This window comes from Macaca thibetana, chromosome 2 (assembly GCF_024542745.1).
Source record: "Macaca thibetana thibetana isolate TM-01 chromosome 2, ASM2454274v1, whole genome shotgun sequence".
Taxonomy (NCBI): domain Eukaryota; kingdom Metazoa; phylum Chordata; class Mammalia; order Primates; family Cercopithecidae; genus Macaca; species Macaca thibetana.
Window position 1 is genome coordinate 35,009,443 of NC_065579.1, and position 241,411 is coordinate 35,250,853.

Below are 241,411 nucleotides of genomic sequence, written 5' to 3' on the forward strand. Positions count from 1 at the left end.
CCATCTTTCTTCCTACTGCCCATAAAGACAGGCGAACTCCTGGGCTTCCCTGTCGGTGCTTCCCACAAAAAGAGAAGCATAGCTATAAAAAATTAAAAAGATGATGAATGGCCCCCTGAGAGAATCATACAATATTATAGGCCTGGTACTTGGGCACAAGATGGCTCATGAACCCCATTTTACATGCTCAACCGAATCATACAGTTACAAGCTGTCTTAGAAATAATCACTAATAAGACCGGCAGAGCCTTGACTATTCTGGCCTGGCAAGAAACTCAGATGAGAAATGCTCTCTATCAAAATAGATTGGCTCTTGACTACTTGCTAGCAGCTGAAGGAAGTGTCTGTAGAAAATTTAACCTTACTAATTGATGTCTACACATAGATGATCAAGGACAAGTAGTTGAAGACATAGTTAGAAATATGACAAAACTGGCACATGTGCCCATGCAAGTGTGGCATAGATTTGATCCTAGGGCCATGTTTGGAAAATGGTTCCAAAAAGATTTAAAAGATTTAAAACTGTTATAATAGGAGTTACAATAGTAATAGAAACCTGCTTACTGCTCCCTTGTTTGCTGCCTGTATTTCTTCAAATGATAAAAAGCTTCACTGCTACCTTAGTTCACCAAAATGCTTTTGCACAAGTGTACTATATGAATCAATCGATCTGTCTTGCAAGAAGACATAGGTAGTGAGAATGAAAGTGAGAACTCCCGCTGTTGAGTGAGATTCTCAAAGAGGGGGAATAAGGGAGGAGATCACCCCTCATATTGTCTTATGCCCAGTTTCTGCCTCCAAAGAAAGAAGAAGTAAAAACTGAAAGACAGAAATGAAATCCACAAGCAGACAGCCCGGTGCCACACCCTGGGCCTGGTAAAGATCAACCCCTGACCTAATCGGTTATGTTATCTATAGATTACAGACATTGTATAGAAAAGCACTGTGAAAATCCCTGTCCTGTTCTGTTCCGTTCTAATTACCAGTGCATGCAGCCCCCAGTCATGTACCCCCTGCTTGCTCAATCGATCACGACCCTCTCATGTGGACCCCCTTAGAGTTTTAAGCCCTTAAAAAGGACAGGAATTGCCTACTCAGGGAGCTGGGTTGTTGGAGATGTGAGTCTTACTGAAGCTCTCAGCCGAATAAAGCCCTTCCTTCTTTAACTTGGTGTCTGAGGGGTTTTGTCTGCGGCTTGTCCTGCTACAATATGACAGAGATTGCTGGGGTAGCTGCTCGCTTAACTGGGGTGCTCAAGGTAAGCCATCCAAAGAGATGAAGTGAGAGAATCAGCCCATCTGAGGGAAGAGTGTTCCCTCAGAGGGAACAGTCAATGCAAAGTGCATCAAGTGGGAGCACATGTGGCTCGTTTGAGACATAAGGGATCAGTGTGGCTAGAATGGAGTGAGCAAAAGAAGCCCGATAGGAGGGAGTTGAAGAGGTCGTAGGATCCAGACATAAGCAAAGCTTATATACCATGGAAGGCTTTGGATTTTATTCTAAGTGTGATGGAATATGTTTAATAGGCCATTGACCTGGTTTGATGTAGGAAGTTCTTAAGGACAAACAGGACTTTCTAAATAGTTACTGTGTTTTCTCGTACTTTCATGCTACTACAAGAAGTTATCTCTTTAATATAAGACATATCAAACAAAAGAGGAGAGGGACAGGGTCAGAAACTAGAGCAGAAGAAAGAAAAATTTCTCTCTTCAGTGGCTTAGGAGCTGGCCCATGTGAAGACAGGTGAACAGTGTTATGAAGCGAATTGCTTTCTAGGCCCACCTTCTATAACTCTTACACTCACTTAAATGAGAATTATCATCAAGTTAATGCTAGATATTTTACAATCTGTTTTCTGATTTTAATTAAAATATCTATTCATTATAAGACATTTGGAAAGTAGAGAAAAGTAGAAGAAAGAAAATGAAAACACCTATAATTCCATCAACCTCCCCCAAAAAAAATCACCATTAAAAATATTGGCCCATCTCTATTCTGTCTTTTCTTCAATACACATTTATACAAAATGAGATTACATCATATTTTTGTAAGTTCATTCTGTAAGCCTGTATTAAAGGTGAAATAGCAATAGGCCAATGTTTGCCTCCTGACTGTGAGAAAAGCAGCTTTATTACACACAGGAAGCGTGAGGGGGGCTAGCTCTATGCAAGTAAGTCCAAGGAGTAGCTGGAGGTCAGCTCTGTTTGGTCTAATAGACAAAAAGTCCTGAGTCCCATTCAGTCCTAAGTGCCTCAGTACAGTCAGCCAAAGCTGGATTCACCTGACCCAAGCCTGCATTTCCTTGTAGAGAGAATCAGAGAAAGTTAGATCATTTCACCTCAAAAGGAAAAAGATATGTTATCTCCAGCCTTCCAAATCTTAGAGTCATGGCTGGGAATTAGAGTGAGGTGAATGAGGCATCCTCCTTGGGCACAACACTTAAGGTGTACCAAAAACCCTATAATCAAAAGAAAGAATATTTTAATGCAAAATTTTGAAAAATAAAAATTAATGTTAAACAATCCATAATAAACAACATATCAAAACTTTATGTAATGACAGGATTGGTTTAATGATTTTTGCCTTTTGCCTTAGGTACCATTAAGTATTAGTGGGACACCGTTCCTCATCTTACCTGAACCCACTGAATCAGAATTTCCAGAAGTGAGGCCCTGGAAGAGTCTGTATTTTATTAAACTTTTCGGGTAATCCTTACACATGATAAATTTTATGAAGTCCTGGAAAGATGATCTCTGAAGTTTCTCTGTTGCCTTAGCTTGCATGTTCTGATGACTCAAACGGCCCTCTTGGAGGGGCCCAAGTAGCGAGGAATTGAAGGCAGCTTCCACGCAGCAGCCAGTAATTTAGGAACTGGGGACCTCAAACAGCTTGCAAGGAACTGATTCCTGCCAACAACTACAGGAGCTGGGAGAGGATCCCAGGTCTGGCTAACACCTTGATCGGAGCCTTGTGAAAAATTCTGAGCAGAAAGTCCTTTTATGTTATACCTAGACTCCTGACTCAGGAAAAAGGTAAGATAAGAAATGTGTGTTGTTTTAAGCCACTAAGTTTGTGTTCATTTGTTTCATAGCAACAGATAATTTTAATACTCTAAGTTTATATATATATAAAAAAATTATATTTTATAATTACTATTAATTTTATTTAGTAATGTTCAAACTGGTTCAACCATGGACTCCATCAGTATTATATGTAACAGATATGTGTTTATTTATTAAGGATATACTTCTATTACCATGTTTATATTAAATATTGGAATATTTATTTTGTGGTAAATTATTTAGATAACAACTTTATTGAGATATAATTCAGATGTCATAAAACTCATTCACTTAAAGTGTACAATTCAATGGTTTTTAGTATATTCAGAGTTGCTCAAGTATCATTACAATCAATTTTAGAGTATTTTTAGCAGCCCAAAAAGAGACCCCATACCCCTTAGCCATCACCCTCCACCTCCTTTTCCCCCTGTCCTAGGCAATCTTTTAAAAATCTTAGGCTGTTTCCTAAGATTTTTCTATTCTGAACATTTAATATAAGTGGAATCATACAAATATGTGTTCTATTTTAGAAGGAATATTAGCCTAATATTTTAAAAGTTCATCCATGTTGTAGCAGGCATCAGTACTTGGATCCCTTTTTAATGGCCAAATAATAGTCCATTTTAAAACAGTCCATTGTGATTAAATTTCCATTGTAAATCCTTTTTTTCTTTCCTAGGTTAAAAAAAAAAAAAAAAAACCAGAAATAAAAGTTTTAACACTTTCTCTACTTTTTAAAGTGTTAGACCATTGCATGAATCCCCTAGGTACACACACCTTAGTTGATGACATTCTTACTATATAATCTTTGGTTTTACGGGGGATGTATGTCTAAATACTAAACAACAAAATAGTTATTTTATGCCGAGGGCAAAAAAAGAAAAAACCAACAAAATGATGGTTTCAGAGGACGAGAACATTTATTCTAAAACCATCTTATTAATTAAATTTTGCCTCAAAGCAATTCCCATTGTAACACGGCTCTGACGTAGTCATTTCATTTGCCTTTATATTGACAGTTGGTCAATTAGTATTATTGAGTGCCCAATAGTTCATAAGTCCCTGAGAGTCAAATAATACAATTATGAAGGCCATAAGAAGACAGACAGGTTAAACACAGTCTTCCCTGTGATGCTGGTGAACAGCCATGTACTTACTGATGGATCTCAGACTCTTATGGTCAGAGGCACATTTAGTGCTTTCATAGACTGTGATCTACTAAGGATCACAATTTTTTTTTCCTGTAAGTGTTCATCATCATAGATTCTGTGTTACGCTGTCCAAGGATTCATTGCTCCCCGCTCTTGGAAATTTGTTTGACATCACTCAGCTAGCAACTCCTTTGGGAATTATTTTGGCAGAAGAGAGTCACCTTTGCCTTATCCATGGTCATACTCCCTACCAGGAGCAGACTGCATCTAATGACTGGCTAATAAAAAAGGCCTGACTTCTCACCTCAATTCAAGACAACTCTGAAAGGCCCTCCCATCTTTAGAACTTGTAACAGGGTCAGCTGAGGTCTTCAACAATATTGCATTACAAATCAACTTCTCCCTCTGTCCAACCTTGGTTATTTCTCTACCCGCTACTGGTGTTAATCCTGAGTGCTCTCCTTAATAAACTTCCTACATGCAAATATCTATCTGGGAGTCTGCTTTTCAAAAATCCTAACCTGCTCCACTTATGGAACTTTCTAACTGTTCATTAGAACAGTTCATTAGAGGTTGAGCACTTGACATATAGGGAAAGAAGTACAACAAGAGAACACAAGTGATTCAGTCAGTAAGTCCTACAAATCATGGAAAATTATTGACACTCTTCACTCTTATATAAAGACTTCCCAATGTTTTTTCAAATATCACTTTTGATGTTACTATGATATGATTTGGCTGTGTCCCTACACAAATCTCATCTTGAATTGTAGCTCCCATAATCCCCAAATGTCGTGAAAGGTACCTGGTGGGAAGCAATTGAATCATGGAGGAGGACTTTTCCCATGCTATTCTTGTGATAGTGAATAAGTCTCGTGAAATCTGATGGTTTTATAAAGGGCAGTTTCCCTGCACACACTCTCTTGCCTGCTGCCATATAAAATGTGCCTTTGCTTCTCCCTCACCTTCCACCATGATTATGAGGCCTCCCCAGCCATGTGGAACTTTGAGTCCATTAAATTTATTTTTCTTTATAAATTACCGAGTCTTAGGTATTTCTTCACAGCAGTATGAAAGTGGACTAATACATACTATATCCATATTTTTATCCCAGATGACCCTTATGTCTTTGCAAAGACCTTATTGAGTGCAAAGATCAAGGGTCCACAGAACATTCTAAAACAGGTTTCATCTGAGTTGAGGATCTTTTACACTCCATTTCATGGTGTTCAGGTTTTTCAAGACTCTACATTTATGACTTTGAATACTTCTCCTCCCCTTATAACTCAATGATCAAAGTGGAAGTGAGGGTGATGATTGAGATAGAAGTATAAACCATTTAATTCAACTTGGATTAAGTTTGAGTTGAGATGTATTCAATTCAAGCAGTCTTTTTCTGGTTTTCAAAGAAAATTTTGTTGATGTTGCCATTCTCACTTGAAAAGCTAAAAGGAACCCAGAGGTGGTACCACAGAAAAAATTAGGGTTTAGGTCAGAAAGTGGGTTTATCCAACCAGTGTAACATGGTATAGGTAGATTAGAGAATCAGCCATTATCAGGAAGGTCTAAGGCTGTTGCTGAAATACTTCCAAGCACCAGTCCAAGGGTGAAACAAGGAAGGAGACAGAACAAGGACCCAGGCAGATAGCTGAGAAAATAATGCATTCAACAGAATCAGACATCTGGCACAATTTAAGAAATGTGGTTCAGAACTTTGCCTGTGAATGGTATGTAGGTGCTGGAGCTTCCTTTCTCAGATTGCCTGGTGCACACAGCAGGGATTAATGTATCAACTTCATGTATGCCCTGGACTGGAAAACCTTCCAATTTTTATTTCCTTTTTCTTGCACCCATTTCCTCAAAATCTTACCCATTAAAATGGACAGTGTGGACTGGCAGGTGGAGAATGTGATGGCAAAGAGAAGGCTGCAAATTCGCTTGAATGTCTAATCCTAATCACATAAGCATTTATTATTCTCACATTTTTTTTTTTTTTTTTTTTTTTTTAGACAGAGTCTCACTCTATTGCCCAGGCTGGAGTGCAGTGGTGTGATCTCAGCTCACTGCAACCTCAGCCTCCCGAGTTCAAGTGATTCTCTTGCCCCAGCCTCCCAGGTAGCTGGGATTACAGGTGCCCACCACCAAGCCTGGCTAATTTTTGTATTTTTAGTAGATTCGGGGTTTCACCACGTTGGCTAGGCTGGTCTCAAACTCCTGACCTCAAGTGATCTGCCCACCTCAGCTTCCCAAAGTGCTGGGATTACAGGCGTGAGCCACCATGCCCAGCCTATTTGCACATGTTACCTACCACCAGAAGAAGCAACAGCTCTCCCATATACCACATTCCAGGGCATCCGATGATCACATAAGAACACACTCCTCCTGCCACAGGTAAGCGCAATGTACCCGGAAATGGGTTGTGGGTAAACCGTTGTTCTCCCTCTGCCATTAGGATAGGAATGTCATGACAGGTAGCTCTGCCCCCAAATCTTGCAAAATCTCAATGTGCACCTCAAGTTTGTATTGCTTTAGCCCATGATGGAACTGACAGGTTGGGGAAAATGGAAAGCAAAGTTCCATCAGTCTGGATTGTATTTTGTAGTGTCCCCAATGAGATCATAGCTGGAGAGGCAAGGGTGTAACTCACTAAAAATGTAAGGCTTATGGCCAAAGTTGATGACTAATAATACAGAATTATAGGTTTGGGCTTTTTGTTTTCTTAAAAAACTCTGTCAGGTTTGGAAAGGGACCTCCAATCCCAATTTTGAGATGCCACGGGTAATGTCCAATTTGTCTTAAGGTGTGACTAAAATTTTTCTTTGTTGTTGTTGTTGTTGTTTTTGTTTGTTTGTTTCGTTTTGAGATGGAGTCTTGCTCTGTAGCCCAGGCTGGAGTGCAGTGGCACAATCTCGGCTTACTGCAACCTTCACCTTCTGGGTTCAAGTGATTCTCCTGCCTCAGTCTCCCAGGTAGCTGGGACTACAGGCATGTGCCACCACGCCCGGCTAATTTTTTTTTGTATTTTTAGTAGAGATGGGGTTTCACCATGCTGGCCAGGCTGGTCTTGAACTCCTGACCTCAAGTGATCTGCCCACCTCGGCCTCCCAAAGTGCTGGGATTACAGACGTAAGCCACCATGCCCAGCCTAAAATTTTTCAAAATAAACTTACTCTTACTTTTCTTCTTTAATTTAAAAATACCTCTATAGGCTACATGAGAGTTTTTGAAAAAGTAGCCATATTTGGCATGGAAATAGGCCTTAAATATGTCAATACCTGTATTTCCTTCCAGATTTCAGTCCTACAACTTTGGACTCCCAACAGATTAAGAACCACTGGTCTAAGGTTTCTAAAGTCAGGGTAGATCCCTTTCCCAATGACAGCCACAAAGCCAACGCTGTATCATACCCTATCTAAAGAAAAGATAAAAGTAAACTGGCAGGGCACAGTGGCTCACGCCTGTAATCTCAGCACTTTGGGAGGCTGAGGCAGGTGGATTACGAGGTCAGGAGTTCGAGACCAGCCTAACCAACATGGTGAAACCCTGTCTCTACTAAAAATACAAAAATTAGCCAGGTGTGGTGGCGCATGCCTGTAATCCCAGCTACTCAGGAGGCTGAGGCAGGAGAATTGCTTGAACTCAGGAGGCGGGCTTTGCAGTGAGCCAAGATCGTGCCACTGCACTCCAGCCTGGGTGACAGAGCAAAACTCCGTCCAAAAAAAAATAATAATAATGATAAAAGTAAACTGAAAACAAGAATAGAAATGTGTACTAACATGCTCTGTGACCTTGATCAACAGCTTTCCCCACTCTTGACCTTGGTGTCCTAACTTAAATGGGGAAACTGTGATCTCTCTCAGCTCAAAAATTATATGACATTATTTACATACCAAACCTGCCCTACGCTTCCTGGAAACTTTACTATTTATGAGTGTGGCTCCTCCTTCCTTTCAATCCCTTAATTAAATAGCTTCCCCTCTACAGGCTTTTGAAGTGGTAGCAGTTCCTCCTAACTCCTGCCAGAAACAGCTGTCCTCAACATGAGAGCTGCACCCGTCCTCGTGGCCAGGGCAGCAAGCCTTAGCCTTGGCTTCTTGTTTCTGCTTTTTTTCTGGCTAGACCGAGGTGTACTAGCCAAGGAGTTGAAGTTTGTGACTTTGGTAAGTAGACTTTTCTCACTGCTTTTTCCTTAAAACTGTGTTCCCAGCAAAGTCTGATAAGGCAAGCGTCAGGTTTCATCTTACCCTTGGATTGTTTCCCGGAGACTAGCCTCTGTTCAAACTCAGAAAGTGAATCATCAAGTTTTGCAAGTTCCTCTTAATGAAGACCTAACATGTCTTAACAAAAAGGTAGATTTTTTTGGTCGCTGGTTTTTTAGGGGTTGCTTTTTATTTGCTTTTGCTGATGTTATTTATTTCCTTACTTTACAACTGCCTTGAATTCAGATTCCTTTTGACGGCCACACCAGTCCAGAAGAAGCCACAGCTGGCGCTGTTTATGTACCAAGAGCTGGCTTTATTCGATTTAATGATTATTTGTTTGCAAGCCAAAAAACAGTCACTTTCTGAATTAAGTAGTCCTTTCACCTTTGTTTATCAGGATATTAGAACAAATATTTGTAAACAGCCTTGAAGCATAAAAGTGAATCTAAATTTGGAATTTTAGGATGACTTTCTGATATATAGATTTAGTTGACGATTAAAATCACTGGTACATGTGACCAGTTATGAAAAAAGGTGGGGGGGTGGCTGATGCATAACGTCAGGAAAAGAAAATATACTGTTGACATTGTTTGAAAATAGATGGAAAGAGGGTTTGCAAAGTGAAGGGGATTCATCATGTTACTTAAGAGTCTGATTTTCTGTTTCTGTATCTTTTTTTCCTTCTGTTTCACTCTTTCTCTGCCTCTAAGCTGCTTCTTGTCTTTCCTCTCTCGTTTTCTTTCTCTTCCTACATTTTTTTATTTGAGATAGTGAAAGTGGGCTGATAAGTAGTAAATTTTCTTTCTGTCAAGTGTACTCACGGAGCTAGTCTGAGATCCCCCTGTAAGGTTTGCTGGATTAGCTTGACTCTGAATCAGCAGGTGGTTCCCTTGCTTTTCCTCTGTGATCCCAGAAAAATAAATCTTCCTCAATTCTGAAAAGCTGTTCTTGGCAGAAAGAGGAGGAAACTGTCCTTGGCTCTTGTTCTCAGACTAACCGAAGTGCCTGTGTCCCATGAAATGCTAGTTTGACAAGTTGTTAACAGGTGTGGATGGGGAAAAAATCAGTTTCAATAGTCAAGTTAGCTTTGGGACTAGAACTGGGTTAAACTGTGTTTAAAAGGTCTCTTTAATGCAATAATCCTCAGTCTTTAACATGCTAATACACACTGTGGCTTTCAAGGAAAAGATCTGGCGTTTTCCAAACGGTGTTTTTGAAATTTTGATTACGGCATTCACCTCCCTCTTTTTTTCCCCAATGTCCTGTAGAAAACACTGAGAGAACTGACATTTTTAACTTTATATGGAAAGAATAGTGACTATGGTGAATCTGGATGTACACATCAACCAGCTTCAAAAACTATAACCCATGCAATCTTATTTCATCTACATACCCACTCATTTCCCACACACACCCACTTGAGTTTTTAAAGTTATTTCATGCATCATATTATTTCATCCAGAAATAGAAAAATGTCATTTTAAAGCAACCTCTCTCCCCTAACCCAGAGAAAACCCACAAGTTCAGCTGATCCAAAACAGAAAAATTCCATCTCATTTCACTAGTGTTTTACAAAGAAAGGGATGATGAGTTACAAGGTATACACTCTTCTCATTCTTCATGGTTGACTTTCTTCATGCAGAATTCTTAATCAAGTAATACAATATTCTTGGTTTTTCCGTTTTTCTTTTCTTTTTTTTCTTTGAGACGGAGTCTCACTCTGTCGCCCAGGCTGGAGTGCAGTGGCGTGATCTCAGCTCACTGCAACCTCCACCTCCCGGGTTCAAGTGATTCTCCAGTGTCAGCCTTCTGAGTAGCTGGGGTTACAGGCGTGTGCCACCATGCCTGGCTAATTTTTGTATTTTTAGTAAAGACAGGGTTTCACCATGTTGGCTAGGCTGGTCTTGAACTCTTGACCTCAGGTGATCCACCCGCCTCGGCCTCCCAAAGGGCTGGGAATACAGGTGTGAGCAACTGCGCCTGGCATAATATGATATTCTTGATGGAAGTAGCCTCCAAATTCTAAGCACATAATCTATACACTGGAATGGGTAACTTCCACATTATAGACATGAAGGACCTCCGAGCTACTAGGGAAGGTGAGGCTAGAGGATCACTTGAGCACGGGAGTATGAGGCCATATTGAGCTAGGATCACACCATTGCACTCCAGCCTGGACAACAGGGAAAAACCCTGTCTCTTGGGTTGGCTTATAAAAAGATGTACCAGAGGCTGGGTGCAGCAACTCACACCCATAATCCCAGCACTTTGGAAAACCGAAACAGGAGGATTGCTTGAGGCCAGGAGTTCAAGACCAGCCTGGTTAACATAGTAAGACCTCATCTCTGCCAAAAAGGAAATGATAATAATAATAATAAGGATCAGAAAAAACTCTCCACTGAAAAGCGAAAATCAGGTCTCCTGCCTCAGTTCACAAACAGCCTTACATACAATCTCTCTCCCTTGCTGTATGGCTTCTAATCACTACAGCCAAGGAACAGCCAAGCTGTCTGGAGAACACAGGTTTTTCAAAGACCTTTGCCAGCAACAGCACCATGCGCTGAGAGTTGGTACTCAGCCAGCTCAGTTCAGTTTGCTTACATGAGTTTCTCCCCAATTTTATGCCAATGAATTTCACAAATTTTCAGGGTTCTTTTGGCCAAGACATTTCAGCCAACCAGGTAATTCCTGTGGGTGCTTCTAAGTGTCCTAAATCCAAAGGAATAATTAATTATTCCTCTCAGCCAAGGAAATAAAAATAGGGAGAGATGATTAGAAATTAACAGAGGTATGTCTTGAAGGAGAGTGCTGTTTCCCATTGCTCAATAGGTAGTGCTTATTTGCTCTATATGCTGCAAATTATTGCCAGCAGGAAAAGAAATATATGTGGTAGCTAAGCAAAATGTCTGAATAATATAATAACAACAAAAATAATTATAACAAATATGATAATAAATCCCATATATCAAATGCATCCTGTGTGCTCAGTATTACACTGATGGCTTTACATATATTACACATTTAATTTTCATGATGCTCCTGGATGAGAAATACTGCTTTTTGTGTTTTACACAAAGGGAAATTGAGGCATGCAGAATGTGAAGTTAAATCATTTCCCAAGGTCACCCAGCAGGACCTTGACAAAGCAGGAGTTTGAACCCAGGTCTAACCAACTGAAAACCCAGATATATCATACATCTGATATATCATACATCTCCTACACAACATAATGCACAGTTTTTACAGCTGCCTTTTTTGCAGGCCTCTGTGTTCGTCCTGGTCTCTGGATCAAAGTCTTATTAGTCTTGTCCTGATTTCTTCACGGGGAGCACAGAACATATTCTCATGCTGATTCCTTTCACGGTCAGCCAGCTTTCCTTCTAACCTCTGAAATGACACTCATTTACATTACTCAATTATTTCCGCCCAAACGATTTTATTTTAATTTTCTTTACCAATGGATTTATTTCTTAGGTCCTAAAAGAAGAAAATAAAATAGGCTTCTACTCATAGTTATCTTTGCGCATCAAGAGATTTTCACAACTTGGAGTATACCCTAATAAAATAAGAAGAATAATTTAATGTCAGGAGATAAGGTTCCTTTTAGGACTTCTAGTATCATCCCAAAGTTTTATGATGTGTCTTGAATTTCAAACCTGAAAGGAGAACATGATAGTTTATAAGACTTCAATCCAGTCCAGAAGCAGACTCACTGTTCTAGAAACAAAGGCACAAATTAATAGAGACTGCTACAATTTGAATGTTTGTCCCCTCCAAAACTCATGTTGAAACTGAATCCCAATGTAACAGCATTAAGAGGTGGCGCCTTTAAGAGGTGATAGGGCCATGAGGGCTCTACTCTCCTGATGGATTAATGGATTAACAGATTAATGGATTAATAGGTTATTACACAAGTGGGTGAGTTATCATGTCAGTGAGTCTATTATAAAAACCAGTTTGGCTCTCAGTGTGCCCCTTCTTGTCCTGTCATGCCTTCTGCCATGTTATGACACAGCACAAGGCCCTCACCAGAAGCTAACCAGATGCTGCTGCCTGATCTTGGACTTCCCAACCTCTAGAATTGTGAGCAAAATAAACCTCTTTCCTTTATAAATTTCCCAGTCTCGGGTATTCTGTTAGAGCAACAGAAAATGGGCTAAGACAGAGGGGAAAGACAAGAAGAGGAAAGAAAGGGGGAAAAAAGCACACATAGCACACCTTGCTGATAAATAAGGATGACAATCTAAAACCCTCATGAAATGAGAAGACTGGAAACAAATCCATAATGTACTGGAAACAAATCCATAATGTATCTGGAAGAACTAGACCCAATGCAAGATTCACCTATTCATCAAAACAGGCCTTTTTTGCATGTTACTATGTTCCAGACACTGTTTTGGGGTTATAGCAGTGCGTGTGACAGCAAGGATTCTGCTTTCAAGGAGTTTACTGGGAGAGGGAGGAAGCCAGATTTTTTTTAATTTTAGTAAAAATAAAAAATAAGAAAATATCAGGAATATTAATTTGAAATAAAACAGTGAGATAAGATAGAGATTGAGAAAGAATTATAATGATGGTCAAGGGATGTCTCTCTGGAAAGGTCAAATTTTCAGGACAGACCTCAAATTGGTGAGTGGTATGTATGCTGAGAGAAGAAGCAGACTTGAGACATTCAAAGCAGATAGGACATCAAGAGCAAAGGCACTGAAGCTTGAGCAAATTTAATACGTTGGATGTAACAGCAGGAGGGCCCATGTGGGTAAGCTGAGGACATCAAGGTGACAATATCAAGGTGGGTAGGGGCCAGATCAAGTAAGATCTTGTGAGCCCTTGTAAGGACTTTTAATTTATGCAAAGAGCAATAGAACATGATATAATGTCTAAGAGTGATGAGGATATAAAAGAAACAAGACTAGCCACATACAAGTTGATAATTGTTGGAGCCAGTGGTGGGTTCATGATAAAAATCTCCACTTTTAGGCCGGGCACAGTGGCTCATGCCTGTAATCCCAGTACTTTGGTAGGCCAAGGCGGGTGGATCACCTGAGGTTAGGAGTTTGAGACCAGCCTGGCCAACATGGCGAAACGCTGTCTCCACTAAAAATACAAAAATTAGCCAGGCGTGGTGACAGGTGCCTGTAATCCCAGCTGCTTGGGAGGGTGAGGCAGGAGAATCGTGTGAACCTGGGAGGCAGAGGTTGCAGTGAGCCGAGATCATGCCAGCCTGCACTCCAGCCTGGGCAACAACAGGGAGACTCCATCTCAAAAACAAACAAACAAACAAAATTCCACTTTTGTATATCTTTACACTTTCCACAAGAGAATGTTTAATACAATGAAAGGACATTAGAGGGTTCTAAGCAATTAAGTGACTTCTGATTGACATCTTATAAAAGAACATGTGACTGCTGCAGGGAGAGAGGGACTGGATATAGCCTCGACTGTACTCACCAGGTTCTCCACACCCTAAGCCACATGCCAGATTTCTTTAGCAGATTCAATGGAGCAGGGTCATTCATGGGGGCACCAAACCAAAAGTCCTTTTAAAAACAGTTATCTATGATTTAAAAGGGTGAAGTGATTGTGGTGTGGCAGGGAAACAGTGGGTCAACTATCACGAGAATTAGGAGATCTGGACAGCTACACAATCTCTTTGATCATATAGTTTTCTTACTTGCTCAGTGCAGCAGTAGTGCCAACCTGTCCTCACAGGGAGATGTAATACTTAAAAGAGGTAGCAGGGCAAAATTCTACAAACCATGGAGGGTTGTGCAAATGTAAGGAATTATTGTTTTGTTATTTTTATTTTATTTTATTTTTTTGAGACAGAGTCTCACTCTGTTGCCAGGCTTCAGTGCAGTGGCGTGATCTCGGCTTACTGCAACCTCTGCCTCCCGGGTTCAAGTGATTCTCCTGCCTCAGCCTCCTGAGTAGCTGGGACTACAGGCACACACCACCACGCCCAGCTAATTTTTGTATTTTTAGTAGAGATGGGGTTTCACCATGTTGGCCAGGCTGGTCTTGATCTCCTGACCTCATGATCCGCCTGCCTCGGCCTCCCAAAGTGCTGGGATTACAGGCGTGAGCCACTGTACCCGGCCAGGAATTGTTATTATCTTGGATGTCTTTCTATTACAATTACCACTACTACTGCAAATAATCCTAATTGCTGGTAAAGTACTTTTAGGTTTTTAAAGGATTTCACAGAGTATGATTGCTGGACTGAGAACAGAGGTAATAACTGGTAGAGCAGCAGTTAAGAAGATTGCTCTACCACAGATTTAAAAGAATGTCTTCGCATAGTCCAAGAACTCCGGCTGAATTTTGAAACTCCAAAAGCTCAAGGAATACCAGCTTCACATTTGGCTAGGGGAGGGGTGTGTGCACACATTTTGATTTCCAGCCCTGGAGGTGGAGAATGGTTTATTAAGTGTTTCTCTAGGACATCCGTCCAAAGAGTTCACAGCATGTTTCAGCAACTACCTCGGAAACACTTAAAACCCACTGAAATGTAGGGGAGTACGATTATCTCTGAACTATGGGACAGGGTGAGAAAGCTTGCCCAAGTCTCAGGATTATGCTCCAGTTCTCTGCTCTTTAAAACACTCTGCTACGTTGACCACACTTGTTTTTCTCTCTCAGGCCATTCTGCCATTTAGTTGCATAACCTCAGTTCTATTCTTTCAATAACATACGTAGTTCACAGTGCCTTCGGGGTAGTTTCCGTATCAAGGTTTTGGTTTCTTCTGATACAAAACACAGACACACACACACACACACCCCTTCCAATCCTGGAGGAAAAGAGTATATTGAGTTAATAAAGAAGCGTTAGATCCCAGATCATTCAGATTTAGCTGGTGGGACTCCGAGGAGTGCGATCACACAGAAATGAACCTCTCACAGGTGGTTAAGTATGCTGGTGTTGGAGGCACAGCCTGTGTTTGAATATCAACCCTACTACTTCTTATATGCTGTGTGAGTTTAGACAGGTCACTTAACTAAGCTAAACTTCCTCATTTGCGAAATGGAAATAATAATAGTAACTGCTTTGTGGAACTGATGAGAAGATTAAATCTGTAAGAAGCACTTAGCACAGTTTCCAGGACAAAGTGAGTGTTCAAAAAATGTTAAGGAGTTACCGTTGTGGTTATAGGTTGGTGGGAAGCAGTGTAAATTATTTTATTACAATGTCTCTCATCTGACTTCTCTTTGGCTCACTCAGTGGCTCTCAACTTGGGGTGATTTTCTGGTCCTATGGCAGAAAATGTGACCTTTTCAATTGTCACAGCTGGGGAATGTTACTGGTATCTGGTGGGTAAAGGCTAGGGATGCTGCTAGACAGTCTACAATGCACAGGACAACCCCCACAACAAAGAATTATCTAGCCCAAAATGTCAACAATGCTGAGGTTGAGAAGCCCTAGAAACTAAAACAGTGTGAGGTTTGTAATTTATTGAAACCATGTAACAACTTTAGTTATTCAAAGACACATTTACCTGGGATATGAAAACTCTAAAATGTACTTCAATTGTGGAAAGAGGCATCAATGATTAACCGTAATCATTTCAGATCATGATCAAGTCACCCCTGAGACTCGTAACTGCAGGTGCTCACAAAAAATATGCAGCTGTCCTTCCTGCCTTCAGGGGATCATTCATGAAAGTAATTTCTCACCTGACCAAAATGATTGCTTCACATTTATTGCATCATTGCCCCTGTTTCTGTAGACTGTTCCACTGAAGTTTTAATTTCTTACTGATTTAAGGGGCCAAAAGATCTGTTTTCTTCAGATATTAGAGACACAAACCAAGCATCTCCCACTTTCTTGGAATTCCTTCTCAAAAATGACTAAAGTCTGAGACTGTTTTCTTATTTAATGTCTGTTGAATTCTGTTTTACAGAATTTCAAAAGAGCAGGTTCTTGGCTTACTTTCCAATGGAACATTTTAGCCAGGTAGTATAAGTACAGGTACAGGTAATCTCAGATAAATCAAGGTGTTATGCAGCCGTCTCTATATTAAAAATATTTGCTGATATCAGTGTAGACTTCATCTTGTAGTTCTTCAGTGTTTTCTTTCTCTATCTTTTGCTCACAGGATAGCTTTGTGTTTGGTTTGATATTCTACTGAGAAAGCATATTAGAATCAAAGCACCAATATTTCAAAAGTCCACACTACTCTTCCCAAAGAGAAATGTGCAATCACAATAACATGACATGGGTACAAATACAGAAATATGTTATTAAAGTATTGAGAATTAGCTTTCCTAACCTCCCCACCTGCAATCTTTTACTCCTCATCTCCAAAAAATAAACAAATCATTGGCTCAAAATGGTCACAAATTATATGTGGTATTAAAAGTCTATTATTTTTATTATATATAAAATGTTGCCAAGTGTGGTGGCTCATGCCTGTAATCCCAGCACTTTGGGAGGCCAAGGCAGGCAGATCACTAGGTCAGGAATTAAAGACCAGCCTGGCCAACATGGTGAAACCCCGTCTCTACTAAAAATACAAAAATTAGCTGGGCGTGGTGGCGTACGCCTGTAATCCCAGCTTCTCCAGAGGCTGAGGCAGGAGAATCGCTTGAAACCGGAAGGTGGAGTCTGCAGTGAGCCGAGATGGTGCCACTGCACTCCAGCCTGGGCGACAGAGTGAGACTCAGTCTCAAAAAAAAAAAAAAGGTTACACTGGCTGGGTGTGGTGGCTCATGCCTGTCATCCCAGCACTTTGGAAAGCCAAGGTGAGTGGATCACCTGAAGTCAGGAGTTTGAGACCAGCCTGGCCAACATGGTGAAACTCTGTCTCTACTAAAAATACAAAAATTAGCTGGGCATGGTGGCACGTGCCTGTAGTCCCAGCTACTCAAGCGGCTGAGGCGGGAGAATTGCTTGAACCTGGGATTCGCCACTGCACTCCAGCCTGGGCGACAGAGCAAGACTCAGTTTCAAAAAAAAAAAAAAAAAATTATACCACTATTACTGTAATCATTAAGGGAAGAATACTTCTCATCAGAGTTTGTCTGCAGTAAAGTACTCTTGTACGCTTTGTGTTCCTTTCTGTCCTATCTTATGTACAAACTGATTTCCACTGTGTGTCACCTGCCTTCTAATGGCTGATCATCTTGATTCTTACATTACCTGAAACACAGTGAAAGAGTGAGCTTAGAATGGTGATTCTTAACTAGAGATTTACCCAGGGAGATTTTTTAAATCCTGATGTCCTGGCCACATCCCAGACTAATTAAATAAAAATCACTAAAGTTGAAAGCCAGTCCTCAGAATCTTTTAAAACTCATTAGGTGATTACAATGAGAAGCCAAAGTTGAAAACCAATGATTTGGGAGAAAAAAAAAAAAATCTATTATAATGAGCAGAAGCAAAACACCCAAGTGACGTTTATAACATCACTCTCTCACATCTATTTTCAGGTGTTTCGGCATGGAGACCGAAGTCCCATTGACACCTTTCCCACTGACCCCATAAAGGAATCCTCATGGCCACAAGGATTTGGCCAACTCACCCAGGTTGGTTGGACTTTTTGCTAAAGATTGTTGATGAGGCCGAGTGTGGTGGCTCACACTTGTAATCCCAGCACTTTGGGAGGCCGAGGCAGGCGGATCACCTGAGGTCAGGAGTTCGAGACCAGCCTGGCCAACATGGGGAATCCCTCTCTGCACCAAAAATACAAAAATTAGCCAGGCATGGTGGTGGGCACCTGTAATCCCAGCTACTCAGGAGGCTGAGGCAGGAGAATCGCTTGAACCTGGGAGGTGGAGGTTGCAGTGAGCCGAGATTGCACCATTGCACTCCAGCCTGGGCAATTAGAGTAAACTCCATCTCAAAAAAAAAAAAAAAAATTCTTGATGAGTCTCAAGGGGAAATGTATATAGAATTGTCTGTTTTGGTATTTTTTACCCTTCTGGCTTTATTTAAATGTAAGAGATGTACAGGAACAAAGACTATATGAGCTTAGAAATGCTGAAGAGAGCCAAGTGGTAATTATAAGCCAGACTTTGAATTTCTTAGGCTTCCCATGAGAAAGTGAAAAATAGTCTTGTAATCAATAAGCTGAATCAACAGCATTGAGAAACATGATTTCCCAAAGTGCTGATATCAGAATATGATTTCTGGTCAGCTGGATATATTGGGATTCGACCTTCCTTATAACTGGTCAGTGAAACACAGGGAGCCCTACTTTCTGAAGAACATCTAAGGAGAAGGTGAACTGGGGAGCAAAGCCATCTTTAGTCACTGTTCCAAAGCCCTATTCCCTTTGCTTGTAAGATTGGATGACTCTTCTGTTTGGAGCTACAAGGCCAGGTGCACTGCTTCTGTCCTAACCTGTTTAAATATATTAATTAAGAAAATGTCACAGAATCTTTAGAGTAGAATGTCTCCAAAACTAATGGGTCTTAATCCTGCCACAACATTGGGATTATCTGGAGAGGTTTAAAAAAACATATTGATGTCTGCCTGGGAGGTTCTTATTTAACTGGTCTAGTATGTGTCCTGGGCATTGGGATTTTTAGAAACTCCTTGGTGGTCAGTTCACTCTAATGTGTAGCCAAGGCTGAGAATTACTGCCCTGACTATATTTCATACAGGAGAAAACTCAGACAGGCTATTTGAGACCAGCGTCTTCTGTCTCCCAGGTCAGAGCTCTTCTCACCATAGCCTACATATCTTCTGTCCCTTTGAATGAAAGAGAGGCTACAAAAATTCAGATTTCCTTCTTAATACCTATGGCTCTGTAGAGACTCCTGTTATGTTGCTATGTTTTCCCATTAAGACCAAAAGATTCTTCTAGGCTGCAGGATTTGAGTTCTTCTTCTGAAGAACCTTGATTACCCATCAGATTCTATTAGGGGAGTATTTCTCAAGCTTCCATTGCAAATGAATCACTTGGGAATCTTGTCAAAACGCAGATTCTAATTCAGCAGGTCTGAGGTGGGACCTGCCATTCTGCATGTCTAACGTACTCCCAAGGACAATGGCACAGGTACATGGACCACGTTTGAAGTGACAAGGTTCTAGGGCTCAGATTCCTACCCTTGTCTAGGTACCCTTTTTTGTTGTTGTTGTTGTTGTTGTTGTTGTTGAGATGGAGTCTCACTCTGTCCCCGCAGGATGGAGTGCAGTGGCTCAATCTCAGCTCACTGCAGGCTCTGCCTCCTGGATTCAAGCAATTCTCATGCCTCAGCCTCCCAAGTAGCTGGAACTACAGGAGAGCACCACCACGCCTGGCTAATTTTTTGTATTTTTAGGAAAGATGGCATTTCGCCATGTTGCCCAAGCTGGTCTCAAACTCCTGAGCTCAGGCAATCCACCTGCCTTGGCCTCCCAAAGTGCTGGAATTTCAGGCGTGAGCCATCACACCCAGCCTTGTCTAGGTACTTTTATTCTGCATAATCATAAGATAATGACTGTCTAGATCAGTGTCTAGGTACTTTTTTTTTTTTTTTTTTTGAGACGGAGTCTGGCTCTGTTGCCCAGGCTGGAGCGCAGTGGCCGGATCTCAGCTCACTGCAAGCTCTACCTCCCGGGTTTACTCCATTCTCCTGCCTCAGCCTCCCGAGTAGCTGGGACTACAGGCGCCTGCCACCTCGCCCAGCTAGATTTTTGTATTTTTTAGTAGAGACGGGGTTTCACCGTGTTAGCCAGGATGGTCTCGATCTCCTGACCTCGTGATCCACCCGTCTCAGCCTCCCAAAGTGCTGGGATTATAGGCTTGAGCCACCGCGCCCGGCCAGTGTCTAGGTACTTTTAATCTGCTTTGTCTAGGGACTTTTAATCTGCATAATCATAAGATGATGGCTGTCTAGATTAGTGGTTTTTGAAGTGTGGTCCCTGGACCAGCAGCATCACCATCACGTGGGAACTTCTCAGTAATGTAAATTCTTTGGCTCCACCCCACACCCAGTGAACCATAAACTTTGGAATTAAAGCCCAGAAATCTGTGTTTTATTGAGTCCTCCAGGTGATTCTGTGTGTGCTAAGGTGTGAAAATCACTGCTTTATACAGATGAGTATTTAAAAAGTCAGCTGTAAGAACACAATTAAACCAAAAGTCCCTGCTTCTCCACTACTCAGGTCATGGTATATTGTTCATTTCCCACCTCATCCCCATCCTAGATGGGAGGGGATTATAGTGGTGGTCAAGCAAATGACAAGAGTGACAAGCAAATGACAAGTGGGACCAAGCAGCAGCCACAGTGGAAGTCCACAGAGACAGAGTCCTCTCTGGCTCCCAAAGCTCTAGTAAGGCTCTGGATTAAAGACAAACTTGAATGCTCCATTTCCAAAGCATGGTGCTCTATTATCTGCATCTGAATCACTTGGGATACTTGTTAAAATGCAGATGTCAGGGCCCCCCTCAGGACCTAATGAGCTGAAATATCTGATGGAGATGCTGAGGAATCTGTGTTTCAACATGCACTGCTGGATAATTTTGTTTCTGATGCACAGTAATGGTTGTGGACCACTGACTAATGCAGTGCATCTCAGTGATTACTGTCCATCAGAAGCTTGTTACAAAAGATTCTTGAGCTCCACCCCCAAAGGTTCTGGTTCAGTAGGTCAAGGGTGGGGCCCAAGAATTTGATTTCTATAATGCTCTCAAGTGAAGCCAATACAGACCACACTTACAGTAACATGTTCTAATTTTGTTATGAACCAGGAATTAATAAACTGGGCAGATAGTAAACCATTGCACACAGAGGCTGAAAGAGACTTTCAGATTCATCAAGTCTAATATCAGATGGTTGAACTTCTTCCACGAAATCCCCACCAAGTGGGTCTCTTTGAATGTTCTACCAACAAGGATCCCACTACACCAGAGATGAACTTACTTAAATCAGATCAATCACCCAACTATCAACTAAGCACTTACTGTGTGCAAGTTCTCTATGTTAAGTGCTAATGAAGATAAGTGAGTTTTCTCAGGGAGTCAGGGAACTGTAAAGATTACAGCTCTTTTGTTTTCATTTAAATATGTGTTATTATTGTGGAACTATTAAACCACACCATTGTTCGTTCTACACATAAAATGAAAATAAAAATCAACAAATGTTCATGATTACTTCCATTAATTTTTGCTTTTATTTTTTTCCCATAGCTGGGCATGGAGCAGCATTATGAACTTGGAGAGTATATAAGAAAGAGATATAGAACATTCTTGAATGAGTCCTATAAACATGAACAGGCAAGTTGGGGAGCCAAGAGTGGGAAGTTTGATATTTGAAAGAATTAAAATAATTCTGCATATATAAAAGTGCTTTGCCTGTTTCCCAAGGGACTTATACAAGTCAGAGATCTTGTTTACAAACATATTCCTCTTTATGCAACATTTTGTTCCTAGAAATTTTGGAATGTGAGTAATTTCAAGATTTTATGAATACCTGAATAAATACTTTGGCTTGACAAGTAGCCACTGCTTAATTGAACTCATTTGTCAATTCAACTATTGACCAACAAGGTTGCTTTGTACCATGATCATAATATTGCTCATTCCTTAACAAGTATTAAGATTCTGATGTTAGGCCGGGCGCAGTGGCTCAAGCCTGTAATCCCAGCACTTTGGGAGGCCGAGACGGGTGGATCACGAGGTCAGGAGATCGAGACCATCCTGGCTAACACGGTGAAACTCCGTCTCTACTAAAAAATACAAAAAACTAGCCGGGCGAGGTGGCGGGCGCCTGTAGTCCCAGCTACTCGGGAGGCTGAGGCAGGAGAATGGCGTGAACCCGGGAGGCGGAGCTTGCAGTGAGCTGAGATCTGGCCACCGCACTCCAGCCCAGGCGACAGAGTGAGACTCCGTCTCAAAAAAAAAAAAAAAAAAAAAAAAGATTCTGATGTTAGCACAATGCCTGTAACATTTCACTGTGGGTGTCCCGTCCCTTCTCTAATACCTTGGCAGCTCTGCAGAAGAAAACCTCATGTTCCCTTTACGTTCGCTTCTGCTTTGATTTTCCTACTCTAGGTTTACATTCGAAGCACAGACGTTGACCGTACTTTGATGAGTGCTATGACAAACCTGGCAGCCCTGTTTCCCCCAGAGGGTGTCAGCATCTGGAATCCTAACCTACTCTGGCAGCCCATCCCAGTGCACACAGTTCCTCTTTCTGAAGATCAGGTCAGTATACTGGGAAAACCAGGAGATTTCAGATGGACCTAGAATGAGGAAGGCAGGCTACTCAGTAGTTGTGGATTTGGGAGTCTGGATACTCCTTGAACTGTGCAGTTTTAATTCTTTCTTAAATAAAGATACAAAGGACAATTTAGGACATGGAAAACCTTAGCTAAGAGAGAGTAGGAACCAAATTTATCTTTGGATCTGTATGATCCACATTGTTTTGCCACTCTTGCAACTCTTGGCAATTTGCCGCCTCATCGTCACACACACACACACACACACACACACACAGAGAGAGAGAGAGAGAGAGAGAGAGAGAGAGAGAGAGAGAGAGAGATAGTCTTCCAGTGTTCTGCCTTTAATTTCCAGGCTTTTGGTACCCCACACAGGTTTCTCCTCTCTCCAGATTATCCAGAGATCTCTATGCTGCCAAACACTCCTCCACTCATGAAAACCCACGTTCCTAGGTAGAGAAAAAAGAAAGATTTGAGTACATAATTATTGCCCGACATTTTATATGTGTCATCATGTTACCTTTCATAACAACTCTGAATGGATAATATTCTTGTTCTCCTTTTATAGTAAGGGAAATAAGTGTTTGGAGAGGTTAAATAACAAACAAATTGGTCCAAAGCCACACTGCTGGCAAGCATCACTCTGGGATTAAAACTAGGCCTATTTCATTCCAGAGCAATTTTCTTCCCTATAAAATCGTGATTCTTAGACTTAGCTGCATATTAGAATCACGTGGGTTTTTTTTAAAAAGTCCTGATGCCCAGGGCACTCTCCATAAGAAATCGGAATGTCTGAGGGTGGACCCAGGCATCAGTTTTTAAAAAATAATCTCCCTCGATGATTCCAGTGGGGAGCCAAGTTTGAGAACCAGCACTATAAACCAAGCTGCCTGAATGGGGCTGTTTTGAGAGAAACTCTCAAACGTATTTACACAGGGTGGGACCGACCAAGCACTCTTTAACCTTTTCAGAGGAATTGGTATTTTTAAAGTAGTAACAGATAAATTTAACTAATCTTCCAGGTGTGGAACTTAAGGCTATATGCAAGAAATAGTTTTGGACAAAGAATCCCTTCCTAATTTCCCTGCAGTCCCATCATAGGCATGACCATCTCAACTCTTTATGGCTGAAGCTTAGCCTGACTGCTGGACCCAGACTTTTGCCCAGTGACCTCTGGGGTAGGTTACTATCCTCTTTGCCCTGCCAGCACCCCTAGAAATTTGACTTAATTGCTGCATCTAGGGACTTAAGGATTTTTCCCAAATGCTGTGTAGAAAGTCACTGGAGGTAAATCTACTCCAACCATTTTTCTGCTGTTTCTTGAAAAGACAAGATGATTTATTTATATCTCTTTCCCTTCACAGAATCAGGAGGGAAGTATTATGATTACCAGTATTCTTAAGCATTTGTGAATATTTTATTCTGAAAAGAAAAATAATCACTTTTAGCAGCCTTTTCTGCAGAGATAAAGACTAGAGGTCGGGTGCGGTGGCTCATGCCTGTAATCCCAGCACTTTGGGAGGCCGAGGTGGGCAGATCAGCAGTTCGAGACCAGCCTGGCTAACATGGTGAAACCCTGTTTCTACTAAAAGTACAAATATTAGCTGGGCATGGTGGTGCACGCCTGTAATCCCAGCTACTTGGGAGGCTGAGGCAGGAGAATCACTTGAACCTGGGAGGCAGAGGTTGCAGTGAGCCGAGATTGCACCATTGCACTCCAGCTTAGGCAACAAGAACGAAACTCCATCTCAAAAATAAAAATAAAAATAAAAAGACTGGATAGCAGCACCAAAATTTAGCAAAATGTAGAACACAGCAGCTATTTAACCGTTAATCCCGAATGATAGTAATTAAATTACACAGAAAGAGAATGCAGGTGCCAGTAGAAGAAGAGGAAAGAAACAGGAAAAGTGAGGGAGAGAAAGAGGGAAGCAAGGAACATTATCTACCTATGGCTTCCATCTATCTGATTCACTAAGGTCAAAAAAATTATCTCATATCAACTAAGAAGTCTAATGAAACCAGTCAACACTAGCTTATTCCCAGCAATTAGCTATGCCGAATGCTGTAGAGAAATAGGAGGCCCAGTTTTTCTAATGTATAATTTGTCTGATGAAAGCAAATAAGCATGTGTGAAATGTGTAGAAGACATTATAAGATGGCGGGCAATAATTTCAAGTACAAACCACATATGCTGGGTGAAGTCAGAGAATGAGACATACGTGCAGTTACCACAGGGCAGTCGTTCAGGTCTTCAAAAAAGAGAGAACTTGAACCAGAACTCAGAGGAGAGGGAGGAAGAAGAGGAAGGCAGCAGCACAAAAACATGACCGTGAGTAAATATGTAGAATCCCAGTTCTTCTGTGCCCAGAGTTCATATTTAGAAAGAGAATGAAAATAAAATTGATTATATTGGACACAGATTAGATAATCCAAATATAATAGCCAGGAGGAATCTTGAGAAGAAGGGCTGGATTTGAAGTTGGAAAACCTACGTCTGAGAGCCAACAACCACTTCAGATATATGACCTTGAGTAACCTCCGTAAATCTCAGTTTCCTTTCTGTAAAATGAGAAAATAGCACCCGCCTAACTTCTTCTTAGGGATTTATGAAAGTCAAGTTAGTTCAAAAATGGAAAATACATTGTAAACTGCAAAATTCTGGACAGATGTCTCGGTGATTATTCTGTTTATTTTCAGCCTGACTCAATTTGTGGATGAAAAAAAACTAACATCCAGAAAGTAATTAATTAAAATCAAGGCCTTTTAATGAACAGTCTTGTGCTTTTTCTCTCAACAATTTAATTTCTCCTGTGGAAAAATCTGAAAGCCATGCATGCAAATTTAGACTAAAGCAATGGACCTAAAAGAAACCTGTATACATTCTTCAGTATTATGCACATGTGATGAGTGGTACTTGTGGGCACTTGCCTGACAATAGCTTGGAAGGAAAAGACACTGGAGCCCCAGAGAATAACTATGAAGCAATTTGGGAATTAAGAAATAAGGCCTGAAATGAGATGGTAAAAGATGTTAGAGGAAGAGAAGCAAGGTAAGACAAGGTGACACACAGAATCAGAAATGATGGACAGGAAGCAACTTTTAAAATAAATGTTTTCTGAGTAGCTACTAATATGCCAAGCCCTGTGCTGGGCATTGACATTGCAGCAGTGAACAAAACAGACACGATCCTCGCTCTCATCAAGTTTATGTGTTATAGAAAATAGATGATAAAGAAGTAAATAAAATAATGTCCAATGGCGATGAGTTACTGGAAAGAAATGAAATAGATCAATATGATAGAGACTGGCGCAGGATGGCTGGAAGAGGGGTAGAAGTCAATTGGGGAGTGTTCAAGGCAGGAAACAGTTTTATGCAGAGCTCCTAAGCCAGTGCCTTCCGGGACAGCAAGAAGGCCCACAGCATTGCTGGAGAGGAGTGACAAGGGACAGTAATAGGAAAAGAGGGCAGTGCAGTTCCTAGAGGAATTCATTTTAATATGATAGAGGCCGTGGAAGGATGGCTAGAAGAGAAGTAGAAGTCAGTTGGGGAGTGTTCAAGGCAGGGAACAGTTTTATGCAGAGATCCTAAGCCTGTGCCTTCAGGGACAGCAAGAAGGCCCTTGTAACATGTACAAGTTTAGCCTTGTACATGTTAAATTTGAGGAAAAAGAGAAACATCCAAATTAGTTATTTCTATCAAGGGCTAGAAATACAGGACTAGTCACAGATGGAAAGTAAGGGCAACAAAATAAACTTGGGAGCCACAAACCTGTGGGTTATAGTTAAAATTACAAAATGCTGTCAAATTTTAATTAATCTTAGGAAGATCACTTTGTCCTCACAACAGGTTTTTGAAGTATATTTTTCTAAGTATTTAATATGTTCTCTTATTTTAACAGTCTGCAAATTTGCAAAAACTGAAGTCAATGAGTGATTAATTGACTTACGATTTTTTCCAGAATCAGATTCGTTTCTCCATACGTACACGTGTTGGGGTGTGTGTGTGTGTGTGTGTGTGTGTGTGTGTACAGATGTGCACCTAGTGCAAGAAATGAAACGGATTGGGGAGGAAGCAAGATAACAGTTGTTCACATGGAAGATCAAGAAGTGTAAATATTTACCAACAGCACAGTTATATCACAGCAAGTTTATGAAAGAAAAAAAAAGAATTTTCATTTCTGAATACATATCCTACTATTTCAAGACCTGTAGATCATTTGATTCTTTCTCCCCAATTTTGGAATTTCCACTCGGCTCAAAACACATTTGAATCTTTTATTAAGGTTGCTTGGACCTAATGAGGCTTAAAATATTGCTGCAGCATATTTAGCAAAGTCCTTCTGACTCCTAACGGTTTTATGATTTTTCTCTTATCCTCAGTTGCTATACCTGCCTTTCAGGAACTGCCCTCGTTTTCAAGAACTTGGGAGTGAGACTTTGACATCAGAGGAATTCCAGAAGAGGCTGCACCCTTATAAGGTTAAAAGCTAGTTTTGTTTAGTGGTGTACTTGAGTGTGAGGGCCAAGACACAAGATGAAGCTTTGGCTTCTTAAAAAGATGGGACAAATACATCTGTCAGTGGCTGGTTATAGCAATGGGTTAGAATATTTAATGAGGGGGGTCATCACTCCTGCTTCCCTTCCCTGTACGGGGGTCACAAGCGGATAGACAGGCCAGTCCTTTTGAATCCTTTACTCATGGCCTTAGGAGGAACCAGGTGTGAGTAAATGGCTGGATGAGAATAAATACAAGTCTAAAATTACCTTCCTTATTCGGGCTGAGGGGCTGGGATTATTGTCTTCATATACAAAGGCTAGTCCTTTTTTGTTTCTACGTTTCTATTTTGCAAAATACTCATTTTTGGCACAATACAAAAGGTAGATATAATGCTGTGTACTTTTTAAAATAATCTTTTGAATGAGTAATACATTCATGCTGTCCAAAAATTAGAAAATCTAAAAAGGAATACAGTGGAAGTCTTCATGACCCCACAGATAACCACTAGCATTATTTCCTAGTAGTCTTTTATGTATTAATTTTATGCAGTCTTTTATGTATTTTATGTAGTCTTTTATGTAATATTTCATACGGTCTTCCAATTTCCTTATGCATATACAAACATAAAAATATATTCTGATAGTTTCTCCTCTTGTTACACGAAAATGGTATACTATTCACGGGGCTGGGCACCTTGGTTTGGGTTTTTTTTTTTCCATTTAACTAAATATATTGGAAATATTTCTATATCTGTATGTAAAGAGTTTCCTCCTTTTCTTTTCCTTTTTTTAACAAATGTGTAATATTTCTATTTATGCCATAATTTATTTAACCAGGCCCTATTGATATGGGTCATTTTTCAATCTTGCATTTTTACAAACAGCATGTATAAATATCTTGTGCATCTAAATAGTTTCACAAGAATACCTGTGGGATAATATCCTAGAAGTAGACCTTCTGGGTTAATTTGAGATATTATTAGTTTGCCCTCCAAAGAGGTTTTACTACTTTCTACTTCTATCGGCACTGCATGCAAGTGCTCATTTCTCCACAACTTTGCCAACAGTATGTAAACCACTCTGGGGATATTTGCCAATCTGGTAAGGGGAAAATAATATCACTAGAAGCATCCATCCCCTCTAAAATTAGGAATAAGACAAGGAAGCTCACTATTATACCTACTGTATAACATCGTGCGGTAGTACTTTTTGTGTGTGATGAGTGAGTTTGGGCATCTTCATCTAGTTAAATGCCATGTTTTGGTTTGTTTTCTGGGGTTGTATTTCTTTTTTAACTTTTATTTTAAGTTCAGGGGTACAAGAGCAGGTTTGTTACATAGGTAAATGTGTGTCATGGGGGTTTGTTGCTACAGATTATTTCATCACCCAGGTATAAAGCTCAGTACCCATTGGTTATTTTTTCTGACCCTTTCCCTCCTCCCACCCTTCACCCTCCGAGAGGCCCCAGTGTGTGTTGTTCCCCTCTGTGTGTCCGTGTGTTCTCATCAGTTAAATGCCGTTTGTATTTCCTTTTATATCAATATCCCTTGACTATTTTTCTTTTGGATGATTGATTTTCCTTTTACTATAAGTTTTTAGAAGCTTTTTTCTATGTATTTTAACATTTCTGTCTGTAATATTTTGTGTGTGAAAAAAAAACACACTTAACGTGCTTTTTCCTGTTTTTCTCGCTTGACAACATCAATCAACACAGACAGAAGACTTCTGTGACCAAATACGGGATATCTCTCCCCACGAATAGGCCGCCTGTTCTGTAGTGGACACCAGCTGTTGGCCTCCAATTCAGTTCTGACACCATCTATCTGGAGATAGCATCAGATCCTACAGGTTGAGGGATCAGGCCCCAAAACTGGCCGCCCCCAACCTGCCACCTCAGACGTAGATGAAAGTCCAGACCTCCAAACTTCTGAGAGACTGGCTTTAAGTTGGGGTTCCCAAGACTTCCTCTTTGGGTTCGATCAGTTTGCAGGGGCAGCTCACAGAACTCAGGGAAACACAGTTACCAGTTATTACAAAGGATATTACAAAAGATATAAGGAAAAGGTCAAGGAGCTTGCCTGCCTTCTTCAGGATCACCACATTCCAGGAACCTCTATGTGTTCAGCTGTCTGAAGGCTCTCTGAACCCTGTCCTTTTGGGCTCTTTATGGAGATTTCATTGCCTAGGCATGATTGATTAAGCCATAGGCTGTTGGCTATCAACTTAAATTTTAACTCCCTCCCCTCCCCAGAGGTTCTGAAGTAGGGCTAAAAGTACCAATGCTCTAATCCTGGCCTTGGCTTTCAGGTGACCAGCCCCCATCCTACAGCTGGCCAGGGACTGCCAGCCATCAAGCAATCATTAGCATGCAAAAAGACATATTTTGGAGACTCCAAGGATTTTAGTAGTTCTATGGCAGAAAATGGAGATGAAGACCAAATATAAGGCCGGGCACAGTGGCTCACGCCTGTAATCCCAACAATTTGGGAGGCCAAGGTGGTTGGATCACCTGAGGTCAGGAGTTCGAGACCAGCCTGGCCAACTTAGTGAAACCCCGTCTCTACTAAAAATACAAAAAATTAGCCAGGCATGGTGGCAGGTGCCTGTAATCCAAGCTACTCGGGAGGCTGAGGCAAGAGAATCACTTGAACCCAGGAGGTGGAGGTTTCAGTGAGCCGAGATGGTGCCACTGCATTCCAGCCTGGGCAATAAGAGTGAAACTCCATCTCAAAAAAAAAAAAAAAAGATCAAATATATATTTCACAATATCACACATAATGAATGGCATTTTTTTAAAAAAGTTTGTCTATTAACTGCTTACCGTGTTCTTGTCATGTAGGTTCTGTATCGATGTATTTTTACATGGCTTCTATATTTTGAGTCATGTTTGGAAAAGCTTTCCCCACTCCTAGGTTATAAAGGAAGTCTGCAATGCTTTCTTCTAATTCCACTCTAGCTTCATTTCTCATTTATATATTGAATTCATTTATAGTTCATACTGGTGAGGAGGTATGAAGTATGTACCCTGTTTAAGTTTTTTCCTGGAAGATTATCTAATTGCCCCATCATTATTTATTGAAAAGTTCATTTTTTCCCCACTTATTTAAGCTATTATATATTAAAATTCCCATATGTGTGGGGCCTATTTATGTAATTTTTATTCTGTTTAATTTTTTATTAGCCAAAACTTGGGTTTTAATTATTAAGACTTTATAATATGCTTTAATATCTAAAGGGCTAGTCATCCCTCATTGCTTTTTCTGAGTTTCCATGGCTATGTTTTAATTTTCTTTGTGGACTTTAGAGTCAGCTTCTCTAGTTCCAAAAGTATTTTTTAGTTTTTAGTATTTTCATTAGGATCATATTAAATTTATTTAACTTAGGGAGAATTTGCAACTTTTCACTGTCAAATCTTCCTTTCTAAGAATACGGTACATGTTTCTGCTTGTTTTATCTTAAAGACTATTTTAGGGTTTTCTCCATATATGTCTTTACATTTTTTGTTAGGTTTGTTTCAGGTTTATAGTATCTCCAGTTTTCAAAAATGTGTACCTCTGATTTCTTACTTTTGCCTATTTGCACTGGCCACTACTTACAGTATAATGTTATGGGCAGTGTTGGTAGTGGGTATGCTTGTCTTATTTCTGATTTTAGAGGAGTTTTCCTAATAAGCATACAGGCTTTTAAACTAAAATAGACATATTTTTATCAAATTAAGGAAGTATCCACCTTTCATATTTTCTTGAGTGTATTTTTTAAAATCAATATTAGTTGTTTAATCTCCTGAATGATTGTTTTAACATTTTTAAATATAATCAAATTATTTTTCTCCTTGGATTAATTACAATGATTGATTACATTCATAGATTTACCAGTGTTGAACAGACTTTACATTTCTCAAATCAAACCCATTTCCTTTTATGTGACATTGAATTACTTCCTATTATTTTATTTACACCTTTTGCATTGATATCGCATTGAACTAATAGTTTTATTTTGGGGGCAACCTTTGTCAGTATCCGTGTTACACTTAATTCATAAGAAGTTTTTGAAAGTTTTCTTTCATCTTCTATGCTCCAGAACAGTTAAAATAGCATTAGAATAATTTACTCTTGAAAAGCTTGGTAGAATTCCTCTATGATAGTCATCTGGCCCTGGAGCTTTTATGTTTGAGAAAATGGCAGTAGGAGCTCTTTAACAATAATTTCTATGTATTTTACGAAAATCTGCTGGGGTTAATATTGGCAAATTGTAGTTCCCTAGAAATTTCATCCATCAGACAGACTATCTTCCAAAAGGCTTCCCAGAAATGGCTGCCAATTTCAGCAATCAGATAGCTGAACATTGGGTCTCATTATTGCGACAATTCAAGAAACACTCAGAACCTAGTGAAAGATTTGCATTCCATCCAAGTTTTATATGTACAGCCAAAGACCAAGTCCTATTTCTGTTGCATTTTCCTGGATGCTTTGGCCTGAAATATGCTTTCTTCTCTCACCTGGGACATATTTACACATGAGTTATACTTTACTCACTTCTAAAAATAATCTGAGGCAGTGCACTTCAATCCAATTCCAGCACACACCAGGAACATGTGACAGAGAGCCAGCATCTATCTACATTTTAAATGTAGTAAGAAGAAATCATCAATTCGTGTTTGTAAAATTCTTTGGAATGGCATTATCGTAACCAATATTACTGGTGCATTTTTCTGTGAAGAACGGTGGTTCTCACCAGAGGCACATTTGCCTCACAAGGAACATTTGGCAATGTCTGGAGACATTCTGGGTTACACAAGTGGGAGATCAGGAATGCTACTGGCACCTAGTGGGCAGAGGCCAGGATCCTCCGAAACATCCTGTAATGCACAGGACAGCTCTCCACAACAAAGAATTGTCCAGCCCAAAATATCAACAGTGCTGAAGCTGAGAAACCTGTATAGGAATTTTTCTTTCTCTGTTTGTGTTTCAGGATTTTATAGCTACCTTGGGAAAACTTTCAGGATTCCATGACAAGGACCTTTTTGGAATTTGGAGTAAAATCTACGACCCTTTATATTGTGAGGTAAAAGAAAAAAAAATGACAGGTTAACTTGCAATCTGATTTTATGATTCATGCTTATTTTGAAATAGATGAATATATTTTCTTTTACTTCTTTATGAATGTATTACTCATACTTCTTTCGACGTTGAAACATAATTCACAACTTCCTTAGATTAACTTGAAAATGCTAACTTCTCTTTTCTCTCTATTATTATTTATGTTTTCGCCCTTTGGAAAATTACACGCAAAACAGCTTTTCTTCTATGAGTTTCCACTTTAGTTTTTTCCCTGTTTGGATTCAGTAGGAGCTTATTCATTTTGCAGCCACTCAGAAATGCTGAGTTCCTGTCCTGGGTCTTAATGAAAAAACAATGTTGTTATAAAGAAAGAGGGGAAAATTACCTGATTTCCAAATGTAGAAATAAACAAGCAAAACACAAGCCAGGCTCTTTATCTTTGCTTACCAGGAAAGAACCTCTTTCTTGCTTTGCGATGCATTTGAAATATCCTTTGTGGCCAGATAAATTATGATTGTTTTTCAAGGTTACATGGTGTTTCTCACTCACCATGCTCCACCTTCTGGTACTCTCTATTCCTGTTTTCCCAACTAGTTCACTAAATATGGGGCAAGATTCTGACCACCCATCTAATTCATATTAATTTCTAACTTTGAGGTCATCATGACAGTCTAGGGGGCAGCAATTACTTCCGTAGTCCCATCTTAATAACAGATGACACAGTTTGCCTCCATCAACCCTAGAGTTAATTGACCCAATCACATGCTACTTTCCCAGTATTTTCACTTTATCATCAGCATCTATTTCAGTGAAAATTCGTTAGCCCTGTAAAAGACTCTTCAGTGAAAGCAGGAGCCCCCATTTTCGTTCCAGTCTTGATTTTTTTTTCTTCCTTATGACAGTTTGATCTGAGCTATTCCAAAATGTGGTCATGTTACGTGATATCTTTTCCAAATCTCTCTCACTTATTTCCTCTGTAGGTCACTCCACTTTGGTCTCCTCTTTCACGAACTCACTTTCTCTCTCTCTTAATCCTGCATTTGAAACTGGGGGACTCCTAATCAACTCTTCCTAACGGGTAATAAATATTGGCACAAGGTGTCTACCTGCCCTGCTTGTACTTATTCATTCATTTTAATGCATATTTACCAAGTATCTACTGTGTGCAAGGTGCAGGCTTTCCTCAAGAGTCAGTGACCTACAGCCAGTTGTGGTGGCTCCTGCCTGTAATCCCAGCACTTCTGGGAGGCTGAGATGGGAGGATCTTTTGAGGCCAGAAGTTCAAGATGAGCCTGGGCAGCATAACAAGGCACTACCTCTACAAAACACTTTTAAAAATTAGCCACGTGTGGCCAGGTGCAATGGCTCATGCCTGTAATCCCAGCACTTTGGGAGGCTGAGGTGGGTGGATTGCCTGAGCTCAGGAATTTGAGACCAGCCTGGCCAACATGGAGAAACCTCATCTCTACTAAAAATACAAAAATTAGCCAGGTATGGTGGCGCATGCCTGTAATCCTCAGCTACTCAGGAGGCTGAGGCAAGAGAATCGCTTGAACACAGGAGGTGGAGGTTGCGGCGAGCTGAAATCGTGCCACTGCACTCCAGGCTAGGTGACAGAGCAAGACTCTGTCTCAAAAAAAAAAAAAAAAAAAAAAAAAGCACCACATGTGATGGCATGCACCTATAGTCCCAACTGCTCAGGAGGCTGAGGTGGGAGGATTGCTTGAGCCCTGGAGTTTGAGGTTACAGTGAGCTGTGATGGCCACTGCATTCCAGTTTTGGTGACAGAGCAAGACCCTGTCTCTGAAAAAAAAAAAAAAAGTCAGCAAACTAGACCTTAACAGGGGTAGGGGAGAATATATTACTGAAGGCTCCAGAAATATATTGCCTTTCCTAACTGGACCCTCAGGTAGCCCATTCAGCTTTTTTTTTTTTTTTTTTTTGAGACGGAGTCTCGCTCTGTCGCCCAGGCTGGAGTGCAGTGGCCGGATCTCAGCTCACTGCAAGCTCCGCCTCCCGGGTTTACGCCATTCTCCTGCCTCAGCCTCCCCCCATTCAGCTTTTAAGGAAATATCATTTAACTCTATCAGGTTCATAGAAAGATTTCTAACCCTTTCATAAAGGAATGAGGTATTATTTCCCTACTGCACCCTTACTCTACAAAATATGAGCCACCCACTGATCCAGAGTTAAACCAAAAGCTATGGGCTGGGTAGGAATGGACAAATTCATTTATATAAGCTTCTCTTCTGAAAGTCAATACCACTACTTATCACAATATGAAGTTCTCTTAGAAAGAAATGGCAGGACAAGCAAGTCTGGCCCTACTAGTTCTTGTGGCGTGAAAAAGGATAAAATAAGTCAACAAAGAGGACAGTCATACAAATACACATACAATTTTCTTCCTTTTTCTTTGCTACAGAGTGTTCACAATTTCACTTTACCTTCCTGGGCCACTGAGGACTCCATGACCAAACTGAGAGAATTGTCAGAATTGTCCCTTCTGTCCCTCTATGGAATTCACAAGCAGAAAGAGAAATCTAGGCTCCAAGGGGGTAAGTATTAAAAAATGAGAGGAGCATATTGGATTTGTGGTTGAATGATCTGGGTCTGAGTCCTAGTCCCTCCACTAATCAATTGTGTGATCTCAGACAATTCACTTAATCACTCTTACACCAGCTTCCATTCTGCAAAATGGGGATATTAATGATTCCTACTTCATAGACAGTGAGTATTAAGATGAATGTATGTATTTAAAGGGCTTAGAACAAACAGTACCTGGTACATAATACCCTGTCAATCAATGTCATATGTTAGTGTAATCATAACTATTACTCACTCAGGCCCTTAGTTTTCTATCTGGAAAATGAAAGCCAAAGCTAAATGATCCTTTCCATCCCTTCCAGATCAAGAATCAAGGATCTTTGTCTGAGTCCCATGAAAATCAGTTGTGTCTTGTGGCCTATATGATGAATTTTTCAAGTGGGAGGTATGACAAAAGTGGCCTGTTTTCCTGAAACCCTGAGTGGTAGTCATTCTGAAAGCTGATAAAATATATTTTTCAGGCAAATTGTTATATTTTTCAGACTAATTATGCACTATTAAAATACGTTGCAACTGACAAGTTTATAACACAGCTTGAAATTTTTCATTGACATTGAAAGCTATTGAGAATTATTTATCAGTGATGCCTCTTCTTGGTTAGAACTGGCTCTTTGTAGCACAGGACACCCTGCCATATGAAGGCAGACCCAGGCAAGAGGATGCTGGATTCTTGTAATCAGGATAAGTGGATGGAAGAAAAAAGTCAGGACCAGCAAAGACAAGGACAGATGTTGGGGCCTATGAGAGAAACTGGATGGGCAGGCCAAGATACCAAATGGGGTGTCAGACTCATATGTGGTTATCATAGGTATTAAAACTAGGGATAAAGAAAAAGAGAAAGTCCATCATGTCAGGTTGACATAATGAGGAAAGTCCAAGCCACAGGAGATGGTCCAAGTCAGATTGGCACACATATTCGAGGCATTTTGAGATTAATAAAATCGCATCATGACTCCAGCCATTGACAGACACTATTCACCATAGCATCAGGACAAGTCCATCAAAATCCCAAGAGAATGCCTAGAGGCAAAGCATATTAGGGCTGGACCAGACTCGGAGGTTGTTCACTGAGGCTACTTAACTAGGGAAAAAATTCAAATCATTGACCAGAAAAGGAGTCAATTATAGCTAGAAAAGCAGGGCTGCCCAACAGGTATAAAGAGTGAGGCAAGCTGTAATTAGGGGAATGAGGTATGAAACCAGGATGGTCAGGAGCAAATACATGTGAGATGAATAAAGTAGGTTAGGGCAAAAAATTTTCGACAGTGGCCATTAATGACATGAGGATGTTGTAGACCTGCTATTACAGAAATCCTGATTGCATGGCACAGAGACAGACTTGGTAGAAATGTGCAAGTCCTTACTTCACATTAAACACATGAGCAACGAGATCCAGCCTTGAGGAAGGGAGAGCCTCCAGAGAGGAGTCTTAGATGGAACCTGGAGTACTGGAAAAAATTACCAGGCAGGATACATATTGTGTATATGGGCAGAAGCTCAATCTTAAGTGCTTAACAACAAAAGATGCAGAGGGTGCCATGGAAGCCACATAAGCACTCAGCCTAATTTTTGGCCCACCAGGTGCCAGCAGTGTGACTCAGTCACAAGCCCCATCAGATGGTAGAAGTGGGACTCTTGATTTATTTCCCCCAACCTAGTTATGGTGGATTCAGGCATCTAGCCCCTCACGACTCAAAGTGCAGTCTACTTTTCAGCATCAGCATCAACTACCACCTGGCTAGAAATACAGGCCCCACTCCCAAATGAGTTGAATCAGGATCTGCATTTGAATAAAATCCCAGCATGCTTTATACTAGACGGGAGTTGACAGTAGTCTAACAGTAGATGTAGAGATGTGTATATATGAATAAGAAATGGAGTTGCTCCACTTTCCTCATGTTTCCTCTTTTATTCCCCTTGGCTACTAGAAGATTACATTTGGGAGTAGCCACTTCCCCTCTCTGGATCTCTGTTTCACTACCTATGAGGAGATTAAACTAGATTGTGTCTCTAAGAGTCCTTCTCTGAGATGTTCCCTGATCTTGGATTCTAAAGGCTGGCACTTGTATGAAACCAGCAGTCCTGCTTTCTGGAAAAAGTCCAGCACCGTTGTTAAGCAGGAAATTTTCTCCTGTGTGGTTCTGCCAAAACCAAAGCTCAGACTATTATTCAGATCTGGCTGGGCAAGAGAGATTTGTCAACTACGTGTTCATTCAATGATGAAACAGCTGAACACAGTCCTATACAGAAAACACACATTGTCTAGGTGACAAAGAGTAATGTGGAAACATCAGGGCCATCTTCTGGCCTTTGCTAGTTCTTTGGTTAGTTTGTTTTGTTTTTGTTTCTTTGTATTTTTTGTTTGTTTGTATGTTTGTTTTTGAGACAGGGTCTCACTCTGTCCTCCAGGCTGGAGTTCAGCAGCATGATCAGGGCTCACCGTAGCTTTGACCTCCCAGTCTCAAGCGATCCTCCCACCTCAGACTCCCAAGTAGCTGGGGCTACAGTCATGCACCACTATGTCCAGCTAAAAAATTTTTTTTTATTTTTTGCCAAGACAGGGTCTCTCTATGTTGCCCAGTCTAGTCTTGAACTCCTGGGCTCAAGCGATCCTCTACCTTGGCCTCCCAAAGTTCTGGAATAATAGGCATGAACTACTGTGCCCAGTCTAAGTTTATTTCATCATTTAACTTCAAGGGTGACACTGCTCAGTAACACACACACACACACACACACACACACACACACACACACCCCCAAAAAAAAAAAATCCCTGGGGCAAATTTAGGACCATATGGCTGGTCATATCAGTGAAGAGAGCTCTTCTTGCTCTAGGCCAGAGGTTGGCAAACTACTGCCTGTATGCCAAATCCAGCCCACTACCTGGTTTTGTAAATCAAGTTTTACTGAAATACAGCCACACTCATTCATTGATGCGTTGTCTATTGCTGCTTTCATGCTACCACCGCAGAGCTGAGTAGTTGCAACGGATTTTATAACCCACAAAGCCTAAGACATTTACTCTCTGGACTTTTACAGAAAAGTTTGCCAACCTCTGCTATAGACTAGAAATGAAGGAAGTAAAGTTTATGTCTTCAAATCAATGATATTTCGTCTAGTTTATAAAGATTTAAAAAGGATACAACAGATAACTTTGAAGCTAGCTTTCCACCACAGCATGGTCTAATGATTACAAATAAAGGTTTTGACACAGGACATGCTAGATTTAAAGCTCTCCTTCCCTGCTTACAAGTTGTATAATCTGATTAAGTTGCGGAGCCTCTCTGAGCCTCAGTTTTCCCTATAAAACAGAATATTGATATTCCAGAGCCTGAAGAGAATCATGATAGTCACCCCAGTCACTCCTGGGATAAGGCTGTAATCATCCCAGAACCAAGAACTGATATATTCATTACCAAAACTGCAGCCTGACCAAAAGGCACTTGTTGACAAAGGGCAAGTTGCTGACTGCAGGTGGCTGTCATGGCTCCCAAAAGCTTGGCCACAGAGTTTAGCACCAATATGACATGTTAATCAAGCTAAAGTCCCTAATGCATTCCACAGGGCAACCCTCTCTGAGAGGGAGGGATTTAGACCTATTAGACATGTACATTCAGATTATCCTGTTCATCCTCAAGGAATTTCCAGCATCTACAGAAACAGCAGATCACCTACCTCATTAATTAACCCCTTTTTATACTCACTGGTGTATACAGACCTGTCTCTTCTTACTGTTTTATGAGTTTTTGGAGGGCAGGGACCAGGTCTGATTCTCCTAGCACAGTATCTGGCCCATCATAGCTGCTCAGTATGTGTTTGCTGAGTGGACTACAGAACCTGAGATTATAGTCAATCTGTTAATAACCCGCTCATTACAACACACACATACACACACACACACACACACACACACACACACACACACACACACCCCCTACTGGTCATTCTCAGCCAGGAGAGCACATGCAGGGTAAAGAGACCAACAGAGACACCAGATAGTTATAGATATCTCTGAAGCAACATGTCCTTAAAACAGGATTTGTTTTGGCACCACAAGGTACCCCACAGCCCTCAGTGCCTACAAATAGGATAAATACTGTAAGCTCTGTATCTGTCTTTCACCACCTGAGGAGCAACAGCAGTTAGGTGTTCAGATGTAAAGTGTGAAGAGCAAAAGTTTCCTCTACTGAAGACAGACAGAACCTCAAATGAAAGCTAAAGATGCTGGCTGTCCCCCACATAGTGACACCTAGGGTAACGTGGAAAAATGATCCACAGAGAATAGTAAATGATCTGTACAAACATCCAGAGAGCTGCTTTCTCCCATGGCCTCCCACAGGTCTGACTGCCAGAGAGTAGAAGCAAGACGGGTGAAAACAGAGGAGTACCCACTGTGCTGTCATTTCAGGTCTGCTCTGGAGAAGAACATGGACTAAGAATTCTCTTTTATGATCTGAAAAAGCTGTCTGAAGTTCCTTCCAAGTTTATCAGCCTCCTAATCTGAGCTTTAACAAAACCTGGTATGGTACAGTCCTAGTGTGCCAGTCCAGCTTTCCTCACCTGGCTGTGTGAGTCACTTAATATCTCTGGACTTAGGATTCCTTATCTATAAAAGGGTTGAGACATAGGATTCGGTTTTTAAAAAAGGTATGTAAACCACACTACCTAACACAGATGCTCAACAAAATTAGATCTTTGCGCCACTTCTTAAGTCATGGCAGGGAGGGTCTTCAGCTATGAATTGACAAAAAGCGAATGAACTAAAATAGAAGCTTATGTTTGGTTCAGTTTTGTTATTGATTCATCTCCTTTAAGGTGTCCTGGTCAATGAAATCCTCAATCACATGAAGAGAGCAACTCAGATGCCAAGCTACAAAAAACTTATCATGTATTCTACAGTAAGTATTTTTGTCTTCATTTAGCATCTATTTGTTCAAGTGTATGATCTCTTGAAGCACAGGACCTCATCTTCTTTATCTTCATTTCCCCATCACCTTGTACGTAGTAGGCATTGCACAAAGCTTTTAGAATTAAATGCATCATTCTGGCCTTTAAGGGATTTATAATCTAAACTAACAAAAAGACAAACATAAACACTATACAAAACAGTATGGAAATGCCATGCAGGCAAGTGCTTTAGCGCCTCAGAAAAGCTAGGCATCCCTTCTGTTCCAAGAGGGGAGAAGAGAAGCAGAAAGGATTCCTGGACAAGGCAGCACATCCAACACATCAAGATGAAAGGGCTTAGTAAGTGCTCCTCACTAGTGTGTAGGACAAATAAAGTGAATCATTAGGACTTAGGTGGAAGGCCAGAAGTAGTGCGTGGAAAAGGTGGTACCAAATTAGTGGACATTAACTGTGCTGCTCAATATGGAATCTAGTAGCCACAAGTAGCTACTTACATTTAAATTAATTATGATTAAGTAGAATGAAAAATTAAATCCCTCAGTGTATTTGCCACATTTCAGGTGTTCAATAACCATATATAGCCAGTGGCTACTGAATTGGACAGCAAAGATATACAACATTTCCATCATCAAGGAAAGTTTTTTAGACAGCCCTGCTATAAAGTGTCAGAAGTTTATGCTGGATGGCAGCTGAAGGGCCATGTTGTCCTGCTGCTTCTTTGTTTAATTGTAGAAAGAAGCAAGGAAGCAAGGGAGAACCCCCTGTCAGTGTTGGCTCAGGGAAGGCAGGGCAGGAGTGACAGGATAGGAGCAGCATTTTGGAAATTAATTATTTTGTAGAATGACTGGATGTTGGGAACAGGATATGGTGTAGAAAGCTTTTGTGATAGTCTAGAAAAATGGGGATGTGGCCTAAAATTAGGGCAGTGACAGGAGAGGAAAAGAGGTGAGCCAGGTTATAACGAAAGCTGAGTGTGCATTCTCAGTGATGAATTGGAAGTAGGTGGAAGACAATGATGTGGAAGGTGAAGCCCCAGATGAAGTCTAGTTTTCAGTTCTCAGTGGCAGGAAGGAGGTGGTCTTGGGCTAGGTAAATGTACCGATTAGACAATAGGTTTGAAATGCCACAGGGGCATCTAAGCGGAAAACTTCAGATGGCAAAGAGAATAGAAGGAGGAAAGAGAAGAAGGACTGCAACTCAAAGTTAGAGCGACATTTGGGAGTAGAAGGAAAACAGAGCAAGAGATCTTAGAACAGGCTTTCATCTTGGAGAAGCCAGGGAGAGAACAGTCTGAGAAGCCAGGGAGAGACACCGTGTTGGGGGAAAATTCTGCAATTGTATTATACATTCAAATAGCTGCCCATGGCGTCTGGGATGAGCAGGTAAACAGGACATAGCGTGCTGACTCCTTTCACTCACGTCTCCATGACGAAAGATTTCTCAGCTGCGGCTGGAGAAAGAAAGTCATGTTTTTATTCATGCAAGAAGGTGAAAGAGGTGACTGAAGTTTGCTTATTATCAGGAGCCCTAAATGGTATAGACTAGGGAAATAGCCCTGGGCAGGAGCAGAGTGCTTCCTGGAGACAGACAGGCCTGAAATTAGTCATTTCTGCCAATTTTTGTAGTGTCTAATCTGATTTCTAGTTTTAACTTATGGTGTGACTTCCAGCATGTCATATCTGTAGCCCCATTTTTTCTCTCTCTCTCTATTAGATTACTTCTAACCCCTTTTGAATATGTGCATACTGCCAAACAGTTTAGGCAGCCAAATGTTATCCCAATTTTGTAGATACGGAAGTTGAGGATTGCCTAAGATTACATAGCTAATCAGTGGCAGAAAGGGGGTTGAAAACCACTCCCCTATACCTTCCAGACACTCTGGGGTAAACATTTAGCTTTACAATTATTTTTAAATTGCACCCTATACTTTCTAGTATTTTATCTTCCCTAAACATTTAAACCTCATATATTCTTCCACAACTTTAAATCACAGATGATGCTAATCTATAGAAAAATATAATCTAGCATTAATGTGTTTGAAATACTTTGAAAGTATTTCAAAAAGGCACAGAACTTAAGGAGACTTGATTCAAATTTACTTTCTTCCATTTTTGGGTTATATGACATTAAGCAAGTTGCTTAATTTCCCTGGGTCTCAATTTCTTCATCTTTTATTATTATTTTTTAAATTATTTTATTTTATCGAGATGGAGTTGCACTCTGTCACCTTCTGAGTGCAGAGGTGCAATCTTGGCTCACTGCAACTTCTGCCTCTTGGGTTCAAGCAATTCTCCTGTCTCAGCCTCCCAAGTAGCTGGATTTACAGGCCCACGCCACCACACCCAGCATTTTTTTTTTTTTTTTTAGTAGGGATGGGGTTTCACCATGTTGGTCATGCTGGTCTCGAACTCCTGACCTCAAGTGATCCGCCTGCCTCGGGCTCCCAAAGCGCTGGGATTACAGGCATGAGCTACCACACCCAGCCAATTTCTTCATCTTTTAAGTGGAAATAATGATACATATCTAAATCGTACTGCCTAGCACACCGCTAATACGCAACCAAAATCTTTCCTTCTCTACTTATTAAGTCATTATGGGGCGCATGGGAAATTGAATTGAATCAGAAGCCATCATGGTGCTCTACAAGTGTTTCATACCTATTGAATGTGAATCTGAACAGGCTTGATAAAATTGATTTCAATCTCTGTAGCATGACACTACTGTGAGTGGCCTACAGGTGGCGCTAGATGTTTTCAACGGACTCCTTCCTCCCTATGCTGCTTGCCACTTGATGGAATTGTACTTTGAGAAGGGGTAAGTGACTAAGTGCTTTTCAAAACCAGTATCACTGGACCTTAGGTTTCATTATTATTATTTTGGGTTAAGGGTTGTGTGCCTGTTTGTCTTTGATTTGGTTTTATATTCAGAAGGAAGAATGGTGGTAACAAGCTCTTTGCTAGTCATGTTTCTTTTTTCTTTTTCATGAAGACTTTTACTGGAAAATAACATGCACAGTAGATGAAAAATTTGGGAAATAGCCTATGTAATAGAAATTACATTTTTAAAAAAATTAAGGTATTCTAAGAAGTAGGCTTGTATTATATATATACTTGGCAAGAGAAAAATTTATTGATGGTTATATAATATCTTTTAAATTAAAGAATTCAAACATATTCATTCAGCTTCTGATGATTCATATCCACAAGTCAAGATTCTTAAACTTCTAACTGGTGTCTACCTCTTTGTGACCTGGTGTGGTCCTCACCAGATGACCACGGCTTATCTTGAAAACGCATTAGAAGGGTCAAAGTTAGAGTAGCCAAGTGTCCCAGTTCACCCAGAATTGACCCATGAAATCTGGTGTTCTCAGAACATGTGAATTTCATTGTTAAAACCAGGAATGTCCTGGAAAAACTGGGGAAGAATTGATTATCACAGCCAAGGTCATGCCAAAAATGTTTATCTGCTGTGACAATGACATTCTCATTGGGAGGAGAAGAAGGAGGTGTTTGGGACAAGTTACCAGACTTCATGGGATATTATTAGTGAAATAAGAGCAAGGAAAGGGCTGAGTTAAGGCAGTGACCCCAGAGTTTATTTCAGGATTAGTCAGGGAGATCTATTTTGCCTTTCCTTCAAGGCTTTCACAATAGCCGCACCCCAACCTGACTGCAGTTACATGGGGACCTGGCTCAAAAGAACCCATGCTTGTTTTAATGATCTGCTGTTGCCATCTTTAAATTGTAATAATGTTTAAGCAATGGGCCCTGTATTTCATTTCGCAAATTTTGTAGTCTTGGATGTAACTTTCTGGCCCCTGAATTTGTAGAGTAAGAAAGTAACAGCACAGAGACTTCATTCTCAACCAATATCTTCACTGCTTACAAAGAGAGTTCTGCACAGTTAGAGAATGGTAGATACATTCTTTATTGAACCTCTAACTAGGTGTCAGGCACAATGAACTAGAACTAAAATGTGGTCTTAGTTAACCTTGCTCTCAAATATCTAGAGTCAGAGTGGAGAGATAAGACCCACAAAATGGAGATTGGCCAAATAGAGCAGAAAATGGGAATGAAAGGACTAGTGACATACAACCCTCTCTTAATAACAAGTCCAGCACAAGTCTGCCCTTCAAAAGGCCAGTTCTGGGCACAGAGTTAATAAATCCAACCAAATTCCAGGATCAGCTTCAGGAGCAGGCACCATCTCCTTTGGGATAAGACAAGAGAAGCTACTGACTCTACTTGTGCCTCCCTGTTTTCTGGTTTCTGGACCCCAGTGGTCCAGAGCTTGCTTTCTGGATGCACAGAAGCATTTTCTCCCACTGAATTGCCTTCTCTTACCACCCTGAGTTAAATCTATATTATGAATCAAGTATGGAGTATTTTTTCAACTGAGGGCCAGTGATGTACAGAAAATAATTAATCAAGGGTCACATAAAGGTCAAGACCAATTTGTTGCTATATTAGGATTTTTTTTTTTTTATTGGCACTCTAGGGGAATATCAAAGGTTAAACATGATTGCTTTTAAATTAGGAACAAGGAGGCTTCGAGTTAATAAATTCTGTCTAAGCCTGCTTATGGTGATCCTGGCTGTGAAGTGATCTCACATTGTCTTGTGAGAAGATATGGAGAGAGACAGAAAGAGAGAATATTTTAGATTTTCAGCCACCTTAAATATGTAAACTGTTCAGGTTGTAGAAAAGGTAGCTAAAAATATTCTTTAAAGATTTAATTTTGGGTTAGATAGAGATTTAAAATCATAGACTATATAAAATAATTCATTAAGTTAATATTGCTTTGTTTCACTTTTACATTTTATAAAATGATTTTATCTAAACTCTTTGTATGCATCTTTTGCTTGTGTCTTCACCACTAAAGCCAATTTTGAGTCTTTTAAAATTGTTTCCCACATATATTCACTAATAAGGGTAATTTTGTCTTCTATATAGATGAACCTCACATTCTTGAAGGCTTAACCCAATGAAAGTTAATTTCACACTTATCTAACAGTACAATGCAGGTGTACATTAATAGATGGGATTCACACGTGGTGATTCAGGCACCCAGGGTTCCCTTTTTGGACCTACAGTTTCAAGAGTGCCATGCTCACTTGCAGGCAGCTTGTAGAAAGGAATGAAAGGGTGAAGGCAGCAACCTGCTTATCAACCACGTCAGCTTTTTAAAAGAGACACATATCATTTCTACTCACTTTCTACTGGCTAAATTAGTGACTTGGTTCCACCTAGGTACAAGGGAGTCTTGGCAATGTGGTCACTTCTGAGCCATAATTCAATTCTATGGAAAGAGAATAATGGAGTTTGATGGAGTATTGATCATCTAGGCCATATCATCTTAAGACAGAAGATGCTGTTACTGAGTTATTCCAAGATATAAGCTTATTATAAGTTATTCCAAGATATAAGCTTATTATAAGTTATTCCAAGATATAAGCATCCATTCATATAATATTAGGGAGGTTTTTGTAAGTTTTATAGACATTTTATTTTATTTTATTTTATTTTATTTTAGAGATGGAGTCTCGCTCTGTTGCCCAGGCTAGAGAGCAGTGGTGTGATCTCAGCTCACTGCAACCTCTGCCTCCCAGGTTCAAGTGATTCTCCTGCCTCAGTTTCCTGAGTAGCTAGGACTATAGGCATGTGCCACCACGCCCAGCTAATGTTTGTATTTTTAGTAGAGACGGGGTTTCACCATGTTAGCCAGGATGGTCTTGATCTCCTGACCTCGTGATTCGCCTGCTTCAACCTCCCAAAGTGCTGGGATTACAGGCGTGAGCCACCGCACCCGGCATTATAGACATCTTATAAGTGAATATTTGCAGTTACTATGTTTATATGGCTTTTTAAAGTGATGTTTTAAAAGGCTTGTTTATAATGACATCCAAAAGTAGCCATTGGAAGGTTACCACCAAAAGAAGGATCACTAAATCCTACCTGAGTTCCCCTCCTGCCTCCTTGATTAGCAAATGGCTTCCATAAGCAACTCATGGTGGTTTAACTGAGGTTAATTTACACCATTGGACTTTCCCAAATAGTACATTGTTGTTTTTTGGGGGGGGGGGTTGTTTATTTTTTTGAGCTTAAGCATTGAGAGAGCTCTCCTTAATGTGACACAATGGAAGGACTGGAACACATACCCACATCTTTTTTCTGAGGAATAATTTTCTGATACAGTCTTGCTATATATTCAAGCACATATGTTATGTATTATTCAGTTCCATGTTTATGGCCTAGTTAAGGAGAGGGGAGATACATTCAGAAGAAGGACTGAAAGAAATATTCAAGAAACAGAAAAAAAAAAAAGGAGTAAATGAGAAGCCTATAAAGAAGGGAGGAGGAGAAGGAAAACCCAACACCCCCACCTGCCTCCCACTTCTTATCCAAAGGCTCAAAGTCACACCCAGCTCCCTGCAACCATCACTTCTCACCACCTCCTCTGATTTTGCATCCTGGTGCCCACCTCCTATGTCCCTGTTCATCTAACAAACAAGCCCTCCCATTTCCACCCTGCAAATCTGTCCCGCCTGCCCCAGTCTCCCCATTTACACACCTAAATTGGCTAAAATCTCCCCATAAGTTTTTCCATTAGTCCCTCAACTGTCATGTAATAGTCCAGGTGGAAAGAAATTCAGTGGCAGTTCAACAACACAGAACTAACAGAGCTCTCTCCTCTGCCTTTGTCTGCCAGGGAGTACTTTGTGGAGATGTACTATCGGAATGAGACGCAGCACGAGCCGTATCTGCTCACGCTACCTGGCTGCAGCTCCAGCTGTCCTCTGGAGAGGTTTGCTGAGCTGGTTGGCCCTGTGATCCCTCAAGACTGGTCCACGGAGTGTATGACCACAAGCAGCCATCAAGGTACTGAGGACAGTACAGATTAGTGTGCACAGAGATCTCTGCAGAAAGAATAGCTGCCCTTTCTCAGGGCAGATGATGCTTTGAAAACGTACTTTAGCCATTACCCCCAGCTTTGAGGAAAATGGGCTTTGGGTGATTATTGTATGTTTTAGGGACCCCCAACCTCAGGCAATTCCTACCTCTTCACATGCCCCTTCCCCAGCTTGCCGTAAAACTTGCCTAAGTTTTGTTTTGTTTTTCAGTGTTAATGTAAAGGGGCAGCAGTCCCAAATATAATCAGAGATAAAACTTAGGTCAAAGTTCATAGAGTTGCCGTAAACTATATGACTGGCCACACAGGACCTTTTGTATTTAAGGATTCTGAGATTTTGCTTGAGCAGGATTAGATAAGGCTGTTCTTTAAATGTCTGAAATGGAACAGATTTAAAAAAAAAAGACTGCACAATCTAGGGTAGGAGCAAGGAAGGAAAGATGTGAATAGGCTGATGGGCAAAAAACCAATTTACCCATCAGTTCCAGCCTTCTCTCAAGGAGAGGCAAAGAAAGGAGATACAGTGGAGACATCTGGAAAGTTTTCTCCACTGGAAAACTGCTACTATCTGTTTTTATATTTCTGTTAAAATATATGAGGCTATAGAACTAAAAATTTTAAAACTCTTTGTGTCCCTTGGTCCTGGAACATTTATTTTCCTTTTATAGAAACAAAAATCAAACTTTACAGAAAACTTTGATGTATGTAATACATATAGCAGCTCTTAACAAGTATAGACATCATAACAAATAAGTCATCTGATGAGAACAAGCTGTTTGAGCACAACACATCAGGAAAGAGAGCACCACATGATGGAGTTTCTCTAGAAGCTCCAGTGATAATAGATGTTGACTCTAAAGTTGATTTAAGGCCAGGCATGGTGGTTTACACCTATAATCCCAGCATTTTGAGAGTCCGAGATGGGAGGATCACTTGAGCTCAGGAGGTCAAGATCAGCCTGGGCAACATGGTGAAACCTCGTCTCTACATAAAATACAAAAAATTAGATGGGCATGGTGGTGTGTGCCTATAGTCCTCAAGGAGGATCACTTGGCTACAGTGAGCCAAGAGTGCACTACTGTACTCCAGCCTGGGTAACAGACTGAGACCCTGTCTCAATCAATCAATCAATCAATCAATCAATCAATAGTTGATTTAAGAAAGGAAGTATAGGCCAGGCACAGTGGCTCACACCTGTAATCCCTGCATTTTGGAAGGCTGAGGCAGGAGGATCACTTAGGCCTGGTGTGTTCAAGACCAGCCTGGTCAAGATAGTGAGGCACTGTCTCTACCAAAAAAAAAGGAAGGAAGGAAGTGACACATATCAAACTGAAACAAAATTAGAAATGTAATTATGTTCTAAGTGCCTCCAAGTTCAAAACTTATTAGAAATGTAATTATGTTCTAAGGGCCTCCAAGTTCAAAACTTATTGGAATGTTGAGAGTGAGGTTACGAAATATGTCAGGAGGACAAAAGGAATGTGTAAGTCTAAGTCTTTAATGCCGGTATCTTCAGAACCTAAGCAAACTTACAGGTCCTGCTGAAACTGCCCACTTTGCAAGAAGAAATCATGTTCAAAGGACATTCTTAAGAGTCTTAGAGCTTTGCCATGTGGCAGATCTACATGTGTCTAGAGAACACCGTGCTCTATTACCATTATGGATAAAGATGAGATGGTTTCTAGAGACGGTTTCTACTGGATGCCAGAATCTAGAGCAAAGCCACCCCCGTTCCTGGTTGGTCACATGACTGACAAAGACATCGATTGATACGCTTCTTTGTGTTATTTCCTTCCCAAGTAAATGTCTGTCCTTGGGTCCATTTCTTATGCTTGTAACTGTCTTCTAGCAGTGAGCCAAATGTAAAACAGCGAATAAAGTCATTATTAGGAAGTTCAAAAGCATGGATTTTATAATGAACTTTAAAAAACGTATGTGTGTGTTTAATTAAAATAAAATTCCTCTAGGCAGATTTCAGGAGCTCCCTTTGTGTCTGGGATTTTTGTTTTAGTATAACAAGATGGAAAATATTAATATAAAGTAAAATGATTTGACTGGCTTAAATGAACATTTTACATTGAAAATGTAGTTTGGACTTTACCACTTCCGATAAAGGCAAAGCTGGGGATGGCTCTGCCTCATCTATTTAAGATGGAATTTGCAGAGGAAACACCTCAGGAAGTGCACAATATACTAGGGAAGTAAAGAGACACATACTGGAGTAAAGAGACACAAACAAAGAAAAACCAGAGCTATGTCTTATGACTACACAGGTTACTGTGGGAACAAGAGTTACCCAGATTTGGAGTGGGGGAAGTAAGGAAGGTCAGGGAAGGCTTTCTGAGGAAGGTAGCAACTGCACTATGTAAAATCAGTTTGAGGCCGGGTGCGGTGGTTCACGCCTGTAATCCTAGCACTTTGGGAGGCCGAGGTGGGAAGATCACCTGAGGTCAAGGGTTCAAGACCAGCCTGGTCATCATAGTAAAACCCCATCTCTACTAAAAATACAAAAATTAGCCAGGTTTGGTGGCACATGCCTGTAATCCCAGCTACTTGGGAAGCTGAGGCAGGAGAAGTGCTTGAACTCAAAGGCGGAGGTTGCGGTGAGCTGAGATCGTGCCACTGCACTCCAGCCTGGGCAACAGAGTGAGACTCTGTCTAAAAAAATAAAAAATAAGTTTGGATGGAGAACTTTAATGGTGTGGTGCAAGGTACTAGAAAGGTATTTATCAAATGTCCTAGTGCCTTAAAGCTGGAAAGGAGAGGAGAGTTACTCATCAGAAGGTTCAGTCTCCAAAGAAAGTCCCACAGGTTTCATTCAATGGGCCATTTCTAAAAAGATAAAATATCAACTCCACAAGGATTTTATCTGGTCTGTTCCCTGCTCTATCTGTCCTCAGTACCTAGAAGTATCTATGCCAGGCATGGATTGGTGCTCAATAAATATTTGCCCAATTAATATATAAATTTGTTACCTTTGGCCAGGCGCAGTGCCTCAGGCCTATAATCCCAGCACTTTGGGAGGCCGAGGCAGGTGAATCATGAGGTCAGGAGATTGAGACCATCCTGGCTAACACCATGAAACCCCGTCTCTACTAAAAATACAAAAAGTTAGCTGGGTGTGGTGGCGGGCACCTGTAGTCCCAGATATTCAGGAGGCTGAGGCAGGAGAATGGCGTGAACCCGGGAGGCAGAACTTGCAGTGAGCCGAGATCGCGCCACTGCACTCCAGCCTGGGCGACAGAGCGAGACTCTGTCTCAATAAATAAATAAATAAATAAAGTGGTTACCTTTTCTCCCTGAACCTACTCTTGTCTATCTTGATGAGCAGCAATATCTAGTAACTTAAGAGTTATTTTTTACCTTACCCTCTTCTTCATTCTCTATAGTCTCTCACCTCCTCTTGTCAAATCTACCTGTGATATGTTTGTAGAATTCTTTCCCTTAAAACACAAATAACAATTTAATATGCAGGTAGAGTGAAATATGATTAAGCAGCAAAAAATGTTAATAAAAAGAAAAATGTAAGGGTTGATGTGCTGCAGCCCGCTTATACAGATCTCAAGAGTGGAATGTGTACATCAGTTCCCAACTCTCAGTTCAGCCACTTCACTTGGGCAGCTCCAATGTGGCAGGAGTATTTTCACCAAAGAAATTAAATGCTACAAATCTTACCAGCACGCCACTGGTTTGGGCTCATAGAAAGTTTGTTAAGAGTCTGTGACATGATGTGGCCTCTAATACAGTGAGTTCAATATTTGAACTTCTGTAAAGAAAAAGATTCGATTTATTCAGTATAATCTTAAAGAGAGATGCTAGGGACAGCAGGTAAAAATGTCAGGGAGACAGATTTTCATTCAATGTTGGGAAACTCCTGAGATAAGAAGTGCCCATTAGGCTGGGTGGTCACTCACCTTAGAAGAGAGATGTTACAGAGAAGGTTGAAACATGGAAGGCTGTAGGGGTTGAGTAGCTCATTAGTTGGGCCACCAAATCTAGCAAATAAAAGTACAGGATGCCTAGATAAATTTGACAAATGGCTGTAACTGCCAAATTTTTGTAATTCATTGGGAAAAAAACAGAATACAGGACACTTAGGATGTTCTGAAAAAGCCGATACAGGAAGCAAGACAAAAATCATTAAATATAGGATATGTCCTATATATACAAGATACTTTGCAACCCTACTCCTTAGAGTAGGGGGTTCCACCCATGAAATTCTACCCACAACTATAAGCAGTGTTTTTAGCTAGTGCCAGTAGACTCACTTAACCAGATTCCAGATCATATCAATTAAATTCACCAGAGTCTGCTGGAAAATTCACAAGTCTAAGGCCGTAGCACGTTGCTTGAAAATAATAAAATTTGTCAAACTGCTTCTTTAATTTCAAAATTTTACTAACACTTTCGGACTTTCTTCACTAGTGCTCTCCCACCCCCTATCTCAATGTTCAACTCTAATTATTTCACAAGAAGGAGACTTACTGGTAGGAAGTCCCAGTTTTCTCTCATTATCTTTGTAAAGCTGAGAATCTGCAGCACAAATACACATGCCCAAGATTCAACCCTGAGCTTCTTAAAGGCAGGAACTATCCATGTTTCCTCTTTAGTCTTTAGCCAGTAGACAATGCCTAGAACCTTGTGCCTTCAATCACTATTTGCTAACTGAATACATGTTCAGCCCTGCATACCTGGCCTGACTTCCTTGTGGCTGGGCTCAGATGTCAGAAGCCTGGAACTCAGTTTATTTATAAATAAGAGAGAGAAGTTATGAATGAGCCTCAAAAGTGACTATACTGTAGAGACCCAATCATTGGCCATCTACACATTTGTATGTGCCAACATGTCTCTATTATTTGACTTCTGTTTTCAGCATAGTTGCTTTGCCATTCTCCTGTTCCTCCATTGCTATTAAAAGCCCTTGTTCAATCATATCCTTTGTTCAATGATATCCAGCACTGCTCCTCCCTCAAAGATGAGGCCCTCTGATTATAACACCTGTTTCCTCATTCTTGTTGCCATTATCTTCAGTTTCTTGGAATATATCTCATCATTTGCTAAAGACGTTGGCAACTTGCTTTGGTATGCTCCGATTCGCTCCTCACTCCAGTACTGCCCTAAACCTGGGCAATTCTGACAGCTATAATGCTGACCTATCCCATACATTGCTCACCACGCCAATACCTAAGCCTCTAGATCAAGTCAGTCAGTCACATGGTTTTTTCATTCTGATCTGTGAGTAGAGCTGAAGCAAGCAAAAGTCCAAGCCTATTGTCACCATTTCAAACGATGAATGTTGACATTTTGTTCTATCCTCAAATGAGTCAATGTTTCTTGGTAAATGTATTCACCTCTACTGAACACTTTTCCTACTCCCTGCAGGAAGGCCTGTTTGTCCCAAATGTCTGATTCCATTTTGTTTTCTTTATTCTTATAAGCAAGACAATCCATTGATAAGTCTTTTAAGTCCTACTCTCACAACCTCAAAAATGTCTCAGTAGCTTTAACTTTCCTTTGCTGCTGTCCCTCAGGAAACCATGTTCCTCCTGCATGGGCTGACCTCACTGTGAGTGTGAGCCCATCTCCACAGTCTCCTCAGGACCCCAGGGAATCTTTTGGCTAACTTCACTTTCTTCCTCTGCACTGGCTCCTTCCCTTACACTATGAAAATGCCCAAATATCCTCTCATCAAAACACCCTCAAGTGCTTATTCCACCTCACTCTCTTCAATCCCAATTTTCTTGAACTAATGATTTGCATGCTCTTGTAGTATTTTCTTACATCCATCTTATGCCTTAACTATTCTATAAAATTATGTCCACCCTTCTGTCATCTCTTTTTTTTAAAACTTCTCTTTTGAAAGCCGTCAGTGTCTAATTCAGTGGCCTTTCTTTCCTTGTGAAGCAGCTATTAGTATCCCCAATTTACAGAGAAGAAAACTGAACCTCAGAGGATAACATGCCACAAGTAATAGGATCAGGATTCAAGCCGAACACTTTCCAATATCCTATTTCTACCATATCATACTCACTTTTCATTCCACGGTGTCTTATAGACTACTTTCTTAGACCAATTTCCAAAAATAGGATTGGTGGGTCAAGATACATGATTATTTAATAAGCCATAGATTTACCGAGTACCTATTATGTACTCAATATTTTCCTATTATCAAGCATTAAGCTTGCCGAGTAAACAGCAGCAGACAAGAAGACTGTCCCCATATGGCTTGCAGACCTTATGGAGAAAGGAGGGGTGGACAAGGAAATAAATAATTAAATCAGCCCTAACAGCAAAGTATGGTGAATTCTAGATGAAAGGCATACAGGAGAAAATACAGCACAGGCAGTTAGCCTAATGGGTCAGAGGAGGCTTCTCGGAGGAGTGATGTTCAAACTGAAACCTGAAGGAGAAACTGTACTAAGCAGGTGAATGGAGGTGAGGAGAGAGGAAGATGTTACAGACAAAAGAGGAGAATGCATAAAGGCCAAGAGGCTAAAGGCAGCATAGAGCACTTTGGGAACTGGAAAAAGGCTAGTGAATGTGTGGACGGCTGAGGCTGCAGAGGCAAGCACTAAGTGCTCCACAGGTCAAGTTGAGCTGTTGTGCTCATGGAAAGGTTTTAGGGAGAGGACAGATGCTGTAACTGGCTTCTTGTTTTAAGAGGACTCTTTTCAGTCATTACCTGTACTAGATCTCTTTGTAGTAAGATACAATTGATCATGTTCTCTTTTCTCAGTGTCTAGGACAATGCTCTGCCAAACTCCTGAAATATTTTACAGTACAAAGAAGCATATCATTTAAAAATAAATAAATAAATATCACAGGGAGAGAAAGCACGTGCACTCACCTGAGTCTTTTCTTTGTTCTCGGGTTCCCCATTCCACATTCAGTATGAGCCAGTATACCCAGGCCTCTGTCTTCTATGTCTACAATCCTTATTTCCCCATCTAACTGTAGAATTCTTGACCTGTTTTGTCAAGCTGCCTACTGATAGTCTCTATCAAGATAATAACCTGTCTCAATCCCACACTGGAGACAAAATAAATTATCTTCTCTACTCCAAAACAATTTTTTTTGTGGTCCCAATCTCAATTTATCTTCTCAGTCACCCAAACAAGAAGCCACGAGATTGCCTTGACCACAGCTCTTCCCTTACCAGTATACGTAGCCTGTTACTAAAGCCTGTTAATTCTACTGCAGGAGCATCTCTTGAATTCCCTCCTTTTCATTCCCAGGGCCACAGTTCCAGTTCTAAGCCCTCAGTGTCTTATTAAAGGTATTTCCAATAATTCTCTATCAGGCCTAACGTATCTCCACCATCCTATCTTTTCCACAGCTTTGTTTTTCTTAAACACAGAGTGGGTGGCCAGGCACAGTGGCTCATGCCTGTAATCACAGCACTTTGGGAGGCCAAGGTGGGTGAATCACCTGAGGTCAGGAGTTTGAGACCAGCCTGATCAACAAGGTGAAACCCTGTCTCTATTAAAAATACAAAAATTGGCCAGGCGTGATGGCAGACGCCTGTAGTCCCAGCCACTCGGGAGGCTGAGACAGGAGAATTGCTTGAACCTGGGAGGCAGTGGTTGCAGTGAACCGAGATTGTGCCACTGCACTCTAGCCTGGGCGGTAGAGTGAAACTCTGTCTCAGAACAAACAAACAAACAAACACAGAGTGGGCTCTATCACTTCCATATGTAATAATTGCTGATGACTTCTGTTTGCCCCATGTCAAACCGAGCACTTTAAAAACTGGCCCCTGGCCAGGCACAGTGGCTCATGCCTGTAATCCCAGCACTTTTAGAGGCTGAGGTGGGAGAATCACTTGAGCCCAAGAGTTTGGGACCCACCTGGGTAACATAGTGAGGCTCCATCTCTACAAAAAATACAAAAAAAATTCGCCAAGCATGGTGGCACGCATCTGTGGTCCCAGCTTCCCCCGGGAGGCTCAGATGGGAGGATTACCTGGGCTCAGGAGGTTGAGGCTGCAGTGAGTAGTGATTGCACCACTGCACACCAGCCTGAGCAATGGAGTGAGACCCTATCTCAAAAAACAAAAACAAAAACAAAAACAAAAAAACTGGCCCCCCATTTACCCATATGGTTTCACCTCCCTGAAGTCTGTATTCCAGTCACATGTAACTCCTCATTACGTCCTAAACATGCCCTTGTGAAACTCTTTCTGTCTCATGGCAAAGTCTTACTCACCTGGCAGGCCAGCTCAATTCTCAGAAGACTTTCCAAACTCTTTATCTTTCAAATAGAATACACTCTGTTGACTGCAACTTTCTCTTTGTTTCAATAGCATTTCTTTTGCACCTCCATTTTAGTAGTTATCACAGTATCTTGTAATTATCTATCTGGTTCTCCTGCTAGACATTGAGCTCCTCAAGGGCAAAGATTATGGAAACTCAGCACCCAGCACAGCCTACCTGGTACATGTGTGCCCACCACATGTCTAGAAAGGAAAGAAGGAAAGTTAAAGAGCGGAAAAGCATGTTCCATCGGACTGCTATGACAACACAGTCCATAAAAATAACTGAAAATAAATTTCTAAATACAGAGTCAGCCATGAAAATAGATTTTTAAGGATCACTAGTATCTGCCTTCCTCATTTCCATTGAGTCCTTTCTTTCCTTCTTCTATTTCATTTAGTTCACTTAAACTTATATTAAATCCATCTGCAGTTCTAATGAGACTGTCTCTCAGGGTATAACTTAAAGTCACCTTTTCATGATGCTAAGAAGCATCCTGGCATCATCAGAAAATACTGGGCTAAGAGTTGGGAACTTATAAGTTCCAAGTCATTATGTTTTTCTACAAATATTTATTAGTACTTGTTATGTGTCAGATACTGTTCTGAGTGCTTGGGATACATTCATGAATAAAAAAGACAAAAGTTCCTGCCTTTGTGAAGCTTATACTCTATTAGAAGGAGAGAGGGATAGATAACAAATAATAAGCATAATAAGTGTTTTGGAAGATGAGGATCACAATGGCCAATATGGGGTGGAAGTGAAGGAGGATGTACAAGATGCACTTTTAAATGGGAAGGTCTCATGGAGATGAGATTTAGGCAAAGAAAGCACGGGATGTGTGGGAGAGCATTCAGGCCATGATAACAGGTTTAGCAAAGTCACTAAGGCAGGCCTGCTTGGCATGTTTGAAGAACAGCATAAGGATTATGAGGCCAGAAGTGAGTGAGTGAAGGTAGAGTGATAGGAGAAGAAATCTGAGGGGACTCAGAGGGGACAGATGATGTGGATCTTCATAAACCATCATCATTAGAACTGTAGCTTTTATTCTGATTGAGATGAGCATTCATTGCAGACTTTGTTTTAAGGAGAGAAGTGGCATGATTTGACTTGAAGTCATTTGACTGCTATGTTAAAAATGGATTGTGGGCCAGGCGCAGTGGCTCACACCTGTAATCCCAGCACTTTGGGAGGTGCAGGTGGGTGGGTGGATCACCTGAAGTCAGGAGTTCATGGCCAGCCTGGCCAACATGGTGAAACCCCGTCTCTACTAAAAATACAAAAAACAAACAAACAAAACATTAGCCAGGCATTGTGGTAGGCATCTGTAATCCCAGCTACTGGGAGGCTGAGGCAAGAGAATCCCTTCAACCTGGAAGGCACAGGTTGCAGTGAGCCAAGATGGCACCACTGCACTCCAGCTTGGGCAACAGAGCAAGACTCCATCTCCCCCGCCAAAAAAAGGATTGTGGCCTTGTGGCCAGGTGTGGTGGCTCACATCTGTAATCCCAGCACTTTAGGAGGCTGAGGCAGATGGATCATTTGAGCTCAGGAGTTCGAGACCAGCCCAGGCAACATGACAAAACCCCATCTCTACAAATAATACAAAAACTAGCTAGGCATGGGGGTGCATGCCTGTAGTCCCAGTTACTAGGGAGGGTAAGGTAGGAGGATCACTCGAGCCTGGGCAGTCGAGGCTGCATGAGCCAAGATCATGCCACTGCACTCCAGCTTGGGTGACAGAGTGAAACTCTGTCTCAAAAAAAAAAAAAAATTACAAAGGAGAAAGGATAGATAGAAACAAGGCAACAAGTTAAGAGGCCATTATAGTGATCCCGGCAAAAGATGATGGTGGTTCAAAGCAGAGTGGTGTCAGAGACGAAAAGAAGTCAGCGTTGGAATATATTTTTCAGTAGGACCAATAGGATTTGCTGATAGCGTCAGCTGTGAGAAAAATAAAGGAGTTTAAAAAGACTCCAAGAGTTTTATCCTAAGCCAACAGAAGAAGGGAGTTCCCATCAACAAGGATGAGGGAAGGCTCTGGGAAGAGCAGATTTGGTGTGGAGAATGAGGATGGGGAGATCAAGAGTTCAGTTTTGGACTTGAGATTGAAATGCCTATTAGCTATCTAAAGAAACATATCAGGTATACAATTGGATATATGAGTCTGGCGCTTAAGATAGATGTCAGAGCTGGAGATTTATATTTGGAAGTAATTACTGAATAGATGGTTTTTAAAATCATGAGACTGATAAGATCCCAACCCCAATAACCGTAACCAGATTATCTCATTGCTCTGCTTCTTATTTTCCTCATTCTCTTAATGATAATGTCAGGTGAAGTCAGTGATTTTCACCTGTGTTCTATGGTGCACTAGGGTTCTGTAGAAAGAGGTGATGGGATCAGAGGGATGTTTGCTCTCCCATTGCCTAAGCCAACAAGAAACCCTACATTTTTACAATGAAAAGACATACATTTAGAGATGGTACAAACTGGTATTTCTGATGTGTATACTATAGTGGACTAGGGTGCGTGTGTAGGAGAGTAACTTTCCAGATGAAATAATGATTTAGCATCTCATTAAGAAATGGCCCCAAATATCTGCTTTTACTGGTCAGCTATCAAAGGAATATATGTAAATACAGGTGCATATTAGCAATAGTACACAGTTATGCTAGAAATGTTTGCCATAGATAAAATGTGCGTAAGATCTCCTCTCTAACAAATATTTACCTAAAAATCAAATTTAAGAATTGAAAGATTTCATTTCTTTTAGATCCAGTTGATTGCAGTTGAGCATTCAGAATTTCCTTTGACCCTGAGATCATGGACAATTGGTAATTTAACTATAAAAAAAATGCATAAAGTTAGTGCTATAAGAGGACTTAGAAATACTTCAGCTAATTACCCTCCCTTTTCAGTGGGGAGCTGAATCTCAGGGGTCAAAGGTTATGCAGGAACTGGAACCTAGGTCACCTCCTGACTCCTAGTCCTGTGCTCTTTTTACCACACACAATGCTGATTTCAAGGCCTCTTTAGAAACTCCTCTGAAATTTGCAATTAAGACAGAAAGCAACACTCACATGTGATCTTCATATTTTCCTAATGCATTAATTTTACATTAATACTTTTCCTATTTTCCCACAGTTCTAAAGGTCATCTTTGCTGTTGTCTTTTGCCTGATATCTGCTGTCCTAATGGTACTGCTGTTTATCCACATTCGCCGTGGACCCTGCTGGCAGAGAGACTCCTATGGGAACATCTGAACAGACAGCTGGATAAGCCAGGCCAACCTCCTGTGACACAGCATCTCTCAGTGGTGCCGCATCTAAAGGACAGGCTTTTGCCATGTGGGCATTGCCGTCTTCACACCCTGCCTTTTGAATCTGCCTAGAGCAGGTCTGAACTCACAGGGACCCACAGACAGCTGCTGGACTGACAGATGAATGAACACCAAGGTTACCTAGGTCTTCTCATCATGGAGTGGTAGTGCAGGCTGCTCGTTCAGCTAGAAAGAGGCTGTTATGCATAGGATGGTTGTATTCTCCGCCACAGTTGTCCAGAGAGAAATAAGAAGCCAAACTCTACTCAGCCTTTTACCTGCAAAGAGAGAAGGATGAGAAGGTGGACAAAGACATAGATTAGAAAAATATTGGATATTGGGGGAAGTTAGACTAGAAGTAGTATTATACAGGGTGATTCTTTTTTTTGTTGTTGAGATGGAGTCTCGCTCTGTCGCCCAGGCTGGAGTGCAGTGGCCAGATCTCAGCTCATCGCAAGCTCCACCTCCTGGTTTTACGCCATTCTCCTGCCTCAGCCTCCCGAGTAGCTGGGACCACAGGCGCCTGCCACCTCGCCCGGCTAGTTTTTTTGTATTTTTTAGTAGAGATGGGGTTTCACCGTGTTAGCCAGGATGGTCTCGATCTCCTGACCGCGTGATCCGCCCGTCTCGGCCTCCCAAAGTGCTGAGATTACAGGCGTGAGCCACCACGCCCGGCCCATACAGGGTGATTCTTATGAAAAGAAGACCCAATCATAAATTATAAGCAAACTTTTTATTTAGCTATTAAGTAGGTTTAATATACATACACACACACACACACACACACACACACAACTGAAAAGAAATTTCTACCCAGTGTTTGACAGTGGAAAGATTTCTGGATGTGTGTCTATATATTAACACACATATGTACACATATCCATATTTAAAATGCCTACAGAAGAGGTATTTAATTCTCAGAAATTGTAGTATCACCCACTTTATATATGACTCAGGTCATCTGCTCACAATTTCTATAGTGGGGAGTAAATGGAAAATATACATGGCCACTATCAGATACCTCCACTATCAGATCTGGATGTTTTTTAAGTTTCCATTGTTACTGCATTTTAAAATTGTAAGATCTTACTTTCATAAGGGCTAGTCTAGCCCTAATGAAATGATAGTATACTCTAATTGCCACAATATGTCTGAATTTTACAGGTAGTGAAGTAGAAAAAAAAAAGTAGACTGAATTTTACAAGTAGTGAGGTAGAAAGAAAAGTGGACTGAGGGTTGACAGCCCACTGTCTCAGCCCTGCACTGGCTTTGGGCTCATGACTTAGAACAAATTTTTTTATATCTTTTTTTTTTTCCCCCCAGACTCATGGTCTTACTCCGTCACCCAGGCTTAAGTGTAGTGGCATGATCATAGCTCACAGTAACCTCTAACTCCTGGGCTCAAGCAATCCTCCCACCTCAGTCTCCCAAGTAGCTAGGACCACAAGTGCACACCATCACACCCAGCTAATTTTTTAATTTTTTGTAGAGACAGGATTTCACTATGTTGCTCAGGCTGGTCTTGAGCTCCTAGCTTCAAGCAATCCTCCTACCTTGGCCTTTCAAAACACTGAGATTAGATTATAGGCATGAGCCATCACACCTGGCCTAGTTCTTTTATATCTTTTACCTTGGTCTCCTAACCTAAAAATGAAGAATCTGAATTAGATGAACATAGAAGTCACAGCTAGCTCTCATACACTGTGAATAATTTTTCATTTTATGCTCTAGATGAGTCATTGACCAAGCAAGCACTGTCAAGGATGGTAGTATTGTGGCAAGTTGAAAATGTATGCTAAACAATTTTAATCTGCCCTGAACCACCAGCCATTCAGTTGGTGGGACATTCAATCTCACTCCTCAGTAGGGTTCTCTACCTCCTCAGGTTCAACTAAAGGTCCCAGAGTATAGCTGGTGGGAGGAGTCAGAGAAGAGTCCGCTAGACCTCTGTCCATGCTAGTCTCTGTTAAGTTCACCATCCCTGCCCTCATGGTCTTCTGATGGTAGGCAGGGGATATCTGTGCCATTGGTCCCAGGATTATATGCTTGGAGTCCACCAGTCTGAGACTGTGCAGTCCTGGGGCGATACTTTTGCCTGGCACAGAATCGCCCCCAACGCCTCCCAGAACTCGACTCCATCTGTTAGTTTCAGGAATCTTCCTCTCCCCTTGGGTCCAACAGCTTCTACCTGTTAAGTTTCAAGCACTTACTTTCTATATAACTCTCACTGAGCCAAGGTTATTGCAAACAAAAGGCTAAGAAGGAATTGTCTTCTCTTGCTTGGCAATGTCTGCTTCCTGATGCAACACAAAAAACACCTAGGTAAAAACAAAAAACACAAGATGTGGCTACTTTCTTAGCTTGGGAAAGGGAAAAATATCTAGAGCAGCAAGAATAAAGGACAAATTACTGCCTTGATAAAGTAGCCAGCCATATCAGTACGTAAGCCACAATATCTTATGCTAATTCAACAAACATGGATGAGAAAACTATTATTTGCTAATCACTGACCTAGATGCTAAATTGTGCATCCCAATTGTGATTATTAATGGCTTGACTCCAACACCGAGCTTATACAGAGTTGGTAGAATGTAAAAGTAAGAGCTTTCACAACACTTTTTCCATATCATTTTTTGTTTGTTTGTTTGTTTATGAGAGAGTCTCGCTCTGTCACCCAGGCTGGAGTGCAGTGGAGTGATCTTGGCTCACTGCAACCTCTGCCTCCTGGGTTCAAAAAATTCTCCTGCCTCAGCCTCCCGAATAGCTAGGATCACAGGCCCGCATCACCACACCCGGCAGATTTTTGCATTTTTAGTAGAGATGAGGTTTCACCACGTTGGCTAGGCTGATCTCAAACTCCTGGCTTCAGGTGATCTGCCCGCTTCAGCCTCCCAAAGTGTTGGGATTACAGGCGTGAGCCACCACATCTGGCCCATATTATCTTTTAATCCTGCTGTCAGAGACATGTGAACCAGAGCAACTCCATCTGGAGTGAGGGCTACCAAAATGAGGCTGGGACTTGCTGGGCTGCATTTCCAGAAAGTTAGGTATTCCCAGCCTCTAGATGTTTATGGTTAAGGGAACAAATTAATAATGTTTACTAAACAGACCCAGACTTGGGAGTGTCCAGATATCCTGATATCTGGAAAACAAAGGCATTTCTAATTTTGCTTTAAAGATAATAATATTGATTCTTGCAAAATATAGTAATTAAGAAATCAATCCCTTATCACAAACCCTTGTAGCAGAGCACATCTCCCTATAGATACAGCGTTGTACCTGCTTTATCACTATAGAGCATTTAGCACTATAGAGGCTGGACGCATTCCTCCTCTTACTTTTGGGAACATCCTACTCTGTCTATGGAGTAGCTGTACTTTAACTACTTTACTTTCTTTATAAACATGCTTTTACTTTGCACTGCAGACTCGCCCTGAATTCTTTCTTGTGCAAGATCCAAGAACCCTCTCTTGGGGCCTGGATCGGGACCCCTTTCCTGTACATATTTCTGGGGATTGCAGAAGGGACTATAGGGCGGAAACCCCTGGTATGTGGTGGGGTCCCGTAACACAGCCAGTAACTAAAAGGACCTCTATTTTCTGTTGGTTCTGAGGGATTTTTTAACATCCTCATTTCTCTTCCTTCTGTCATCGCTTTTGATTATTGTAAAGAGAACTCTCACTCTCAACTTGGTTTGTTTTTTCTACTTTCCACAGTGCTACTTTGTTGATAAACACTGTAATTGTTTTTCATCCTTCATAGCAGAATAGAAAATCACAACTGACAAATGCTCTGTAGTGATAAAGCAGAGAGCACGAATGTACTGTAATCTTTCTCAGGAAATAAGCTAATCGAATCACTTCAACAAGAGAGAATGTAAATTCTTTCTGATGATAAAAGTGACTTTTTCAGATGGGTCAGGGATAATCAGTCCAGTTGCCCTGATAATAAATGCAGCTTGAAAGATAATCAGTAGAACTGAGGTCACCTCTGCTTCGAAATGTATTTCTCATTTGAACTACTATAGACGCTTTGAACAGGATGAGAATAAGGCAGTAATTATCACATCAATGGAGGAACATTCCTTAGCATAAAAAAACTCAGCAATGTATACACAGGAAAGTACTAAGAAAGAGTTGTAGGTGGGATATCCCTAGATAGAATGGCATTGCATTAAGAAACTATGATCATAAAAAGAATAATTTTTGCCTTTAGAAGAGTGCAAGCATTAGAGGCAAACATTTTACTGGAAGTCATTCAACCAACAAATCTTTTTTTATTTTAGAACTGGTATTTCTTCTCCCTTCCTTCACGTTTCATGAAAACATGAAAAAATCAGTCATGTTTTCTACTCTCCCAACTTCCTTTCTATCTTGTTCTAGTATGTTAGCATTGATTATTTCTCCATTTCCAGGGACGTTTCTTAGTAAATGAATGCCAGAGTGTTACCATTTTCTTTTTTAAAAACTCTCTTTTCAGAAATCTCATTTGAGCAATAATGGATGTGTGCAACATTTTGGTGTTTTAGGCCAGGGCTGTCTAATAGAAGTAGAATGAGGGCCACACATAAAAGCCACAAATGTAATTTTAAATTTTCTAATAGCCACATTTTTAAAAGGTAAAAATGCAAAGATTAAATTAATTATAATAATAAAAATGGTTTAACCCAATGCATCTGAAGTATCACTTCAATGTGTAATTAAAAATTGTTAATGAGATATTTTATGTTTTTTTCATATTAAGTATTTAAAATCTCATGGGCATTTTACCCTTGCAGCACATCTCAATGCAGACTAGTCACATTTCAAGTCTCAATAGCCACGTATGGCTAGTGGCTACCATATTGGACAGTTCTGCTTTTGATCATTACATGACAATCTTTTTGAAGCACAGAGAATGTGTTCTTTGTTATAATTTGTAAAATCCACTTTCAGATTATTGTGAAGAAATAAAAATCATTTTTATTTTGTGTCTACATCTTACCATCTTTGTGTGCGGTTGAATTGAAAGATTTTTCTGAAATGCTTTTATTTGTAAGGTTATCTTAGTAGCAGCCCAAACCTTTTCCAAAACTATCCTAAACTAAATGGACTAGCTCCTCTTCTTATGAAATGTCTTCAGGAGGAATTTGTTAACACACTTAGAAGATAAGGACTACTAGATTTGGTGAGGGGCCGGGGGTGGGTAGATTTTAAAAGTTAAGTTACAATTTTGATTGTGGCTAGGTGCGGTGATTCACACCTGTAATCCCACCACTTTGCGAGGCCAAGGTGGGTGAATCACTTGAGGTTAGGAGTTCGAGACCAGCCTGCCAACATGGTGAAACCCCATCTCTACTAAAAATACAAAAATTATCCAGGCATGGTGGTGCCCCTTTATAATGCCAGCTACTCAGAAGGTTGAGGCATGAGAATTGCTTGAATCTGGGAGGCAGAGGTTGCAGTGAGCCAAAATTGTGCCATTGCACTCCAGCCTGGGTGACAGAGAGAGATTCTGTCTCAAAAAAAAAAAAAAAAAAAAAAGACTGCAAGTAATCTGTATTCAAAACAAAAAAAAATGCAGATAATACAGAAGAGTATAAAACGCAAAGTAAAAGGTCTTCCTAACCAGTTTCAATCACTAATGGCAATCCTGTCAACAATAAACAATATCTGGTTTTATTTCTTCTAAGGAGAGGCATTAATTTTGTAAAACATATCTTTATTTTCTGAAAATTTCACATCTTTCCATGCTTTTACAACCCATGGTGTCCTCTTTCTTGTATTCTTTTTTTTATTTCCCTGAAGCAATTTTTTTAAAAGATGCATGAACAGTAAGCATTCTGATCCTAACATATCTAAACATGTCTACATTGTGCCCTCACACTTACCTACTAGTTGGCTGGGTATATTCAGGTTGAAATTCATTTTCTACCAAAACGTTGAAGGCAGTACTCTGCTGTCTTCCAACACACAGGATTACTGATGAGAAGTCTATCAGTCTGATGCTCATTCCAATGTAAGTAATCTGTTTTGCTTTTCCTAATTCTTTTAAGATATTCTATTTATGCTTAGAGTTCTGAAATTTCACCAGGTTGTGTTTAGGCATGGGTATTTGGGTTTTTGTTTGTTTTCTGTCTAATTCTGTATGGCTGACATGATTTTTTTCCATCTAAAGACACTTGTCTTTCTCCAACTAAGAAAAAATTGTGTTCTGGAACTTGAATTTCTAGGGTCTATCCTCCATGCCTCAACTTTTCTCTCATATTTTCCACCATTTATTTTATTTCTCTATATTCTAGTAAATTTCATTTTCCAGAACATCAACTTGGTCTTCAGCAAATCCATTATTCCTTTTTTACTTCCAAGTATTCTTTTCTTTGGTATTTACTGATTGTTCTTTTTTCATAGTGGCTGTTTTTGGTTTGTCTGTTTTCAGAAATGGGGTCTCACTCTGCTGTCCTGGCTGGAGTACAATGGCACAATCACAACTTACTGCAGCCTCAAACTCCTGGGCTCAAGGGATCCTCCTGCCTCAGCCTCCCAAACAGCTGAGATTACAGGCACATGCCACCACACCTGGCAGCCTCACTATTTTATCAGTGCAATCTCCTCTTGAATACCTTTAAGGATACTAATAATTTTTTCAAGTTCTCCTCTGCTCCCTAAATTACCTTTTTTCTCTGGGCTCAGTTGTTTGGATTTATTAATCTTGGACCTTCTGTTTAATGCTATGGTTTTTTCTGAAATCTTGTAAATCATAATCCACAAATGAAAAGCTTGGAGGATTAATGGAGATGGTTAGTGTTGGTTTTCCTTTTAGCCATGTATGTGTTTCCCCAACAAAAGTTCTTCTTGAATAGCTGCTTTAAAATTCTCACATGCTAATTGCAATATCTTAGTCATTTCAGGACAAGTCTTCATTGTCTTTTCCTATATGGGTTCTGTTTTCCTGTTCCCTTTTATGTAGACCAATTTTGGGTTGTGTCTTCGACATTGGAATAATATGTTGTAAAGACTCTGGATGCTATTCTGTTCCTCTAAAAACTTTTTTTAAGCAGGCAGTTAAATTGGCTGAAAAACTGTAATGAGCAGTAAGTCAAATCTCAGTCCAATTCTTTTAGTCTTCATTTAGGCTGGTTGGAATCTTCCCTGTGTATGGTTAGTTCAAAGTGTGGAGCTCGGCACAGCATTTGGGCTGAATTTATATACAGAGTATAAGGTTCCCCTTCTTTGGCTTTCAATTTTGGGGAATTTCCTTCTCACTTTTCAGAGGTGATGAATGCCCCAAACTCTATCCTCTGGTATTTCAAGCCAGCAAGATGATGGATTTTTTTTTTTTTTTTTTTTTTTTTTTTTAACCTGGGTTTTTAGCCATCCGCCCCCATCCTTTACCCCTGCATGACACGGGTAAATAGGTGAGCCCGCCCTCAGGCCAAAAGCCATTAAAAAAAAAAACAAAACAAAAAACTCACCTAGCGTCATTCCCTTTTTTTCAAATGTTGACTCCTTGCCAGTACCTTCTTTCAATTGCTTTCAACTACTTTCAACTAGCCGTATTCTATATTTTGCCCAAAGTGTACAGTTATCTGTGGAAGTGTTAGTCTAAAGGAGGTACAAGACCATTGTCTGAAGTGGATACTCTCACTTGATTGGAAAGAGCTGGTTTGTGGTTCCATATAAGGGCGAGAGTTACAGCAGCAGATACCCTGTAGTGTTTGTGAGCAGGGAAGTGGTATGGCAGCTGGGAACATCAAAAAATAAAGGGAATTTACTCATGGCTGAGGTGAGTGTTTCTGTGTAAATATCTCCTGGGTGGAGTGATTGCAACCGTCTAAAATTTCCCTTCCATGTCTGTGATATGAGTACCACAATGTCTGTTCTGCTTCCCCTTCAAGGCACAGCAGCCATCCTAGGAGGCCGCCCCCTAAACCAGCACCCCATTTCCACAGAGAGCACTCCTCCAGATTTTAACTTGAAGGAGGCCACCCTCTGTCTATAGAGGAAGGTGGGGGATGACCAGCTGATAGGGAATGCACCCTTTAATTCGTTACCCTGACAAGTATTCCATAGTTCCCTAATGTTGTATGGATGAGCCAAGTTCCTAGCTTCCCCAGGGCTCCCTTAGGAAGAACCACATTCATCTCTAGTGACTTCAATTCCTCTGTTTTCACTTCTTCATTGGTTTGATCACATCTGCTTATCTTTGAATAATTTCTCAAAATATCTGACCTGCTGATGTCCTCTCTAGCACTGTTATGATTTTATTCTTATTTTAACATCTTTTCTATTATTTCAGTAAAAGATTAGGAGGAAGGGAAGTTCAGTACAATAGGTCTTTTTACCCTAAATAGGCGTTGTGCCAAACCCCTATTGACTCCAATGGGGATAGCACCAGATTCAAGGGACCCAGGATCAGCAAATGAGTCACGGAATTTTACTGGGGCAATTACATACAGAGGAGAGAGTTCAGTGGCAGTGGGCTGATCAGGAGAACTGCAACCACTTGCAAAAGGCATGCAGTTATATTTATATAGCATTTTCACTTAATCACTGCCCCCTAACAATCCTTACCTGGCAAACCTCATTTAACCTAAAACAACAGGCCTTGATCCCCTGTATGGCCCACAGTCCACAGGACGGGGTATGGGTTCAGATGTTTCTCATAGATAAAGAATGAATCTCTGTCTTGGCCACTGCCATATTCCTTAGCTCCGAACTCGAAGCACACATTCAGGTGGGTCTGCCATACAGGGTCATTCTCAGGGTATGCTTAAGTTAAGTTACTGCTGTCAGGTACATCTACCATAAAACAGGAAACTTGAACTTGTTTTTCGAGCAAACGGGTCTATAATTGTGTCAAAGTTAAGAACACTAGCCAAGACATTCAGTGAAGGGAAGAAACCAGGCATAACACTATGTAAACAATTTAATCTCACAAATATTTATTAAGTGCCTACTTTTAACCTTCAGTAGGGTCCAGAGTTTCCATCATATTTTTATTTTTTTATTTTTATTTATTTATTTTGAGATGGAGTCTCACTCTGTCACCCAGGCTGGAGTGCAGTGGTGCAATCTCGGCTCACTGCAAGCTCCACCTCCCAGGTTCACGCCATTCTCCTGCCTCAGCCTCCCAAGTAGGTGGGACTACAGGCACCTGCCACCGCACCCAGCTAATTTTTTGTATTTTTAGTAGAGACAGGGTTTCACCGTGGTCTCGATCTCCTGACCTCGTGATCCGCCCGCCTCAGCCTCCCAAAGTGCTGGGATTACAGGCGTGAGCCACCAAGCCCGGTTTCCATCATATTTTTAAAAGGGAACCTTTTAAAATTGCCATCGTTTGGTACAGGGAGTGCAGCACTGAATTACTTATAGCCTCTGCCCTTAGGAGTGTCACAGCTACATAATTTAACTGGGGTTTTCACTTTTCACTAGTTTATATTCTTTTTCTTTCAGAGTTTGAGGATTTGGCCCTTCCTTTTAATAGTTATCAGCAAATTTTTCCCCTTAATCCCACATTTCTGGTTCTAAACCACAAGGTCTCCCCTCTTTCCAGTTAACTTTGCACAATATTCTTAAGACTTGTTTCTGGCCATTGCTCAAAAATACACATTGGGCAGATTCAAATTAGGTCCTCTATAATTACTTGTTTATTATCATAACTAATACGATGGTTGGTGCTAACATAACAGCATTTCTCAATTTAAAGCTACAGCATTTTTCTTGTGAAGACCCAATTTAAATTCATTGGTTACAGAAACTCTACCAGAAGTATAACTAAAACAGCATTTCTCCAATTTCAGTGTGCATGAGAATCTCCTAGGATGTGTGTTCAAGATTCAGATTCCCAGGTCTCAATCCCAGAAATTTTGATTCAGCAAGCCTACAGTGAGTCCAGCAATCTGCCTTTTTAACAGGTATCACACATGATTCCATCGCAGGTAGTTCCTGACCTTGCTTTAAGAAACCCTGCTTTAAGCTATGCAATAAATCTCCAGCGGCTTCCACAGTGGCTGAACTAAATTACATTTTATGTATAAGCATTCCCTTTTCTTTGCAGCCTCGCTAACATCTGTTATTTTCTGATTTTTAATAATAGCCATTCTGACTGGTGTGAGAGGGTATCTCATTGTGGTTTTGATTTGCATTTCTCTGAGGATTAGTGAAATAACTAAAAATAGAACTACCATGCAACCCAGCAATCCCATGACTGGGTATACACCCAAAGGAAAATAAGGCATTCTACCAAAAGACATATGGACTCTTATGTTCATCACAGCACTATTCACAATAGTAAAGACATGGAATCTACCTAGTGTTACAGGATCCTTGGAGTGTTTTTATGGCTGAGAACCTCTGTGGCCAGTGGCGCCTTTGTCCGAGTTTTGCCTGGGCACGCTGGGCTCGTTTTGCCCACTCAGCCTTGCAGGCTGTACTCTCAGCTCATGCTACCAGCCTGGGTCCCAAACCTGTCAAGGGCGAGTCAGACGTGGAATGGTGAGAGGTGTGTGAGCAAGCATGGTGTCTGGCCACTGCGTACAATCAGACATGCCGGATGCTGCAGCGGGGTGGGCAGCTCCAGGTGCCGGGACAGACGCTGGCTATCTGTGAGGCTACGGTAGGACGCAGCTTCTATGGCTGCTTCTATGAAACACTGCAAGCAGCTTCTATGGCTGGCAATGGAGAATACAGTGGTGCCCGGAAGCTTGGAGACATCAGGAACTGCAGGACTCCCTCTTTGGGATTCACAGCCCTGGCTCGGGGAACTCCCAGGTCTGGGATCCCCAAAGGGCCACAGCTCTTCTTTCCTTCTCTTTGCCTGCAATGTGGCAAGCAAGGGGCAGGTCTCAGCCCTGTTTGTGCTACAGCTCTTTTAGCCTTACTATTCAGTGAGTGCTGAGACCAGGAAGAATGAGGTATACAGACAAGTGGAGGGTGAGCAAGATGAAGAGGAGCTTTTATTGAGCGACAGAACAGCTCAGGGGAAACCGCAGGGGCAGCTCCTTTCCACAGGCAGGGTGACCCAGTGAAATGGCTCCGTTGTCTGGGGTATATACCCTGGTTCTTTGTCACGGTCCAGAAAGAATTCAGGACACAGACACATACAGGGGGTGGGTTTAGGAGTGGAAAGTTTAATAGAAAAAGAAGAGAAAGAGAAAAGGTTTCCTCATGCTGAGAAAGTGGGTTGCCCAAGAGGTTCTCTGATTTGGGGCAGAATACAATAGATTTTGTACAGAAGCTTGAGGAAGCAGTGATTGATTTACATAGGGCTTAGAGGATTGATTTGACTACGTGTGCCATTTACATAGACCGTGAAAAAAACTGTCCCTCCCATCACAGTATTTTATTATGTAAATACGGCCTCTACCTGGTGGTGGCCATCATACCTGTACACGTGGTTTTACCTGGAGGTTGACATGACACCAGCACACGTGGTGACAAGGAGAAGAGGGTGGGAGATGCCATATTGAATGTATCTGGCTTCCAGGTACAGCTGCCAGCATTTACATATAAAAGCTCCTGGCCGGGCGCGGTGGCTCAAGCCTGTAATCCCAGCACTTTGGGAGGCCGAGACGGGTGGATCACGAGGTCAGGAGATCGAGACCATCCTGGCTAACACCATGAAACCCCGTCTCTACTAAAAAATACAAAAAACTAGCCGGGCGAGGTGGCGGGCGCCTGTAGTCTCAGCTACTCGGGAGGCTGAGGCAGGAGAATGACGTGAACCTGGGAGGCGGAGCTTGCAGTGAGCTGAGATCCGGCCACTGCACTCCAGCCTGGGCAACAGAGCCAGACTCCGTCTCAAACAAACAAACAAACAAACAAACAAAAGCTCCTAGTTTGCATATCTATGCCAGACTCTTCAGGCTACTTTCTGTTAAAGAAGAAATGGTTTGGGACTACTTTTTATTAAAGGAAAATTCCACTGATAACTCTTTTACCCTTTCTAGTCACCTAAAAATAATTTCTTAATAACTCCTGTATTACCAATGAGTGTTCAGCTTCTAGCAGAGAGGGTAGCTCCTCTCTGCTAGGCAAGTTGTCCCAACAAGTATTCAGCTATCAGCAGAGAGTAGCTCCTTTCTGCAGCTGGTCACCCAATGTCTGCTCAGGTCTGGCTGAGCCTGGGGCTTTCATGGGCCTCAGAGGGGAGGAAGTGCATGCTGATTGGTCCATGGGTAGCCATGGGCAGGCCTGGAAAAGGTGCCACAAGTTCCCACCCCTGTCCATGGGATTGGCAGCCCAATCCCCAGCCTTCAGGCCCTCCCTGGCCTGAAGATGGGGCCTCACTGGGGATCCACCCTATTCAGCCCAGGAACCTGTCTGCCTCCTGCTGCCATTCATGGTGCTCAGGCTGTAGCTGTCAAGGGGTGCCTATAGGTCAGTGCTGAGCTGCCCTCAGCACCCCATTGGCTTTCCTCCTATGCTCATCAGAGCCCAAAGTCCAGAGGGGGCCAAAGCGGCAGGGGGCTGGCATGTCAGCACTGCTCCAAGTGTGTACACTCCCAGTCAGGCTGCAATAGCACCCAGACTTGGCCCCAACTTTGCTCCAAGACAGGAGCAGGTGCTGACAGCAGGGAGAAGCCAGGCAGCAGGAGCAGGCACTTCTGAGCCTGTGAGGATGGTGGGGGCTTCCTGGGCCCCCAGGAATTCAGGATGCCTAGGTCCACAGCTGTGGTTTGGATGGCTGCAGCTGCACAGTTGGTGGCGGGGGACATTCTGCCTGCTCTGGAGAGCAGGAGGCCCAGGTCTGCAGCCACAGTTTGAGTGGCTGCAACTGTGCCCAGGAGAGTGGGTCTCCTGCCTCTTGCCTGCTCTGTGGAGCAGGCAGCTCAGTTCCACAGCCACAACTTGGGTGGCTGCAGCTGTGTCTGTGAGGATGGGGCTCCTGCGTGCTCACAGGTTGCGAGAGTACAGGGATGCCCAGATCTGCAGCCATGGCTTGGGCATTTGCAGAGGCAACCAAGGGGCTCTCACCCCAACTCAGAAGGGGCAGGGCTCCCACTTGTCCCTAGCTCCCACCGGCTCCATGGAGCATGCAGCCCCAGCCACACCTTCCTCCTGCAGCTGGCATGATGGCAGCAGCCACTCCAGATGGCCTGCCACTACCATCACTAGGTATCCATCAATGGTGAATTGATAAAGAAAATGTGGTATATACACACTACAGAATACTATGCAGCCATAAAAAAGAATGGAATCATATCTTTTGCAGGAACATGGATGCAAGCTGGAAGCCATTAGCCTAAGCAAGTTAATGCAGGAACAGAAAACCAAATACCACATTCTCACTTACAGTGGGAACTAAGCATTGGATACACATGGACGTAAGATGGGAACAATAGACACTGAAGACTACTAGTTGGCAGTGGGAAAGAGTGGGGCGAGGGTTGAAAAACTGCCTATTGGGTACTATGCTTACTACGTGGGTGATGGGATCATTTGTATCTCAGACCTCAGCATCACACACTATATCCATGTAACAAACCTGCACAGATACCCCATGAATCTAAATAAAAGTTGAAATTGTTTAAAAAAATATGCATTAACCCCTAGGGTGAGTAGAACATGCAGGTTTGTCCATTCAATCAAGATTCTGTGAAGTAACTCAGAGGTCTAAAACTACCTTAATTATGTAGGCATTAGGGTGTGTGTGTGTGTGTTAGAAAAAGGAGTAATAGAAGTTGGAAATGAGCTCAAATTTTTAAATGTAATCTTAATAAGTGTCACCTGAAGAGCAAAGGCACTCAAAGAATTAGGCCTGTTTTAAAATGGTGGTTTGAGAACAAAGAGTGATGGCTCCTCAGGAAGATGAACCATTACAATCAGGCTTCCCAAAACTCGTTTTATTATTAAATGAATAATAGTATGCTTACTGTGATCATATTTGCCACACACAAACACGGGAAAAAAACTTTAAAATCTATAACAAATATCACATATAGAAGCTTTTGGCATACCATGGAAAATTTAAAGCCAAATTTTAATATGTGACTCTTTGTTGTTGTAACATCTAAAGCTACTTGCCATCACCATTTCTCTCCTCCATCCCTCTTACAAAGATTATATACAACGTAAATCATGCTTGAAGTAAAGAAAATGAATAGGGGAAAATAAAACTTCGATACCACTCCTTCAATCTTTAAAAATGTATTTTTGTTTCTTTTTTTTCTTACCATTTTTTTGGCAGTATCTTTTCACATATATGTCTGGTCCACCTATAATTAAGTTTTAAATTTTTATAAAAGAGGGCCAGGTCTTTTAAATCAACTTTTTACCAAGTGCTTTTGTGTTAGAAGTAACTATTCTAGTGAAGTGACTAAAGGGGACACATACATAGAAAACAGAAGAGAATAAAGTAGTAGAGCCAAACAGCATGAGTTCAAATCCCAGCTCTGCCACTTACTAGCCATATGATCCCAGGCAAGTTACTTAACTTCTCTATACCTCAGTTTCCTCATCTATAAAATGTGGATAATAATAGTACTTACCTCAAAATATTGTGATGAAGAATAAAGGAGTTAATATTTAACAAACACCATGTAAGTGTTTGTTAAATGGAATAATGAATGAACAAAGGGAGAAATCTACCATTTCCAGCCAAAAACATCATTATTGTGAATTTTATGAAGTTAAAAGAAACAAACATGAGACATCATTTTTCATTACCTCTCTGCCTACTCTTAAAAGTGTGGGGTTGTATTAGTCTGTTCCCATACTGCTATGAAGAAATACCTGAGGTTGAATGTGGCTGCTCACGGTCGGCGTGCTGCGGTGCAGAGCGGGCCGGGAAAAGTGATGCTGGTTAGCATGGTGAAACACCGTCTCTACTAAAAATACAAAAAATTCGCCAGGTGTGATGGTGGGCACCTGTGGTCCCAGCTGCTTGGGAGGCTGAGGCAGGAGAATGGTGTGAACCCAGGAGGCGGAGCTTGCAGTGAGCCGAGATTGAGCCACTGTACTCCAGTCTGGGTGACAGAGTGAGATTCCATCTCAAAAAAAAAAAAAAAAGATATTTTGTTTCTTTATCCACCTTGTTTTTATAACACTTAAAAACCAGTACAAACCAAAAAACCTAGTTAAAGCTATTTTTTGGTTTGTAGTTTTAATTAATTTCCCCTAGGGTAGAAATTAAAGCGGTAAGTCACACACACACACTTTGTTGGGGTAGGGGTGGCAGGTTGAGAGGCAGTGTACTTGGGTCAGCTACAACTAAAAACAGTATTTCAATTCCTAATTTTACTTATTTTATATGTAGACAGGGCCCTAGTGATAAGATGGTGTAAATAATTTAGGATATTCATGTTTTAAAGTAAAGCATAAATATTTATTTTGCAAAATGTTTTCTAGTTTGAAGGATAGTCCATTATTAGGATTTGTAGATTAATCTGTATGGTGAAGGAATATCAGAGAAACGTGTAGGTTATTTATTTTCTGCAGTGTCATTTTGTCAAATGGTTGGTATTAAAACTGTTATTTTCTTTTTCTTTTTTTTTTCTTTTTTTTTTTTTCAGATGGAGTGTCGCTCTGTTGCCAGACTGGAATGCAGTGGCATGATCTTGGCTCACTGCAACTTCTGCCTCCAGGGTTCAAGTGGTTCTTCTGCCTTAGCCTCCCAAGTAGCTGGGACTACAGGCCGGCACCATCACACCCAGCTGATTTTTGTATTTTTTTTTTTTTTTTAAGTAGAGATGGGGTTTCACCATGTTGGCCAGGATGGTCTCGATCTCTTGACCTTGTGATCTGCCCACCTTGGCCTCCCAAAGTGCTGGGGTTACAGGCATGAGCCACTGTGCCCGGCCACCTCTTTTCTTATTCATTTTATAACCAGTGCCTAATTCTTGCTGACATTAGATTTTTAAAAAGAATTATGCTATACATCTTTATAAATTGTATATATATTTCTTAAATATTGCAATTGCCTAAGCATTGTATATTTTAAGGCTGTTTTCTCTTGCTCTCGATGTTGAGGAAAACTATAAATTGACCTATAATGCATCTACCGTTACTGGTTTTGGTTAGTTTGATATTTATTGTTTTTAAACAGTTTCCAATATGGAAACTTTAACACCTTTTATACAGTTCTCTACTATTCAAGATAAAGATTATTTAAAATATCTCACCAGAAACTTATACTTTCACACTTTGTAATATTTAGTTTCTATAATTTAAGGAAGTGACTTTTTTTGTTTGGGTTAAGTAAAAAGCCTTTATTTGATTACCAGCATGAGAATTCACCTTGGTTTCTATTTTATGCAATTGTACGTTTTTTTCCTAATTATATGGAAGCTATTGGAACTTCTGTATTCAATGCTAAATACTAAGCCAAGGGGAGTATAATAGGTAAGTTTTTTCAGTGACTGTGTCTTTAGCATTCAGTCATTATAAGAAAATGATCAGAACAAAATCATTACATTATAAACATGTAATTCTTTTATATAGTGATTATCATGTACTGTATTGTAACTTTAAAATAAGCTATTAAACTAGTTTTTATGGTTCAACTAATGCAAAAAAAAAAAGAAAGAAATACCTGAGACTGGGTAATTTATAAAGAAAAGAGGTTTAATTGACTCACAGTTCCACATGGCTGGGGCGGCCTCAGGAAACTTACAATCATGGCAGAAGGGGACCTCTTCACAGGGCGGCAGGAGAAAGAATGAGAGCTGAGTGAAGGGGGAAACCCCTTACAAAACCATCAAATCTCGTGAGAACTCACTATCATGAAACAGCATGGGGGGAGCCTCCCCCAAGATTCAGTTATCTCTACCTGGTCTCGCCCTTGACACATGGGGATTATTACAATTCAAGGTGAAATTTGGATGGGGACACAGAGCCAAACCTCAGGGGTTTTCTTCAATCTTCTTATACATATCTTGAAATGATAACTATTGTTAAAGTGATGGAAATTTCATTTGGTAGAACAACAGGCAGACTTGTGATCTTATTAAAACTGTTACTATGATTGAGGATTTCTTTCTAAGGGAACACAACATTCTCAGCATTCTCCCCCAACAAAACAAAAGAAACAGATTTCAAAACAAGGTCAAATGTAATAGAGTGCTTAAAAAATAAAAACCATTAAAATTGTAGAGATTGATTCTATAGGAGAGCCAGATTAAGTTATTACCAATTTAATCTGAAAGTAGATATTGTAGAAAGAAACAAGCAAAGGGTTGGTTTTACAAAGATTTGTTATCTTATTAATAACAAATAGAATAATTTCAAACAAAAAAATATTGAATGTAGGTGGCAGATATATTTCCAACTCTCTTTAGTCTCTTGCTATATCTTAACTTCCTTATTATAAAAGTTAAGTGCATCTCCTCTGGGCCCAGTTTCAATGACCTCAATGAAGCTGACAAAAACATCTCCAAAATTACACAGGTAAACGGATGCCCTTTAGTAATTGGTTGACTTCAAGCAGGTCTGGCCATGAAGTCAGACTATGAAGCAGATTTCCCAGGATGGAAAAACATGCACTCTCCCTTCTACAAGCCAACAGAAAATCATGAATGGCCCTTTCTCAAAGGACACAAATCCTGGGTACAGTGGTCTAGAAAATTTTCCAAGTTAATTAAAGTCACTTAGTGCATCTCCTTTCTCCTTCCTACACAGATAATCTTCCTGGCCTCTTGAGAGCACCATTCAGTCCAGGGTATTCTTAATGCACAAAATTACCACCTTTGGTCTTCTGAAAGACTGACAGGGACAGACTGAGATGAGAAAAGAATGTATTTCCTGCTTAGGATGCAGTTCAAAAACAATTAGAGAAACCATACATAATGGTACCTAATGTTGAATGTTGTGGCACAGGTTTTAAGCGTTATAGGATTTCTTCTTTCTGATGGCACAATTCAATTCAACATGCGATTTTTTTGAATAATGTTTACCACTTGTATACATGAGTGTAACCATGACCACAAGATGAATTTTTTTTTTAAAAAAGACCCAAACAGCAGAACATTTTCAAGAAGTTTCAGAACACTTTAGGCATGGAGAGCATTGTGAAAGATTCCAGAGGGGGAACAATATGTCTACAAATGAAAAAGAATGTAATTTCTCATTAGAATACCTAGATGCTATAACTTCAACTTTCTGTGAAAAATAATTATGGACCTAACATTCTACACTCAGTAAAAATATCAATCAATGAGAAAGTGAGAGGGAAAAAATGAAGTCACTTTCCAGCATGTAAAAATTCAGCAAGCTGATTTATCATGCACCCTTTCAAGAAAATTACTTGAAGATGTTCTCCAGCCAGAACAAGAATTAAATCCAAGAAAGGTAAAAACTCGAGATCCCAGAACACTGACTCCAACCCAGGACTTGGGTGAAAAAAAGTCAGAATGACAGCTTGGCATCCAGCCCAGGGAGCAGCTGGTTCAGATTATAAGAAGAAGTCAGATGGTTCTGGGAAATCCGTCTTCAACAATTACATTACATCCCTTATCACAGATGGACTATGTTTAAGGAAGATAGATCATCTTAGTGTTTGATGAAGGCATACAATAAAAAATAAGACACTTTGAAATCATAGGAGTGTGAACAATGTTAACATAATAATAATAGAAATACTGTGTATTGATATTTTTTATTTTAGATTCAGCCAATGAATAAAGTATACAAGGATTAATTATGATTACAGAAGAGATGACAAAAGCTGACAAAAGTTGTGGGGGTGGGAGAACAGCGCATACAGAAGAGTGGGGAAAGGAGTAGAGGGAAGGATAGGAGTTCTAATGCACTCATCTTACTAATAATAGCTAACGTTCGGTACTTAACATTGTGCCCATTCATGTTTATGAATTTATTCAGCTCATCTCCCAAAATGAAAAAACTCAGGGTTCTCTTAGAGGGACAGAACTAACAGGATATATATAAAGAGGAGTTTATTAAGTATTAATTTACATCATCACAAGGTCCTACAATAGGCTGTTTGCAATCTGAGAAGCAAGGAGAGACGGTCTCAAAAAAAAGCCCAAAAAACTCAGGTGAGCACTCGCAGTACCTGGTTTTAACTTCATATCGCTGAAAGAGGCACTGAAGAGATAGAAGAATCAGGCCTGAATCACCGCCGCCACCCCTCCCCCATCCTGGCAGTGGTAGGGAGTGGTGCAGAGAGCATTTCCGGGAATTTGGGGTGGAAGAACACAGCCACTGGGTGCTGTCCTGTTAGAGCAGAAAGCAAAACCAGACTAAACTCAGCTGACCCCTGCCTATAGAGGGAGAATTTAAACCAGCCCTAGCCAGAGAGGAATCATGGATCCCAGGGGTTTACACTTGAGTTCCCATGAACTTCGCCACTGAGGGCTGTAGTGCTGTCTGTCTCCAAGAAAACTTAAAAGGCATTCTAGGCCATAAGGACTGCAACTCTTAGGCAAGTCCTTGTGCTGAACCAGGCCCAGAGACAGTGGACTAGGGGCATCACACCCACTGGGGCAGCTAAGAGAGTGCTAGCATCACCTTTCCCCTAACCCCAAGCTACACAGCTTGTGGCTCCCTTCCTTCCACTTGAGGAGAGAAGAGGAAATAGTGGGGGTGCGGGGAGTGGGGGCTTTATCTTGGGTCTTGGATACCAGCTCAACCACAGCAAGACAGGGCACTGGTCAGAGTCACGAGGCCCCTGTTCCGGGCCTTAGCTCCCAGATGACATTTCTAGACACCCCTTGGGCCAAAAGGGAACTCACAGTATTGAAGGAGAGGACCCAGTGCAGGCGGCATTCATCACCTGCTAACGGAAGAGCTACTTACAAATAACACCCCAAATAACCAGCAGCAATACTCAGGTACTACATTGAGTGCCTTGGGTGAGCCTCTGAGACTTGCTGTCTTAAAAAAAGGGAAGAGGTGGACATTAAGAAAGTCAAGTGCAAGGAGCAAAGAGAGGTGGAAAGGATGTGGAGCTGATACAAAGGGGAAGATGGACAGAACAGACACATCAGAGGTTTTTATGAGGTTAAATGGAGTTTGGGCGTGTTAAAGCCAGAAGGATGAAAGGTTTGGTCAGTTACTGGAACATTAGACTTTGATTTCTAAGACAGTTCAAATTCCCAGTTACAAAGTGTAATGCAATGAACAGGTAACTGAATTGGAGTGAAAAAGTGATTGGAGTTGAATTCAAGCAATAATAATATTTTGTATGGAACAACTAGTAGACCATTAAAAGTCTACAGGGTAATCGTAGCAACTGAGGAGCTTAAAGAACTAAACTCAACAGCTGATATCATCAGAGAGGTCAACAGATGACACAGTGAAGGCATTTTTAGCAAGGAAGACTTCTTTGGAGCAGAGCAGAGGTAAGGACCCTGAGCTTTGCAAGGTCGTGATGTCTAGGATGTCAGAGCTGGAATTAAACTTCAAAATTTCAAGTTTCTGGTAGTTAACAGATCTACTCACAACATCTATTTCATAAGGTTCTTGTGACAGTCCGGTTAGATGACATATATAAATAACCTAGTGCAGTGGTAGCTAGTATTATAGTTAGTATAATTCACCTTGTTATGTACTCCTGGGAGTAGAGAGGAAACACATGTCATTAATCACATCCCTCATTTTCATTTAGGGGATTGGCTGCTGGAAAACAGACTAAGGGACCCACTGGATCATGCCACCATTCTGTGAATGGTCTAGATTCCAAAACTGGTTCCTCATTCAAAACACTGAATTTAGTTCATTCTGAACAAGACAAGTTACATTTGTTTTAAAAACTCCCTGAATGCATATAGGTAAAGAGAAATAAATCCGCCTTGAGTTTCACATGGGCAAGAGAATATATCATCTTAAGAAATAAAACAAATGAAACAAGTCCTTAGAAAGTTTTAGGAAATATACTATACTGCTATAAGACAGGAAGATATAGCTCAAAATTGTTTTATTGGTCAGTTTTACCACCTTGATATAAAATGTACTACTAGAAGCTTAAAAAGAGCATGTCTTTTGAATTTTAATGAATTTTAGTGAAATTTAATTACAGATTGAAGTTAGATAAAAGGGTTGGTGGAATACAGGTCTAAATACTCATTATGTGTCCATTAATTAAACTGCTTATTATTAAATTAACATGTTAATTTTTTTGATGAATTACAATTAAAATTTTTTCATTTTGTGATAGACCTAGTTCATGGTCCCAGTTGTATATGATACAGGTGAACACTAATTCATAGCTCAACAACTATCATTTACTCTTTAAAGCATAAGTGTATATTATTCAATGATGTATCTATGGAAGACTTTTGTCTTAGACTCACTCAGTAGCTATATTTTTGATGGAATAAGGCAGAGACCTGAGCAAAGGTTGGTAACTGCGATTGAGGGAGTGGAGAATTTGGCTCCTTTTCTTCAAGAGCATTTTTTCTTCAACCTCTTGCTTTTCTTCAATGGCTTTTTGAAGGGAAAAGTCTTTATTACTAGGAAAATCACTTTTATATTACTCTTTAATTTTATTTTGAGTAATTTTTTTTCTTTTTGTGTATGGTTCTCTAAATTTTAACACATGTATAGATTCCTGTATCTACCACCATAATCAGGACATAAAACAGTTCCATCACCCCCCAAAAAATCCCTTGTGCTATTTCTTTTTGGTCACCTCGTCCCCCTACCCATAACTCCTGACAACCACTAGTCTGTTCTCCATCTTTATAATTTTGTCTTTTCGAGGCAGTCATATAAACAGAATCATACAGTGTACTTTTCTAAGATCAAACCAAACAGAATCCCAAGGCTAGCAAATGGCTGATGTCACAAAATCATGCCATTTATAAAAATGCCATTTCTGAAAGTTTTACTATCTTTTCTTGAGTGCACCAAATACTGTTTTTCAATCTAGAAAGTACTAAGAACTCCAAAGACCCCCCCACTCCACCCGCTTTCTCTCAACAGTCTTAATCACAGACAATTGTCAGTATCTGTAAGATCCACATGTTAGCTTTCATCCTATAGGGCTGAGTCTGGGATGTTTTAGTCACGAAAATAGTATTTCTCAGAGCAGGGCCTCTCAAATGTCTCGTTACCATGAGGGGGTAACTTCAAAGCTATCAGTATATAGAAACTTCCCATTGTTCCAACACTTGTAAATATTGTTGTTATAGATCCTTTGCATGGTCTAATCATTGTGACACAAGAAGCTGGGGCCCATAGTCTTTCCCAAATGTTTCTGAGGTTGCGCAGAGGATTCAGCCACTACTTTGTGGGTATAGTCTGCCATCTACAGTCCACAGGTGGTCTTTGCATGCTTGCTTTCATGGTAGTTTCAAAATGAGATTTAAATGCAAATAATGTTTTAGTGTCTCTTGTGAAAGAATGGAACAGTACATCTGGATTTCTTATCCACAATCTGATGATCTGACTCCCTCATTCAGAACATTATACCTAGCTAAAACTCTGTCCAAATTCCCTTAATATTGGGCCAGAATTTGGGTATCACTGATCTGAAGAAAAAAATATTGGGGAGTGAGTTATATCAGTGTAATTGTGGGGTAGCTTACATGGTTTGAGGTTTGTACGTTTAGTTTACACACTAAGAGTTTCAATTAAGGTTCCCAGCTGTTGGCAAAAAAAAAAACTCTTTCCTCGTGCAGACTTAAATTCTGTGGTCAGAAATGCAGAAGGAAAGGTAGAAAAAAAAGTAGATCAAGTCTTTGCAATTTTATTTCTCTTTTCCTCACCAGATTCTTTTATTATCAAGATTCAGGCCTCAACTCAAATGTCACCTTCGAGAGGGGCTTTCTCTGACCAATTGGGTAAAGCGGCTATTCTGCCCTTCTCATCCCCATTACTTTCTAGCCCATTACCCTGATTTTATTTCTTCATATCACTTAGCACTAACTTAAACTAATCTGATTCAGTCATACATCTATATATTTATTGTCTTTATTTCTTCCCCCTCACCACTAGAGCAAGTACCTTTTTCTGTTCACTACCACATCCCCAATGCTTAGAACAGAGCCTGACCCATAATACGTGCTTTAAAAACACTGGTTGAAAAAAAATTAATAGATGCAGTTATTTGGTGACACTGGCCATCTAAAGATTTGGTTTGGTCTGGTTAGAAAAGTCTACACCATGAATGCTCACCTCAAGCGTCTCCGAACTGCGGGGAACTCCTGAAACCATAGCAGTGGACTGGGAAGAGTTTTCTGAGCAGCCCATCCTGGGAGTTTTGGAGAGCACTGTTTTAATTGCTGGAGGAAAATAGCTTTTAAAAGCAAATTTGAGATTGTGATCTGATAAAAAAGAAATGTTAATGTAAGATTCAAAAACTTGGACCCTGATCCCTAGATTTAAGAGGAGCTCTAACAATAATTATCCCCAGAGTTCCAGTTTCAGGTAAGAAGGAGTAAGCATGCTTCACACCTTTTCTCACACTGAATGTAATTACAAACCCTGGACAGAAGGCAAGAACAAGTATTTGAAGACTCTGAAAAGTAAATAACAGCAACCAAATTTTGTAGTAGCATTAATCTAAATCCATACGTATCAATCATAACATGAATGTAAACGATCTGAACATACTAATTTTAAAATAGGAATTTTCCCTAAGCTCATCAAGCAGTATACATTTTATATATACAAGTTATATGTAAAAACTTCTTTTATATGTCAGACTTCAATAAAGTGAGATTTTTTAAAAAATGAAATTGTCAAAATGGATTTTTAAAAACCATAACCCAACTCTATGCTATTTACAAGAAACACAACTCAAAGATAATACACTTTGATTAAAAGTGTGGGTGTGTGCCTATAGTGCCAGTTACTTGAGAGGCTGAGGCAGGAGGATCACTTGAGCCCAGGAGTTCGAGGCTGCAGTAGGCTATGACTACTGTACTCCAGCTTGGACAACAGGGCGAAATTCCATCTCTTAAAAATAAATAAATAAGACCGAGGTACGAGGATGTGGTGTTCCAACCCAGCGGGAAAATGCGGACTTTGACTGAAGAGGAGACCCGTGTCATGTTTAAGAAGACTGGGAAATACATCAGGGAGACTCTTCAGCTGCTGGTGTACCAACCCGATGGCACCTACTGTTTCTGGCTACACAATGACCAGGTGTACTATGTGAGGGAGATTATGAAGCTGGATGCCAATATCTCCGGGGACAAGCTGGCGTCACCGGGGACCTGCTTCAGAAAATTCACTAAGACCCACAAGTTTTGGTTCACGTCAGAGCCCTGAATTACCTTGCACCTTATGCCAACTATAAAGTGTGGATAAAGCCTGGTGCGGAGCAGTCCTTCGTCTTTGGGAACCATGTATTGAAATATGGTCTGGGTCAAATCACCGAAAATACTTCTCAGTACTGGGGAGTGGTGGTGTACTCCATGGCAGACATCCCTTTGGGTTTGGGGGTGGCAGCAAAATCTACACAAGACTGAAGAAAAGTAGACCCCGTGGCGATTGTGGTACTTCACCAAGCTGACATTGGAGAATATGCGCGGCATGAAGAGACACTGACTCAAAACGAAGTCATTGCAAGGACAGACAGCTGTGTGGAAGGGCCGAGCTTTGTTTCCTGTGTTCGTGTAGACTCCACCAGCATGTTGAATTTTGTCAACACTATGGCCTCTTCAGGGACATCTTAGTTTACTGTACTCTCTATCACTGACAGATGCAGGCCGGATTCTTATTACATACAGAGATGGCTCAAAAATGGGGTTTCAGATTTTTGTGTTTGTGATGAAATAGAATACTCTGTTTCAAAAAAAATTAAAATAAATAAATAAGAGGATGGGAAATATACACATTCTCATAGGAAAGCAAATATGTCTTCCATATGAAGCAAGTAGTACACTATTCATTTGTGTATTCATTCATCAAATATTTACTGAAAATATACTAGGTTCAAGACATGATGCTCAACATTTTTATGTGACTCATAATCTTAAAAGCCATATTTAAGAGTGAATTATGTTAGTCGGGAGACCAGATGATAGTACCTGAATCAGAGTAGATAGGTAGAAATTGTAAAAATTCACAAATAAAATTAAAAAAACAAAAACACCTACAATCCAATACTTGAGATAGCTTTTGATCTATAAAGGCAAAATTTCCACATGTGCATCAAGATCGTCAGGCAAATTCATTAAGTGGAAATAAAATGGAGAGCGCAAAATCAGTTGAATAAAAGAAATAATTGTATTCTTGATTGAGTTATACATCCTTCTTTTAAATAAGCATGTTTAACAAAATTGAGGCAGCAAATACAGTAATCGGTCCACCACTGTCACATGGAAAATAGTATTACAATTACAAGAGAAGTTAAGACAACGTTAGAATCCTCATTGATGGGGAGTATTATGTGTATCTTCTACTCTATTTTTTGTTAAATAGATATACTTTTCTTTAAAGTAGGTTTTTGTTGTTTTTTTGGTTTTGTTTTTTGTTTGTTTGTTTTGTTTTTTTACCATTTCTACCCCTCCCAGTCCAATCCAGTTACCATCATCTGGGCTCCTGACTAACGCACTCTTAACTATGTCTTTTAAGATTATGAGTTACGGCGGGGCGTGGTGGCTCACGCCTGTAATCCTAGCACTTTGGGAGGCGGAGGCGGGCGGATCACGAGGTCAGGAAACCGAGACCATCCTGGCCAACACGGTGAAACACCGTCTCTACTAAAAATACAAAAAAATTAGCCGGGCGTGGTGGCGGGCGCCTGTAGTCCCAGCTTCTCGGGAGGCTGAGGCAGGAGAATGGCCGTGAACCCGGGAGACGACGGAGCTTGCAGTGAGTGGAGATCGCGCCACTGCACTCCAGCCTGACAGACAGAGCGAGACTCCGTCTCAAAAAAAAAAAAAAAAAAAAAAAAAAAAAAAGATTATGAGTTACTATCTAAAAATGTGAAGAATATTATACCTTAAACTTAGTAAATTTTTAATAAATGTTTGATGAACGAATGCATAAATGAATGACATGATACTTGTTTGATATGAGAGACATGTTTGCTTTTCTGTTGGGACTTAGAGATTCCAGAAACATTAAGTTGGATATTGCTACAGTCCTAGGAGAATAATGGGAAACTCTTTCAAAGCACTTACCATGTGTCAGAGACTGTTCTAAGTGCTTCATAAATATTTACTGCTCTAGTCTTAACAAACGTATTAAAAAGCTTTTATTACTAACCCCAGTTTTAGACAAGGAAACTGAGGCACAAAGGGTTTTAATACCTTGCTTAAATTCTGCTTTTTTTTTTATTTTTGAGACAGTCTCACTCAGTCGCCCAGGCTGGAATGCGGTGGCGCAATCTCAGCTCACTGCAAGCTCAGCTCACTGCAAGCTCCGCCTCCCAGGTTCATGCCATTCTCCTGCCTCAGCCTCCGGAGTAGCTGGGACTACAGGCACCCGCCAATACACCCGGTTAATTTTTATTTTATTTTATTTTATTTTTTGTATTTTTAGTAGAGACGGGGTTTCACCGTGTTCGCCAGAATAGTCTCGATCTCCTGACCTCGTGATCCACCCGTCTCGGCCTCCTAAAGTGCTGGAATTACAGGCGTGAGCCATCGCGCCTGGCCAAATTCTGCTTCTTAAAGAACTAGTAAATGATAGACATGGGATTCAATGTCTTGTAGTCTAGTTCCAAAGTTCCCACTCTAAACTGCTACTGAGTTTATATTCCAGTAGGTCTCTAAGTTGAATGTGCATCAGAATCACATTTAACTTGTTAAAACAGACTTCTGGGCCCTATCCACAGAGACTCTGATTCAGTTGGCCTAGGGTATATGCTGAGATTTTGCTGATCTAACAAGTTCCCAGGTGATGCTGATTCTTTTGGTCCAAGGTGCTGAAGTATACTTGAGAAGAAATCAAATTGCTACTGTGGACATTTCTTCAGTCTAATCCACTCTGACTGAAGATAGAGGTTCCTGATCCTGACTGGATATTACTCAGACTTCATATGCACACTGAGATGTGAGAGCCTAGCATATTTGGGTAAACTAAAGTATGATTCCGTATTCTTTCTCCCTATTATTTGATCTTACAAGGTATTTTCTTCCTTGTGAAAACAAAGTCATGCCAAGATCCTGATCCTTACCCCCAAATAAAATGATACTATTGATATGGTTTGGTTGTGTCCCCACCCAAACCCTCACGTTGAATTGTAATAGACATAAATCTCCATAATCCCCATGTGTCAAGGGAGGGACCAGGTACAGGTAATTGAATTGCGGGGACAGTTTCCTCCATGCTGTTCTCGTGATAGTGAGTGAGTTCTCATGAGATCTGATGCTTTTATAAGCGTTTGGTAGCTCTTTCTGTGTTCATTCTCTTTCCTGCTGCCTTGTGAAGAAGGTGCCTTGCTTCCCCTTTGCCTTCTGCCATGATTGTAAGTTTCCTGAGGCCTCCCTAGTCATGCTAAACTGTGAATCAATTAAACCTCTTTCCTTTTTAAATTACCCAGTTTTGGGCAGTTCTTTATAGCAGTGTGAAAATGGACTAATACAACTATGAAATGACCACTGAGACTTTCTGTTGATTTGTTACTCACCCATTCAATTTTACCTAAGCTACGCAGCAACTAGAAAATGATACAATTCTGATAAATATTTCTTACTGTTTTATTTTGTTCGAGATCAAAAATTTTGGTACTATAGAAAAGCACAGTGAAATTAAGAAACATTTTTTTGGAATGCCACCACAAAATACTAATTGTGGTAGATTCCAATATAGTGCTTCTCATCAGTTTTTGATTCATGCTTTTTGTAAAAAAAAAAAAAAAAAAAAAAATTGGACAAGTTACATTAAAGGACCTCAGCAAATAGTGTTTGAAAAGACTCACTGGAGATAAGGGTGAGCTGGCCTGAAGCTTCCCTGTGTTAGACTAAGACCCCTTTACAAATTGAGTCATTCAAGATATGACTGTGCCAAGAGGCCTATTTCTAGAAGACACTGATCAACAAAAGCCCAAGCTTCCTTAATGTGACATTATTAATTTGCTGCTTGTTAAGGAGATAAGAATTATGCTGATCGTAACTAGTTATGCTTTCAGCCATGAAAAATTTCTCCTCTGCTCAGTGCTCAGATTATCGTCATTAGTCTGATCAAAAATTTTGGAGATATGCAGGTTCATACTAAGATGTGTCTAGTGCCTGGATTGTTTTATTAACATAAGCACCCAAAGTGGGCTCTTGCTTTACCTAATTTAGCTATCTATAGTGATTAACTTTATCATCAAAATTCCATTTTGTGCAGTGACAACTAGAAAGTACTGTACAAATTCTTCTGACATGCTGGTCAATATCAGCTTTGAACTATAAACCAGAACACTGCTCATGGCAGCATGAAGGTTACAAAGCAGTGAATCTTTTCCTTTCTAAATAGGCTGCTTTATAAAGAGAATAATTGTACTGAGCAGATAGCAATGTAGGACAGAGAAGGAAGAGAAGAGGGTCATCAGTCTAGGAAGTGAAGAAAGGCTGGGAGAAAGACAATTATCAACTTTACTTATTTATTTATTTTTATGAATTTTGGTTTTAAACCTTTACTATCGGAGAATTAACCAATTCTCATTCTGGCTACTTAAGACTTTCTGATGCCAGAAAAGTGTGGAATAGGGAGAAAACACCTCCTTCTTTTGTTTAGAAATAGAAATGTCGTATTGGTTTGTTTTCTTTGTTCTTTTTATCAGCAGGGCCAGTGTGCCGCTATTGTTTGATGGCCTAACGAAAATGAAATCAAGGCTTTCACTGAACAGTCTGCCAAATGTGGAATCGACAGCCCAGCTTCTGCAACAGCTTGCTTTAATGACCCTAGACAGCTTCTATTTGAATCATATACTGGGTCACAAGGAGGAAACAGGGATAACAGAAAGCAGGATGGGACAGAAACTAAATTAGCGCTTTGAAGGCTATTTGGACTGCTGTCAAATCAGTTCCTCAGGGAAGCAGAATTATTTATTAGCTTCCTACTACATGCGTTTTGTAGTTATTTCATGTGTTATGGTAAAAATTGATGTTTTGTAAAAACTCCATCCTTCTAATACAACAGAGTATATTTAACTAGTCTAAACAAATCCTTTTATGATCTTCATAATTTATCTGGGAATTTTGATTTATTGATTCTTAAAACTGTGATGACCCTATCTTACCAGTGCAGTCAAAGTTTTTATGCAAATCAGATAAGCAGCTTCTCTTCAGAGGCTTGAATCTCCGGTATTACATGGTTCACTCTGGCCCCTCAATAGGCAGAACTGAAATTTACCACTCACAGTCTGAGTTGCTAGAGACCTGAGTGAGATCTCAGGACTATGAGTTAACGGGAATGATCTGTAATAATGATTGTGGTATTCCTAGCTGGCCACTGGTGAACCAAGCAGAGGCAATCAGACTTTCTTTTGGACAGCCAACTCACTACCTCATTCCACCTGCTTTGTTGTACTGGATTCACCATTTCCAGGAAACCTTCAATGGAAGAAATATTCAAGAGCATATCCTGAAGGAGAGCAACAAGGAATATTTGGTTCCCCTTCTCAATGAGAACCACTCTAATAATCTAACATTGTGTAATCAAATTGCCACTGAAGTCAGCAGACTCTTAAGAACGACATTAATTGGGTTGTTGTTTTAATAAATGTTGGCTGAGAGATGGCCTGACTATGTAGAAAGCTTCTTTACCTGTTGATGGCTGAATGCCTTTGGTCATTTTCTATACAAAAGTCCCCTTGAGTAAAGTTGGGTAGGGTGATAAAAGTGAGGCAAAACAAAAGAAAAAAAATTAAATCTGAAGGGGAAAATAAAAACAGGTATATTAAACATTTTTGGAGATAAAACTAGAAATCCCTGCCCATATTTTGTATAGGTCATCATCACTGCTAACAGCCCAGCTAGTAATAAATCCACCTGCTCCCTTCTTAAAACATTGAGAGAGTTAGGTTTTTGAGCTAGGTTTTTCCATTGTTGAGCAAGGTTTTTCCTTTTCTTAAAACATCTTTTAACAAATGGAAGAGGAAGCACGTGAGTTAAGGGGTAAAGCTAAGGGAAACAAAGGAAAGAGCCAATGGCTTCCAGGACCTGATTTCTTAATCCACCTGCTGTCATGTAGAGTTGGACCTTGTGTTCATGTCAACTGGTTATGTAATAAATTAAACACCAAGATATAATCGTTTTACTTAAAAAAAAAAAAAAGATGAAAATCCCCTCTTTAATCTACCAACTTCAATGCTACACAGTTTAATTTCAGTTGATTTTAGATTATTTTGCAGTTTTACTTCCCCTTTGTCATTTATTTGCTTTCACTAGAAATAGACTATTCTCTTTCCATTTCTTTTACTCCTAATTTAGCCTACAGATGGGCTAGAACTGAGGAAGACTGCAGATGTGGGCAGGTCATATTTTCTGTTATTTAAAATTTTGTACTCATAGACATGATGTTTTTGAGGAGACAGTTTATCTGTAGGACAGATTTTAATAAAAAGATAATACAGTATTATAAAATTATATTTCTAAGAATGAAACACAAGTTGTAAGCCATGTTATTCTGAGAAAATGCTCTATGAACAAAGTGTGAAAGAGTTGCACTGTCTTTCCTTCATTTGAAAATCTCTAATATAAGTGTTTAGTAGAATGATAACCAGAAGTGACTCCTGAATGACTAAGGAAAGAGGAAGTCATGGCCACTAGAGTGTATGTACTAAATGAAATGTAGTGATTTGCAGCATGGACTTTGAAATCCAAAAGACCTGGTTTGAAAAGCACTACTGCTTTCTAGTGATATGAGGTGTGGAAAACTCAAAAACCTCTCTAAAGTCTCCGTAAAATGGGGATAATAACAGTGTCTTCCTGTGTGTTATGAAAATAAAATGAGGTGATGCATTAAAGTCCTTAGTACAGTGCCCGGCACAAATTAGCTGTTCAATAAATGATATATATGAGATAGGATAATATATGACATATGACATTTCTTTAAAAATTGGCCCTAAATTAACCAGAACTTTGGATTAACTAGGATATCTTTTCCTTGGTTATATGAAATAGTATAGAAAACCTTACTAAGAAATAGTGTATTTTCTTGGAAAGTGTTCAATAAAAAGAATTTTCCACTTTCACTTGTTTTAGAGCTAAGGCACTGTGAAACCATTGTCTATTTGAATTTCTCACTGTGTGTCAAGGATATTTTTGCTAAACCTGGGTTTGTTTATCTTTTAGAATCAGTTTGGTTGCTGACATATATTTAAATTTAAAAACAAATGCTATTTCATTTTCATATTTGAAAACAATCTTAAATTATATGTTTAACATATATAAATACAGAAATATCTTATGGCAAACATAGTTTTCTAATAGTTACATATTGTTATAGTCTGAGTGTCTGCAACCCCAAAAAATTTGTATGTTGAAATCCTACCCTGCAAGGTGATGGTATTGGGAGGTAGGGCCTTTGGGAAGATTAATGCCTTTGTAAAAGAGGCCTGAGAGAGATCCCTTACCCACTCCATGATGTGAGGACGCTGCCACACACCACCTACCAACCAGAAATAGAGTTCACACCAAACACCAAATCTGCTAGCACCTTGGACTTCCCAGCCTCCAGAACTGGAAGAAATACATTCTGGGCTTTATTATTATTATTATTATTATTATTATTATTATTATTATTGAGACAGGGTCTCACTCTGTCACTCAGACTGGAGTGCAGTGGCACAGTCACAGCCCACTGCAGTGTCAATATCCCAGACTCAGGTGATCCTCCTATCTCAGCTTCCTGAGTAGCTGGAACCACAGGTTGTTTTTTTTTCCATGCCCAGATTTTTTTTTTTTGGTAGAGACAGGGTCTCACTATGTTGCCCAGGCTGGTCTCAAACTCCTTGACTCAAGTGATCTACCTGCCTCACCTCCCAAAGTGTTGGACTATAGGCGTAAGCCACCGCACCCAATCGCCCAGCAAATTCTGTTGCTTGTAAGTTGCAAGTTTATGGTATTTTGTTACAACAGCCCAAATGAACTAACACATGGTTGTCCAGTAATCAATATTTACACACTGACACATAGGTTAAAGAAATCCATATTAAAGAAAGTATACACCTTCTCTGATTATGCAGAAAAAAAAAGGATAAGAAGGTAATTACATTTAATGATCTGGTATATTTTTAAAGAGTTCCTTAATCCAATCTACTCATATAATTTTTGAAAGACTGCTTTCAGATCATAAAGGGGAAGCTGATATAAGTAAGTCTATAAATAAGACTACATGTTGGAAAATCCTGAGAGTGGAAATGATAATGAATCTCAGGAAAAATATAACAACATTTCTAAATAACTATTAACATATACATTTTTTCTCCAGTGGAAATTCTCACTATTTATCACCTTTGTAATCCCCCTATCTGTGACCTCCATATGTACATATCTTTTCCTCTACCCACTGATAGTAATAACAACCACTACACAGTTTATGTTCTAGTCACAACATAAAATCTTAAAATTCCCAGAGGAAGGACCAAAAGAAGATCTCAGTCAGTTTATTCCATGTACTCACAGAGTATCATTTCACTTATAAATAAAAACAGCAGTCAGTTATTGCTCTTAGAGAATGCTGGGCCATGGAACCAAGTGGATTTGGGTTCAAATTCTAACTCTGGCACTTACTTGACTATGAGGCTTTGGACAAATCCCATTAGCTCTCTGAATTTTGCGGAGTATCTTCAACTGTGCAGATGGGGTTAGCAACAGGTAATAACAGGCTGTTCTAACAGAGCAGGGTGCGTGGTAAACTTTCAATGTCCAGCAAACCCCTCTCTTATAACTCTCTTTTGATCTCTCAGGGCTATCTTCAATCCCTGTTTTCATCATAGTTATATAAAGCCTCTCGTTTCATATTTTCACAGATTTTTTTTTTAATCTCTCCAATTCAGAGCTGGCTAGAGGTCCTCAATTCTATACTCATGAAATTAGTGAAGGAAACACAAAGTTCTAATTTCTCCACCATGATTATTATTTTGATGCTTTTAATAAAAACATTAATTAGCAAATCCTTTTCAAGTTTATTTCATCTTGATGGTCCTTGCTTTGCTGGTGCCCTAAATGCTTACTTAATACAGTGCTGCTCCAAATATTGCATTATCTGGTTCTAGAATTACAGAGGAAGAAAACAAAGGGTATATAAGGAAGTGAGAAAGTTAACACTTATGGAGAATCAGTGGTGCTTACTAAACGATCCATAAACGTTATTTTCCTTCTGCCTTTCATTCTTGGTTTTTACAATCTGGGGAAGTATTCACTCCCTATTATTAGATAAATAATTGGTACATTTAGACTGTCCCTCCCTTATCCCATTTTTTAGAGTTTATGAGTTTTATTTTTCTATTATATATATTTATAATATTAAATAATATTGGTTCATCAATATTAGATAGCATAGCATCTCTTCATTCTTATATAATATCAAAACAACTGTTGTTGACATGTATTATTACCTTCATCTCATTGATAAAGAAATTGAGGCTCAAAAGTGAAGTGGCTAATAAAGTAGAACTGGGATTTGACCATTTGTAAGGTAGAGCAAAGAGAGAAAAAAATATGTTCCCTAGTAAGTAAATACATTGTCAGAAGACAATTATAAACAAGAAAAAAAGTAATACCTTACTTGCTGTAACTAAACCTCTGTTTCTTTCTAGTATAGTACAGTATTTTCTTTTTGTTCTACTTTAAACATTTATTATTTAGGTAGTATTTAGAGATTCCAGTATGTGCTGTACTCTGGTGAAGAGATTCAAAGGAATACCAAACAAAATCACACTTTGTTCTGTAAAGCTCATTAATGTGGCTATTTTTATTGGTAGCCTCTTACTATATTTTGCTGAAATAGTAATACTCTATTAATTTCTTTTTATTTGCATGAATAACACAGTGACACTCAATAGCCCAGCCCTTAGAAAATATAACATCATTGAGTAATGAATTCAGAAATGAGGCAGATGCCCAGAGACAAGCAGCTCCAGCCATCACAACTATGCTCTGGGCACAAAAAAAAAAAAACATAAAGGGTGGGGAAAAAGGGATACCTACTAGCTGAATCTGGTAGCCCACACCAACAGAGTCCGCTTATATTTCATCAGCCAGAGTTTTGTCATCTCTGATATGGTCAGCCCATTTGAGAGGAGGTTGACGATGTAGTACTTGTAGGTGGCACGTTGCCACCTTCAACTTGTAAGGAAGAAGAAGAAAATGATATTGGGTAGGCAATAGTATTTACTCTGGAAATATACAGGGTTTCTAAAACTTAACACGTTCAAACCATACCTTTTTTAAAATTTTACTTTAAGTTCTGGGATACATGTGCTGAAGGTTATAGACTTTTTTTAAAAAAAGCCTTTTATTAAACAAAATTTTAGTTTAAGTTCTGGGATACATGTGCTGAACGTGCAGCTTTCTTGCATAGGTATACATGTGCCATGGTGGTTTGCTGCACCTATCAACCTGTCATCTAGGTTTTAAGCTCCACATGCATTAGGTATTTGTCCTAATGCTCTCCCTGCCCTTTTCCCCAACCCCCCAGTAGGCCCCGGTGGGTGATGTTCCCCTCCTTGTGTCTATGTGTTCTCATTTTTCAACTCACACTTATGAGTAAGAATATGCGGTGTTTGGTTTTCTGTTCCTGTGTTAGTTTTCTGAGGATGATGGTTTCCAGCTTCATCCATGTCCCTGCAAAGGACATGAACTCATTCTTTTTTATGGCTGCATAGTATTCCATGGTATATCTGTGCCACATTTTCTTTATCCAGCCTATCATTGATGGGCATTTGGGTTGGTTCCAGGTCTTTGCTATTATAAATAGTGCTGCAATAAACATATGTGTGCATGTGTTTCTATAGTAGTATGAGTTATAATCCTTCAGCTCTCAAAGTTTGTCTGACAGGCAGATTAGGAATAGACCCAAAGTAACTTTAACATTTGCAGTGACTAGAGTATGTGCGTTTCTTTTACATTAGTGAGATTTTTTTCAAATTGGCTTTGTTAGTATGTGCCTTTTATTTTGGTTTACATTGATTTACTCTTTTTTTTCTCAGAATTCACAGTATAGATTTGAGAACCAATAACTTTACAAGCTAATTAGTTGAGCTTGAAATACTATTTCTTTTATGTTTTATTTTCCTTTATGCTAAGTAGGTGGCTGCCACCTCATTTACTGTTGCTAACAAGAAGAAAAAAAATAATCTTTTCATTGACAACATTAACTTTTACATGGAAATAACAGTCATATAATCTTTATATGCTCAAAGTCAGCAATAATTTGGGTAATGAAGTTTTATGTTCTCAGATGAGCATAATTTGAGTAAGTTATTACCCAAGATTAATGAATAGATATCCTTTCTTTCTATGTGGTTGCAATGAGCTTTAACAAAATTAGTGGGAAGAAAAAGTTTTTGTTGCACCTAATTAACTCACCTTGATTTAGGCGTGAATGAGTCATTGTCATTCTAAGAACTTCTTCATGGTCGAGTTTTGGATCACCATTTTTCAAATATATTGTGACTGTCGAAATTCCATGCATCTAAGTCTTTTTTGCATTGTTAACATTCACATATGAATTGAGCAAGTCAACTCTGTGTTCTCTATAATAAATATAATGAACTATTTAATGATTTTTCATGATAGGAGTATTCAAATATGGTTGTCAAGAACGAACACTTGAACTTTCCCCGTTCTGCCGTTCTGCTAATAATACAAAATGTCTGCTTATCTATCTTACTTAAAAGAAAAAAAAAGCGTAATCAATACTTTTTTTTTTTTTTTTTTTTTTGAGATGGAGTTTCACTCTTGTTGCCCAGGCTGGAGTGCAGTGGCACGATCTCGGCTTGCTGCGACCTCCGCCTCCCAGGTTCAAGTTATTCTCCTGCCTCAGTATCTCGAGTAGCTGGGGACTACAGGTGTGCACCACCAGGCCCGCCTAATTTTTGTATATTTAGTAGGGACGGGGTTTCACCATGTTGGCCAGGCTGGTCTGCTTATCTGACATTCTGTATTATTAACATCTGGTTAGTCCTCTGATGATAAGAACTACAGCAAACCTGTTTCATTTAAAAACTCAAGGACAAGGATTACATAAACAAGCTGGAGACCCTGATATTAACTATAGTGTGTGGTTAGTAATGAAGTGCTCTACATAAGTTATTTAACTCCTGAAAATGTCTCTCAAGGTAGGTATCAATATCCGAAGTTTACAGAAGAGGGAACTAAGACAAAGAGGATAACGAACTTGCCTGTGAGTTTTTTAAACTACATTATATTTCCTTCAAGTGCTGATGACTAAAAATGTCTGAATATAATAATTTCATAGCAGACTGGAAATCTTGTTCACTTCAAAACCCTTTATGGAAAAAACCACATAAGGCTCTTGAGTTTTCTCGAATCTGATAATACAAGAAGTATTTGAATTAATTAGTAAGAACACCTGAATTAGAAAACCCTCAGCAGTGTATATATTGTAAAAGAGCAGCTGTGGTTAAATTTAATAAGGAAAAAGAACACAGGCCTTTTTCTTAACCAATTAAAATTTCAATAATAGATTAAAATTGTTAGACCACAGAATAAGTATTTTCTTTCCCTCCTCATCCATCTTTGAAAATATAATCAAATCTAGATAATTTCCTTTAATTAAATGAAAGCATGTGTTTGTTAATACAATATTATAAATTCAAAATCCTTTATATATGAACACAATTATACTATTTAAAAAGATATTTTCATTCACATTAATAATAAAACTAGAGTGCCTGGGGTAGGATTAAGTGAGCTGGGGAAGCCAGGCTATCATTTACAAAAAAAAAAAAATTGTGGAACGTATATATATATGCAGATACATATGTATATATGTCAAGAAATTCTCATGTCATAATTTGTCATATGTTGTAAATAATTTCAAGTCTATACAATTACAGTAAAGTATAGAGAAACACAGAAAACCAAATACGTGTGGCCAGATAAATCTTGAGAAAAACCACTAAGGACAACCAACCAACCAATCACATAACAAATTAAAATGAAGTCCAGTAGAAGATTCTGTGGAGTCTTCAAGCTCACCAACTCAACTTAGGTGTTTTCTGACACTTACTGTTTACTTGCACAAGATTTTCTAATAGGAGTACTGTCCAAGAGAAATATAATGGGAGCCATATATTTAAGTTTACATTTACTAGTAGCTACATTTCTTAAAAGAAACAAGTGAAATTAATTTTAATGACATTTTATGTAACTGAATATACAGCCATAATATTATCATTTCCACATGTGACGAAGAGTCTTTGCTCAGCCAAATTTTAATCAGGCTTCTGGACCTTTCCTTAGGCCCCTCCATGTGCTTTCTTGAGAAGTCTAGTCTGCAAAAGAACCCAGCTAAGTCAGTTTAGCCAAAATTCCCTTGATATGTGATCAGACTCCTCATCTTTCATCTTCCCCCAGGAGATGTCTAATCACTCTGGCCTGTCTTTAGCAAGAATCCTGTTACATAGGTTTAGCCAGGATCCCCACTGACCCCTGATGTTTTCTCTAAGTAATTTTCCATCCACTGACCCCCACACACTGTTCCTTGGAGATAAACGCATACTTGCCCATGTTGCTTTCTGACTTGAGCCCAGTCTCTCTCCCTTACTGCAAGCCCCTGTTGCAGTGGCTCCTCTACCTATTGTGATGGTCATAAACTGAATAAAATCTTTTTTGTGGGGAGCAGGGGGTACAGGGTCTTGCTCTGTTGCCCAGGCAGGAGTGCAATGGCACAATTATAGCTCACTGTAACCTCAAACTCCTGGGCTCAAGAGATCCTCCCACCTCAGCCTCCTGAGTAACTAGCACTACAGGGGCATGCCCCCATGCCCAGATAATTCTTTTATTTTATTTTTTTTGTAGCAATGAGGTACCACTACATTGCATAGGCTGGTCTCAAACTCCTGGCCTCAAGTGATCCTGCTGACTTGGCCTCCCAAAGCCTTGGGATTACAGGTGTGAGCCATCATGCTCAGTCTATTACCAAGCTTTAACAAGTATCATTAAATAATACTTTTTTTTTTTTGAGCTGGAGTTTCACTCTTGTTGCCCAGGCTGGAGTGCAGTGGCATGATCTCCGCTCACTGCAACCTCCGCCTCCCAGGTTCAAGTGATTCTCCTGCCTTAGCATCCCAAGTAGCTGGGACTACAGGTGTGCACCACCAGGCCCGCCTAATTTTTGTATATTTAGTAGAGACGGGGTTTCACCATGTTGGCCAGGCTGGTCTTGAACTCCTGACCTCAGGTGATCCACCTGTCTCGGCCTCCCAAAGTGCTGGGATTACAGGTGTAAGTCACCGTGCCCGGCCTAAATATTTTTCTTTAACACGTGTAATCAATATAAAAATTGCTAATGCAACCTTTTACATTTTTTCATAATAATTTTAATTTTTATTCTGTGTTCAGTGGCCACATGGGGCTAGTGGCTGCTGTACTGAAAACATAGTTCAAGCGTTGTTGAGTGGTATGAGTTCTTAAGGATTAATTTTGGATCTAGGCATTGATAAAACTCGGAAGGTCAATTTAGCAGCAATGGGAATTAGATAAGCAAGTGTTTGACTTATCTAATCCATTTAGCAGCAATGGGAATTAGATAAGCAAGTGTTTGACTTTCTTGTGGGCGCTCTAAAGTCTTAGATCACGCCAGCCTTGTATGCTAACTTTGGAGACTGATAAAGGCTATTGGTGTCTAAAAGGCTGTGAAATGTATTTTTTAAGAAGCTGTGAAAGTATTTTAAGTGTACATCACATAATGATTGTAAATTTGACACATCTGCACTATGAAAGTGTCAGAAAGGCTAGTGCAAACTTCAATTTTGAATAAAAAGGTAAATCCAGAAAAAGAAGTGTGCATTTGTCACTCTTTTAAAAAAGAGTTGGGTGGGGAAAGGATCAAGCTGATGTAACCTAATAGGAAAAGAAAAGACAAGTCCTACTCTCTCTGACTCTTGTATTTTGTTGTGGCATTTTAAGAAGGATCCAATTGTACGGATGCAATTAAAAGTAACCAGTGGTTGTGAAAAGGCTTGAAACTACATCTTGTGAACAATGGCTGAAAGTACTTTGAATATGGTTTCTTAAAATGGGTATCTGTAGCAGGGGTAGTTAGAAGGATATGCATGGGAGAGGGAGTGAGACAAGGTGATGAGCTGTACTGGTAAATCCCTAAATGAATGTCACATACAAGAGGAAAAGAGCAAGAAACAAAGACAAATAACTACTCATAGAAGAGAGCGCAAGTTGGCTGAATACAAGCAAAGTGGCTTATAAAAATGCAATGGAAAAATGTGTCTTGTGAGGCAGACAATTTTCCACTACAGAGGATGGGGACAGTTCATGATGCCTAAGGCTCAACACTGAGAACTGATTTTATTGGTCTCAAAATTGGAAAGGCAGTGTGGAGGTTTAATAGTTCACTGGCCTTGATGTTACAGGCAGGCCCTGTGTCTTAATCGTGGCTCAACCTTTAGGAGTTAGGTCACCTTTAGCAAGCCTCCTGGACTCTCTGGGTCTGCTGCTTCTATAAAATCAAAAAAATATACTCCACATTTACTTCTGGGATTATTGCAAGGCTTTGTAACCACATAAACACGTGTCTATTTCCATGGGATAAGCCAATAAGGCCCCTTAACACAGCCCTCTTGTTTCTTTTTCCTTCTCCTCCCTTCCTACTCTATTTCGGGTTCTGTCTTCCCACACCCAGCTATTCCTGGTACCTTCCCTTACATGTACCTTATCTTACTGCTGCATTACAGAAAAATCTAAGGAAAAATACAAATAGTCTTTTTCCACCCTAAGGTAGCGCAAAGGGTTAATAGAGTCAAGAGGTAAATTCTGTAAAAACCATTTTTCCACATTTTTTCATCCTGCAATCGTTATTTATAAAATGAGCCAACTGCTGAAGTGGACACCAAGAAATCACAATTTCAGGACTGCCACGAAGAATGAGTATTAAACTCCTTATCAAAGACCTTTAACCCTTATACAATGATGTATCCATGCAGGTCACCCTACACTGCCTCTACTTGAAAGTCTGCAGCAGAATAATTTTTTTTTTTAATCACTAATTTTTGAACTGTGGTCTTTACGGCTCAGATCTGGGAGTGGACATAGACCTTTCTTATTTAAACCATTGCCCACAGATAACACATAATTTCTAGCTGAATCCTTTAGTCCCAATATCTCCTCTTTTCACTACCCTGATCCCCCTCAGAGGAGGTTTAGGAAGATGGTTATCTAGAGAGCACAGGTTCTGGGTTCAAATTACTTGGGTGCAAACATCAAATCCACTACTCTGAGGCTGGGCCTCAATTTATCTGCAAAACGAGGATGATTCCTACCTCAGAGAGTTGAAGATTAAGTAGCTTTAAAGTAAACTTCTAAACACTTGATCCGGACACAATAAATGGGGCTACCAGAACTATCTTTCCAGCATTCCCACCAGCAAGTGCCTTAGGTGTCTTTGAGAATTTGGTCTCCAAGACCTTTCAGAGCATTCATAACTTTAAACCCTGCTCTGCTGTAGTTCCGGGCGTCTCAATAGTAAATGAACCTGCCGGCTCCCAATCCAGCCAAACCAGGAGATAGACTGAGGCTTCAGACTGCCTCGCGGATGCTCCGTGGCACTTGACGGCAAGAGCTAAAAAGAGGTGATTTAAAACACGATTTCCTCGAGCTTAAAGCTTAAGTACCGATTTGCGACCCTACTCTCCGCAAGACACAAACAGCCGGTCGCGGCCCCAAGGCGCACGCCGGGGGCGTGGTTGTGGGCACGCGCGCGCACCCAGGGGCGTGTCCTTTTCAGCACCCACCGAAGCGCCGGCCCCCTCACGCGCAGCGTGGAATCCAAATCCCACGGTCGGCGTCGTTACTCTGCGCATGTGTAACTGCTAGGGGGCGGGCCGGCGGAACGCAAAATTTTAGGGAAAGAACAGTCGGGACGGGGAGGGCGGGGCCGAAGGCGGAAGGGTTGAAATCAGCTGGCTGGGTCTCGTGACAGCCTGGGCGGTGGCGACGCAGGCGTATTAGAGCGCGGTCGCTCAAAGCCTGAGCGAAGATGGCGGCCTCCAGAGTGAAACTCTGAGAGGCAGAGGGAGGAGGCGGAGGGGGCGGGGAGGCAGCGCCGCGGCGGCACCAGGAACCCGCGGCAGCGGAGCTACAGGGCCCCGGCGGGGGAAAGGGGAAGTGGTGAGGGTGAGGAGGCCGGAGGGCGTCTCATCCCACTCTGGAAGCTGAGCCGGCGGCGGGAGAAGCTAGGGCTGGAGCCTCTCCAGCCTCCCGCGAAGGTAAAGCCAACTCCGGACACTGGACTCGGGGGCTCTGCTTTACTCCCTCCCCACGCCGTGGGGACTCTGTGGGGCTCAGGGCAGGGAAAACCGGGTGGTCTTGGCTGCCGCAGCCTGCAGCTGCTAACAGCTTACCCTTCCCCCAGGCTGCTGGTCTGGTTCCTTCCGTTGGACCACCCCCCCACCCCCGGCTTTGAGTGACATTAGCTTAGGGCGCTGCCCTGTCCAGCCCCACCCCTCTTTTTGCCTGGTTTTCTTGTTTTTTACCTAGTACGCTCCTCCACTCGCCTTAACAAATCCTTACCCCACACGCTCTTCATTCCCTTGTGGGCCCCGCCCTCGGGATCCCCTTCCCGTCTCCTAGGCTGAGCACCCTTCCTGCTGGATGCCGGCAACTCTTGTTTCCTTGGGTCAGCGACCCTCCTTCCGCACAATCCCTGCAGACTGACTTTCTTTGCTTTGTTTCGTTTTGTTAGGAAATGAGCATCCGTGTCGTCTCTTCTCCAGTACTTTTTCCAAAATCATTTTCTCCCCCAAGCCTTTTCCTTCCTGCCAGGCAGCTTATTCACGTGGCCTTTCCTCCGCTGCTGTGATTTTACCTTGAATGTGGCCTTTGGAGTGGGTGAAGTAGGACTTAGACGCTCAGTGAAGTGGCTGTTCATCGCTTATTTGATACTTAACTATGCTTAAGAGTCCCTTCCCTTAAATTTTCTCCGTTTGTAGAGTGTTCCGTTAACCACTTTTGTCTTGAGATTGTTTCCTGTGTCCGTTGCTTGGGGGGGGGGGGGGGGGGGGAGTAAAGATTTCACTCTAATGTAGCGGTGGTCTCCCAAAGTAATTATTTCTCATTTTCCCTCTGCTTTTTCCCTTTTACTTTATTCTGGTTTCCCTCAAAAAGGATGCTGTTGCGTCCTCTATGGAGGGCTTTATAGTGTACAGTTATGTTGAGCCTTTTGTAATATAGTGTCTCAGGGAAAAAGTAGAAGTTCAGGATCTGCCCCCAGTAATTCTTTCTTACTATATTTTCTTAGTTTATGGACTTGATATGTTTCTAGGTTTGAAAGTACTGCCTGCGGGGAAAATTACTCACACTGGTCAGGTTTTGTAATATATTACCAGTACTCTGAGTTTATGGGAGTATGAAACAGAATTTGCCTTAAAAAAAATTTATAGAAACCACTTGTCAGAAATTCGGTATCCTGAACACAATTCTTTGTTTTTTGGAAAGTGCTGTATTGACTTATTTATCATATAACGTAGAACCTTGTTCACATTTTGTGTAATGTGAAACGCTTTTTAAGCTACTATATCTCAAACTTGGCTTGTGCTATTAATATCACAATGCATTCAGGCAACACACGTCCTTATGTAGAAATTATTACATTATACTCCTTGTTTGAAAACAGGAAGTAGAACATATTAAGGGAGGAAAAGAGGAGTCAGAGGATTATTAAGAAATAAGAATGTAGAGAACCTTAAAGCTAGAGTTCAGTTCATGGAAAATTCAGCGTTTGTATTCCACTGAGAGGCAATGACTATTTCTCTTTTTCTAAAGCGGTAGTAATAAATAGCCTAAAATATATTAATGTCATATATTGTTAACATTGCTTAGTTGTAAACAAAATACTTAAGCTAAAAAATAAAATAGCATCAATAAATGAATTTTTTGGAGTAATTTAACTTTATCCACAAATAAATAGAAGATGGTTGCCTTGCCCAGGTGGACTGTAACAATACTGGCTTTATTAAATTTGTTAAAATGTTGATAGTGGAGTCTGGTTCTCAATAGTTACTGAATTAGGGTTGAAATTGAAAAGATGTGTTTTAACTAATTTGGCCTCATTCCTCCACCAGTTCTATTTACACAGGTGAATTTGAGGTTTCTGCTACACATACCTTTCCCCTGCTTCTGATTGAAGTACTTTGAATTAGTAAATTGAAACAAGACTGTGCAGATAAACTGCAGCACAAATTTGGTTGCTACAAATAGGTTTTGGCCTAAATGTTCACTGTAATGTTTGGTAGTAAAGGGGAGTTATTAATATTTTGAAAGAGTTCCTTGAGTCAGTGTTTCTCAACTTTATTAGACCCAATAAAGTCTCCCTTTTTATACAAAATAATTAGTAACACCGTCTTTGCTACCTTTAGTTTATAAGTAGTGTAACCACCTCTGGCTTTGGCCCTGAGACAAAAAAAAAAAAAAAAGCTTTGCTCTCACTTCTGTAACAAAAAAAGACCTACACTACAAATTCATGACTTTATTGAAATCTATCAAAGAGCTGAGTCCACAGAGCAAAACCACTGGCTGAAAATTTGAGAGACAGTGCTTACAGAGAGTAGATGTCAATTTCTATTTGCCTTCTTCAGAAACAACTGGACAAAATCATGATGAAGGCTTGAATGCTTAATCTTGCAAACTTATCCACAAACCTCCGTGGGTCTACTAGAAAAGATTGGAAAGAACCCTGGGTGTGTCTGTTGTGCAGTTTGAGAGGGAGGGGAACAGCAACAGAACTTTTTAAGAGGGTCAAGAAACTGCTGTGATTCTTCCCCTCTCTGCGTCTTCTGTGAAAAAAGCTTTAATCTGTGAGGAGAAGGGCATCTCTGTTGGCCCCATTGGTGAACATTCAGGGTGTAGATGAGAAGTGGGAGAGAATCTTATGCCTGGAGGGGCCCTGAGCCCAAAACTGCAGCTGGGGGTGGTCAGCAGAACCAAGAATGCTACCCTCTTGAGATTCAGGAACACAGTGTTTGACTTAGCCTGAACTTTAATCAGAACATCAGACTGTATCCCCCAACCCCCACCCCCTGCCACCAAGCTAAGAAGCTTTCAATAACTAGTAACCACAAAATACTACTAGGAAAGAAACAAGATTATGCAAAGAGGCACAACACAGAGAATCAAACAGGCATTGCTCTAGTAACCGTCGCCCACCAGAGACACAAACTGTTTTGCAGATACGTGAAGTCTGTAATACACTGAGGATAACTATGGCAATAAGAGATCATAAACTAAGTCCAACTCCTCACCAGATTAACACAAACCCTTCACCAAAGGCTTCACAAAGAGCAGGCATGCTCATTTCCAGTCATAACAATTACCTCAATCTCCTACACAACGTGTTCAGCTTTTAACTAAAAATTATGAGACCCATGAAAAAGCAAAAACTCCCAAGAGAAAGAACAGTCGTGATACGTTTTTTAAAAAGATAGGATCTTAAAAACAAGAGTACTGTTTTGTAAAAGTTAAATACTATAATAATTACGGCATTTTGCCTTGAAAAAGTTTGCTTGAGGCAGTGAGCATTGGATGGAGTTGCAGTTTGTGAATTACTGTGAAGTAGTAGAAGGAAAAAAGTTATAAGATGGAGTGGAAAGTTAGTAATATATATGTGAATGTATGTGGTTCATTGACCACCTGAAGTGTGTGTGTGTGTATTTTGTGAATTCCTACATGGCTCAGGTCAGTTGGGTACAATTTTCTGCGTTCACTTAGTGTTGGGACAAGAATCACTATAAGCAAATGGGAAATTTGCATCATACTCAAATTGTTCAGTAATACACCAATCCTGTTAAATTCACATGATCAGAAAAGCATTATAGCAGAATTGACTATATGCATTTCAGTATGTAAATAGTTAAGTATGATTATACCAAAATACACAAAGGACATGTCAGAGGCTTGTACCTTTACGTGGAATCATTTTGAGATTTTTTTTTTTTTTTTTTTTTTTTTTTTTTTTTTTTTTTTTTTTTTTTGAGACAATCTCACTCTGTCACCCAGGCTGAAGTGCGGTGGCACCATCTCGGCTCACTGCAACCTCTGTCTCCTAGGTTCAAGCGATTCTCCTGCCTCAGCCTGAGTAGCTGGGACTACAGGTGCTCGCCACCACACCCGGATGGTTTTTTTGGGTGTTTTCTTTATGTGTGTATTTTTGGTAGAGACAGGGTTTCACTATGTTGCCAGGCTGGTCTTGAACTCCTGACCTCAAGTGATCTGCCTGCCCAGGCCTCCCAAAGTGCTGGGATTACAAGCGTGAGCTACCATGCCCGTCCCGTTTTGAGTTTTGACAGAAATGTTGATGGCTACAGATTTGTCACATTGGTGACTCAGATACCACAATTGGGATTATTAGCATTGTCAGAAAAGAACAGGGTTAATAAAGTATAATCTCTTAATTACACTGTAGTTACATTCCTGGAAAAATCTCTGTATATTAAACCCTGCAAAATGTACTTGGTGAGTTATATATAAAACAGAATTAGATTCTGGGATTCATTCATTATAAGTTTTTGCCTATATGACTAACCATTTGGACTTTTGGACTTTCTTTTTTTTTTTTTTTTTTGAGACCTCATTCTGTTGCCCAGGCTGGAGCGCAGTGACACGATCATAGCTCACTGTAGCCTCAATCTCCTGGGCTCAAGCGATCCTCCCACCTTAGCCCTCCTTAGTATCTCGAACCATAGGCACGCCATGCCCAGCTAATGTTTTTTAAAAATTTTTAGTAGAGACGAGGTCTCACTGTTGTCCAGGCTGCTCTTGAACTCCTGAGCTCAAGCAGTCCTCCCACCTCAGCCTCTCAGAGTGCTGGGATTACAGGTGTGTACTACCACACCTGGCTCACTTGGACACTTGAAAGTCTTACGGTGCAGACAGTACTTATCTTTGGGACTGTAATATATGTCGAGTATCTAGTCTCATCCACTAAATGCTAGTAGTGCTCCAGTCATAGTGCCTCAGATGGGATGGCATCCTACCCCAACCACTACTTTAGTTCAAAATTTAATCAGTGGTTTTCAACATATTTTTTCTGTTTCAGCAGTGTTCACATGCTCAGCACTTGCCAACTTATAACACTTCTTGTTATGTGCAGTGATTCTTAATCATAGGAACTCCTTTGAGAGTAATGAGTTAGATTTCCTTGTAAGAAATAGCTTAAGCCAATATGGTTATGATCATCTTTGCTAATTTAAGTTAGTTACCTGTGCAAAGGTGCATTTAGGTGTGGTTCAGTTAATAAAACCATATAACTTGCTAGTAATTCTTTTCAGGTGCTCTTTATTCAACAGTCTACGTATGTGGGTTTTACTTGTACTTTTATGGACTACTTGTGCAGAAGAGTGAGCTTTAAAGTCAGTGGAATTTTACAGTTTAAGCACTCAAGTTGCCCTTAGAAGAACACTGCCTATTCACATATTTAGCACATGCCCAGTGGTGATATCTCTTCGGAATTGATTAGTAAGAGTTTGATATTTTGATTATCAGATAGAAAATGAAACCCCTAAAGCAATCCAAAATAATTATTTTAGCTGGGTGCACAATAATCACACCTGTAATCCCAGCACTTGGAAGGCTGAGGTGGGAGGATCACTTGAGGCCAGGAGTTCAAACCTAGCCTGAGGAACCCCGTCTCATCAAAAAATAACTAGCTGGGTTTGGTGACGTGTGCTCGGGAGGCTGAGGCTGGAGGATTGCTTGAACCCAGGAGTTCGAGATTACAGGGAGCTATGATTGTGCTGCTGCACTTCAGCCTGGGTGACAAAGGAATACCCTGTCCCTTAAAAAATTGTTTCGATGCTTTGATTTTTGCCAGCTCTAGTTGCTACAACTTAATGGAAGGATTGATAAGGTTATGAATGGAGGAGATGTTCTCTAATGTTTCATGTATTCTATAATACATTTAAATGCTTATATATGGTGTTCTGACTTTTACTGTATTCCTTAATCATCTAAGGCTGTGGGGTTTCTCTCCTCAAACTTCTAGTCAAGCTACATAATGTATTTTGAATGTTTATCAAATCTTAGAGCAGATAAGCCATTTTCCCCCCAAACCTTAGAGCTAATGGGCTTAATTTTAAAAGTGAAACTTTGCTTTTTTAAGATCATTTGGTAGTGTTCTGTAAACTGTAAAGCACTACAGAAGAGGTAGGAGTAATAGGGATATTTCAGAACTGAGCTAGAAATGTATGTTATTGCTATTTTGTATTGAGTGAAGGGGGAAATGTTGCAAATTAAACTTTGGTCTTTTAATAGTATAAAGAGAACAGTGTTTGGGTTTTCAGGATGCTTTCTGTAAAACTGTCTTCAAGTTGTATTTGTTAAAAGCTTAGGAAATTCAGTCCCGCATTATGCATTTAATGTAATGATAGGAAAAACAGCAACAAGTGAAAATATGACCGCTAAAAATTTATTTTGCCCATTTTAGGGCCTGTTTACCGTAGTAGAGCATGATTATTAAATGCCTGTTGATAAGCCGAAGAGCTTATAGAAATAGTATACTTTGTTCTTGCATAAGCCAGGTTATGCTTCAAAGATAAAACGAAATAGAAATTAGGTCTAGAAAGTTACAATAATGTGTATAAACTAAAAATAGGTAAATGATCAATAGCAATGATTTCAAAGCATTGCTTAAGTGAACATGTTTCTGGAAAAAAGCTTTCAGGTGAGTATTGTAAGGCATTTTTAAGCTTTGGAAAGGGAAGGGTCATAGTAATACATCTTTCACAGAACATTTGACTTTTTTTTTTTTTTTTTTTTTTGAGAGGGAGTCTCGCTCTGTCACCCAGGCTGGAGTGCAGTGGCCGGATCTCAGCTCACTGCAAGCTCCGCCTCCCGGGTTCACGCCATTCTCCTGCCTCAGCCTCCTGAGTAGCGGGGACTACAGGCGCCTGCCACCTCGCCCGGCTAAGTTTTTGTATTTTTAGTAGAGACGGGGTTTCACTGTGTTACCCAGGATGGTCTCGATCTCCTGACCTCGTGATCCGCCCGTCTCGGCCTCCCAAAGTGCTGGGATTACAGGCTTGAGCCACCGCGCCCGGCCACATTTGACTTTTTTTTAAACAACAGATAAAGTTCTGTTTTGTCAGAAATACAAATTATTCCTCTCAGGTGAAATGAGCATATGTGGGATAGAAATAGAAGAGATAAGTCTCTTTTTCAATACTTAATTTATGTTGTTGAGTAGAAGAGGGTAACAGAATTAACTGCTATGGTATGTATGCTTGTTCCCTCCTCCCATTAAGTGTTTCTTCAGATTGAAGGGTTGCTTTTGAATTTTTCTTGTCTTGTATTTCATGAATATATACCCAGTTTGTAATTGAAAGGAACCAAGTTTTTAAAAAGAATGGGGGAGATCTCAGATTATTTCAGCTATCTAATGGTAGTGAAACTAGTTAAAAGTTGATTTTGATGTAGCAGACAGTGCAAACACTTCACTTTAAAATATCTGGGCAATTATTTGAAGATACGATTATCAGATGAAATTTGATATCACCACTGGTTTTCTTATTCTTTAACAACATCTATCTTTGGAGGTATCGGGTTCTTCAGTAAGTTAAGGAAGGCTAAGATGGTAGCTGCTAAAAATCTTAATTTGTGATAGATTTATGGTTTAAGATTCCTGTTGGTATCATACATATTATGCATATTGATTTGTTGTTCATTTAGAAGAAAATGCTTTTACCTGTACTTGAGTCACATGTTAAAATGAAGCTAAAATTTAAAAAGGGTTAAAGTTCGTATGGCAGTTTCCCCCATATACAGCACGTTCTATCTAAACAGTTTAGTGGTAGCTATTTAATGTGGGTAAAAATTAACATTCTGTTAGCCATTTATATTTTTTGCCATTTGTTTGAAACCAAACTAATCTAGTGCTATGATTTACTCAGATTTTGAATCCAGTTACAAACAAAACTAGATCCTCAAGAAGCCAATATAAAGTACTCTCTGATTAGTTATTACACTCATTGGTTATTTTTTCAAAGGGTTAGTCTTTCCATGGTTCTCCTTACTACCCCTTCCTTTTTGGTAAGATATAGCTGTAGGAAGCATTACGTTCATAAATTAGTTCCTATGATGTGAATGTCTACTACATTTTAAGTGTGGTTTTGGAATGTAGCATTGTTTCTATTGTAGGAGAGTTTGATCACAAAAGGCAAACTCCACAATTTTCACACAACATATTGTAAACATTTTCACCTACAGCCGGGTTGAAAGAACTTTACATTAGATACCCACATCCACCTCCAAGGTTTTTACGTTAACATTTTACTGTACTTGCTTTATCATAGATCTGTCCATCTTTCCCTCAATCCGTCTTATTTTTTATGCACTTCAAGACAATTCACATTTTTAATTAATTACTTGAGGGCAGAGCTAATGATGAAAGTAAGTTCTGTTCTTGCATTTTCAGACTCAAAATGGGAAAACTGATAGCTTACCTGTTCTCTGCAAGTTGTCATATTTGTGTAAAAATTACTTCCAGTTGATCATGCTAAATACATGCTTTAAACAGATGACTAGCCTTGATTAATGCCAATTCCTTCTTTCACTAGTGTATTTTTTCTAAGTGTATTCATTCATCCCTAGTTAAATGAGTGTTCCGTTTGTGTTTTTGCTTAACATAAGCCATGTGTATATACTTAATTTTGCTGTGTGTAAATTCTTTTGCTTATAGCTTGACCATAATCTGCTTGAGCGTCTGTAGTGTTGAGTCCCTTCATCCTGCTTTTGTTCTTAGTGTCAATTTGATGTAGGCTTCTGCTCACTGGACTCCCAAACCCTGTGGTTTTCTGTCAAAATTATGTATCTTCTAAAAGATCATTCTCATTTTAACCATAAATGATCTTAAAGGGTTTGCCAGTATTACTGCCAGTAATACATTAGAGGATGCAAGAATATTGTGTTGTTCGAAAGCATGACACAGTAGTACTCATTGAGAGAGGTAAGTCTAGCCAAAGTGCCTGTGTTGCCCTGAATTTGACTTTTTAACCCATAGGACAGTTCTGTAAAAAAAACAAACAGACGTTTCTTTGGTGGTATAATATTAGGATAGAGCATGAAAACAAGTGAAGCTGACTTGCAAAAATTGGAGATGCTTTCAATGTAATTTAATTACAAAAGGCATGTAAATTTGATTTTTCCTCATCAGGAAGAATTATGGGTCTTTGAGAACTTGAAACATGGAACACAATTGCAGGAATGAAGGAGATGAAATTTAAGTGATGTTAGTTTGAGCAGATAAATTCTTGCTATTTCGAATAGTCTCTAAACAACTGGCAGAATGGCAAATGCTAATGATACAGCTGCTACCAAAATCACATTCAAGATCCTATTTAACTGTTTACATTTTTTAGTTGGACAGTTTATGGTTGTTTATAGCATGTGCTTATACATGACTTAACTGATATTACTTGCTTGATACTTCAGCTTCTGATACTAGAAATTCTACAGATTTTTTTCATCATAAATATTGGAAATTAATGGTTGCTTAAAAGTTTTTGCCTATAAGTGATGATTTTTTTGAATCACTTTTAGAGCTTATTAAATGTACAGAGGAAATATTGACTGGAGATTAAATTTATGACTTCTTTTTTCTTGAAAGTTTCTCAAGCCATAGTTAATATATAGCCATCAAACATAAATTTAAAAATACTAGGTTGGATACATGTAAGGAAACAATTCTAACAATTGAAATTTCAAATACCTAAGTGGGGAATATTAAAAATGTAGTAAATAAGATTGACTTGTAATAGTATTTTGTAGGAGTAAAGTTGAAATAAAGAGAAGCTTAAGTGTTGGGTTATAGTTGACAAGATGATTTTTAAAATTTTCATCTATCCTGATTATCTTGGTCTTTATACATATATACGTGTGTGTGTGTGTGTGTTTGTGTGTGTATGTATATATATATATGGTTTGTTTTTTTTTTTTTGAGACAAGGTCTCACTCTGTTACCCAGTTTGGAGTGCAGCCCCCCAAGTAGCTGGGACTACAGGCGTGTGCCATGACACCCAGCTAATTTTTTGTATTTTTAGTGGAGACAGGGTTTTGCCACGTTGCCTAGGCTGGTCTTGAACTCCAAGACTCAAGCGATCTGCCTGCATTGGCCTGCCAAAGTGCTGGGACTACAGGCGTGAGCCACTGCACCCAGCAATATTTTTTTCTTTTTAAAAACATTTTATGGGAAACATAACTTGTAGCAATAAATAATAATGACAGTAACAATAAATGCCACCCTCATGTACATCATTAAGAAATATATATTGTTAATTTCGAATGGTTAAGTAAAACTGAATGCTGATTAAATCAATAGAACACTGTACTTTTGAAGGTGGAAATTCTAGGTGATATATATTGCATACTAGAAGGATGGAAATTAAAAGATTGAGAGAAAATCGAGTTATTTAATAGAATTTCCCCCCAAAATGCCATATTAGGTACAAGAGCTGGTAAGTTCTTGAAAATAAGATATAATAGAAATACTCAAAATAACTTCTTTTTTTGGGTTATCTCATTTAGTCCTCATCATAGCCCTTCGGGACAGTTATTATTCCTATTTTATAGATGTACTATAAATCAGATAAGTTCAGAGACTTTTGTTCAAAGTTATACAGCCAGTAAATGGCAATTATAAAAATTCTCCAGCCTTACCTTGGTAATAGATTATTAAAATCACTTTAATGGAATGTTCATGTAGCTTGTTGTGCCAGTCCCTCGTTAAAGTATAGCATGTAGAATGGCAGCTCTGTAATCAGTGCCCTAGGGAGGTATTCCAGGGTCTTCCCAGATTGAGTGATACTTGACTGCTGTACTTGGAGGACCTCTAGACTTGTCTTCACTCATTTGCCAGTCATTATCTTGAAATTATTCTACCTCTCACTTTGAATGATACATAGTTGGTACGTATTTCTGATCTTTATGCATTGCCATTACCCTCATTAGTGAGTTTTCTGTGTATCTAAAAGTATCTTCATGGTCTAAAGGGGTTAATGCAATTTCCAGACCACTTGCTATTCATTGGATGAAATGACTTTATCAAAGAGTAGTTAAGATTTTACTGAGAATGTAAAATAGATTTACCTGAAAATGTGGATGGGCTAATATTACACTGCTGGAAGATAGATCTCAGCCTCAGATCTCATTTATCTGGTTATCTTTTTGTTCATATAAAATGTATATTTAAATAGAGATGGGGGTCTTGCCATGTTGCCCAGGCTGGTCTCAAACTCCTGGACTCAAGTGATCCTCCCACCGTGGCCTCCCAAAGTGCAGGATTACAGGCATGAGCCACCAGTGCCTGGCCAATCTGGTTATTTTAAAAGCTCGATGTTGATTAGAATAATTGAACTCTCTTTAAAGAGTATCCTGAGATCATATATTGGTAGCAAATTTTTGTCATTGTATGTTTGTTTTGAACACTTTGTTAAAAAATGTCCCCACCCCCCCAGACGAAGTCCTGCTCTGTCAGCCCAGCTGGAATGCAATGGCGCCATCTCGGCTCACTGCAACCTCTGCCTCCTGGATTCAAACAATTCTGCCTCAGCCTCCCAAGTAGCTGGGATTACAGGCGTTCTCCACCATGCCTGGCTAATTTTTGTATTTTTAGTAGAGGTGGGTTTCACCATGTTAGCCAGGCTGGTCTCGAACTCCTGACCTTGTAATCTGCCCACCTCGGCCTCCCAAAGTGTCAGGATTACAGGCGTGAGCTACCACACCCAGCCAAAAAATGTTTTTTAAGCTTATACAAAGATGGAAATACTTTGAAAGTTTATTTATAGATGATAGAATATTTCAGCTTTGGAGACTTTTTTGTTTCTTTTGTCCTATGTTGAATATGATAATTTGTTTTACTGCTTAAAATTGTAGATTTCAAAGTTATTTCTAATGAGTGTCCAGTCATCTGTCCAGATGAAGATAATAACTGAAACTAGTTCTGAATTATTCCAGGAGTTTGCTGTCAAATGATACATCTGTAATTAAATGGTCAGGGTGAATTTTTTTTTTTTTTAAATTGAGGGAAGGTATTAAAGTTTAAGTTAAGAACCTAGGGTATGGAAACTAAGTAGGTTGGTCCAAAGTCTGGCCCAATTGCTTACTAGCTGTGTTACATTAGAAAAGTGATATAATTTATGTATCAGTTTTCTTGTCAATAAAATGAGAGTCATACCTGTACTGCAGTGTTGTTACGGGGACAAAAGGAAATAAATGCATGGTAAATGCATAGCCTGATGACTAACGTGATGAGTATTCAACACAAGTTGTTTACTAATTTCAGGACATGTCATAAATTTTCAGATAAGAGTCACCTTGCCTCCCCAACTTTATTAAAGGCAGTCTTTAATGGAGTTTTAAAATGGAAAAGCATTATCCTGATCTCCATTTTGAGGTTAGGCAGACGGTAATATAGCATTGAATTATTCCACTATTTCTGGGGTTGACTTGGCTACTTAGTGGGGTATCTCTTCCCTCCCTTACCTCTCAGATATACCCCTACTTAAATATAACGTAGTTGAAGGCAAGCTTTTCAAATAGAGGAGCAATTTTCTTCCATAAAGAGCCCATTTTACTAGCCTTTTATGGGATGCAGAGTAAAACATCACTTGTTGCTTTCTTAAATATTAGAGACAGAAAATTAGGTGTGCAAATATTGGACACAGGAACTTGTACTGATGATAGGAACTTCCAGAGAATTGAAGTACTACTTCTTTCCTCCTACACTAGTTTTCTGTCAGCATTCTAATCTGCATCAGGAATACAATATTTATTCTAATAGTCCAGGTCGTTGGTAGTTTACATTTATCTTAATGTGTTATATCTTCTCACGCTCCTTTTATCTATCCCAATCTAAGGACTCTCTGGAGTCTGGTGCTTTCATCACCTCCCGGTTTATAGACCTTCAAAAGCCTTCTTGATGTAAAGTTGCTTAATTCATCTCCCAAAAGGTCTGTTGGAGTTATATACCTCCAAATCAGTGATACCTATGAGGTCATTCTTTAGGTGTTTTTTAAAAAAATTATTTAAAATTTTTTATTTAAAAGTTCTTAGATTTCTTTTGTTATTGTGAGACGATTTTGTTCTTTTTCCCTCCTATGGGTTTATTAGGGATCTTTATTCCTTCTGGGTCATGACCTGTGTTTTTTATGGTTGTCATTTAAAAATCTTTATTTTTCTCTGCCTTTCATTTTAACTTTTAGATCCTAAATTTTATCAACCAGTCTCCACTCAACATATTTTCTTGTTTCTCAGTTTTCCCGAGATAGGCCCTTGGTACAGAGTCAGTTATTCCAATATCTTAAGTTACAGACTAGGAATACAAACACCATTCTTCAGTGTCAGCCTTTTACCTTTTCTATCTGCCTTTCTCTTCCATTGTTCCACTCTTCAGTTATAATATATAGGGGAAAAATATCTGTATACCTATCTATCTATCTATCTGTCTATCTCCCCTTTTTGGTGAGTCTTCAGAAATACTGCCCAAGTTTCTTTTCAGCAATATCATTTACTGCAAAAGATTCAGAAGGCAGGGATAATGCTTAGTGGGTTTAATGAATCTTAGTTGGATGCCTTTGTCATCCCAGGTATGAAATCCAGAAACAGACAAACAAAACACCACACCAACTGTCAGGACTATATTTAGCTGTACCTGTACTCACTAGTAGGAAGATGTTAGTTGACTGTAAGAAATTTCTTCTTTGTGGTAACAATAAAAGCTTCTTTAAACTTGGTGTTACCTGTGTTTCCTTTTGTTATTTTTCAAAGCATGAATTGCTGATGCCTTTCCAGAAGATTTGACAAAACCCTATTTGGGAGTCCCTGTTACAGCATCAAATTTGAGGTAGATACCAGAATTGCCCATGTATTTGCTCAATTTTATTCCTCACTCAAATACTGATTTTTGAGCACCTGTTTTGTATCAGGCACTCTTGTGGCCTCTGTAGAAACAATAATGAGCTGAACAGACAAAACTATCTCTCTCTGGATATTCCAGTAGAATTAGGTGAATAATAAATTGCACATTCGAATGTGAAAAGTGCTATGGGGGAAAAACAGGAGTAAGAGGGAATAGAAGTGTAGAGTGAGGAGGAGGGTGGTTACAATTTAAAACAAGATGGTTAGCGTCAGCGTCATTGGAAAGGTGACATTTGAACATAGATTTGAAGGAGAAAGAGGTATAAGCCATATAAATATCCAGGGGATGAGTGTTCTATGTAGAGTACAAAGGCTCTCGCTAATTGGTAATACAAAAACAAGTAGGACGAATGAAGAAAGCAATTTCAAAATAAGGGTATCTTTAAAAAAATGTTTTTACCACTCAGGTATATACCTAAGAGAAATGAATATGTATGTTCACACAAAAACTTGTATATGCTTGTTCATAGTTGTATTCATAATAGCCAAAAGGTAGAAACAACACCTGTGTCAGTCAATTGATGAATGCATAAAATAGGTGTATCCATACACCAGAATATTATTTGGCAGTATGGACTAGCATAGGTAAACCCACAGTGACAAAGGAGATTAGTGGCTGCTAGGTGCTGAGGTTGAGGTATAATGGGGAGTGACTGCTAACAGTTTCTTATTCGGGTGATGAAAGTGTTCCAGAAAATAGTGGTGATAGTTGCAGAACTCTACATGTACTAAAAATCACCAAATTGTACACTTTTAATAAAAGTGAATTTATGGTATGTGAATTATGTCTGAAGCCGTTATAAAAATGTTTTTGCCTGAAAAGTTTTTTCTAATCATATAAAAAATACTTGCTGACTTAGTATTCACAGTATAAAAAGGTATAAAGCAAGCTTAAATAAACAATTCCAGCTATTCAGTTTGTATTATTAGCACTTCCGTGTATTTTCTACAATTTTTGTTTGTTTGTTTAGAGACAGAGTCTTGCTTTGTCATCCACTCTGGAGTGCAGTGGTGCAATCTCGGCTCACTGCAATCTCCACCTCCCGGGTTCCATGATTCTCCTGCCTCAGCCTCCCGGGTAGCTGGGATTACAGGCATCTGTCACCACGCCTGGCTGTTTTTCTGTATTTTTCATAGAGATGGGGTTTCACCATGTTGGCCAGGTTGGTCTCGAACTCCTAACCTCAGGTGATCCACCTCGGCCTCCCAAAATGCTGGGATTACAGGCGTGAGCCACCACTCCCGGTCTCTACAATATTTTTAGAGTACGTTTTGAACTAGCAAGGCAAGGGAGAGATAGCTAAGTCAGAAAAGAAATAACCATATTTAACTTTTATTCACAATGAAGTAAGTGATATAGTATTTTCAAAATCTATCAGTCTTTAGCAACCAGTTCTAACAATTTATCCTGTAAAATTAGCTAAGTTTACTTTTTTTAAGTGAAATAAATGGATTCTGGATTTTATGTGCTGGGTTATAGTCAATGAATATTGTACATAATGTGGTCTTTTTGCATGTGACTGTTAGGAGGCTGATTCCACTGGTGAGTCATCACGCAGATTGAACAGTCTTGATCTGTTCTATATCCTGTTCAACCAGAGGAGTCCGTTAATCAAACCGCCGTATAAGTTTCTAAACACTTATTCTCAATTTCTGTACTTGATGTGGCTTGGAAACAAACCATTCGCAGCTATGCTTTGAGTAGCACTGTTCTGGAGTATTCATAAAATGGAATACCATATAGCCTTAAAAATCATTTTCTTATAGAATAATTATATGGGGAAAGGTTAACATTCTTTGAAAACAAGTTAAGCAGTACAAATGGCAATCTTGTTTAAAAAAAGGATTTTTCTAAATATAAAAAGGAAGGCTAAAATTATATCTTCAGATGCAAGAACAAATGATTTGCTTTCTGAACATTTAGATTTCTTACTATGGACATGTATTACTTTTATAATGAGAAAATTGTTTTATTTTTAGAGACAGAATCTCACTCTGTCACTCAGGCTGGAGTACAGTGGCAAAATCATAGCTCAGTGTAGCCTCACACTCCTGGGTTTAAGTGATCCTCCTACCTCGGCCTCAGATAATACCACACTATTCAATCGTGCTATTCAGCCCTTCTCTTCTGAAAAGTAGCTAGGAGTGTAGGCACATGCTACCAGGCCCTGAACTGTTATTTTTTGAGAGATAAGGCCTCACTATGTTGTCTAGGCTGGTGTCAAACTCCTGGTCTCAAGCGATCCTCCCACCTCAGCCTCAGAATGGCTGGGATTACAGGCATGAGCCACTGTGCCCGTGAGAAAATTATTTTTAAATTGCCTTATTTATAGCAGGTACCCTTTGAAGTGGTAGTGTCAGCAAAATGGCCAGCACTTAGTAGCTCACCAAAAACCTTTTAGAATTGGTTTGACACTTGGAAAATGTGTTTAGGTGTCCATTGTGTGCCGTGGCATTATTTGGCAATGTCAGATTTAAAGCTTTATTTGTTTGACATTTTAAAAATTCTATACACTGGGGATGTTGGTAGGGGTCGTTTCTGGTCCTCAAGAAACGCAGTCCAGTGTGGGAGAGAGTTGGACAATCACAATGTGGTTCTAAAGGTTATGATAAAGAGTTGCATACACCAGTCCTTGTCTTTAAAAACCTTATGGTCTTGGCTGGCTGCGGTGGCTCACGCCTGTAATCCCAGCACTTTGGGAGGCCGAGGTGGGTGGTTCACGAGGTCAGGAGATCAAGACCATCCTGGCTACGGTGAAACCCCGTCCCTACTAAAAAAACAAAAAATTAGCTGGGCGTGGTGGTGGTGGTGGGCGCCAGTAGTCCCAGCTACTCGGGAGGCCGAGGCGGGAGAATGGCGTGAACCTGCGACGCGGAGCTTGCAGTGAGCTGAGATTGTGCCACTGCACTCCAGCCTGTGCGACAGTGTGAGACTGCATTCAAAATACAAAAAATTAGTGGGGCGTGGTGGCGGGCGCCTGTAGTCCCAGCTACTGGGGAGGCTGAGGTGGGAGAATGGCGTGAACCCGGGAGGCGGAGCTTGCAGTGAGCCAAGATCGCGCCACTGCACTCCAGCCTGGGCAACAGAGCGAGACTGTCTCAAAAATAAACAAAACCTGATGGTCTTGTAAAGGATATATGGCAGGCTGTGAAAGTAACAGATCATACTACCTTTCTTATGGGAATCTTGGGAAGGTTAAAGATATATAACATGTATTAAGTGCCCTCATATTTTTATCTTCCAGGTTTGAGCACAAAATGAACATAATTAGGGAAAATAAGGATCTGGCATGTTTCTACACAACAAAACATTCATGGAGGGGGAAGTAAGTATTCCTGTTGGTTTTATTTTTCTGTGCTTCTATAAAACTTATTACTCTGTTTCATAATCTTGAATAATACTGCACAACTCTAGGCTATACAGCCCTTCTCTTCTGAAAAACGTGCGATTTTAAGTATAAACGCTACATTCTTTTTCTCTTTTGACATTTCCAGTTTTCAGTATCTTTCTTGGGAAGGAGTTTGGTAAGAATTAAAAGTGACAGTTAAAAGGAAAATAAACCAGTTATCCACCCTCTTGTATGCTATCAATTAATGACGAGGTTATGTAGTAGTAGCCGAGTGTTAACCCTACATTTTTATTACCCAGAGACTAACCTGTCTGTAACCAACATTTTCATATCCGTTTGACTGTCAGAGAAAATAGGCCATTCTAGTGAAGTCTAACCATTTTTTAGGCCTTTAATGAAATTTAAAAATTGGATTTAATCTTTTTTCTTTGGAAGGGAGTGATGGCATTTTTTAGTAGCTTCCTAGTCAGACCAAAATGTAAGTGCCTCTGTTTCCTGTCTGTAAGATGGATGGTAATTCCTACCCTTCAGATTTTTGTAAGGATTAAATGAAGTGATATAGCATGTATGAAAGTTTTAAAACTATGCCTTAAATATACTGAATATTCAGTGAATGGCATCTCTTGACCATTACAAAAGTTTAGTCTCTGGTCCCACAAGGTAAAATGTGACACATGCACAAAGCCAGTATGTGTTCTCTCAAGTTTTCATTTTTTAGTTACTAGAGTGGTAACTTCTTAGGATGAGCTCTCTAGTATTTCTGGTTTGCATTAGCAAACTGCCTATAATTTTGGAAGATTTGAGTATTTGATTTTGTTGTCTATTAGCTCAATTGTATGAACTCCTAAGTTAGAATAATTGTTACCCTTGTAGAATACTTGTCTCTAATTTTTTTTTCCCCCTAGTTAGTTTCAGTGAGTGAAGTCAGGGAGAAAAGTGGCATATCCAGGGTAGTATGAGTCATTTTAGTTCTTTGAATCAACCTTAGAAAAGTGTATCTTTAAATGATCCTTGTTTTTTCCTTAAGTGGTAGATTACTTTGGTCATCATAATACAACTTCTGCTTTTAATATGGTTATAACATACTGATACATTCTAAAGAACAGACTTACTGCAATGCTTTTTGCTGTGTGAGCTTGTAAGTAACTGTGATTATCAAAATTTTTGGTAATGTTCGAGTAGTGACTAAGACTTAATAATCCTCTTATTTCCTCCTTGTAACGATTCGGAGTCCAACTGTTTGTGTGCTCTTAGCAAACAAATTCTTTTAGCCTTGAAACTTTGTTTTGTTTTTATAACAGCTTTAAGGCATAATTTCTATACTGTAAAATTCACCCTTTTAAAGTATACAATTCAGTGGATTTTAGTGTATTCATAGAGTTGTAAACCATCATCACTGTTTTGAGAACACTTTCATCACCTCGCCTTCCCTGCAAAAAACTTCCTCTAAAGACTTCGTTAGAAATCAGCAGTTAACTCCCTTTTTCCCCTTCTTTTGGCAGGCGTTAATCTACTTCCTGTCTCTGGATTTGTCTGTTTGGAACATCTTATATAAATAGAATGATACAAAATGCTATATTTTTGACTGTCTTCTTCCATTAAGCATGTTTTCAAGGTCATCTATATTATAGCATGTCAGTACTTCATTTCATTAATGTCATATAATCTGTTGTATGGATATACTGCATTTTGTTTATCCATTCATCAACTGATGGACATTTGTGGTGTTCTTACTTTTTTACTATTCTGAATAATGCCACTGTGAATGTTTTCATATTTCCAGTTGTTCTGTGTTTATACCTAAGAGTGGAATTGGTGGGTTATGTGGTAACTCTGTTTAACTTTTTGATGAACAGCCAAACTGTTTTCCAAAGTAGCTGCAGCATTTTACATTTCCACCTTCAATGTGTGAGTCCCAAATGCTCCACATCCTTATCAACACTTACTGTCTTTTTTATTTTAGCCATCCTAGTGCAAGTATGAAGTAGCTTCTCATTGTAGTTTTGATTTCATTTCTCTAGTGACTCATGACGCTGGGTGTCTTTTCTTGTATTTGTAGTTCATTTGCATATCTTCTTTGATGAAATATCTATTGAAATCGTTTATTCACTTTAAAAAAAATTTTTTTGTTTTATTTATTTTTTTTTTTTTGAGATAGTCTCACTCTGTTGCCTAGGCTAGAGCGCTGATTTCGGCTCACTGCAACCTCCACCTCATGGGTCCAAGCAATTCTCCTGCCTCCATTTCCCGAGTAGCTGGGATTAGAGGCACATGCCACCACGCCTGGCTAATTGTTGTATTTTTAGTAGAGACAGGGTTTCACCATGTTGGCCAGGCTAGTCTCAAACTCGTGACCTCAAGTAATCCACCTGCCTCAGTCTCCCAAAGTGCTGGGATTACAGGTGTGAGCCACTGCACCTGGCCAAGTCATTTATTCACTTTTAAATTAGGTTGTCTTATTACTGAATTGTGAGAGTTCTTTATATATTCTGAATTAAAGTTCCTTGTATATGATTTGCAAATATTTTCTCCAATTCATCAGGTTTTTTTACTTTCTTGATGGTGTTGTTTGGAGCACAAAGCTTTTAATTTTGATGAAATCAATTTATCAATTGTTTCTTTTGCCATTTGTACTTTTGATGATCTAAAAAGCCAATACCTAATTCAAGCTAATGAAGATTTACTTCTTTTTTTTCTTCTAAGAGCTGTATAGCTTTAATTGCGTTAATTTTTGTATTTGGTGTGAAGTAGGGTTCTAAATTCATTCCTTTGCATGTGAATATCCAGTTGTGCCAGCATCATTTGTTGAAAAAACTGTTCTTTCCACTTGAATTGTTTCAACGCCCTTGTCAAAAATCAATTTACTCTGACTGTAAGAATTAATTCCTGGACTCTCAATTCTGTTCCATTGATCCTATATGCCTAACCTTATGCCAGTACCGTATTGTCTTGATTATTATAGCTTTGTGCTGTTTTGAAACTTAGAAATATGAGTCTCTGAATTTTTTTTTATTTTTCAGTATTATTTTGGGTATTCCTGGTCTCTTGCATTTCCATATGAATTTTAGTCAGTTGTTAATTTTTTTAAAAAGACAGCTGCCCAGCCTGACCAACATGATGAAATCCTGTCTACCAAAAAGTACAAAAATTAGCTGGGCATGGCGGTGCACACCTTTAGTCCTAGCTACTTGTGAAGCTGAGGTGGGAGAATTGCTTGAACCCTGGAGGTGGAGACTGCAGTGAACAGAGATCGTGCCACTGTACTCCAGCCTGGGCGATAGAGTGAGACCCTATCTCAAAAAAAAAAAAAAAAAAAGGCAGCTGACAGTTTGGTAGCCATTACATTGAATCTGTAGATCCATTAGTGGAGTATTGCCATCTTAACAGCATTGTCTTCTGATTCATGAACATGTAGGTGTTTTCATTTATTTACATCTTTTAAAATGTCTTTCAACAGTGTTCTGTTGATTTCAGTGTATACACCTTGAATCTTAACTTCTCCCTGAAAGAGTTTACATTTTCCAGATGGTAATAGTTGTCATTTCATTGGGTTATATACATTATTAAATGGCACTGAGACTTTTTATTATACTTACCTATTTATATGGCCAATTCTAATCTAGGTTTAAAGTACTCCTCAGCAGTGTTAATGTAGAAAATAAATGGCCAACATTAAAAATTCTCTGTTGTTTTAGAATAGTTAATTGAACCTTGTGTCTAGAAACATGTCTACGTACAACAAAGTTTTTATGTGATTTTTGGGATTTAAGGCCTGAGTTTTTAGAGCCTCCATGCCTGTTTCCGTGTTGCTAACCTAGCTCCAGCATTTCAGAAAGATGTTATTGATTGTGGAAGTAAAGATACATAAATATTTTTTCTTCTCTTCATATGACAAAAGTAAAGAACCTCTCCAGGTAGTCCCCTTTAAGATATTTGTGTGACCCATTTCTGTTACCTTTGTAGTAGTTTTCATTATACCTCACTTGATAGCTGCTGAATGCCTTTATTTAGGGTCTGTTCATCATCGGTGTGGATGCCTTAGCTGGCAAATTAGCTTCTTCTACACTTTTCATTTTTCCAACTTGTATAGACATAATATAATTATATGTTTATTCTGGGAGGAGCAAGAAAAGGAGAGTAGATTCGGGGGGAAAGGCACTTTTCTTTCATGAAGGAAAAAACTTTCTTTTTTGACCTAAGTAAGCCATTTCAGAGAGGAAGGAGGGTTCAGATGTTTCAGTTAAAGCAGAAGTGCAGATTCACTATGGAAAACTTCAGAGTGATAGTCAAGGTACAAGTTCTTAATTTTTTCTGGATAAAAATGTATAAGTAAAATCTAGCCTGTGGATCACCTTAATATTGCATACATTAATTTTAGCAAATGCTCTGAATTTAGAGTACCATTTTTGTATCTAAACAGGATTTTCACCTCAATGTATTAGGATGTGTAATGATAAAGTCTATGAAATTTAATAACAGAAGCTCACTACATTCATAGTCTCTGTAATAACTGGATACAGGAAATTGAGAGAAGTGCTGAGGGAAAGAGAAGCTGGTGAATTTCTAATACCTTTCTTATATGTAGGAATGGAGTTCTACAAGAGAAAAGATACCTTTTTCTTTTGCTGCCTGGCATTTACACACCCCACCAGTCTTCATAACCTCCAGAAATCCTGAGGGTTTTTTTTTTTTTTCTTGCTCTTGACCCTGCCAGTCTTTAAACCTCAGATGAGCTATCATTAATTCTTTTGTGTTTTCTTTGTCTAATATTTTGTGACTATTATCAGGCAACCTGGGACTTGAACATCTTTCACCTAGTATTGCAAATTGGATCACGTCTCCTTTATCGGAATCTTATGTTTTACACACAATGTTGTGTTCAAAGCTAGCTCCATCTGAGCTGGAAAAGATGGACATTGCATCATGGATTTTAAGGCCTTAAAATACCACATTTAATGGGTTGCCCTTTTATTTCTTCTGAAAGCTCTTACTGAGCTTTTAGGACAGATATTTGCAGAGTATGTCGTATCCATTTCTTCTTTTTCTTTTCTGAGGAGTACAACTTTTTATCTGAATGAGCCCTCCTCGGTGAAACTGATGTTTCAAGTGAAGTTTTCACCACAGAGTATCCTGGCAATACAACCAGATGAACGATCAGTTTGCCCGTTAATTTTGTTCTTTGTTTTGAATATGAATACTAAAAGCAGTCATGGACCAGGCGCAGTGGCTCACGACCGTAATCCCAGCACTTTGGGAGGTCAAGGCTGGAGGATCACTTGAGGTCAAGGGTTTAAAATCAGCCTGACCAACGTTGTGAAATCCCATCTCTACTAAAAACACAAAAATTATCTGGTATGGTGGCACACGCGTGTAGTCCCAGCTACTCAGGAGGCTGAGGTGGGAGAATCACTTGAACCCAGGAGGCAGAGGTTGCAGTGAGTTGAGATTACGCAACTACACTCCATCCTGGGCAACAGAGCTAGATTCCATCTCAAAAAAAAAAAAAAAAAAAGGAGTTATGGCTACTTTAAAACATAAATACACTAATTATAATTTGTTCAGTTATTCTACTGGAGTTTTGGGTTTCCCCACTATCTGTTAGTCAACTAGTGAAATAATAGCAATAGGAATAGCTTACATTTATTGACTGTTCTACTCATTAGCCAGGCACATAAGTGCCAGGTACTTTACATCGATTATTTCTTTTTTCACATTATGAAGTAGATATACAGTCATGTACTACATAACATTTCAGTCAATGATGGACTGCATATATGATGATCCCATATGTTTAGATACACAGATATTTACCATTGTGTTATAGCTGCTTACAGTATTCAGTACAGGAACATGTTGTACACTAGGAGCAATAAGCTATACCATGTAGCCTAGGAGTGTAGTAGGCTATACCATCTAGGTTTGTGTAAGTACAAAACTAGTGAGTACAGAATTTTGAGAAGAACTCTGTGATAGTCACATAATGATGAAGTCACCTAATGACGCATTCTTAGAATCGATTCCCATAGTTAAGCAATGCATGACTGTATGTATTATCCACATCTTTCAGTCAAGGAAACCAAAGCTTAGAGAGGTTAAGGAAGTTATCAGAGAAAACACAGCTAGTGAGTAGTCCAGGCAGTGTGGCTTGAGTTGGTGTGCTTAACCATTAGGCTGTAGTGCCTCCTTTACCAGTGCTGACCATTAATCTCCTAAGAAATGTTTTAAGTCAGTTATCCTTAATTTCATTATCAGATGGACTAAAATTTTAGTTCAAGTTACTGGATTCTCAAGCTTTTAATGATAAAAGGAAAAATCCTGGGTTCCATGAGGATCCTAAAGGCTTCGAGAAATTGGTGGCCAAAACTTGTTTTAAAATGGCCAAGGGAACTAGGATATTCAGCCTAGGAAAAAGAATTCAAATGGAAGGTCTGACTGGCAGAGGAATTAGGTATACTCTGTGTGCAGCTGAAAGACAGAACTTGGGCCAGCAGGTGAAATTTGTGGGGAAGTAGATGTTGGCTTAGTTCTAGGGAACAGTTGTCAATATCTACAATACTGGGACATGAATAGAATTGCTTTCAGGGAAGGTATGTTAGTTCCCTTGCATCAGCCAGTAGTGAACAATTATAACTAGCCAACCTTGCCTACAGTATTATAAAGGTTTATGCTGTGTGCTATGAGATCTAGAGTGTGTAACATAAACGCTCTCTTCTAACTTTGAATAGCTCTGTTTGGCTTCTTTAAAGCCTGTTTGCGTAGATTCTCCATTGAAGATGATTGAGGATCTTGAACTTTAAAAGTAATACATGTTTACAAAAATTTTCTGATGTCAAGAATTTGAGAACGACTATTTTATAGTAAATATAAACTTTCTCAGTTTACAAAAATGTTGAGTTTTCTCTATTATGATAATACTGCATTACATGGATTTTTGGTGCAGAAGAGTATAATGGATGTTATGATGGTGACCAGTATTTTTGTAGTACCTCTGTTGGCACTATTTTACATACCTGATTGATAGAAGCTAGTTAAATATTCGAGTCAGAAATTAACTTTCAGACAACGACAAGAATCTTAGCTCTTATTACTTTGAAGTTTATTTCAGAAGTCTGAATTAAATAACTAATAAAATGTTGGGAGGAAACTAAATCTTTTTTTTTTTTTTTTTTTTTTTTTTTTTGAGACGGAGTCTTGCTCTGTCGCCCAGGCTGGAGTGCAGTGGCCGGATCTCAGCTCACTGCAAGCTCTGCCTCCCGGGTTTACGCCATTCTCCTGCCTCGGCCTCCCGAGTAGCTGGGACTACAGGCGCCCGCCACCTCGCCCGGCTAGTTTTGTTTTTTTTTTTTTTTTTTTTTTTTGTATTTTTTAGTAGAGACGGGGTTTCACCGTGTTCGCCAGGATGGTCTCGATCATCCTGACCTCGTGATCCGCCCGCCTCGGCCTCCCAAAGTGCTGGGATTACGGGCTTGAGCCACCGCGCCCGGCCCGAAACTAAATCTTTAAAGGACTCTTTTTTTTTTTTTTTTTTTTTTTTTTTTTTTTTTTTTTTTGAGACGGAGTCTCGCTCTGTCTCCCAGACTGGAGTGCAGTGGCCGGATCTCAGCTCACTGCAAGCTCTGCCTCCCGGGTCCACGCCATTCTCCTGCCTCAGCCTCCCGAGTAGCTGGGACTACAGGCGCCCGCCACCTCACCCGGCTAGTTTTTTTTATATTTTTTAGTAGAGACGGGGTTTCACCGTGTTAGCCAGGATGGTCTCGGTCTCCTGACCTCATGATCCACCCGTCTCGGCCTCCCAAAGTGCTGGGATTACAGGCTTGAGCCACCGTGCCCGGCCTAAAGGACTCTTATTCACTGCCATATTATTGAACCCAGCACAGTGTCAGATACCCATTTAATCCATTATAGTACCTAATACAGTATCTGACCTAACACATTGTTTTTTTTTTATTTTGCCTAAAGAAAACATGTAAAAAAAAGTTATAAAATACCTTATGTAAAAAACAAAATACTATAAAATACCATATGTTAAAAAAAAAAAATGATGTTATAAAAAAATTGTAGGTTTTTTTTTTTTTTTTTTTTTTCCCCCCCCTAGATGGAGTCGACCATCTTGCCCAGGCTGGTCTCGGGGCTCAAGCCATCCTCCTGCCTCAGCCTCTCAATGTGCTGATTACAGGCGTGAGCCACTGCACCTGGCCAAAAAAATTATTTAAAAGAGGAAAGCAGTATTCATAAGTACTAGAAAATTTAAGAATGCTTGTAACATTTTTATTTTCAGGAATTAAAATAATTTAGATTTTTTTTTTTTTTTGAGACAGAGTCTCGCTCTGTCGCGCAGGCTGGAGTGCAGTGGCCGGATCTCAGCTCACTGCAAGCTCCGCCTCCTGGGTTTACGCCATTCTCCTGCCTCAGCCTCCCGAGTAGCTGGGACTACAGGCGCCCGCCACCTCGCCCGACTAGTTTTTTGTTTTTTGGTTTTTTTTTTTGTATTTTTTTTTTTTTAGTAGAGACAGGGTTTCACCGTGTTAGCCAGGATGGTCTCGATCTCCTGACCTCGTGATCCGCCCGTCTCGGCCTCCTAAAGTGCTGGGATTACAGGCTTGAGCCACCACGCCCGGCCAATTTAGAAGTGTTTTAATACAAATTAATATAAGTTTAATCTGTTAAAAAAATATAAGCATCACCTTATCAAATCCAAAACTTGATTACATCCCCAGCTTTTGCCTCAGTGGTCTTCCTGTTCAGACGATCTTATCTCCACCAATACTATCATTAGCACATTTTTTTTCCTTATTCTTTATCACCAATTGCAGGGAGAGTAAAATGCCCCATAGATAAAGCAATTGCTTCAAACACTTGTGTTTCTTTAAGCAGCATTTGTTTCCTGATTCTAAATAACATTACACCTAATGGTAACATAAATTATGTTTAATAACCTATTGTATTACAATAAGTCTGTGAATTGTGATAACTTAAGAAATACCTACTTCTTGTAGGCATTTAATGATGTAAGTTTAGTCCCTGAATAAAAAGAAAACAGGTGCAGTAGGTAAAGCCAATAATGAATATTAATTTTTCATTTGGGGGCAAAGGTCTTTAATATTTTTTCACATTATGTATCTGGTATGTGTCATAAATGTCTCATATTCTGTTGACTTCAGTCTTTTTAAATTTTATATGGCTGTATTTTTCTAATTTTTAGTATGATAATTTTTAAGAATTAGCCAATAAATTCATCGCAAACTCAGAACAGCAAATTAAATTGTCATTTATAAATGACAATATTTTTCTTAGCCAATAAAATGAATATTTTCGTCATAAAAATATGAACTTAGCCTTTTTCTGATGATCTATGAATTTAAAAATTGGTGTAAAATTACTTGCTGTCTGACATCCTGCTTTAAAGGCAAGAGCAGGCTAATAGGTCATAGTGACATTTTTGGATAGATTGTTTTATTTAGCTATTAAGCATTTATTGAGTATCTACTGTAGTCAATGCTGGGTACTATGGTAGGAGTCAGCCTCAAAGATGAAGACTTGTGCCTCCCTGAATCCATGGACTCTTTGTCTGTTCTTTGACTTGGGACACTGTTGACTTAGTAAAAGATAAAAATCTTCTATTTTTTATTTTTCTTGAGATGGAGTCTCACCCAGGCTGGAATGCAGTGGTATGATCTTGGCTCACTGCAGCCTCCACCTCCCCCATTCAAGCAATTCTCCTGCCTCAGCCTCCTGAGTAGCTGGGATTACAGGCACCCACCATCACGCCTGGCTAATTTTTGTTTTTTTAGTAGAGACGGGTTTTCCCCATGTTGACCAGGCTGGTCTCAAATTCCTGACCTCAAGTGATCCTCCTGCCTCGGCCTCCCAAAGTGCTGGGATTACAGGTGTGAGTCATCACGCTCTGCTGATAAAAATCTTTTAGCTGTAAATGTTGTGACTAATTTTCCATACATGTGAGACATTTTAGAGATTTTCATCTCTGTATCTGTTATCCAAGGAGGCTTTTTTGGTAATCTTTGGAAGTTCAAGCTTGCTTATAAAGATGTCTTAAATGACATAGAAATAATTGCCCCATCCTTAAGCAGAAGTTCAATAGCCACTCTTAAAAGAGGAGTGGCATGGGGAGTACTTACGGAAGGGAATGCAGAGGGGAAGGGAATTCTCTTAGGATTTTTTTTTTTTTTATAGCTTTCTTAGGATGGCTTTAGAGCTCAGTATTTATCCGAAAGATAGCTCTGAGTTTACTAGTTATGACAGTACTCTGCTGGGTCTAGCATGCATACAACTCCAGGATCCTTTTGCTGAAGGATCCAGAATGTGATCTCTCCAATATGGTAGCCACTAACTACATGTGGCTATTTAAAGTATTTAACTTTAAATAAAATGTAAAATTCAGTTGCCTTAGCCACACTTCAAGTGCTTAATAGGTACACCTGGCTCATTGCTACCTTATTGCAGGGGCCCCCAAGCCCAGGTTTTTGGCCTCTTAAGACCTGGGCCCCACAACAGGAGATAGGCGGCGGGCAAGCGAGCAAGCATTACCGCCTGAGCTCCACCTCCTGCACATGAGAGGGATCTAGGTTGTGTGCTCCTTATGATAATCTAACTCATGCCTGACGATCTGAGGTAGGACACTTTTATCCTGAAGCCATCTCCCTGCCCTGTCCATGGAAAAATTGTCTTCCACAAAGCTGGTCCCTGGTGCCAAAAAGGTTGGGAACTGCTTCCTTATTGGACAGTGGAAATTTGCCGTATCAGGAAGTGTCTTATTGGACAATATAGTTCTAAAATATTGTCATCTCAAAGTTATTTTGACAGTATGATCTAGATGACAGAATTATATGAGAAAGATACTAGAAGAGGCTTAGGTGTGGTAGAGAAGATTGGTGTAAGATTGAAAAGGATATTTTCTTAGCCAATCCTCTAAGACTGTACATGACACCAGCAGTTACATTTGGAACATTTCAGGCATTCTTTCACTTTTTGCTCCCAGAATAAAATAAACAAATTCTGTTGTTTTATTTCAGGATTATAAGCATTTTCATGTTTGACTTTCAAGGTGATTCTGAAAAATAGTTTGTGAATTCACATCTCTTATCACACATTTGATTTCATTTTGCAGCTTTTAAGTCAAAGATTGAGCAAAATCTTATTTCTTTGTTTTAGTTCCTATTAATTGATAAAGGCTTTGAAGTTTTGAGACTTTTAAGCTCTTTAGATAGCTTGTTTACTTCACCAGTCCCCTAACCCTCACTCCACTTTAAAAAGAAGCAAATGACTGCTTTTTTGTTAGAGGGAAGTGCTGTAATTCTTTAGTTTCTCACTCTACTTTGGACATGTAGAATTAGGAAAAAAAAGCATTTATAATGTAGCAGTACTTTTTTATATGGATATGTGTTGAAGATTAATAAAATTGATCATTTCCTTTCTAATTTTTATAATATACTGATTTTAAAAATAGACGAGAAAAATGATCGATTTTATAAATCTTTACCACATATCCATATAAAAATTTAAAAATCTCATATTAAAATACAAATAGATATTTCAATAAATATAACCAATTATATTAATAGATTTTTCTAATATTGAAGTGTTTACCTAATTGGTCACGGTGTATTACTATTTTAAAGTGCGACTTGATATTGCTAATATTAACTTTGAAAATAGATTTGTGGGGTTTTTTTCTTATTGTATTGTCTTTTCAGATTTTAGTAGTATTGAAAGAATTGAGAAGCTGCCTTTACTCAGTTATCGGCAACAATTTAAGAAGCATGGGAGTTACTTGGTCCTCTTAGGTTTCTTCTGCCTTGAAATCATTTGAGCCTGGTGCTTTTGGTGGATGTAATTCTTTGCAGCTTTCTTAAATTCTTCCATATAAACGTTGATTTATTCTTAATTTTCAAATTTGTCAGCATAGAGTTATACACAACATTTTAAAAAACTTTTGTCTGTATGGTTGTGTGAATTGTTTTCCTAAATTTTGTTTTATATATACTAATGTTTTATCCATTTTAATATTTTATTTCCAAAGAACTATTTTGCTTTAAATAAATTTTTCTAATTCAATTTCCTTTTATGATTATGATTTCCTCTCTCTTCTGAAGGATTACTGATACCCAAATGTTTTTTCTCCTTCAAATATGTTACTTGAAGGAAAGGAAATGAAGTGAGAAGTGAAAACTGCTTGTTTGTGGTATAGGCTTCCTACTTCTATAAAATTGCAACACTGAGATGTAATAGGTAGTTGCTTAAGTAGAAACTATTAAGATTCCAGGATATGGCTGTGTTCCAGGATATGGACTGACCAGTTGCCCCAGGCCATAGCTTTTCCTTCCTTTCCGAATGGCTTTGTTGTAAGGGTATTTTGAAAGCATTGGTATGCAGTGTCTTTTTTTAAAATAAGTTTCCCATTTAGAATCTTTCAGCATCCTCAGCTGATGCTTTCCCAACTTAATTTATACTGGCAACACACAAGGTTGCTTGCATGTAAGTCATACTTTTCTACTTAGATATGTTAATAGTTCACAGTAAAATGAGTGGGTGGGTTTTAATAAAAATAACATTTTAGAACATTTAAAAAGGTGAGAATATATAACTAAGCTATATTTAGTCACCATTAATCAACTAATACATTTCTGTGTATTTATTGAAGTGTTTGTTTTGTGTTATATATTTTCTTATAAAATATCTTTTTGTTTAGCACTAAATTTAAGCACTTGTTTTCCTTTTGTAGGTATAAGCGTGTCTTTTCAGTTGGAACTCATGCGATTACTACATATAATCCCAATACCTTAGAAGTAACAAATCAGGTAATCCTGTTAGAAGCTGTTAGGTGTTTGTATGAACTCCCTTTGAATTTTAAAAGCCAGGCTGTGACCCATTACCCGCCCTTAAATCAGTACTTTAAGATAGAAATGTCAAATCTGAAAGAGATTGATGTGCTTATGTAATACTCTGATTTGGGGATCAAAAATAATAAATAAAGAGGAGGGGGAGAATACGCTTATTTCTAGGCTCTCAAGGGTATAACTTGAAGTTACTATTAGTTGTGGCCACCTCCTTTATGTACGATTAGTAGTTTAGTTCTCTATAATTTTTAAAGGCTTATACTTTTTACTGTAATAAAAACATATGTAAGTCATGAGTCCAGTTGGTATAAAATACTTGTCATGGAAGTAGCATTATGTGTGTATAAAGGCAAGAGTAACCTGAACATTTATAAGTAAACATATTCAAAGTTATTCTGGCCTATTTTAATTCCAAATTAGGCATGTTTCACAAACTTATTAACAAATTTATAAGTAATCATAAAATTTCACCTCCCAGTTCTTGTCACTTTTTAATTTTAATTTCTTTGGATTAATGTCATCATTAAAATAAGAATGCATATTGAATTTTTCTGACTAAAAACCTTTGAAAGAATTTCTTTACAGAATTACTATAAGACACAACTTCTAGACCTCTATTTTGTAAAATTTTGCTGATTTAATCAGTGATTATGAAATTAAAGTGACAAAAGTAAGCATTACATTTTACTGTGTTATAGTAGCACCACTCAAAATAACTTTTTTTTTTTTAGTGGCCTTATGGAGATATTTGCAGCATCAGCCCTGTTGGAAAAGGACAAGGAACAGAGTTCAACCTCACATTTCGTAAAGGCAGTGGAAAAAAGTCAGAAACTTTAAAATTTTCTACAGAGCACAGAACAGAACTTCTTACAGAAGCATTAGTAAGATTCCATGTTCATAAATGAAATTTCTTTCTTCTCTTTTTAAAATGAAGTAGTTACATATAAGTAGAGAAATTAATGTTCTCTATACCCACTATGATTACTTTTTCTTACTGACCTTTAACTTGACACTGTGGAATGTTCACTTTAACAGTCTGGAAATCTTTTATATTTGAGAGTTTCTTATTAGTTTTTTTTAATTGCATATGCAAGAGAAAGCATTGTATGTTTATCTTGTTCTTCAATAAGGTTTCATACTCTTTTTATTGAATATTCTTAAACTATAACTTGAATAACAGTTTTTAGTGTCCAGGTTACCAAGTCAGGATTTTACTTGCTTTGAGTAGAAGGGACTGAGCCAAGTCTTCCTTACCAGTCTGTTATAAACTGTGGTTATGTTTTCTCTTTCAGAGATTTAGAACCGATTTTTCAGAGGGAAAAATCACAGGAAGGGTAAATATTTAACATTTATTATGTATTTTTATTTGTTCAAATGTTGCCCTTTATTGTAAAAATCATTTCATAATCTGTTCCATTTGTAGCAAAGCTAAAGGGAAAAAACGGAAACAAAATTTTAATGTCTCCTGTTACCATATGATACATGATGTAGTTTAATAGGAAACTCAAATATGAACAGTTAGATTTAAGAATGTTGATGCTGGTAGATGGGGAAAAAAAATCAGGCAAAAAAACCTTTGGAGCATTTAAAGCAACACTATAAGCATTCAGGTAGTCCTTATTCAGTATTCCAAACAATAATACTAGAGAGCATCACACTGCTGATAGTGCTTGTTGGAACATGCATTCGTTGTTTCGTGTAGGAGTTTCTTATTTCAGAAGTGTTCAAGTTTTAAGATTTGAGCATATTGAAACTGTCTTCTTTCATGTTCTTGGACTGGATCTGGCCTGTACTGAAGCTTGGCATGGTGCACTGACAGCTTTGGAGGAAACTGGTAGCATATCAAAGTCATCTTAACTTTCCCAGGCCTTTTCCAGTAATGTAACAGCAGCATTTAAACTAAATCAGAGACTTCTGGGAAAGAGGAATAGGCGTGTATGCTTTTACACTCTCTTGAAATATTAACTTCCTTCCCATTAGCAGGTATTACTTTTATAATGGGGAAAAATAATGCTTAAATTTATAGCACTGTTCAGAACCCTAGCTTTTGGCAAAAGGCAGGAACTGAATTCTAATATGCGGGCAGCACCATTCTCCTGTCCGTCTTAGGCCCTCATCCTTTCTATGAATACTCTGCTGCTTGTTTTAGCATCCTAGAAACCTCATTAATTTCTTTTTCTTTTTCTTTTTTTTTTTTTTTTTTTTGAGACGGAGTCTCATGCTGTTGCCCAGGCTGGAGTGCAGTGGCGCGATCTCGGCTCACTGCAAGCTCCGCCTCCCGGGTTCCCGCCATTCTCCTGCCTCAGCCTCCTGAGTAGCTGGGACTTCAGGCGTAATTTCAACTCTAGCAATTGACTGGTTGCTCAGCAGCCTTTTAAAATAGTTCAATGGCAACCGGCGAGCTGCTTATTTCTTGTTCCTGATGAGCCGTGGTCAAATTTTTATAAATCATAACTTGGTGTGCTTATTTTAATATTCTATGTTGGCAGGTGACATACTTCATCTGTTTGGGAAACAACTGCTTTCAAAAGCATACTTAGAGTTTTTATATAAGCTGCCTTTTGTACCAGTTAACTTCCGCCACTTAATACTTTTCAAAATCTTGTGGTAGAAACAGTACCTCTAGAAGATAGCCCAAAGGATAGTTTACCTAATTTTACATCAGGAGTAAGGGGCTCAAAGTGACACCTATATCATCCTAAAAACAAATTTAGATTCCACCCCAAATGCTGTGCTGGCTAAACGGCACTCTTCTTGCCTAAGTTGAATTTGGCTCTAAGACCTCCATTTGCCCTAGATATACTTCTAAATCAGGGTTTCTCAAAGTCCTTCTTGGTTGGTCCGTGCAATCCTGAGATATAATGATGTTTCTATCAGCACATCTCATTAATGGCAGCTGTTTATGAGCTGGGAGGAATGGAGAATATTCTATATAGTGGTCTCGAGGCATGTACACAAGTGTAGTTTGGAAAACTTCACAATTTTTGTGACCTACCTTCTTCTTCCATTCCTGCAGGAGAGGTGTGGCATTGATTGATCTTTTAGTTCAGAATCAAGGTTCTATATTCTTGGGTTAATGCAGGCCCCTTGTCTGTCTGCACAATTACTTTTATGGAACTGTGTGTGTGTGTGATGCATAGATCAGTAATGTTGAGGAGACTTGATGTCCTATGAAGGTCATTGCTGACTTCAGTGTTGGGATATTAGTGGAGGTATTCATTACTTTGTGCCTCACTCTCTTTTCTGAAAACCTAGAAGATAATTTGTTATTTCAGTATTAGAAATAGTTGTACCGTAGAGCAGCCAATTGATTTTTATGTTAAAAATGGTAAATGACCATGTATCTCACTTCATATTGATGGGGAGAAAACTTTGTGGTGTGTTGGTGGGGGAGAGGATACTCATTTCACATCTGAAACTTTGTTATCCTTATTTTCTCTTTGCTTCAATTTTCTTTTATTTTAAATTTATTTTCTTCTTTCATATCGCATCATTTTGCTTAGCAGCCTTGATTAAACCTTTTTTCTTCTTAAAGACTATAACTGGATAGTAAATGGATATTGACTATTCTGATAATTTCTGACACTCAGCTACTTTAATTTGTGAAAGAATATTATCTAAATGGAATTTTACTTGCTATTATGATCTAAAATCTTGAAAGTGTGGTTAGAAAAGCCTAAGGTCAAATGTAGGCCTCAGCTTTTTTTTTTTTGGTATGTGGAAATAAAATATACATTAATATACTGAGCTGATTCAGGTTGTTTAAATTGAATATTACAAGTTCCCTGAAATGTGACTTAGCTCTTTTCAGTATTGAACTTGGATTAAAAGAATTCATCAAAGAAAGTGGATCTTTTTTCCAATAAAACTCTTTCAGAATACATTTCTATGTAGGATTTCCTTTTTTCTTTTTATAAATTCACATAGAGTGGCTTAAAATAGCTTCACAAAATATTGTAGTCCAAAACCTTTGCTAATTAAAAAGGAATGTACTGTCTTCAATTAGTGCAAACATTCTTAAACACCTCCAAATGGCTAACATTAATCATATTTTTAACAATTTGGATAGTAGTTCTAAATATTTATGATGATGATTAGATTTTTGGTTGTTTCGATAGTGACTGATACATTAAATTTTATTTTATATAGTTTTATTTTACAAACCTAAAAGTAATACTGTTCCTGTCTCTAGAGATACAACTGCTATAAGCATCACTGGAGTGACTCAAGAAAACCCGTAATTTTGGAAGTAACTCCTGGAGGCTTTGACCAAATTAATCCAGCAACCAACAGAGTACTCTGTTCCTATGACTATAGAAATATTGAAGGATTTGTAGATCTCTCAGATTATCAAGGAGGATTTTGTATACTTTACGGAGGATTTAGTAGATTGGTAAGTACTTTTTTAAAAAAAGAAAAAAACCCTTTAAAAGGGTCATGACCATTTGAAGGAAAGCAAAGCTTTTTATACTTCATTTAGAAATTTCACGTGAGTCCTCTGGGAAGAAGTATAAGAGTGCAGGTTTTGGTATCAAAGATACCTGAGCTTGAATCCCAATTTGCTGCTTTCCAAAAGGAGGAGGGTGAGGATCTGGTGAGATATGTAAAATGCTTTACACACAATGAATGGCTTAGTACTGTAAACAGTGACTACAGTTGTTATTTTCATTGGTATTACTGTCTTACCAAAAAGTTTCTAAGCTTTCTTTGAAAAAGTAATTTAAGCCTTGCAGGGTAGCTCACACCTATAATCCCAGCACTTAGGGAGGTAGAGGTAGGAGGATAGCTTGAGCTCAGGAGTTTGAGACCTCCCTGGGCAACATAGCGAGATCTTGTTCTGCACAAAAAGGAAAAAAAAATTGAAAAAGTAATTTAAAATCGCTTACTTTTTGAGAGTCATTCATCCTTTGCCTAGCTGTTTATAATCTGAAATCTGAGTATTCGTTGAAACTTAATTTGGGATTCATTACATGTTTTTGTTCTGAAATTCAGAACTATATATAAGTAAATTATGGGGTGTAACAGAAGCTACTTAAGATGCTGAGACCCTATTAATCAGTAATAGAAGCTGAAGTATAGATAACTATTTTTTTTTTAAAGATATATCCTGCCTTTCTATCTCAAAGATGTACAGTAGAGGAAGGTCTCCAAATGGAGAGACTCATTTGAACTTAATTGCAAAATTCCTTTCTCTTGAAAATTTAATTTTTGTAGCTACCTTAGTGTTCTGGGAATGCTGCTTCAATATTTAGTGTTTTGTAGATAAAATATCCTTCTCTTCGTAGCAGAGCCAAAGTAAGCCTAGAACTTTTACATATATAAGAGTAGATGTTAGCAAAAGGGAAATAAACAATGATGGGCACTAGATAATCTGATGTACAAAATATAGTTGTGTTCTTCAGAGTTACAGGCCTTTTTCCATCTTAGATTTACTCTTTCCCCACTTGATGGGTACCATCCTAGTTTTCCTCATCTAGGAACACACAGGTAAACCTCCGTGTGTTACCTCTGAGGCTAGACCCAAAAGATGAAGGCCCTTCTCCTAGCCCAAAGCCTGCTGTCTTAGTACTATCCATAGACTGTCTTCCCTGGTCAGTGGTAATTTGGAATGCTTAACATCTTGTTGGTAAACATACCCGATTACAAGAATATGGCCTGTCAGGCCTTAATAGGATAACTGTCTCACAGTAATTCAACCAAGCCATAAAATGGAATAATAAGGTAAATCTTAAGGATGGAGATTGTTTGATACTCTTCTTATTGCCAACATTTTATATTACCTGGTGGCAGCAAGAAGTTTTGATTTGAATTAATCCACTTTCTCACTGTAAGACACTAGCTAAAATGAATCAATTCACTATAAATATGGTACTATACCAGATTTATTCAACAAACCTTGAATACCTTTTGCATCTATGGTGACTATAAAAAGTTGCTAGGAATAAGATCAGGTTCTTAAACACGATGTGATCCAGCGTTTCTCAGCAGGGGAGCTATTGACATTCTGAGCAGGACAATTCTTTCTTGTGTGGGATACCTACTCTGCCCTTTACAGGACATTTAGCATTTCTGGCCTCTAGGCACCAAATGCAAGTTTAGGTTGAGCATACCAAATCTGGAAGTTCAAAATGTTCCAAAATCTGAAACGTTCTGAGTGCCAACATGATGCTTAAAGGAAATGCTTATTGGGGCATTTCAGATTTGGGATTTTCAGATTTGAGATGCTCAGCTGGTAAGTGCAATGAAGATATTCCAAACGCTGAAAAACTCTGAAGTCTGAAATACTTCTGATCCCAAGCATTTCAAATGACAGATACTCATCCTGTAGCCTGTTTCCTTATCTTTGTAAATAGAGCCCAGAAAGTTGGTCTGTAACATTAGTAGGCCAATGACTTGTAAACATTTAAACATTCTTCAGCATCATCTTGCAAAGAAGCCCACTATGTAAAACAGATTAAATCAGAGCTGCCTTGTTTGAAACTGAGAGTCCTGCCCACACAGTACCCATCACCCCCAGTGGCTTGACTGGGGTTCCTTGGAGGCCCTTCTTGGAAGAACCAGCGTGCTGTTTTGCGTAAGGTGATGAGAACCAGAACCTGAGAAATTTTGAGATAATTGCCATTCAATGAGTTGCTTGCCAGGCTCTGTATCCCAGACTTTATTATTTTAACTTAGTAATAGTCTTTTCATTGAAACAACTGTTTATTTGCTTCTAAGACCTACCTCTTTTTTGTCTAGAATTTCTACTTTAATACCTTTCCTATGAGTTGATTAGCTATAGACACATTTCAGTTGTTTCAACTCTGACTTTTTAACTTTCTAAATTTGTGCAGCATTTATTTGCATCAGAACAAAGAGAAGAGATTATTAAAAGTGCAATAGACCATGCTGGTAACTACATAGGTATTTCATTGCGGATCAGGAAAGAGCCTTTAGAATTTGAGCAATATTTGAATCTTCGCTTTGGAAAATACAGCACTGATGAATCCATCACATCTTTAGCAGAGTTTGTAGTCCAAAAAATATCACCTAGACATTCGGTAAGACCCATATGTTAAAAATGAAAATTTATTCATCTGATTTTGACATTTTTAAAAATAACTTTTTAATATGTCTCAATTTTATTTTTTGAAGGAGCCTGTAAAAAGAGTTCTAGCACTTACAGAAACATGTTTAGTAGAACGTGATCCAGCAACCTATAATATTGCAACATTGAAGCCTTTAGGAGAAGTAAGTTTCAGCATTGTTAGCTTAAATGAGATTTCTTTCTATTGATAAATTAGGATATTTTTCTTTGTATTTTAATGTTTACTCATGGCTAAAGCATATGAAATGGACAGAATTTGTATTTAACTCTTAACATATTTATATTAATTGATCATAGAACAATGATTATTACAAAAGTTATTTTCCAAGTATATATAAAGAATGGAACTTGTTACTCAATAACTGAAAATTTGAATGAGACTTTTAAGCAGTTTTAAACTCTTACATTGTAAACAAGTCACATCTTAAAATACTGACTTTTGTAAGCTAAGCGATGCATTTCATAATGAAATACTCTAAAACCATAAACATTTTTTTGTTGAAGCTGTTTTTTGTTTTTTCATTAGGTATTTGCATTGGTCTGTGACTCAGAAAATCCACAACTTTTTACCATTGAATTTATAAAAGGGCAAGTACGGAAATATTCTTCAACAGAAAGGTATCTTTTTTTTTAATTTAAGTTTTTGAAATCCTAGTATGTGCAAGGCACAGTGCTTGGTCAACAAGGAAAATCAAAGATTTGTAGTCTAGAAATTTAAAATTGTTCAACTTGGGAAAAGACATTTTCTTGCATATTTAAAATGACCATCCCATTTTCAAATTACTTTTTTTTTTTTTTTTTTTGAGACAGAGTCTCACTCTGTCACTCAGGCTGGAGTGCTATGGCATTATCTTGGCTCACTGCAACCTCCGCCTCCCGGGTTCAAGCGATTCTCCTGCCTCAGCCTCACTAGTAGCTGGGATTACAGGCATGCACCACCATGCACACCTAATTTTTTTCTTTTTTTCTTTTTTTTTGTATTTTTAGTAGAGATAGGGTTTCTCCATCTTGGCCAGGCTGGTCTCGAACTCCTGACCTCAAGTGATCCGCCCGCCTTGGCCTCCCAAAGTGCTGGGATTACAGGCATGAACCACCACACCTGGCCTGTATAGTGTTTTTATAGTATTTCCAGTAGTATATGACCGGTATCGGTTTCTTGCCTTACAGAGCTTTCAATCTAAGGTCAACAAGACTGGAATGTTAAGCAATGGTTATGTTTTTTCCTGTCCTGAATTCAAGGAAAAAGAACATCTTAAAAAAAGTACAGATGTTCTAATCAGAGGAAGGATCTTAACGCTCTGTTTATCAGATGCTTTATGTACATTATCTTGCTTAGTCCTGACAGTAACCATAGGAAGAAGGTCCTCTTATTCCCAATAATACTTACATGCAGAAAGTACAGCAAATTCTTTGTGACTTGAGGTTAGGAAAAGATTTATCAGATGTAATACCAAAAACACAATCCAGAAAAGAAGAAAAGGTTGTTAATTAGACTTCATTAAAGTTTAGAACTTAGACACCATTTAGAAAAAGACAGATCATAGGGAGAAAATCTTCGCAAAGCATATAGCTAATAAAGGACTTCTATCCAGAATATGTAAAGAACTCTTACAACTCAATACTGAAAAACCAAGCGACCCAATAGTAAATGGGCAAAAGATTCAAATAGATACCTCACTGGAGAAATATGAATGGTAAATACATGAAAAGATCATGAATCTTTAGGAAACAAAAATGCAAACTACTACATACTCACTAAAATGACTAACATCAAAAAGACTGCCAGTGCCAGGTATTGGCGAGGATATGGAGAAAAGAACTCTCATACATTGCTGGTAAGAAGGCAAAATGATAAAACCAGTTTGAAAAACAGTTTGATAATTTCTTAAAAGATTAAACACATACTTATATGGCCCAGCAGTTCCACTTTTAGGTATCTATCCAAGAGAGATGAAAAGATGCCTACAGAAAGACTTGCACATGAATGTTCATAATATCATTACTCATTATAGCCAAAAGCAGAAGCAATCCATGTCTAAATCAGCCGGTGAATGAACAGACAAAATGTTGTCTGTTCATACAATGGAATACTACTCAGCAGTAAAAAAGGACTGAATTAATACATGCAACAACTTGAGTGAATCCTAAAAGCCTATGTATGATAAGTAAAATAAGACACCTATGACTACATATTCTATAATTCTGTTTTTATGAAGTTTCTTTAAAAAGCAAAACTATAGAGATAGATGGGTGGTTTCCTGGGGCTGGGGAGTGTTCTTTTGCAAATGGGCATGAGGAAATTTTCTGGAGTGATGAAAATATATCAAAACTGGATGATGGTGATTATACAGTTGTATAAATGTATTAAAAATTATCAAACTGTACATTTTAATTGGATGACTTGTGATTTGTAAGTTAGAACTGAGTAAAGCTGTTAAAAATAAAGGGAGAGAAAGAGACGTTGAAGTTAGTGTTTAAGTAACTTGTGCAGTGTCATGTAGCAGCACAGTGAAGAGCTAGTATTAGAGCTCTTCCTTAGCCCCACTCTTTGTGTTTCCCATTGTAACTGTAGTGTGTCCCTGAGCAGGTTACCTGCTAAAGGGCCTATGCTTCATGCTAGATCAGAATTCCCCTTAATCATCAATGCTAAAACCTTTTTTTACTTTTATTCTTACTTAGAGATTCCTTATTAGCAAGTTTGCTGGATGGAGTAAGAGCCTCTGGTAATAGAGATGTTTGTGTAAAAATGACACCAACCCATAAAGGTCAGCGATGGGGGTTACTCAGCATGCCTGTTGATGAGGAAGTAGAGAGCCTTCATCTCAGGTTCTTAGCTACGCCTCCAAGTAAGTATTGATTTAAATGTAATTACATTTCCACCCATCTACTTAATAATTTAAGAATTAGGGATTCGTATCTTCTTTTTGAACCTCTTAATCTCTTTACAGATGGCAACTTTGCAGATGCTGTATTCAGGTTCAATGCTAATATTTCATACAGTGGAGTCTTGCATGCAGTAACACAAGATGTAAGATAAGTTTTATAATTGTTCATTGTTATTGACTTTTGGTATGGAAACTTTTTTGAAATACTCTTTCTTCACCTAGGGTCTCTTCTCAGAAAACAAAGAAAAACTGATCAATAATGCCATAACAGCATTGTTGTCCCAAGAAGGGGATGTCGTTGCTTCAAATGCGGAACTTGAGAGTCAGTTTCAGGCCGTGAGGAGGCTTGTGGCATCCAAAGCTGGTTTCCTAGCTTTCACTCAGCTTCCAAAGTAAGTTGTCTTCTGAAACTTAATTTCTCTTAGAGAGTTTGAACTACTCAAAATGGCAAATAAAGAACGATTCACTTCCTTTTCCTTGACTAAACCAGATACCTTTTATAGGGTGATATGGTACTTTATTCATGAGAAATGAAAAAGGAAGGTGAGGGGAGGAGAAGCGGAATATTGGTCCCATACTCACCAGTAATATTCCTGACTCTTGAATTTGAATGGGAAATTACATGCCTTTTAGTTTTAGTTAACCCTAAAAAATATTTTCCCTCTCGAAGAAAAAACTATTATGAAGACTGATAAATTTCAGAGGTGGAATTTAAAATATGTCGTTGTTCCAGTAATACAATGGAAAGTTAATATGACGTATTTCAGTAATATAACATTAAAATGTTTTGATATTGCTATTATATGCTTGGTTTTTGTTCCAAAAGGTTTCGCGAGCGTCTCGGGGTGAAGGTAGTAAAAGCACTCAAAAGGAGCAACAATGGAGTCATCCATGCAGCAGTTGATATGCTTTGTGCCCTTATGTGTGTAAGTCATAGTTTTCTTAAGGAAACTGGTTTTTCTTAAGTTGACTGGTGGTTTTGATTTCCACAATCCCAGATTTTCATTGTACCAATCAGTTCTTGTTTCTATGTTTTTTAAATTGTTCTCATAGTTATTCAAATAAACCTTTGTTTAGCATATTCTATATACCAGGCAATGTTCTGTGTGCCAGAAATTCAAAGATCTATAAGACAGAAATTCTTTTCTTCCTTCACTTTGTTGACAGTTTGGTAAAGTAGGCATATCTGTACAAGGTAAGGTAGTAGGGGCCATAGGATCTTGAAAAGCAGCACTTTTTGTTTGGTGATGAGGGGAAATGAAAGATTCTCACCCACTCTTTCTGGAAGATGTTACATTTGATCTGAATCTTGAAGGACAGGCAGGAATTTTCTAGCTCTGGAAAGGCCTTCCTGGGTGGGGAATAGCATGTACAAAGGCATGTTTGGAAAGCAACAAATAATTAAATATGGTTGGGTTATGAGGTATGGGTGGGGGGTGGGTAATTAGATAATTAGGAGTTGCGGCTAGAGATGTATGCAGACAGTAATAAAAAAACTTCTGTATCAGGAGGGAGGAGCTAGATTTGCATTCTTTTGTAAGGATTTTTTAGCAAGAGAGCAGTAACGTGATCAGGTTTGAGTTTTTTAAAACCCACACTGGTAGTATGTGGAGAATAGAAGTAAAATTAGAGGCAGGTTGACCAAATTGTCATGTAAGAAATGAGTTGCTGAGCTAGGGTAGTCACAGGGGCTAAAGAAGAGGTACATCTGAAAGCTGTTGCGCAGTAAAGATCTAACTCAGTGGCAGCTTGTACAGAGGGAGAAACAATTGTTTAGTATAGTTTTGAAGTTTCTCATTATCTCAGTTTTGTGTGTAGTACCTGGGACTTTTCCTTATATAAAGTGTTTTAGGCAAGCTTAGTGGCACATAAACATAAGTAAACACTTCTATAAAACCTTGCATCCCCAAAAGTGAATTAATTATATTTACTGTTCCAAACAAGTAGTGAGATAACTAGAACTTAAAATAACAATGATTTGGAGAGTTGCTTTATTATAACAAAAGATGTTCCTATCACCCAGGAAATTCTAAGGGTAAAGAGCTTTGTGTCAGGCTCCCCTATCATTCAGGAAATTGCAAAGGCCTTAGGAGCTCCGTGTCAGGAACCAGGGTAAAAGACTGTTGCAACAAAAGATTCTGCTAGTACCCCTGTCTGCAAGGGTTTTAGGTGCTGTATGTCAGGAGCCAAGGAAAGAGACCTATATATATATTAATATGCCATATATTCCCTCTGCTCAGAATTCTTTCCCTGCTCATCATTCGTTAAGAGCTCAAGTCAGCTTTTAAATGAAGCTTACCAAATATGCACACCTACTATGTACCCACAACAATTAAAAAATTTAAAAATAAATGGAGCTTTCCTATTCCTGAAGGTGGTAGTGGTTTATCCCTCCCTGAAGTGAAATTACCCTCATGAATATAACACTTATCTTTCTTAGCAATTTCTTCTTTGGATTATTGCTATTTCTAAACATGGTATATTTTTTTCAATCTGTCAGCTTCCTGAGGATAATATTCTTGTTTAATTTTTATTTTTATCTTTAACGGGCCTTGTCAAGCTGTTTAATAAACAATAATTATTTTTTTCTGTGTTTCAGGTACTATTCTATGAATTTCACATATATTATTCAGTCTTCCAATGAACTTTAGAAGTTACTACTATTATATCTATTTTACAGAGAAGGACTTAAGGCCCAAGTAACTTGTTCAAGGTCATGTAGCTAGTAAGTGGTAGAGGAGGCTTCAAGCCCACTTTCTGGCTCCAAAGTTTATACAATTAACCATAACAACGTACAGTATTTGCTAAATGAGCAGAAACAAAATGGAAGGAAATTCTGACACGTGTTGCAACATGGATGAATCTTGAGAACATGATGCTAGTGAAAGAAGTCAGTCACAGAAGGATAAATACTGTATGATTTTATTTATATGAGGTCAAATTCACAGACAGAAAGTAGAATGGTGGTTGCCAGGGGCTAGGGGAAGGCAGAATGGGGAATTGTTGTTTAATGATTACAGAGTTTCAGTCTGGGAAAATGAAAAAAGTTCTAGCGATGAGTAGTGGTGATAGTTGCCCAAAGATGTGAATGCTTAATGCCACTGAACAGTGTAATTTAAAATGGTTAAGATGGTAACTTTTGTTATATGTAGTTTACCACAATAAAAAAAAAAGTAAACGGTGCTATGAAACATTGAGCCCTCATTACATATTAGGTGTTGGCTGTGTATCTTACATGAATTATCTCATCTAAGCATTATAGTAATCTTATATAAATACTATCACTCCTACTTTACAGCTGAGGAAAATGCAACTCAGAGTTATGTAAAGTAACTTACGTTGCCTAATGTCTCCCAGTTATTGTCAGTAGTAAAATTAGGATTGGAACTGTACTCCTAACCATCATGCTGGAATGTTTCAATAGTCAAAAGAAAATCACCCTTGAGACAAGTATTTGTTGTTTAGTACATGCTTTTAAATGCTAAGTTTTATTTCAAATTTTAGTTTTAAAATTCTGGCTGGGCAAATGTTGTTTACCTTTTAATAAGATCTGTGACCTTTGAGAGAGTACCTTGTGTATATGTTGAGTTAATTGTTGGGCAAATTATCTGTGAAGTCTGATCAAAATCATGGTAAATCATCACTTCTGCCTGCTTATCATGAGTTTCCTTTTTGTCTTACACTTTAAAGGCAATGGTTTTTAATTCTTTCAGTGTGTAATTTGAATACTCTTTATAAATGACTTTTGTGTGATGCTAGCACGTGGGACTGCTTATGAATTACCACTTTTTTTTTTTTTCATCAACAGCCCATGCATGATGACTATGACTTAAGACAAGAACAGTTGAACAAAGCTTCTCTTCTCTCATCAAAGAAGTTTCTGGAAAACTTACTGGAGAAATTTAATTCCCATGTGGTAAGTTATAATTAAATTTGTCTTCATGGTAGGTCTCATGCCGTTATTGAAAGATAACCTACAAGTGCGACATGGATGATTTTGTTTTTCTATTATAGCCCCCAGCTTTGGTCAGTATTGGTCACAGTTCAGCTTGGTCACTGATAATAAAATATTTTGTCTTAGGACTGTATCCATTAATCTGGGAAGGATACATGTCAAAGCCTTTAGATTTTCACAGTGATACTCCAATTTTTGTTTTTTCTTTCTTAAAAAATGTCATTATTAAATAAACTGCTCTAAGAAAATTAAGGCAAATCTTTGTTCATCAGTTCCTGATAATTTTGGAGATGGGCATTCTATAGCATCTTGAAGGAACATGAGCAGATTGCCAGAGTTTTTTAAATATTAAGGCAAATCTTTGTTCATCAGTTCCTGATAATTTTGGAGATGGGCATTCTATAGCATCTTGAAGGAACATGAGCAGATTGCCAGAGTTTTTTAAATATTGGCAAAGATTTCTTTTATGCAAATAAACATTAACCTTTGTTATACCCATTTGAGAAGTCTTGGTTATACTCTTGAAATTTGACTGAATTTTAATTGATCCTTTTGAGGTATGATGGATAATGGATTCACTGTGTGAGCAAAGCAAGTACTAAAGAGTCATCCAACTTTGAACCTCATGTTGAGAAATTAAAGTCAATGTTTATGTCTGACATATAGAATAACAGAAAGGAACACATTATTGTTACAATGTAACTGAAGCTCCCCATCTTCAAGTCTTTAAGAGAATCTGTTGCTTTGTTTCAGGATCATGGGACTGGTGCCCTAGTTATTAGTTCACTCTTGGACTTCCTTACCTTTGCCCTCTGTGCTCCATATAGTGAGACAACTGAAGGGCAGCAGTTTGATATGCTCTTAGAGATGGTAGCATCCAATGGAAGAACCCTTTTTAAACTTTTTCAGGTGAGAGCTTATAGTTTTCTTATCAGATAGCAGTGAATTTAAGGGAACTACTTTTAGGATCACTGTTTCTAAGATAACATTTGCATACTTGTACAGCAGAGATGTCCAGTCTTTTGGCTTCCCTGGGCCATGTTGGAAGAAGAAGAATTGTCTTGGGCCACACATAAAATACACTAACACTAACAGTACCTGATGACCTAAAAGAAAAAACAATCACAAAAATGTTTTAAGAAAGCTTAAGAATTTGTGTTGGGCTACATTCAAAGCCATCCTGGGTTGGCTTTGAATAAATATAAATATCTATGTAGGCTGCAGGTTGGACAAGCTTGATCTATAATATAGACAAATGTACCTAGTACATTATCGTATTGGTACATTTTGAGCATACAGATTTCTTGGTGTTTCATGTAGAGCGCTGTTGATGGGTGTTGACTGCTGTTTTGACACTCTGCCCATTTTCTATATCTTGCTTTTTTATTTTTTGAGGCAAAGGTCTTGTTCCGTTGCCCAGACTGGAGTATGGTGATGGAGTCACAGCTCACTGCAGCTTCAGCCTCCCAGACTCAAGTGATCTTCCCACCTCAATTGCTGAGCAGCTGGGACCACAGGCACATGCTACCACACCCGGCTAATTTATTTATTTGTTTGTTTTGTAGAGACGGGGTCTCCCTTTGTTGCCCAGGCTGTTCTCATACCCCTGAACTTAAGCAATTCTCCTGCCTTAGCCTCCCAAAGTGCTGGGATTACAAACATGACCCACCGCACCTGGCCTCCATTTTAGTAGTGAAAAACTCATTTTTCTGTGGTAGGCCCAAAGTTCCCTTTTCTTTACAAATTTCCAAATAATAAAATGAGCTTTAGCAGGGCTCTTCATAAACACTGGAAAACGTTTGTTATTTTATACAGTACTATAGTACTTACTAGGTACATGTATGTATATATGATATTTATGTTTTTTTTAATTTTAGTATCATTCAAATAATTATTCAAATAAATGTTGGCTGTTTCCTACTAACATAAATTTTTTGTTTATGTGTCTGTATCTCTGAGGCTATATTGTGAAAATACCTAAAATATTTAACCAAACTGACTTTGAGATATATCCTTTACTAATTATGGCTTATACCTTGTGTAAAAATGTATATCCTTCTTTAAGAGTAACAGCTAAATGTGTTGGAATAAAATTCTTCTTTATTTTTTGTTACTTTTTTTCCCCTCACTTTAAAGCATCCTTCCATGGCAATAATAAAAGGAGCTGGGTTGGTTATGAAGGCAATAATAGAGGTGAGAGAACAGTTTTGAAATTTTAACCTTACTTGAATGTTGATAGGCTGTTTTAATTGAAGTTGACAATATTGCCTTTCAGTCTTTTTGGGAAATAAACATTTCTCTGAATAAGAAAAGTAGTTTTAAATCTTTATTTAGAGATTAGTTTTAAGCTTGTTACAGAAACAATCCTCAGTAATAAAAGTTTTAATTTCATAGTAAGTGAAGTTGTAGAGCAGATAAATCTGTTACTGCATTATTTGTTCATTTTATTTAAAGTAATTAAAAGTTATTATTCTATCTGTTGCTCTTTTTTGGAAGGATAATGTTGACGGTGTTGAAATCTTGAGATTGAATAGAACTCTATTGATGGAGTTAGTTCATAGCAAAATGATATCAAATAAGGCAACAAAAAAGTTCTTACTAAAGCATATTTGTAATTGAGCTCTAGAGATTGGGACATGATCTTGTCGAAGATACTGCTTCTTTAAGATAGTTGCTTTGTTTCTATATTTTTTAAAAGATAAGGTGGCTATGAATGTCTGTTGCATACTTTGATGTTTACAATGATATCAGTCTAAATGGCTTTTGGATTCTTATATTCTTTTGTTGTCATAGAAGCAATTTGAATACAATTTGAGAATTCTACTTTTACCAAAAAATTCATCTACTGTGCATAAGTATAGCACACAATCACAGAATTAGTATGCCCTTAAGTAGCTGTAATTATATATAGGCATTGAACTGGATGGAACATCAAAGTTTATTTGCATTTTTAGTGTGTATATACAACCAAAGGCTAATTTTCTCCCTTTAGCTAATGGGTTCTTTGCTCAGTATTAGCTTCCAAAGTACCCAAATTTAACAGAACTTGCGATAGCCAAGCCTCTCCTTTTTGTTGGCAGCTACACACGCAAGGAATGAACCTAGTTTTAATGTTAAGTTTAGCAAAGCATAGTTTATGAGGTAAAGTTGTCTGGAAACATGTCTACCTTATTCCAAAGGTTTAAAAATTACCTGTGCTACTACTCATCTATGTTATTTTTGGGTGAGTAGAAGATGCATTTTAAACTTTTATTACATACTGAATGGTTTTTTCATTTAAAGATGTAAAATAAGTTTTTTAAAGTTTGGATAGTTTGTCCTGGATTGCCGCCTTAGGGATCATCTTACCCTTTTTCCAAAGGAAGGTGATAAAGAAATTGCTACAAAAATGCAGGAGCTTGCCCTAAGTGAAGGTGCCTTACCTCGACACTTGCATACAGCGATGTTTACAATAAGCTCAGATCAAAGGATGCTTACAAATAGGTAGGTGATTTAATTCAATTTGCTATAAATTAACTTCCTGTCTATAGATAATTGATTCAGATATTACATAAAACTAAATGTGTTTGTATTACACAAATATTACATTTTCTTTTGATCCACCTAGTTCTTTTCCTTTCCTTACAGAAGGATTTTACCCAAACAATCACGGTCCCTGCCTGTGGATAACTTGGGGGGAAACACTGTTTACTTTTTTCCCCCCAGTAACCTATTATCAGGCTCTGACACCACAGTCATGGGACTAGTATGGAAAAGAGTACTTACAAGCTTATGGAACTAGAACCACATGCTCAGGCCTTTTTCCTTACATTCCTGTGACCATCTTGCATGCACATGACGCCATGTGAAAACCTCACATAGTTGCTTTTTAAATATCTTTGGTCAAATACTCTACTTTAAAAACAAACCACAGAAAACCTTACATATCCAGCCTAAGCTAGACTTAACCTAAATCTCTTTTAATTAAATGATTCCCTTTTTCCTAATAGTCATTCAAATATAAACACATAAATGTATTCATTTATTCCACACTACATGAATTCCAGCCCTTTTAACCCTCTTTGTGATTTCTAACATGTGACCCTTTTGGCTGTCTTAAGCATACCATACTATGATTCATATTAGTAAAAACAATGAGTATCATAAATATTTTTAATTATATTTTTTGACCTTTTAAATAATAGCATAAGTTGCTGAGTTAAATGTTTAGTTTGTTACAATACTGTACATTTTCTTTGTCACCTATGTGTAGTTATTATACGTCATGGTATGCTGCCTTGCCAGTGATTTTTTTTTTTTTTTTTTTTACTATTTATACTATTAGAAGAAACTACCTCCCTCACTTGTGTTAACAACAAAAGTAGTCTTAGAGGATAAAGATAAGAAGGATATTTTCCTAGTATTGTCTCATTAGCAGTGCTAGACACCATCTTTCATTAAAAGTAGAGACTGTTGATAGCCTATTCCGTTAACCCGCCCCCCCATGTTAAATTCTTGCTTGTTGTGTTCCTCTTTAGTATAGTTAATCAGTTAAATACCCCTACTGTGATCAATTAGTGTATTAGGGAAGCATTTTAATTTGGAGAAAATTCCAAAAGGTTAGTAATATTTGAATTAGACTGTTAAAGATCTGTCAATGTATAATAGAAATATCACTCTATTTGCATTGCTTTATCTTTTACAAATTGCTGTTATAAAGTATTATCTCTTTTGTCCCTAACAAAGCCTTTTTAGGAGTCACTGACATAACTTACCAAATACCAGTGAAGGAAATTACAAGTTTAATTACTTTAGTATGTTAGCTTTCAAACTGGCACAGGAATAAACAGTTTTAGTAGCGTTCACTTTCTGGTGACAAAGTATATTTTGGGTTTTGCAGTTAAATTTTGTTCTTCAGTAATATAACATATATAAAACATATGTTTGTAGGTGGTTATTTGGTTATTTCCCTCATAGGTTTCATGACCATTCTTATAGCTATGGTAATTGAATCCCCACCAAAGCACAGAAGGGTCACTGGTGAGTAAAATAGGGTTTCCACTTATGAGGAGCTTTCAGTTTAAGGAGACAGATGTTGACATGGGGATTAAAATTAGTAAATGACTAAACCATAGATTGAACTTGGATCTCAGATTTTTACTTTGAATTAAAATATACTCTTAGAGCTTTTAAGTGAGATGAGTTGAATAATTTGCTATAAGTGGTTTAGGTCTTTGCCCAGACTCTAGAAGTGAAAATAATTTTCTCTCTGACCTTGCCAAAACAGTTATATTAGAACATAGTTGTTGACTTCTTGCTTGTTCAGAATTCCAAAAAATGCCAGGATGCCATTGTCACTGTATTAGTAGGACTTGTTATGCAAATTATTTGTGTCATCAACTCTAATTGTTTTTATTGTTTTTTTCTTCCTTTAAATGGGATAAAAACTACTTTTTTCATGTTCAGGTTTATTGAAAATGAGCGTATTTATTAGGAAAACATTTTATTTTTTAGAAAATTCCAAAATATTAGTAACATTTGAATTATAACTCGCCACATTAGATTTTTTAGTAACTATTTTTAACATCGGAATGATTTTTTTTTTACTGTAGCCATATTTTTTATAATTATGTGATATTTTGTTCTTAAAAATTCCTTTCTGTTCTAGCTGAGATAAAGCAGCAAACCTTTCTCAACGTCTGCTTTTTTCAGACAGCTAAGTAGACATTTAGTGGGACTCTGGACAGCTGATAATGCAACTGCAACAAACTTGTTGAAACGCATTTTGGTAAGTCAGTTGAGAAATTAGGTTTATATACTGTCTAATAAAATTTAATCGAACAAGTTATCTGTATTGTTAAAAGGGGATGGTTTGTTTTTGATTGAAAAGGTATTTATCATAGGAGTTACCCTAAAGTTTTACCCTCAATAGCTAAGCCATAGCATTAATTGATTTGGGTTGTTAAGGATAAATTTTCTTTTTCACATTGTTTTGAAAGTGGATTTTGTGCTTTGTTTTTAGCCGCCAGGCTTGCTGGCATACTTGGACAGCTCAGATCTCGTACCTGAGAAGGATGCTGATCGGATGCATGTTAGAGACAATGTGAAAATAGCAATGGTAAGTATGATTGTCCCAAGTGTGTCTTTTTTAGGAGTAAGGGTACTGTTATATATATATGTCTTTTTTGAAACACCCTAAAAATTTTAGAAACAAAGAATTCATTACATTGAATAGTAATACTTAACTATTGATATCTTTCTTGAGGTAAAATTTACATCCTGTAATATCCATCTTTTTTTTTTTTTTTTTTTTTTTTTTTTTTTGAGACGGAGTCTCGCTCTGTCGCCCAGGCTGGAGTGCAGTGGCCGGATCTCAGCTCACTGCAAGCTCCACCTCCCGGGTTCACGCCATTCTCCTGCCTCAGCCTCCCGAGTAGCTGGGACTACAAGCGCCCGCCACCTCACCCGGCTAGTTTTTTTGTATTTTTTAGTAGAGACGGGGTTTCACCGTGTTAGCCAGGATGGTCTCGATCTCCTGACCTCGTGATCCACCTGTCTCGGCCTCCCAGAGTGCTGGGATTACAGGCTTGAGCCACCACGCCCGGCCTGTAATATTCATCTTTTTAAAGTATACAATTAAATAATTTGTGGTATATTTCCAGAGTTATGCAACTATCACCACAAATTAATGTTATGAATAGTGGTCATTTTATTCTATGTTTTGTTTCTCTAATTCAACCTATTGGTACGTTCTGGAGTACCAATAAGTGTGTAAATGTACTTTGCACATATGAGATTGATAAATGTTGTCGGTAAAAGGGGCCAACCATGAAAAAAGTTATAGGTAGGGTTTTTTCCCTACAAGATTTGTGTTACTTATAAGGGTTGGGCCATCCATGGAAAAATTAAACATCTTTATGATATACTACTATAATAATTTCTTATATGTATTCTTTTTCTGTCATCCTTCTCTGTCTGCACCCAGCTCCCACTTGCATCTTGCCACCCCTCATAAAAGAATCATCTTGAAACCTAAGTAGAAAAGTTAAAGTTTTTTGGATAAAAAGTATAATTTGTAGAAGTTTTCAGTTTGTTTCTTCGCTGAACCATAACATCCAGCATTTACCTTATAAGATAGATAGAATGACACAGCTTTACGTAGAGTTTTAAAATAAATTTGCAAACAGGCATGTAATGGATTTCAACATTATTTTACAGGATCAGTATGGAAAATTTAGTAAAGTTCCAGAGTGGCAAAGGCTAGCTGGAAAAGCTGCTAAAGAAGTTGAAAAATTTGCCAAAGAAAAAGTGGATCTTGTGTTGATGCACTGGAGGGATAGGATGGGCATTGCTCAAAAAGAGGTAAAAGTATAATTTGCTTCCAAATTCCTAGCACTTCTGTGTGTCCTAGTCTACTTCAGTTCCGGCTGTTCACAGAGATGGTATTGATATATTTCTTGCTGAATGCCTGAAGCTTAAAAATGAATGGTACCTAATTTCTAATTCATACTGTTATGTACATTTTCCTTAATTCATAGTTTTATGAGTTGATGATTAGGTTTTTATTTCCCTTCTTCTCTGCACTTTGTTTTATACCTATGAAAATAAAGGTGCTCTTCCTGTTAGCCTTTTTATTCAGAACTAGCCAGACAAGTGTTCTGGAGATAAGATTCACATTTTAAATTAAATGTATTGTGTATACTTAAATTTTGTAGTAATTTTTTCTCACATGAAAGTTAGATCTAAAACAGTTTTAGTCTCATTCTTCAGCATGCATTATGTTCTGCAGAACCTGACTCAGTAATGCATTCTTCTATCTATAATGGGTTTTGCAGTGGCTAAGTATGAATTAAGATGTCCTGTAGAAGCAGTCTTGATCTCTGTTTTTGTTGATCACATGTACATTCTTCCTCTTTAACCTTCTCCTTATTTATGGTAGCTATTGCCTTATTCAAGGAAAATAACTTTAATATCTAAAACAAGTGGGTTTCTTATGGATTGCCAGAATACGTAAGCATAGCAGAACAAATATAGTCTTGTGTATCTATCTGAAATTGGGATCAATGTTCAATTCTTTAGAGCTCCAGAATAATAGATTACTGCTAATTTATATAAGTGATATATTCAATATAAAGAATCATTAGACGAGCTTTCAGGTGGCTATGTAGTATAGTAAAGAGAATACTGAACTTTGAATTGGTTAACCTCTGAGCCTAGTTTCATTACTTGTGAATCCAAGTTATGGGTTTTTAGAACCTTACTTTCCTCTTTCATAAATCGGAATAACAATACCTCCCTTCTCTATCTTATAGGGTTTCTTTGATATACAAGCAAGATAATAGTAAAGGCACTATATACATATCTGGTCAGGATAATACTGGTATAGCATTTGAACAGTTGAAAAATCTACAGATATGAATGATTTTCACAGTTATTAAAAATTGCAAGCTCCTGGCTTCAGGTAGTTAAATTGATTTCTAAAATAACAGTTGTTTCAAGCTGTTAAATATAGTTATCATACTGCAGATAAGTTTTTGGCATCAGACTTCATATGTAACATTTATCCAGCATAAGCATGAACACAAAGCTGTCTTAGCTGAAACTATGACAATAATCTGCTATTTTAAAACAATTTAGAGGGAAAATAATATTTTTAATATAAAAAATGTTTTACTGGTTTGTTGGTATCATTTCCATGGGGTATTACTAAAGTTTTGAGCAAATAATGATGCCAGATAAATGCTGGTCAAGAAGATCTTTTGGTTAGCATCAACGGCTTATCTCCTTTCTGTGTGGGTCCTATTTTTAACATTAATTTCTTTAGGGAACAGCAAATAATCTTTGTGACTTTTGTCGATAGAAACACTAACATCAAAGTTTGGAATGATCTTATGCTGTAGTTAGAGTCTGAAAACTAATCATTGTCAAGATTAACTGGCGATTCTTGAAATAATCTGCATTTCTTATATAATCAGTGTTTATGAAGTCAGTTCCATTTGCAGCTGATGCTCTGTGCTATTAGTAGTAACCTTTGGCTAATGTGTAAGATTGCTTTTTCTTTGTTATTTTCAGTTTAGGGATTTGTTTAGCTAGTTAGAACTGTTAGCCTGAGTCTCCAATTCAGTCACTTAGTTTAGGGAGAGCTTTTTGCCCTTGTTCTGTATAGTATTTACATTTTTATTACTTTGGACTGCCAGTCTTTTGTCCTGGAGGGGAGGAGGGATTGAAGAAAGTACTTCTTAATTAGAAAGTTTAAGAAAAGGTTTGTCATTAAACCAAATTTTGAATTATTTATATACTTTATTCAAACCACTTTGCATTAGCTTTCATGATAGTGCACAGAATTAAAATTTGTAGGAAACGTTTTCTTATATAACTTACAGGGTTTATATTTCAAACAATATTTTTTAAAATTTATTTTACCTTTTTTTTCTATATCAGCTAGTCTGGGGGTTTTTTGCACTTTAATGAAATTACAGACTTCCATGTTTTAATCTATACCACTTTCTACTTTTTGTTTCTATCACAATGAGGATTAGAGTTTTCATGTCTGATATATACATAGGTTTCATTTGGAACAGAGATTCTTAACCTCTGGTCCATATATAGACTTTAAGAATTCCTTGAAATCTTCTCTTCCAGTTGCAACCTGAAGTATGTGCCTATCTCTGAAACAGGGGCCATAGCTCTCTTTGAATTCTCAGAGGGTTTATGACTGCCTAAAATTTGAGTCACAGGCTTAGAGAAGCACGTGCACCTATTTTAGTCTTAAAGTGAAGATAATTTTATATTGATGTGTAATAGATATAATTTAGCAGATCTAGGCTCATTCTGTTTTTATTTTTAATTTTTTTTCCTTTTTACAACTAAATTCAGGACAAAAACAATATGGTGAGTGTAAGTTCCTGCTACATGTGTGAAATGCATTAAGCTGCCTGGCATGTGGAGTCATCTTTGATAATTCTTTGTTTAATAAATTCAAGTCTTACTTCACATGTGTTTGAATGTAGACACATTTCTTCTCCATTAGCTATTTCAATTTGTACTTGCTCCTCTTGGCTTTGGTAGCACTTTAACAACCTGTAATCTTTTGCGTTTATTGTTGTCCCAAGACTTTTGTGTTAACTGCATGTAAATGTTTGAAACAAGTCACTGTTTTTGACTATTATAAATTTTATTAATCACTGTAAACTTTAACAAAATTTGGTGTTGAAACAGCTTTAGACTACATGGAAAATACTTGAGTAACACTATGGAAATATATGTTGTAAAATTATATGTGATATAATTTAATATCCTACATTTATATTCATGTTTTATAGATTTTATTTATTCCGTTAATTTTTGTTTCTGTCAAAATTTGATGAAAGAAATGTTTCTCATTACTTATAAATTGATGATCTTCTGACTAAGCCTATTTGGTAGCCCCAGATTGAGCACTATGAAGTTTTTTTCTATTCCAGAATATAAATCAGAAGCCAGTAGTTCTTCGAAAGAGAAGACAAAGAATAAAAATAGAAGCAAATTGGGATCTCTTCTATTATAGGTAAACTTTAGGTCTCTTTCCCAGTAAAGATTAAATTTAGTATTACCATGAGAGCATCATGACACGTTTTTCTTCCCTGAAACTATTGCTTTATGCCACAGGTATTTTTATGCCATCAAGTTCAGGAACTATAACTGTTAAGATTGGGGTGACTAGAGATGCTCCTAAAATTAAAGCTTTTCATAGAGTGATAGTCTGAGGAACTAAAATTACATGACTTTATTAAGGCTTAGTGATGATTACTTTAAAATACTTTATTGTGGGCTTAGAAATAATTGCATAATTCCTAGTTGGAAATGGAGTCTTAAAAGAGGCAGATGATAATAACATAAGACTTGTGAGAAATGAGTGTCCAAATTAGCTGATAGAAGGGCCTTCCCTCCTTTCAAATGTGGTAACCTCTTCCCATCCACTAATCTCACCCTCACCCTGCACCCCCTTCCCGGACACACACACACACACATATAGGACAGGGAAACAGTCATTTTGGGGAGTTTGCAAAGCTTCTTTTAGATAACTTACAGTACTCACTCTAGAAACTGACATATCAATTATACCTTGGCCAGTAAAGAAAAATATGTCCTTTGGGCCGGGCACGGTGGCTCAAGCCTGTAATCCCAGCACTTTGGGAGGCCGAGGCGGGTGGATCACGAGGTCAGGAGATCGAGACTATCCTGGCTAACATGGTGAAACCCCGTCTCTACTAAAAATACAAAAAACTAGCCGGGCGTGGTGGCGGGCGCCTGTAGTCTCAGCTACTTGAGAGGCTGAGGCGGGAGAATGGCGTGAACCCGGGAGGCGGAGCTTGCAGTGAGCCAAGATCACGCCACTGCACTCCAGCCTGGGAGACACAGCGAGACTCCGTCTCAAAAAAAAAAAAAAAAAAAAAAAAAAAAAAGAAAAATAATGTCCTTTGAAAACTCCCCCACACTACTTTTAAAGTATACAGTATGTATGTAGTATATCCTTAAGTGTATGCCTTGGATTTCTCTCTCAGTTGTGTTGCGCCCCATAGAACTTCCTTGGAACTCTGAAATGAGACTTTCTAGGCGGATTGCAGACTTGAAAGTAAGCATATGTGAAGCCCGTTCATCCCCAGTTAGACTTGTTCCCAAATATTTTACAATAGTTACTCCAAGCATATGAGGAAGATACATGGAAAATGCTCAGTCGTAGCTTGGCAGTTTGCAGTATTCTTTCTTGGGTAGTCTGTAAAGTCCTAACATATATAGACTATTGCTGATTCCACATGCTTTACCCAAAAGTCCAGCAATTCTTATCTCCCCAACCTAAAGTTCTGTATCTACAATAGAATTGTGTGTGTGTGTGTGTGTTTGTTTTTTGTTTTGTTTTTTTGTTTTTTTGTTTTGTTGAGACGGGGTCTCACCCTGTTGCCCAGGCTGGAGTGCAATGGCGTGATCTCTGCTCACTGCAACCTCTGCCTCCCGAGTTCAAGCGATTCTCCAGCTTCAGCCTTCGAGTAGCTGGGATTACAGGCATGCGCTACCACACCCAGCTAATTTTTGTATTTTTACTGGAGACGAGGTTTCACCATGTTGGCCAGGCTGATCTCGAACTCCTAACCTCATGATCTGCCCACCTCGGCCTCCCAAAGTGCTGGGGTTACAGGTGGGAGCCACCGCGCCTGGCCAATAGAATTGTTTTCTAACTGGAATTTGTATTAGCAATAAACATTGAAGTTGAAATATCAGATTTTTTTAAAAATTCACACAGATTTGTTGTATAGTTTAGGTTGCCTTTTTTCCTCAACTTTTTATTATGAAATTTTTTTTTTTTTTTGAGACGGAGTCTTGCTCTGTCACCCAGGCTAGAGTGCAGTGGTGCGATCTCAGCTCTCTGCGACCTCCACCTCCCTGGTTCAAGGATTCTTCTGTCTCAGCCTCCCAAGTAGCTGAGACTACAGACACGTGCCACTATGCCCGGCTAATTTTTGTATTTTTAGTAGAGACGGGGTTTCATAATATTGGCCAGGCTGGTCTCAAACTCCTGACCTCGTGATCTGCCTGCCTCGGCCTCCCAAAGTGCTGGGATTACAGGCGTGAGCCATCGCGCCTGGCCTATGAAAACTTTCAAACATACAAAAGGTAAAAGAATTTTGCAGTGGATATCTGTATACCTACCACCAAGATTCTATCATTAATATTTTACTCTATTCTTTACACAGATTTGATTTTCTTTACTTACACTTGCTAAAGTCTATTCCACTTTTTTTTATTTTTCTTATTATAATGTACTATAAGGTAGAGTAAGGGATATTTATAGGTTTTTTAAAATGCTTAATTCATCCTGCTATTTCCTGATAATATGTATGTCTAGGTTTGGTCAAGACCATGCCAGGTCAAACCTTATTTGGAATTTCAAAACACGAGAAGAACTGAAAGATACTCTTGAATCTGAAATGAGAGCATTTAATATTGACAGAGAGCTTGGAAGTGCTAATGTGATCTCTTGGAACCACCATGAGTTTGAGGTAAAGTTTGATTTTTCCAGTATATTAATCTTAAAAATAAAGCATGTACTATTTGAGGACTGATTTTTTTTTTTAATTGTAATTACATAACTTGTCTTTACCTTTCCCCTTTAATGTTATGTAGGAAATATTGGAAAACTTTAATCTTTGTGTCAGACAAAATAAAAAATTTTGTTAAGTAACTTAGCTTTGTACCTGAGGAATCATGTAAGAATTTTAATAAATTTGATTCTATGCATTCCGAATCTGTTCTTTCCTTTTTTTTTTCTCCTCCCCCATTTCTGGGACCTTTGAGTTCTTTCTTCGTTGAAACATATCCTGTTTGCGTTGGTCCTTGTAACTTGTTTGATTTTTTTGTGTGTTAATTGATTCTGAATGTGACCATATTTTGCTGTTCTGTTAAACTATTGATGTGAAGAGCAGGAAAAGCAAGAAAGGTCATGGTGGTAGGTAATTTTGTATGTGTGGGTGTATATATAATTGAAGTATATTATAACCATATGTAATTTAAACTATTATAATAGCTTTAAATTTGAACATGTGAGTGATCCTGCAGGCTTTGATCTTTAACCCAGTTGCATTTCCAAAACGTGTAATACTTTGAATATGCTCATTCTTTTCTTAGCAAAATGAAAAACTTGTCTTTACTTGGTTTTGGGAGTCTGTATTCTTCTAGATTTTCTCCTTCTTCACTGTCTACTTACCAAGTTTTCCTTACTCATTTTGCTTCATCTCGCTGACCACTAAATGTTGGCTGGCTCCAAAGTTTCAGTTCTTTGACCTCTTTCATTTTTATTTGTTGCCTCAATGAAATCATTAAGTTTCATGGCTTTAAATGTTTTTATTTTATTTTATTATTTTTTTTTTTGAGACAGGATCTTGCTTTATTGCCTAGGCTAGACTGCAGTGGTGCCATCTTGGCTCACTGCAGTCTCTGCCTCGTTGGCTCAAGCAATCTTTCCACCTTAGCCTCCCCACTAGGTGGGACCAGAGGCTTGCACCACCATGCCTAGCTAGTTTTTGTATTTTTTATAGAGACAAAGTTTTACCATGTTGCCCAGTCTGACTTTAAATGTTTTTTATTTGCTGATGGCTTCCAGATTTTTATCTCTTGCTTAGACTTTCAGCCCTAGACTTCATACTTCATACCTAGATTCATAATTGGGTATCTAATAAGTATCTATAACTTTTCTCCAAAATTGTGCTCGTGTTCTTCCCCTGAGCCTACGTCTCTTACACTCTTTATGATCTTAGATAATGACTAGTCCTTACTTTCTAGTGAAAACCCTTGACATTATTTTTTCTCTTAAACCCCATATCAGGTTTTTTAGCAAATTCCATACAGTACACCTTGAAAATTTATTCAGACCTTCTTGATGGTAGATTGCAACAGTATCACTGCTTCTACTCTTGCCTCCCTAGAATCTGTTATCAACATAGCAGAGTTACCTTGCTAAATAGCAAGCACATTATTTCTATGCTCAAACCCTTGATGCTCTTGTGGTTTCCCATCTCAGTTAAAATCTGAGTCCTTAAAATGACTTACAAGCCAAAATCTATGTAACCCCCCATGCTAAGCATTGTTTCTTTTATCTCATCTCCTACTCCTCTCCCTCTCTCACACTCTGTTCCAGCCAAACAGGCTTCTTAGAAAACACCAAACTCACGTTCTTGCCTCAGGGTCTTTTTATTTGGTGTTTCCTCTGCTTAGAATAAGGTTTTCCCCAGATAGCCTCATAACTTGTTTTCTCATATTTGGATCTTTTGAATGTTGTTATCTTAGTGGGCCTTCCCTGGATACCTTGTTTAAAAATGCAGCCCCTTTTATACATACACACACATTTACATTTACATTCTCTCTCCCTATCCCCATTTCCTGCTTTATTTCACTCTGTAGTACTTACTGTTACCCATCTATCAAATATATTTCACTTTTTTATGGGCTTCACCTGTGAGGGCAGAAACCTTTGTTCAACTGCTGGGTCTCCAGTGCTTACAATAGTGCATGGCACACAGTATATGCTTAATAGAAATTGAATGAATTGAATGCTTAGACTTTATAGAAAGTGAGGCCGGCGCGGTGGCTCACGCCTGTAATCCCAACACTTTGGGAGGCCGAGGCGGGAGGATCATGAGGTCGGGAGATCAAGACCATCCTGACTAACACAGTGAAACCCCGTCTCTACTAAAAATAAAAAACAATTAGCCAGGTGTGGTAGCGGGCACCTGTAGTCCCAGCTACACGGGAGGCTGAGGCAGGAGAATGGCATGAACCTGGGAGGCGGAGCTTGCAGTGAGTGGAGATCGCGCCACTGCACTCCAGCCTGGGAGACAGAGCGAGAAAAGGTGAAATGAAGATATATATTTGATTTTATATAATTTATATTTTTAGAAATCCATTATTTTAGACTTTGGAAAAAGAATTTTGATCTGAGAATTCCTTTTTATAATTGCCTGAAATCTTTCCTTGAGACACACAACCTGAGTGCAAGCATGGTGGTGCTGGCCCAACTCCTGATGTTTGACTTTGCCCTCATTTATCACCTCAATTTAGTAGAATGGGGTGATTCGACATAGAAGGAATTCTTTACGAAAATGTAAAATGTAGTTGATGTGTTGGTTTTAAGTCTTGGCACATCGCCGGGGGTAGAGCTGCGGGATAGAGGGAAGACCTGAAGTAGTGTATGTGTGTTGAGCAAATTATGTGTGATGCAGGACCATCTACTCCTTGCTTTTTTATGGCAAACCCAGTAGGGAATAAAGCAGATTTTATTCTTCCTTTTTTAATTGACACCACATAGTGCTGTGATGGTTTTTATCGGCAAGTCTGACATTTATAAAATTGGTATGTAATTCTCAGCATTTAGCTAAAATAGTCATGTTAACAATATTGAATTAACAAGTATTGTAAGAAATAAGTTCTGAACAGAAAGAATTATAAGAAACAATTATTAGAAATTGCCAAAATCTATTGTAAACTAAAATAGTGTAATTTGCTTTTGTTTATGAAGGTTAAATATGAGTGCCTGGCAGAGGAAATTAAAATAGGAGACTATTACCTGAGATTACTATTGGAGGAAGATGAGAATGAAGAAAGTGGATCAATTAAGAGATCGTGAGCTACTCTGTATATCCTGTTGCATTTGTACTCACTGTTGGTTTCATGGTTATTTCTATTGTGAACTTTTTTTTTTTAAATCTAGGTATGAATTTTTCAATGAGCTTTATCATCGCTTCTTGCTCACCCCAAAAGTAAACATGAAGTGTTTATGTTTACAAGCCCTTGCTATTGTTTATGGCAGATGTCACGAAGAAATAGGACCTTTTACAGATACCAGATATATCATTGGAATGTTAGAGAGGGTAAGGATATCATTTAAGGAAATTACTATTTGATAGTGTCACTAGGGTATGTGTTAAATTTTAAAACTAAATTTAAATTCTGTTTGATCACATTATTACTGTAACTTTCTGCATTCATTTTTCTGTAATTTATACTTGCTTAAATCTGAGTTAGATGAATAGGAAAATGAATAGTGGGTTAGAATTTGTCCATGTCACTTTATGTGTTTCAGTTACTATTTTCAAATGACTTTAGTTGACCTACTTGTCAGTCTTTAAGTATGGATGAGTTGGACAGGTGTATAAAAGAAATGGTGACTTCTAGAGTTGTATGTACCTTTGATTTTCCATTTTGGAAAAATCTTAATTGATGCTAGCATACTAAATTTAGAAGTGTGAAGATAGCAAAAACCTTTTAAAACTACAATGCTAAGCCTCCAAAAAAGAAACCTTGAGTTAGCACTTTACAAAGAATTTTATACAGTTTGTCAAATAAAAAAATTAGTGGACATGGTGGCATGTATCTGGTGGTTCACCGGGAAGTGGGAGGATCACTGGAACCCGGGAGGTTGAGGCTGCAGTGAGCTGTGATCACACTCCATCCTGGATGACAGAGCAGGACCTTGTCTCAAAAAAAAATTTTTTTTTAAGAATTTGTGATTTAACACTTGAACATGGTGAAGGGGACAAATTAATTAATCATGCAGCTTATTTGATTGCTGCCTGTTTGTTGCAGTGTATGTTTTATACTTTCTTTTGTGTTTACATTCCTTTTACTTAAAGTATCATTTGGACCAATTTTTTCACTTACTTCAATTTTTACATATGTCTTTAAAGCTATATATTAATCTGTTTGATGACTTTACAATGTCTGCCTTTCTAGGGAAATTAGACAAGTTATATAAAGTTGTAAAGAATGTAATTTTCAGGATTCATTAAGGAATTGCAATAATTGACAGATTTCTATGATTTTTCTCTTTAATGTTTAAAAGATGGCATTACTTATGGGCTGTTGATTTTGTCTAGTAATAGTAATAGCTTAATTTTTATTTCTATTCAGTTCTGACCAGATTCTCATTTATTTCAATAGTGCACAGATAAACTTGAACGAGATAGGTTGATTCTCTTCCTTAACAAGTTGATCCTTAATAAGGTACAGTAGTTTCGCATACATACATTGTTATTTCCAAGTCATATAAGTAATGTAAGATAAACTCACAGTTTGAGTTGATTATCCAGGGAGTGTTCTTTTCTGTCTTCTCCTTTTTAGGCAGAAAGTTCTGTGTGCTCTAACCTCCTGGAGGGAAAGGTTTTTGTCAGTATTCCCTGTATAGTCTGTCTTAATATTATAGGTGCAGAATGAATGAATGATAATAAAATTCTGAATGAGGAACAATGGATGACTTTTAATACATTAAAATGATCTTTAATAATAAAAATTATTAGCTTATTTTTCTTTAGGGACTTTCTAGGGTTAAATTTTAAGTAAAATATATGCTTGACATAAAATGGAAAGTCTCTATCAGTATACATTTTGCAGATAAAAAGTAATTGGAAGTTACAAGATTAGTCATTTTACTGTTTTCTTTTTGAAGACATTTTAATAGGTTCATGCTTATTTCGAACAAGAGGAATTCATAGTTGTAATATATAAAATTAATTCACAGTTTATGTTGAAGCATAAGTAGATTTTCATTTCTTAAAACTTTGATACTAATACCAATTTGTGTAGTTTTATTCTTGTAGTAAGTAATGCAAATGTTTTAAACTGAAGTGTAATTATACGTACAAAGATTTTAATTGGAATTATAGTCTCTTCTAAGAAATTACCAGTTATTTTAAGTTTAAGAAAACAAACTGGAACATTAAAGGATTTTTTAATATAGCAGACTTTATTTCTGATATAGAATAATCTGTTTATTAAAAAGACCTTGGCAGAATAATTGTAAAACCAGAGTTTATCATGACAGTCTTCAATTTGTTTACTCTTATTTTTGTGGGTTGTTTTTTCTTCAGAACATATTTAAGTAAAAATTCTTAAGTGATCTCTTTGTAATATAATTTTGCCCTTTTAATCAATTGGAATTCAGGTTCCTTGAACACAAAATGCTGAAAAGACCAAGTAATACCAGTTGTATCAATTATTTCCAAAGATTCCAAACATTCTCCTCTTCGAGGACCTTGTAGGTGGTAGTACCTATTGGGAAAGGTACTGTTGGGAAAGGTTTTAGATTGTGAGAAATGTTTAGATTACAAAAAAAATGTTTTCTTCTTCCAGAAAAATGTTAAGGATCTCATGGATTCAAATGGAATAAGAATCCTTGTGGACTTGCTTACCCTTGCACATCTCCATGTAAGCCGAGCTACAGTACCACTGCAAGTACGTATCCTTGTTTAGGTTTTACAGACTTAACATTCTTTGAGTATAATTTTGGAGTTAAAAGAATCATAGAAATCTGAAAATATATGATCAATCACATATTTCTCCAGTAATTACAGAGGACTAGTTCTCGGAGATTTCACACAGAAAATGTGAAACCACTGTAGGAACAATCCAAAATGGACAGTAACGGTTGAGTTTTATTTTTTCAGTTAAAGTAACTGTATCTCTAATATGGCTTATCTTGAGGCAATGTGACTTTCAGGATATAAATGGAATTCATTAGATATGTAACTAGTACTTTTAACATTGGCAAGCAGTAAGAATATGCTTTGCCTTAGAGGAGTCTGGATACCTTATTGAAACTCCCAAGAGGACTGATACTTAACTTATAGAAGAATCTATCCTTAGCTCATTTGATTTTTTTTTTTTTTTTTTGGTATTTTAATTTCCTGATGTAAGGAGATGTGTCATGTTAGATTGTGTGTGAATTGTGACCGAAAGTGCTAATCGAGTAGTATATGGCATATTCTGTTATATACCATTACAACAGGTGCTGTTCTGGTACACATATAATACATTAACTTTTTGAATCCCCCAACAGCCCTTTGAGGTGGTTACTATCTACATTTTACAGATGAGGAAACTAAGGAACACAGAGGCTAACTATCTTGCCCAAGGTCACCTGATAAGAGGTAGAGCTACAGTTAAGACCCAGAAGTCTATATGCTCATAACAGCTTTGCTGTACCTCTCTATATGAGCCTAACTGAAAGCTGATAATTATGGCAGTATTTAAAACATGTTATTTCATTCTCAAAGAAGGTGATTGTAAGAAAAAGAACAGGCCGGGCACGGTGGCTCACACTGGTAATCCCAGCACTTTGGGAGGCTGAGGCGGGAGGATCGCTTGAACTCGGGAGTTCAAGACCAGCCTAAGCAACTTGGCAAAACCTGTCTTGACAAAAACAAAAAATTAGCCAGATGTGGTGGCACACACCTATAGTTCCAGCTACTTGAGGGGCTAAGGCAGGAGGATTGCATGAGCCTGGGAAGTCAAGGCTGCAGTGAGGCATTTTTGTGCCATTGCACTGCAGCCTGGGTAACAAAGTAAGACCCTGTCTCAAAAAAGAAAGACGAAGAACGTAAGAACCACGTTGTGATAAAATAACCCAACTACATAAAAATTTTAACAGATTCTTGTAAAACATTGATAGAGAACATTGTAAGAATTATTTGTAGTAAGGGTAATAGATAATAAATTGAGACTAACTATATAAAACCACTGAAAACTAACTTTGCTGTTAGCATTTTAATGCTTTGATCTCAGATACTTATTGGAACTCTTAGTTGGAGTAAGTTTTTCCCCCGAAAGAACTTTAATATTTTGAGCATTATTGCTTAAGATTAATGATACATAGCTATTTACGTAACTATTTGCAATATTCTTTGCTACTAAAATGTTTGTGTCCTTGGTATTTATTGATGACCAATGGGGAAGGTAGATATCACTGAATTTAGCTTAGATTGCTGAGTGTGAACTTAGGAAACATTTACTTCAAATGTAACTTTTAAAGGGATATAAACCCCTCCTAAGTACTGCTGTGCAACTTTGTTTTATGACATCTGGTCTCTTAGATTTCTGCCTTGGAAAATAATTTAAATATTTTTTAAACTTAGAGCAATGTAATTGAAGCTGCTCCAGATATGAAAAGAGAGAGTGAAAAGGAATGGTATTTTGGCAACGCAGACAAAGAAAGGAGTGGCCCATATGGATTTCATGAGGTATGTATCTTGGAGAAACTTTTTGTGAAGGTCTCGGCATTTCTTATGCACTCCTGCTTAGCACTTATAGAGGTGTGGAAAATTTTAAAGCTGTCATTTAAATTCCTGTTATTAGCTCCAAGGGCCCTGCAACTCAGTTTCCACATGAAAAATGGAGAACCAAACATACATATCAAATTATGCCTTCAAGCCTTGTTTAAAAGTTGTTGTTATGGATGTAGCACTCAGGTTTTTAGTGACTTTAATAATTTCTGGCTGTGTGTAGTGGCTCACACCTGTAATTCCAGCACTGTGGGAGGATCACTTGAAGCCGGGAGTTCAAGACCAGCCTGGGCAACATAGCAAGACACTGTCTCTATTAAAATAAAAAATAATTAGCTAGGCATGGTGGTGCATGCCTATAGTCTCAGCTACTTGAGAGGCTGAGGTGGGAGGGTCATGTGAGCCCAGGAGGTTGAGACTGCAGTAAGCCATGATCACACCACTGCACTCCAGCCTAGGCAATGAATAGCGAAACCCTATCTCCTAAAAAGAAAAAAAAAAGCTCTCTTAGTACTTATGTCAAACTATAATGTTTCTATATGGTATGAACAAGTAAGTTTTAGTATGCAGTCTAAAATTCATTGAATATTACTCAGTCCAAGAACTAAGGACAATTTTCCTCTTTATCTTGATATTTGATCCTGCCTCCAATCTTTAGCCTCCTAGGCTCATTTTGAATTGGGGCAAAAATAGTTTTATAGAGGACCAACCCTTCTGCTCTCATATAATTTAATTATTTAGCACTCCACCTATCATTTTTACTCCTTCCAGTATTCTTTATGCTCTGCAGGTTGACAAAGTGGTGGTAGGTTGTTTTTTCTGTTTTTTTGTTTTTGTATTAACCAAATTTGGGTTCCCAAAGGCCTGTCAACAAAACTTGATTTTCCTAAAATAGTGTACTTGCATGTTTGTTTCATAATTTAGTATATATTTATTATAAGGTAGAAAACATTAGTGAGGTTTTTCATTTTATTTTGTCTGTTTGTAATAATGCCTTCCATCCATTAAGATGCAAGAATTGTGGACCAAAGGAATGTTAAATGCAAAAACCAGATGCTGGGCTCAAGGCATGGATGGATGGCGACCACTTCAGTCCATACCCCAGCTTAAGTGGTGTCTCTTAGCCAGTGGACAGGCTGTCCTGAATGAAACTGACCTTGCTACCCTTATATTGAACATGCTGATCACAATGTGTGGATATTTTCCAAGCAGGTAAAATGTAATTGAATGTTTTCATGGATAATTGATATGCTTCCTTAGTAACATCATAGAATCAGTCTGGTGGTTTAAAACAAAGATTCCTATTTGTGGCCTTGGAGGAATGCTGCTTTGACCTTTGGCATTTTTTGAAATGGATATAAAGAATTTGCAAATTTTATTAATAAAGTAAAACAGCTTTCTCTGGGAGATTTCAAATAATATTACAAAACTGAGACAATATTATAATTTCTGTGAATTGGTGTGAATGTTTTGAATTACCATACTGCAGTCCATAGACAGTGGTGAATGCCAGCTATTGATCTGACAGGCTAGCTATTCCTGCTATAGAAGGCAAGTGTAGGCCCACATCTTGCCCCACTTGACCAGTAAAGGTGAGAATTTGTTCTCTAAGTCATAAATGTAACACTTGCATGGAACTTTTTAATCTTTATGAAATATTTACATATAAATCATTTTGATTCATTACTGTACTGAAGATATCTTGTGATGGAAATTACTGAGAAACTGTCACATATTTTAAAACACTTGAAGTTTTCATCGTTCCAGTTGGACTCAAAAATTATACAGTTAGTATTTAGAAATAAGGTAGTATTAAAATTAAAGCAATACTTAGAAAATACCAAACATAGTTAAATCAAGGTTTAAATTTATGTAACAAAGTTTGATATGCCCTTTGGGGGAAAATATCCACTGACAGTGTGTTGGACAACACCAAGTTTAATCAATTAAATAATAAATAAGAGTCTTTGGCTCTTCTAGGATACTGTTTTTCAAGGAAATCTTATGGAAGGAAATGAAGTCATATTAAGCAGCCAAATAGATTTAAACCAAAATACCTAATCATGTTCCCAGCTGTATGAGAGCTTAGTCTTCATTAACAAAAAAGTAAGGTAATCTGCTTCATGCCTAGTAGAATGTCATATGCTCTGAACATACAAATTTTAATAAATACATTAGATGTTGACGTGAGAAAATGTTTTCTAGGGATCAAGACAATGCCATCATTCGGCCTCTACCCAAAGTGAAAAGACTGCTGTCAGATAGCACTTGCCTTCCCCATATTATTCAGGTGAGTTACTTTTATGTAATCAAACTAGGAGCAATTTTAAGAATCATTTTCTCTTAATTTTATTATCAGTACCAGTCTTTGTTTTGTTGCAGTCTATTCCATTTTCAAAAAGCCCAAACAGGCCAGGTGTGGAGTCTCACACCTCTAGTCCCAGTCCTTTGGGAGACTGAGGCGGGAGGGTTGCTTGAGTCCAGGAGTTCGAGACTACTTTGGTCAACATAGGAAGACTCCATCTCTACAAAAAAAAAAAAAAAAAGTAAATAACCGCTAGGCATGATGGCACACATCTATAGTCCTTGCCCTTTGGGAGGCTGAGGTGGGACGATTATTTGATCCCAGGAGTTTGAGGCTGCATTGAGCTGTGATCATGCCACTGCACTCCAGCCTGGGCAACAGAGCAAGACCTTGTCTCAAAAATAAAAGAAAAAGCCTGAACTTTGAATTACATTCATTTCACTTAATTTTTTATTTTTTTAATTTTTTTTTGAGACAGTCTCTCTCTGTTGCCCAGGCTGAAGTGCAGTGATGGGATCTTGACTCACTCCAGCCTTCGCTTCCCATGTTCAGATGATTCTCTTGCCTCAGTCTCCCGAGTAGCTGGGATTACAGGCATGCACCACCACACCCAGCTACTTTGTATTTTTAGTAGAGAAGGAGTTTCCCCATGTTAACCAGACTGTTCTCAAACTCCTGGCCTCAAATGATCCATCCGCCTTGGCCTCCCAGCGTGCTGGGAGTACAGGCGTGAGCCACCGCACCTGGCTATTTCACTTACTCTTGAGTTGCTGAATAGCTGTGGAAGATTGAACCTAAACGTAAGTTTCCAGATTCCAGAATTGTGCTAAAAGAGTTTATTTTTTACCTATTTTTAAAATCATACCTCTTTAATATCTGAAAAGTGATTTACTCCAGTTTGTGGTGTATGTTGATGTTGTTAATACTACTGGGAGGTACACCAGCAGGCCACAGGGGTGGACTTGGTGACTTATATCTTAAGTAGTAATCACAGCAGTCTCACTAGCTTCTGCCCTAGATTTTGACTATTCTTAGTTATGTTTTCATTGATACCAATGATTCAAAGCAGTGAGTTGGAATTAATGTTATGCTGAGCACATTTCTTAAAAGGTTTCCAATCATCCCTTTTTCTTTTGCGTTATTCTGCTTTTTTGGAATTAAGCTATTTAAACTTTAGATTAGCATTAAACCCAAATAAGTCAGGTCCTAGAGATTTCAGGCAAATGTTTTTATTAAGTTCTATGCCAGTAATTTGTGCCATTTGTACCTTTCAGTTGTACATTGGTCTGCAATGGGAGAGAAGAGTTAACTCAGTTTATATATTTTTACATTCACTTATATACTACCTAAATACCTATGTAAGTCATTGATGCTGAAAAATACTTTTAATACAATAGGATAATGCCCTACTTTTTTTTTTTTTTTTTTTTTTTTGCCAATTTCTGTTATTTAAGCATACTCACATTTTAACATTTCTGTGCTTTTCTCTTGTGGACATTTCCATTCAGATCCTTCAGTGAAAAAGCACTGCAGTTATTGAGGACTCGAAACCATTACCACATCCCCCTCCCCGTGGGGCCATGTGGCTGCATATGTGAGGTGATGCAGAGAGAGGAATGTGTTCTCCTTGATAGACCCTCTCAACATGTGGATAAAACACCACACCCAGAAAATCAACCTCTCCCATTTTTCTAAGTCTTACGAAACTGAAAGGAAAAAGTAAATACAAATGGCATTAAATTTCAGGCTAGGAAGGGTTGATTGAAAAACTTTTAAGAAATGTGCTCAGCATAACATGAAGCTTGGGGGAGGGAGGCTTTCTTTTAATTAACCAAAAATTTTCAGTAAGATCTGAACAACGTGAATAAAGATATTTGTATTGATAAATCTAGCTTCTTTGAACAGTGTGTGACTCCTTTTTTTTTTTTATATTGAGTTAAATATTTTTAAGAAGTTATTTTTGTTTTTCTCTTAATTTTTTATATTCTGGGAGACCCAAATCTTGCCAAAGCACAGTTAGGTGGCTATAGTACTTTCCGGGAACGTTATCTTCATTGGTTGGAAAGGGATATCTATAATTCATTTGACTTTAAGAGCAGTACTCATTTTTACCATCTGATAGAGCTTCAGAATTTTTAGAGTGGTCCAAGATACAGTGAGTAAATGTTCTCGGTTTTCTAGTATAGTGATAGTTTGGAATACTCTGGGTGTGTGTGTGTACTGAATAAATGTTCTAGGTTTTCTAGTATAGTGACAGATTGAAATACTGTGGGTGGTTGGGTGTGTGTGTGCGCTTGTGTGTGTGTTTGCTGCTAATTCCCATAATGTCAAGTCTTGAACTACTGCCATTAACACTAGGGAAAATCCTATATGACTGTATGTTTCCTTTTTAAAATATGTAATAGTATGAAACGCTTTATCTAAATACTTTATGGAATACATAAGATACCAAAGCACAGAGAAATTTGAGTTATTTACTTAAAAGAACACATAGCTGTTTAGTCTCACATGAGTATAGAACTTTGGCCTCCTAATTTGAGCTACTTACTCTTTATTGTAAATAAATAAATTTATTTATTTATTTATTTTTTGAAATGGAGTTTTACTCTGTCACCCAGGCTGGAGTGCAGTGGCGTAATCTCTGCTCACTGCAACCTCCTCCTCCTAGGTTTAAGCAATTCTTCTTCCTCAGCCTCCCAAGTAGCTGGGATTACAGGCACCCGCCACCACGCCCAGCTGATTTTATTTTTAGTACAGATGGAGTTTCACCATATTGACCAGGCTGATCTTGAACTCCTGACCTTGTGATCCACCTGCCTCAGTCTCCCAAAGTGCTCGGCTTACAGGCGTGAGCCACTGCGCCTGGCTATAATTTTTTTTTTTTTTTTTTTTTTTTTTTTTACTGGGAGCATTTGACCCAAAATTGAGGATTCATTGGAAGCAGGTGTTTATAGAAAATTGGAATGACACCTTTATTAAGCTTCATAGATAAAACTTATTAAATGTTTATCAGAAGTTTATTAATAGCAATTCTGTATGGTTTTTAATTAGCCCAGATTTATTAGAGTAATCCCAGAAATTCCCGTATTTGTAGCTCAGATTTCTAGAGGCCACATCTTTTGGTACTTTCTGGTAGAAGATGACTTGTTTACCCTCTTGCCTTTTACCTGCACTTCTGGATCTACTTTTTAGGCTGTTTCATTGATCATTATTTTCTGCTCTGCTCCTTGAGTTCTCAAGAAGCCTTCAAGGGATTCTTATGTCAGCTCAGCTGAATTGAAACAAACTGAGAAGTCTTTTTAGGAAGATTCTTGCACAAGGAGCAATATTACCTGTAACGTTATGACAAAACTAGCTTCAGGCATGTTTGGGCTTTTCTGAATACATTTTGATCAACTCTCAATTGATTTTCTGCATTAAATGTTGTAGAATGAATCATTTTTCAAATCTGTTGTGGGTCTGGTAGATGAGCTTACTGACTCCCATGGGTTTTTATTTTATAACTTACATAAGGAGCTATAACCTCAGCATATGAAATAAAAAACCTAAAGTGATGATGCAGGTTTTTTACAACCCAATGAAAACATGTTAATTTTTTTTCAGCTACTGCTGACCTTTGACCCTATCCTTGTTGAGAAGGTTGCTATTTTGTTATACCATGTCATGCAAGATAACCCACAGTTACCCCGCCTTTATCTGAGTGGAGTATTTTTCTTTATCATGATGTACACAGGTTCCAATGTGCTTCCTGTTGCTCGGTAAGAACTTTAAGGGTAATCTATTTGAAAGTATTATTTGAATTTTACATGGACTGATTTAATTGAATTTTTTGTGAGTACATCATTGCTTTTATTAAGATTCTCATTACAAAGGCTATTTAAGTAATATCTAAAGACTTGGAAAGTAGAAGAATGGGGGAAATTTACTCAGAATTGTACCACTATACCACATCTAGCATAAGAATGTATTATCTAGTATTTATGTATTTAATATAGCCATATTCATATTGTACATGCAGTTTTACATTTTGCTTGCTTAAAATTTAATAATTTTTTATATTGTCACATAGCTTTAATATGACTACACTTTAAAAATCTTTCTAGTTCTTGCCTTATTCAGAAATTAAGTAATTTGGGAATATGGATTTATGTGAGTTGCCATTTGTGAGTTTTATTTAGCTGTAAAAGATCTAGTCTTTAGAAAACTAAGGTTACAAAAACTAAATCGCTTTTTATATCTGATAGATAATTCATTTTTCTTTCTAGATTTTTGAAATACACACATACCAAACAGGCTTTCAAGTCAGAAGAGGTAAGCCAGATTAATCCTCTGAATACTTAGCCCTGGGTAAGCTGTTTTGGCACTGTAAAGTTTCCTGAGCTGTGTATTATGTTTACTAGATTATAAGGACTTGAGGGCAGGTATTGTTTTACTCTGTTCTTACATCGTTCGTGGTACCTTGCACATATAAAGTCTAAGGTAATATTTTTAAAGGAAAATAAATGTCACTGACCCATTAGACTTAATATTGAGATTGCAGCTGTGAATTATAGCCTGACACCTCCATGAATATAAGTTGTTCTCTGTATAAGGTTTAGATTAGTGATTTTCGTAAATAATTCGCCTGAGTCTTACGTTGTCAGTTAAAATTCAGGAAGACTTCAGCCTTTTTGTTCAGATCCCAAAGTGGCAGAAGTGCTAGGTTTCTTTTTCGAAGCTACTCAGTTTTTCACATGCTCTCAAGTGTTCTTGTCGTTTTACTGAGGAGTTAAGCTGGGAATTAAAAACAAACAAACAAAAAAGACTTATTTAGGTAGTTTGGACAATCTAAACTTAATATCTACCTTTTACAAAGAGATATTTATTGTTGAAACTAAAGGATGTTTTAAAATATGTTCAGCTTTTCATGGAGCATGGACTTCTTTTTGGATCAGATAGAGCAGAATAATAAACCAAAACCAGACCACTGTTTAGAAGACTAACAGAGGAATGCTGGCACCACCTTGACAATAGACACTAAATTGTATGTTTTATAGAGCAGCCAGTGAAGCCCTAGAAAGTGACCCATTTGTCTAATATGAAAGATGCCCATGGCAGCATAATTTCCACAGCTTTATACAAATAGAAAATGAGAATATAAACAAGTTAAAAAAGTCTCTAATGATAGTACCTTAATGTAGTATTAGACATTTGGACATTCTTTTTCTTCCTTTATTTCTGTGCCATTATGCATAATGTAATTTTTTCCAAATTTTATATTAGAAATGATTTATATCATTTCAGCTAACAGTATTTTGAATAATTATAGCAAAACAGTATTTAAAGCACAAATCTGGATGTTTGAATTACCAAATAATAGTATTCAAGAATACAACTAGCAATTCTTTACCCAAAAGTTTAACAGATAGTGAATTTGTTACTCCTATTAGCAGAAAGCCTGAAAATATTCATCTTCTAATTTGTCTTTGCACCACATGATAAAACCATGTTTGGGTTTTTTCCCTTGTCTCTTTGTTTTATCCTAGATAAGTAAAATGTCTTAATTTTCCTAGAAGGAAATAAGCATTTATTTGTATAAATCCTAGCTAGCCCTTGGGATTTTATTTCTATTGAATAAAGAAATGAGTTTAAAATTTAGTATGATCATTATCCTGACCCCATTTGGCCTGCCAGAGGATATGGACTTCTCAAAACAGTTAATTATAATTACTTTAAGTAGAAATTCTCCATCTAGATCCTAGCTACATTTCATGAGGACAGGCTCTTAATGATCTTCTGAACTTATTTTTGAAAACAGAAGCAAGTACAGGTGGGACCTATAGCCAACAATATAATGCAGGATAATTGATGTAAATCTTTGTGGGATATTCCTCCTGTTTGTCCATTACTGTTACACGTGGTCAAAGGCCAGTCATCCTAAATAATACTGGCAGCTTGTGACACTTAAAGCTAAGACAGCTGCGGTACCAGAGGCTGTTGGTTCTGCGTTAGAATGCCAAGCCAGTTTGTACCAGATACCTTCCACTCACATTTTGCTGTGTTTCCATCTACATTCCCAAAGCATAAAAGCAATTTGTTTCAATTGTATTCCTTTCTTAAAGTGTTCTCTAACCATAAATCATTTATTAGAAAATTGAAAGATAACTTTAATGTTTTTGTTTTGTTTTGAAGACAAAAGGACAAGATATTTTTCAAAGAAGTATACTTGGGCACATTCTACCTGAAGCAATGGTTTGTTACTTAGAAAATTATGAACCTGAAAAGTTTTCTGAGATTTTTCTAGGAGAATTTGATACTCCAGAAGCAATCTGGAGCAGTGAAATGAGGTAAATAACCAGTTGGTTGATTGATTTGTATTTTATAATTTAGTCTTTGCTGCTCACCATCTGCTTTAACCTGTTAAAAGACATGTTTTCACTAGTTTTATAATCTAAAATGGCAGTAATCATTGATGCCAAATCAAATGATGGATTTCCATAAGGCCTTAAGGTTTTCTCTGTTCTAACAAGATTTGACAAAATTACTATTACCTTAACAGAACTTTGTATAACAGTAGGGCCCACCAACCACTGGTACTTTTTAAATCAGTTTATAGAACTAGTAAGATTTTAGGTAATGAATGATAATATATATAGGAAATTGGGATAAAATCAAGACATACCTCTGGCTATTTGGAAGTAGGACTATACTCCCACTAATTAAAAACTATGCCCACATAATTTGGATCAATGGATCGGACCAGAGATACCCGAAATTATTCTAGAATGTGGGCTCCCTTACCCCAACACCTTTTTGTCCTTAATCTGGAGGTTAGCATTCCTAAGGTATGTCTTTATTGGCGGGGGAATGCTGTGGGAAAAACCTGTGGAAACACAGAAAAAGGAAAGTTTCAGAAGCAGATGACAATGCCCAGCCAGTTTCTGTTCAGACAAGGCTTGACATTTCATAGTTCCAGTGTCAAGGTTGTCTCTTTTTGGAGAACCCCTCAATTCCCCTAGCTGGATGGCATTAGATCTTCTGTGTCAATCACTGATCCTCGTCAGACTGCACACACTCCATGCCACCTGCTTATCATCATTTGACTTGTCCTATGGGCTTGTCATGTGTTAGCCACCAATGTGAATATATTCTGTATGGCAGTCATATTTTTCATTGAGAAAAAATATGTAACAATATTAATAAATTACCAACACAGTTCTTCTGTGTAATATTTTTCTCCTGAGATTGGCTAATATAAGGCCCTATCTAAAAGACGGATTGCTCTTTGTGCTGATAAGTTTCTGCTTATCTGAGGCCAGATCCTAGACTACAGTAAGTTTGTTGAAATACATGCCATCTAGTGAGCTTCTTTGGATAATAGCAAGTTTGAGTTTCCTAGCTACACCCTCATGCATTCAGATGCGTACCATTTGCCCTTCTAATGGCTGATTTTTTAATAGGAAGGACTGAGAGTATCAGCCCTTTTCTCTATGATCTTCTTTACAGATAAGTATCATAGATAAGTTTTTTCCATGTTTATACAATTAAATGCCCAAAGTAACATATTTAAAAGCTCTCATTTTAGGATAGTAACTGAATTATTCTATAGATGATTCATATAACTATCTTGCATGATTATGTATCTTAACCTTCTCTTTAAAATAATCCCTTCATAAAGCTTGACTGGAGGTTTTTATGATTGTAGGCGCCTCATGATAGAGAAGATTGCTGCCCATCTCGCTGATTTCACACCTCGCCTTCAGAGTAACACAAGAGCACTTTATCAATATTGCCCCATTCCTGTGATCAACTATCCACAACTAGAAAATGAACTGTTTTGTAATATTTATTACCTCAAACAACTATGTGATACAGTCCGATTTCCAGATTGGCCAATTAAAGACCCGGTAAGTCAGCAGTTTAATTTGTGCCACCTTAAGCCACAAAAAAAGGCCTCTAAACACTTCTGGGTATTTTGTCCTCCTGCAGTAAGAAGGAGAATAGCTTTCTTAAGTATTCCTTCTTAAGCACTAAGCACTGTGCGACTCTGAGTATAGTTCGTTATATTTGGGTAGATCTCATGTTGAAAGATAATTTTTTAAGGGAGTATTAAGAATATTGCAATCTTTGTCTTTTGTGACAAAGACAAAACAAACTTCATGCAGATAACATAATTATATGTATATAGTATGACATACTAGAATAGCTTGGTGGAAGCTTGTCTTTATTGCAGGTTGATTAAGCTCACAGATGGTGGAGTTAGCCAGTCTGGGATTGAGTTTCAGCTGGGCCATTAATATTTAATAACTCTACTTAATTGGCCGGGTGCGGTGGCTCACGCTTGTAATCCCAGCACTTTGGGAGGCCAAGGCGGACGGATCACGAGGTCAGGAGATCGAGACCATCCTGGCTAATACGGTGAAACCCCCTCTCTACCGAAAATACAAAAAATTAGCCGGGTGTGGTGGCAGGCGCCTGTAGTCCCAGCTACTCGGGAGGCTGAGGCAGAATGGTGTGAACCCAGGAGGTGGAGCTTGCAGTGAGCGGAGATGGCGCCACTGCACTCCAGCCTGGGCGACAGAGCGAGACTCCGTCTCAAAAAAAAAAAAAAAAAAAAAAAACTCTATTTAATATTCAGTACATTGCTTATTTGTCTAAACCTCAGTTCTCATTTCTAAAATATTGGTAATACTAGCAGCTATCTGGTGGTGTTTGTGAAGATTATTAAGAATTCACATAAGCATAATTCCTGGCACGCATAAGAGGCAATGAGTGTGACCTGCTCAATTATAAAACAGTATGCACTGTTGACCGGTCCAGAGTGCCCTTGGGACCCCTCTAACCTGAGTCTTTGTGTATCTGTGGGCACCTGTGCCCATGTTGTTCTGTTACCGTGGTGGAACTTACACCATTAATACCATCTAAAAGATTTCAGAATAATCACCATTTGTACTGCAAGTCACCGCCTCTTTACAATGCAGTGACCAAAAAAATGCAGGTAGACTCGGGTACTTATTCAGGATTCAACGTGAGATACTAGATACGGGCTTTTTAGTCAGACCTAGGTTTTAATCCAGCTCTACCACTGAACTGGGAAACATGCAGCTAGCTCTTAGAATCTCAGTGTTTTTATTTATTGATGAAATTTTAGACAAGAATTAAATTTGATAGTCTGTAAAGTACCTAGCTCCTTGGCTTGTAGGCAGGCAATAAATATTAGATCTTTTTTTCCCATTTGCTAACCAGATTCCCTTGTGTTCTCTATCCTTTACATTTGTTTGAATGCTAGCATACCTATAATTATGTTAGATCACCTTGAGAAGCACACCACAATATACTGCTTGCTTTCTTCCTACAGTGTATTATCTAATTTTGATGTCTTTCATGGTTTCTGGACACTTTAAACATTAAAACTTTCAGGTTTTATCTTTCACCCATAAAGATAACATGTAAAAAAAAAATCTTAATTCTTCCTGGGTTTACTTTGAAGCCTAATATATAACACAAATTGGCAGAGAATTTAAAAAATTTTTTAAATAGAGGAATATTGCCTTGTAACAAATACCTTGCTCTGCCCAACTATATAGCAGTGCTCAGGTGATTTTGGTTATTTGTATTTCAGAAAGCTGTTAATTGGACAGCTAAAAGTATCCATTTAAATAAATACAGCACAATGATTCTATAACTTAAAAATTAGACTCTGAAATAGTTTTACTTTGATATAAATTTTAATCTTTTGTCTTTAAGGTTAAGCTACTAAAAGATACTCTTGACGCCTGGAAGAAAGAAGTAGAGAAGAAGCCACCTATGATGTCAATAGATGATGCTTATGAAGTGCTTAATCTGCCTCAAGGACAGGGACCGTGAGTTGTTTTCAGTACAGTAGCAAATGTCTGTCCCACCTTAAAGTATCAGTATCAAAGACTAAGTTATATTTAAATCAATCATATTAAAATCTTTTGCCTGTATTTTGATATGTACACCTTGGGAATAACCATATGGAACTATATCTGTGTGACTTTGGTTTATTGCAAACTTATTAGCCAAATTGTGTCCTCCTCTTGCTGGTACATTCATTTCTCTATTAATTGGAAAAATGTATGTTGAGTACCTAGCACCATATCTGACACACAGTTGCCATTCACATATTCATTTTTTCCCTTCCTTTTGTAATTTGTGTTACGCATGTGGAAGAGATTTGATAGCAATATACCTAGGACACCAAATGACAGATTATGAAAGAATGCAGATTTGTCTTATCAGTGAAGTTTTATGTAGACTAGGTATGTTACGGAAAAATTGTTTGAAAACTTAAGTATAGACTAAAACTGTACATTTTGTCAAGACTGATATAATAACTTAGAATTATAGAATTTGAAATTGGCATTTTGGACATTTTGACAAGTTAGTGGATTTTTAACAATATATTTTGTAGTTCTTCCAACTCAAGTATAATTTCATAATTTAAAGTGAATCCGTAGGGAACTTTTAGGTTTTATCTTTCACCCGTAAAGATAGCATGTAAAAAAATACATATAAAAAAAACTTAATTCTTCCTGGGTTTAATTTGAGGACTAATATATAATCATATACAATTCTTGATACAAGTAATATTCTTAAAATATTTTAGATGGTTTTGTAAACATTTTTTCTTGTGCCTTACTATACTCATAAAACAATTTTCCTGTTTAACAGGCATGATGAGAGCAAGATTAGGAAAGCTTACTTCAGACTTGCACAAAAGTACCACCCTGATAAGAATCCAGAAGGGAGGGTATGTACTGCTGTTGGAATTAGGGCATTGGGCTGACTTCCTCTTGCTCTACTATTATTTAGTAGGAGAAAGTATATTACCTTCTGTGCCAGTACCTGCCTCATAATACATACCCAGTGTATGTTTAATAAACTTCTAACCACATGCCCATAGCTTCTGCATGGATGATGCTCCCTCAGTTTACCAGAAGAGTGGCCTTTATGACTAGTAACTTACAGGTTTTATTGTGTCTCCTTATCCATGTCTGTTTGAGAATTAACTCTAATGGGCAATCATAAGAATAATTGAAAATAAGGAATGCAGGGGAACTTAATTTATTTGTAGGTTGTAGGTGATACCATTGCTATTCAGATTGCTTTGGGCAATTTATGTAATTTTTTCCAATGACATCCAATTTCATATCACTCTAACTGAAAAAATAGAAAATTTGGTTCAGATTTTAAATCATTATTCCCTGATGTCACCGCCTCATCCCATGAAGTTTGATAAAAGATGAAATCACATAAGAACCACCAAAACCAGGACTCTGTTGCTAGAAACTTGGAATAATTTCCACTGGGTTCAAGGTCTGGTTTTCACTGGAAAAAAAAAACAGAGACAGTATTCCTGAATGAGAAGACGTGACATTGAAAAGATCTGACTTTTATATGTTTAAGGTATTTTTAATCAAAACCCTAGGGGGTTTTTTGAGAACCTCATATTAATTCAAATTCATCTAGGAGAAAAAATAAGAAAGGAAGAAATTTTGAAATCTGTTTTAAATTGCTAGACTTAACTTACCAGATATTATAACACTTCATAAAGCTACAATAGTAAAACAATATGATACTCACACAAGAATCAACATATAGATTAACCAAACATACAGTGTAACAGTTTAAGAGCATGGAGTTAGGAGGCCGACCTGGCTGTACCTCTTAGCTCTGCCACCAATTAATTTTGTGTCCTTAAGCAAGTTATTACATCTAAGTTGCAGCATCCTCATGTAAAAAAATGAGGATAATAATGGTACACAGTTTACATGGCTGTTTGAGGATTAAATGAGATTATGGCATTTAGCACAGTGCTTAATAGTAGCTCATAATTTTTGTTATATAGATGCAATCTGTCTCTAGTTGTATGAGTTTAACGTGATGTGTTTAAGGATACATTTAATATTCTTATTTGAAGAATTTTTCAGTAAATGGTACTGTGATCATTAGACAACTATTTGAAACAACGTTTCACCTTAACAGTATACCAGCTAGATTACAGTTGGAATGAATTCCTTAATATAAATAATAAAATAATAGCTGAAGTTACTGATAAAATACAAACCATGTATCTTGTTTAAGTTGACTTTGGGACGTTCCAAATTAACATTAAATTATCTTTGGTTACATATAGGACATGTTTGAAAAAGTAAATAAAGCGTATGAATTTTTATGTACCAAATCAGCAAAAATAGTGGATGGACCAGATCCAGAGAATATAATTTTAATTCTAAAAACACAGAGCATCCTCTTCAACCGTCATAAAGAAGGTAAGATGTCTGTTCTCAGATTTTAATTTATCCTCCAGCTAACCCTATCACAGCTAACCCTATACCATATTACCTGTTTCTACAGCATATTTTAATAGATTTAGAATTATTGTTGCAAAAGACTCTTGGAATTGTGTTTTAAATAAAGGAAAATGTAGTTTTCTAAAGAAAGGCCCAAAATATTTGTTTTATATCTTCCCCTTCATACCTATGTTTTTCAGTATTTTGCATTTCTGACATCTTCGTTCTGTGCAGTTATTTGGTTAGTTTTTGTGTTTAGCCATTTAGTAGCAAACGTATTAAATGAGATCTAGAATGGAATCTGGAATTTAAAGATCATTTCATGTTTTTCTTAAATGACAAATGAAAGCCTATCATAACTTTAAAAGCCTCTGAAGGTTAAAAACACCAAGAGCATTCAGGTTTTTTAAAAGCAGTAGAAACTTCAAATGATGATGTACTTCTCATATGTTCTATTTCCTATTGTAGCTCTCAGGACCCTCTAGTCCTGTGGGACAGTTTGAAGAACACTGGTATAGATAAAATAGGTATGATTTCAGATTATAGGATTATCCAGTGTTTGTGGGGCCATTTGCAGTAGCCCTAACAGTAGCAGTCCAGAAAGCCAAGAGTACGTTCAAAACGTCCCCCTTTGTTGGTGATGAGGGGTTGGGTTCAATATAGCAGATGCCCATTGGCTTGGGAACTGAACTTGATTTACAGCACAAAGTGGGAGAGCCATTTGCAATGGGATGTTGGGAGAGAAGGAAGAGGACTGTGGGGATTTGAGATAAGCATGAAGAGTGTTGGGTAACTAAAGACAAGAGATGGGGGTGCAGTTTAAGTATTTGAGGGGACAGCCTGAGGATCTAGCAGCTGGATTATTAAAGAGAGCACTGATTAGTTGATTTACTTTTACATGAGTTTAACAATAAGTTTATAATACATTTTAGTTATATAGCATTTACCACTAATCGGAATGAGTTTAGAAACCTTTTTCAAAACCCTTGGTTGTCTTTTAATGCTGATAACTAAATTATTAGCCACAAGATACAATTATGGCCCATACTGGTTTCTCTGTTAACAAGGTCATCTTTAACTTTTCCCAAGGTGAGGTTATACCCAAGAAGCTCTGAGGTGGAGGTCCTGATCCGACAGGACTTAGTTATTCACTGTTCTTTCTTACCATGTATGTGTCACTTTTTTTTTTTTTATTTTTAGGAAAATTAGGACCTGTTCCAAGGGACCTTTTTTTAAAAAGCCAGTTTAGAAATGAGTTTTAAGGCAGATTATTGGTCAGCCTCAAAAGTCAGTAAGATTTATGCTGATTTCAATTTGGAATTACGGAGATACTTTTAAAGTCACAGCCAATTAATTTGCATCTCTCTGCCTAATAGGTTAGATTGAAAAAAGAATATGGAAAGAAAGGAGTAATTAGGCGTGTTGGTTTACTAGCTTTCACTTTTAAATTTGGTTATTAAATCATAGATTTAACTAAATGTAGTTTAAAAATTAACCTTCTGTTTTGTACTTCTAGTAAGAAATTGTATTCAGTGTTTTCAAATTGAAGAAAATACTGGTAAAAATTTAACTGGTAAAATAGAAAAGAGCACTTGTTATCCAGAAAACTTAATACAAAATATTCACTGTCATTTAAATATCTTCAATCTTTTTTCTTTATAAAGATGTGCATATAATATTAATAGAATTTCTGGTGCATTTGCTGTACCTTGCAGTCTATGATGAGGTGAAAAGTTACAAAAATCAGCATAGAAAGTAGGTATTCAGCAAAGGATCAAAACTATACACCAAGGGCAGTTAATTTACCAGAAAATGTTATTTTTCTAGTGGACACATTTTAGAAAAATAACTAAGTTTACTAGAAAGGAAAGATCCAAGGGATTTTATAGTAGGTTTAATTTCTTTTTTATCAACTGGAATGAGGAGACATTTAAGATGTTAAGATAAAATATTTTATCTTTTTTTTTTTTTGAGACGGAGTGTCGCTGTGTCGCCCAGGCTGGAGTGCAGTGGCGAGATCTCCACTCACTGCAAGCACTGCCTCCCGGGTTCACGCCTTTCTCCTGCCTCAGCCTCCTGAGTAGCTGGGACTACAGGCACCCGCCACCACGCCCGGCTAACGTTTTCGTATTTTTAGTAGAAATGGGGTTTCCCTGTGTTAGCCAGGTTGGTCTCAATCTCCTGACATTGTGATCTGCCCGCCTCGGTCTCCCAAAGTGCTGGGATTACAGGTGTGAGCCTCCGCGCCCGGCCCCATTTTTATTTTTTTAAGGCAACATAATTGAACATGGTATCAAAATTGAAACCACAACATAATTAATTTTGTTTCATTTTTCTAACACTAACATTGGTTATTTCAGATTTACAGCCTTATAAATATGCAGGATACCCCATGCTTATTCGGACTATAACAATGGAAACTTCAGATGACCTCCTTTTCTCAAAAGAATCACCATTGTTGCCTGCGGCTACAGAGCTAGCTTTCCATACTGTCAACTGTTCAGCCCTCAATGCTGAAGAGCTCAGAAGAGAGAATGGACTAGAGGTAATACGGAGTGACCTTTGTGCTTTTTAAGCCAGTTTACACACATTATATGACTCTTGGCAGTGAAGAATTTAGCAAGTACAAATGCAGATTCTTTAGTTTATTTCAGCAGATAACACAATATTTTCTTTATTCTCATACCAAATTAAAGATAGAAGTGGAGCTTTATTTCATAATGTGTGTTGGAAAGTGTTGGGTTCAAAACTGATAATGGTAATATTGTTTACAAAGTAGCTTATTAGAAATGCGTAAAAAGAAACTTTTAGGAGTCCTTTGTTTACTATTTATTTAGCAAATGTTGATCAAACATTTATGTATCAAATATTTAACATTAAAGGGTTATTTATATTTTATTACTGCTAGAAAAGGCCTTTCAGACTTGAAGTCAAAATGGAGAGTTAACAGCTGACTTCTTCCTCTGCAGGTGTTACAGGAGGCATTTAGTCGCTGTGTGGCTGTCTTGACTCGTTCTAGTAAACCAAGTGACATGTCAGTACAGGTGAGGCTAAAACCTGTGGTTCCAAGAAAATTGCACTAGATCAGTGTTTCAGATTTTAACATATATGAGAATCAAGTGGAGGGCTATTTCAACTGTGGGTTTCAGAGCTCCACCCCACCCCAAGTTTCTGATTTAGTGGGTCTAGGGTGGTGGCCTGAGAGTATGTTTTTATAACAAGTTTCCAAGTGTCATTGATGCTGCTGATCTGTGTATCAACTGCACTAAAGCACTTGTGATCTGTTGGCTTAAGTTTTCTTTCTAGAGAAGAGTTTATTGAACCTGTATGTTTCCATTAGCCAGCTTTATGCCATTCTTGTTTCACATATCTTCCATCCCTCATTCTCCTATCCCTAGTATTTTAACTGGCTTAACATTTAAGGTTATAAGATAGGAAATTCATCAGGAGTTCATTAAGAGCTTTGTAGAACGTGTCTTTTTATTTGGCCTTTTGCTTATGCCAGCAAAATTCAGAATATAAAACGAGTACTGGCTGTTGAGTTTCATCCTCTATTTTGAAGTCCATTGTGTAAATAAAATTGTGATATTCTGCTATGTTAGTAAACTATACAAAAATACCTTAATCCAGAGGCCAACAAACTTTTAAAATAAAGGTCCAGGGAGTAAATATATGAGTGTTTCAGGCTTCATACAGTCTCTGTTACGTTTTCTTTTGTGACTTTTTTACAGCCCTTGAAAAATCTAAAAACCATTCTTAGCTCTTTGGTAGTACGAAGACCATGGTCAGTTTGGCCCATGGGTTGTAGTGGCTGTGGTTTGCCAACTACCCCAGCATTTATAGATCTTGATGAGAAAGACTAGTGATCTAGTAAAGACGTTCTATTTAATTTTGGAGCATTGTATATACCATTAAGCATTATTCACAAATCTCTGCTGGTTTGATTTCTAATGTGTTAAATAAGGAATGCCTATGTGACTCTACTGGTTTTTTTGCTCTGTTGTGTTGTCTGTAGGTGTGTGGACACATAAGTAAATGCTATAGTGTGGCTGCTCAGTTTGAAGAATGCCGAGAGAAGATCACGGAAATGCCTAGCATTATCAAGGATCTCTGTCGGGTACTATATTTTGGCAAGGTAGAGTTAATCTTTAATGCTTTCTAGATATAGAGACAGCAAAGTGTCTTTTTGTCAACTAGCCAGTTCCTAATTTATAAGCACATTGTTTTCTAAAAGTGTTTTTCACAGAAGCCTTGCTGTAAATGGAGGCTTTGTTTCTAGGCTGGCCTGCAAAGAGTAAGACTAAATTGATATAGCTAAAGGGAAGTGGGTTCCATCTGAACATTGGAATGAGTGGCAGGGAGAAAAGAGAAGCCCGTAATAAATAAGTCTATTAAAAGCAAAAGGCTAGTCCAGTGTGGTGGCTCACGCCTGTAATCCCAGCAGTTTGGCAGGCCGAGGTTGGCAGATCACTTAAGGTCAGGAGTTTGAGACCAGCCTGGCCAACACTGCAAAACCCTGTCTACAAAAAGTACAAAAATCAGCTGGATGTGATGGTACGCGCCTGTAATCCCAGGTACTTGGGAGGCTGAGTATTTGGCTGAAGAACAAGCAACTCCAGAAAATTCAACCATAAGGAGAAGTTTAGCTGGCATGCTGACACCCTATGTTGCTAGAAAACTTGCTGTGGCTAGTGTGACTGAGGTGTGTGATTCAGAGTTAGCCTGGGCCACTACGCTCCAGCCTGGGCAAGAGATTGAGACCCTGTCTCAAAAAAAAAAAAAAAAGAAAGAAAGAAAAGAGAGGGGGCCATTAAAACCTGAAAACTGGAGAGTTCAGGCACTGCTTGGTAGGAAAGGCTTTAGAGATCTGAGAACTTACTATTTCCTCCCAGTCCAGACGTGAGAAAGGTTGACTGTGGGTAGATGTGATAGTTGACTGGGAGGGAGAGAGAGATGTCTTAGATAACTGGGCAGAGTGAGAATTGTCTTGAATAAAATAGGATTGAGATGCTGATCTCATACTAAAGTATCAATAAGTGAGGGAACTGATGAAAGTATCTCCTCTACTATATCTACTTGATGTCCTTAGAAGTATTTGATTACAGAATAGAAACTCTGACATAAATCTTTACAACTGCACAAAAGTTATTGTTGTATTTAAGATCACTAGCATGTAAGTTGCTATTGATGCCATGTCACTATTTTTAAAAATTAAAAATAGAAGAAATGAAACAGGAAACTATTCCCAAGTCTTCTGACACTAGCCTTAAAGGTTGTAATTCTGGTATCTCGTTATGAGGTCACTTTTAATTTTAGGCTTTAAAGGATATAGGATTCAGATTTAAATTGGAATTGAAAATATAAGAAGAGGTAAACATTTTACAAAATAACGTAGTTAGCTTGACATACACGCATAACCGGTTCCTCTTAGTTTTTTTTTTTTTTTTTTTTTTTTTTTTTTTTTTTTTTTTAAACTCTGTAACAACTTATTCTCTCATTCTTTTTTCTCAGAGTATTCCCCGGGTGGCTTCTCTTGGGGTAGAATGTGTCAGTTCTTTTGCCGTGGATTTCTGGCTACAGACACACCTATTTCAGGCTGGAATTTTGTGGTATCTGCTTGGTTTTCTGTTTAATTATGACTACACACTAGAAGAGAGTGGCATTCAGAAAAGTGAAGAAACAAACCAGCAGGTAACTTTAACGTTGCTTTAATATTGAATTTGAACCCAAACTATAGGTTAGTGCTAAACTAATGCAAAGCAAAGCTGCAACTATCCAGAGTCCCCAGAGATAAATTGTTTTTCAGGAAAATTAGGTTTATAGCTTTTTAAGACCCAAAACTTTTAGTCGTAATTGCTTATGCTGAAAGGATTCAAGGCAAGGGAATTTGCAGTGGCATTTGCTGGACATAATTTAATACTTTCTTAATTACTCGGAGTCAACTTTATGATTGCAAAATTATGGTTGTGTAACACAGGACAATATAATGTTACCATCAGGCAATTGAGGCTAGCTCCCCTAAATACTTGAGTACTTATCTGATTTTTATAGATATTTTTTTGTCTCTTCTATGTGCTCTCATTTATTGCTCATATTGTAAATGTGTGCTTCTAGCAGGCAGGGCTGCCTACCTATCCCCTCCTTCCCACATTACCACCAAATGTGCTTCTTCCTGTTGTCTGTTAGATATACTGCATTGGGTATAAGTTAGTCCTTCTTATAAATAAAAAAACAAGCCCCAACACGTAAACTTTCTGATATCAATGTTAGATACTCTTGTACCCTTTTTGTTTGGTTGGCTTTTTACTCCTTAAATATGTTCCATATAGTGTGATTCGGTAAAGTTATAGTAGCTGTGTAAGATAACAGATCTACTTTAACAACTTAATTTTTTTGTAACAGGAGGTAGCCAACAGCCTTGCCAAACTGAGTGTCCATGCTCTGAGTCGCCTTGGAGGGTATTTGGCTGAAGAACAAGCAACTCCAGAAAATCCAACCATAAGGAAAAGCTTAGCTGGCATGCTGACACCCTATGTTGCTAGAAAACTTGCTGTGGCTAGTGTGACTGAGGTATGTGCTTCAGAGGTAGCCTAGGTTTTAATGAATAGTGCAAGATCCTTTAAGCAGTAAAGTAATACAATAATATTGATCTAGGAAACCTAAAAATTAAGAACGTTCACATTTGTTCTCTCAAGCAAGAAACTCACTTTATAATTGCTTGATGCTAATGATGTCAGTTCTACAAGTCCAGTTTTTGCGAGGGCAAATTAACTTTGTTTCTCAGCTGTGGAGCCCGTCATAATTCTTACCAACCTTGAGTCACAAAGGGACAGGACAAGAGAGTGAAGTTGAAATGGTATTTCACAATGGCAGACTACTGGGAGACAGGAGACCCAGAGTCTATTTCAAGCTATTTATTGTAAGCCATAGCTTATTCAGATGCAGAGTTAAAATCCTGAAAGTAAATACATATATACACGTGTATATGTATATGTATCTACGTACATACATAGATGCATTACAAAAATCAGTATGACATGATAGATCTCCCAACCTCTTTAACTTCTTTTGCAAGGATTATTGAGAAATAATCTAAGAATATAGCATTAAAGAATTAGATAAACTATAGAAATCCATTAAATAGGTTACTCTTATCCTTTAATTGTAAAAAGAGTACTGAAAGACATTAAAAGATTTTAAATGAAGACCCTAGATCCTATTTTTGGTGTAACAAAATAAATGGATTGATAGATTTGTACCAATATGTTAACTAATTATTTTTGAATGGCAGAATTGTAGGCAGTTTTTCTTTTGTTTCCTCTAATGATGAACCGTTACTTTTGTAAGTGACAGAATCCTCAGGTTTCCAAAGTAATTTTACAACTTTTAAACAGCTTATTTGTTTTTAATCCAATGTGATTGAGTCCAGTTTTCAGTGCTTGCCATGCTTTTCAGTCCCCATGTGTGAAAGGCAGTGGCTCTAGATGCCACTGTTTGTTTTTTTTTTTTTGAGACGGAGTCTCCCTCTGTTGCCCAGGCTGGAGTGCAGTGGCCAGATCTCAGCTCACTGCAAGCTCCGCCTCCCGAGTTTACGCCATTCTCCTGCCTCAGCCCCCCGAGTAGCTGGGACTACAGGCGCCCGCCAACTCACCCGGCTAGTTTTTTTGTATTTTTTAGTAGAGACGGGGTTTCACCGTGTTAGCCAGGATGGTCTCGATCTCCTGACCTCGTGATCCACCCGTCTCGGCCTCCCAAAGTGCTGGGATTACAGGCTTGAGCCACCGCGCCCGGCCGATGCCACCAGTTTTTTTTGTTTGTTTTTGTTTTTGTTTTTTAATCTTGTTTTTGTTTTTACTATTTTTCCTAAACACTAGACAACCAGGACCACTCTTGATGTTAGTTATTTTCCTGGACTTTTCACTCAACCATGTGATACATTTTGCTGATTGAAAGCATTCTCTCCAAAAATGACAAGAAGTTCGGGATTAACTTCTATAGCCATCCCCACTAAAAATTTTTTGTAGCATTTCAAAATTAAATGTTGGCATGAGCTCCATCTCTATTTAATAAAATGCTTAACTAGAAATTAGCCTTTTGAAAACAAGGCTTGCATGTCTGTATAAGATGGAGGTCATACTCCTCTGTTTTCCTATTAGCAGTAGACCTCTGTAAAAATAAAAGCTTTTTATTCAGACATTTAAGGAATTGTGAAATGTCTGTGTTTACATTTCAAATTGAGGAGAGCTTAACAATAGGAAAACACACCAGATGCCTAAGCAGCCATAATCTATGCCTGCAGAACGACTGCACAGCCTTCAGTATCAGGGTGTGGTCAAGAAAATCTGGCTTTCTCCCCATAAATTTTATTTTCCTTCATACAGGTATGCTTCTTAAAGACTTAGGTTTTGTTTTCAAATACATGTATAGAAAGGTATTGTGTTGTGATTCTTTTCAAGCTTGTATTCACAATGTGTTTATTAAATACTTTAAAAATACTGAATTTCACCATGGCACAGCAGATTTTGAGAATGTTGAAGTCAGACTCAGTTTCAGATCCCAGTTTCACCAGTTACCAGTTGTAAGACCTGGGACAAATAATTTAATGATTTGCAGCCTTAGTTTTTCTCAGCCGTAAAGTGGGTCGTATCAGCAAACTTGTTAGAATTATTGAGATAAGTATTATTGAGGTCCATTATACTATAGGCAACTATTTTAGTGTTTGGCATATGATAGACAATTTTAATAATTGATAATGTCGATAATTTTTTTCACTAAATGTCATAAAACAGTAATATTGTCTCCTAGATTTTGAAGATGCTTAACAGCAACACAGAAAGTCCGTATTTGATATGGAACAATTCTACAAGAGCAGAATTACTTGAATTTCTTGAATCCCAACAAGAAAACATGATTAAAAAAGTATGTCATTGGTTTATAAATTTCTTGAGTAATTTATTCTGATGGAATCTCTGGAAATACAGCAGTGTTGATTAGAACAGAAAACTATTTCTCAGTTTAGTGTCAGTCAGTATGGCTTTCTGCCATGTAATATTTGGCCCATTTAAGAAGAGTATTGTGTTGTATGTAGTAATACATCAGGATTTTTTATTATTGTTACCACTTATATACAGCTGTTTTCTATTTTAACCAGTTTTTTAACCCAGAAACCTTATTTTAGTTGTTCACTCCAGCCTCTTTTCCCTAGTAAGTGAAAGTTGCTTTCCAGTGTCAAAACTGAACATTTTTTTCTACCGTACCACCTTTTAGTGGAGAAGCTATTACTAAGCAATGGAAAAAAAAAAAAAAGGCAGTAGGATGGGCAATAAGGAGAAGACCTGGATAATCCATACACTAGATGGTTGAATCTTGATGACTTTGAAGATAATTATGTGTGTGGCTTTGGAAATTAGAGTAGCTATTACTGTAACATCTCTGTTATTTAGCGTTTTTGAGCTCATTCCATGTTAGTACTTAGAACTCTTTTTTTTTTTTTTTTTTTTGAGACGGAGTCTCGTTCTGCCGCCCGGGCTGGAGTGCAGTGGCCGGATCTCAGCTCACTGCAAGCTCCGCCTCCCGGGTTCCTGCCATTCTCCTGCCTCAGCCTCCCGAGTAGCTGGGACTACAGGCGCCGCTACCTCGCCCGGCTAGTTTTTTGTATTTTTTAGTAGAGACGGGGTTTCACCGTGTTAGCCAGGATGGTCTCGATCTCCTGACATCGTGATCCGCGCGTCTCGGCCTCCCAAAGTGCTGGGATTACAGGCTTGAGCCACCGCGCCCGGCCTTAGAACTCTTTATGGATAAAACTTTTGAGAATTGCAGAGCTAGGGAGAACAGGTCTCACATTTCTGTACATTGTTTTTGTTTGTTTGTTTGTCTTTTGAGACAGAGTTTCCTTCTTGTTGGCCCAGGCTGGAGTGCAATGGCGCAATCTCGGCTTGCTGCAACCTCCGCCTCCCAGTTTCAAGCGACTCTCCTGCCCTGCCTCAGCCTCCCGAGTAGCTGGAATGACAGGCATGCGCCACCATGCCCAGCTAATTTTGTATTTTTAGTAGAGATGGGGTTTTTCCATGTTGGTCAGGCTGGTCTCGAACTCCTGACCTCAGGTGATCCGCCCACCTTGGCCTCCCAAAGGTCTGGGACTACAGGCGTGAGCCGCCACACTCGGCCTTCTGTACATTATCTTTTACCAGAATAGACATAATAACATCTCTTTGTTTAGCATTTTATAATTTATTGTATACTTTTACATGTTATTTTAGTCCAACCTAAATTCCTTTTGGTTTCATTCTTAATCCTCTTTGGGACTGTTTTTCTCCCATTCCTCTTTTGTTTTTCAGCACTTTTGTTCAGTGTATTACTTCTTTTTTTTTTCTTTTTTTTTTTTTTTTTTTTGAGACACAATCTCTGTCACCAGGCTGGAATGCAGTGGCGTGATCTCTGCCCACTGCAACCTCCGCCTCCCGGGTTCAAGTGATTCTTCTGCCTCAGCCTCCCAAGTAGCTGGGACTACAGGCGTGCGCCACCATGCCCAGCTAATTTTTGTATTTTTAGTGGAGACAGGGTTTCACCATATTGGCCAGGATGGTCTCGATCTCTTGACCTCATGATCTGCCTGCCTCAGCCTCCCAAAGTGCTGGGATTACAGTCGTGAGTCATCGTGCCCGGCCCAGTGTATTACTTTTTAAAATCCAGTCCAAATATGCTCATTTCTCAGCTCTGTTGTACTACATATTACTAGGTCTGATGTCTGCTGAGTTGATTAAGAAGAATAAAGTGTCATATTTGCTTTATAATCTCTTGCTCTAAGACCTTTGTTAGCTGACCTCTGATCCTTTGAAATTTTAAAATGAGTTAATAATAGTAATATTTGGAATAAAAAATGTAATTGTGTGCCTATTCCAAAGTCATTTTAAGTACTGTGACATGTATCACACCACATTTTTTCTCTAGAAAATGCATAGATCTCTCAAGTTACTTATCTGTTAAGTTATTAAACTGAACATGGATAGATTTACATCTAACAGTCTATTTTCATCTTTTAAAAAGGGTGATTGTGACAAAACTTATGGATCAGAATTTGTCTACAGTGATCATGCCAAAGAACTTATTGTAGGGGAGATTTTTGTTAGGGTGTATAATGAAGTTCCTACTTTCCAACTGGAGGTAAGCGCTCTGCTTTTAATTTTATCTGATACCTTTGATCATCTGTTACTGAAAGTTACTAGTGTAGTCACACTGTATAGAAGCACACTTCATTTTATTGCACTTTCTTTACTATGTTGCTTTTCTCTTTTAAAGAAAAACATATTGAAGGTTTGTGGCAACCCTGTGCCAAGCACAACTATTGGCACCATTTTTCCAGCAGCATGTGTTCACTACATGTCTCTGTCACATTTTACTAATTCTCTCAATGTTTCACACTTTATCATATCTGTTACGGTGATCTGTGATCAGTGATGTTGCTCTTGCTAATTGTTTACATAAGATAGTGAAGTTCATCAATAGTGAACTTCATCAGTAACTGTATGTGTTCTGATTGTTCCACCAACCATCCATTTCCCAGTCTCCCTCTCCTGTGGCCTCCCTATTCTGAGTCAACAATATTGGAATTAGGCCAGTTAATAACCCTACAAGAGTCACAGGTCTCTCACTTTAAATCAAAAGCTAGAAATGATTAAGCTTGATGAGGAAGGCTTGTCAGAAGGTGAAACAGGCCGAAAGCTATGCCTCTTGTGCCACACAGCCAAGTTGTGAATGCAAAGGAAAAGTTCTTGAAGGAAATTAGAAGTGCTACTCCAATGAATACATGAATGATAAGAAACTGAAACAGCCTTATTGCTGAGGTATGGAAAGTTTTAATGATTTGGATAGAAGATCAAACCAGCCACGACATTTGCATAAGACAAAGGCTAATTGAGAGCAAGGTCCTAACTCTCTTTAATTTTGTGAAGGCTGAGAGAGGGTAAGGAAGCTGCAGAAGAAAAGTTTGAAGCTAGGGGGGTTGGTTCATGAGGTTTAAAGAAAAAAGCTATCTTCATAACATAAAAGTGCAAGGTGAAGCAGCAAGTGCTGATGGAGAGGCTGCAGCAACTTACCCAGAAACTTAGCTAAGATAATTGAAGGTCACTACACTAAAGTTTCTAATGCCTTCTATTGGGAGAGCATGCCATCTAGGATTTAGCTAGAGAGGAGCAATCAATGTCTGGCTTCAAAGCTTCGAAGGACAAGTTGACTGTCTTGGTAGAGGCTGATGCAGCTGCTGACTTTTATGTTGAAGCTCATTTACCCTTCTGAAGATCCTAGGAACTTTAAGATTGATAAATCTGTTCTCACTTATAAGTGGAGGCTAAATAGTGGGTACTTATGGACATAAAAGTGGCTATAATAGACACTGGAGACTACTAGAGGGAAGAGGGGGTAGTCAAGGTTGATACTGTAGTCAGTACCTGGGTGAAATCATACCCCAAACTTCAGTATTCCAGGTAACAAGCCTATGCACCTACCCCCGAATCTAAAACAAAAGTTGAAATTATTAAAAAAAAAAAAAATACGCTAAATCTGCTCTGCCTGTGCTCTATAAATGGAAAAACAAAGCCTGAATGACAACACATCTGTTTATGCATATTATATTATAAGCCCACTGTGGAGACCTACTGCTCAGGAAAAAAGAGCTTTCAAAATACTACTGTTCACTGACAATGCATCTGGTCACCCAAGAGCTCTGATGGAGATGTACAAGGAGATTAATATTTTCATGCCTGCTAATACAACATCCATTTTGCAGCCCATGGATCAAGGAGTAATTTAAAGTTTTACATCTTGTTATTTAAGACATATATTTCATATGGCTATAGCTGCCATAGATAGTGATTCCTGTAATGGATGTGGGCAAAGTAAATTGAAAACCTTCTGGAAAGGATTCACCTTTCTTGATGCATAAGAGCATTTGTAATTCATGGGAGGAGGTAAAAATATCAACATTAACAGGAGTTTGGAAGAAGTTGTTCCTGGCTATCATGGATGACTTAGAGAAGCTCAAGATTCCAGTGGAGGAAGTCACTGCACATGGGCTGGAACTAGCAAGAGAACTAGAATTAGAAGTAGATCCTGAATATGTGACTCAGTTGCTACAATCTCATGATAAAACTTGAACAGATAAGGAGTTGCTTCTTGTGACTAAGCAAAGAGTGGTTCTTGAGATGAAATCTTGTGAAGATGCTGTGAACATTGTTAAAATGACAAAAGATTTAGTATATTACATAAACTGAGTTAATAAAGCAGCAGCAGGGTTTGGGAAGATTGACTTCAATTTTGAAAGAAGTACTGTGGATAAAATGTTATCAAACAGATCACATGTTACCGAGAAATCTTTCACGAAAGGAAGAGTCAGTTGATAGAGCAGACTTCATTGTTTTACTTTGGGAAGCCACCCCAACCTTCGGCAACCACCACCCTGATTAGTCAGCAGCTATCAACGTCAAGGTGACATTCCCACCAGCAAAAAGATTGACTTGCTGAAGGCTTGGATGATTGTTAGCATTTTTTAGTTAAGGTATGCACATAGTTTTTTAGACATAATACTATCGTACACTCAATAGTAGACCACAGTATAATATAAAAATAACTTTTATACGCACTGGAAAACCAAAAAATATGCTTTATTTTGGTGATCTGGAACTGAACCCACACTATCTCTGAGGTGTGCCTCTACACTGAAATATAATACCTGAAATAATACCAAATGCTTGTGATGGGGTGACCACTGACAGCTTGTGAGCCTCTTTATCTTGATTGTTGAAGAACTGAATTTTATGAAGTTTGTTCATAAGAAGTTGTTCCTTGCCCAGCTTTTTCTTATATTTTATGCCTACTGCTATCCCACTGGGCCGTGGCCTTTAACTCAGTAGTCCTTCATGGACATACAAGGCCAGTTACATGCTCATTTCATCACAAGGGATATCAGACCACCAGACCTGAGGCTTCCTCTGGCCAGTATTAGGAGAAAATATAGGTTGGAAATAAAGATTTTTTTAGAAGATGACTGGAGTCACATCAGATCATCTTTTGTGATGATTCCTAATCACTTCCAGAAACAACTGAGGAGCTTCTTCTGAGCGCTTGGGGATCATACAGGGAGTTTTTGCTCTCATTTTTTGTTTTTTCTATTTATTGACAGGGGTCTCACTATTTTGCCCAGGCTGGTCTCAAACTCCTGGCCTCAAGCAGTCCTTCTATCTCAGCCTCCCAAGTAACTGGGATTACAGGTGCAAGCCACTGCAACTGACTTGTAGGAGGTGGCAAAGAGGATTTGGTGATTGATTTGTTTGTAAGAAGGAAAGAAGTGAGGCTTTGTTTTAGAGTTTGCTCTTAGAAGAAAAATTTACTAAGCCATAATGTGTATCACTTACCACAGAGTAATATATATGTAAATAGCTATTAAGCAGAATGAGTTAAGTAACTTGTGAAGTCCTTTTGAAAATTGTCCTTTGAATCTATGTTCTAAATTTTTTATAACTTTTAATTATAAAAATATAACCAAATTTTAGAAGTTCTATATCATACTATCTGTTACTTCGATTGATAAAGGGAGGAGGTATTCTAATCTCAGAATTGTTACACTAAGATACTAATGGGAGTATATCAGATCTCTGGAAGTTGAGAAATACAGTATAATGTTTCCTGCCCTCTACCATGTCCCCTATAATGCATAGGTGTATTCGTATGTATGTATTTTATCATGTTTATTCACTTTCATAGCTTAAAGTTCTTTCTTTTGCTATGGAGTTATTTCTTAGGGCACCCATGTGTTTTAAATACTTGTCTGCTTTGATTAGGTTCCAAAAGCATTTGCTGCAAGTCTCTTGGATTATATAGGCTCCCAGGCCCAGTACCTGCACACATTCATGGCCATCACACATGCTGCAAAAGTGGAGTCAGAGCAACATGGAGATCGCTTACCGAGAGTAGAAATGGCTTTGGAGGCTCTGAGAAATGTCATAAAATATAATCCAGGTATGTGACTAAACCTTTGATCAGTAAGACCCATATAATACAGGAGCCCTAAAAATTCCAATAATCAGTTTGATCAGGGAAAATTATACTTGGTTATACTGTATTAACATAACATTACAGGGAATTTACCCTGTAATATTTTTACAATAAAAGTTAAGCTGGGGAGAGAGGTCAAGGCACCATGTTTAGAAAAATTCATGTCTCTATGAGAACATGTATCTAAATGAGTTGAAAAGGCAGAATAGTTTGATAGCATAAAATTTCACATGTCATAAGTTAACATATCAAGTATAAGTGCTTGAATTAGAATTATTTAATAAGAAGTGATCTAATTTTTGCCTCCTTTCTGGTCTCTAACCAGTGCCATGTGCATATGGGCACTGATATTTTTGAAAAATTGCCTGAAGTTTTTGGTGAATAAAAATTGAAATAAAGATGTGAGAGTTCCTACTCTTAATCATCTTTAAGATATTACTCTAGCCTGACTCCAGGGAGATGGGTGAGTGAAAGTCTAACAGCTTCTTTCAACTCTAACTTTGATAGTAAATATAGAATATAAACCTAAAATAATACAAATTCAATTTAAATTATTTGATCTTTTAAAATAACATTGAACATTACCTTTCAGGTACATTTCTACTCTTCTTAGTATGTATTAAAGTACTATTAAAATTCTGACTTTTGGGTTATTGCCAAAAAGTTATTTAAATAAAATAACAGTAATTAAATATTGGGAAAATTACGCATTTACAGGATGTACATTGGGATGTTATTAAAGACAGTGTTATAAAATCTGAAGAAAACTTTGTCTTTTTTTTGGAGTTGTCAAAGTGTGGAATATTGCTAGTGGTATGTTAGATACAAAGAAATTGTAGCAGAGCAGACTGTTGATTTGGAACTTGTAAAAAGTTGAAGAAAGGCCTGTGCAGAAATCCTTCTGATAATATGTATCACATTTATTAGAATTAACTCTCTCTTGTAATTTAGAAGTATGGTTTGTGTGTCGTTGATGTATTTGACAGTTATTCCCTATTAAGTGGTTTGAAAATGAATTTAAAAGCAACATATTTATAGAATATTCTCAGACTCTTTAATTTGAAGGAGGCTTACTGAGTTATCTTAAGAATCCTCAAAAGATAAGAAATTACACTGTTTTACTACCATATAGAAAAGGAAGAATATGCTGAACAAAACCTGTTTCATGCTTTTGTTTTATTAACAACAAAATGGGAGTAAATATATGGGATTAGGATTTGAGGTAGGTAGGAATGGAAATACCATTTCATTTTATGTATTTTCACAGGGAGTGCTTTGTATATTCATACCAGTTTGTTTGTATTATAGTTAAGTGGCAGAGTTCTAACCTAGTCTTATTTAAAAGCCAAATCATGTCAGAGTCTCCCAAAGTATAATTAGGTTGAGGGGGGTAACCCTAAGGTCTAGAGGTAAAGAATAAAATTACTACCTTACACTTTAGATTTTTGAGCTATATTTGGATTGTTTATTTGATAAAGGTCTTAGCCTGAGGGTTAGGGGTGGGGATGGGAATGCAAACAAAGTAAACCTAAAAAGCTCTAGTACCTTACATTTTGCCTTTTCAGACTTATGGCTGCTTAGAGGTCAACCACTTACTTCATGTCACAGATGTTTAGAAAGGGTTATCAGAGACTTAAAATTGACAGTAAACAACAGTGTATATCGGTTTTCTGAAGCTAAATAATTTCAAACATCTCTTGGAAATAAAAAACCATTTTATTCTTATTCTCTAGGTTCTGAGAGTGAATGCATTGGGCACTTTAAGTTGATATTTTCTCTTCTCCGAGTTCATGGAGCTGGTCAAGTGCAGCAGTTGGCTTTAGAGGTAAAAACGTTTTGTACTAAAGCATGTTACTTTTCCTACCATTTACCATGTGTGATTGGAGTCTTGATCAGTCATTGAAGTTGAAGTATGCTTTTTTTTTTCATCATTTTGCCTATTAAGCCACATCAGTATTGTTTGAAACTTGAATTAACATGCTGAACTTGAAGAGTGAATATTGCACAATTGCACAATGTCGTTCAAAGTGGTTCTCTTTCTGTTATGTGTTAGGGCTTGGGATAGTGTTGTACAGTGTCAGGTATGGGTTAAGGAATGGGCTTTACTGGGGAAGCTTAGAAGCCACACATCAGCAAGAAGATGATGCAGCGTTTCCCTGATTGCTGTGTTCCCATGGAGAGACATATTGAGGCCATATCTGTTGGCTACATACTGTGGGTTTGCATTCCAGAGGAGCGATCCTTGTTCCTCCCCCTCAGCTGATCTCCCTTCTTACAAATCTAGTACAAAAGCTACCTTTTCTGTGAGGGTTACAGACAGACACCTGGGTGTGCTGCTGTTATAGGAGTGGCCTAAAAAAGCCAACTGCCAGAACCCATGGGTCTTAAGAGTCCAAGAGAAGTTGGAGTCCACTTGTTCAGGATATTGAAGCCACTAGTCTCATAGGATGCTGTTTAAATGTAGCCTTTTCTTCTGAGAGAGAAGCAAGAAGTCCTTAGTCACAAGTAGTTCTTTGCCCAGGCAACCCAGACTTCCCAGGATTATTTCTGAGATCTTAATCTTTGTAACACAGTTTATTGCACAGAACACCAAATGTAACTCTGCAGTGACAGTTATATAGATGGTTTATGAATTTGTGTAACATGTTCTTAGATAACATTTTGGCTTAAAACAGATTTTTAATAGAATAAATAACTTTAAATTGGTCAACAAGCTTAACAAGCAAGTTATTTCAATTGAAAAACATGTTTTCTACTTAATTCCTTCAAGCATCTTGTAACTTTTTAAATAAATGTTGTTAAATCTAGGATATGTTGCACTGAGACGCTGACCAATGATGTTTAGATGTATACTCTAAAAGATTTGAGTGGTCATTGTTTCCAAAAGAAAAACATACCTTTTTCTTTATAATAGAAAGAAAACCCCAGTCTGTTGTGCTGGGTGCTGAAGACGTTTACTTTTTTCCTTTAAAAGTAAAAAAGTCCCAGTAGTGAGAATCATTATTTTCCTGATCACCAGCCACCACCCAAACTCTGTAATTGGAAAACACTATAGTATGTACCTTAGTTCTGGAGCATGTATGGGTATAGGATTGAAGGCTTCTTAGAAACCTCAACGTATTATTTCCAAAGAGATTAAAGTAATAAAGGCAATCTTTTAAAATTAAACTCTTATCTAAAAGTTAAATGTTTCGTCCCCCAAGCATTTATCTCACTTGTACAGTCTATATGACTTAATTTGATTTAGGTTCAAAATTATTTCTGAAACTTTTATTATCCTGTTGATTAATTTTCAGGTTGTGAATATAGTGACATCTAACCAAGACTGTGTCAACAATATTGCTGAATCAATGGTTTTGTCCAGTTTGTTGGCTCTTCTGCATTCGTTGCCATCAAGTATGTATACAGGTGGAATTTTGGAAACCACAGCAGGATCAGCCCATGGAAGGGAGTTGTTGCATAATTGATACAAAACCTCAAACAAATGTCATCTATGTTTAGTTTTAAAGTGTTCTTTACACTAGATTTGTCTTCCTAATTATGTTTTACATAGGTTACTGTCTTGCTTTTCCCATGTCAAAATTTGAAAATTGGGGGTGAGAGAGGTCCAAAACCAACGGAAAATAACCTGGGATTTTCAGTTTATTGAGATCCACACATGGGTAATTGAGAATTAACTAATATTTCATGGCTTACTAAACATAAGTAATCTTGGATGATAGAAAACATGCTTAAGATACTGATGGCCTTGTATTCAGCTTAGTGTTCAAATCTGTGTACTTTGTCTTTTGCTGATTTGATATTAATAAGATAAAATACCAAGGTGGTTTAAAAAATATCCCAACCTTATTTCCTGAATACAGCCTGCCCTAATCTATACAATTACCTAGTCTAATGGTTTGTAATTATGCTAAAACCAACCCTAAGATTGCTTTTCAAAGGCAGGAATATTGAGTTTGTAGGCAATTACATGTAACTCCAGACTCACCAGTAACCAGAATACATTGCCTAGTTGACTTTGCCAATCCCTTGGAAGTCATGTTAATCTTGAATTCATGTCTGTCCACCTCCTTAAGAGAAGGAACCATATCGTTCATCTTATATACCAGTGGCTTGCTTATTTTTGGTGTTATGTTTGGTAAATTGAGTTGAATTTCTATGGAATTTTTTTTCTCTTCAATACATGATATGCTTGAAACAGGTCTTTAAAATGGCAGCTTTGTAAAGTCATTTGCAGATTGTTTTTATCATACCTGCAACCTTAGTTTGTTTTTCTTTTTTCTTGGTTTTCAGTAGCTTTGTGAGACTTCAAACAATGAAAACTAAACTGGTTGGTGAAGTAAAGGATGTTATGGAACTCATAATTTTTATACTTATATACTCCAGTCAATATTTTAATCTTACAGGGAAAATAGCTGGCATCTAGATATTTTAGCCTACTCTCGATCATTCAGATTTCAGACTAAATTATCTTACTTTGTTTGCTAAGGTACATTGTTACTGTTTTTGTTGTTTTCATGTCAGCCTAATACTTTGCAGCCTCTACCTTATTTGCCAGCACTTTATTCCTTTGGCCACCTGTCTGTCATTCCCATTTGACTCTAGAAGAGTTAAGTCCAGTAAGCTATACTTGCATATAATATGGTAGTGACTGGGTGAGAGGCATATAGGCTTTGTCCAGAAGGATGCAATTATGTCTTAGAATGGAACCCGGTCTTATAACTGCTGCTTCCTACTTTTTCCCTCAAGACAGTAGCACCAGGTAAAAATCTTAGATGCCTGATTAGAGTGTCCTCTGGGTGTCAGGAAATTAGAAGGTTTTTGGATGTGCAGTGAACAGTGAGGTAGGAAGACAGGGTTTTATAGTGGTTATGAGTATGGACTTTGGAGTCAGTCAGACCTGCATACAAAACTCAACTATACCACTTACTAGCTGTGAGACCTTGGGCAGGTTAAACTGGACCTCAGCTTCCTCACTGATAACATGGCCATGAAAATACCTGTCTCACTGGTTATTATGAAGATTAAATATGACATCCTGTGTAGAACATCTAGTTAAGTGCCTGACACAGAGCTGGTGCCAAGTAAATATAAGCTAACCTGATGATGCCTTCCTTGAAATGTCTTTTACTCTGCAGGTCGTCAGCTTGTTCTGGAAACTCTTTATGCTTTGACATCAAGTACAAAAATAATCAAAGAAGCAATGGCAAAGGGTAATGTATAGAGTGCTTTCTTAGCTAGTCATGTGCCGTATAATGAAACTTATTTTGAGCTGCATTTTACAGCCTGATAAACTAGAAGAATGCTTTAGAATGTTTACAGTTTTTAAAAACTACATTGAGTTGAAATATGGTTGAAAATGAATTCTGATTAGAAAAGTCAAATTCTTTATAAGCACTAATTCTCTTTTTCCTTCATAGGTGCTTTGATCTACTTACTGGATATGTTCTGCAATTCAACACATCCACAGGTTCGAGCCCAGACAGCAGAACTTTTTGCCAAAATGACAGCAGATAAACTAATAGGTCCAAAGGTAGGCACAAAATAAGTTCTTGAAAGGAAATTAATTATTAAAGCTTTGTTACTTTGATACTGATTTCAAGAAGTTGAGTAAAATCTGAGATGGTGAGGATAAAGAAATGATGTGATGTGAAAGTTGGAAAATTGACGTTCCAGAAATTGTTCTTATATATTACTGTTTGAGAAAACTAGAGTCAGGGCAGCCTGTACTGGAATTGAAAAGTCTTAAGAGAATGTTTGGATTATGATGATAAACTGTTCATCTCCCTCAAAGAGAGAACAAAAAGTATATCAAGACTATGACGGAAAATAGGTTAGACTTTCACACTTCAAGGATTGGCCTGTGGAAATAACTAGTGAAGGAGATGGTGGTTTGTGTCTTTTATATTCCACACCTGAATTATTAAGGACATGCCACCCTCAGCAGTGAATTCATATAGGGACATGCGTATAACAGCACCTCTGGCTTCTAACTCTTCAGGGAGATCTTCTATCCCAAATCTGGAGATAACCAGATGATCTCTGGATCCATGATGCAGTTTGAAGAGCAGGAACCTGTTAAAGCAATAGTTCTGAATAGAATTTCATTCAGGTGCAAGTGGTATCAATGTCCCTTTATTTTGTTACCAAGTCAGTTTCACAAGTAGTACTCACTGAAGAATCCTCTGTGCCTGACCACAAAGCAGCACCTTAGAGTCATAGGGGAACCATGAAATAAAGGCTCAGGAGTCCCACTTTCAGAGTCTGATTCAGTAGATCTAGGGTGGGGCCCATTCTTAACATGCTTCCAAAGTGATTCTTTTGAAGTCTATTAGGACTGATATTTAGGGATCATTATTCAAGCAAGTCCACAAAGGCACTTTGGGTAAGGGGGAGGCTAAGGTCCCCTGCCTCTATCTAAAGCCAGAGTGGCTTCGCTTGTACACATTGTGCCTCCATGTAAAGTTCAGTTTGAAAAAAAAAAAAAGGCCAAGGCTAATTAAACACTTTTTACATTAATAAAACAAATTGTATTCAGTTGTTTTCTTGCTTGATCTCTCAGTCTAGGTATTGAGAATCTATCATAGGACCTGAAACAGTTTTACTTTAGTAATAAGTTCATAGTCTTTAGCAGGGTTGATGAGACAAGGGAGATTACATTTGGAAGCCTACAGGGAGGGTCTATAAAATAGTTAATATTTAATATTGAATTTTCTTAAAGCTAGAGCTATGTAGCACATAACTGTAATATCTAATATTAGTTATTTTTTCAATAGTGTTTAGGATGCTTAAATATGTACTGGAATCAACTGAACCCTTTGGTTATATTTCTGACCTTTGAAATATGTGCGGAACAAATTTTATCAAGCTGACTGTTTTTACACTTAAACTTTCTGTATAGAAAAAACACAAGTATCAGCACCATCAGCACCTTAATTGCAAGAGATTCTATTCTAGAACTGTGGTCAGTAAATTTTTTTGTTTTTGAGACGGTCTGGCTCTGTCGCCCAGGCTGCAAGTGCAGTGGTGCAGTCTCAGCCCACTGCAAGCTGTCTCCCAGACTCAAGCCATCCTCCCATCTCAGCCTCCCAAGTAGCTGGCACTACAGGCATGCACCACTACACCTGGCTAATTTTTGTATTTTTTGTAGAGGTGGAAACGTTTGGCCATGTTACCCAGGCTGGTCTCAAACTCCTGAGCTCAAGTGATCCACCCGCCTTGGCCTGCAAAAGTGCTGGAATTGCAGGGTGAGCCACTGTGTCTGGCCAAAATTTTTTTTTCTTTTTTGGTAACAGTTTTCTTGAGCTATTAATATTGTTGACATACCATACAGTTCACACATACCTAGTGTACAATTCAGTGGTTTTTAGTATATTCACAGATTGAGCAACCATAATCAATTTTAGGTTTGATTTTCATCAACCCAAAAAGAAACCCTATTTCTATTAGCAGTCACTCCCCATTCTCCCTTTCCCCTAGCACCTGACGACCGCTCATCTACTTCCTTCTGTATAGATTTGCCAAATGCTGGGCATTTTTTATATAAATGGAATCATACTATATGTGGTCTTTTGTGACTGACTTCTGTCACTTAATGTTTTCATATATGTTGTAGCAAATATTAGTAAATTTATTTTTATTGCCAAATAGTATTCCATGTTTTGGTATCCATTTATCTCAATGGACACATCGATTGTTTCTACTTTTTGGCTCTGCTAAATTACACTACTGTGAACATTTGTGTACAGGTTTTTATGTGGACCTGTGTTTTTATTAGGAGTGGAATTTCTGAGTCATATGATAATATTATATTAAACCTTTTGAGGAATTGTCAGATTGTTTTCCAAAGTGGCAATACCATTTTACATTCCCCTAGCAATGTATTTATCATCTTCTTCTCTAACACTTGTTATATCTTTTATGACAACCATCCTAGTAGGTATGATGTGTTATATCATGGTTTCGATCTGCATTTCCCTGGTGGCTAATGTTTTCATGTGCTTATTGGCCATTTGTACAACTTTTTAAGAGAAATGTTTATTTACATCCTTCACTAATTTTTAAGTTGAGATTATTTATCTTTTTATTATTGAGTTGTAATTGTTCTTTATATGTTTTAGATACTAGTCCCTTATTATAGATATGATTTTCAAATATTTTTTCACATTTTCCTGATTGTTTCTCCACTTTCTTGGAGCACGAAAATTTTTAATTTTGAGAAAGTCCAGTTTCGTTTTAGTTAGGCTTGTTCTTTTGATGTCATGTCTAAGAAACCATTGCCTAATCCACAGTTACAAAGATTTGTGGCTATGTTTTCTCCTTGGTGTTATAGTATAAGCTGTTAGGTTTATGTTTTTGATCCATTTGAGTTAATTTTTATCCATGGTGTGAGGTAGGGGTGGACCAGTAAACTTTTTCTATAAAGGGTGTATTAGTCCATTTTCATGCTGCTGATAAAGACATACCCGACACTGGGCAATTTACAAAAGAAAGGTTTATTGGACTTAACATCTGCACGTGACTGGGGAGTCCTCACAATCATGGTGGAAGGTGAAAGACATGTCTCACATGGCAGCAGACAAGAGAGGAGAGACTGTGCAGGGAAACCTCCCTTTTTAAAACCCTCGGATCCCTTGAGACTTACTATCATGAGAACAGAACAGCACGAGAAAGACCTGCCCCTGTGATTCAGTTACCTCCCACCGAGTCCCTCCCACAACATGTGGAAATTCAAGATGACATTTGGGTGGTGACACAGCCAAACCGTATCAGAGGACCATGTAGTCAATATTCTATCCTTTGTGGGGCATGTGATCTCTGTTACAAAAATTGAGCTCTCCTGTTGTGACAGGAAAATAGCCATGGACAGTAAATGAACAAATGGATGTGGCTGTGTTCCAACAAAACTTTATATACAAAAATAGATGGCAGGCCAGATGTGACCCCTTGTTTGCCAACGCCTGTTCAACAATAGCTGAGTAACCTGAACGTAACTGAAGGTTTATGGTCACAGTATTTGCCTTATGTAAGTTTTTTGCTCAAATGTTTAATAGTATACACACCAGTGAGTAATAAACGTATGTAGTTCTTAGCATTTGAAATGCTTTAAACATCCTGGTAAAATTAGCTTTAATACTGCTTTTTACTGATGATAGACTTGGGTCATTCATTAATTGAATTAAATTAGAATACTAAAGCATTCTCAGAAATATGATAGGAAGAGACTTTTGATTTTGTACAGCTGATCAAATAATGTGCCTTTTTAAAAAGTATGAGATGACAGTAGGTTAGATTAAGTAAACTTAGAAATGAAAGGACTCATGTTAAGACAGTTATCCTAAGTACAATTAAAGTTTGCTTTCGTATCAACTTGTTAAGACTCATAAATATAGCTCTTAAATAAGACATTTTAAGTTCACCCAACTGGTCAATAGATGATTTCTGTAGCAGTCACTTACAAATACAGCTTATTGCGAGCATATAGTTCACTTCTGAAAAGGTTATTACTTCAAATTTAGTTTGCTTGCCATAAAAATTTCAATTTTTGTTTCAAGCTATAAAATACTTTAAAACAGGTTAGTTATTAGGAGTTTTTTAAAATACTAGTATATAATGAAATCTGTTAAGACATATCAGATATTTCTGCCCTAAAATTTATGTAGAATGATTTCAACAGTGATTCTTATTAGACAGCTAAGTATGTTTCAGAAGAAGATTTTGTTAATAACCTTAAACACAACAGTCAGGCACAGTGACTCATGCCTGTAATCCCAGCTATTCAGGAGGCTGAGGCAGGAGGATTGCTTAAGGCCGGGAGTTCAAGACCAACCTGAGTGAGGTAGAGAGACCCCATCTCTTAACAAAAAAAAAAAAAAAGTTAGAAATTAGCCAAGCATGGTAGTGCACTTGTAATCTTAGATACTCAGGAGGCTAAGGAGGGAGGATTACTTACGCCCAGGAATTTGAGGCTGCAGTGAGCTATGATCAAGCCACTGTACACCAGCCTGGTAACAGAGTGAGATCCTGTCTAAAAAAAAAAAAAAGATAAAAAACAGCAATAAGCAATTGTATTAAAGGTGAAGTAATTGGCCTGGTATAGCAAGATGGCAGCATAATGTTCTGAGCAAAACTCTTGCTTTATGAGTCACAGATCACGGACTTAATGACTCTGGGTAACTTGTCTGTCTTTAGCTCCACAGTGAAAAAATTAAAATAAATGGCCTTTAAGTCCTGCTCTAACTTTTAGGTGCTTCTTTGGCATGTTTTTCTCTGGTCTTTGTGAGAATGAATGAGCTACTAGGGGCAGATACACCACAGTGAGCAGGTCAAGCATTGTTCTTACACTCAGGGAGCTGATGGCCAAGAAGGACATACTTAATCACTTTCTCTACCTTCTCTTGTCCTTTGTAGAGTTTAGTTACATTGCAGCACAATACTCTCATCATAGGGAATATAGGAAGAATTAAGCCTGTGAAACCTCTTGTTGAGTTCACCTTGGTGGTTTTATTTAATATATAACAAATGCCCTTCCATGGGAACCCCAGGAGAAATTGCTTTTTTCCTCCAGAAATAGTTGGGTGTCTCTGAAGCAACTGACATGATTTTATTTTGTGGGTGTTCTGTTATGTAACTGAAATTTAGCTCATTGGCTGCTAGGAAATTCAGAGCTAAATTTGTAGTATATCTCCGGCAGTTATGGAGCTTTTTATGTTTCTTTTGTGTACTGACTTCATATTAGTCTTCATTTATTCAAGTATTTAAGCATATGTTATGTGCCAAGGGCTGAGAATATAAGCAATGAGTAAGAAAGATTGGGCCTAGAGGGTTTCCATAAGATAAGATTTGAGCCCAGAATTTGACCCAGAGAAGAGATAAACGTGATGATCTGAAGGAAAAACACTTTTCCAACCCTCGTTTTTCCCTTTGCCCCATGCCTCGCACTAATTTTCATTTTGTCTGTATGTATATGCTAGATGTATTTTTTAAAAACTGCATTTTAAATCCTTTTTTGGAAAAAGACACAGTATAACATAAAACATGCAACAAAATAAATGCACTAGAAAATACTTGTAAGACAGAGGTAGAATGAGAAAAATTAGTTTGTGCGGGCAGGGCTATAAGGGAGAGTTGGAAGGGACAGGCCTGGCTAAGGGCATTCTGCATAGGTAAGGCAAGACCTATGAGGTGTGCTCTGGGAACTTTACCATACTAGTGATACTGAGGCAGGGGGTAAAAATGAAACTTTTTTTTTGGTCACCATGGCAGAACAGAGAAAATGAAACTTGATAGGTAAGTAGGATCAGGTCGTACTGACTCTTATTTAAAGGTACCTTTGCATAAACCGAGGATTATCTTTTTCACTTCAGAACTTTTAGGTAATGGTTATGGCCCACATAAGTCATAACGCAAATTATATTGATATTCTATCTTATTAGCAAAATACAAACAAAATATTGAGATGTTTCCAATAGGTGTCTTTTTCATTCTCAAACCTCCTCCTATAGGTTCGAATTATGTTAATGAAATTTCTACCAAGTGTTTTCATGGATGCTATGAGAGACAATCCTGAAGCTGCTGTACATATTTTTGAAGGAACTCATGAAAATCCTGAGTTAATTTGGAATGATAATTCCAGAGATAAAGTGTCCACAACAGTTAGGGAAATGATGCTAGAGTAAGTAAAAACAAAGGTAATAATTTATAGCCTTTAAATAAAATCACTGGGAAGGGCAAACATTTCTTACTGTGCCTATCACCTCTAAAACTTATGCTAAAGGTTAATGAAAATGTATTTTGTGACTGAAGTTTGGTATTCATCCCTTTTTTTCCCCAAGGCACTTTAAAAATCAGCAGGACAACCCTGAGGCAAACTGGAAGGTAAAATATGCTTTTATTTTACATCTTATTTTCTGTTGATTTAGTTGTTTTAACTTTCTACTGAGTCAGTTTAATGCCAACCTATAACTACTTTGTCGTTAAGACTCTTGGGTATTCCCCTGGAAAATAAGGCTTCAAACATAAAAATTGGAATACTTACTTTTGAAGTTAGTAAGAAGAGCACCCATTCTGAACTTTATTAAGAAAAAATTCATAATTTGATTACATTAATGGCTATTTGTGGACTGATTAACATTATAAACAATTCTTTAATATAGTGTGCATTTCTAGCTTCAAGATTATTGAGTGCCTTGACTGTGGTTCTTTCTCTATTTAAAGTTACCTGAAGATTTTGCCGTGGTGTTTGGAGAAGCAGAGGGTGAACTTGCTGTTGGAGGAGTCTTCTTGAGGATCTTTATTGCACAACCAGCCTGGGTTCTAAGAAAGCCTAGAGAATTTCTTATTGCACTGTTAGAAAAATTAACTGAGCTCCTAGAGAAGAACAATCCTCATGTAAGCTTCAGTCATCAGCAAAACATTTCAAAGACTCTGCTAACTAGACTGGTGTTTCTCTTACAACCTTATTCACAAAGACCGTGAATTAGGAACTGGCCAGCTCTTTCAGTGTAGCAGCCACATTTAAATTCACATATGCCCCTCGATCATTTTTTGCTATGTTCAAAAGCGAAGCTCTTTAGTATGTTTATGAACCAAAGTTAAAGGTATCTATACTGAGAGGATGCTATTTCTAAAAATTACAGAAGCCCTAAAAGAAGGTTTTTACTGTCCATCTCTAACGAATAGGTAATTTTAAGGAGAAACCTAAGTGTTCAGTGTTCCTCTGAGAGTGTGTGCTGCTTGGGCATGTGCTACACTCTATGTATATGGCAGGGATAACCCTAGTCAAAGAAATTGATAGAAGAGTAGTAACTATGTGGCTGAATCCTGTATCTGTGGCTGAGGCTACCTGGGAAGCAGGAGTGAGTGAAAAGGTAGCTTTGTTCTTGGTTTGCCAAGCCAAATACCCTGATAGTATATAAGATTTTGTTTTTCAAAGTCTTTTTTGTTTTCAGAAGTTTTAAGATTTTGTTGAGATGGAAGACAGTTGACCTACATGATTGTTGTTGAATTAAACAGCCTGGCTACAGAATAAGGTGATTAAGAGCCTGAGTTGTGTTATTAGGTGGTCCCAGCCATACCACTGACCAGCTCTGTGACCTTGGGCAATACCTTATGACTCTGCCTCAGTTGCTGCGTTTATAGAATAATCATAGCACCTGTCTCTGAGGCTGAGGTTCTAATGAGTTAATATATATAGAATACTTAACATAATGTCTGGCACATTTCAAGTGCTTAGAAATTATTAGTTATTATCATTAGCTTAGTAAAACATATTTTAGAAACATGATTAGCTTGCCAAGTATTTACCAGTGCTACTTTCCGTAGTCATATTCCTCTAAGAGGATTTTTACTACATACATAGTTTGCTTGGAAAATGCAGTTCTCAGAAGCTAAAACTTAGGGAAAGCACATAGCAGTTTCCTCCTATGTCACCTTTCTTTTTGGACACATTCCAATTTTAATGTTAATTTAAGATGCATTTTATTATGGTTCTGGATATGTGCATCTAGTGGTATAAGCTGAAGGTCTTTCCAATCCGTTATCCACAATAGAAAGTGCTTTGTGGGAGCCAGACATGTTAAATGGTAGGATTTTTAATGAAACTGGGAAAAACATTTCACTAGTTCTTCATTCTTCTGGATTATTGTTCTGACACTAACATACCTGCAACATGGTCTAAAAATTTCTAGTAATATCATTTGGGACATGATCTCTTAAACCTGCAGTAGAAATTAGGTATACCTAACCTAGTGAAATCTTGCTTATATTAAAATAGCACATTCTTAAAGTCCTTTGGATTCATTCCTTTTATCAAAGAAAATGGGAAGTTCGTTGTTCTCTTCAGATTCGTGAGTCTGTTTTCAAGTATCAGCACTTAGAACTTTTGAATACCTGGTTTTGAACACCAAATACATTACCTTGGATATTTAGGATGGTGTGAGTATTTTATAGTTGATTTATTTTTGTTTTACACCTGCAGGGAGAAACTCTGGAAACCTTGACAATGGCAACAGTGTGTCTCTTCAGTGCACAGCCTCAGCTGGCAGATCAGGTCCCGCCATTGGGCCATCTTCCCAAAGTTATCCAGGCAATGAATCATAGGAACAATGCCATTCCTAAGAGTGCCATTCGCGTTATCCATGCCTTGTCTGAAAATGAGGTATTGATGAATCACTTAGTAGCTTATAAGCTCCAGAATTTATGTGCGCTCCCTTCTTGACTGATAAAATTATATAAATCCCCTTTCTGCCATGTGTCTTTTTGCATACGAACCACATGGTATTTTATTAGTTCTGGGTTTATCAAAACTGGTATCTATCAAATCAGTTTTGATAGATACCAGTTTAGATGATATAATTAATAGATTAAATTTTGGTTCAGTTCATTGTTAAACTGAAAGGGATTCTTTTTTACGTATTTACTTATTTTGTTATAGGATTTACCATGTTATATAAATATTGTTACTCTACAAGTAACCTTCTCTTTTGGCACTTAGCTGTGTGTTCGAGCCATGGCATCTTTAGAGACCATTGGCCCACTGATGAATGGAATGAAAAAGCGAGCAGATACTGTTGGTCTAGCCTGTGAAGCAATTAATCGAATGTTTCAGAAGGAGCAGAGTGAATTAGTAGCACAAGTAAGTGACTTTCTAGATTTAGCACTATTTTAGGAAAGCAAACATACCAAATAGACTTTCACTTATTTGGTACTGATTTGGTTTCCTTAAGGTTGATGAGAGTTCACTTGTGAGTTTGTGTATACACAATTTTATATCTTATATATACATACACATACATACACAGTGTATATAATATGTGTGTGTTTATGTGTATGCATATATACATGTATATTAGTGTGTGTATATAGACACACACAGAAAAATGGGGCCAGCTGCCAACAGTCTTACCAACTCGAAGTACTTTTATGGTGTATAAAATTTAAATCTTGGCTATCCATTGTACAATTAGCTTAGCTTAGCTTGCTTAGCTTGATTTGTAAAATGTGCTTCATCCTCTTTGGAAAAATTTATTCTGTTAATTTATTCCTTTGTTTCTTAAGTCATGTTTAAGAAACATGCCAAGATAATGCCTTTTTCAAAGAGACTGTCCACCTAATGAAAACTGGACTTGATGGATATCCATGTAGATAGATGTTGAAAGAACAAAAAACATGCAATAAATTTAAAAACTTACAAAAGCGATCTTTCTAAAATGTAACTCAAAGAACAAATACCACATGATCTGACCTGTAAGTGGAGTCTAAAACAATCAGACTCATAGAAGCAGAGAGTAGAATGGTGATTACTAGAGGCTGGGGGTGGGGAGAATGGGAAAAAGCTGGTCAAAAAGTACAAAGTTTCTGTTAGGAAGAATAAGGCTTTTAAGATCTATTGTGCAGTATGGTGACTATGGTTAATAATACATTGTATATTTCAAAATTGGTAAGAGTAGATTTTAAATGTTTCCACAAAAAAATAAGTTTTTGTAATGGTAGATATGCTGATTAGCTTGATTTAATTATTCTGCATTGTATGCATGTGTCATAACATCACTTTATTTCCCATAAATAGATATGATAAAAAATAATAAAGTGTTTAAATAGAATTCTGAAATATAACTGAGCCATTCTTCATCTTAAAAACCATTCAGTGGTTTCTCATTACCTGCCAGATGACTAAGGGACATCTGGTATCCTTAGACAGAATACAAGGCCCTGCATCTTTATTATCTGGGCTTCCCATTCTCCCAGCTCCTCAGCCTTACCCGCTGGACCCTCACTGAGGCAAGCAGAGCTGTTGGGTACATCTCAAAGAGATATTGGGTGCTCTGAGGTTCAGACTTGTGATTGGCTTGAGGAGTATGATGTGTAGGAAAGAACATGAGCTGGTACTACCACTTACTGGCTTTCTGACCTCAGATGTGATATTTAACCTTAAAATGCTCAGATTTCTCATCTGTAAAATAAGGTTATGACATCTCGCAGGGTTGTTAAGAGAATAGTCCCTGAAAAAAGAGGTGCACTCACTAAGTGTCTTATTTCTACCTATTCCCTCTGAGTTTCAAAATGGATAGTGAAAATGGTGATACTAGATTATTATTCAGCTTTTATTAGGCTGATATGAAATGTACGATGACTACAAAGATTGATGTTTGAAGAAAATATGAAAATATACTAACGTATTTCAGAGATCGTTGCCTGTTAGTACAGTGTTACTAGGGCAGGCAGCCCAGTACAGGAGCTAAAAGCTCAGGTTCTATATTTTCTGGCTCCAGATATATATTTTAGTACTGCCCAGCTCTGTGATTATGAACATATTTTTTTACTGTTTTACCCTTTGTGCATTAGTTGAATAAAATAATTGATGTATAGCATTTAGGATGGTTAATGGCACAGAATAAGATCTCATTAAATAAAAATATCATTAGCTACGTAAGCCTGTGTATGGCATTAAAATATGGTGCACAGGCTGCCTTCCAGGTATGGTCCTGGGGGTAAAATTATTTCTTCAGTGGATGATTTGCATTTTTTCTGTGTGTTTATATATGCTTAATATTTTTTCTAGGCCCTGAAAGCAGATTTGGTTCCATACCTCTTAAAATTACTCGAAGGCATTGGTCTTGAAAACCTGGACAGCCCAGCAGCCACTAAGGCTCAGATTGTTAAAGCTCTCAAGGCAATGACTCGAAGTTTGCAGTATGGAGAACAGGTGAGTCTGCTTAGAGGCAACTTTTGATTTTCTGAAAGCCAGGGTCTTGGCTGTGGATGATCCACGAACCTGTGTTCGAGTTCCACTTACAGATATGGTTCTGTTGGCTGTAACTGGAGAAGATCCAGAGCCCAAGGATGGACTTGCATACCTGCCTCATAACTGATGAAAAAGCATAAACCGTACACTCAGTATTCAAGAGGATTCTCCTGGATAGTGATGGCATGTTGTACACTTCAGGAAGAAAAATGCTGGAAACCTTTAGCACGGAATATGCAGCATTTAGTGCTGCTTAACTTTCAGCTCTAGGAGTTATTCATGGGTAGTGATAACGAAATTCATTAACCATCCCATAATGCTATTTTAAAAGATGTAGAACATCATTTTTGTTTTCATTTCCTTTCTTGCTGGTGCTTATAAAGTGTTGGAGTTTTTTTCTTTTGTCGTGACTTCATTTTTCCTGTGTGTATTAGTGTATTTCAGCTGCACGTATTTGCTGACTTCAGGCCTGTTCAGTAATTTAATTTTCCTCCTCGGTTTTATTTTTATTATTGCCTCTAAGGAGTTCCTCATTCATTGTTACTATATAGCCCCATCTACTAATGCTCATTTTTATTGACATGAAATTTACATAGCATAAAATTAACCATTTTATGGTAAATAGTTAATTGGCATTTAGGACATTAACAGTGTTGTGCAAATTCCACTGTATCTAGTTCCAAAACATTTTCATCACCTCTGAAATGGAGCTACTCTCCCTTTCTTCCTTCCCCCAACCTTTGGCACCCACCAATCTGTTTTCTGTCTCTGGATTTACCTCTTCTGCGTATTTCATATAAATAGAATCATACACATGTGACCCTTTGTGTCTGTCTTGTCACTGAGCATGTTTTTAAGCATCATGCATGTTATCAATGCTTCATTTTTATGTCTAAATATGTGATTGTATGTAAATGCTCCAATTTGCTTATCCATTCATCTGTTGATGGACATTTGGGTTATTTCCTCTGCTAATCTTCTACAGGTTTTAACTGACTTCAGCTACAGCTTTCCTGTAGTGAATTTACTGGATTTGTATGCTTCAAGTAAAGAAACATTTTTCATGCCATTGTCATTCTATCGATATGATCATTTAAATGATTTAAAATGATATTAAGGAAGAGAAGCAGCATGTATTGCTGCAGTCATTAACTAGTGTGTTTTAAAAAGTATTTTCTTGGGTTTTGCCTATGAGTGTTCTAAACGCCAATCAGAGGCTCTCCTGCGTACCACTTGCAGGCAGTTGTCTTGTCCTTGACTTGCCTCAGGATTCCTGGTAATGAAATTAGCAAAGTAATCCTGACACCCACTTTCTACACCCTAGGCAGGGGAGGAAAGAGGTATAGTAGTTTCTAAATAGGAACTCCCCTACCAGCTTTACAACTAATCACTTCACTATTGCTTCCTTCCAGGGTTGGAGCAGGTGCCCCCTTCCTTGGACTCACACGGTCCCCTTGGATAACCCTGCTTTAATTCTTACCACGGAATTATTTGACTGTCTCCCCTACTAGATTGTAAGCACTTCAGAGACAGTCTGTCTTTCTCGTATTTGTGTTCACTGTGCCTACCACATAAGAGGTGCTCAGTAAAATATTTGATATGAACATTGATGTGCAAAAGATATTCACTAAGTTGGCATTTCCTGAATGTTTTGTCACCCAGAAATATCGTTCATCTTAGTTTAGTGCATATTCCCACACATACATTATTTATACTCATATGTGTATGTATTTCAAGTACATACATGTACCCATTTTACTTCTGATACTCTGATGCTTTCTATATTAACCAGTTTTATTTTTTCAAGCATACTGTTCATAACCCTCCTGGTTGTTTCATAAACGTCTTTAGGTCATAATTTGAAAGACTGCTTTAAGTTTTAGCTCAATTTGGCAGTATCTTCTCCCCAAACTCCTTCCTTGAGAATAGCTCATCAGCCCATACACTGTCAAGCCATCTGTTACTGTCACAAGAAAATACTCTGCATAGGAATCTTCCTCCTTGAATTACATATAAGCAGTAATTGTAGGTTCAAATAATAGAGTCCAGCTTTAGCAGGACGACTGACTTGAGGACTTCTTTGGGTCTGCCTTAATGAGATGTGTCTGGCACAGTGCCTGCTATGGCGTGTTTGATGAATGCTAGTTCTTGCTCCATATTTGGGTCTTTCTTCACTGGCCTTCTTCCTTGTTGCTTTGGAAGTTGGTTTTTCTTTTTGTCTTCCAACATCCAGCCCTTGATTTTATGTTCAAAGGGCGTGTTTTACTTCCCTAGGTGAATGAAATCCTGTGTCGTTCTTCAGTCTGGAGTGCCTTCAAAGATCAGAAACATGATTTGTTCATTTCTGAGTCACAAACAGCAGGATACCTCACAGGTAAGCCATACCTAATTGGTTATCATAAGACACCTGGCAGAAGCCACTTGGACCTTTCTTTTGCCTTAAATAGACTTAAAATTGTGTTTAGAGTGTTTCTTAGGCTACTGGCTGACCTTTCTTGGAGGTGCTATGAGCATGTGGTAGACCTCTGGTTAATTTAGCCTTATATAGCATGCAAACTGTTGTTGTGTTGAATAGGTACTGACTAAAGCATGTATTTTTTTCAGTTTTGATCCAGTTAATTGGGTCATAGAATATATTTGGAGCATGTCTGTATTAAAGTATTTATCTTGTAAAGAGAATGAGTAAATATCTGCTGAGGAATATCAGTATCAGAAACATATCATCGTTCCATATCTGTCAGAATAACAGATTAAAACTCCAATATGTATAATTGTATGTAAAAGATATTCTTGACTGGGCGCAGTGGCCTGTAATCCTAGCACTTTGGGAAGCCGAGGCGGGCGGATCACAAGGTCAGGAGATCGAGACCATCCTGTCTAACACGGTGAAACTCCCATCTCTACTAAAAATACAAAAAATTAGCCAGGTGTGGTAGCAGGCAACTGTAGTCCCAGCTACTCGGGAGGCTGAGGCAGGAGAATGGCGTGAACCTGGGAGGCAGAGCCTTGCAGTGAGCCAAGATGGTGCTACTGCACTCCAGCCTGGGTGACAGAGTGAGATTCTTCCTCAAAAAAAGATATTCTCCTAAGTTTCCAGTGATTCGTTTATGGTTTTGCTAAATATTTAGGGTATGTCCTTTTATGGGGGTGGAATATATAGGTATCATGAATGAAAGGATGTTTTATTGCTTTGGTTTCAAAGGATACTATGTTTAAAACTCAGAACATTTGTTTGACACACTAATTGCATAATTTTAGAATAGTCATTTTCATATAGCCTTCAACATAAGAAAGTCAGACTATTGCTGAATGTTAAAGAGGCAGTATCTTGTCTGGTATAAAAGTTTTTAATTTGAAATTAACCTTAGGAATATGAGGCGGTTCTTGCTGTCTGCCTGAAATTGTAGTATATAAAAAGATGTCAGCCCTGCATTCTCTCCTAACCAAAGATGATAGAGATAAACTAAGAGAAAAAATTATCACCCACGGTTTCTAAACCATTGTAATTGTTTTAATCTTGATTGCTAGTATAGAAGTTTATAAAATCATGAAGACTCAATCTGGAATATTCAAAACTAGGGGCTTTGGAGGAAGTTTTACCTGGTTTTAATTTTAAACTTGGTGTGACACTTTTTTTCTTTACCATAACCACTTTAATATTGACACTCCTAAAGGTGGAGCAGAGTCCTAAAATGTATAAACATGCAGTGCTTTGGCTGCAGGTCTGTCCTGTTCAGAACAGTGTCATAGGTTTTTGTTTTAACTTTTCCATCTCCTGTCCCTCATATCTATGGAGAAAATACCTAGACCGTGGTCTTAGTCTATCCCATATCTCTCTTCAGATTTGGTGTTAAAACTATAGCTTCTAAGTAGGAGTTTGTTCTTACAAGCACTATAAAAACTTTACCTCTTTAGCCTCTGTCCAAAAATTTATATACCACATTTTGATGGCATTATATTCATTACTTTGTGTATAAGGATGGTATGATTGAAAAAAAAAAATCTGCCTTATTTTTATTTTATTATTTATTTTTTTGAGACAGTCTCGCTCTCTCACCAAGGCCAGAGTGCAGTGGCGCGACCTCAGCTCACTGCAACCTCTGCTCCCCGTATTCAAGTGATTCTCCTACCTCAGCTTCCCAAGTAGCTGGGATTACAGGCTTGCCCCAGCATACTCAGCTAATTTTTGTAATTATTGTTGTTATCATTATTATTTTTAGTAAAGATGGGATTTTGCCATGTTAGCCCTGCTGGTCTTCAATTCCTGGCTTCAGGTGATCCACCCACCTCGGCCTCCCAAAGTGCTGGGATTACAGGCGTGAGCCACCACACCTGGCCTCTTTTTTTTTTTTCTTTTTTGCGACAGAGTCTGGCTCTGTCACCCAGGCTGGAGTGCAATGGTGCAGTCTCGGCTCACTGAAACCTCTGCCTCCCAGGTTCAAGCCATTCTCCTGCCTCAGCTTCCCAAGTATTTGGGATGATAGGCATGCACCACCATGCCTGGCTAATTTTTGTATTTTTAGTAAAGGCTGGTCTCAAACTCCTGGCCTCAGGTGATCTGCCCACTTCAGTCTCCCAAAGTGTTGGGATTACAGGCTTGAGCCAGCACTTCCGCCTTTTTTTTTTTTTTTTTTTTTTTTTGAGATGGAGTCTTGCTCTGTTGCCCAGGCTGGAGTGCTGCAGCATGATCTCAGCTCACTACAACCTTTGCCTCCTGGGTTCAAGCGATTCTCCTGCCTCACCCTCCCAAGTAGCTGGGATTACAGGTATGCACCACCATGCCTGGCTAATTTTTGTATTTTTAGTAGAGATGGGGTTTTACCATGTTGGCCAGGCTGGTCTCAGACTCCTGACCTCAAATGATCCACCCGCCTCATACTCCCAAAGTCCTGGGATTACCGGCGTGAGCCACTGCACCTGTTCAGCCTTATTTTTCTTAACTAAGAGTAAATTGGCCCTGAAGAATAGTAGTATGTATATTATAAGCTTCTCTACAGGAAAGCTTGTTCTAATTCTTTTATTCTGTCTTATCTGCCATTCTTTGACTTGATGAAATAAAAAACATGTGTCCTTGACTTAGATTGTGAACCTTTAAAAGGTCTGTGGTTAGAATCCAGAAGAAATAGGGGTTTATCTTCAGAAACCTGGACTTCATTTGTTCCTCACCCCTATCCACATGCTCTAGTAACTATAGGGAAAAGGTATAGGCAGTAAAAAGCTTCTTGCCTTTCCTTTTACTTGGATCTGTGGGGTGGCTTCTGAATGAGATATGAAAAGTGGCTGTGAAGGGATTAGAAGAAGGTTAGGGAAAAAGAAAAGTTGGGGTATACAAATTTCTTCCCATCCCTGAGCCGGCTTAAGGGACAGCAAGTTCTGTACAGGCCTGGCCAAGTGGGGAGATGGTGTAAAACCCAACCAGGAAGGGACTTGGAGATAATGAGTCTTCCAGAAGGCCATTACTGAAGCCTGCAGACGTGTCCATGTAGAACAGTCTGGACAAGCCGTAAGCATTATTGGCCCCAGAATTGTGAAATTCTGGGCATGTTATCAATCTGGGATGCTCTTCTGTAGTGATGTTAGTTTTTTGAGATTTTTTCGTCAGCTCTAGTCTGTCCTATTTGAAAGGACCAACTTGCTGGCTACAGTGGCTTTTGTCTGTAATCCCAGCAATTTTGGAGGCCAAGGTGGGCAGACTGCTTGAGTCCGAGTTTCAGACCAGCGTAGGCAACACAGCAAGACCCCGTCTCTACAAAAAAATACAAAAATTTAGCCAGGCATGTTGGTGCATGCCTGTAGTCCCACCTACGCGGGAGGCTCTCTTGAGCCTAGGAGGCGGAAGTCGCAGTGAGCTGAGCTCGCACCACCACACTCCAGCCTGGGCAACAGAGCAAGACCTTGTCTCAAAAAAATTAATTAATTAAATTACATTAAAAATGAACCAACTATTTCAAGAGTTAAAGCTGCTAACTCTTGCCGTCTGCCTGAAATTGTAGTATATAAGGTGTCAACCCTACATCTTCCTCTAATTGCAGATGATGTAGGCAAATTAAGAGATAAATTAGGTAAATTTACCACCAGTTGGATTGATGTGTGCTCATTGCCTGAGTTGCCAAATGTTTTTTGTGTTTGAGCTTTTCATTGATGTATTGTGTATCGTGTGTTTGATAAAAGGGGCATGTAGTTCTAATAATGGTAAAATACCATGATGTGGAACTCCAGGAATTTATAGTGTTGTATTGAATTGGGATTGCATTTAATTAAAATGTGCCCTGTGCTACTTTCAAACTTCAGAAGATACAGATGGTACCCCGCCCCTCTGTAATCATTGAAATCAAGGTTGCTGACTGGGCGCGGTAGCTCACGCCTGTAATCCCAGCACTTTAGGAGGCTGAGGCAGGCGGATCACGAGGTCAGGAGATCAAGACCATCCTGGCTAACACAGTGAAACCCCATCTCTACTAAAAATACAAAAAAATTAGCCAGGCGTAGTGGCGGATGCCTGTGGTCCCAGCTACTCGGGAGGCTGAGGCAGGAGAACGGCGTGTACCCGGGAGGCGGAGCTTGCAGTGAGCCGAGATGGCGCCACTGCACTCCAGCCTGGGCGACAGAGCGAGACTCTGTCTCAGAAAAAAAAAAAAAGAAGAAATCAAGGTTGCTGTGACAACACACATCACCAACCCTTTCTTCTAACTGATGTCTTTAGGTGAGTTTGGTAGGTTAGGTGAACTTTAGGACATGGGGAAAGACAAAGGAGTGAATTACTACTTTGAAGTAAGATAAAAATGACCAAAACTATGTTGTCTTCTCTCTGGCGGCTGAGTAAATGTCATTCAGTCACATGCTCAAGATTTGGGGTAAAAATTTTAAAGTCCTAGCTAGGTTAGGATTACTCAATGTTGAAAAATTGAAATGAGACTGCCTATTTCCATAGTTTCTCTAGCCTGGCATATTTTGTTTTATGACAAATGCTTATTTAAAGGTGCCTCAGTGGAATTTTTCCTGTGGATGCAGATAAATTGTGGTTACTCATTATCCAGGGCCCTTGATTACTTAGCCATTTGTTAGGTTCTAGAACAGCTTGGTGCTGTCTCAGAGCCTCATAAAAAATAATTTCAGCAGTGAAAATCCTCAAATTACCTCACCTAGAAAATCAGTAGCAAAAGAAGGAATAACAGGAAAAGGAACAGAAGCCAGGGCGAAGATGCTTTTAGGAGCCAGAATTGGAGATAACTTTTCACATATATACTTCATCATGGTAGCCAATTCGGTTTTGTGGGATTCTCTGTAAATTTTCCATCTTTTCTCATTTCTCTGAAGTCCAACAACCTTGTGCAAACTTGCCACATGCCCATTCCTGGCAGCCCCTGTGCTTCCCATCTTTCTCTGGAGAACACAACTGCTCTATTCCATGCAAGTGACCAAGCAGCACCTTTTAGCCCCAAGAAACCAGACCTCAAGGAGAGGCCAGGGGCCTGGGGAGAGCACCTCGTATTTCATTTGTAGAACTATCCAGGAATTGATTTTGATTTGCCTTTCCTAAAGAGGCAAATGATGGTACTAAAATTTGGTTTCCTTCAAGCCCATCGTTTCACCATTTAGATTTTAGCTCAGAGGTTCCCACATTTTCTCAGTTCACAGTGCCCTTAGTAGCGCAGTAATTTTTTCATCCATCCCCACGCCAAAAGAAATACTTAATTAGTTTATGAAGTAATTGCAAGACAAACTTGAAAGTAGTTGTTTGTATGGTAGTCAGCAGATGGCGCTGTGTTTCAAATTTAAAATAACCAGCAGTTAGCTGGATGATGTGGCAGGCACCTGTAGTCCACGTGGACAGGCCGAGTCCAGCTACTCAGTCGGCTGGGTTGGGAAGATCACTTGAGCCTAGGAGTTGGAGGCCTGGATAAGGGGGGCTCTTAAGGGAGTTGCTTGAGCCCAGGAGTTCAAGGCAACATAGACTGCCATCTGTTAAATACACACACACACACACACACGGGTGAAGGGAATAAATAAATACCCAGCAATACACACACACACACACACACGGGTGAAGGGAATAAATAAATACCCAGCAATGCCCCAGGGTGCCTCAGCACACAGTTTGAGAACTGCATCATTAATCCACTTTCTAGATGTAGCATTCGTGGTTTGGTCTCATAACCTACTATTTTGGTGGGAACCAAGTTGAGCCCACAGTCAGAATTGCTCAGAAACCACACAGTCTGGAGTGTTTGAGGTCTTACTGTTAAGGGTTACATCTTTGATGAGACCTACTGGATGGTTTTGCAGTAATGGTGCTGCAGCCTAAAGTTCAGAGAGTGACAGGTGGTGGGAAATGATCACAGGGTGCTGCTGCAGCTCTGAACTGTGTTGTTAGAGGGTCTTTGTTGACCTGCTGGCCTTTTTCCTGAGCAGATGGTGAAAGGCCTGGCATCCTGATTGGCTCAAGGCAGGAGTTGATAGATGCAGGCTCCCACAGTACCTTAAAAAGGGGAAATATTTTTTGTAAGCTCTACAAGTACAAGGTTTTTATAAGTACAGCATTCCAAGTACCTGGGCACTCTGGTTGGCTTCAGTTACAGCTCACACAGGCTGAGTCATCTCTGCGCGTGTATCTGTGCAAGCCATTTCACATCCATAGTACCAATACTTTTAAGGTCAAAAACAAGATGAATCTGAATGGTGGCCTTTTGTCCTCCACCAATCCCTGTTTCTACCTTCATCAAACTACTCTGCTGTTTGCGCTTCCTCACAACTTCCCTTGCTGCTTATATTTCTTTTTTCCCCTCAGGTGTCTCTCCTTCCCTTCTAACTGGCAGCAGCCCCCTTCACCTCAGGAGCGGGCTTTAGATCCGCTCTGCCAGGCAGCTTGCTAACTTCTGTGTAGCTCTCTGAAGCAGGTAGAGAAACGTTTTGCTAAATGCATGCCACTCCCACTGCCTTTCTAGTCCTAACCCTTCAATGTTCCTTAGTTGTTTGCCTTGTTTCCTACAATTTCAGCTAAAACTATTGCTCAGTATGCAGTATTACGCTAGTGTCCCTTCCAAGTACTTGTTAGTTTGTACAGTGCTTCTGAGATGTAATTAAATGTTTATGCAATGTTTAAAATAAACTCTAGAGGGCTAAAGCCATTAATATGCCCATAGGACATATGGTAAATGCTGGCATATATAGCATTTTCGTGCCACAGAAACAGAATCAAGGGAGAAATATGACTAAAATATCAATACCCTTTCACGTAGCATTCTTGTTTTAACCTATGATAGATGGATGTCCAGAGCCTTCCTTTTCTTTCTCAGAGTCTTTGGTGTAGCAACCCTTGTTCATTTGGTGTTACTTGTTATAATAGCATTTCTTTGCACCAAATGAAAATAGGTTAGTTTGAGTGTTGACAGAAGTGTTTATGTTGAATTTTGTCACATATGACTTTTGGATGGGCTGAGTGTAGTTTCTTTTGTCTGTTTCCATTTTTGTCCATTCGACATAGTTCTTTTCAGTGCTCGGAATTTTTTGAAAGATTGAAAATGAAAGATTCCCAAATGTAAGAAGGAAAATTTTTTCCGTATTTCCACACCAGTGTTACTGTCCAGCATACATTTTGAAATGATTTCTAGTCTATAGTACAGGCAAACATGAAAATGGTACTATGTAGCTGTTGATTAAGGTATGGATACACATTTAGGTAATTGAAATAGATGATGAGTTTTGTGTGATGGAGAGCCTGAACAGGCTCTGACATTTTTATAAAGGTCAGTGTTTTCACTTGACTCTGCTCTCTAGAGGTGTGTGTTTTCCTTTCTCTCTTGCAGGACCTGGAGTTGCTGGCTACCTTACTGCAGGTACATCCACGTCGGTCATGTCTAACCTGCCACCTCCCGTAGACCATGAGGCAGGCGATCTTGGCTATCAGACTTGAAATATTCACAACAGACAATAAACGCTGAAAGGCCAGTGCCGAGTCCACATTCCTCCAGCTGATACGTTGAAGCAAACTCTTACTGCCTTTCTCCTGGTTTCATGACAGTGTTACTCCTTTTTCTATAAATATATTTTTAGGAAAAAAGTCAGTGATTCTAATTGTATCACATTATAAGAAAGCACTCTGTGGATCAACCTAAGTGGGTACACAAGAATTTTTTTTTCTTGGTGTATGTAAGCACATTTGTTCCTTTATATCTGTTTACAAAACTGTGAATCAAAAAGACAAAACTTTCTTCCTAGTTTTTGTAATTTTTTTTTTGAATTAGCATGACTGTAGGGTTGAGCTACAGTCAACAAAAATTGGGCTAAGTCACTTTTCCCCAGGAAAGAATATTTCCCTCTCCTGCATCAAGTCTGCGTGGCCATCCTCCCCCCACCGTCCAAGACTATTAGGTTTTGTCCCAGCACTCCTCACTGGCATCCTCAATCATTAACTTCTGAAAGCTCACAGTACACCTTAGTATGTATAACTGGCTTTACCAAATTGAATGAAGAGGAGCTTGTGCAAAAAAATTTAAAAATGGATGTCAAGATGTTATGTAAGAGATTAGTGTAATTGTGAAATGTTCTATACACTATCAAATATATAAAGCTTTCTATATTGAATGTACATTATACAGATCATTCATATGTGTACATAAAATTTTAAAAATAAAGGGAATTGACTGCTTTGTTAATGAGATATATTTGTTCTAGTTTAATCTTTCCCTTTGAAGACCTCATATATCTTTATTTCTAAGACAGATGAAGTATTAAACAGACTTATCTTACATTCGTAACCATTCCTAACCATTCCTAACTTTAATATTGCAGCCACATCTAAGTCTCCAGACACAGCATCTCATTTATTTTTCATACAACACTCAGGAATGGGTCAGGCTGTTAATAATGTGTGATATTAATTCTGTTTTTAAGAAGAGAAAATTAAATAGCCAGAAGATTTTTCAAATAGCAAGTCTTAGCACATAGATTTTCTAGTGTGACCACAAATTACAAGAAAATATAAACATGGAGAATATAAACAAACAATTCTTAAAGAATGGGGAAATACCCACACTTCCAAGTTTCCTTTCAAAGCAAGAACCGAGTTTATTCCACAGTTGATGTGTAAGAACAGCCAAAATGGAAACTTACTCCTATTCCAAATCACTAATTCAAACTTTTGCATGAAGTTTATCATCTCTCACAGATTATGGAATAATATGTTAATGCAAGTATTTTAATATGTAACTAGGGTTTTAGTTTCTAGACAATAGATGGCCATAAAAATGTTCACTGAAAGAAATTATAACAGCTAAATTGTGATTAGGTATTTAGGAGAGCATAAATCAACATAACAATTTTTTCTTTTAAATACTAAGAATATAAGTATTGTGAATACAATAAAGACCCATTAAAGTAGTCTGCAATCATTGATGTTTAGATGTCAATAATAGTTCACCTTTACTGAATATTTACTGTCTGCAAAGTATTGTATAACCTCATTTTATCCTCAGAACAAACCTGTGGGCCTGGTACTGATATAATTCCCATCTTCCAGGTGAAGACCATGAGGTTCAGATAAGTAAAGCAGCTTACTAAAAGTCACACAACTAGTAAGTAACAGAGTAAGAAATCAAAACTCTTAATGTGACACTGAGGTGTGTATCCTGAGCCATTAAGACGACAGCAATGTCAGGCAAGTGTCTGTGATGGGGAAAGTTGAGTTTTGATCTTTGAGGGTGGGGGCTTTATCTGAGATTTAAGTATGAAGTCGTTTGCTCCAGTCCTGAGATACAAAAGTGAGACAGCTTGAGCAGGGTAACAGGAAAGTGTATATAGGACACCTGGAGGCGTGGGGGTTGTCTGGTATGGCTGGGGGATAAGGATCCAGAGAGAACCCAGCCTGAGACCCAGGGAGGAGCCAGCTGGACGGTGTCCAAAGTGCCGGGCTGACGCATTAACATCAAACCTAATAGTGATTCGGGAATGAGATCTGTGTTTTAAACAGCAGTGTGGAGTGATCACTTTGGTATGTTTGTTGAGGGAGGGGCTGTTTAGAGGTAGCAAAACTCAAGAGATACACCCTAGTAACCCACAGTCCATCTAAGGAGCAGTGCAGAGGCAGAAACTGGAAATGGGCAAGAGACCATGCTGGACCCTCGTCCATCCACCGAGGATCATCTCCAGATGCTCAGCTCAAGAATCCCTTTCAGTCTAGAACTTCAGCAATCCTTCTCATGCTGAAATTGTTCATTATATGAAAATTGTGTAAATAAGCTTTATTAGGATTTTGGGAAGAGCACTTGGAAAAAATATTGCAGATAAACTTTCTCGCAACCTCCTCTGACTAGGAATTTAACTGCCTACTTGAGTTTCTGGGAATGCATGGCCCTCCTTTTACTGGCCAGCAGCAGTGTGACCAAGGAAGGCAGACTTTGTTTCCTTATCTACAAAATAAGGTTAATTCTGAGCCCATTCCTCAAAGGGGTGTTACGAGAATTAAATAGGGGTATTATGAGAAAAAAAAAATCAAAATCAGTCCCCTTGAAATAAGATAAAAACCAGTGGTTATGAGGAGTTGGATGGATGTGCTTTCTGTCCAATGAGTTATTAATCAGGTGTTCTTTTAAATGACTGAACTCCTTTTACAATATATAGTTTCACGGTCACATGTGTGCTCATGCCACTTTTGTGATGGGACAGAGGAGGACAAGGACTTCAGGGAAGCTAGTTGTTTGGGAGTAAATGGTTGTATCTTCCCCCAAAATTCATAGGGTGAGGCCCTAACCCCCAGTGGTATTTGGAGATGGGGCCTCAGGGAGGTAATTAGTGTTATATGAGGTCATGAAGGTGGAGCCCTCATAATAGGGATAATACCTTAGACACCAGAGAGCCCACCGGTACCTCTCCCCTGACACCTGACATTCTGCATCAAGAGGTCACATGAGCACACTGGGAGCCAAGTACAAGCCAAGAGAAGGGGCCTCAGAATGAAACTTAACTTGCTGGCACATTGATCTTAAACTTCCCAGCCTCCAGAACTGTGAAAAATAAATTTGTTGTTTAAGCCACCGGTCTATGGTATGTTGTTATGACAGTCCAAGCAGACTAATACATAGTGTTGGCTGGAGCACCAGTAACAAAGAAGAAGAGAGTTTGCTCATAGATTAGTAGGACAAAGGGCTGGTTGGAGCCAGAGCCACCTGAGCCTTGATGGGACTTGGTATAAATTCAACTCAAGCACCTTCAGAAACAACTGACAGCCTGTCCTGAAGCTGGGGAGGCAGACCCCCAAGGCTGGCCCACAGCACACACCAAAACTTGGAATGGGCACTAAGTTAGAACTGGGTGACTGCCTGGCTCCTCGGAGCGTTTCCAGTTTTGTTTTTGTTTTTCTTGTGTTGTTTTTATTTTTTTTTTTTTGAGTACATGTTAAGTTTTGAGTATCCAGGTTATATCAGAATCACTCCTGGATGCCCAAGGTGTTGATTCCATCCTCATATTAACCCCAAATGTTTGTGTGGATTTTGGTTGAATTCAGTGTTTTACCCATTATCTTGTGTCACCCGGTCTGTTTAAATCAGGGCAGGAGAACAGAAGTAAGGTATCCTGGAGCCGGTATGGACCAAGTTGGGGCCACCTAGACTGTGGTTCTGGCCTTCACCAAGTGACCTTGGAGCTGTCACCAATAAGTGGGGGTCATTAATGTCTCCCTTGTGGGGATATTCGGGAGATCAGGAATAATAGATGTAAACATCTAATAGGGTGTCAGCCTCGTAGACAGAGCGTCTAGGAATGAGGAGCTGGGCGCTGTGAGGTTGGTCAAGGAAGAACACTGGCTTGTCAGGCAGATTCTGCCCTGCTTAGGTTTCTGACATTGGGCATTAATTTTGTCTATAAAATGCCTGTTTGACCTGGTCAGGAAATCTTTGGTGTTAAGAATCTGTTGAAATATGTATAAACCCTTTATGCAAAAATGCCCAAAAGCACATATTTTAAAAATACCCGAAAACTCAGTCCCACTGTCACCCCAGTTAAAAACCTCAGAACTAGATCACTTCTCAGAATTATTGTTTCCCATAGATGACTTTCTGTGAAATAAATTCTTTAACTCCTCCATTGTAGTGGAAACTTCAGGCATTTCTCCTGGTCATCAGTGCTTTCCTATTACTAGTTGTTACTACGTGTGTTGTTTAATATGTCATTTAGCATTTAAAGCAAAGAACTTCACGTCTGGATTATTGACCACTAATTTCCAAATTTAGGGAGTAAAAGGTGGGCGAGGCTACTGTGGGTTCCAGGGTCCCATGAATACAGCAAATAGGGTGGCCAGTTTAAAACATTTGTTTTGCTGGGAGCGGTGGCTCAAGCCTGTAATCCCAGCACTTTGGGAGGCCGAGACGGGCGGATCATGAGGTCAGGAGATCGAGACCATCCTGGCTAACGTGGTGAAACCCCGTCTCTACTAAAAAATACAAAAAACTAGCCGGGCGATTTGGCAGGCACCCGTAGTCCCAGCTACTCGGGAGGCTGAGGCAGGAGAATGGCGTAAACCCGGGAGGCGGAGCTTGCAGTGAGCTGAGATCCGGCCACTACACTCCAGCCCGGGCGACAGAGCAAGACTCCGTCTCAAAAATAAAAATAAAACGTTTGTTTTGCCATCAGGCTTATGAAAGAAGATGTGTACATTTCCATCATTTTTACAAATCCCCAATTTAGGGAAATAACTTTGTAAGAGAAGAGAAAGGCCCAGAGCTGTTAATGAAAATAACTTTGTAAGAGAAGAGAAAGGCCCAGAGCTGTTAATGAAAACTCTGTTATTTACACAAATAAGAATGTTTCATGCTTAAATTTTTTAACATTGAAAAGAATATGGTTTATATACAAGTTATGCAGTTATCCTGTAGGAAGAGTTTTCAGCTATTGTCCAATGGCAGTAGATAAACCTAAGGTCTACAGAGAACATTGGCTTCGTTCCCTGGACCCTAACCAATGCCTGTGAGCAGGAAAAGAGGAACTCATGCCCTCAGTCTCTATTTCAGGGAAAAGTTTACGAAGATGTGGCATGAGTCAATGAAAGAATGAGTCATTTGTCTTCAAAAGGGAAGGTCATATGGAAGTAATTCTACAAATATTTAGCTATGCATAAGTTCAGGAAAGTCACTGGAGTTACTTAAGCTCAAACCCCAATCTCACATTTTAGTATTTTACATGATTCAAAATAGTCCTTCGTATGTATCTATCAGGTCTCCCAGCATTACAAGGCAGGAAATGGAACATTTTTCCCAGCTTTAAATGTAAGAGCTGACCTGAGGACAATCTTGTCAACACTAAAACAATCAAGGTGAGTTCAGAGTAAGCAAATCTAGAGTTTGGAGCAGAAAACTTTATCAAGTGATGCACTGCTGGATGATCCCACACCCTTCCTGTGGCAGAAGTTTTCCTAAAGCGACTCAGCCCTGCGGAGAGCCTTCGAAGGCAGCCCTTAGTATGAATGCTGACAGGTGTTTACCTCCAGGTATGGCAGTAGAAGCACAAAAGAGGCCAAAACAGGAAGAAAAAAGGAAATCTGGAGGACACTAGGAAGAAGAAAGCATTGGAAAAGAAAGCTGTCTAACTATACCCTCAGAGATAAGCATTGCATCTACAAAACAACAGGATGCCACTTCGAAAAATTTTTCCCACAGAAAATCAGGTCTTAAAATTTTTTAAAACAGAAGAAAAACAATAGAAGACATTGACAGAGAACGTTGAGGAAATCTTGTCAAGCAGAGTAAGATGAAAAAATAGACAAAAGAGACCCAGTTCAGGGAGCCCATTATCCAAAAAACTTAGATCCCAAAAGAAATTCTAGTTTTTGGCCGGGCACAGTGGCTCACCCTGTAATCCCAGAACTTTGGGAGGCCAAGGCGGGCAGATCATGAGGTCAGGAGATTGAGACCATCCTGGCTAACACAGTGAAACCCCGTCTCTACTAAAAATATGAAAACGTTAGCCAGGCATGGTGGTGGGCGCCTGTGGTCCCAGCTACTCGGGAGGCTGAGGCAGGAGAATGGCGTGAACCCGGGAGGCAGAGCTTGCAGTGAGCTGAGATTGTGCCACTGCACTCCAGCCTGGGCGACAGAGTGAGACTCTGTCTCACAAAAAAAAAAAAAAAAAAAAAAAAAAAAAATACCAGTTTTGAAAAGGGGCTGAGAACAAAATAAAAAATACAAGCCCTTTCCCAGTAAGGAAGACTATGCCACTGAAGAGGCCAAGGGAACTTGTCCTTCACCCTCTGAAGGTTTGCTGAAAAATCAACTTGAAAACACAGATTAATTGGAGAAAAGGCATACACATTTATTTAATGAGTATACACAGGAGCCTTCAGAATGAAATCCCAAAGATCCTGGGGATATTGTTCACTTTGATGCTTAGGTTCAACAAAGTATTGACAGCCATACTTTGACTGGCCGTGTTTATGATTGGACAAAAGGGTAAGATCAAATGCTAAGGGACTGCGTGGGGAAACCCAGTAAGGTCTGTTTAGACTCTTTTTTTTTTTTTTTTTTTTTTTTTTTTTTGAGACGGAGTCTGGCTCTGTCGCCCCGGCTGGAGTGCAGTGGCCGGATCTCAGCTCACTGCAAGCTCCGCCCCCCGGGTTTATGCCATTCTCCTGCCTCAGCCTCCCGAGTAGCTGGGACTACAGGCGCCCGCCGCCTCGCCCGGCTAGTTTTTTGTATTTTTTAGTAGAGACGGGGTTTCACCGTGTTCGCCAGGATGGTCTCGATCTCCTGACCTCGTGATCCGCCCGTCTCGGCCTCCCAAAGTGCTGGGATTACAGGCTTGAGCCACCGCGCCCGGCCGCCTGTTTAGACTCTTGGCCTATCTGAGCACGCAGTCCTCCCTTCTGGGTATGGGGCGGGTCCTTCTCTGGAACAGGGGTCCTCTGACCTGTAGTCAAACAAGGTAAGTCGGATAATTTTTATGGCCAGTTTTTACATAGAAAGGTGGAGAGAAAGGGTAACAATTTTAGGTTTTATGGTTGACTTTGGGAAAAAGAGGTTCTGGTTTCTGACCCACCTTGGGGAAGAGAGATTCTAGTTTCTGTGGCTAGCCTTGGGGGAGAATGGAACTGAGCGACAGGAGGATAGAAGAGGGTAGATGAAAGTCAGAAAAACTTCTGGTTCTGAGGCTGCTTCTGAGGCCTTAATTTTGGGGTTTGTTTTGTGAGTCCCAGTGTCAGAGGTGTTTGAACCAGAGTGATTCCACCTTGAACAGGGGCTGGGTAACATAAGGTTGAGACCTGCTGGGCTGCATCTCCAGGTTAGGCATTCTCAGGCACAGGATGAGACAGGAGGACAACAGGACCGGTATCACAGATACAGGTCATAAAGACCCTGCTAATAAACAGGATGTGGTAAAGAAGCTGCCAAAACCCACCGAAACTAAGATGGCAATGAAAGTGACCTCTGGTGGTCCTCACTGTTCATTATACACCAATTATAATATATTAGCATGGCAAATTATTCCCACCAGCACCATGACAGTTTACAAATGCCATGGCAACATCCAGAAGTTACCCTATATAGTCTAAAAAGGAAATTTTCTGGAAAACTCATGAATAATCCACCCCTTGTTTAGCATATGATCATGAAATAACCATAAAAATAGCTGGCCAAGCACAGTGGCTCATTCCTGTAATTCCAGTACTTTGGGAGGCTGAGACGGGTGGATCACGAGGTCAGGAGTTCAAGACCAGCCTGGCCAAGATGGCAAAACCCCGTCTCTACTGAAAATACAAACAAAAATTAGCTGAGTGTGGTGGTGTGCACCTGTAATCCCTACTACTCGGAAGGCTGAGGCAGGAGGATCACTTGAACCCAGGCAGTAGAGGTTGCAGTGAGCCAAGATCATGCCACTGCACTCCAGCCTGGGCGACAGAGCAAGACTACATCTTAACAACAACAACAGAAAAAATAGCCAACCAAACCAGCAGCTCTCAGGGCTACTCTGTCTATGGAGTAGCCATTCTTTTGTTTCTTCTTTAATAAACTAGCTTTCACTTTATGGACTTATCCTGAATTATTTCTTGTATGAGATCCAAGAACCCTTTCTTGGGATCTGGATTGTGACCTCTTTCCAGTAACACCAACACCACCGAATGCCAGCCCAGTAGATGAAAATCAACCCTTACAAATGCACGTAATTGAAATTTTACCATATGAAAACAAAGATGCTATAACCCTCCAGGGTGTGGCAGGAGAAGAGGAAACGTTTCTGAGAAAAGAACAAGAATCAGAATAGCACTGGATTGCTCAATAACAGTGAAAGAAGACAAGGGAGTGATGCCTTCAGAAAGCTCAACCCAGGATTCTATATCCACTGAAACTATTGATTAAGTGAGGGGACAGAATTAAGAAATTTTGACACACACGAGGTCTCAAATTTACCTCCCATTCTTTTGTAAAAAGTTCCAGAAAGAAGTTCTGTACTAAAGAAGGGGGCACCCAAAAAAGTGTGGGGGCCAAAGTGTAAACTTGCCCGTCACCCTCTGAAGGTTCACTGAAAATCAGCTGACATAAGGCAGATGAATAGGAGAAAAAGCATGCAAAGTTATTAACGTGTACCTGTGGTCCCAGCTACTCGGGAAGCTGAGGCGGAGGATCACCTGAGCCTGCATGTTGAGGCTGCAGGGAGCCATGATCATGCCACTCTACTCCAGCCTGGGCAGCAGGCAAGACTTGGTCTTGAAAACAAAAAACAGCTTTACAGGATACGTCAAAGAAGTCTATTTGGGGGTGAAATATTTTGGTTTTCTTCAAACGAATGGTGGAATTCTTCAAATGGTATTGAAAAGACATTTCAAATTAAGACAACAGCTTGCAGCTGACTTAGACAACGACCCATCCAAATGGAACAGGTTAGAGGCTCTGGGAACAAATTCTTGAAGAAGATGAAATTGATAGGCAATATACGTATTTGAACATATTGAGAGAAGAAAGAAGATTGACATACCTGGGAGAAGAGTTTAGAATGGTTGGGCAGCAAAATAATCATAGCACAATGTAACTGTGATAGGTCTGTTGCTCTATGTGTACAGCAAGTCAACACTCTGAGACGTCGGGTTGCCGCAGAGAAAGAGGTTTAATCATAGGGCCACCGAATGAGGAGACGGGAGGATGCCTCACATCCATTTTCCAAAGGAGTTGGGGCTGAGAACTTTAAGGGTGTTTGAGTAGGCCGAAGCGTGCAAATTGTTGATTGGTAAAAGGGTGCAGGGTGAAGTCATGAGATAGGGGGATGAAGAAACTATATAATGCTGATTCTGTTCCTCTGTGGGGGTCTTATGTACTGTGAAAGCAAAATACATCTTGGGACCCCAAAATCACTAGACCAGAGGGAAAAGTCAAGCTGGGAACCGTGTAGGCAAACTTGCCTCCCATTCTATTCCTAACAAAGATAGCTACAAAGATAAAAAGCAACATACTTCCCTCACAATTTGCCCACAGGGAAATTCCTTGTGGACAAAGGACTGACAGACCTCAAAGTCATCCCTCTGCTCCTGTGGGAAAAATGCATATCTGATTGCCTCCTTTGCCTCATTGTTTTACTAAGCCAGACTAAGGTATAAGTGACTATTCCTATAAATTGTGTACTCAATAAAAGGCTAATCAGAAACCCTCCAAAAATGCAAGCATTTGTCCTTTACCTATGACATGAATCCCCCTCCTTCCCCACTTTGAGTTGTCCCGCCTTTCTGGACTGAACCAGTATACATCTTACATATATTGATGTCTCATGTCTCCCTAAAATGTATAAAACAAAACTGTGCCCCAACCGCCTTGGGCACATGGCATCATGACCTCCTGAGGCTGTGTCACAGGGGTGTCCTTAGCCTTGACAAAATAAGCTTCCTAAATTGATTGAGACTTGTCCCAGATACTCTTTGGTTTACACTACTATGATTATTTTGCTTCCCAACTCTTCTAAACTCTTCTCTCAGGCACATCAGTCACCTTTCTCTCAATGTGTTAAAATACATATGTTGCCTATCAATTTCACCTTCTTGAGGAATTTGTTCCCAGAGCCTCTGACCTGCTCTAGTCTGAATGGGTAGCTCTCTAAGTGAGCTGCAAACTGTTGGCTGTTTCACTGGAATTCAAAACCTTAAAAACATCTTAAGCAATTCTTAAAAGCTTTATTATTCTAATGTGAGATCCTGTCTATAGGAACAATATGCATGCAAATGGATCTAGCGCTAGGAGACCGTCAGCAACAAGCAAGTAGGCAAAAGTGCAGACTAATTAATGCTTAATTATATTTCTGCTCAGAACCCAGCATGCAATTCTCGTCAACCTTGTGGGGACAGCTTCACATATGACATGGTAAGGTAAGGTTCTGACTGGTACTTACATAACTATAGTATCAATGTGATTATATTAGGAGGATGAAAAAAGACTATATTAGGAGGATGAAAAAAGACGGAGTATATGTGAGAAAATAAATACTTTTAGTGGGGAGAGAAGATAAACAGTTGAATTCTCATCTTCTAAACTGAGAAATCAATAGATGACTAGACTACATATGACAGTAATGTTTTATCAAGGTCAAATTCTCGTGTCAATATTGTTAGGTGACATAATATCTGCAGCTAACTCTCAGTTCAGAAACAGGAGAAAGCAAGTGTGAATCTAGATAAGGATATATAGGTGTTCACTATATTCTGCCTCTAACTGAAGGTTTAAGTAAAATAAACCATTGAGAGGTGAGAGTATTATAACTGTACTATTTCAAGACATGGAAGTAGATCTCCATGCTTATCAGTTAGTTTAAATTGTTTTGTTTATTTATTTTATTTTGAGGTGGGGTCTCATTATGTTATGCAGACTGGGCTCAAGCAATTCTTCCACCTCAGCCTCCTGAGTAGCTGGGACTGTTAACAGAAAAGGGGTTTTGTCTCAGGGTCCAAGAGTGGGTTCTTAGATCTTACATGGGAAAGGGTTCAGGGCCAGTCACATAGTAAAGTTAAAATAGTTTCTTAGAAACTACTCCATTACAGAGTAGGGTGTCCTCAGAAAGCAAGAGGAAGAATGCCCCTACCTTAACCCATTTATGCCTCAGGTTGCAATTTTTTGAATTTTTGCAATCAGACATTGGCGATGACCTTGAGAGCAGTAGGATACAAATAACTCTTGCATGCTTAGCCTTCCAATAATGAAACACTAGGTATAAATGGATTTAAACAAGAATGTTTGCTTATATAGGATATTAGGCCTATAGCGCAGTTTATTATAAAGGCTTGTGACAGGCTGTTAGTATGGTTATTCTCTTGTGTAACTTCTGATGTTGGCAAGAATTTACGAGTGTACTATTATCTTTAGAGGAAAACCTATTTTTTAAAATAAGAATGGCTTTTTCCACTAACTTGTTTCCTCAACCATAAACATCTTGTGATCAAGAGTGCCTAAATTCCTTGGAATGTAATGCAGCAGCTCTTGCTGTATCCAGCCTTTTTTCAAGATGAGTCACTCTGGTTGGGATGCCTCTGACAGGACTATAGGCACCCAGCTATATTAAATGTTTGTAAGTAGTTGTTTATGGGAATGAGAAATTAGCATGTTGGGATGGTGACAGGAAGAACCGCTGATGGTTTTCATAACTAGCTTTGGACAGTAATTTGATGGTTGAACTCTGAAATGTATACATTTGATTAAAAATAAAAACTAAACTATAAAAAAAGGAGAAATTAAAAATCAGTAAAACCAAAACAAAGATTAGCAGCTTTTGTGGTAAATATAACTGGAAAAAAAAGGCAACATTCAATGGCTTAAAAAAAATTCAGAAATAATTTTTTTTCCCAATTGAATGTTTCCTTTTCCAAAATTACCTATGGCCTGCCTCACCCCCATCCTGTGCCTACAAAGACCCCAGACTCAGTTGGTAGAGGAGAGAGAGGTGGCTTGATTTTAGTGAGATGGCTTCACTTCAGTGAGGCTGCTTGATATCAGAGACAGCCTGACTTCAGGGAAGAGCTGGTCAGACTTTGGGGAAGAGATGCTGGACTTGAGGGGAAGACTACCTGCCCATCCCATCCCCTCTTCAGTTCCCCTTCTTTGCTTAGAGCCATTTCCATCTCTTAATAAAATCCTCTGCCTTCACCATCCGTCAAGTATTCGTGCAAATTCATTCTTCTTGGACACTGGACAAGAGCTTGGGACCCACCAAACTGCAGGGACCCACAAAAAGGCTGGCACACCAGTGGAGGAAGTAGACTGCCAAGGTCAACGGGTCTATGTTGATCAGCCTGAGAACCAGCAGCCATGACCACAAGTGAAAGCAGGCTGTGAAAGGAGCTTATTTGCTTCTCTGGAGAAGGGGAGCTTACTTTTCCACACAGGGACCATCCACATCTGATGAGCAGGCCATCCCTCCAGACTTACATCACGGCTGAGTTCCTTAACAGTAGAAAGTTCGTTTGGCTTTTTTGTGGACAGAGATGGGAGTTACAGTGGTCTCAACTGAATGAAATGCAGCAAGTAAGCCCTTCCGGGACCATTTCCCCTGAAGCCAAAAACATTATGAACAATTTTCCAGAGGGTAGCTTGGAAAAGAATAATGATTACCATTTTGATTTTTTTTTTTTTTTTTTTTTTGAGAGAGGATCTCACTCCTCTCACCTAGGCTGGAGTGCAGTGATGTGATCACAGCTCACTGCAGCCTTGACTTCCCAGGCTCAGATGATCCTCCCACTGCAGCCTCCCGAGTAGCTGGGACTACAGGCATGTGCCACCACACCTGGCTCATTTTTTATATTTTTAGTAGACACAGGGTTTCACCATGTTGCCCAGGCTGGTCTTGAACTCCTGGGCTCAAGCGATCTGCCTGCCTCGGCCTCCTAAAGTGCTGGGATTACAGGTGTGAGCCACTGCACCCAACCGAATTTTGAATTTTATAAAAAATGTTTTCTCCATTTCCTATGACAAGTTCATTCTGAATCCCACTGAGTTGGGACGAGTCTTTGGCTCATAAATCAACTATGTAATCTTAAGAGATTTGAATTCACATGCACTTCAATTCCTATGTATTGCTATGTATTGGAGTCAACTTTTTTGGCAGTCAGAAAACCTAACCACCTTGCACAAATACCAATTTTCCTTCAAATGATCTTTAGTAATATCTATATTACAGGATCTTTGGTAAACTAGAAACACTTAGCAATTCCTTTTCATGCTAGGTTTGGGTTTTATTTTACTTTTTCTTTAATACAAGAGATGGAGTACAGTCAACTTTGCCCTTGCCGGTAGAGGGCAGCCACCCCATGCAAGGAGGCAAGGGGCCAACTGAGCTCTTAACACATGGCCGTTCATGGACAGCAGAACTAAAGGAGCATTGTAACACCCACTCCAGGGCCTCGAGGTCGCAGGCAGTCCCCCACAACCCAGGCACCGCTGCACGGAGCTTTCTCCCGCTGGTGTCTGGAGTGGCCAGCTGGGACCTGCACTCGCTCACTTGCACCTGGTCTGGCTGTGGGCCCCACCCAGAGCTTGTTCCTGAGTCATTGCCCGGAGTGGCCAGTCAGGTCCCCGCACTTGCTCACTCACATGCTCCCTCCTGCAAGGGGTTGAGCGTGGCGGGCGGAGTAAACTTTCACCCTTGTCACAAGTTCAAAGAAGGGGCTGAGAAAAATTCTGCACTATTGCCATGCCAGTGCTATGAGCGTTGTACTTGACTCTCACATCTCTCTTATCACACTACTTCTAATTTATTGTGTTCTGTTACTTCTACATCTTCAATATCTCTAACAATCTACATCCAGTACACCTACTGTCGTGTGGGCCTCTAACATGTCTTCCATGGGTCAAAGCAACAGGATCCTGACTGGTCTTCCTGCTTCTGATACAGGCTGAATCCAACCCCTTCTTCATGGAGTAGTATTTCTACTGCCCATCAGAGACTCCACTGCTCTTAGGACCAAGTCCAACGCCTCATCTTGGACTGTGAGGCCCTTTGTGATCTGGCCCCTTCTTTGTCTGGCATCATCTCTCCATAACAGGAAACAATAACATTTACCAATTGACATTAAGAAAACCACAGGTTGTGTCTGAGTCTGTGCTGTGTGGGCTGGTTTCCAAAATTACAATGAGTAATCTCAGTTCCAGGCCAGTCTTCCCTGACCTCAAAATATTTCAAAGTTGACCCTAGTCCATCTCCTGTATTAAAGGCCTCCAGAAGGCCAGCTTCTCAGCCATTTGGGGCTGGGACCGGAGTTCCCAAATAAAGAGAAATGCCACCTATTGTCTTTTCCTACTTCTTGCTTCAAGGTTCTTTCGTTGAAGTTGCTTCAGACTCATCTTGCACACTGTCCTCAGTGGCAATGGCTCTTAAATAAAACAGAATTTGCAAATGTTTCTCTTTTGTTTTCTATGTAAAAACCAGCTTATTTTCTAAGTTGTGTAGTTGACAAAAATCCTGCCCTGTCTAGTAGGAAAGGGTGGGGTTATTAGATTAAGTAAATTGTCAGTTGAATGAACTATCTACCTCCTTAGGACAAGGACACTGGGGGCCTTATCACATGTGCATCCTCCACAGGCATCCATAAGGACTCCTTGAATTGTTCAGAATTGCACGTGTCCTCTGTCTCCTCTAAAATTAGTCTGGTTTCTTTCAAGTCCAATTGATCTAGTGTTGTGTTGCTTCAACTAGATATGAATAAGAAATCCTTTTGATTTGATACACTCTGAAGTGTATCGAGAGCAAAGACACCACTGAACAGGAAGGAAGGATTTTAAGCCCCTCAGCCTACATGCTCCACATCTGGGAAAACATTACACTGGGAGTGGCTGTTTCTTCCTCACCCCTCAGCCTACATGCTCCACATCTGGGAAAATATTACACTGTGAGTGGCTGTTTCTTCCTCACCCCTCAGCCTATGTGCTCCACATCTGGGAAAATATTACACTGTGAGTGGCTGTTTCTTCCTCATTTCTTTTCTTCTAGATTTTTTTTGTCTGTCTCAAACTTTGCCAGCAAAAGAAAGGTTAAAAATAGAATAAAGAAAATTCCCTTAGCATATGAAGATGACAACATATTATGGATTTGCCTGTTAAATTATTTATTCCTTTAAGATTAAATTAGTCCAGCTGTCTTAGAGGGCTGGAAGAAGACCTCTTGCAGAACGGTTTCAAGTGGATTTAGAATTTAGAATCTGACCTCAACCAGTGGAGGAGGTAGACTGCCAAGGTCAACAGATCTGTATTGATCAGCCTGAGAACCAGCAGCCATGACCACACGTGTGAGCAGGCTGTGAAAGGAGCTCATTTGCTCCTGTCAAGAAGGGGAGGTTATTCTTCCAAACAGGGGCCATCCACATCTGATGAGCAGGCCATCCCTCCAGCCTTACATCATGGCTGAGTTCCTTAATAACAGAAAGTTTGTTTGGCATTTTGTGGACAGAGATAGGAATGATGATGGTCTAAACTGAATGAAATGCAGCAGGTAAGCCCTTTCAGGACCATTTCCCCTGAAGCCAACAACTGTATTCTGAACAATTTTCCAGAGGGCAGCTTGGGAAAGAATGATTACCATTTTGAATTTTTTCTTTTTTTTTTGGAGACAGGATCTCACTCCTATCACCCAGGCTGGAGTGCAGTGATGTGATCCCATGTGGCTCACTGCAGCCTCGACTTCCAAGGCTCAGGTGATCCTCCCACCACAGCCTCCTGAGTAGGTGGGACTACAGGCATGTGTCACCATGCCTAGCTAATTGTTTATGTTTTTAGCAGCTACAGGGTTTCCCCATGTTGCACAGGCTGGGCTTGAACTCTTGGGCTCAAGCGATCTGCCCGTGTCAGCCTCCTGAAGTGCTGGGATTACAGCTTTAAGCCATCATGCCCAGTCCAGTTTTGAATTGTATAAAAAATGTTTTTTCCATTTCTCATAACAAGATCATTCTGAATCCCACTGAGCGGGGAAGAATCTTTGGCTCATAAATCGACTATGTAATCTTAAGAGATTGGAGTTCACATACACTTCAATTCCTATGTATTGCTATGTATTGGAACCAACCCTTCCTGGCAGTCAGAAACCTAACCACCCTGCAGAAATAACAGTTTTCCCGCAGATGATCTTTATTTTTATGTATTTATTTATTTTTGGACGGAGTCTCGCTCTGTTGCCAGGCTGGAGTGCAGTGGCATGATCTCGGCTCACTGCAACCTCCACCTCCTGGGTTCAAACGATTCTCCTGCCTCAGCCTCCCGAGTCGCTGGGATTACAATATCACAGGATTGTTGGTAAACTAGAAACACTTAGCAATTTCTTTTCATGCTAGGTTTTTTTCTTTCCTTAAATACAGGAGATGGACTAGAGTCAACTTTTTCCTTCACCAAACAAGATATATAAAATCACTATTGTGAATGGAAAATAAATTCCGGGACCCCCAAATCACTAAACCAAATGGAAAAGTCCAGCTGAGACTTTTGCTTAGGGCAAATCTGCCTCCCATTCTATTCCTTAAAAAGATAGCTACTAAGATGAAAAAGCTATATACCTCCCTCACAATGTGTCCACAGGAAAATTCCTTGTGGACAAAGGACAGACAGAATTCCAAGTCATCCCTCTGCTTTTTGAGATAAGTGCATATCTGATTGCTTACTTTGGAAAGGCTAACCAGAAACTCAAAAGAATGCAACCGTTTGTTTCTTATCTATTTATAACCTGGAAGTCCCCTCCCCACTTCAAGTTGTCCCGCCTTTCCAGACTGAACCAATGTACATCTTACATATATTGATTGATGTCTCATGTCCCCCTAAAATGTATAAAACCAAACTGTGCCCCAACCACCTTGGGCACATGTCATCAGGACCACCTGAGGCTGTGTCACAGGCATGTCCTTAACCTTGGCAAAAAAACAAACAAACAAACGACAGCAACAACAAAAAACAACTTTCTAAATTGACTGAGACCGGTCTCAGATATTTGGGGTTCATACTATGCTCCCTTAATTACCACAGTGGACAATTGTTTGGGGCTGCTCTGCATCCATCTCTATTTCTAATAATGTCCCAAGTCTTTTTCTCCCCACTGAGTGTCAGTTTGGTGAGAGGCAGACCTCTGAAACCGTGAGGACCAAGGGGCTAGAGCTGAGTGGCCCAATACAGTAGCCACTGGCCACACATGACTACTGAGCACTGAAATCGGGCTAATGTGATTGAATTTTTTTTTTTTTTTTTTGAGACGGAGTCTCGCTGTGTCTCCCAGGCTGGAGTGCAGTGGCATGATCTCGGCTCACTGCAAGCTCCGCCTCCCGGGTTCACTCCATTCTCCCGCCTCAGCCTCCCAAGTAGCTGAGACTACAGGCGCCCACCACCACGCCTGGCTAGTTTTTTGTATTTTTAGTAGAGACGGGGTTTCACCATGTTAGCCAGGATAGTCTCGATCTCCTGACCTCGTGATCCACCCGCCTCGGCCTCCCAAAGTGCTGGGATTACAGGCTTGAGCCACCGCGCCCGGCCGTGATTGAATTTTTTAAAAATTATTTATTTATTTTGAGAAAAGGTCTGGCCCTGTCGCCCAGGCTAGAGTGCAGTGGCACTATCTCAGCTCATGCAACCTCTGCCGCCTGGGCTCAGGTGATCTTCTCACCGCAGCCTCCTGAGTAGCTGGGACTACAGGCGTGTGGAACCATGCCCGGCTTATTTTTGTATTTTTTGTAGAGATGGGGTTTGGCCATGTTGCCCAGGCTGGTCTCAAATTCCTAGGCTCAGGTGATCTGCCCACCTTGGCCTCCCAAAGTGCTGGGATTATAGGCGTAAGCCACTGCACCTGGCCCTGAATTTTTTACTTAACTTTAAATGAATTATTTAAATTTAAAAACTGAGTTCAGGTATTTGAAAACTGTTAAGTATGTTTAGAACAAGTTGGGCATGTGAACCTACTTCTTTAACTATAAATTTTATGAAGCTTACTTATATGTAGTTAACTTTTTCCAGATCAAGTATTTCCACTGAAAATTTAGCTTCCAAGTTGAGATGTGCTATAAATATAAAATATATTGGGATTTTGGGGCAAAAGTGTAAAATAGCTTACTGATAATTTTTTATATTGATTACATGTTGAAATAATATTTGGATATATTAGGTTAAATAAAATATATTAAAATTTCACTTTTTTTTAAATGTGGCACTGTAAAATTTTAAATTACATATCTGGCTTACCTTATATTTCTATTGGTAGCACTGGAAGAGCTCTCCTCTTCCTGGACAGCCCAGAGGGCAGGCCTGTAGCCTGAGCTTGGTCAACCATGAGCGCCTCAGAGCCAAAGCAAGGCAAGGGCAGAGCGATCTGGTGAACAAGGTCAGATGGAGGTCACCAATGCAGGGGTGTCTCCCCCATCCTCCAGGTCAGGCTGCTCTGGTCCCAGCTGCAAAGACCTGCTTCCTTCTCTGCCTGTGTCTTGGCGGGATCTTCCACACTTTCGTAGCCCTCCCTTCCCATACTCATGCAACAGATTTTTTTGCTCACATTAGCCAGTCTTTTCCTAGTGTTTGCAGCCAAGAATGCTGACTTAATCAAGATTTGTCAGGAAGTGAGGCTCTCCCCTGACCATCGAGTCACTAGAATCCCAGGTGAACCTTGTTATTACTAAAGTAATCGTCACTAGGGCTGGGGCTGAGGCAGCTGTAGCTATAGCAAGCTGCTCAGGTGATTCTGATGTTCAGCCAGGGTAAGAATCACTGCTTTAAGTTGTTTTTTTGAGATGGAGTCTCGCTCTGTTGCCCAGGCTAGAGTGTAGTGGCGCAATCTCGGCTCACTGCAGCCTCTGTCTCCTGGGTTCAAGTGATTCTCCTGCCTCAATCTCCCGAGTAGCTGAGATTACAGGTGCCCACCACTACACTCGGCTAATTTTTGTATTTTTAGTAGAGATGGGGATTTTGCCATGTTGGTCAGGCTGGTCTCAAACTCCTGACCTCAGGTGATCTGCCTGCTTTGGCCTCCCAAAGTGCTGGGATTACAGGCATGAGCCACTGCGCCTGGCCCTAAGTTTTAAATGTCTGCATGGCAAGTGAGGGAACATGAGCCTATGCTACTACACTTCTCACACAGAGTGAATCAAACATCCTGCGTTCCCCGCACTTCTGCAGCTGGCATGCATTCACGCATTCAACAAATGTTTATTGAGGACGTATCGTGAATGCTCCAGGCATCGCTCCAGCTTCTACGGATGTGGCAGTGAGCAAAACAGACAAGAACCCTTCTCTGCTAAAACATACTTTCTAGTAGGGGGAGAGGAAGAGGTAATATGCACAAGAAAAGAGAAAAATACATAGTATGTCATACGATGAAAAGTTCTAGGAAGAAAACCAAAGTAGGGAAAAACTGTGTGTGTGTGTGTGTGTGTTGGGAGGGTATAGAAACTTAGATGGGGTGGTTACAGAAGGAATCCCTAGAAGGTTACATTTGCAGGAAGGGAGGAAGCCTTGAGGACATGCAGTGGGGGGAGAGTTTTCTAGGCAAACAGAAAGGCAAGTGCAAAGACTCTGAAGTAGGAATATATCTGGGATACTGGAGGAACAGCAGAAGGCCAATGTGTCTGGCATGGAGAGAGTAAGAAAACAGAGCAGTAGAAACTGAAGTCAGAGAGGTGGTGGAGGGAGGGGGTGTCTGCACTCACTTAAAAAATAAACAAAAGGCTCCTCATCGAGGTGATTAGCCGTCAGATGAAGGAAGACTGGGGAAAATACCTTCTGGAGATCCTATCCATGCAACTGCTCTCCATTTGACCTGTACTTATTTAGGGCGTCCTAAGAGGGATGCGCCTCTCCAGGATAAATTGTTACGCTTTACTTCGTCACATAATTTGGGGGTGAAGGTAAGGCAGAAAGAAGCCCTTGTTTCACAGAGCTTACGGTAACCACACTCTCACACTAGAATGCACATGAGTTTTCTTCACAACAAACTCATAATCACCACAATGAGAAAGAGGTGCTGAAAAGAAAAATATCATGGCAGGATCATAAATCCTAAATGCTCTTTGTCTGTCTTGAATTAAGGGAGGACACTTCCTAGAATCCTGCTTATTTGGAAAATTGGAAAATTCCAACAATCACCAGAAGTGGTTTTGTTTCTTTTAGGCATCCTGACTGCCCTCTGTACCTAGAGCTGACCACAGCCCTCCAGTTGATTAGATTAGATTAGATATCATGAGAAAAAATGAAATGCATATTTCCCTGAATTGTTAAATACTCATTAAACACCTATTCCATCAACTGACTTGCCCAGACTACTGTGCGCCCCCACTGCCAGGACACTGATGTCCTTTCCCAGGCTTAGGTTTTCTCCAGCTACCCATAACCCCTTCTGGGTCTGTTGCCCAGCCTCTGTGTTGACTGGCTGGGGCTCAGGCTCTGGCTCTGTTCTGTTGGCAGACCTATACATGAATGCTTTGCTCACTCACCGCTTGCTGTGCTGCAAACCAGAGAGCATCCATGGAAACTCATTCATTCATTCGCACTCTTTTTGAGTGGTTACTGGATGTAAGGCATGGTTCTAGGGACCAAGGAGACACCAGTACACACACAAAAAAGTGAGAGAAGTGAATAGAGGAGGGGAAAAATGGGCCTTGCACTTGAGTGAGAAGACCACAAATAAATATTAAATATGTCAGGTGGTAAGTGCTGTGGAAAAACAAAGCCAGATAAGCAGGTGGAGAATAACAACGCATGCGGTGCTAATTTCTCTTTTTCTTTTTTGTTTTGAGATGGAGTCTTGCTCTGTCACCCATGCTGAAGTGCAGTGGTGTAATCTCAGCTCACTGCAACCTCCACCTCCTGGGTTCAAGCGGTTCTCCTGCCTCACCTCCTGAGCAGTTAGGACTACAGGCACCCACCACCATGCCCAGCTAATTTTTGTATTTTTAGTAGAGACGGTGTTTCACCATGTTGACCAGTCTGATCTCGAACTCCTAACCTCAGGTGATCTGCCCGCCTCGGCCTCCCAAAGTGTGGGATTACAAGCGTGAGCCACCGCGCCCAGCCATGGTGCTAGTTTCAAGCAATGGTCAAGAAAGGACATTTTAATAATGTGCCTTTTGACTTAGACATCTGGAAAACCTCAGCGTAGATCCTTTCAGGCAGAGAAAACAGTCCGAACCACGGCCCAGAGGCCTGGCTGTGCTCGCATGTTGGAAAGGCGGCCAGAAGGCTGTGCTGGAGCAAGTGAGCCAGGGCGATGGGATCAGAGAGGTGTCAGAGGATGAGATCAGATGGAACCTCGTCAGCCAAAGCAAGGACTCTGCATTTATTCTAGGTGAGATGGAAGCCACTGCAGCATTTGAGAAG

General features: G+C 38.8%; 2 protein-coding genes and 1 pseudogene across 3 annotated transcripts; all 3 read left to right on the forward strand.

Moving 5' to 3' along the window:
• Nucleotides 1–8,208: 8,208 nt before the first annotated feature.
• On the forward strand, nucleotides 8,209–63,548 carry ACP3 (acid phosphatase 3). Its single transcript, XM_050777981.1, has 11 exons — nucleotides 8,209–8,373; nucleotides 17,845–17,940; nucleotides 21,531–21,617; nucleotides 22,395–22,547; nucleotides 26,944–27,042; nucleotides 32,032–32,124; nucleotides 34,543–34,675; nucleotides 39,540–39,622; nucleotides 42,343–42,446; nucleotides 46,341–46,510; nucleotides 57,941–63,548. The coding sequence occupies exons 1-11, from the start codon at nucleotides 8,254–8,256 to the stop codon at nucleotides 58,057–58,059; spliced, it is 1,257 nt and encodes a 418-aa protein (XP_050633938.1). The 5' UTR covers nucleotides 8,209–8,253; the 3' UTR covers nucleotides 58,060–63,548.
• Nucleotides 63,549–82,012: 18,464 nt separating this feature from the next.
• LOC126948915 (60S ribosome subunit biogenesis protein NIP7 homolog) lies at nucleotides 82,013–82,674 on the forward strand (annotated as a pseudogene).
• A 16,417-nt stretch (nucleotides 82,675–99,091) lies between these two features.
• Nucleotides 99,092–220,791, forward strand: DNAJC13 (DnaJ heat shock protein family (Hsp40) member C13). Of its 2 annotated transcripts, XR_007723349.1 has the most exons (57): nucleotides 99,140–99,350; nucleotides 116,289–116,369; nucleotides 129,133–129,208; nucleotides 129,979–130,128; nucleotides 130,540–130,581; nucleotides 133,440–133,640; nucleotides 136,081–136,287; nucleotides 136,382–136,477; nucleotides 136,861–136,952; nucleotides 139,014–139,180; nucleotides 139,283–139,362; nucleotides 139,442–139,611; nucleotides 140,046–140,145; nucleotides 143,028–143,135; nucleotides 143,928–144,083; nucleotides 145,311–145,367; nucleotides 146,536–146,657; nucleotides 148,866–148,941; nucleotides 149,176–149,271; nucleotides 150,372–150,515; nucleotides 153,617–153,699; nucleotides 156,037–156,190; nucleotides 159,202–159,305; nucleotides 159,394–159,553; nucleotides 160,623–160,685; nucleotides 161,811–161,912; nucleotides 163,592–163,696; nucleotides 164,748–164,950; nucleotides 165,944–166,028; nucleotides 169,647–169,801; nucleotides 170,309–170,354; nucleotides 172,215–172,369; nucleotides 173,728–173,929; nucleotides 175,770–175,885; nucleotides 176,718–176,796; nucleotides 178,183–178,318; nucleotides 180,700–180,884; nucleotides 181,309–181,383; nucleotides 182,355–182,474; nucleotides 183,851–184,030; nucleotides 184,742–184,909; nucleotides 187,145–187,258; nucleotides 189,386–189,502; nucleotides 193,174–193,351; nucleotides 195,121–195,212; nucleotides 196,684–196,783; nucleotides 198,526–198,600; nucleotides 198,808–198,920; nucleotides 204,892–205,061; nucleotides 205,222–205,264; nucleotides 205,604–205,777; nucleotides 207,366–207,545; nucleotides 207,882–208,022; nucleotides 209,949–210,092; nucleotides 212,406–212,505; nucleotides 218,920–219,028; nucleotides 219,938–220,023. XR_007723349.1 is itself a non-coding variant. In XM_050779576.1 (56 exons), the coding sequence occupies exons 2-56, from the start codon at nucleotides 116,302–116,304 to the stop codon at nucleotides 220,042–220,044; spliced, it is 6,732 nt and encodes a 2,243-aa protein (XP_050635533.1). In that variant the 5' UTR covers nucleotides 99,092–99,350; nucleotides 116,289–116,301; the 3' UTR covers nucleotides 220,045–220,791. The 2 variants fall into 2 exon arrangements, 1 of the variants encoding a protein (XP_050635533.1); XM_050779576.1 differs by lacking the exon at nucleotides 218,920–219,028 and having other exon boundaries at nucleotides 99,092–99,350; nucleotides 219,938–220,791.
• The last annotated feature ends 20,620 nt before the right edge of the window (nucleotides 220,792–241,411 follow it).

Excerpts from the sequence above, each read along its gene's own strand:
- ACP3 (XM_050777981.1), top strand. The coding sequence starts at position 8,254 with ATGAGAGCTGCACCCGTCCTCGTGGCCAGGGCAGCAAGCCTTAGCCTT. Across the intron at positions 27,043-32,031 it reads AGAGGCTGCACCCTTATAAG|GATTTTATAGCTACCTTGGG; the intron begins GTTAAAAGCTAG and ends TTTGTGTTTCAG. Across the intron at positions 46,511-57,940 it reads GACCACAAGCAGCCATCAAG|TTCTAAAGGTCATCTTTGCT; the intron begins GTACTGAGGACA and ends ATTTTCCCACAG.
- DNAJC13 (XM_050779576.1), top strand. The coding sequence starts at position 116,302 with ATGAACATAATTAGGGAAAATAAGGATCTGGCATGTTTCTACACAACA. Across the intron at positions 169,802-170,308 it reads AATGTGCTTCCTGTTGCTCG|ATTTTTGAAATACACACATA; the intron begins GTAAGAACTTTA and ends TTTTCTTTCTAG. Across the intron at positions 184,031-184,741 it reads GTGAAGAAACAAACCAGCAG|GAGGTAGCCAACAGCCTTGC; the intron begins GTAACTTTAACG and ends TTTTTGTAACAG.